We start from the raw sequence: 273,460 nt of genomic DNA, 5'->3' as shown, positions 1-273,460 counted from the left end.
CTCCTCCCCGAGTCCGGGGTCCCCCGGAGGCGCCGGGTGCTCCCCGGCCGCCCGCGGGGCTTCGGGAGCGAGATCGGCGAGCCGGGGACCCCGGATCCCGAGCTGGGGGGGGGCATCTCGGGGGGCCGCGGGGCTCCCCAGACCTCCAGGCCCTCCAGAAAGGGGAGAACCCCGCCACGGCCCCGTCCCCCTTCCCCGGGGTCTGCCCCGACGCCTTGGTGCTGCCCGATTCCCTTCTGTGTGGACTCGTGGGGCAGCCCCAAGATCCGCGTCGAGGGCTTGGAAGAGATGAGTCTGGACCAGCAGTCCTGGGCAGCTCACTTCCCTCTGGGCCTCATTATCCCCTTCTGTGAAATGGACTTTTAAAGCCTGTTTGACCACAGAATCCGGGGCTGAATCTGGAGTAAACAGTCCTGGGCAGCTCACCTCTCTCTCTGGGCCTCATTATCCCCTTCTGTAAAATGGACCCTTAACGCCCGTTTGACCACAGAATCCGGGGCTGAATCTGGAGTAAACAGTCCTGGGCAGGTCACCTCTCTCTGGGCCTCATTATCCCCTTCTGTAAAATGGACCCTTAACGCCCGTTTGACCACAGAATCCGGGGCTGAATCTGGAGTAAACAGTCCTGGGCAGCTCACTTCCCTCTGGGCCTCATTATCCCCTTCTGTAAAATGGACCCTTAACGCCCGTTTGACCACAGAATCCGGGGCTGAATCTGGAGTAAACAGTCCTGGGCAGCTCACTTCTCTCTGGGTCTCAATATCCCTTTCTGTAAAATGGACTACATAACCTCTAAGGTCTGTTTCAGCTCAAAATCTGGGGACTCCGGGGCTCCAAAGACCACTTCTCCCTTCTCCTTCCCTCCTATTAAGGTTAGCTGGGGCACAGCTGTGCCCTCAGTGACTTCTCCCCGTTGCAAATAGATCCTTAATAATAAATTAGAACATTCAAAAAAATGCCCCTTGTTCTCGACAAGTCTGGTTTCCTCTGCTTAAGATCCCTTTCTGTGACCGGAACCAGCGCGAGGGCTACTCCCTGTGCCCTCTCTCCACCCCCAAATAAAGTTTCTTCTTGCCTGGGGGAGGGCTCTAGTTAGTGTTTCCTTTAGGAGGAAATCTAGGGAGGTGACTCACTTCTAGACGGCCTTAGGAGAAGCTGCCAATGAGACTGCCTCAATGGGTTACACTTTGAAGGGTCTCCCATAAGCCACAAGGGTTGGAGTTAGGGAGAAAGGGGTGAGCTCAACCCCCCCATCTTTTAAATTGGGGTATTATAATAATATCGTTTTCATAGTGTGGTCTTTCCCTGAACTCTGGTGGAGAGGTGTATCAACTCATGGGGAGGCCCCAGTCTTTAGAAAAGTTAAATGACTTGCCTCTTGTCACACATCCCCAGAATTTAAATTAACATCTCGCGACTCAGCACCCCCTTTCATTCTCTGCAAAAAAAAAAAATCATAGGATTCTTTGAGAGGGTTTTTTTACACCTGAGGAGGTTCTCAACCTCTTTTTGTGTTGTGGATCCCTTCTCGTGACACGTTTTTAAAATGCAATAAGCAAAGCCCAAGCTTACAAAGGAAACCAATTGTGCTGAAATAATCACCCAAAATTCTTTTAAAAAATATTTAAGTTCAAAAACTTGTAGTTTTCAATCCAGGTTTTGAACCCCTGTCTTAGAGGCAGGGGACAGAAAGAACCCTGGACCTCACATCAGAGGATCCTAGGCTTAGGGCTAAAAAAAGGACTTTAGAAGTCATCTAGCTCATCCCATTTCCCCATTTTACAGATAAAGAATTCAAGGCCCATGGAGATTTGTTGGTAGGCCAACAAGTACTGCAAACAAGTAGCTACACTCTGGATTTAAATCTTGTGTTTCTAAATCCAGAACTGCCATTTAGCAGCCTGGGAAACCTTGGGCAAGTCATTTACCTGCTCTAAATTGCACATTCCTGGGTTGTAAAATGAGGAGGCTGGTTGGACTTGAGCTTTAGGGTAAAGGGGAAAAAAAAAAGGTCTAACAATGAAAGCTATCCCAAAGTGGCATGAGCTACTTCAAGAGGTAGTGGTGTCCTGGGTCCCCCCTCTCTCTCACTGATAAGTCTACAAGGTAGGTACATTGTACAGCCAATTCTAGGGCAGGTATGAAGTCTGAGATCTCCTCCAGGCCTGATTCTGAATGAAAGACTCCAAGGTCTCATCCAACTTTAAATCCCCATGGTTCTACTCCAAAAGGAAGATGGGAATTGGAAAGTTATCTCCCCTACTTTCCCAAGTCATTGGAGGTCAAGGGGAAAAAAGACAAGAGAGGGGAGGAAGACTGGGGTATAAGCTTTGGGGGGGGGGTGGTAGACTGCTGCTCAGTCCTAGGGGACTGACCCCTGGTCTAAAAGAAAGAACAGGATTTTCCTTGGTTATCAGCGAGGCTGCACCCCTGAGGAGCAGGGCCCTTTGCTCAGCTAACCTTCCAGAAGTTGTAGAGTGCTAGGATTCATGGCTGTGGTCACACCCACCCAACTAGGAGAGCCATTACAAAGGAAACGAGTCCTCGCTTGAAGGTATCCAGCCCTTCCCACCTAAGAACCCCTTGGGCTGATCACTTGAATAAGAAAACCAGAACCTTCTCCAGCTCTTATATTAGGAAGACGCCTAGTGGTTAGGATGAGAAACTGCTCTTTGGAAGCGCAACCTTCTCCTGCCCTCTCTGTTACCTTGTTTCAGACCCTTCTTGCTTAGCCTTCTCCAGGTTTATTTGTCATAACACCCTAGAATTTGGGTAATCCTTTGCCACCAAATAGTCTGATAAATGAGAGCAAGACCCAGAAGAGGAAGTGACTGGTCATGGTCTCACAGATAACAAGGAAGGGGCAGAAGCAGGATACCAAAGTCTAGGTCCTCTGACTCTGCTTTCCATCCCTAGGCTTAGGGATTTCCTACTTTCTTGCAGATATGATTCACTTAATTTTTTTTTTACAAGGCAGTGGGCTTAAGTGACTTGCCCAAGGTCACACAGCAAGGTAATTGTTAAGTATCTACACCAGGACTGGTGCTCTATCCACTGCACCACCTAGCAGCCCTGGTTCACTTATTAACATGATCACCCGGCTTGCTAATTGCCTTTTCCTTGTTCTCTCTACCGTCAATATTATTCTCAAACTCTGGCAAAACCTACGTGGAGGAACAGAGTACCATAAGGTTGCAGTTCCAAAGTCGAGTTTATAAGCATTTATTAAGCACCTGTGATCTGCCAAATCACTGTATTAAAAGCTGTGCAACACTACCACCACCAAAAGAAAAAAGTCCCTCCTCTCAAGAAGCTCCCAGTCTAATGGGAGAGATAACACAGAAATAGCTATGTACTAACTAGACCCTTCCTCCTCCATCATAACACTGTGAAATGATGCAGAGGAAAGAGCACTGATTAGAAGGAATCTCTCTGTTCAAAACCTGAGTCTGCCTATTATTACTTAACTTTGGTCAGTTCCTTATTTGGGCCGCATTTTTCTCATCTGTAAAATGAGAAGGTTGAAATAAATGGCTTCAGAGGTTCTGGACAGCTAAGATGGTATAGCAGATAGCATGTTAGACTTGGAATCAGCAAGATCTGAGTTCAAATCCTGCCTTAGATACTTAATATCTATATGACCCCGGGCAAGTCATTTCCCCTCTAGTCTTAATATCCTTATCTGTAAAATCAGAATAATAATAGCATCTAATACCTACCAGAGTTGTTGGGAAGATCAAATGAGGTAACTGTAAAACATCTATATACATACATACATGTATGTAAACATGTATATATATATATATATATATATATATATATATTATGTGCTATTTTTAATACTATAAACTCAAGCTTGAGTATAGAGAGCTTGAGGGGATCTCAGTCCCGGTATCTAGTTCAACTTTCTCATTTACACAGGGAAACTGAGGTCAGAAAGGATAATTAGACCTGGAGCTAGAAAGAACCTTAGGAGCCAAGTCCTTCCTTCTTTTGCCAGTTCAGGGAGTTAAATGACATGCTTAAGATTATAAAGGTAGTAAATGCTCACGATGAGAATTAGAACTCAGAACTTGTGATTTCAGTCAGTGCTCTGGACTGTAACACATGCTCATTCATATCTTATTTCATAGAAGTCAAAATTGTGGTTCAGAGAAACTAAGAAATTTACCCAAAGCTATATGGCATACCTTGGATAAAGCAAAGATCTTTAGGCAGAATTCCAAGGGCTGGAAAGGCCTCAGAGGTCATCCAGTTCATACCTGAACAGAAATTCCCACATCAATCCACTTCATCCTGTTTTTGTTTTCTTTCTTTGCTCCTCTTTATGTCTGAGACTGCCACAACATCCCTGGGAAAGGGAAGAAGTAACTTTTGGATCCCTTTGATGTAACTCATCTGGGATGGATGATTTGAACTCATGGAGAGGAACTTGTTCTCCTATTTCCTCACCTATCTTCAGTCACCCAAGGTCCCATGATCCCTGACTCCCCAGTTATACTTTCTACTCATGGTTCCACATGATTTCCTTTGCTACTGCAAGTCTTCCTCTCCACAGAGGGGGTGCCCATCAAGACAGATGAGCACTTGACTTTTGGGTTCCAGCAGACTCCCCCCCCCCCCCCCACAATGTAGAGAATGAGTTAATGTTAACTTAAGGATGAAGGCTGAAAGGTGTCAGTGCCTGTCTCACCTACAGGGGGATGACTGAAAGGTGTCAGTGCCTGTCTCACCTACAGGGGGATGACTGCTGACCCAAGTCTCTCCCATGAGATTGTGAGCTACTGGAGAAGAGTGACTTTTGTTGATGGTGATATTATTGCTTTTTTTCATATGTCCAACTCTTAATATAGTTCTTGGCCTATATCAGTCATGATCCCTTAATAAATGTTTATGACTTGACTTTGGAGCTTTTGTGGTACCTTTATGTCTCCTCCACATTGGCCACCCTCTATTTGCCTTTAGGTGCAAGGCTAAAAAATGAAAATTGAGGGTAGTTTCAGAATTGTACCTTTAAGATCAAGTCTAATTTCTAAAATGTACAGATTTTACAGAATATTAAGGCTCAGAGAAGCCATAGTGACTTGCCTCAAGTTGTACAGGTGGTAAAGCTTGAACAGGAAGCTAGGTTCTCTGACTCTAAATGAGTGTTACTGCAGCCCCCCTAAGCTACCACACCTGGAGGACTCTGCTCATTTCTGGCACAGTATTTTGGGAAGGTCCAACTGGAAGGTCAACCAGGATGGGAAGGGTCTTTGGGTCTTGAGTCTATGTTGTAAGGGAATCAATGAGAGAAACTAGAGAAGACATGGGACAGGGGGCTTACATGTAGAAAAGGAACCAGACATGTCCAGTAGCAATGGGAGGAATATGTCCAAGATAACTTTCATGAAAGAAATACTAGATTTGGAGGATAAAGGTGTAAGTAATGGTATTGCCATACACTAATTGGGCAAATCAGAAGCCCCATTCTGAGCCTCAATTTCCTTCTTTGTAAAATGAAGAGAATAATTTTTGGAATTCAAGAACCTAGTTTAAGCTCATTATAGTTTTTTCCTAGACTTAAATTCATGATCATTTCTCCTAAATAGAACTAAGCATGGATTTCAAATTAAAGATGGAGTCAAAACAAAACATTTTATCAATCACTTCATGTACATGGATAACATCAAACTATATAGAGCTCCAGTGAAAAACACATTTAACATCTTCATCTCACTGAATCTTTCTCTAATGATATAAACATTTCATTTGGTTCAATAAGGGCAAAATTATTAACATATACCCAGGAAAGAGAGAAACTAATGGCTTTGAACTTGAAACTGAACCAAAGGATTAAAGTGATACCTACAGATACCTTGGGCTTCTCCCACATATCTGCCCCAGCAAAACCTATAGTTCACAATAGATTGAATAATGGTCAAGAAATCCAATGAGGATCTTAAATTATTTCTTCCACCCCAGAACTGTACAATAACTCAGCCAGAAGCCCAAAGGCCATTGGTTTCCTAAAGCAATAGAGCAACCAGAGATGGGCTTACAAGCATCTTTGTGTAGAGGCAAGAAGTGTGAAGCCTCCCTTGATAAAGCCTCAGATTGGGGACCTTGGAATCCCCAGAGAGTGGCAACTGGCAGTGTATCAGTGTGATAGTATCACAGTACTCAGACTTGGATATCTTGGATTCTTCCCCAATGCTCTGAAATGAGACCCTAATAAAAAGTTCTGAAAATCCAGAACTCTGACCCAGGATGCCTAATCTTGGAGATAAAAATCAATAAAAACTCAGGAGAAGGGACTGAGGGAAAGAACTGGAATAGGTGGCTTAGAAGTATTAACTTTGCTCAAGAAGTGGACTCCCTAAAAACTAGAATATACCAAATAAAAGTCAATGCCTCCATGAAAAAATAGAAACTGAAATGTTTCATATATATATATATATATATATATATATATATATATAATTATACTTACACATATGAATATGTGTGTGAATGCATCTATCATTTATCTATTTATCTATCTAAAAACTGACCTGGAAAACCCATTAGGGAGAAACAATTTAAGAATTATTGACCTCCTTGAAAATCATGGTTTTAAAAAGTGTTTGAACACTTGTTTGCATAAATGAAAACTTATGCCATTTATCAGAACCAGAGAACAAAATGAATTAAAAATACATGGATCAACTTTTGAAACTGTAAGGTGAAAAGTCCTAGACATGACATAGCCAAGATTGAGAACTCCCAATATCAGAGAAGCATGACTTCAAGTATGCAGAAAGGTTCAGTTCAAGAACCAAGAAACTATAGTCACAATCATAAGGTATCTGGATGCTTCTCTATAATAAAGAGGTTAGTTTGGAAAACAGTATTTCAAAAGGCGGTAAAGGCTTACAACCAAAAACAATTTACCCAATAAAGCTGAATATAATACTTGAGAGGGTAAATGAGCTTTTGATGGAATGAAAGATTTTCAAGTATTTCTGATTTAAAAAAAGACCAAAACTGAATAGGAACTTTAAAATTAAAAAAAAATTAAGAGACTGGAGAATTCTAAAAAGGTAACTTTATTTGAACAACTAGAAAGTGCTACTATGATGTAGTGCTAACATTTTAAAAGGAGAAGAGGAAACAAATATCCTTTATGAAGCATATTCTCTTCAAAGGGTATTAAGGAAGTTAAATAAAGAAATAAAGGTTCTAGAAGGTGAAGGTTCTTTTCTGAAGATTTGAATAGTGGAAATAAAAGAGAGAGAAAAAGAATACTTTATTGTATAAAAAAGGAAGAGGGATAGAACTTGACTTTTCTTCTAATTGATCTTTACAAGAAAAGTATAAATACATGGAAGAAAGGGTGGGGAATGCCCATTGGATGTCATATAAACCACACTCTTCTCTGAAATATACAAAGCATGACTGAATATATACATCGGCAAACAGTTTGGTGTAGAAATACATTAAGCTCTTAAAAAAATAAGTGACAAAGGTTATGATAAAGAGGATAGTACTAGGAAAGGAACAGGCATAAACAAAAAAAACTTTCTAATTTTTAAGGGCAAGTTAAAGTGGAGAAAAAAATAAAGAAAAAGAACGAGAATCTAAAGGAGTGTCTTAAATGAACTCTTGGGCAATTAGGGAAGGGCTGACAAATTGTGGTTTACAAATGTAAGTGGAGTGTTATTATGTTGTAACAAATTTTAAAAGAGAGGACTGAAAAGAACCTAAGTAGTATGAATTGCTAGAGTGAAGTGAGCATAACCAGGAAAATAAGTTAGAGAACAGAAACATTGTAAAGAAAAGCAGCTTTGAAAGATTTAAGAATTCTGATCAAAGCAATGACCAACCATGTCTCCATTTTCGGTTTTTGCAAGGCAATGGGGTTGAGTGACTTGCTCAAGGCCACAGGGCTAGGTAATTATTAAATGTCTGAAGTCAAATTTGAACTCAGGTCCTCCTGACTCCAGGGCTGGTGCTCTGTTCACTGTGCCACCTAACTGCCCCATGTTACTCACTTCTTGATGAAGGTGATGGATAGACACAGTGTCTAAATTTTTTGCTATGGTCCCTATGTTTGACTAAACTTATTGCTGCTATTTTTTTTAAAAGTAAAAATTGGGACTGGATATGTTGAGACATACTGAAATTCTTAAACTAAGTTGAATGGGAAAAATATGTTTAAAACATTTAACAACTACATAATACTACTGCTAATGTATACCTTCAGGACCATAAAATGAACTCTATGGAAGCTGCTCTAACAAAAACCCATGTGATATTAATGAAATACAAGTTTCTTCACTGAAGACAATCATAGAAAGATGAACACTTTCCTCACCCAAAAGGAGAGAAAAGATTGATGGGCATTCTTAGAGAACATGATAAACAGGTATAAAATCTACAGAAACACTTTTGAAACAGGCAGAAATCACTTCACCAAGTATCAGCAAAGACTGATAAAATCCCCGAATCTGTCAAATGCAACTGAAAGTGGTTTTCCTCCAGATGGAGATTGTAAAATGGCTTTGATCCAAGACTGGAATCAAAAGACCCTCCATGGGTGACATCTGCATGAACTCAGCAACACTTTGACAAAGAAGCATGGAACAAATGACTGAGTCATATGGATTTGTTTGTGGAAATGGAGGGGATTATGATGGCAATTCAGGACCAGGTCATCACCAACATAAATAACAGAAGTCTTATCCTTATGGAGTCCAGATAGTAATCAATGTAGATTATGCATGGAAATGGTTTGAAATTGTGCAACACATCATTGCTGACTGTAAAAATTTAGCAACTACTGAATGTTTAGCATGACATGACCTGGTGGCTAGAATTGTACATCTGAGCCCCGTTATCTTTCATGTACTGTCTGATGACAAATCTCCATACTACAAAATACAGACTCCAAATAGCCAGGAGAACTCAATCATTAAACTATACTGAAGCTGCAGCATTATCACAGACCAAAATCATTGCCTACAATCATCTGGACTTAACATTGATTTGTAGAAATCTTAAGAGTAATTTTGTTGAATACTTTTCAGTTGTATCTGACTCTTCATGAACCCATGCAGAGTTTTCTTGGCAAAGATACTAGACAGTTTTGCCATTTCCTTCTCTAGCTCATTTTACAGATGAGGAAACTGAGGCAAATAGGGTTAAGTGACTTGCTCTAGATCACACAGCTAGTAAATGTCTGAAGAGCAATAGATGTGCCAGAATAAATACATCTCTAAGCTAAATGGAGCAAAACTTTGTATGTATAAAGACTGAATGAAAGAAATCAGGATCATGTGGGAACAGAAACTGCAAGGAACAGGAACTGTTGTCTCATCTACTCAATTACAAAGCAGTGATATTTTGTCTACCTGTGCTGTAGTCAATAGGACATAAATATAAGAATAATAGCAGGATAGCAACTTGTTCTAGGATCAATTCTATCTGAACCCCATTGAATAGGATGAAAATAATTAAAATCACACTTGGCAATGTGTCTGAGACATATCTGGCTCAGTATTATAAAGTTCTGAACTTGGCCAGAAAGCTTGAAGATGTTAGGTAATCTGGGATAACAAGAAGCAGCATCCCCTTCTCCACACCACCCCAATTCTTTTTTTCTTTTAGATTTTTTTGCAAGGCCATGGGGTTAAGTGTCTCATCCAAGGCCACACAGGTCATTATTAAATATCTGAAGCTGGATTTGAACTCAGGTATTCTGACATGGGGGGGGGCGGTGCTCTATCCACTTAGCCACCTAGCCGCCCCACCCTCCCCAATTCTTAATGCCAACACTGTTGGTAATGTCTTCTGGATGCTTGGATCATAAGCTTGAGAGTAGAGTATATTCAGAAGGTCTTCATCTCCTCTCCAGGATTAAATGATTTCCTTCACCCGAGATACCCTGAACTACTCTGAGCTAAAATACTCTCATGTCTGATACTCTACTACTCCCTCTGGACTGCATGAGCCCCCTACCTGCTTAGGAGATTCTGAGATTTGAATCAAGGTGCTTGGCTAGGAAACATTAACTTTGATTAATGGTCTTGTATCATCTCTGACCTCTTGAATTGGGTATTTCTAGTAATTATTATAGTGCCACCTTCCTGAAAGATACTGTATATAGCAGTAGTTCTTAAAGTGTGATAAAGGAATCCCTGGATGTGCCCAAAGGTCAAAACTAAATTCTTAGTAATACTAAGTTATTCTAATTTAATCTACTAAATATTGATAGATCTAAAGCCTCAAACAAAACCTCTTCGGGGAAGAGTCCTCAATAATTTTAAGAGTGTGAAGGTGTTGGGGCAGTTAGGTGCCACAGTGGATAGAACACCAGCCCTGAAGTCAAGAGAACCTGAGATTAAACCCAGCCTCAGACCCTAGCTGTGTGACCCTGGGAAAGGCACTTAATCCTAAATTGCCTTTAAAAAAACAAACCACAAAACAATATAAAGACATCCTGGGACCAAAAAAAAAAAACAAAACGTGAGTTCTACTGACAAAGAGGAGTACCCTTGGAGCTGGGCTCAAGACCTGCCTTGGGCACATGTTAGCTGGGGGCATAGGTCAGTTACTTAATTTCTTAGTGCCCTTAATAGCTTTCTAGGACTTTTAAATTACAGAAGAACCACAAATCTGAATATATGGAGGCAGTTTTCATATCAGGAATGTTCCCATTCAGATTAATTATCATAATTAATAATAATAAAACTCTAATAGATTTTAAAAAAACTTAAAAGGAAACCTATTTAATAGGAGTAGTCATAGTACTAATAGAATGGTTCCTCATCACTGAAGGTGATTTGCTTGAAGAAGCAAAGGCTGGATAACCACTTTTGGCCAATTTCTCTTCAGATTTGAGTTAAACGAGGTAACTTCTGAGATTCCTTTTAGTTCTAGAATCTGAAAGTTCATAACAACCCTGTCTTTTCTGAACACAGAAAGACAAGGCAGCATTTTTCCCTTCCCACCTCAGCCAAATTCTCTATCCTCTGCTCTCTTAGTAATTCCCTAAGGTCCCTCCCAGTTCCAAGTCTGTGATGTTATGATCCTTCCTTGGGGGGCGGCAATGTAACTCCAGGGCGAACACTAGAGGTTCACATTCCCAGCCTTGGCAGTGGGCCCCACAAGTCTATGTGTTTTTTCCCCTGGAAAAGTGAAAGGAGCCTTTGTGGGTTTGATGGAAGAGGTGAGCTGAAGCCTGGAGATCTTTTTCCATGACTAAATTTTTACCAGCAGGCTCCCAGTAACTTGGATTTAAAGGTGTGAGAGGACCTGGCAGCCATGAGACAGCCATCTGAGGAGGCTGGAGCCATGTTAAAAAAAAAAGCAACCAAAACCCCCCCAAAAAACTTAGAAACAGGCCTGGGGAAATGGAGACAGTCATAATAGTCCCAGCTTATCAAGAAAGTCTGAGAAGTCCTCTTTTCTAGTAGTCTTTGAAAATGGGGGAGGTTCTCATGATCAGTCTTTGGAAGTCTGGAGTTAGAAGTATGGATGGGATGACCTCTTCAGGTCCTTCTTTGTTCTTACAAATTTCTGGTCTATGGGTTGCCTAGGTCCAAGACACACAATGGACAGGGAGAGGAAGGTCAGTGCTTTTCATAGGTTACCTTTCTTCTCATAAGTTTGGAGGGAAGAAGTGACAATGAAGGGTTGGTTTGGTAGGGAAGGATTATAAGCCCCAAGTTTCTCAGGACTGAGCACTATAAATCAAAAAAATAAAAAACTGCTCAAAATTCTTTCCCAAGAGTGACTTTCCAGCCTTGCCACCTAACATCTTTGTAATAGTCCTTCCTAGACACAACTTAGCCTCCTTCAGATTTTAAAAGTGCTTAGAGATCCTCACAAGCAAGTCCTATAAAATGCAAAAATTTCATTAGAAGATTCTGAAAGGGGGGGCAGATATATGGGGGAATCATAATAACTCCATTTACCTCATTTTTTAAATGTTTACAAAGAACTTGACATATATAACCTCACCCAAAGAGGGTTGGGAAGGGGCAGGCCAGTGCATCATCCCACTTGAAGTCCATAACTTTTTGAGGTGGGTACTAAAGATGCCATCACCCCCATTTTATGGATAAATTGAGACTCAGTTTGAATACTTTTTTCCTCCATGGTCACATAGCAAGTACATGGCAGAGGTCAGATTCAAACTCCAGGTCCAGTATTTTAAGTAATACCTCTTAGGAAATAGAAACCACAAAATTGGGAGCAGGACAGGAGTTTGGGAAGATCCCTCTCTGGGTTCCTGTAATAAAAGACTCCTCAGTTAACAGATTATGAACTGGAAGGAAATATCTAGACAGCATATCATCAAGATAAGGGAGAAAGTTTGGTGGTATTGCCCCCCCCCCCATTTATCAACTTAACCTCCCTTTTTTATATATTGACAACCATAAGATTTATCATAGGATAATGGTTTTGAAGTTGAAAGGAACCTTAGGGGTCATTAAATCTCTCCCCCCCTCCCAATTCTTATTTTTATAGATAATGAAAAGAAGATTTTTCTGGATTTGGCAGAGATCAGAAGAGGGAAAAATATTAACTTGTCTTACTATACTCTTAAAGACAAGATTATTTTTTTTAGTTTTTTTTTTTTTGCAAGGCTTAAGCGGCTTGCCCAAGGCCACACAGCTAGGTAATTATTAGGTGTCTGAGGCTGGATTTGAACTCAGGTATTCCTGACTCCAAGGCTTTATCCACTGTGCCACCTAGCCACCCCTTAAAAGACAAGATTATTATAAGTTCTTAAAATCTTAAAACTAGAACTCCAAAGGTAACTGGGTCTTCTGCACTTTCCAACATTGATTTTACAAGCCCTTTAGAGAGGTAAAGATACTTGCCCAGAGTCACACAGCTCATACATGTCCAAGGCAGAATTTAAACCCAAGTCCTTTTGACTCAAGTCAAGTGCTCTATCCACTATACCCCAACTTCTCATAGGAAGCTCTTACAGAGCAGGGGAGGGGATAAAGAAGAGAGAAAGGCAAGGATGAAGAAAAGTAGAGAAGTTTAGAGCTGAGCATGAAAATCAGAGCAGTAGGAAAGGCTCACAGAGGCAGATCTCAGCTGCGTAGAAGGACTAAAAAATTAGGGAGATCCATTAATGATTTTAGCAGTCAATAATAGCTGACATTTATATAAAGTTAAATTTGCAAAGCACTTTTCATATATTATTTCGTTTCATCCTCACAACAGATTTGGAGAGGAAGGAACTTTTATTATGTCCATTTATAGATGGGGAAACTGAGACAGAGCTATAGGCCCAGGTCACATAGCTGATTTGAGACTGAGGCAAGATTTGAACCCAGGTCTTTCTCCCTTTAAGTCCATCCACTTCATCTTTTTCATCATCTAGCTGCCAATTAGAGGAACAAGCAATCACTTATTTTGAGCTAGAAGGGTCCTTCAAGGTCATCTAGTCAAATCTCATTTTGGAGGTGATGATCTGAGATTCAAGAAAGGTAGCTAGCTGATTTATCCAAGGTCACACAGGTAGTGAAAGGGAGAACCAGAGTTCCAGGCCTATGTATCATCAAGAATGACTGCTCTTTGGGGAAACTAAGGAGAGGATTCTCGTCCTCTGGCATAGATTGGACTGGATGGCTTTTTGGGTCACTTCCCTGAAAGACAGAATGATAATAACCAACATTTCTAAAGTGTTTGATGCTTTGCCAGGGGCTTTACTCCTGCCTTCTCATTTGATCCTTCCATGATACATAGGGGTTTTGAAAGTTGACCAAACACTGACTTTTTCTGAATCAATGAAGTGGGGCACCCAGGAGTCTTTTTCTTCTAGTTCGTGGCTTGAGGTTCTGATCCTAAAAAAAAAAAAAAAAGAAAAGAAAAAAACCAAACAAACCCACAAAAGATTGCATATATGACCAAAGAAGAAGCTCAAGATCTAGTTACTGGAAGTCCTTAGAGTCATTATGAAATTCCCTTTGAGATGGAACTCTTTCCTGGGCTCCAAGGGGCAGCATCAAGGATCATTACCACCAGTCTATGGTATGTCTAGGTTGTCACTGGCATGCTCTTCAGTTCCCTGTGGGGTAAACTGTCTCCTATTAGATGTGTAGAACACTGGGCTCAGTGTCCTCTCCTCCCTCCTACCCTCTACTACAGCCTCCTTGAGATGTTTCTGAAGCTTGAGGCTTCTCAACAGGACCTGTGGACCCAGAGGGTGGCCAATTCATTTAGCCAGCACCAAGATAATCCCTGAGTGGCACTATTTGACTTTAATCTAATAATCCAAGCACTTCTATCCTAAAGTGATGGATTTGTTTCCCCCAGTTTAACAGATTGATCAATTTAGTGGAGAAGTCTAGGGCTTCTAAAACATTAATCAGCATCCCTATTTAATCATTTCGCCTTATTGCTCTTGCTGACAAGAACCAGTGCCTTCCTGATTTTATTTCTCACAAGACGGTGGTTTGTACCTTGCAAATACCTACAGTGGATTTGGGGAAGATTGAATCCTCTCTCTATAACTTATTATCTCTGTAATTTATTATCTATTTAAACACTCTAGGTCTTAAGTTTCCCCATCCATAAAATGAAAGGATTGTACTGGATCATCTTTAATGTCCCTTCCTGACCTAAATCTATAATCCTATGATTTGCCCAAGGTCACACAACTATTGAGTGATGGAGTTGGGGCTAAAATCTATATTTTGTGACTCCAAATTTAGTTTTCTTGCCTTCCTGTCACACTAATTATTGGGTTCAGCACATACAACAGAGAGAGAGATTGGTTTTAAAAGCTTAGTCATCCTTGTAGTGAGCCCCATGGAGCCTGGAAGTTAAGTCTGAAAGAGGAAGAAGATTGTGTCCCCAAAGCAGAAGGAAAGAGAATATGTGTTTCATGTTAATAGGTCTAGGAATTTCCTTTTCTTCATGGATGCAACTTATTACCAATTTCCTTGCATGAATAAGAGGACATCAATGGGTTGAGGATGACATGCCTCATTGGAGAGCATGTCCACAATGATGAGAGATAGAGGAGCTCAAAAGAAGGCTCCCAGGTGTAGCCATTTCTCTTTGTTCTCCTTGAAGATAGTCACATTTTGTCTCTATGTTCCACAAGTTTTGTACGGTGTACATTTTTTGGTTGAACTGAATTGAATTGAATCCAGAAAGTCTGGTTTCCAGTATGTCATAAGTGGGACTAGAATAAAAAGTCAACTTCAGGATCTTGAAGCCTAATCCCTCCCCTCCCCTCCCCTCCCCTCCCCTCTCACCAACATTTTGGCATCTAGCAAGACTGAAAATCACCACTACCCACAAACACACATACGCTAAAGCTTTCTTTGACAACTGGCTACTTTTCTTCCCCAACAGAAACAGGCAAACAGTATTAGGAGGAGAAAGGAGGGTGCTTGAACTTGGGCAAAAAACCCTGAGTAAATGGAAAAAGAGACTCAAGAAAGTTGAGGACCAGACACTTCAGTGGGTCCATGTGGGGGCAGGTGCCCTGGAGAGTCAGAAATATATGAACTTGCAAGCATAACACCATGAACCCAGCCAAAGGCAACACAGTGAGGACTGGGGGTGGGAGCTAGTGGGGGTGGGGTGAATGTGTTCCTAATAGGATGGAAATTCTTTCAGCCAGAGGGGAACAAAATAGTAGCAGGGTGCCCCAGGACAGTCCATCTGTGAAGGCAGAGATGGAAGAACCACTCATAAAACATCATTTCTCCTTTCCAACATTGAATTCTTGACAAATGGTCTGTTTTTCTCTTAGGTAAATCAGACCTGTTAGGGTAAAATAAATAAAATCCACTGAAAGTGACTCTTGTTTCTTCCTCCCCCTCTATACTTCCTATTGAAATTCCTTTGCCTGCTCTGTTTCTCTATCCCTACCCCCAGTACCTTTATTTTAGCCCAGCCTTCCTATGGATTATAGGGATGAGATTCATTTGAGTGTTGGGTCATCTCAATCTCTCTCCTCCTTTCTCCTTCCCCTCTTGCTCTATGTCTTTGCCCCTCTCGTTTCTATCTTGGCCTCTGTCATGATCTGCCTGTCTTTTTCAGTCTGTCTTTCTTTTCCTTTCTCCCCCCCCCCCCCATTCTCTTTCAGTAAAAATGAGCCCAATGTTGAGACCTGAGAGAGAGGGGAGGTCATTTTGGTGTGAGTGGACACAGGTGTGGGTCATGTTTATTCTGGATATCCAGTGTCAGACAAACAAGCAGAGGAAGCCAAGACTGAGGAATGTGGTTAAAGACACTGGCAGAGGACTGGGGTGTTAGGAGTTAGGACACAGAAAGGAACCTTGGATTTTGAGTGGGGGTAGAAACTGGGGTGAGGGGACTAAATGGATTATTCACCCTTCTACCTTTGGACTGGACCACATTCAAATAATTCCAGATCAGTGTGTGCCCATCTTATCCAAATGAGCATAAGTCAACATGCCAGAGACATTTTAAAAAATAATAAACTAGATGAAATCCTGCAGGGGCTCTTAATTTGAGGCCTATGAATTAAAAAAATATTTTTTGATAATTGTATTTTGATATAGTTAATTTTCTTTGTAATCCTCTGTACTTTATTTTATGCATTTAAAAACATTCTACTGAGAAGGGAGGCTTAGGCTTCACCACCCACTGCCTGAGGTGTTCTGAATATACAAAAGGTTAAGACCCTAGGTCCGGAGGAAATAGAATTAACTTAACTTCTCCATTCTGTTATTTTTAAAGAAAACACTGCACAGCAGTAGCTTAATAAAAATAATAGTTGATTTTTATCTTGTTCTTTAAGGCTTGTAGAAGGCTATATAGACCTTATTTCATTCTATCTTTACAATAGCCCTGTAAGATAAATACTATAAATATACATATAAATTTACAGATAAATACAAAGACACATTGACGTATATAGAACGTCTTCCTATTCAGACTTTTGGAATATATTTTATATACACACATGTATATGAAATACACATGAATGTAAATAAATGTGTACCTATCCTAGATGTGTGATTTCCATGGAAAAGAGAACTTCCACTGAGTAACCAAAGAGATCAGGCTGCTATACAATTTTTTCATCTTAAAGATTTACCAGGAATAATGAAAATTCAAGTGATTTGTTCAGGGTTAATCAAACATTCAGTAAATATTTATTAAGCACCATCGGTATGCCAGTGTAATTAGACATTTGGACTTGCCCTTCCATTCAGTGAAAATGTCTGAAACCTAGGAATATAGGAAGTATGGTTCCAGATAGGGTTCTCTTCCTGCTCTGGGAGAGACAGTCTAGCATGCACTTGTGGAGGTTCTCTACCAGCTCCTTCCCCAGCCCCAGCTGCACTGGGTTTTTGAACTGGCTCTGTTTGTAGTGGGAGAAAAGACCAGACAGGGGCAAAAAAGAAAAAAAAAAAAAGCTTCCCTGGCTCTCAAACCTTTCCTCCTGAAAACGAGGGTGAGAGGAATTACAAAATATAAAGTTAGTAATGCTTTGGTAGTTGGGGAGTGAGTGAGGAGAGCACTAGAAGAGAGAGGATCAGGAATGTTCTCATGGAGAAGGTGGTATCCTGAAGGAAAGACTAGTTGGGAGAGTCTTGTAGGTGAGAGATGATGAGAGCCTGGACTAAGGTGAAACATGCTCCGTTCTTTCACCTGATCCTGATGAGACATGGACTCCAGGATCTTCATCCTGGCTACTCTTCTCTGGATATGCTCCAGCTTATCAATATCTCTCCTAAACTGTGGCACCCAGAGTTGAGCACAGTATTCTAAATGCATTCTGACAAGAACAAAGAACAGTAAAGACTTGTACCTCTGTATTCTTGGAAGATTTGTGTCTGTGCAATCTGAGATCAAATTAGTTTTTTGGCTGATGTATTGATATTCCTGACCTATTGAATTTTGAGGCTACTAAAATGCCAGTTTCTTTTTTTTTCTTTTTTAGATAAATTTCTTCCCAATCATGTTTGCCCCATCTGATAGTTTGAAACTAAGTGTAAGACTACATTTATTTCTATTAAATTTTATCTAAATAGATTTAGCCCAGTGTTCCAGTCTGTCAATATCTTTCTGAATCCTGACTCTGTCACCCAATATTAGCTATCCCTTGCAGCTTTTGGATTATCTGCAAATTTGATGGGCCTGCAATCTTTGCCTTTATCCATGTCTCTGATAAAAGGTCAATAGCCTGGGCCAATGTTAAATAAATGGGAGACATTTATTCCAACATGTTGAAAGATCATCTTGTGCAACTCTTGTCCTGGTGTTCCTCTGAACTGGTCACATGGAGTGGAGCCACTCAATAGTATGCTGGGTGTCTTCCTCAGTTTCTTCTGTCAAGGTGAAGATACCGGAGGAGCAAATGAGCTGAGCACATTATTCCTTCTTCATAGCACATAGACAGCCCTTTTTTGATTACTCATTTCCTTGCTATCTTTTTCTCCTATTCTTCTTCATCTTGCATCTTTCCATTGCTTTTTATATGAAGCTTATTTTTAATTTTTTGCAGATTATACTGCTCCATGAACACATCTGGTTGTTATCTGGGTCTATGTAAATGACCTTGGGAATTTCATTTTAGCAAGACTAACAGGACAGGGCAGAACTACTACTGACTTCCAACCAGTGACAAAATTGATGCACTTTCTTTCCTCTCCCCCAATTAAAAAAATTACAATCTCAATAAATTACATCTTGAACAAAACTATAGTTCACAAATTTATATGCTAACATCAACCAATTGGCATATAACATAGATACAAGTAATCATCCTGATATTCATGCTTTGCCATATAGAACACATTACATGCAGACCAGGTAGTGGACTAATGCCTTTGTGGCAAAAAATGCTAGGGAAATTTGAAAGCAATTAAGCAGATAGTAGGTATGATATACATCCCATGCCATATATAAAGGTAAACTTCAAAGGCAGTGACTTAAGACATAAAAGGTGACACTGTAAGTAAATAGAGGAGTAAGGAAGAAATTGCTTTCATGTATTTGATTAAAGGAAGAGTTTAGCATTGAATTAGTGATTGAAAGGACCATAGAAGATCAAATGGGACAGTTTTAATTTAAAAAAAATTGAAAAGATTTTGCCTCCCAACCATGAAGTTAAAAATAGAAGAGAAACAGGAAATGGGGAGGAGGGGAAATCTTTGCACAAGTTTCTCTGATAAAGTTCTTATAATTTAGATAGATGAGTAATGATTAAATTTATCAAACCAAGTCATTCCATAATAAAGGGTCAAAAGGTATGAAGTCACTTTTCAAAGGAAGAAATTCAAGTAATCAATAACCATGTGAAAAATGCTATACATCAAAAAAGAATTAGAAAAAAGGTAAGTTAAAGCAATTCTGAGCTTCTGCCTCATATTTATTGAGTTGGCAAAGATGACAAAAGAAGAAAATGACACCTGTTGGAGAGACTATGGGAAGATACAATAATGCACTGTTGGTGAAATTGTGAATTGTCCAGCCATTCTGGAACCAATTTGGAACTATGTCCTCCAAATGACTGAAGTGTACATACCCTTTCATCCAATTATATAGCTTCTCAACCTATGTCCTAAAGATATCAAGGAAAGAGAAAAAGATCCTTTAGAACAAAAATATTTTAGCACTTATTTGTGGGAACAAAGAACTGGAAACCAAGAGGGTACCCATCAATTGAGGAGGGCTGGACAAATTATGGTAGATGAATTTAATGGTTAAGATTTTACTGTAAGATATGATGAAGGGGATGATGTCAGAGAAACTTCAGAGAAGACATAAAAGAACTGATGCAGGACTGATGAAGCTTATCCTCACTTCAGACATGTCTGGAATATGGGTCTCTATCCCCCCCTTGGCTTTCCTCTAATCCTAGTTAATCCTGCCTTATATAGGGAACCTTTTCCAATCCCTTTTAATTCTGGTACTGTCTCTCAGTTGATTATTTCCTATTCATCCTGTCTATAACTTTGTACATGGATGTCCTCATGGTGTTATCCCATTAGATTGTAAGCTTTTTGAGGGCAGGGACTATTTTTGGCCTTTCTTTGTAGTAAGAGCTTAATAAATATTTAACTATCATCTGACTTACTGATATGAGTGAGAAGACAGTTTATACAGTGGCAACATTACAAAGAAAAGTTACCTTTAAAGACTTTAGAAACCTAAGCTAATCTACTCACTTCTGACTAGAGAGGTAATGAACTTTGGCGGTAGATTAAGATATAATTTTTCACATAATCAGAAGGTGGGAATTTGCTTTGTTGGACTTTGCATATTTGTTATGAGAGTTTTCTTTTTAAAAATTTTTCCAATCAGGGAATATAGGAGGGAGAAATGAGAAGTACTTGTAAAAATAAATAGAAATTTAAAAAATTTCATGTAAAGACCAGACACAGGTCACTTGCAGTTACTTAGTTCTTAGTCCATATAGTATGACACTTGATATAGAAAGTAAAAACACTGGTCCGAAGGACCCAGAACTGAAAATGTCCACCAGTGAATTAGCAAGCCAAAAAAATTTTTAAGCAAAACTGTTAAATTAGCAAAAAAGTTTTTTGAACTTAGTGAGGGAAAGGAGGGGCCAAATCTTGTGATTCTATAAGTGTATTTCATTTTATTTTTAAATAAATCATTATTTATTGATTTAAAACATTATTTTTAAATTTTGTGTTCCAAATTCTCTCCCTCCCTCTCTCTCACTCCTCCCATCTATTTGAGAAAGCAAGAAATATATTAATTACATATATGAAAGCATGCAAAATATATTTCCTATCAGCTATATTTTTTTTAAAAGCAAAAACAATTAAGAAGGTTATGCTTCAATTTACACTCCAAAGTTCATTAGTTTTTCATCATGACCCTTTGGATTTGCCTTGAATCATTGTATTGATCAGAGTAGCCAATTTTTTCACAGTTAATCATTATTCCAACATTGCTGTTTCTATGCACAATGATCTTCTAGTTCTGCTCACTTTACTTTGCCTCAGATCATGTAAGTCTTGCTATGTTTATCAGAACCCTTCCCCCACCCCAGTCATTTCTTAAAACACAATTGAATTCCATCTCAGTTATAATGCCATTTGTATAGTCATTCCCCAAGTGATGAGCTTCCCTCAGTTTCTGATTCTTTGCCCAATACAAAAGAGCTGATATATTTTTGGACATAGGTACTTTTCCTGTCTCTGGGATACAGGCCTAGCAGTGGTATTACTGTATCAAAGGGTAGGCACAATTTTATAGCACTTTGGGCATAATTTCAAATTATTCTCCAGAAAGGTTAGACTAGTTTTCTACTCCAGCAATAATTAGTATTACCTATATTCCCATATTGCCTTGTGCATTTTTCATTTCTAATAGGTATGAGATGGTACCAAAGAGTTGTTTTAATTTTTCTTTCTCTAATCAATAATGATTTACAGCATTTTTCATATATTATAGATAGCTTTGATTTCTTCTTCTGAAAACTATGCTCATATCCTTTGACCATTTATTAAATAAGGAATGTTTCATATTTTTTAAAATAAAATGATCTCAGATCTCTATATAATTGAGAAATAATCTTATCATATATTGTAAAATTTTTTATATTATTTCATTGTCTGCCTATATAGTTTTGCTTTTACTTTGTTTGAGAGCTCAGTTACTTTCTGATAATCCAATCTTTTTTTTTAATTTTCTTTCGGTTTTTGCAAGGCAAATGGGGTTAAGTGACTTGCCTAAGGCCACACAGCTAGGTGATTATTAAGTGTCTGAAGCTGGATTTGAACCCAGGTACTCCTGACTCCAGGGCCAGTGATCTATCCAGGGCACCACCTAGCCACCCCTCAATCATTCTTAATATCTATTCTAGTTCTATTTTCCAGGTCAGTTGTTTTTCATTTTTTTCTTTTTCAATTTAAATATTTTTTATTTATTTGTTTTCCCAACTACATGCAATGTAGTTTTCATCTATAATTTTTCTGCAAAGTTTTGAGTTTTACATTTTCTCCACCCCTCCTTTCCCTCCTCCCTCCCCTAACAGAAAGCAAATATTGACTCCACATTTGCAACTATGCTAAACATAGATCTATATTAATCACATTATGAAAGAAAAATCAGATCCGAACAGAAGAAAAAAGAGAGAAAAAAATAACATAATACTTAAGAGAGTTTTTAAAAATTGAAGGTAATAAGCTTTGGTCTGCATTTAAACACCACAGTTCCTTCTCTGGATATGGATGATATTTTCCATCATAAATCTTTTACAATTGTCTTTGTTTATTGTACCACTGAAATGAGCAAGTCCATCATGTTGATCATTACCAGTGTTGTTGTTAGTGAGTATAATGTTCTTCTGGTTCTGCTCATCTCACTTAATATCAATCCATATAATTTTTTCCAGGCTTTTCTGAAGTCCTGTTCCTTATGATTTCTTAGAGAAGGATAGTGAACAATAGTCTTCCATCACCTTCATATATCATAACTTGTTCAGCCATTTCCCAATTGATGGCATCCCTTCAATTTTTAATTCTTTGCCACTACAAAAAAGAGTTACTATGAATATTTTCATACATGTGGGTTTTTTGCCCATTTTTTTTTATCTTTTCAGGATACAGACAGACCCAGCAGTGGTGGTTTTGGATCAAAATTTTAATGCCCTTTGGGCATAGTTCCAAATTACTTTCAAGAAAGGTTGGATCAGCTCACAATTCCACCAGTTTTTCTAATGAAACATTTCACATTTTCTTCTATTTTTCATTCTTTTGATTTTTAGTTTTGATGTCTCATATTTAGCATCCATCTCCCAATTCTAATTTTTTAAGTAATTAGTTTCTTCAGTTAGTTTTTGAACCTCTTTTTCTACTTCAATAACTCCTTTTTTTAAAGGAGGTCTTTTCTTCAGTGAATTTTTATATCTCTTTTTTCATTAGAACAATTTTATTTTTTAAGGTGTTATTTTCTTCAGGTTTTTTTTTTTTTTGGTGTGTACGTGTGTGTATGTGTGTGCACTCAGCTGTTTGTGTGCTTCTTTTACTAAGTTGTTAATTATCTTTTTGTAATTTTTTGTATCACTTTCATTTCTTTTTCTAATTTTTCCTCTACCACCCATTAATTCTTTCAAGAATTTTTGTTGGGCTTGTGTTCAATTAGTAATTTTTAATTTGAGACTTATAGCTGTTTTTGCATTATTTTCTTTTAAATTTGTGTCTTGGCTTCCCTGCAATATTAGTATTTTTTTTATTATTTGATTTTATTTTACACCAGATGACATAAACAAAGCATTCAATTTTAATAAAGTAAATAGAGAATATACTTCTTTTAAGGACAAGATTTTAGTGTTTACAAACAAGTATTTTACAAGAGTAATATAGATGGTCAAAATCTCTTGCTTAATCCAGCAAGAAACCCCCTGTATCTATCTAGCAGTCAGACTAAGGAGAACTTTTTTTTGAAGACAGCTAAGTTACAGGGTGATGATTTGCTTTTTACCTTTTTTTTTTTTAACTTTAACTGAAGCACAGTATATTCTGCTCCAAACTTTTGCCTTTACTTTGTGTGTAACTCATTGCTTCAATGTGTCAGATCCATTTTTAATGCACATTAAAAAAAAAGGATTCATTCTGAAAATTGTTGGCAATACAATACAATAACTTGAAAAACAAATAATTTAGAAAACAAAAATTGTAAAAAGACTGATTAAAACAACTATAATACTGCAGGTTTCATATGGCTCTGATTTTATATTTTCTTACTGCATCATCAATATCAGAAATATATTCCTTTGTTGACTTCTTTGTTCTGAATTTAAAGAAATACCTTTTCTATCAGATTTTATTTCATCTTCCTCAGTCAACCAATATTCTCTAATATCAATTGGAACTTTTCCTTTAAAGTCCCAAACACTGACATATCATTTTCCCAATCTGGAACATATGATCATCTTGGCTGCTGTTTTGCTTAGATGAAGCTAGTGCTTTAGATTTTTCTCCCATCTTTGTTTATGACTTTTTCTGGAAAAGTTTATTTTTTTCTCTTTGCCATTTTGTCAATTTTCTCTGTCAGAATCACTCCAAGATGAGCTTGAAGAAATGGGCATTGCTCCATTTCTGTGTCTGGAATACTTTGTTATTAACTCTGGAGTGACTCACAGTAGTATAAATTTTTGTGGTTAAATTATTTTTTTGTTGTTTGCTCATTTTCCAGCCTATTTCTTGATTTCAAACTTTATGTTAATGTTGGACTCTGCACAATAGGGGTGAGGAGGCACTGTCCTAAGCATCAAGCTTTTTCATGCTGTTGTTTTCAGACCTGATTATCCAGGACTGCAAGTTTTGGGTGCTTCTAAGGTGGTGAGATATGGGGAGAGGTGTGGTCACTACTCTTTTGTTCTGTCTTCTAGTCTTTTTTTTTTTTTTTTGGCAAGGCAAATGGGGTTAAGTGGCTTGCCCAAGGCCACACAGCTAGGTAATTATTAAGTGTCTGAGACTGGATTTGAACCCAGGTACTCCTGACTCCAGGGCTGGTGCTTTATCCACTACACCACCTAGCCGTCCCCTGTCCTCTAGTCTTTACCCAGGAGCTGCAACTAGGGCCCCTGCTCCCTTGTGATATAACCAGAAGTGTTCCTCCCCACCCTGGAACTGTGACCCCAAACTATGTATGATCAATAGAGTTGCCAGACAGCACCAGTTGTACACAATGCCAGCAAAGGGTCCCTTGTCATCTCTTTCTGGTCAATTGTTTGACCTTATTACCATCTCTGGGCTGAGAGCTCCCAAAGCAGTTACTGCTGCATATGCTCCAGAGAGACCGTCTATCTAGGCATCACAGACCTCTCCTGTTTATCTCCTAAATTTTCTTAGGCTAGAAAAATGTTTCACCCTGACCTTTGGCTGGCTCTCCTGCTCCCAAATTTGATTTGAGGCATTACTTTAAAGTTGTTTGGAGGGGAATATTGAGAGAGTTTAGCTAGGTTGCTTCCTCTAGTCCATCTATTCTGTCTTGGTTAAATATTAGAGTATTTTGGATAAGAGGGACAAGATGAACCTATCACAGAAATCAAAGAATTTGAGAGTTTGGAAGGATCTTGGTGACACCAAGAGAATACAAGCTTTGATAGGAGAGGGATAATTTGATGTCTGCTCATGGAAGAGGAGAGTAGATCTAGATATGACTATGGGAAAGGGAGTGATTCTGAGTAGCCAGAGGGTATCCAGGGTTTCTCAAGGGATAAAGAAGAAAGAGGAAGATGCATCAGGGAGAGGGCAGTGGCAGAGAAGGAGGATGCCAAAGAGGAAGCAGTGTAGGAAAAGAGTGTTAGATCCGGAGTCAGGTGACTTGAATTTGAATTCTGCCTCAGTCACTTGCTACATGTTTATGAACAAATCATTTAATCTTCCTGAGCTTCTCTCAGTTTCTGCATCTACAAAATGGAAATGATGCACATACAACTTACCTCAATGGATTGTTATAAGACCAAATTAGAGAATGCCTGTAAAGTGCTGTGTAAACCTTTAAAAACCCCAACACTGTTCAAACATCAGTTATCATTATTATTGATCATTTTGTCCCTGTCTAGCACTAAATACTTTAAGGTTAATTGACTGATTATTTGGTGGGCTCTCAAAGAGGTGTGAAAATACTTTGCCTATAATATCATTGAATCACTGTCTTCTGTTTTCTTTATAAAGATCAACTAAACAAAGTGTCTTCTTCTTTGAATGTCTTCTATGACCTAGACAACGTAATCATCAGAGCCTTTCTTTTGGACAAGAAAATAGCTGAGAAATGGAGATAAGCAAAAAAGGACTTGCATTTTTACCCAATGCATTTCAAGATACCCTTTCCTGTCTGTGCATGTATGCTAATGGTGATGATGAAGATAATGCTTCATTCCATGACTTCTCCCCTTCGTAGAGTCACAGTTTACATGGAGAGAGTCCAATTCTGGAGGTCTTCTCTCTTTGACTCTCCTAAGCCCTAAAGAGAATCTCCAAAATCAAGTTTAGGGATCTGTTTGTCCTAATTTTTCCTGAATGGAAAGTGTTAATATCTTTTAGTTTTTTTTGCAAGGCAATGGGGTTAAGTGGCTTGCCCAAGGCCACACACCTGGGTAATTATTAAGTGTCTGAGGCTGGATTTGAACTCAGGTACTCCTGACTCCAAGGCCAGTGCTCTATCCACTGCACCACCTAGCTGCCCCCCATGATAACATCTTGAAATTCCGCTGAGGCAAATGAGTATGGGATCTCCTTTATTTAATTAAAAGGAACCCATTTACAGATAGAGGAACACATAATGCACTCAAATTTGAGTAACCTTGGAAGGGGTAATTATAATTTGAAGGATGAGGAGAACTGCCAGAAAAAGATCCCCCTCTCTATGGACCTGTAATGTCCCTAAATTCACTGAAATGGCAGGTCTGATAAGATACATGTTGTGCCATTCCCATCAATCAATGACAACATCATTCTCTCTTGGGGATGCTCTTCATCTACCTTCTATGGGAAGTCTTTCCTGATTCCCTTATAGTGTTAGCAACTTTCCTTTGTTGTTATCCCATGTAAATCTTGTTTATATAAATAAGGCATAAATGTGTGCACATATATATATACATATATATTAGATATAATATATATAGAGAGTGTATGGATATATATGTATAAACATATGCCATGTATGAATATACACATGTATATGTATGTATTGTATATGAATATATATATAGTGCATAGATATATCTATATATGGTGAATGAAAGTGTTTGTGCATATATAAATATATATAGTATATAAATATGTGTGTATATTGGGTATGAATATATATGCACATATGTATATGTATGGTATATCAATATGTGTGTGTGGGTATGAATATACACACACACATATATATACATATATACATATATATATATATATATATATATATATATATATATATATATCCATCTGCATGTTCTCTCTTTTATCAGAGAGACTTAGTGCAATGGATAAAGTCCTGGGTTCAGATAGAGGGTCAGACACTTATTAGTTGTGATTCTGGGCAAGTCAATTAACTTAAAGTCTATCTCATTTTCCTAAATTGTAAAATGGGGATGATATTGACAACTATTTTTTAGTTTTATCATAAAAATAAAAGAAGCTACATTTGTAAAGCATTTATCACAATGCCTGGCATATTGTAGGTCTTTAACAAATCCTTGTTTCCCACCTTCTTTCTCCCTTAGATAGTTTCTTCAAAGCAGGGATTATTTTTTTAAAAAATTCAATGTTTTTGCCTTTCTTGGTATCTCCAGTCTTTGGTACTGTGGTTGGCAGAGGCTTGACTGTCATTTAGCATAATGCCTGCCACATAGCAAGTGATTAGTACATGATCTATGTATCTATCTATAAATTCATCTATATAGGTATCTTTCTATGTAATTGTTATTTAGATATTTGTATATTTCTATGCATGCATGTGAGATCTACTTATGTATGTGCATGCATGTTCGTGTATCTGTGTGTGCACCTAGCATGTATGTACACAAATCTAGGTCTGCACACACACACACACACCTATTCATTCAAGCATGTTTGTGCATGCAAACTCATATATATGTGTATGTATCTGAACATGAAGTTGTTTGTATCTAGGTAGTATGTATCTGACAATGCACCAGGCATGTGTGCATGCATATGTATGCATGAATTGGTTATATATGAGCATTCTTGTGTTTGTATCTAGGTATGCCTGCCTGCCTTCTTATGCATTCAAGCATGTGAATACGTGTATGGGCATGTATCTGCATATATCTGTGCATGCATGTGTGTGTTATTCACATACACATGCATGTTTATGAAGGTACTTGTGCCATGCAGGTGCATCACGTGCACAACCATGCACACCTGTGCATATGCACACATGGATGCCCACAAATTCACATCTCTATGTGTCCATGCATGTATGTCCATGTATGTATACAGGACACACACACTGCATGTGTATACATGAGTAGATGTGTGCGTGCATGCATGTGTATCTGCATCTAGGTAGGTATTGTCTGGCTATGTATGAATGTGTTTGTGTGTCTACCTATATTCACAAGTATATAAGTTACACAGGCATCTATTTTTCTATCTCTCTGTAGCTCATTGTGCAAACCTGTTGGTCCTTTATCTGTTACTTTCAATTTAGATTTCATTTACCATAAAAACCCTGTTGACAAGGAGGATTTTCTAAGCTTCATATTATATTTTATTTAATGTTCATTTATTTTAATGAAGGGAAGAAAAAGAGAGGTGAGTAGGCAACTCTGCTTGGTGATGAAACCAATAAAACAAAATAGGGTGACAGGTGACTGTTGTAAACTTGGGAAAGACTTTTTTAAAAGCCTAGACTTCCCTAGAAAATAAAATGTTAAAAAAAAGGTGAACTGGTAATAATTTCAGGTTTCAAGTGATCAAAATCCTGGCATTTTCTTTCCTCCTTCCTTAGTCCTTTATCTGTTATTTTCAATTTGATTTTTATTTACTTATCACTTTATTTACTTATTTATTTACTTGTATTTACTTAACCAACCCTGTTGGTTAGGAGAAATTTCTAAGCTGCATGTCATATTTTATTTGATGTTCATGTATTTTAATGAATGGAAGAGAGAGACAACTGTTTTAGACAAATGATCTATCTGTTTCATATGAATAGGAGCCAATAGAGCAAAGTAGAGTGACTGGTACTGGACTATTATAAGTTTGGAAAAGAATTACGAAACAATCCAGCTACCTCTAGAATTTTAATATTAAAATGTTAAAAAATGTTTTTAAAAAGTGAGTTGGTAATCATTCCAGTCTTCAAGTAAATATAACCTAGGCATTTTCTTTTCCCCCCTGCCAGGGAGACATTTGGAATGTTGAGATTGAAAAGGAAGCCATAGCCCCAAGAAATGAAGGGGAGTGCCTTGTTTAGACAGAGGAAACATGGCACTGAAGGAGAAATGAGCAGCCAGGGAAGTGCTATTTATGCAGAGGGAGGGAGGGCCACCTGTTCCGGAGCTCTCCCTTTGATTTAGGGAATGACAGGCAACTCAATCTGCCATGTTCATCAGCACCACTTGGTGGTTTATGTGTACAAGGGAGATACATTTAAAATACAAATGATAATTTAGAGAGAAAAGAGCTCACATCCAGCTGGGGAGAGTGAGAAAGGCTTCATGGAGGAGGTTGAGTTTAATCTGGGCATTGAAGAAGTGGGTGGACTGGTGGAACAAGACATTCAAGGTGTAGAGAATGACAGGAGAAAAAGCCAAGAGACAGGAAACTAAGGGATATATTTGGAGAACTGTAGCCTAGTTTGGCTAAAGGGTGGGGAGTTTGTAGAAGATAAGGTAAAGAATAGGCAGGAACCTGATTTTGAAGGACCTTAATGGACAGGTTAAGGAGCTTGGAATTTATTCAATAGGCAATGGATAATCTATTAAAAGGCAAAATGAGATGATCAGACTGTGCAATAGGAAGGTTTATTTGCCAGTACTATCTAAAGAATGGAATGTAAAGGACTAGAGAATAAAGAGAGATGGGGAGACCAGTTAGAAGGCTATTTCAATAGGCCAGGTGAAAGTAATGAAAACTTGAACTGGAGAAATAATGATGGGAACAAAAACATTGAAATGGCACATAGATGACTGGGATCTTAGAGTCCTGAATTCTAGTCTCAGTTTTGCTACTAGATAGATGTTATCATTGGAAATAGATACAGAATTTCAGATTGTGAGATCATAGATTCAGGGAGAAATTTTGTGTGATGTTCTAGCTGTCATAAAAATCACAGATTCAAAACTAGAAGGGATCATTGAGTCCAACCTCCTCATTTTACAGATGATGAAACTGAGGTTCAGACAGATGAACATAGCTAACAAGTGATTTAGAATGAATTTGAATCCCTGTCTTTCTGACTATAGGTCCTATCCACTAAGTGATCATCCAGAGTCTCTTTCAAGACTTTTAAACCAAGGCAGTGAATTCCACCTGTAAAATGTAGTGAATGGATTAGAAGACCTCTGAGGCCCTCTCTAGCTCTAAATCTATGATCCTCTAATCTGACCTGGGATCTTTGGCATGGGCCACACCCATGTGGCCACTGGATGGAAATTATTTTGATGAAACTGTAAGAGAATGTTCTGATCACTACTTCCAGTCAAACTGACTACAGATGGTAGGATGTCACTATTTGAAGGAACCTTGAAGATCAACAACAACCTATTACCCACTCCCTCATTTTACACCTGAAGAAAATGAGCCTCATAGAGAAGTACTGTGAATAAAAACTCATACAGATAGTGGCAGGGTGAAGATTAGAACCCAAGTCTCCTAACTTTCAGTGTTCTTTCAAATTATACTCTGATACATAACATTATCTCTCTCAGAACTGTCTCTTTCTCTGTCTCTCTCTTTGTCTTTCTGTCTCTGTTTCTCTGACTCTCTCTCTCTCTCTCTCTCTCTCTCGCTGTATTTCTGTCTTTCTGCCTCTGTCTCTCTGTCTGTTTCTTTCCCATTTTAGTTTCCAAGTTTCTAAGTTTCCTTAAGGAAAGGAGATCATTTTCTTCTCTCCTCCCTCCTTCCTCACAGGGCCCTAAGGAACTTAGATAAAATAAATGGTTTATGGACAGGCTGAATAGTGACCTGGGGTGGTTTCCAGGCAGTGGGGTCACCCAAACAAATCCTGCCATGAACATATTTTCAAAAGTCAGGAAACCATCATGGTCCCTGAAATCAGGAAGCCCCTACTCTAGGTGGGAAGAAGATGTTCTATGTGGTATAGCTTACAAATACTTACCAAGCTGTGAGATGGAGGCAGACACTCTCACCAGCACAGCTCCTCTGGGGGCTTCAGTTTCCCTGCCAGTAGAGCCGACCTAGGCATTGTTTCTCTTGGAATGTTTATCGGGGCTTGGAATGCCAGTTCTGAATGTGCTACATCAGCACCAATATCAAATAACACTGTCTGTTTTCTTATGGGTTGGTCCCTAGGGACTGAAAAAGGCAAACCTCATCCCTGTTCTCCTTGGGTGGAATTCTTGGAATACCTGGTCTGAGAGAAAGACAGTAAGCAACACCATGGGGTGTGTCTTTTTCTTGGATCCTGGAGAAGGCCGTGATGAACTGATTTACAGGCTAGGGAGAGAGAGCTGTTGGGCCCTGCAGGAGAGGGGTGGAGGAATTACAGAAAAGCATTCGGCTCTTGCTGTGGGGGCAGAAGGAGCCAAAGGCTCAGGGGAGCTAGGCCAGCACACTGTTCCTCCCGCAGCCTTGACCTTCAAGAGACTAACTGGGGCCTGCTGGGTGGGTGGGGGGACACAAGAGGAGAACGTGACTCAAAATCCCTCTGAATGTACACCAAACCTTAGTCAATCATCTACTTCAGCACAAATAAATGCTTATTAAAGGAAATGAGTTGCTCATTCCTATCTTTGCTTCCCTTGGGTACCCACACTGAGGTCTTGGGGCGGGCAGGGCACAATGGTCATGATCATAGGGTCACAGAGCTGGAAGCTACCTAGCAGTCTCTTAGAGACCTAGGCACAAAGACAATACAGACAGATAGGCAAGGCAAGATAGACAAAGTATTTATCAAGTGCTTACCATTTGCTAGATACTGTACTAAGTTCTAGGGATGCAAAGCCAAGAAGACAAGGCTGCCTACTCTAAAGAGGCTTATATTCTGATAGAGGAAGACACAACCTAAAATGGGTCTGAAAAGCAGGGGCAGGGGGAGTAGCCAATACTCAGAGGGAAGAGACCTGGGAGTTTGCTGAAAGTGAAGAGGCATTTATAGGGAAGGAAATGGAGGTCTAGAAAGGTCAGCTGGCTTGCCCAATTAATCAAGTTAGCAAAAAGCCTTTACTAAAGCGTCTATTTTGTATTAGGCTTTGTAATGGGACTGGAGGAACAAAGGCAAGAAAAGTCCTTGACTGGAGGAGCTTACTTTTAACTGGAGGAAATCATGTGTCTATAGAGAAATAGAGAATATTTCTAAGTTGAGTTATGATTCTAGCTCAAACCTGTTGATTCCAAATTCAAGGTCTTTGATGATTTGGAGGAAGGTTCTTTAGCATTTAGGGGATAAGGGTATTTTATGTATAGAATATAATTGGTGGAAAGATGTCCAGAGATGTACAGGAAGGAATGAAGTGGGTAGAATTGTGGCTCATCTCCACCATCTACTTTTCCCATTGGAATCTAAGAAGTTTCTTCTTACAGGTGATGAAACTGAGGTCTAGAATTGTTAAATGAGATACTAAGGTTTATACTGGTAATAAATAGAACTGAGATTGAACTCAGGTCCCATGACTACAAATCACTGCACCCTCTCTTTCTGAAGGAAGGACAAGAAGTGATGGAATGTTTTATGTTTGTCCTTTATTTTTGAAGAAGACTATAATATCAGGGAGGTGTAGCCATGAGAAGCACATGAACTGGCTTTGAGGGAGGGACTGCTGGGCTAAGTCATCAACCACACTTGACTAGAAATGAACCTGGATGCGGGGCAATCAGAGTTAAGTGACTTGCCCAAGGTCAAACAGCTAGTAAATGGTAAGTGTCTGAGACCAGATTTGAACTCCTATCCTCCTGAATCCAAGGCTGATGCTCTATCCAATGCATATGAAGCCTAACTCAGATCCAAGGCCCATTGGTAGGGGTGGAGATAAAAGTCCAACCTTCTAAGAGGGGGTAGGGTAGAGTTACAAGAGGGGTGAGAGCTTCAGTTTTTCATCAGTTCCCCTTTGAGACCCCATCAAGCTTTGAATCTTCTTCAGGACTCTTTATCATTGGATGTCTTAGGATATTTCTGTCTTCCAGATTCAAGAGGAGATGGAGGAGGCCAACCTCACTTAAGGTTGAGGAAAGAAAAGACCCTCTTGTTCCCCCCTTCCCTCACACACCATAAGAGTGATGCTGGGGAGAAGGCATTAAGAGGTGGAAATCCTAGTGGAGATCAGGAATGTGATTGGAGGATCAGGAAAGTCTTCTGTACAAGCTGGCCATTGAGTTGAACGTGGAAGCAAACTATTTGGCCAGAAATACGATGGGAATATTGGAAGGGGATTGACGAAAAGTAGGGATGTGGGAAGACCTCTCCTGAGGTTAACATAGTGGAACACATGAGTGTTAATGAGGTTCTGTATTTGTTTAGTGGTAATGGGGAAAGAAAGAGGGAATAATCCCAGGAGATGTGTAGATGGATTAAAAAGATGTGGCAACCAAATAAGAACAGGAGGTGAGAATGTGATGGGAGCTAAAGATAATCCCAACAATGAATGCCACTTATACAGGCAGACATAGGAAAATAAGAAGGGGATTTAGGGGGAATGATAATGAACTTGACATGTTGAGATTGAGTTGCACCTGATACCTTAAAGGAAAATACACCATAGATAGTTGTTGTGGATACGGTTCTACTCCTCAAAAGAGAAGTTAGAACTAGGGATGCAGGAGGTCTGAAAGAGTGAGGTAGTTGAAGCCATAGGAAAATGAAAATGCCGAAGGAGAGAATGTAGTAAGTCTGGGGAAATAATTTTTAGGTTCAAGCTACTGTTCCTGATCACTATACTTTAATAGGGAAGGGGTACCTCAAGTAAATCCAAAGGCTTGATATCTTTCTTATCAAATGTTAGTTATCCAGTGACCTGTACAATAAGGAATCCTATTTATCCAAAAAAAAAAAAAAAAACCAAACCCAGAATTCAGAGAGGTTACCATAGATGCCAGAAAATATACAGAGTGAATGAGCTTTCCCCCAAAGACGACATTCTCTGTGTCTCTAGGGAAGCAAGTTGGAAAGATAAATGCTCAAGTCGACAGTTCCTTTACATGTCTGAGTTCCCAAAGTCTTTTTTCCTAATAGGGTCAGTTTTCTGAAGAGAATTCAGAATCACATGTGTACTCTAAAGAAACTGGAAAAACTAAAACTTTCCCCAAACTCTCACCAATCCTACCCCTCACAAAGGCACTGAATTGTCATTCTCTCCATCACAGAGGAAAGTTTAATGCAAATGTGCAGGCATGAGACCCAGATCACACAGAAATGATAATTAAAACCATGGAAACTGATAAGGTCACTAAGAGTTTTGAGAGAAGGGGAGCCCAGCCTTAGAATAAATGCAGAATTGTGGATGTGATTGAACTGATGCTGAATGAGGTGAGTGGAACCAGGAGAACATTGTATACCTTAACAGCAACATTTTATGATGATCAATTATGTTAGCTCTTCTCAGCAATACAGAAATCAAAGACAATTCTAAGATCCATGATGGAAAATGTCATTCACATCCAGAGAAAAAACTATGGGATCTGATTGCAGATCAAAGCAGATTATTTTCACCCTTTTGAATTTGCTTTTTCCTTCTTGTGGTCCTTCCCCCCCCCCCCCTTTTCTCTGATTCTTCTTTCAAAGCATGACAAATATGGAAATATGTGTAACATGATTGTACATGTATAAGCTATATTAGATTTCTTGCTATCCTAGGGTGGGGGGGGGAGAAAAGGTGGGAGGGAGAAAACTTTACTAAAAATGAATGTTGAAAATTATCTTTCCATATAAATAGAAAAATAAATAATTAAAAAAATTTTGAAAAATGATCTGTGGATATGATAAGGATAATGGGACAAACAAAGGAGACTAAAGAGGGGGCAGGCAGGTAGGAGACCTTGCAGAGAGTTGTGTCACAACCATGTCAAACAAATTAGAGAGTGTAAGAACAAGGAGTGAGAAAACATCATCAATTTTATTAGTTAAGAGGTCACTGGAAACTGGAGAAAGTAATTTCAATAAAATGAAGAAAAAAAAGCAGGATTCAGATGAAGTGAAGGTGACAAATTCTAGGAATTTAGTTGATATAGGGAGGAGTAAAGTAAGACTAACTTGAAAGGATAATTAGGTATAGTGAAGGGTTTTTTGGTTGTTTTTTCCAGGAAGGGGCAGATTTGAGCATGTCTAAAGGCAGGAAAATTGAAGATTAGAGACAGAAATTTTCTGGGGGGAAAAAATCGAATAGAATTGGATTATGGATAAATAAGAAGGGTTGGCTTGGGTAAAGACAGGGTTCACATCACCAGAAACTAGAGGAAGGAAGGACTGAATGGAAGATATTGCTATACATTATATGACCACAGGAAGTTACTTGACTGTAATTTAAATGTGAAAGGTTGTGACTGAGCCAGGAAATCTCTCAGAAGTAGGATGGGAGAAGAGTCATAAAATTTACATTTATGAGAAATATTTAATATTAACTGCTAGGCTAGAATTTTGAATTCAGAGAATTTTTCTTTCTTTTCCTGGTCATTGGAAGCACGGCAATTTGTTCAGATCTTGGCATGCCTACCTGAAAGGATCTTGACGTAGTTGCCTTGAGTTTAGCACCATCTGGTGGACAGTAGCCTCTCACTGTATAGAGAGACTTGTCTATGAGTGCATTGAAATGGGGGAAGTGGGCTCCATGGTATGATCTGGAAACTGAATGCTTCTTGAAGCCACCAGCAGAAGTAGAAAGCTAGGAGAGTCCTCAGACAAAAGAGGTGGAAAAACCTTTCACAACATGTGAGTCCTGTAGCTAGCTTTTCTATACTGGGTTCAAGTTGAAAAAAAGAAAAAAAAGTTTTCTAGGGGGCAATAGCATGAATTCATAGTTAGGCATTATGTACTTTGGAACATCAGATGATCGGTCAATTAATAAGCATCTATTAAAGGTCTTCTGTATCCCAGATAATCACTTGGGAAAGGCAAAACCAGTGACTATCCTCAGAAGGCTCATGTACTAATGGATGAGACAATATACAAAGAACTGGGTAAATACAAGGTATGTTCAGAGTAGATGGGGCAGGGGAGGTTGATCTTAAAGGGAAAGTTTGTGGTTGTTGTTGTGGTTCATCCTTCATTCTTGTTTTTTTGTTTTTTTTTTAGGTTTTTGCAAGGCAAATGGAGTTAAGTGGCTTGCCCAAGGCCACACAGCTAAGTAATTATTAAGTGTCTGAGACTGGATTTGAACCCAGGTACTCCTGACTCCAGGGCTGGTGCTTTATCCACTGGGCCACCTAGCTGCCCCCATCCTTCATTCTTGAAGAAGACCATGACATCAGGAAGGTGATTCCATGACATGGAAATGAATTGGATTTAAGTGATGGGCTGTGCACCATCCTAACTCTCCTGGGGGAGTGATCAGGGTCCAATGGTCAGATATGAATCAGGAGGACTGGAAATGACAGTGGAAGACCTTGACCTTTTTGAACCACTTTAACAGGTCTCAATTTGAGAAATGGAGCATTCTAGCAGGTACCAAGTCAAAGAGAGTCATTTCTGAGGAATGATGAGGAGGCCCATGCCACTGGTGTGGAAAACTCAAGGTGATGAGAAAAGTGTAAGACTGCACAAGAAAGAGCCAGTTTAGGAAGAGTTTAAATATCAGTAAGAGGATTTTATAGTCTGTCTTGAAAGTAATAGGGAACCGCTGTTATTTCTTCAGTAGGGGTTTGACATAGGTAGACCTGTGCTTTAGGAAAATCACATTGACAACTGAGTGGAAGGTGGTCTAGAATAGGGAGATACTTGAGGTGAGGGGACTTAGAGGTGGGGAAAGCCAGAATGAGGGTGGTGGTTTTAGAAGTGGAGTCACTGTGAAGGTAGAAATGATAGGGTCTACAACTGATTAGCTATATAAGATGAATGAGACTCAGGAGCTGAAGATGGCTCTGCTCTTGCAAGCCAGGGCAATTGGGAGCTGGGAGTCCTCTCAACAGCAGTAGGAAGTTGTGGAAGATGTGATTTGGGGGTGAGAGAATGAGTGCAGTTTTGTATACAATGAGTATATGACATTTAAGGGACATCTGGTTCAAGGGGCCCCAAAGTGTGGAAGTGGAGCTCAGGAGAGAGGCCAAGGCTAGATAGGCAGATCTTGGATTCACTGAATTCAAGGGAACTGATTTCAAACTAACAAAAACATCCTTGCTTTCTCTTTGTTCTTTTACTTTCCTTGGCCACACCTTGGCTTGTTGAAGAAAATGTCACTTGTTCCTTGGAGGGCTGAGTTCTCTTTTCTCACTCTCAAGCCTCACATTCCATTTGCTTGGACACAAAGCATAGTAAAAGATAATATAAAACACCACAAAGAGTTACATATTAAATGGAAGAGTTATTATTAAAAGAAATTGTGGTTGAATTAGTAAGTTTTAAGCACGCCCCCCCCCCCCCCAAAAAAAAGGAAAAAAAAAGAGAGATCAATCATTTCCAATTCCAAACTTCTAGCTGCAGGCTGTCAGAGGGAGATGGCACTTTGTGTCTTTACATTCTTCTTTTTCCTTCTGCTTCCTAACAAAGTGAGAAAGCTATGGTCTTAACAGCCACAGGGAATTGGGTGACAGTTTCCTGAGGCTAGCTCTTGGTAATAAATAGGGGTCTGATGGGTTCTGAATATTTGAATAGCCAACATGCCTGTTGCTTCCACCATTAGCTCCTTGCAGGATTGGTTTGCATCTGGTCAGTCCTTCTCCTTGGTTCCCATTCTCTGTGGATCTAATTTTGTTCTTGGCTCCAGGAATCCTTGAAGGTGTTCAGCCCTGGTCCTTCATCTGATTGCCAAACCTACTGCTTCTCTCCTGCAAGATGGGATCCTTCCTCTCATGGTCATACTGGCTTCTCTCTGGAAATTCATAACTCCCTCAAGCCACCCATAACTGGAAGCCTAAGTAGATGTTTCTTCATTGTAATTGAAGTCCAAGCAGCTGTCTTCTCTCCCTTTTTAGTCCTTTGACTCTTACTGGTCTATGGAGGAGTGTTCTTTATATATGACTCTGATTAAACACCCTGTCATTGGTGACCCTAACAAGACCCTTCATCTCCTGTCTCTGAGCATTTTCTCTGACTGTTCTTCTTATCTGGAATTCTCACCCTCCTCATCTTCACCTTTAAATCCTAGTTAAAAATCTCACCTTCTAGAGAAGGGGTGGGGAACCATTTTTCTGCCTATGCATATTTGGATAATTATAATATCATATGTAGGTCATACAAAATTATCAGTTTAAAAGTTAACCTGCTATATTTGGTCAAACATTTAATTAGTTCACCCCTAAAAAATTCCTCGATTTATTGAATTTCTAGTCCTGCCTGCTGATCCATGGCAGCGCCAGACCAGATGATTTTGCAGGTGTATACAGATGATTTTGCAGGCCTTATACAGTCCATGGACTGTCCTCAGGAAACTTTCCCCATTCTCTCTTCATTTCTTCTATAGATTCTTTTCTATTCATTCCATATCAAGCTTGTTTGAACACTGCTTTTTACACGTTTCTTCCTCTCGAGGGCAGAGGTCATTTTTTTCCTCTCTTTATACCCCAGAACTTAGAACAAAGTCTGCAACTGCAATAGTCAGTTCATAAATGCCTGTTGACTAACTGGTAGGAATATAGAAGGCAGCACATGGGTTCATATGGACTGCTAATGCTGTTAGAGTCCCCTTTCTTCTGGTTAAACCTACAAGAAAAAGTTCACAGTGACAGTGGAGCAAGGAAGGAAAAAACAAATCTCCAAAAATTACAATGCAGAAACAAAAGGCATCAATAAAGCTTTAAAAGGACTATGCAAATATGTTGTGAAATGAGTTATTTACTCTTTAATTAAATGAGCAGTTATTAAGAGATAGGGTGTGACTTCTGGAGCAAAGTCCTGGCAATGAGAAGGAATGGGATCAGGGATGAAGGTAGAGAGACTGAGATCTTAGGGAACAGGAGAGATATTTCTTCTCTGACTAGGGGAGAGGAGAGAATGGGTTAATGCTGCTGACATATGTTGAGGAGTAGATGAAGGGGGTATGCTGAGGAGTTTATGCTAGATTTGGGTTAGTGTGAAGGTGAAGTTTGAATTCCCAGTATATCAGTATCTGTATTCATTACCCCTGTCCCCACTCCTCATCCCCTCAACTTCCTACTTCTGGTTGTGTACAGGCCTGCCAGACTGTGGTACATCACTGGATGCTAGCCAGGATGTCATGAACATGACTGTACATGACCCCACCCCACCCTTATTCTCCCTCTCATCTTTGTGATATTTATAAAGATCTATGTAGGTACAACTCTTGGCTCTAGACATTTACTCTGACTTTCCCAGTGCCTGGAACTCCCTCTCTGCAGCATTGTCTCCTGGTTTTCTTGGCTTCCTTCAAGTTCCAATTAAAATTTCACTTCCTACAGGATCCCTTCCCCACCGCCTCTAGTGCCTTTCAATTTATCCTGGATGTATCTTGTTTCTTCATATTATTTGCTTGTTGTCTCTGTCATCAAACTGTAAGTTCCTTGGAGGCAGTGACTTGATTCTTTTGCCTTTCTTTTTGTTCCCATACTTTTGCACAGTTCTTAGGATATTGTAGGTACTTAATAAGTGCTTACTGACTGTCTGATGTCATATAAGTCAAGTGAGATCTGTTGCATGGACCAGTGACATAGGAAGCTGGGGAGGGCAGGTAGATTAGGAGGAAAAGAAGGTGAAGGAGAGAGAATCAAAGGAACACATTAAAGCAGACTGGGATAAGGGTGAAAGAGGGCAGGTGATACTAGAACAGAGTTCAGTATGGGCGTCTTGTAGGCATTGAGATAAGAATGACTGTGGATTGAATGACTGGGAATTTGTGGAGGTGGTAAGGAGGTGCAAATGTTAAGAGGAGGTTGTAAGAAACTACCTGAAGGGAAATGGAAAGGCCTAGTGATATAGATGTGGCAAGGGAAAAAGGTGTGGAAATAAGAGAAGACAAAGAGGAAAATATTTTTACTATGGCTGTGTAGTTGGTCATGTCATTTAACTCTGCATTGGTAGAGAAAATTTCTTTGTCTGGGAGTACCAATGGAATAATAGATTCAGTCCCTATGCCTACCTGGCCCTTATCCCTGTGTCTAGCAAAAAGAAGGGACTCAATATAACCTAGCTGAATTAATGAATGACTTCATTCTCTTCCATTCCTCATCTTCAACAAAGCATAGTCCTCTTTTCTAAAACCTCTTTCTCCTTAACCTATCAAAGGTAAATCCTGACTTTGGATTACTTTCACTGTCTTATGTCTGTTCCTACTCATATGCTGCTGAACAGTTAGAGAAAATTACCAAACTGCAATTTGGGGGCCATCTCTCTCATTAGGGGCAAGGAGTTCATTTATATCTCTCACTCTCCATAGCAGCTCTCCCAAACTTTTTCATCCTTCCTCAATTCTTCCCTGGTTCCCTTTCCTCCCAACCTCTTGGTTGAGAATTTTGCATCACTCTTTACTAAAAAAAAATAAAGGCCATCTGCTGAGGGCTCTCTCCCCCTCATCTTTCTTAACTCAGAGGCCTTCTCTTCCTTCACCTGGAATCATATAATGATTCTTCTTCTTATTGCCAAGGCCCTTTTTCTGTACAAGGGAACACATTGCAATTCTATCTTCTCCAGTAGATTGTCTGCTCTATAATCCCCAAATTAGCACAAGCAGCAGAGAATCGATCCCTACTTTGTTGCTTCTCAGCTTTGGAGGCTAGACTGAGTGCACAGTCATCTGCAAATAGAAGATCCTGCCCCAGCACTCCCTCTACTTTAGTCTTGGCTTGTAGCCTTTTCAAGTTGAAGAATTTGCTATCCATATGGTAGCTGACCTAGAGGCCACATTCATCCTCATGAAGGTGTTTGATAACATGGCTGCAAACATCATGCTAAAAAGCATGGGAGCAAAGACACATCTTTGTTTCACTCCATTCATGACTGGGGAAATCTCAAGAGCATACTCCACTATCCAGAACCATGTATGCTGTCATGAAGCTGACATTCAATACTGATGAACGTTTTTATAATTTTCCATAGACTCTTATGGCTGATGGTATCAAAGGCCTTGGTCAGATGTATGAATGTTTTATACAGACCTGTTCTGTTCCTGGAATTTTCCCTGGAGTTATCCTTACTGACTGTTCCTCAATCCTTTCTGAAGCCACATTGGTTTTCACGGAGGTGATCATCTTCCAGGTGAAGGATCAGCCTATTAAGGAGGACCTTGGCAAGAATCTTACCAGCAATGACTAAAAAAGAAACACTCCTGTGAGTGTCACAGGACAATCTTTCCCTTTACAGAGATGGATGATGGTGGCATTCTTGAATTCTTGGGAGATAACCTCTTCATGCCATAAAACGTGGAATATTTCAGTAAGTATTTGGATGAGCAATTGACTCCCACCTTATAGACCTTAGTTGGAATAGCTTCAGCACTAGGTGCTTTGCCACTTGAAAGGAGCCTAATGGCATTCCAAACTTCTTTTTCTGTTGGAACTTCAGTTAGGTACTGATTGACTTTGACTTGAGGAAAATGGCCAGTGGTTTTTGCATTGATTGATGATGGTCTGTGAAGAACACCGTGGAAGTGTTCAGCCCCTCTCTCTAGATCTTGTCCCTATTGTTGATCAATGCAGATCTACCAATACTGAGCAGTTGAGATGTACCAAAGGTCTTCGGTTCATATTTAGCCTGCAGGAGATCATAAAAGCATACTGTTTGCATACAATTTAATTTTATCTGCCTTCTTACTGAGCCAAGAGTCCTGCATCTCTCTAAGCTTTACTTGGACTTTACTTTTAATGAAATTAAATGCTGCCTTCTTAGAAATGGATGAATCAGGGGCGGCTAGGTGGCACAGTGGATAGAGCACTGGCCCTGGAGTCAGGAGTACCTGAGTTCAAATCTGGTCTCAGACACTTAATAATTGCCTAACTGGGTGGCCTTGGACAAGTCACTTAACCCCATTGCCTTGCCAAAAAAAAAAAGAAATGGATGAATGAACCTGCTAGTAAACCATGTGGAGTTCTTGTTTTTTCCATTTAGAGCTTCTGTATTTCCCCATCATTTTCATCAAACCAGTCTTATGTTTGTGAGTGTTCTGATCCAGATGAACAAATGCAGGGCTTTACACCAGATCTCTGCAAGCTGCCCACTCCTTTTCTGCTGCAATGTTGCCAACTATGTGATGGCTCAATTTCTCCTCCAAGTTAGCAATCTGTTTAGAGAGAAACTCTAATCTCTTGACAATTCTTCTGATAGTCATTTTGCCTTGGGATCACTGCTTTGTTCCCAATTCAACGTTGGTTGAATGTGAATATTTATGTTGGAAAGTATGAGTCTGTGACCAGTCTGGAGCTCTGTACTACATTTTGCCTTTGTCAATATTATATCCTGTCTGTCATAGTCTGTTAGTGCCAGTGTTTGCTACAAGGGTGCATCCAGAAAGGTTTATTGCATTTAGGTAAATGGAAGACAGTGCTTGTGATGAGAAGGTCATGAGATGCACAAGTCTTCAGTAGTAGATGACCATTGGTTTTGTTGTTTCTAATTCCATTTCTCCCAAAGGCTCCCTACCATGTCTGGTAATCTGAGCCTACTCTAGTAACAGTTACCCAGAATTATAAGTTTATCCTCTTTTGGTACATTGATGCTGTGTCTCCAGGTCTTCATAAATTTTTTTCTTCGACTTCATCAGAGTTTATCTAGGTGGGAAAACAGGAACTAATGATGATGGTATGGTGTTTTCCTGGAAGTGGTAATCTCATTGTCATGTACTTGTAGTTCACTCTTTTTGGTAGGCATTCAAGAATGTTGACTAGATCAGTTTTGATGGCAAAACCCACCCCAGCTTCACAGGGTTCCCCTTCACTGAAGAAGTCTTTGTAGATTTTTTTGTGTCTTGGTCACACTGGGGGCTCTCCAGTTGCCACAGTAATCAGACCAGGGTTAGGTAAGCAGACAATTTTAATGGCACCTTTTCTAGCCCCTTCCTCATATTAGGAGATGAGTAGTGTGATCCTTAAAAGGGTTGCCCAGTTACCCAGGGGGCTGCCAAATCTCACTGCTGCTTTCAGTGGGCAAATGATCCTATGACTCGGGCCACCTATGTGCAGGGTTGTGACTACGGCTGCCACTGTATCTGTGCCTGCTCCTTTGCCACTTGCCTGTCACCACAGGACTTTGAGGAATGGTAAAGTGGTATGAGTGATGTCTTTTGATGCCTGTGTAAGTTTGATTTAAGTAGTAGAATTGCATGAAGTCATCCACCTCACTCTTTCTTCCAAAGTCATTATGCTCCAATGTGGCAAAACAGTCAAGACAAATGGTGATGGCTCTAGATACAGTGGATGACCTTGGTATCTTTGATGTCTAACCAAGCTCTAGGCACTCCACAGCACCTGCTTCAGCTGTCTTCATGGCTTTGGAATGAAGTGTTCTCATCCATCCATTCTACCAGGAAGACTTTGCATGCTTGGGAGATGCCTCCTACAACTCACTGATGAACTTGGGACTCTCTTGCTTACCCTCAACCTGATTTAGTCCACCTACTGAAATGGTTTCCTGGGGCATGGCTGCTGTGCATGAGAGTTAGGTGGCTCAGGTGGACATCAAACATGGAAAACAGCCCTGAAAAGGGTCTAGCAGCTTGCACCCTATACCCCAAGGAGTATATTCTAGGTGCACTCTGACAACTGATAAAATTATATTTGCCTAAGAATTGGACATTAAGAGAATGCCCATCAATGGGGAAAGGCTGAACAAATTGTGGCATATAAATATGATGGAACACAATTATGCCATTAGAAATGAAGAACAGGTAGATTTCAGAGAAACCTGGAAAGACTTATTGGAGAACACTGTACACCTTAACAGCAACATTGCTTGATGATCAGCTATGGAAATATATGGGATAGAGTTTTGAGTAAAGATTAGTAGATGGCAAGAAAATGGATATTTTCATCATAACACATAATAGTTCATCTTGATTATATGATAGAGAAGAAAATCTTTTGGACAGTTTGACATACAACCTAGATTTGGACAGAAAATTGGGAAGTGTTTAAAGAAAGTATGCTTTCAAGACCTAAAATTCAATAAGGGAAGTCAGCAAAGAAGGAATGGGCACTCTCAGTAATGAGATTCTGAAGGCAAAAAGAAAGAGTTCCAGTGAGAAAACAAAGGGGAAGATTTTTAAAGAGGCCATTGTGGATAAACAGTGCAGTACAAATCAGCTTAGACTGAATAGAAAGAAGATGGAAATGAAGGCATATAACAGTGGATAAAAAAAGAAAAGTGTGCCATGGCACACCAAGAATGGTTTCAGATGTTATGGTGAGTCCAGAAAATCTAAGACTCATGCGAAATAACAACAACCACAAAAAAGTTTTAGTGTTCTGTTGCTGCTATTATTAAGATACGTTGGGAAAAAGAGAAATATCAAAACAGGCGCAAGTCTGCTATTTGAGATGGACGGGACAATAGAATCTAATGAAAGGAAGAAGGCAGAATTAGTCAGCCCTCTATATCCTCTTCCAGTGAGGGAGACAGATGGATACAATGGTGACAGAATTAGCCTCAAAGCCAGGAAGTTCTGGGTTCCAGTCTTACCTAAATGACATACTGGTCACTTAATGCCCTAAGTGTGTTACATCAGTGCAGATAAACTCCAATAGAAACAGAACTCTGTGGGTTGCATACTGATGCAGAAAACCAGAAATTAGCATTATTTATTTTGTATTATATTATTATTTAGATTGTTAAGTATTTCTACTTTACGTTTTAATCAGGTCTGACACTGTAGGATTTTGTTGCCTGCTTAGTTCTGTCTGATTCCAAGTCTGCATTGACCAATTCTCAAATGAGAGTTCCCAATGAAATCAGAGGTCTATTGTTTATCCCTATTTTGTTTTAACAAAGAGAGTTATCCTGAATTAGAAAGGGCAACACAAAAATGTCTCACAGTGGGTTGAAACCAAAGATAAATTGGCATATGATAAGATTACATCTATTTCCCTTGATGACTTCACATTACCAGGCTCACACAGACTACACGTCAGGTTAACGAAAGACATGGCACATATTTTGATCACTGAGAATGATCTATAAAAGATGCTAGGAGAGCAGCTACAAGATCAGAGAAGGTTAGATGCTGTCTCAATTTTCAAAAAGGAGACAACTATTCAATTTAATTTTAGCAAGTATTAGGAGCCTTTTCTGTGTTAGGCTGGTAATTAAAAAACAAAACAAAATAAAAATCAGAAAGTTCCTGAACTCAAGGAACTTATAGTCTACTTGAGAGAAATAACATATACAATAGTAAATAAATACAAAATATGTGGAAAAATGAAAGCCAAGTGAGGCGGAAAACACTAAGGAGAATGAGGTGGGACTCAAGAAAGGATTCATACAAAAGTTTCATGTGAACTGAGTCTTGAAGAAAGCTAACAATTTCCACAAGGCAGTAAGGAAGAAGAGCATTTCTGGCATTGACAACTCCCTGTCAAAAGGTCCAGAGGCAGGAAACAGAATCTTGTGTATAGGGAACAGTGGAGGCAAGTTTGGAAGAAATATAGCATGGGAGGGGAAGTAATGTGCAATTATTCTAATAAATAGTCATATAGATGAAACATGAAAGTTCTCATTCTGTTTACTATGCCAATCACAAAAAAGGTTTTACTTATTAGAGCAAAATGTAGACTGCCCGGATACCCCCTCCCCCACATATGTCTTATGTATAAATTTTTAAAAATAATATTTTATTTTTCCCAACTACGTGCAAATGCAATTTTTAATATATTTTCTAAATTCTGAGTTCTAAATTTTTCCCCTCCCTGAAATGGTAAGCAATTTGATATAGGTTATACATGTGCAATCATGCAAAATATTTTCATATTAATCATGTCAGTCAAGGAGTATGTTTTTCAAACTCTACATCCCCCAAAATAAAAGAAAAAAATACCCTCAATTTCCCACACAAACTGACAAGGGGATCTACTGCAAAAATGACAAATTATTTTCTGATTTAATGTTAATTATAGAAAATAAGTGATATAAGTATTATATATGTATATGTTTATTTGCATATAACAAAACTATTAGCCTGGACAAAGTTCTAGCCATTTTTTTCTGTTTTGTTTAGAAACTTATTTACCTAGTATAAAATAGAAGTATGGAAATCTCTGAGGAAACAAAGATTAGGTTGATCAAAAGGGCAATGGAGTGATAGATGGAAGGCACAAGCAGATTGTTGTTTAGTTAGTTCTAATAATGATACACTTAAGACTAATAAAGACAACTGGTGATGGTCTGGGATGCCCTGTCATCTTTGATAACTGCTCAAGATCTAAGAACCCATTGCCATCATCATGGCTATTGGAACAAATTGTTCTTATCCTTCCATTCCATGGAGTAAGTCTTCACATATTTGGAGTGGACATTTCCTTTTCCCACAACTCACTAATCTGGTTTAGCCAATCTATGGAGACAGTTTACCAGAAGGGGCCTGTTACCCATGTTACCTATGCTATAGCTTCTTGGAGCCACAGGTAAGAATTGGGTGTGGGTGGACACCAAAGGTGGATGAACTGTCCTGAAAAGGGCTTGGAAGAGTCTCACACCAAAGGTGTCAGTTCTTCCTGAACACTCAATATACCCTAACAGAGGAATAGTATTTACAGTGACTATAATAGAGTATATGAATATGATCTAATTATAATAATCAAGATTAGCCTTGGAAAAAAGTGGAGAAAATGTACCTTCTGTTCTTCATTTCAGTGGTGGGGATCTCTGAAAATGGAATGGCATGTGTACTGTTATCCAGTATTATGAGGGGATAGGGATATTTGTAAATGAATGCATTATAAAAACAGATACTATCAATAAAAGAAAAAAGATAGTATTTTTAAAAGAACATATAATACTAAGTTAACCTGACTTCCTTAATCGACATGATTATTAGATCAATAAATAAAGAAAATGCCATAGGAATAATTTATAAAGCTTTAAAAAATGCAGGTACTTGTCTAGCATGTTACTCGTATGGAAAAGATAGAAAGATATTGCCTAGATGAGGGGGAAAGGAAAAGGAAGAAGCATTTTTAAGTGCCTACAATGAGCCTGGAACTGTGATAAACCCTTTATAAATATTATTATAAATATTTATAAATATGTGATCCTCACCATAGCCCCTAGAAGTAAGTGTTGTTATTATCTCTCCTTTACAGTGGAGGTAACTGAGGCCCAAAGAGGTTGACTTGTCTGGTATTGCACAGGTAATAAATGTCTTATTCAGATTTGAATTCAGGTCTTACTGACTCCAGGTCCATTCCTCTTTGTACTGTGCTACCAGTAGACAGTTCAATCCAATGGATTTAGAACTCCTTGAATGGCTGGAACTGAAAAGGAAGCTGCTTTGAGTTTAATGATAGTTTGGAAGGTTTTCAGTAGAATGAGCCAGGGATCTGTCCTTGGCTCTGTGCTTTTTAGAAGTTTCATTAGTAGTTTGGATAAAGGCATAGAGGACAGCTTTATCAAATGATCACACAAGAATAAGGGACAATAAAACATACCACACAGTGGAGGCAGAATACTAAAAGGTTTCAATAGGTTGCAACATTTACCTGAAGCAAGAAGGGATTCCCATCAACTGGAGAATGGGTGAACAAATTAACTAATATGATAGAATGTTATTGTGCTGTAAGAAATAAAAAAAGGATGATTTCAGACAATCTTGGGAAGACTTATATGAATTGATTCTGAATGAGTGGAACAAAATCAGAAAAAAAACAATTTATAAAATAATGACATTATCATAAAGACAAAGATCTTTGAAAGATAGAAACTTTGATCAATACCATGCATGACCAAACATGATTCCAGAGGACCAATGATGAAACTTGCTACTTACCTCTTGATAGAAAGGTGAGTTTTAGAGTTCAGAGTTATATTCATATACACATATATAGCCCACATATAATATATGTATAGTACATAGTATGTACCCTATTTCCCCATGTATAAGCCTGACCTTTTTTTGAAAAAAATTGGGGTATAAAAAGTGGGAGCATCTTATACAATGATTGTAGATTTTTTATTTGCATTTCCCACTTTTTCATGCTTCTTGTCTTTGCATTCATTGTTTCGCATTTGTTACCAGTATATTAGTTAGTTTTCATCCAGTACCAAATTCAAGTTCAAAATGATCCAGTTTACAAAAGTGAATGGAAATCGTGCTGTTGAATGTCAGTCTCCTCCAACTGAGAAAACAATCTGAGACTGGCTGTGAGGAGAAGAAACCCTATTGAAAACACCCTGACAGAAGAAGACTATGAGAGGCAAGGCAGTCAAATGGCTGGAGTTAGGGAGGAAATTGAAGAGATGGGTTGCAGAACAAAGGGCCATTGGAATTCCTGTGTCCACAAAGATGGTTCAGCAGGAGGCCAGAAGAATTGCTGATGAAAAGAAGTGAATGATTTCAAAGGAGGACACAATTGTTGCTTCAGATTCATGAAACGGAATGGACTAAGCATGCATCTATGCATCAGACTTGCCCAAAAGATGCCTTGAAAACTAGGAGTAGGAGGGCCTTGAATTTCATGAATAAAACTCGAGTTCAATAACTTTATGGAATACAATTTGTTTTTCAAATTTCAGGCCCCCAAACTAAGGTGTGTCTTATACACAGGAGCATCTTATACGTGGAGGAAATATGGTAGATATCATGCATATGTATGTATATGTATATGTATTTTTTGATTTGGCTAATGGAGGGAAATTTGTTTTACTTGACTATGTATGCTTAATAAGACAGGGATTTTTCTCTTGTCTCTCTTGGGGGTGAGGGAGGAGAGAGAAGGGGGCAAGAGAGGGGTAGATTTTTGTTGATTGAAAAAATTCTAATTAAAAAAGAAATACTAATTTAGGAGCCAAGTGAAACTTAAAAAGATAAGTATGCTGGAAATAATATGTGATGAATTATTTACATTAATCACTATATGCCAACAAGAGAAAAGAAACATGTTTTTAGAATTATATAATCTGTATTTAAAGGTTATAGAAAGTTGTAATATAGGCAGAAGGTCTTGGAATGGTTTTTTTCTGTTTTGTTGGATGGTTTTAGGGGAAAAAAAGGAAATGATAGAGAAAGGGGCATGGCCTGAGGAGGTAAGGAAGAGTCAGTCTATCCATAAATATTTTAAAGTAGATACTATATATCAGGCACCAAGGTAAATAATGAAATACAAAAATCAGTGTCTGTCCTCAAGGAGGTCACATTTTAATGAGGGAGACAACATGAAAAGAGGTATATACATACAATCTATAACCCCTTATGAATGGGGAAGGCATTGGGAAGGCAATGGGTCCAAGAGGATATGCCCAGGGGAGAAGGAAAGTGGAGAGACTTCTTGGAAAATGTTGAAATTGATCTGAGTCTCAAAGGAAGCAGAAGGTGGAGGTAGGAAGGAGAACATTTCAGTTATGGGGAATGAATGACTCAGTGGCAAGGCAAAAAGTATGGAGAAGGAGGGTTATGTGTTGATGGATTATAGAGGGGAAAAAATTTAAGAAGACTAGAAATTTATTAAGTAGCAAGATTTTGAAGGGCTATAACTGCTCAACAGAGGATTTTATATTTGATTCTGGAGTGTATTGAGTAAGGAGGTGACAAAGTCAGACCTTCAGAAGGATATTGAAATGATCAAAGTACAAGGTGAGGAGGGCTGGCTCTAGAGTGTTGGCTGTGTCAGAGGAGAGAAGGGGATGGTAATGAGATGTTCTGAAGATAGGAAGGATAAACTGGGACAGGTAAATGAAAGTAAGGAGTTAGTTGATAATGACAGAGTTTGTGAGTTTGGGTTATCCTTCCCCAGAAAAGGGGAAAGCTTGGGGAAAAAAAGGAATAGGTTAATTTTTTTTTAATTTTTGTAAGACAATGGGGTTAAGTGACTTGCCCAAGGTCACACGGCTAAGAAAGTATTAAGTGTCTAAACTGGATTAGAATACTGGTCCTCCTGACTCCAGGGTTGGTGCTCTATCCACTAGCTGCCCCCTGTTAACTTTTTGATATGTTGAGTTTGAGATATACAGGGCAAATCCATTTTAAAATGCCCTAAAGGCATCAATTTGTGATATGAGACTGTAAGTCAGGAGAAAGGTTAGGTCTGGATATCTGAAAATCATCTTCATAAAAATACTTGAAGCCATGAGAATTGATGAAATCAATAAGTGTGACAGAACAGAGGGAGAAGAGAAGGTTCACAAATACCTAGAAGAGAAAGGATCCTGGAAGAGAGTAATCAACAGTTGTAAAGGCCACAGACATCAAGAAGAATGAGGATTGCAAAAAAAAAAAGTCATTAGATCTGATGATTAAGAGATCACTAACAACTTCAGTTGAAACTAGATAGCAGAGAGTTTAGAAGGTGAAGGAGAACCTAGTAAGCACTATAGAAATATGAACTATTATTATTATTACTGTGTCCATGGGAGCTACTAAGACTACCAAGTGAAATTGGGAAGGAGAGGAGAAGAGGGCCCAGCACAGATCTGGTGGTATCCATGGTTAGTAGCCATGATCTGGATAAAAACTCAGTAAAGGACACTAAGAAAGGGTGGTCATGTAGTTAGGAAGAAAATAATGAGAGAGCAACATCATGAAAACCTTGATAATAGAGAGGGTCAAAGAAAAGAGGAATGATTGATAGCGTCAAAGCCTCCAGAGAAGGCAAGAAGGATGAACATTGAGGAAAGATCATTAGTTTTGGCAAGGAGAAATTAATGAATGACAGTATTGTTTGTTCTTTCTTCTCAAAGAGGACCATGACATCTGGAAGTAACAAACTTTCCAACCCATCCAGGGAGTTGGGGGTTATGAGCAAAAGTATTAAAAGTACAAAGAGATGGAAAGGTTGGTGAGGGAAGTCAGGGGTTTGGGAAGGAAACTTCTCAGTGAATTTCCAAAGATGGAAGGAGTAAGAAGAAGATTTAAGATGAAAAGAAGTTTGTTAAATATGGTGCAGGTTTTTCAGAAAGTACTGGGGAAGGGGTGGAGTTTTAGGGTGGAATGGTGGAAGACTGATTTGAGGAGAATGGGGTTTGAACAATGACAACTGTGGGCCCAAAATCACTGGGATAAGGAGGATTTGGTGGTGTGGGTGTATGTTAATCATTGAGAAATGAGTTCTGGCAGGTTATCATCAATTTCAATTGTTTGGCCTTATGGAATCATTCCAGAATGTCAGACAGTGATGGGGGGGAGGGTAGGATAGAATAGCTACAATTATAGGAGGCAAGAATGGAAGGAGGAAGGGAAAAGGAATGTCTGGGCCAGGATAATCCTCAGTGTTAGGAAATTGTTTCTGGAATAATCCTGAATTTGTCTCTTCACCTTTTACCCACTGCTTTCAGATTGTCCCTCTGAGGATAAACAGAACAAATATTTTTAAAAAATTTAAATTTTTTTATTTATTTGTTTTTCCAACAGTATGCAATGGTAGTTTTCACCAATCATTTTTTTGGTAAGGTTTTGAGTTTACATTTTTCTCCCTCCTCCCCCCCCCACAGAAAGCATATGCATTATGCAAAAAATAGATCCCTATTAATCATGTTATGAAAGAAGAATCAAATCCACACGGAAGGAAAATACATTAGGGAGAAAAAAACTATAAGACAGCTTTTAAAAATTGAAGATAGAAAGCTTTGGTCTGCATTTAAACTCTGGTCTCTCTCTGCATATGGTTGATATTTTCTATTACAAGTCTTTTAGAATCATCCTTGATTATGTACTGCGGCATTGAACTAGTCTATCATAATTGATCATCACTCAATGTTGCTATTAGTGTATATAATATTCTTCTGGTTCTGCTCGTTTTGCTTAGATCAGTTCGTGTAAGTCTTCCAGGCTTTTCTGAAGTCTCATCCTTCACAATTTCTTATAGAACAATAGTGTTCCATCACATTCAAATACCACAATTTGTTCATTCTCCATTTTGAGGGGTATCCCCTCAATTTCCAATTCTTACCATCATGGAAAGAGCTAAACAGAATAATTCTAATCCTACTTCCAGATAACAGCCTTTGAAGGTAACTTCTGTGACCCTCCTACATGTTTTGGATGCTTTTGATCCTCATTCCATCACTAAACATTGTATTATCCAGGAAACTAATTTTTTTTGGCATAAATTCAAATCTGTGATGCCAGGTCATTTTGATGGGTCTATGAAAAATAAACTGATTTTTGCAAACCAATCAAAAATCCAGTCTTGTTTCCCTCCTAATTTACATATTTTCAGTAATGCTTTATTACTTTAAAAATGATTTTCCAATATCAGTGATTTCACCCCATAAACTATAGTTTAAGACAGGCTCTTAACTTTTTTGATTTTGAATCCCTCTGGCAGTGTCCAGTGAAACCTATGAACCCCTTCTCAGAATACTGTTTTCATCATAAGAAATGGGAAAAGTCTCACATGTTCCAAAATATTCATAATAGTTCTTTTTGTAGTGGGAAAGAATTGAATGAGAGGGTGCCCATCAATTAGGGAATGACTGAACAAATTATGGCATATTAATGTAATGGAATACTATTGTTCTGTAAGAAACCATAAATGGTGAGACTCTGGAGAAGCATGGAATGAATTACAGGATCTGATGCTGAGTGAAGGGAGCAGAACCAAGAGTTGGTGGCTATGAGCAAAAGTATTAAAAATACACAGAGATGGAAAGGTTGGTGAAGGAAGTCATGGCATCAGGAAGGAAACTTCTCAGTGTGTTCAAAGATGGAAGGAGTAAGAAAATTTAAGATGAAAGGAAGTTTGTTAAAAATGGTGCAGGTATTTCAGAAAGTACTGGGGAAGGGGTGGAGTTTAATGTACATGTTAACAACAACCTTGTGACTGATCAACCTTGATAGATTCAGCTCCTCTCAGTAGTTCAGAGGGATAACCCTATTAGCAATGCTATCCTTTTTCAGACAAAGAAAAACAAAACAAAAACCCTTTAGAATCTGATGAACACTATGTTTACTTTTTTAAAAAAAAATTCTCTTATGTATTTCTTTTCTATCCCATGGTTGTCTTTCTTTTCCCTTACTCATACTAAAAATGATTAATCTGTAAACATTTAATATAAATGTGTATGTGCAATATTTACCTGACTTTTCACCTCTTAGGTGAGGGTGGATGGAAATTATGTACCTTAAAGATATGCATATGCATATGGATGAATACTGAAAAACTTTCATAACATGTATCTGGAAAAATAATATATCAATTAAAAGAGAATACTGTTTTCAAATGCATGAAACAAATATAGAAGTTTACAAATGTAAGAGTCATTGGCTTAAAGTTTCTTTGGAGCCTCTATTAAACCTTTTGAGAACATGATGAAATCAATTATTTGGAATGAAGGAAACCCTTCAAGTCATGCAATGTAGAGATGTTATGCAACATAAAGTTCAGCACAATTGTTTCTTTGAATTATTTGCATTTGGGGAACCTTGTTGTAATAATGAGATCAATTTTAAGCCTAGGGCCATATAACGACTCTTAAGAACTAGGTGGTTTCTTTCTGTTGACTTTAGAAGCTTATTTTAGACAAAAAGCATGATTTCTCTAAGTTCCAACTTGAGTAAATTCCTAGCATTTAGGAAGAACTTTGACTCTCTCCCTTAATTTACTTTTATACCTATTTTTAATCAAACCAAAAAGAGGTTGAGACAAAATACAGGTTGCAGGAAATGACTTCCTACTGTTTGTGCACAGGTAGACAGATGGAAAGTTGGAGAAACAGCTGACCATTTTATTGGAACTTTCTTCATTATGTAGCTGGCTAAAACTCGTGGTGTTCATTTGAGTCTTATATTCTGAGATGTCTATAGGATTAACAGCCTACCTTGATATTTCCCTTCTCTTTTTCCTCTTTTTTGGTGGCTCTTGACCTCCCAATTCTTTCTGGTCCAGCTCTGTATGACCTTATTCTTTCCTTTCTGGCTCAGTCTTTCTGACTCTGAGATAGAGGGGAGGGGAGGGGAGGGGAGGGGAGGGAGGTTGGAAGTCTATTTTAAATCATTCTGAAAGAAATTCTTTTTCTTATACGCATTCCTCAAGGAAGTTCTCAAGTGCTGCATCCTGTGGTTTTGACAGATTCACAGGAAATATATATATATAAGCCTTGTTCATACTCAATTCTGATTGATTGATCAAATCAATAAGTATTCTTATCCAACAAACATTACTATTAAGTGGATTTGGATTATCAATAGAACCCCACACTTATACTATGACATAAATACTTTCATGCAGAATTTAGGGGGAAAGATTTAAAGAAGGATTATAGAGGGCTTCCAGTTAACAAATGAGGGAAGTCTCATTTGATAGATGAGGTAACTGAAGTTCAGGGTGGCTAATTGATTTGTTAAAATTTTGGATACAGATCTATGACTTTAAATCTAGAAGTTTTTCCATACCATACTGCCTCCCTCATGTCATCTTATTTGCAGTCAATTGAAGGGAATCAGGTCAGCTCTGGACAAAATATTCTCAGGTTATAGAATCTTAGAGTTGGCAGAAACCATGGAGGTGCAGAGTCTAATCATCTTGCTGCTATGGAAATCCTTAGATTAATCAATTGAGATGCTAATAACAGTAATGAGCAGAACATATATAAAAGAATAATTATCAGATAGCAACTTGTTCCAATACTATTTCTATCAAAACTCTATCAAAAATATGAACAGGATATAATAATAATAATGATTTTGGGGTAACTAGGTGGCATAAAGCACTAGATCTAGAGTCAGGAAGACTTGAGTTAAAACCGAGCTTTAGGCACTTACTGCTGTGTGACCCTGTGCAAGTCACTTAATCTTGTTTGCCCTAATTTCATTTGTAAAATAAGCTATTGAAGGAAATGACAAATCATTCCAGTATCTTTGCCAAGGAAATTCAAGTGGAGTTGCAAAGAGTCAGAAATGACTAAACAATAAAAAAAACTAATAATGTTATAATATTTAAACTATTTGTTAATATTTATATAATACATTAAGGTTTGCAAAGTATTTTACATATATTATACTATTTGATATTTATATTTTATTCCTCCCTTCCTCCCTCCCTCTCTTCTTCCTTCCTTCCTTCCTTCCTTCCTTCCTTCCTTCCTTCCTTCCTTCCTTCCTTCCTTCCTTCCTTCCTTCCTTCCTTCCTTCCTTCTTTCCCCTTCTCTTTCTTTTTCTTGCATTAGAGGACCAGATTAGTTTTAAACTAAATTCAGAAAAGTTCCATCACCTGGATGACTTCAGCATGATGAATTTTTCAGATACAATCATTCTCAAAGACTATCCACTAACCATATAGAGGAATTATAGTCTACACCTATATCCCAGCAATAACAAAACAAAATCAAAGATGTTTGAATTATCATAGGATTTCCATTCATTAACTTAGTTCACCACACTCTGATGCCAATTAAAATTCCCAAATATTTTTTACACAAAATGATAGTTCCCACATCTTTTGAAGAAAGCATATATATTCTCTTTTTAATAGGCAGGACATGTTCAGCTCCTTCAAGACATGCTTAATGGTCAGTTTCAGATCCATTCACTTCCTCTGGGGACCTCAAGATTGAAAAAAGCAATTTTTTCCATTGGGTCTTAGCTTCCTCATCTTTAAAATGTATGAGCCAGACTAAAATACTTTTTAAAGGGCCTTTGAGCTGACATTTCATGAAGTCTTTAACCAAAGAAATAATTCTTCACTAGTTAAGAATTCTATTTTTGTCCATAGTAAGGAAGGATGCTTTTGTGGTAGGATAAGGTACTTGTCCTTATAGAACAAGGAGATGGGGAGCTGAGAATTTCTTTCAGAATGATTTAAAATAGAAGCTTCCCACCTCCCTCCCCTCCCCTCTCTTCCCCCTCCCTATCTTGTAAGTCTCAGCATACTATGTTCACTCTTAAAAATTTTTATTATTTTTTCTTTCTTTCTTATGATTCCTCCCTTAGTTTTAATTCCTCTTTCACAACATGACCAATAAGTTAAACACAATTGTACACGCAGAATGGAGAATGGTAGAAAAATGTGGAACTCAAAAGCTTGCAAATGGATGGATTAAAAAAAACTATCTTTTCATGAAATTAGAAAAAAATAAATGAAATAAAAAAAAGAAATTGAGTCTCCCCATCTTTCCTAGGTTGAATGTGCGGTGGTCATTTATGGTCCTGATCTCCCTGGCGATCATATTAGTTTTAGACTTTGGACAGATTCAAACAATTTTAGCCCTATTGCAGCCCAGAATTCCCAACCTTGAGATTCATACATGTCAGCCTTTCTCAGTAGCAGAGATTACAGGTTGGTACCATAACACCTAGTTCCAAATTAGGTTATTACATGCATAAAATAAAATCTATAGGATTGCAAAGGAAAACAATTACATTAAAATAGTTATGAAATTATATAAAAAGTTAATGGAACTAAGAACACCTTATTTAGAAACTATTATATATATATATATATATATATATGTCAAGAGTGGAGAGAAGACAGAAAAATATCTGAAAACGGAAGTATTTGATTTGCCTTCAACAGATGATTAGAATAAATCTATTCATGCTATAGCTAGTCACAGTTATTCTGTTACTTTCTTTTTTTTTTTTTAGGTTTTTGCAAGGCAATGGGGTTAAGTGGCCTGCTCAAGGCCATACAGCTAGGTAATTATTAAATATCTGAGGCCAGATTTGAACTCAGGTACTCCTGACTCCAGGGCCAGTGCTCTATCCACTGCACCACCTAGCTACCCCCAGCTATTCTGTTTCAATAGCAAAAAATTGTAAATAAGCTATATGCCCAGCAATTGAAAAATGTTTAAATAACTGTAGTATATTTATGTAAAATAATATAAATCTGCTAAAAATATGAAACATGTAGAGAAACGCAGGAAGACCCATACATGTTATAGCTGAGGAATTAGGGTTCTAGAAAGTGTGAGTAGATGGTTCAGCCAAGATCCTTTAGCTACTGAGAAGCAATAACAGTCTTTAAACTGGACCCCAAAGTAGGTCACTTGGCAGCTTTCTTCACCTTGGGTTTTTTTTTTTGATAAACCATCATATGGGAAAAACTGGGCCTTGAGAACTTGGCAAAGTCACTGACTATGGAAAGGTGAAGTAAGAGGGAGGCAACCTATAAAGGAACTTGCTTTTCTGTCCAAAGGATTTCTGGGTGACAGCTCCCTCCAGTAGTATGATGACTTGGCTGATGTTGCTCGTGCTGACAGTGTGTCTTGTTAACCTGGGAATTGTGCTGAAGGTGATCTTTGTGCATTTCTTTAGAACAGAAGTCCCTGCTGCCATTGTCTACACAGGGAGGTTTCGTTTCCTACACTGCCTCTATCTATTTACGACTTTTTGGGTGAGTTTACCACTTTACTATCATGTCCTGCTAAAGGTTTGGAGAAAGTGGCTTGGATGGGAGGGAGTAATGGAGAAAGTTTGTGCCCCTTATTACTCTGGTGATCTTAGGATATATTAACAATATACAAACACACATTCATATGTATGCATTTATATTTGTGTACACACACACACACACACACACACACACACACACACACACACACACACACACTGCAAATCCGTGGAGAGGTTCTTCCTAGAGGAGACTGATTACTGTTCCTGTCCTCTCCATTGTCCTTGAGATAGATGTGTCTTCTATGCTCTCATGAACTGGGGCTTTAGACACACTGTTTTCACAGAGTAGATGCTTAGCCAGGGCCAGGAACAACCAAACACAATGACCCAAGTCTTGTCCTTGAGTTCAGGATCTAAATGAAGGTTCCTAGTCTTTTTTGAGTCTGAGTCATTGAGGATCATGGATCTGGACTTGGAAGGGAACTCTGAGGCATTTAGTCCATTTTGAGGAAATCTACCCCTTTTGTCTTACAGATGGCTAGAGAGGTGATAGGATTTGCCCAAGACCCTGGGTAGTGAGAGGTAGAATCATGATTCAAATTCAGGTCCCCTGTCTCCACTCAGTATGCTTCCCCCAGCTTCCTCCTTTTTAACATCAAAAATATTTGAGGATCTCCTAATGATAATATCAACTGATTTAAAAAATCCATGATGATAGAAAACTACTATAAATTGGATCCTGTTTTTAAGTGAACCTGTGTTTTAATAGCCATCACAGCATTTACAGAATTTACATGTTCTGCATTAGGTCTACAGTAGGGATGGTTGCTTATTATACTGACCTTTTGTTGAAATGAAATAAACATCAAGATGATAATGCTTGATGTGAATGTGTTTGATCAGAGATCATGCTTGCGAAACACTTTGCAGATTGAAGATTGCTGTGGACATGGCCAGATTTATTTTCTTGAGAGGCAATATGGTGATGTGGAAAGAGGGTCAGCTAGGCAGCACAGCAGATAACAGTGAGTTGGAGATAGCAAAACAGCTGCCCCAGATACTTGTGAGTTGTGTGACCTCAGGCAAATCACTTCAATTTTCTAGGTGTTAATTTTCTTATTTGTAAAATTAAAGGGGTTGGATTTGATCTCTCACCACTTAGGTGTTATCTATGACTCTGCTCACTTGGTCTCACTCATATCCAGGCTGTTGCCAAATCCTGTGGTAACATATAATCTGCCCTTTTTTCTCCTCTGAACATTACCACCACCCTGATGCTGGCTTTCTTCATCTCACACCTAGACTATTGCAGTAGCCTGTGGGTGGGCCTATCTGTCTCAAGTCTCTTATCACTACAATCGATCCTCTATTCTGCTGCCAAAGTGATTTTCCTAAAGTGTTGGTCTAATCATGTCTTTCCTAGTTAATAAACTCTAGTAGCTCCCTATCACCCCTAGTAAAAAAGTATAATATCCTGTTTGGCATTTAAAACCCTTCATAACTTGCCCTCCTCCTAATTTTCTAGTCCTCTTAAAGATCCCCTTCTCCCCTCAACCCAATGTATTATGTTATTTATCAGTTTTGGACTCCTTCATGTTCATTGCCCTAGACACCCCATCTCCAGACTCTGCCATTTTCAGTGGTGTCTTCCACGCTTCCAATGCTTTCCCTCCGCATCTGTAGGTCAGTCAATTATCATTTATTTCATTGTTTTTTTTTAAAAGTCCCATTGATGATTTTTTTTTGCATTACAAAAATGAACAGATTTACAATCCATGAAAAAGTAAAACAGGTAAATCAATTAGGAATTATTAAGCATTCCTTTCAAGCACTGGGCTACACTTCCTCCAAATTTTAGAGTTCACGTCAGCCTTTCCACAGCATAGTGGATGGAACACCAGCACTGGAGTCAGGGAGCCTCAAGTTCAAATCCTGTCTCAGATGCTTGGCATTCTGGAGTGAGGCTGGTGACTCAAATCCAATTCACTTACCTGTCATGGCATCACCTCCCTGATATTATGGTCCTCTTCAAGAACAAAGGACAAACATCATCACCTCAAGAGTTGTGGTGAGAGTTAAATGACATAATTTTGGAATTTTTAAAAGTGTTAAAATAGTATAGAAATAACAGCTGGATGCAGTGCAATAACTCTCTGACCTCCTTCCCCCTCCTGGACCGTTTTTGTCCCAGGTTAGGAACTACTGGTCTAAAAGATAAGGAAAGAAGAATAAAAGTCTATTCCCTCTTCTCTTTGCAAATCTGGCTAGAAATGAACCTCCTCTGGATGATTCTCTGCCTCTGACTTCATCTACTTCATTTTTTGGTAGCTCTCTTAGGACCAAAGCATACCAGTTAGTTGGGGAATCTTGGGCAGAGTTCATTGGGCTAATTTATGTTAAGTTCAGAACCATGGCTGGGACTCTGAGATCTCTTCCAACTCTAAGGGGTTATGGTTCATTTTTGTGTTTCTATCCATTCTGCCTGTCTACGAGACTTTAGACTTTTTCACTTAGCCAGGTAGTGACTAGAACCAAGGTCTCTGTTTCTTTTGAATCTCTACATTGGACCTAGACCAAAATGATAACACCTATGTCCTTCCCTTTGAAACATGCAGAGCATGCAACAGACTTGTTTATTTATTCTTGCTCAATATTTCCCAGAAAACTTCCCATACGCTGGTAGATTAGGTCTAAATCTGCCTTTGTGTAACATCTACCAGGCCACATTGGAGGCCAAGCAGGACAAGTTTAATCCTTTTGGCTTACTTCTTTTTGTGCATTTCAACCACGGAACCAGATGTCACAGTGGATAAAATGGTGGACCTGGACTCAAGAAGTCCTGAGACTGTGTGATCCTGGGCAAGTCACTTAACTTCTCTATGCCTCAGTTTCCTTATTTACAAAATGGGGATATTTTTGTAAATGGGGAAATTTTGTTAAAAAAAAAAGCACCTAACTCCCAAGGTTGTTGATAAGGACAAAAATGGAAAAAAATTTGAAAAATACTTTGTAAAACATAAATTGTTCTATAAATACTAGAGATGATGGTGATGAACATAGGCATCTCAAATTCAACATTTTCAAAGCAGAACTCATCTTTCTCAGCAAAACCACCCTTCCCTCATCTGAAATTGCCAATTTCAAGACCAGGACACTGCTATTGTCTTAGTTTCTCAGGCTCAGAACCTCAGTGTCCGTAAAATTCTCACTCTCACTCACCCCATGTATCCAATTGGTTGTTTCCATTTTTACAATATCTCTCATGTTTGTTTTTTCCCTTCCCTTACACAATCACCATCCTAGTTAAGGCCTTCGTTAACCTCTCCCCAATTTCCTTCATACTTCACTCAAATGCTAATGTAATCTTTCTAACATACAGGCTTGACCGTGGTCCTTTCCCCCTTCTCAAGAAACTCTGGTAGTTCCCTGTTACCTTTAGGATGAAATGTAAGTCCTTGGGCATTCAAAGATCTTCACAACCAGGCCCCATTTTGTCTCTCTCTCTCTCTCTCTCTCTCTCTCTCTCTCTCTCTCTCTCTCTCTCTGTATATATGTTACTTCCCTCAGTGTAGCTGCAGTTCTAGTACACTGGCCTATTCTGCACCCTGGAATACTTTCTCTTCTTTAGCTCTGGTTCTCAGTTTCCATAAAGACTTGGCTCAGATCCTTCCTTAGTATAGAGTTTGACACATAGTAGGCACTCTGTACATGCTTGGTGACCAACTAGCTTCTTCCAAATTAGCCTTTCAATAACTTGAAGATGGCAACGATATCATCCTCAAGTCTTTTCTTCAATAGGCTTTCCTATTGCACAGAACCCAGACCCTTCCTACCAGATTAGCTCCTCTGAATAATCTTTAACTTGTCAAGGTCTATACTAAAATGTAATAATGATAATGACACTTTTCATAATTGCAGTTGCCATCTAACACTTTAAGAATTGCTGTGAATATCACAAAGATCTGGGGAGGCAAGTGTTATTGTTAGCATTTCTATTTTTTCAGATGAGGAGGGAATAAGTAGTTAATAAACACCTACTGTGTATGCTAAGCTCTTTTAAATTTATTTTTATAATTCTATATAGGGCTAATTTTTAATATTCATTTTTGTAATGTTTTCTTCCTCCCCCCACCCTAGGATAATGAGTGATCTGATACAGTTTATACATGCTTAGTCATGTTAAACGTATTTCTGTATTAGTCATGCTGTGAAAGAAGAAGAATCAAAAAAAGGGAAAAAGACACAAGAAGGAAAAAGGAAAAAATAAATTTAAAAAGGTGAAAATTGTATGCTTTGGTCTGCATTCAAATTCCAAAGTTTTTTTCCTCTGGATGTTGATGCCAGTTCATCACAATGTTTTAGAATTATCTTTGATCATTGCATTGATGAGAAGAGCCAAGTCCACTGTAGTTAGCTGACTGTTGCATGATATTGTTGGGTTTTTTCCCTAGTTTTTGCAAGGCAGTGGAGTTAAGTGGCTTGCCCAAGGCCACACAGCTAGGTAATTATGAAGTGTCTGAGACTGGATTTGAACTCAGGTCCTCCTGACTCCAAGGCCAGTGTTCTATCCACTGCACCACCTAGCCGCCCCCTGTGATAGTGTTGTTAATGTGTACAATGTTCTCCTGGTTCTGCTCACTTCACTCAGCGTAAGTTCTTTGATTTGGGGTGAGGGCTTTGAAATGGATCACAAACAACATCCTAGGAGAAGCCCTTAGGCAAACGTGCAAGGCTGAATTACTCTCTGTTGGGTATGGATTAGAAAGGGTTCCAACTCAGGTATGATTGGATCTAGACACCACTCAGGTCCCTTCCTCATGGAGATTCTGTGAATGCAGTCATTCAATAAAAATTATTAAATTCCTGTCATGCACTCTTCTAAGTGCTGAGGATACAAATGTGAAAAACTCTCCTTGTCCTCAAGGATCTTACAATCCAAGGGGAAAAATTAGCACACAAATGGAAGTTAAAAAGGGTGGGGAGTGAGGTGGAAGATGCCTGGTCCACATGGGTGCAGTTGAATGAGAAATGAAGCCAGTCTGTGGGATCTCCAAGTTTTACATGCTCATGAGGTCTTTCTTAAACACCTGGGGGAAATTTTCATTGTCTTCAAGTTTTAGAGGACCGACATTTGGAAAAGGGATTAGGTATGAGGTAAGTGATTCCAGAGAGCAGAACAAGGAATGCTTGATGGAAGGTGCAGATATTTAAGTTTAATGTAAAGAAAAAATCATTTCAAAATTACTGTCTTGATTGGTCTCCCTTTTTGGAAGTCTTCAAGTGGAAATTGGGTGAGTCCTTGTCAGGAATGGGAAAATGGGATTTTTTTTGTCCAGGTAAAAGTTGGACTTAGTGGTTGAATTTCTACCGATTCTGAGAATCTCTAACAATCTATGAAAGATTGACCTCTCTTCTAAATCTAGAGGCAGTTACATGGTATAGTGGATGGTGAACTGAACCTGGAGTCTGGAAGACCTGAGTTCAATTCTTTCTTAGACGTGATATGACTTTTGGCCATATAAAATCTCTGCTTTAGTTTCCTTAACTGTAAAATAGGGATGATCATAGCACTTTTCCCCCCTAGGGTTATTGTCAGGATGAAATAAGATAATGCTTGTAAACTTTAAAACTCTAAATAAATGTTGGCTATTATTAAGCTTTGTGTTGATATGTAGGGTATGGAAGGGTCGTCAGGAAAGGGAGGAGAGTAGTGGTAGAATGAAAGTAATATTCAACATGGTTTTCAGGAGCATCTAATCTAGCTGGGGAATTTCCAGATAAGAACTATATAAAGATTCTGTATCCTATCCTGATCTCAGTGAATTGGTAAATTCTGAGAGGAAAAAGAAGTGTCTTTTTTTTCCCCTTCTCTTTTCACCGTCACTGCCCTTCCAATGAAAATAGGGGAATCTTGGAAATTCCTTTGGAAAGTCCCTGTGTGATCCTAACCACAATAAAATCAAAACCATCTCCAAATCTCCAGAAGCCCCTTGTGAGTAGAATTGTGAAATTCATGTCAGGCAGGGAAGAATTGGAGAAAGTGAGCTGAATGTGGAGTCAGAAGACCTAGACTTGAATCTCCTTGGGCAAGGTGACCTTGGACAAATCACTTAATCCCTGGACTTTGAATTTTCTCAATGTGTAAAATGAGGAGTTTAAATTGGATGAACTCCAAACTTCTTTCTAAATCCAGGTCTATATGCTTTGGAAATTGTGAGGCAGAAAGGGTATGAACAGATGAAGGAACAAGATATTTCTAGGTCTGCTAGGTTAGATAAAGATACCCCCCTCCTCAAATATGCCAAATTCATCTTTATCCAAGGGACTATTTTTGTTTTTATTTTTTTCTTTTTATACTGTGCTTAGCACAATGTTTAGTCTCATATTTGGTAAATTTTTCATATAGCTGCACTCTTCTGGACTTTGCCATCTTGTCCCAGGAATCTCTCCATCTTATGAGAACACTTCAACTCTGGAATGTCACTGACTCCTGCTCCTGTGACCCCTGCCTCTGGTTGGAGAGTGTGGCAATGGAGAGCTCCTCCTAGAACCTCCATTTAAGGATGTGCAGCCTAGCAAACTCCATTTCACACTTGGTTGCACCACTCTGGTATTTTCCAACATTATCTCTATATCAAGAACTTCCACCCACTACCACCCCTGTTTCATTTTGAATATTGTCTTTTCCCATCAGATTGTAAGGTTTTTTTGAGGGCATGGACTAACTTTCTAACTTTTAAAAACTTATTTTCAGTGCTTGGCACAGAGTAGGTGATTAATAAATATTTAGTGACTGTAATAATTTGTCAATATAGTATATTCCAATATTCCATTTTCTTTATTGTGTTCAAGATCATAAGAGTTAGTCAAAAGTTATGCATTATCTCAAGGGCAAAACATGGAACTAATGCAGCCAATGTGTTGCTGTACATAGAGAAAATCACAAAATCATTCTGACTGGGTCTATTGCAAATTTCTGTTACATATTTCAAATGAAGCCCCACTATGGCAGTGTGACCCTTTTACATCTTCCTTTCCTCTTTCCTAAATCTCTTAAACCTCTTCTAACCCACCCTTCATTCTCTCCATTGAAAATATTGCCCTATATTTCACAGAAAAAAATGAGACCATTCATTGAGTGTTCCTCTTCTTCTTTCCTTCTCATTTTGCATCATTACCATGTCTTTTTCCACTTTCTCCTTCACTCCAGAGCCATATAAAGAAGTGGTTCTTGTTGGCAAAAGAAACTCTTCTACATATATAAGTGACCCCATCTCATTTCCACACTCAAAAAAATTCTTCATTTGGTATATCCATTCTCCCAGTTAATCATTTTACACCTCACTTCTCTTTTGTTGCTAAACACTTAGAGAAAGTGCCCTATAATAATTGTCTCTATTGTTTTCCTCTCACTCTTTTTATTTTTATTTATTTCATTTTTATTTTATGGAATAAAATTTATCTCATTACACAGCATAATAAAAAAAGATTGCACACGAGAATGCAAATCTACTGTGTGTAAATTGCTATTCCTTTTAAATATAGAATAAACTTAACATGTAAATTTATTTTTTCTTTTCTTCTCTCCTCTGCCCTAGAGATGGCTACCATTAGACACAAATATATGTGTATGAATATCATTCTATTCCTACTTCTATTTATTAGTTCATCTTTCTTTATGTGTCCTTTGTAGTTAATTTGTGTACTTATAATAGTTAAAATGTCTTAACTGCTCCAAGTTGTTGTGAAAACAACATTACTATTGCTGTATGCAATATTCTGTATTGGTTCTGCTCATTTCCTTTTTCATTATTTTGTGCAAATTTATCCATGTTTTCCTAAGCTCACTGAGTTCATTATTTTTATAGCACAGTAATTTTCCATCACAATAATATACCATAATTTCTTTAGTCATTCTTCAAAAATCTATATGCAGAATAAAATAAGCAGAAAAAAGAAAACGATATACACAATAACTCCAACAATGTAAATGGAAAGAACAAAAACACAAAAGAGGGCTACCATAAATACTTTAGAACATATTGATCTTTTCCTTTTTCCCTAATTATATTTGGAAATAGGCTTATTAGTGATATTACTGGGTCAAATAATATAGGCAGTTGAATAATTCTTTGAGCATAATTCCATTACTCTCCAAAACAGTTGGACTGGTTCACAATTCCATCAACAATGAATTATTGTCCAAATTTTTCCACATTCCCTCCAACATTTGTTGATCTCCACATCAATCATTTTAGGCAATCTGACTAAAATGATGCCTCATTTCTGTAATCAATAATGATTTACAGCATTTTTTTCTGATTACTATAAATTGTTTTGATTTCCTCATTAAAAATTGCCTATTCCTATCCTCTGACCATTTGCCAACTGGAGAATGACTCATATTATTATAGATATTACAAAATTCTTTACATATTTGAAATATGAGACTTCTATATGAGAAATTGTCTATAAAACCTTCCCCCCCATTTTTCTGCTTTCCTCCTGATCTTGGCTATAATTTGTTTTAATCACACTCTCTTCTTAACTCTAAAATCTGTCTTCCAAATAGTATTAATCTGTCTTATCATTCAAGGGAAACTGCTCTTTCCAAAATTACCAACTATCTTTTTAAAAAATGAAATTTTAGGGGCGGCTAGGTGGCGTAGTGGATAAAGCACCAGCCCTGGAGTCAGGAGTACCTGGGTTCAAATCCTGTCTCAGACACTTAATTACCTAGCTGTGTGGCCTTGGGCAAGCCACTTAACCCTGTTTGCCTTGCAAAAAAACCTAAAAAAATGAAATTTTATTGATAATTTCTGTTTCTGACATCATAATGATATCCCATATAGCCCTCCTTTCTCCCTCCAATAGTCATCTCACATATTTTTTTTGAAAAGAAAAATAGTCAGTTTAACTGATGACACACTGAAAAAGTCCAAAAACATTTGCAATGTGTAACATTTGTGGTTTTTATCTCCACAAAGGGGTAAATTGGGAAATGTTATCTCTTATTTCTTCATTTGAATTTAATATGTTTAATATTTTTACAAATAGTTTCAGTTTTTTGTGTGGTTGTTCTTTTCATTTACATTGTTGGCATTATTGTGTATATTGTTTTCTTTTTTTCTGCTTACTTTATTCTGCATCACTTCATATAGATCTTTTGATGCATCTCTATGTTAATCACAGACATCATTTCTTACACCACAATAATATTCCATTATATTCATGTAGTATCATATTTCTAATTCTTAGCTATCACAAAAAATGCTGCTATAAATATTTTTGGAGTATGAGGGGATTTTTTTTTTCTAATTGATGATTGCCTCGGAGTGTAAGCCAGTAACTGAGTCTCTGGTTCAAAAGGTAATCTCTCTATTTTTAAAATTCTAAATTGCTTTCCAAAAATGGTCGTACCATTTCCCGCTCCACCAACAATGAATGAATCTGCCTATCTTTCAAAAACCCTACTAACATTAACATTAATGTTGCCATTTTTGTCAATTTACAGGATATGAAATGAATCCTCGGGGTAGTTTTGATTTATAAGTAACTTATAATTAGTGATTTGGAACATTGTTTTCATGTGATCAAATTTATAGTTTTTCCTTTGAGAAGTTGGTCTATGTTCTTTGAACATTTATCTATTGGAGAATGACATATATAAATATATATATATATATAAATGTATATATGTTTGTGTGGATATAAATACATGTAAAATATAATTTATGCAAGTTGCAAACTAAGCCCTTACCAGAGAAACTTGATATCAAGATTTTTTTATAGTTTAACCATTTCCTTTCTTATCCTAGATGCATTTATGTTGTCCATGCGGAAGTTTTTCAGTTTTAAGTAATCAAAGTTTTCTGTTTTATCTTTTTTCATTGGCTTTGTCTCTTACTTGGATACGAATTCATCTTCTGCACATAGTTACAAAAGATATATTATTTGCTTCTCTTTCTTAATTCTTAATTTCTTTTTTTTTTAAGTTTTTTTTAGTTTTTGAAAGGTAATGGGGTTAAGTGGCTTGCCCAAGGCCACACAGCTAGGTAATTATTAAGTGTCTGAGACCGGATTTGAATCCAGGTACTCCTGAGTCCAGGGCTGACACTTTATCCACTGTGCCACCTAGCTGCCCCTCCTTTCTTTTTTTAAAGAAAGATTTTATTTATTTTGAGTTTTATAATTTTCCCCCCATTCTTGCTTCCCTCCCCCTACCCCCCAGAGAAGGCATTCTGTTAGTGTTTACATTGGTTCCATGTTATACATTGATCTCAGATGAACGTGATGACAGAGAAATCATACCCTTAAGGAAGAAAAATTAAGTATGAGATAGTAAAATTATATAATAATATAATGCTTTTTTTCCCTAATTTGATGGTAATAGTCTTTGGTCTTTGTTCAAAGTCCATAATTCTTTCTCTGGAAATTCTTAATTTCTTAATTCTTCAAAATAATATGATATTTAATATTAAAGTCACATACTATTTAGAATATATTTGAGGGTGGTAGAAGATGCTGGTCTAAGCCTAATTTCTGTCAGACTAATTTCCAGTTTTCCTAGTTTTGATCAAATAGTGAATTTTTCCCTAGGTAATTTATGTTTCCAACTTTATTAACACTGGGTTATTGAGCTGTACTGTTTCTGCATCTCCTCTGTCCAGTCTGTTCCATTGATCTATTTTTCAATTCTTTAGTCAAAACCATATGGTTTTGATGACTGCTATTGTATAATAGTTTGAGTTATGGAAGTGTTATTTCCCCTTTATCCTTTGTTTTGTCATTTTACTTTGTTTTTAGACCTTTTGTTTTACCAAATAAATTTTGTCATTATTTTATTAAGTTCTGTAAAGTATTTCCTTCTAATTTGATTATTATAGCATTAAAATATAAATTAACTTTGGTAATTAGTCATTTTTATGTTGGCATGGCCTAGCTATGAGTATTGAACAATTCTCCAGCTATTAAAATTATTATTTATTTCATTAAGGAGTGCTTTGCAATTGAATCTATACATGTCTATTTTATGCTTTTGAAGGTTGATCCCTAGAAAGTTTATACATATTGTAGTTAATGAGAATGAAGTTTCTTCTGGTGTTTTGTTACTATTATTATATAGAAATGCTATTGGTTTTTGAGGATTTATTTTGCTTATTCTCCAGTGAATCCATCAGGCCCAGTATTTTTTTTTCTCTCTTTGGTAGTTTGTTTACAACTAGATTTGTTTTTTGTTTCTGATAATAGGTAATTTTTTTGGTCTTCTGATTATTTGAGTAGTTAATATTTTTGAAGACATTCCACTTTTTTATGTATTCTCAGTTTTATTATCACATAATTATGTATAATATGCTCTAATTTTTCTTTTTATTCTGGTTTGCTATGATTTCATCTTGCTCATTTGTTTTTTCATTTTGATTTTATGCATTCTTTTCAATCAGTTTAGCTAAGGATCTATCAATTTTGTAAATTTTTTCAAAAGAGTCAGTTTTTAGTTTTATAATGTCTATGTTTTATCTCTTTTACTTTTAATTTTTAATATCTCCTAGATTTGTTCATTTGATTTGTAAAATTTTTGAAATGCATATTCATGATTAATATTATTATATTATAATAATATTGCATTATAATTATGGAATTATTTAATACCAGAATTATAATTATTCTCCTTTATTTTATTATTATAATAATATGATTTCCTCCATAAGTGATCCCAGAAATTGTGATATGGCACTCAAACATTATAATTTTCTTCTAAATAGATACTGTTTCTATGACTTGTTCTTTGACATATTCATTATTTAAGATTTCATTGTTAAGTCTCCATTTGCATCTATATCTTTGGTTTGTGGTCCATGTATGAACAAATTATGACCATGACTTTCTGGTAGTCCAATAATTCTTAAATTATCTCTCTTTAATATATTTTCCAGGTCACTTGTTTTTCCTAGGAGATATTTCATGGTTTTCCTATTTTTAGCCTTTTGGCAATTTAATTTTATTTTTTTAATGTCTCATGTAGTCATTTACTTCCACTTGCCCAATTCTGGTTTTTAAGGAGTTATATTCTTTGGTGAGATTTTATACCTCTGGTTCTCAAAGAGATGCTTCTTCAGTATTTTTTTTTTTGCTTCTTTAGAAACTGCTAATTATCTTTTCATAAATTCCTTGAATTAATTTCATTCATTTCCCCAATTTTTCCTCTGCTGCTCTTATTTGATTTTTTTAAACTCTTAAAATCTTTCTTTAGTTTTTGTAGGAATTCATGCTGGGTTTGTGTTCAATTTGCATTTTTCATTGAGGTTTTGCTTTTAGATAATTTCAAATTATTGTCTTTTGAGCTTCTCTGTCATTGTAGTAGCATTGTATGGTTTTTGTTGTTGATGTTTGCTCATTTTCCAGTGTATTTCTTGACTTTGGACTTTATATTAGAATTGAGCTCTGCTCAATTCTGGAGTTTGGGCTAGGGTATGTATTGTCTGATTCACAAAAGTTACATTCACAACTAGTTGGATGTAAGGGTCAGTTTTGTTGTAAGACTATGACATAACTTCATGTTTGTCAGTGCAGGCTCACTGCTGAGAGCATGGAAGAAAAGGGAGAGGTGTGGCATGAGCTCAGGGTCAATATTTGTCAGTTTTATGTTGATGGTTTTTTTTAACCTTCTTTTGGATTCTGGGTGTCCTAGAGCATGGAGGCAGCTAAAGTGACTTTATCTTTGGCACATGACTTCTATTTCAGAGAGAAGTGAAAGGTCATGGAGATCAGAGAAAATGTCTAGTTCTCCTTGTTGCTTATGTGACCCAGAAGTTCTTGTTCAGGACTAATGATTTCTTAATTGTCAATTCAAATATATATTTATTTTTTCAATCATTAAAAATTTGCCTTCTTTTCCTATCATCACTCCTAAGAATGAAGTAAAAAACAGAGCCCTTCTTACAAAGATGTATACTTAAGTGAAATCAAGATTTTCATTGGTCATATCTAAAACACATATATGTCTCAAGCTCTGAGTCCTTCACCTCTCTGTTGAGATGTGGACAGCATAATAATAATAATAATAAACAATAATAATAGAATTATTGATAATAATAGCTAAAATTTATAGAGAGCTTACTGTATATAAGGCACTGTGGTTAGATGCTTTATAATTATCATCTTATTTGTTCCTCACAACAACCTAGGAAGATTGCAAAGAGGGGAAATTAGATTAGACAGAGCTGAAGTGACTTGTCCAGGGCTACATAGTAAGTAAGGGGCTGAATCAGAGCTCAGGTCATCATGATCCTTGAGGCTCTATGCCCTATTCATAGTCTTTTGGAACTGTAGATGTTCATTACACTGATCAGAATTCCTAATTATTTCAAAATTGTTTGTCTTTACCATATTATTATCTTTGCATAAAGTATTCTTCTAATTCAATTCATTTCACTCTATATCAGTTCATGAGTCTTCCCAGGTTTCTCTGAAACCATCTCCTTAATCTCTTATAGCACAACAGTATGCTATCACATTTATATACCATAATGTGCTTACCCATTTCCTATTTGATGGATAGCTCCTAAGATTCCCTAACTTTGCTACTTCAAAAAAAATCTACAAGTTTTTATGCACATTCTTTGAATTTATTTTGCCTAGGACTCATCACACACTTAATCTACTTTTCTTCAATTTTCCCCTTCTCCCCTCTTCTTCCTATTTCACTGTTGAATGTTTAGTTTTTATATTTCTCTTAACTTCTGTGTTTGAACCTCAAAGTTTCTAAACAGTTCTTTTTTTTTTTAAATCAGGATTGCTTGGAAGTTCTCTATTAAAAGTCTGTTCCCCCCCCCACTATAGTATTGTACTCCATTTCTCTGAGTAAGGAATTATTGGTTATAAGCCTGCAAACCTTGAATGTCATCTTCTAAGCAGACCACTCCTTTATAGTAGTGACTGCTAAATTATGTTGATCCTATCTGAGGCTCCTTTAATACTTGAATTATCATATTTTGGCTGTTTTCAATGTTTTTTTCTATGACCTGGAAGATAATTTTGGCTGTCATGTTCTTCAAAGTTTCAATTTAGTGTCTCTTTCAGGAGGTGACCAGTGAATTCTATTTCCACTTTGTCCTCTTGTTCTAAGAGATTCGGACTGTTACATTTTAAGATTTCTTTAAATATGATGTCAAAGTGTTGTTTTTGGTCATGGCATTCAAATAGTCCAGTCATCCTTAAATTTCTTCTCCTTTGTTTTCTAAGTCATTTTTTTTATTATAAGATACTTTACATTTTCTTCCATTTTTCAGTCTCTTGACCCTTTTCTATATCTTTTTTGGCACTCATGGAGTCATTGGCTTCTATTTGGTCCATTCTGATTTTCAAGGTTTTTGCTGCAGGGGCAAGATTTTGTACTGTGCCAAGTTGAACAACTCTCATTCCCCCCCCAACTTATTCTTTAGTACTCTTATTTCACTGACAAAAATATTTTTTTCATCTCTTAAAAAATTAACTCTTGCTTCATTCTTGGTATTGGGAATTCTGGTTGAGTTTGTGTCAAAGTTGTGCTTTTCTTCGAGGTTCAACTTGTGGGTGTTTTTAAGTCATTCTCTTCTGAGGTTCTTTTCCACATGTTTATTCTTATGGCTTAATTCATGACTTTGGATATGATGATAAGGCCTCAGCCCTTCTGCAGTCTAATTCTGTTAGTGCTTTCTTGATGATATTGAATATTATATTGTTTCCAGATCTCAGGGACATCTAAGGACTCCTAAAGCAGTCTGTTCTAGGGCATAGTCTATTCTAGGGCATAATCTGATTTGTGCCTTCCTTGTCTGAGCTCTGCAAGTTTTGGCCATAGCTTCATTTCTGAGATACTGTAGACTGGGAAGGTGGGAAGCTCTGTTGGCTGAGTTATAGGACTGAAGATTTCCCTTTGGTCTGGGATTTTTCCTTTGCAGATTTCAGACTGGGCAGGAGGCTGGACAGAACAATTCTTCTGGGGTCTGGGTCACATTGTTATTACTTGCTTCTGAGATTGACTCTCTCAATATACCACCCAGAGTTTTAGATCACTGGAGTCATGGTGGTGGTGGTGGGCTCAAGTCCCTTAGTCCTTCCTGGATTTATGATCCAGAACTAGGGAGAGGGAACATCCCTACCTTGGTGCTCTAGTATGGATTTGAGATCTTTTCTTGCCTCAGTTCACAGCCTTTCTCTGGGTGTTGGCATGCTCCATACTAGTCCTCATTCCTCATATCTCTTGATCTGTTTGTTTCCCCACGATGACTCTAAGTTAGAAAAATGAGTTACTGTGACTTTCCTGAATTTCTTCATATGTTCCGTTTGTTGCCTTTTTTAGATCTGTTTGGAAGAACTTTTCTCTTGGAGTGGGAGCTTCTCATTGTACTCTCTCTTGCTACTTTGCCATCTTGATTCCTGCTTTAATTGTTTTTTTCTTAATCCTCAACCTCTTAGCTTGACCTCTAAGGTGCCTTTGACAATAAAGAATCACTCTCTTCTCCCTAAGTTTTCAAAACACTGTTCACTCCTGGTTCTCTATCTTATTTTCCAGCCTGATCCTTCTTAGTCTCCTTTGCTGGATCTTTATCTAGGTTTTATCTGTCTCTTCTTCTTTGTTCACTTTTTTGTTTTGCTAGACAATTGGGTTAAATGACTTGCTCAAGGTCACACAACTAAGTAAATATTAAGTATCTGAGGCTGGATTTGAAGTCAAGTCCTCCTGACTCCAGGGCCCTTGCTCTATCCAGTGTGCCACCTAGCTGCCCCCTTCTTTACTCTTTTACTTGATCTCAGTATCTCCTATTGATTTAACTATAATCTCGATGCAGATGATTCCCAGATTTATTTGTTCTGTCTTAATCTGTCTACTGATCTCCAATTGTCTTGTATTTCCAATTGCCTGCTGAACACCTTGAACTTGATATCTGATATCTTGAACTTAATATGTCCCAAACTGAACTCATAATCTTTAACCTTAAACTCTATCCCCTCCATGAACAAATATAAAAATTTTAGTTTGATATTCAATGTTCTTCATAATCTAACCCTTCTATTTTTCCAGTCTTCTTATATCTTAACTCCCTTGCATGTACCCTTCAATCTCCTTGCTATTCCATTATCCATCTTTCAGCTGCCAACATTTTGTTTGAAATGTTTTCCCTCTTCAGCTCTTGGCTTTCCTTGCTGTTTTCAATCCCATTTAAAATTTTACCTTCTACAAGAATACTTTCTAAATTCCTCTTCCTTCTGTTGCTACACTTGAACTCAGAGCTTGGTAAGTTTTTCTTTCATGCCTCTTGGAAGCACAGTGACTTGTTTGGATTTTAAGCATGCATAATCCAAGAGATCATGAAATTGTTGACTTGAGTCTAGCACCACCTGGTGGACAATAGCCTCTCACACGGTAGGTGCCTATATTTGCATTGAATGGAGCAGGTAGGGCTATTTGGTGTGACCTGAGACCTGAGTGTTTTTTGAAAACTAACAGCAGCATTAGGCAAAAGCTTCCCCCATTTCTGTAGTTAGAAGTGTCCTCAGGCAAAAGTGGCATAAAGGTTTTCACCACATGTGAGTCCTTTACCTAGCTTTTCTCACACTGGTTCAGGTTAATGAAAGAAAATACTTTTTTTCCCCCTAGGTAGTAACAACATGAACTCATACTTAGATATAACAGTCATCCCTTCCACATTGTGACTTTTCCCATCGTGGTTTTGATATATCATGGGTTAGCAAGATAAATTTAATGGAAATTTGGGGTGAGTTTAGCAGGAGCCATAGACAACACACAAATGCCAGCAGATGAGAAAAAAAGTTTAGAAACTCAGAAATACATAAAATATATGAATAATACTGTAGAACATCAACATAGTTTATCTTTTACTATAATAATAATCACACTTCTTTTCTGGTAAGAAGGGCCAAAAAATTTTACACAAATTTTCCTCATTAGAGGGGTACCCCTAATCCTTTGGATGTAGAAAGAAAACTATATGCTTGGGAAAAAATCCATTGGTTAGTTAGTCAACAAGCATTTATTCAGTATTTACTATATGTAGATAATCAGTGGAAAAAAGCAAAATCAGTCCCTGCTGTCATGAAGCTCCTGGGCTAATGAGTGAGACAACATGCAAAGAGCTAGGTACATATAAGATATATTCAGAGTAGGGGCACCTAGGTGGCACAGTGTATAGAGCACTAACCCCTGGGGTCAGGAGTACCAGAGTTCAAATCTAGTCTCAGACACTTAATAATTACCTAGCTGTGTGACCCTGGGTAAGTCACTTAACCCCACTGCCTTGCAAAAACCAAAACAAACAAAGAAGCAAAATATATTTAGAATAGATGGAGAATTGAATTAGAAAGAGAGGCTAATCTTAAGGAGAGGGCACCAGCAATTTGGAGGACTAGGAAAAAGGTCTTGTCCAAAAAGTTGGATTTGATCAGAAAAATCAAGGTAAGAAAGGAAACCAAATGGTGGGGGGGGGGGGCAAGCAGCATTTGAGGACCAGAGTATTCAAATCAGCATAGAGGCAGGGAGTCAGATATGGAATGTCATTTTTGAGGAATGACAAGGAGGTCAATGCCACTGGATTGGAGAGCTCAAAGAGAGGAGAAATTTGACAAACTAGAAAAGGAGCAGTGTTAGAGTTCTAAATGCCAAGAAGAGGATTTTATATTTGATCTTGGGGCCATTGCTGTTTCTTGAATAGAAGACTGACATAGCCAAACCTGTGCTTAAAGAAAATCACTCTGTAGCTGAGTAGAACATGGACTAGAGGGGAGAAACTTAAAAAAAAACTCCAAATCTGTGGGGCTTACAATATGCCAGACAGTCTGATAAATGCTTTACAATTGGCTTCTCCCTGGAAGTTTGCCATTCCTTCAAGTCACCCAGAGCTGGAAGAACTTGAAGCCCAAGTGGTTGCTTTCTCTCACCTTTTAATCCCTTGACTCTTAGCAACTTGTGGAGGAGTCCAATAAGCCACCCTCAGCACCTTGTTATTGGTTACCCTCACAAGACCCTCCATCTCTACGTTTTGACTTCCCTGGCTTTCTTTAAGTCCTGGTTAAAATTCTGCCTTCTCCAGGAAGCCCTCCTTAATCCTTCTTTATTCTAGTATCTTTCCTCTATAGATTATTTTCTACTAATCCTGTATTAAGCTATGCATTTCTATTTATATGTAGTCTCCCCCACTTAGACTGTGAATTTCTCAAGGCAGGGCCTGGTTTTTGGCTTTCCTTGTACCTCCCAGAACTTTGTACTCCCCCTCCCCAAACTGGCACACAGTAGTTGCTTTAAAAATGCTTATTGACTTACTTGGCAAGCCCTTCCACCACAAGTGCTTATTCTCAATACCCCAAGAACCAGGACCACTCATCTACTTTGGGTGTTCACCTTTCATCCAACTCTCCCCTGTGGCTCCAAGAAGCTGTAGCATGCATAGTCAGTTCACTAGCAGACCAGAGGGGCTAAACCAGGTTGAAGGTAACAAAAAGGCCTCAAATCAGATGATAAATCAGGGGGGTTGTCTAATCCAAGCACAGAAAGACTTCCCCCCAGCAGAATGGAGAGAGGAGAACAATTTGAGCAGCTTAGAGCTTGGTCACATTGCATCCTGGGTCATCACACTTGTCTTGACTTTTGTCTTATCACTAGACTTGGATGACTCTGGAAGAGAGTGAGGCTGACAGCTTTGATCAGCTTTGTCTCACTTCAGTCCAATTCATGTGCAAGTCAAGATGCCAATCAATGAATGACTGATTAACTTTTCCCTTTTCTTGACCTATGTCATCTTTAATTATTTATTTTCTCTCCCCTTATCATTAATTTACAAATTCTGTCATTTCTTTCTTTCTCACATCTCTTGTATAAGCCTCCTTCTCTCTTTTGATACCTTTGAAACCTGTAGATTGTGGTCACTTCAAACCTGAACTATGGAAATAGTCTGTAACTGGTTGGTCTCTCTGCCTCAAGTCTTCCCACTCTCTACTCTGAAGTAATCTTCCACTTCCTTAAATTCAGGGTTGCTCATGTAACCCCTCTTCTCTTCCTCTCCATTAAGTCTAGTGACTCCCTATTATCTCCAGTATCAAATACAAACTCCTCCATTTGACTTACAAGCCCACTATAACCTGCCTCCTTTTTACCTTTTCCTTACACTGCTTTCTCTTCTCCCCCTCCTCCAAATATTTGCAATTCAGTGACACTGGCATCCTTGTTATGTGACCCTGGACAAGTCACTTAACCTCTATCTGCCTCAGAGCTCATAATAGCCTTACCTCCCTGGGATCTTGTGAGGATCAAATGAAATAATAATTGTCAAGTGCTTAGCATGTAGTATGTGCTATGGAGATATTTGCTACTTTTATTTCTCTTTTTCTCAGGGTGATATTTTAGAAAAACTGGGAATCTGCTCGATGCCAAAATTCATCCGTTTTCTGCATGATAGCTTCCCAAACAAGAAGGACCCTCGTCTTGTGGTGACCTGCCTGCGCTTTGGGACAATCCCCGTGAGAGTGTATCAGCCAAAGTCATCATCTGCAAAACCCCGGAGTGCGATCATCTTTTGCCATGGAGGTGGCGGCATATTTGGGAGCCTGAGTAAGGAAGGGTTTCCCTTTTGCCTAGTAAAGGAGCAGAACCATGGAAGGCCCATCCTTTTCCCAAAGCTTTTTTCTCTATGCACATGTCAAATAGTGAACATTAGATCTGAAATTGTTACTTTTCACAAGGACTGGGAATCCAATGGTTTTCAAAACCAAGAACCCCACTCCCCCACAAAACAAGATTTCAGATGATATATTGGGTGATCCAACTCAGTTTTAACCCTTGATAAAAAAAAGTCTGAGGATAGTGAGTGTGATCTCTGCTATTACTTCCTGATGTAGTATGTGTGGACAGTCATTATGATTTTGTTCGTTCATTCATTCCTCCTAAGCATTTCTTGCAAATGGGGAACATTCCCCCCAGAGCAAAAGGTGATTTACATGGTCTTAAAAACAAGTATTTATACACTTTACCTAATGGGATCATAGGATTTAGCTCTGGAAGGAAACTTGAAGATCCTATTATAGGAATTCTTAACTTGGGATACTTAAACTTTTTTTTAAAAAAAATCTTTTGATAACTATTTCAATATAATTGATTTCCCTTGTAATCCTATATATTTTATACATTAAAAATATGGTTCTGAAAAGGGGGTATATAGGTTTCCCAGACAGACAAAGGAGTCCAGCATCTCCAAATGGTTATGAACACTGGTTCTAGCGTAACTTCTCTCCCTCCTTTTATATAACAAGGTCCCTACTTAAGCCTCCTTTAATCAATTTATAACCATGAATTTGCTACATTTATGGGCCTATCTTTCTCCTGGTAGATTATTCTCTGCCTTAGAAGTCACTGGAGTATGATTGGGGAGCTTGAAATTGTTACCTCTCATGGGTGATTAGTTCAGAGGTTCTTATTTCCAAAGGGGGGGATTTCCAAGTCTTGACACTTCATCCAGTAACTCCCTAAGCAAATGTTAGTAGGACTAAAGAGTAATTTCTTTCATCTTCCCATCCTTACTTCATTGTAATACAGTCAATTATCCAGCCACTTTACCCACATGTTGGGCTGGGCTTTGCAACCAAGAAAAATGAACAAACCCTAACTCACTCCTCTGGGGCCTCCAATATGTGAGATTTTTCACTCATTAACTCCTTGAAAAGGGGAAGAATTCGATGAATACAGTTGGTTGGTGGATTTTCATTTCAAACAACTTGTTAGGTCTAAACCACAACAATAACCCAGTTGTCTGAAATGACCATGAGGTTTGAATGGATATTATGAAGAGCATCTCAGGGAATATCACTACAAAGAAACGTGAAACATTGATGAGGATCATGGAAAGCAAGAATGACCCATGGAGTTCATGGAAAGCAAGAATGACCCATGGAGTTCCCTGACAGGAAGAAATCAGATGGTGAAGTGATGAGCAGATTAGAACACACATGCTCTGCATAAGGGTTAAGGCTGGGGGATATAAGTAAGAAGAGAAGCCTTGGAGGTGGAGGGTTGCTGAGAGTGGTAAGTCAGCCCCCACTTCCTACTGAAAACCATTTCTTTTCCAGAACTCTACAACAGCTTATGCTGCCACTTGTCCAGGGAAAGTGACTCTGTGCTTTTGGCTATTGGGTGAGTAAGCGATGTTCCTATAGCTAGTAGAGGTTAGGGCATAATTTGGCCAGCAGGTGTTCTGGGAAGCAGAAAGGGGAGGAAGGAGGGCCTGTAACAAATCTGGGAGGGAGAATCCAGATATTACAGAATCACAGGTTTTTAAGAGGTGGAAAAAGATCTAAGTGGCAATAGAAACCAATCCTTACTCGAAAAGGAATCCTGACTACACAAGACTTCCAGAGGGGATATGTATCCACCAGTTCCTGAAACAATTCATGTTCCTTTTTTTTGATAACTCTGGTTGTTAGGAAGTTTTTCTTGATCTCAGTTCTAAACCCATACCTTTCCAACTTCCACCCATTGTATTACTACTGTCCTTTAGAATCAGATAGGAAAAATTGAATCTCTTTTCTATATGTCAGTCTTTCAGATGATTGAAGAGAGCAACTATATATTCCTAGAGTTAAACATCCCAAGTTTCTTCAGATAATCTGCATGAGACATAGACTCATGACCCATCACAATCCTGGTTGCTTTCTTTTGGACACTCTACAATTTACCAATTATCTCCCTAAATGGTGATTCCCAGAATTGAATGCAACACTTCAAATATCATATTAGTTGTTTTTTTTTGCTGCTATAGTACTCTGTCAACTCAAACTGAATTTACAACCCACTAAAACCTTCAGATCATTTTCAGACAAATGCTATCTACCATCTTGTACTTTTTCTTTAGTGTGAAATTATCTAAATAGTTATTTGCCTGTATTTTTTTTTATTTTTATTTTCAAAATTCTGAGCATAACAAACATCAGATAAAATAAGAACTTCCATAAACAAAATATAACAAGAAAGAAGATTATACATGACATTGTGAATCTCTTAGAACATAGCTTTTCTTCCTTGCAAGAATAAAATTTAAAAAAATTCTTTAATCATCATTCTGAATCTAAAAACTCTACCTGGAGGTGGATGAGTCATTTGGATATGTGTTTGGTCATTGTGTGATCAATCTTTAAAAGTTGTTTATTTTTAAAATAGAGTTGTTGGCAGCTAGGTGGCATAGTGGATAAAGCACTGGCCCTGGAGTCAGGAGTACCTGGGTTTAAATCTGGTCTCAGACGCTTAATAACTTACCTAGCTGTGTGGCCTTGGGCAAGCCACTTAACCCCATTTGCCTTGCAAAAACCTAAAAAAAAAATAAAATAGAGTTGCTATTAAAGAAATTATTCTCCTAGTTCTCTGCTCATTTCACTTTGGATCAGTTGATACAAATCTTTCAAGGTTTTTCTGAAAGTTTCTCTTTCATCATATGGCACAGTTGTATAACATACCATTCATGTATCATAACTTGTTCAGGTATTCCTCAAGTGATGGACTCCTCACTTTTCAGTTCTTTACTACCACAAAATGAACTGCTATAAACATTTTTGTTCATATGGGTCCTTTTCCTCTTTCTTTGATTTCTTTGATATTTGGACCTAGTAGTGGTATTGTTGGGTCAAAAAGGTATACATGGCTCTTTTTTTTTTTTAGGTTTTTGCAAGGCAATGGGGTTAAGTGGCTTGCCCAAGTCCACACAGCTAGGTAATTATTAAATGTCTGAGGCCAGATTTGAACTCAGGTACTCCTGACTCCAGGGCCGGTGCTCTATCCACTATGCCATCTAGCCATCCCAGGTATACATAGTTTTAAAGTCTTTTGAGTATAATTCTAAATTGTTCTTCAGAATTTTTAAACTAGTTCACAACTCCAAAGCACATTATTTTCTACATCTCCCTCTAGCATTTGTTATTCTCCTTTTCTGTCATCTTAGTTAATCTGATAGGTGTTAAGGCGTACCTCAGAATCATTTTAATTTACATTTCAAAAATTATTAGTGATTTAGAGGATGTTTTTGACTCTTGATAGATTTGATATCTTCTGAGAACCATTTGTTCATATCTTTTGATCATTTAATTGGAGAAGTTTCTTATTTTTACATATTTCATTTAATTTCCTATATACTTAAGAAATGAGAACTTTATCAGAAAAACTTGCTGTAAAAATTTTTTTCTTCCCAATTTCTTGCTTTCCTTCTAGGTTTGGCTACATTGGTTTTGCTTATGCAAAACCTTTTAAAATTTAATGGAATAAAAATTATTCATTTCATTTTCCATGAATCTCTAATATTTGCTTAGTCATGAATTGTCCTTTTAACCATAGATTTGACAGGTAATTTTTCCCATGCTCCACTAAAGTGCTTATACTATCACTCTAAATATGTAGGTATTCTAAGCTTATTTTGGTATAAGGTATGACATATTGATCTATGCCTACTTTTTGACATACTACTTTTCAGTTCTCTTGGCAATTTTTGTTAAATGGTTATTTTTAATTTATTATTTTATTTTATTTTTGCAAGGCAATGTGGTTAAGTGACTTGCCCAAGGTCACCCAGCTAGGTAATTATTAAGTGTCTGAGGCTGGATTTGAACTCAGGTCCTCCTGACTCCAGGGCCAGTACTCTATCCATTGTACTACTTAGCTGCCTCAAATGGTTAGTTTTTGCCCCAATAGCTGGCATCTTAAAGGTTATCCAACACTAGGTCAAAATGCTCATTTGCTTCTGTATATTTTATATCTAATCTATTCCATTAATTAACAATTCTATTTCTTATCCACTACCAAACTGTTGCACTTGTGTCCAATCTGTGTTTTTCTTTGAGGCTTGCTTTGTGATGTTTTCATGTTATCATTGTCTTCTGAGTTTGTGACTTGAGTTTCCCTGTCATCATAGTAGTGTTTAAGATCAGATTCCTTTTTGTTGTTGTCATTTTGGACTTTTTTGCTAACTTTCCTAGCTTTTTGGGCTTTGTTCACCTTTTCAGGAAGAATGACTTGTCTGAGATGATTTTTATGATCTTTTATGATCTTTCACAACTCAGGCCGGGGGGAGGGGCTAGTAATTTTTTTTTTGGTTATTTTCAAAGTGTGATCTGAAGAAATTTCCTGCCCTCCCAGTGTACTCTTCTCTGTCCTGTAACTGGTTAAAGACACTTTGGAGTTCACAAATGACACCTAATCCTACACTAAGTGCTACAATAGGGGATCCATAGGATCTCTTTCTGATCAGGTTTCAGTCCTCTTACTATCCCTGAGTTTTGCCATTGCCACAGTCTAGTACTACCTCCATCATAGGGGACACTTCTGCTGTGTCATGCATCTGACCAGTGCCTACCTGAACATCTGCAGACTTCACTTTTTTGCTTCCTAAGTAGTCCTGAGCTGGAAAATTGATGCGTTGTGACTAATGATTGACTTGTCCATTTAGAACTTGGATTGATATCTTTCTGGAGTGGTTTTTATAGAATAGGAAAGTTTCAAAGTTATGAATTTTCCCTCTGTCATCTTGAATCAGCTCCAACAGTTGAGTTCTTGCCTCAATAGTTGAGATCCTTGAGTTTCTCAAATACCAGCCTATTGTGCTGTTTTGTTTCTATATATCATGAAACTATTCGGTTCCACTTATTAGATTTCTCAGTCGGTACCAAATTGTTTGGATGTGTATGATTTAAAAGTATAATCTGAGATCTGGTACTTCTAGGTCTCTTTCTCACTTTTTTCCATTAATTCTCTTCATAGCTGAATCATGATTCTTTTCTAGCACTATCTTTTGATAATTTGATTGGTATGGCACTGAATAAGTAAAAAGGACCCAGTAATATTGTCATTTTTATTAGATTGCTTTGGCGTTCCCATAAGCAATGAATATTTCTCCAGTTATTTAGGCCCGTCTTTTTGTTTAAAGAATGTATTGTAGTTATAATCATTAGTTCCTCTGTGTGTGTCTTGAAAGCTAGGATCCCAAGTATTTTGTTCACTCCAGAGTTGTTTATAAACACCATAGGAATTTCTCTTTCTTCCTCTTCAATTTTGTGATCAATATACAGAAATGTGAATGGTTTGCGTGGATTTATTCTTCTGCAATTTTACTAAAGTTTACCTAAAAGATAGGTCCAATTCCTATCCCTACAGCTTAATATCACTTAATATCACTGAAGCTTCATAGGTTTCAGTTTCCTCATCTAGAAATGAAGGATTTGTGGGGCAGCTAGGTGGTACAATGAATAGAGCCCTAATCCTGGAGTCAGGAGGACCCGAGTTCAAATATGACACCAGACACTTGACAGTTTGTATTATTGTATTATTGCATGACCCTGGGCAAGTCTCTTAGTGCTGATTACATTCTTAAAAAAAAATAAGGAAATTGGTTTAAATGGCCTCTGAGGTTGCTTCTGGCTTTATATTTATGATCCTAACATCTTAAGCATGTTCTCTACCTTATTTCTCTAGATGTGGTTAGCAGATTTCCTCATGTGAACATATTTTCTTAAAATACACTGCTACCTATCTATCCTGTTTCTTTTGAAAAAAAAAAAAAGGCATACTTTTCTAGAATCATGTTTTAGCCAGGAATACCATCTTACAAGGTTATGGTTTCTAAGTCAATGCTACTTTGTTTTCATGTATCAAAAACAATTGGTTCTTGTTAATGGGATGGTGCACTGTGGAGTACTAGAAAGAACATTTGTATTTGAAGCTTTGTTATTTGGTTCTCATATTTCCTAACAGTGTGACCTTAATTTAGACATTTTTAAACAAGCTTTAAAAATTTTTTCCCCAATTACATGCAAAGATAGTTTTTTTTAGGGGGTGGCTAGGTGGCTCAGTGGATAAAGCACTGGCCCTGGAGTCAGGAGTACCTGGGTTCAAATTCAGTCTCAGACACTTAATAATTACCTAGCCATGTGGCCTTGGGAAAGCCACTTAACCCCACTGCCTTGCAAAAAAAAAAAAAACAAACCTAAAAAAAAGATAGTTTTTTTAACATTCATTCTTTTGCATGCTTTTGAGTTCCATATTTTTCTATCACCCTCTCTTCCTTTCCCTCCTCCCCTCCCCATGGTGGTGGACAATCTGATATAGGTTTATATATATGTTCAATCACGTATAACATATTTCTATATTAGTCATGTTGTGAAAGAAGAATTAGAACTAAGGGGGAAAATGCATTGACAAAGAAAGAGACAACATAAAAAGAGTTAAAAAAAAGTAGGCTTTGCTCTCCATTCAGAATTCAGAATTTTTCTTCTGGATATGGAAGGCGTTTTCCATAACAGGTCTCTTGGGATTGTCTTTGATCACTGAATGCTGAGATGAGCAATAAAGAGATTCTTAATATTTTCTGGGTCATGTACGCTTTGTTAATTTGGTGAATTTTATTGGCCCCTGTTCAGGCTAATGTTTTTAAATATATGAATAAAATCTATAAGATTACAAAGAAAACCAAATACATGAAAATATAGCTATCAAAATATTTTTTAAAAGGTTCATGAACCCAGATCAAAAACTCATGCTTTTAGAGGAAGCCACTGACTCTCTCTGGGCCTCTGTTTGCTCCTTTGTAAAATGAAGGAATTGGGGGCAGCTAGGTGGCACAGTGGATAGAGCACTGGCCCTGGAGTCAGGAGTACCTGGGTTCAAATCTGACCTCAGACACTTAATAATTACCTAGCTGTGTGGCCTTGGGCAAGTCACCTAACCCCATTGCCTTGTAAAAAAAACTTTAAAAAATGAAGGAATTGACAGTCTCTAGGCCCTTTCTATCTCTGATAATCTATGATTCTTACAAAGAATAAAACATTTTAAAACAGACATTTGAATATAAGTGAAATGATAAGACATAATCCCATTTATCTCTTATCTTCTTTAGTTATCGCATGGTTCCTGACCACAAGTACCCTGCTCCAATATTTGACTGCCTATCTGGTACAATCCACTTTCTGAGAAACCTGAACACCTATGGGGTGGATCCATCCCGGGTTGTCCTCTGTGGAGACAGTGCTGGAGGGTCAATCGTGGCTGCTCTTTGTCAAATGCTTCTGAACCAACCAGATCTTCCTAAGATACGAGCTCAGATTCTACTCTATCCCTTTCTTCAAGGACTTAATTTCCAGCTGCCTTCTCATCAACAGAACAAAAATGTTCCATTCCTTACCTGGAAATTGCTCTTTTATTGTGTGGCCAGTTATCTTGATATCCCCCTCTCTTGGGAAACTGCTATTAAGAATGGTGCTAATATGCCCCCTGAGATGTGGGAGAAGGTCGAGAAAAAGATAAATGTCCACTACATACCTAAGAGGTTCAAACAGAAAGGCTACCAACCCATGTCATTTGGTCCTTTTAATGAAACTGCTTACTTGGAAACCAAACAGATTTTATGGAAGTTTCATGCTCCCCTAATAGCTGACAATGATATCATTGCCCAACTCCCTGAAGCTCTGCTTGTGACCTGTGAGAATGATATTCTAAGGGATGATGGACTGTTATACAAGAAGAGGTTGGAGGACCAAGGGGTACCAGTGAGCTGGCACCACATTGAAGATGGTTTTCATGGAGTAATTCTCAGCTTTAACACAAAGCCCTTTTTTTTCCCTTGCTCCTTAAGAATTACTAATATTGTTATCAATTTTATGAAGAATCTGTGAATTTCACTCCCTGGACTTTGAGGAAAGAATAGCAAGAGTGGACTCTGTCCAAAGAGGAAAAGGAGCTTCATTTTACTGATTTATGGCATAGGAAAAGTTCTAGAGCTGATGAGATGAGATTGGGAGATCGTCTTATCTTAGAATGAAGAGTATTAAAATTGTTTCTGATGGATAAAGAGTAAAGAAAGATGGTTTGAAATCATGTTTGGTCAGGTGACAGGGAGACTAGGCTGAATAATCCTTGTTTTATCTTTTCTAAGTCTATACTTGTTGGTTATGTAGGCCATACATATTGGGGATGCCCTAAGATGAATTGTGAGAGACCAAATGATTACAGGATAAGGTGGAACACCTGCATTCGCTCTCTGAATCTCTAACAGTTGGATCTATGAGTGACAAACAGACCTGAAATTGAGACTGGACAATCTTGGAAAACAGAAAGATGGTCTTTTCCTTTGACTTAGAGATAGACTTCTATTGCTATAAAGCCAAAGAAATCAAAGAAAGAGGAAAGGAAGTCACAAGTACAAAAATATTTATAGCAGCTCATATTTGCAATTTTATATAAATTCTTTTCTTCTACTTTACCAATGTCTGTGGAAATGCTCACTTTGTTCTGTTTTTCAAGCTCAGATTTTTTTTAAATCCCCCAAATTAAAGATAACGTTTAAAGTTATCAAAGGTGAGAGGCAACATGTTAAGGGGTAATTAGTTCCATATTTTCTAGATTAAACTGAATACACTCTATATTGTTGATGGGTATGAAATTATGGGGAGTCACTCTAAATCGGGTGGGGGACATTTTTTTCTGTCAAGGGCCATTTGGATATTTTATAACATTATTCATGGGCCATACAGAATTATCGATTTAAAGAATAATCTGCTACATTTGCTTAAACATTTAATTCACTCCTAAAAAGCTCCTTGATTTTTTGAATTTTGAGTCCTACCTGTGGTTACCATGGCAGCACCAGACCAAATGATTTTGAGGGTCTTATTCACTCTGTCTCTAGATCAATGGTTCAGAGTTTTGCTTTGAATCAAGACATGTAGCTTTTCTAATTTAGGCACAAATCTTTCACAAAGGTCTAGACCAGAAAAAAAATCAGGTCTCACAACTTGGATAAATACTATTACACAAAGGAGTTTCATTGCCTGTCAACAGACTCAGGGTTTTTCCTAAGTGATGCTTCTAAACCATGTCTTATCTTGGATAATCTTTCTAAACTCAAGTTTTTCATTATCTTTAAGCTTTAACCCATAATCTATAGGAAGACTATGAGCTCTCTTTTCTTGTATTTTACCATCCTGCAATGTGGCTATTTGAAGTTTTCCTTTGGGAGGTATACGGGGGCCAACTAATGGGAAAAATGTCATGGTTTCAGGTATGTTCTTAGTGAAACAGAAGGGAAAAAATTTCTGTGAGGTGGTGGTGTTGGAGAATAGTTTATGGTAAGTATCATTTTCAATATGGAGTGAGGCTTGTTATTCAAATATTTTAACACATCTGTAATCTCATAGATGCAGGTTCTCCCTTCATTAGTGCAAATAGCATCCATATATACCTCCATAGAATTTTGTCCTAGAGGATTTTTGTGTGTATTATCCCATAGAGGATCACAGTGGCAGAATTACCTTTCATAGCCAGGTCTTATGATAAAGCCAGTGCTTTCCCCACTACCTAGGTTCCCAGGTGCTGTCATATTGTATGGTGCTGGATCTGGAGAGACAGGAAGACCTGAGTTCAAATTTGACCTCTTGACTGTGTGATTTTGGGCAAGTTACTTACTTCAGCTCTGTCTGTTTCCTCACTTGCAAAATAGAGATGATAATAATAGCATCAACCTCCTACGGTTGTCGTGAGGATGAAATGAAGTGATAATTATAAAACACTTAGCATAAATAAATACTATATAAATGTTACTTTTTATTGTTATCAATTTTTCAGACATGGATGCATTTGTGAATTTATCCTTGTGGACACTCTCACCAATAGTGTCAATTATAAGATGCATATGTGGTAGCCTCCTGTATGTTTCTTGTCTATGTTTCCATAAATAGTCCATAAACAGAAACTTTACCAACCATCCTAATTACACAAAAACTATCACAGTGAACATTCAGTAAACCATTCATTCAAGCAAATAGAATACAGAAATCAAAAAAGTTACATACATTAGAATATACTAGAAAATAAATGAGACCGATTGAGTTCTTTAGACTGAAATGAGATCAACCCAGTCAAGAGAAAAACCCCAATTTCAACCAATGAAATGCAAGCCAAGGAATATGGAATTTCATGAGACTTGTTGGAAAAAAAATTCTCTTTACCTCCAAACTCCAACTCTGCTCTTCACATAGGACTGTAACTTTGTGTCAACATCTTTCAACTGATTTGGAATGATATTTAAGCAGCAGTATGAAAGATACCCCGAGTCTGGGGTCCAGCCCATTTACAGAATCATATTGAGACTAGATTTGAACCCAGGTACTCCTGACTCCAGGGCTGGTGCTTTATCCACTGCGCCACCTAGCTGCCCAGAAACCTATATATTTTTAATAATTTTTTATTTCACTTCATGCTTCTTTATTGCACTAGTCATATGTTGCTGCCTATCACAAAAAGCTATGTTGCCAAAAGCTCTTGTCAAAGTCACTATCTTCTTTCCCCATGACTCATTTGCAGTTTTGAATCATTTAAGACTGATTTTCTTTTTTTACAAAAATTTTCTTTCTTTTTTTTTTTAACATGGCAATGGGGTTAAGTGACTTGCTCAAGGTCACACAGCTAGGCAATTATTAAGTATCTGAGATCAAATTTGAACTCAGGTCCTCCTTACCTGAGGGCCAGTGCTCTATCCACTGTACCACCCTGCTGCCCCCATGAGACTGTGGTTTTCTATGATGCACAGCTGTGAAGTATTTTTTTTTTAGGTTTCTGTAAGGCAATGGGGTTAAGTGACTTGCCTAAGGCCACATAGCTAGGTAATTATTAAGTGTCTGAGGCCGAATTTGAACTCAGGTACTCCTGACTCCAGGGCCGGTGCTCTATTCACTGTGCCACCTAGCTGCCCCAACTATTTTTTTTAAAGAAAGATTTTATTTATTTTGAGTTTTACAATTTCCCCCCATCCTTGCTTCCCTCACCCCACCCCCCACAGAAGGCATTCTATTAGTCTTTACATTATTTTCATGATCTCAGTTAAATGTGATGAGAGAGAAATCATATCCTTAAGGAAGTATGAGATAGCAAATAAAGTATGAGAAAGGAAAATTACATAATAAGATAATAGGTTTTTTTCCCCTAAATTGAAGGTAATCATTTTTGATCTTTGTTCAAAGTCCACCATTCTTTCTCTGGATACAGATGGTATTCTCCATTGCAGACAGCCCCAAATTGTCCCTGATTGTTGCACTGATGGAATAAACAAGTCAATCAAGGTTGATCATCACCCCCATGCTGCTGTTAGGGTGTACAGTGTTTTCTGGTTCTGCTCATCTCACTCAGCATCAGTTCATGCAAATCCTTCCAGGCTTCCCTGAATTCCCCTCCCTCCTGGTTTCTAATAGAACAATAGTGTACCATGACATACATATACCATAGTTTGTTAAGCCATTTTCCAATTGAAGGACATTCACTTAATTTTCAATTCTTTGCCAACAGCTGTGAAGTATTTACAGGGCAGGCTGCTGTCTCCAAATCAAATCCATCATTCCATTCAGTTTGGGGCTAACTGTTTACCAGTAGACTCTTCCATTATACCTTGCTGTCTTCTCAGGGTACCTTGTGGTAGTAGTTACACAGACCTTTGCTACTACCTACTCCTCATCCCAAGGAAAGTTTAAAAAAATGTAGAATGCTTCCAAGTCTCCCCCAGACTCATCTGATTTCCCTCTAAGGGCTCTAGTAATGTTTACAGATGAATATGCAAAGCTTGGGGGGTGGCAAACTCTTGTAGGAAGAAAGCAGGGATGTGAGGCTATAGTCTCATTGGCAATTACTAAACTTTTTTATAATTTAGATTGTATTTCCAGTAAATATGGCAGATTGAAATTTAGAGCTTCTTGTAAGAAACTCTACCAAATGTTGTAAAATATCCACAAATAAAAGCGAAGAAATTAAAGTATCTTCTGTGAGCATTATCCCCAGGAATGGTGGGATGGATCTACCTAGCTACATTCATACCATTTGGAATTGTATTGAAGAAAGTTTTTGAGACCATGACTGCCCTTTGGGAGTCTGCTCTCAAAATATGCTTAGGGAGAAAATTCAAAGCCATTGTTGTTTGGCTTTATTCTGTTAGGGACTGACTAAAAGAAAAGGGTGTGGAGGCTGCTATCACCTAGTTTGTCAGGCCAATGACAAGAAGAAAAGACATAGAAACTACCACTAATTGGACTTACTAGTAGAGCTTCATTCCCCTAAGAGATAGCTGGTAAGTGAAGGGGAAGTTTGGATCCAGGCTAGTTAAAGCAAGTTAAGCTGAAAAAAATTGCCAATTAGGGTACTGAGTCATTCCACAGACAGAATATAGGATTTTGGTGAGGAGAAAATAAATTCATGCCTTCAGTGGAAAAGACTTAGCCTGGAAACAGTCAGGAATATTATACACACATACAACAACAATATAGACACATGGAGATGGGAAGAAGGAGGAATGAGGATCTCATGAATCTCACAATTATCTGAGCCTTAGGAAGGCTAAAGAAAAAATATAAATATAAACAAGTTTATGTAAATATATTATGTATATTATATATTTTATATCTATGTAAATTTTATATATTGTATATATTATATAAATATAGCAATGGAAAATCTGGGTGCTACTCCCCCAATCCCAACTTCACTGGGAGGCCCAGTCTCCAGAGTGTGGCTGCTATATTTTTCATTGGAGATCCAAGGATCAGAGAAGGCAGAGCCAAGATGGAAGCCTGAAGGCAGGAATTCCCAGAAACTTGTCCCCCCAAAACTCCAAAAGTCATCAAATTATGATTCTAGCCAAAATTTGGAGGGACAGAATCCACAGAAAGTCTGAATTATACAATTACCCAGTCCAAGTCAATTGAAAAGATCTGTGAGAAAGGTCTGTTTCATGGAACCTGGGATCGGAAAGAGCTGCAGTCACACTGGGCTGGAGCAAACCAGCTCCAAGAACAGCCCCTGTGGTACCTGGCTCTATGGCAGGGGGAATGGTTTCCAAACTTCTTGGCCCAGGGACTGTGGGAGATGGCTTAAAGGGGCAATGAGAGAACTCTGCTGCACAATAGTGAGTGCCAAGTCCAAACCAGCCCTTCCACCCCAGAAGCAGAACTCAAATTTAAAATAAGGAAATAGCTCAGAAAAGATGAGCAAAAACAAACATAAAAAGAATCTGACCATATAAAGTTATTACAGTGACAGGAAAGATCAAGATACAAATTTAGAAGAGGGTAGCAATGTCAAAACATTTATGAATGAAGCCCCAAACAAAAATGGGTATTGATCTCAAGTCCAGAAGGAAAGAATTCAGGTAAGAACTCAAAAATCACATAAAAAAGTAGGAGAAAAATTGGGAAAATAAATGAGAGTGATACAAGAGAATCATGAAAAAGGGGTCAATAGCCTGGGAAAAGAAAACAACTACTTGAAAAGCAAAAATGGCCAAATGGAAAAGGAGATAGAACAACTGAGGAAAATAATTCCTTAAAAATTAGAATTGAGTGAGTTTAAGGTAATGACTCTGAGACATCAAGAATTAATCAAACTCAAAAGACTGAAAAAATAGAAGAAAATGTAAAATATTTCACTGAGATGTCAGAATCATTGGACTACTTGAAAAACCACAATTAAAAGGAGGACCTAGGCACCATCTTTCAAGAAATTATCTAGGAAGTGGAGCCAAGATGCTAGAGTAAAGGCAGGGACTTGCCTGAGCTTTCCCCCAAACCACTCCAAATACCTTGAAATAATGACTTTTAACAAATTCTAGAATGGCAGAACTCATAAAAAGACTGAGTGAAACAATCTTCCAACCCAAGATAAAGTGGAAGATCAGTGAGAAGGGTCTGCTGCACCAGGGTGAGAGAAGGGCGTAGAGAAGCTCATGTCTTGCCGGAGCTTCGCCAGCCAGGAACAGGAAGCAGAGAACTGGGTCAGTGGAAGCAAGGGTGGCTTCTCAGACCTCTCAGCCCAGGATGGCCAAGGACAACTTGGAAGGTCAGCAGGAAAATCCTGCTGCATCAGGCTAAGATTGGAGCAAAGTTCAGTGCAGACCTCAGCAGTACAGACCTGACCTCAGCAAATCAGGAGCAAGCCTTGGGAGTCACTGAATCCGAAATGACAGTTGCTTATGGAGCTCTCAGCTCATGGTTGATAAGCAGTTTGGTGAAGGAGATACAAAAAAACTACTGAAGAAAATAACATCTTAAAAACCAGACTGGGTCAAAAGTAAAAAGAGGTTCAAAATATCAATGAGGAGAAGAATGCCTTAAAAATTACAATTGGTCAAATGGAAAAGATACAAAATTTCACTGAACATATTATTCCTTAAAATATAGAATGGAGCAAAGGGAAGCTGATGATTTTGAGAAATCAAGAAACAATAAAACAAAACCAAAAGTATGAAAAACTAGAAGAAAATGTGAAATATCTCATTAGAAAAACAATTGACCTAGAAAATAGATTTAGGAGTGATAATTTTAAAATTATTGAACTACTTGGAAGCCATGACCAAAAAAGAGCCTCAATATACTTTTTCCAAGAAATCATCAAAGAAAACTACCCTGATATTCTAGAAGCAGAGAATAAAATAAAAATTGAAAGACTCCACTGATCACCTCCTGAAAGAGATTCATAGCTCTCAAGTCCAGGAGAAAATATTGCAAGCAACTAAAAAAGAAGCAATTCAATTGAATTTGTGCCACAGTCAAGATAACACAAGATTTAGCAGCTTCTACATTAAGGGATCATAGGATAGAATATGGCATCCTGGCAGGCAAAAGAGTTTGTATTATAACCAAGAATAAATTACTCAGCAAAACATGTTCAAATGTTCTTTCCGGGAAAAAATAGACATTCAGTGAAGTAGAGGACTTTTGAACTTTTCTGATGAAATGATCAGAGTCAAACAGAAAATTTGAAATTCAAGTACAAGACTCAAATGAAGCATAAAAAGGCATACAGGAAAGGCAAATCATAAGGGACTTAATGATGTTGAACTGCTTATATTCCTGCATGGGAAGATGATACTGATAACACAAATGAAAGTTGTCATTTATTAGGGCAGTTAGAAGGTGGGAGTCAAATTTCAAGTGATAATATATTAAAAACATGGAACTAATGAGTAAAAGAAGGATGTAGTAGGAGAAAGGGAAGGAGAGTAACATAAAAGAGGCAAGAAAAAGCTTTTGTAGTGGAATAAAATGGGGGAGTGAGGAAGAATGATCAAGCCTTACTCTCATTGGATTTGGCTCAGAGAAGTATAGCATACATACTCAGTTGGGCATAGAAATCTATCTTACTTACTTTAGAGGAAAGTAGGAGAAGAAAGGGATGGGAGAAAGAGGGGGAAGGAGTAGGTGTTAAAAGGGAGTGAAGATTATTGGAGGGGTAGTCAGAAGCAAAACATTTTTGAGGAGGGAATGGATGAAAAGAGTGAGAATAGAATAGGGGTGGATAGAGTGACATGGAGGGAAATAGCAATAGCAACTGTGGAAAAATATTGAAACAGGTTTTACTGATAAAGTCCTCATTTCTCAAACAGAGAATTTAGTCAAATTTATAAAAAATAAGAGCAATTTCCTAATTGATAAATGATCAAAAGATATGAACAGTTTTCAGATGAGGTTATCAATGCTATTTAGTTAAATCATTTAAAATTATCTTAACTCACTAATGACAGGAGAAAGTTGGGTTGAAACTATTCTGAGATACTACCTTATACCTATTGGATTGGCTAATAGGACAAAAACAAAAGGATAAATGTTGGAGGGGATGTAGGCAAATTCAGATGGTAATGTACTGTTGGAGAAACTATGAAAGGATTCAACAATTCTGTAGAGCAATTTGGAACTATGTCCAAAGGACTATAAAGTCATGCCTACCCTGATTTCTAGCAATGCCACTACCATGTCTATACTCCACAAGAGATGAAAAACAGGAAGGAAAAGGACCTGTATGTACAAGGATATTTATAGCAGCTCTTTTCTGGTGGCAAGGAACTACAAAATGAGGGAATGCCCATCAGTTGGAGAATGACTGAAAAAATTGTGACATGATTAAGATGAAATGCTATTCTGTTATAAGAAATAATGAACAGGATGCTCTCAGTAAAAAAATATGTCATGAATAGATGGAATGAGAAATGTACTATATACAAAATAACAGCAATGTTGTAGGATGATCAGCTATGAATCACTTACCTTTTCTCAACAATGCTGTAACCCAAGAGAATTTATGATAAAGAATATTATCCATCCCAAAGACAGAGCAGCTAGTGTCTGCCGATTGAGGTATACTATTTTACTTTATGTTTCTTGAGGTTTCTTTTTTTTTGGAGTGGGTTGTGTTTACTTTTACAACATCACTATGGAGATAATGCTTTTCATGACTACACATTTTTAATCTATACCAAATAATTTGCTTTTTCAATGAGGGGGATTGGGATGGGAGGAAGGGAAAGATTTTAGAACTCAAGGTTTTAAAAGTGAATGTTGAAACTTGTATTTACATGTAACCAGGGAAAAATAAAATAAAATACATTTTCAGTCCACTAGAAAAAATAATTGCAACAATATTGATTATAAGAATTATTTGATAATTAAAAAAGCAATGATCAAGGAAAACTCTTCTGATATCCTGAAACCAGAGAGCAGAAAATCCATGGAAAGAATACACTAGTCACCTTCAGAAAGATGTCCCCAGAAGAAAATTCTGAAGGAATGGAAGTCTTGGAACTTGATAATCCAAACGGCAAAGGAGTTAAGACAATAATCAAGAATCAGCTACCTAGGCTTGGAGTCAAGATGGTGGCAGGTGAAGAGCCTTTCCTAGGTGCTCTCTTCAAAATATTTCAAAAATCTTAAAATTATAACTCTAATAAATTTTCAAGAGAGAGAATCCACAGAAAGATCAAGTGAGGCAATTCTCCAGCTCAAGGTAACCTGGAAAATGGTGGAAAAACTTTGTTCCATGGGGTTAGAGGGGTGACCCTGCCTGAATGAAGAAACTTCAGCCTCCTGGGGAACAGCCCCGGGGCTCCTGGGAGCCAGTGGCTCCTGGCAGCAGAAGCAGTTTCCTAACTTGCAGTCCAGGGAGCACCAGGCACAACTTGGAAGATCAGCAGGCGTGAAACCCAGGCCCTCAGTGTGGCTGCAGCACTCAGTACAGCCACGGCAGCCCAGATTCAGGAAACAGAAGTGGGCCCCTGGAGTCGGCAAGCAGGAGCCTCTAGGCAGTTGAGCCCTGAGTGCTCAGCCCACCGAAGGTAAGGGATTGGAGGGAGACTTCTGAGGTCTGTCCTCTGTCCCTGGAACAGGACTCTGGGGCTCTGACCACATTCAGATCCTGATCACAGTCTAAGCTGCCCATAGAACAGGGACCTCCACCACCAGTCCTGTGGCAGAGGGGTATGTTTGTGGTCATTCACAGACCAGGAGAGTAGTCAGAACCTCACACACTGAGGTGCTTGTGGGAGTGTCCCAATAAAAATCAAAAGCTCAGGAAGCATCCCCAAACCAGGCACAGACTGGGGAAATGAATAAACAGAAAAAAAAGGGAACCTGATCATTGACAAATACTTTGTCTATGATCCCAAGGAGGACCAAAATACTCAATCTGAAGATGAGGAAGTACAAGCTCCTGCATCTAAAGACTCCAAGAAAAATGAAAGTTGGTCTCCCCCAAAAAAGAATCAGCTACCTGTCCGCTGTGCTACTCAGCTACCCTACAGCTCAAAAAAGATTTTGAAAATCAGCTATGGGAGATAGAAGAAAAATTGGGAAAAGAAATGAGAGGGATGCATGAAAAATATAAAAACAAAGTCAGCAACTTAGTCAAGAAGATCCCAAAAATGCTGAAGAAAATAACATGTTAAAAACCAGCTTGGGGGGGTCGGAGCCAAGATGACTGCATGAAGGAAGCATTTCCCAAGAACTCCAACCCTGAACCCCACCCCAATCAAACAAAGGATGGCTCTAGCCAAACTTTAGAGGGGCAGAACCCACAGAAAGACTGAGTGATACATTTTCCCAGTCCAAGATAACTTAGAACTTCCGTGAGAAAGGTGTGCTTTACCAGGACAGGGGGTTGGAAAAAGAAGCCATGGCTCCAGCATCGCCCAGCCCAGTCCAGCCCAGAAATCACCAGCAACAGCTTGAAGGGGTGGGGAGAGAATCCCGCTGCACCTGGGTGAGAGTGGAGTGAGGAGCATGCCTACACTCACATATTGCTTTTGGGCTTCCATACTAAAGAACCAAGCTGGATCCCTCCAGGGCAGAGCGAAGTCCTGGGGCCATCTACATACCAAAGCACAGACTAGAGAGCATAAGACCTTGGAAGAATAAAAGTCCCAGTGGGGTGTCCCCCCACAAAAAACCCAAACCCTTGGAAATGCTGTAAATTAGTCTTGGGCTGAGGAAATGAGTAAACAACAGAAAAAGAAGAATCTGAATCATAGAGAATTACTTTAGTCCCATGGAAGATCAAAACACAGACTCAGATGATGACAAAATTGAAGCTTCTGTATACCAAAACCTCCAAGAGAAATAGAAAATGGTCTCAGACTATGAATGAGCTCAAAAAAGACTTTGAAAAGCAATTAAGGTAGGTGGAGGAAAAATTGGGAGGAGAAATGAGAATGATGCAGAAAAATCATGAAAACCAAATCAAAAGCTTGGTGAAAAATATACAAAAAAATAATGAAGAAAACAATATGTTAAAAACCAGTTTAGACCTAATGGGAAAAAAAAAGCAAAACAAAAGGCAAATGAGGAGAAGAATGCCTTAAAAAGCAGAATTGACCAGCTGGAACAGTAGATAAAAAATCTCTCTGAAGAAAATAACTCCTTCAAATGCAAAATGAAACTAGAGGAAACTGATGATTTTGCAAGAAATCAGGAAGAAATAAAACTCTTCCAAAAAAGCCACAAATTAGAAGAAAATGTGAAATATCTCATTGGAAAAACAACTGACCTTGAAAACAGATCCAGAAGAAATAATTCAAAAATTATTGGGCTACCTGAAAGTCATGACCAGGAAAAGAGCCTAGACTTAATTTTTCAAGAAATAATACAGCAAAATTGCCCTGAGATCCTAGAAACTGAGGGTAAAATAGAAATCGAGAGAATTCACTGGTCACCCCCTGAAAAGGATCCCAAAAGAAAAATTTCCAGGGATATTATAGCCAAATTTCAAAACTTCCAAATCAAAGAGAAAATTCTAAAAGCTGCCAGAAGCAGACAATTCAACTACTGAGGCTCCATAGTCAGGATTACACAGGATCTAGCAGCATCTACATTAAGGGCTTGTAGGGATTGGAATATGATATTCTGGAAGGCAAAAGTGTTCAGGTTGCTGATTGGAATGCTTTATATTCTCTGATGAAGAGGGGTTTCAGGCAGTCAGTTATATATATATATATATACAGTTTATTTTTATGTATAGGGGGACTTTCTTCTAAACAATGACCTCCTTGGGGCATATGCCTTGAAGTTGAATTTGGAGGTCCAAGGATTTGGGGGTTCAATTTTTCTGAATGAAGTAGGAGCCCAATTAATGGTTGGGGTATTACCAAGAATAACCTATCCATACCCTTCCCTTCTGGAGAAGCAACATTGCACAGTATATAAAGCATTTGACTTGAAATCAGAGAAAAAGGGTTCAAATCATATTCCAGACGTTCTAGTGTTTTGTCTCTAGACAAGTACCTTAAACTCTCTAAACCTCAGCGTTTGTAAAATGGGAATAATGGTGGTGCCAATCTTATACAGTTGTGAGGATCAAATGAGATAATATTTGTCATTCAAATTGTTCTGTGATCTCAATGATATAACTATAAACATGATCAGGGGAAGGAATAAGTTATGGCTCTGGCTTTTCTGTGGACAAGGGTGAGGTTCATATCTGAGCACTTGTACTGTTTATCTCTTAATTCCTGGGTTTTTGGTTTGCCTATAGACCTAGGAGTTTTTTCTTTGTTTTTTTCGTTTTTTGACCACTTGGTCACAGGTATGGATTCTTGATTGATGTTTGATTTTATTCTATTATTATATTAAAGAATTATGTAGTTATGCCATTTTTTTATAAATAAACTGCTTCAAAAGGCAGTAGGTATGGAAAATGAGGTTGTTTTTTACTTTGAACCAACATGTAAAAAAAAATACTCACAGTAGCTCTTTTTGAGGTGACAAAGAATTGGAAACTGACATACCATCCACATCCAGAGAAAGAACTATGGAGTTTAAATGCAGATCAAAGTACATTGTTTTTACTTTTTAAAATTTGTTTTTTGTTTTTTTTTCTCATGGTTTTTCTGCTTTGTTTTGATTCTTCTTTCACAGCATGACTATTATAGAAATTTTTGTGACATGATTGGGCATGTATAAACTATATCAGATTACTTGCTATCTTAGGGAAGGGGGAGGGAAGGATGGGAGAAACAAATTTTTTCAAAAATATCTAACACAATTTATCATCACATAATGATTATTGTATACAATATTCTTTTCATCTGCTCACTTCACTTGGCATCAGTTCCAGGTTTTTCTGAAATCTGCTTGCTCATCATTTCTTATAGAACAATAGTACTCCATTACATTCACCTATTACAACTTGTTCAATCAATCCCCAATTGATGACATCCCCTCAATTTCCAATTCTTTGTCACCACAGAAAGAACTACTATAAATATTTTCATATATATGAGTCCTTTTCCCTTTCTTACGATCTCTGGGTTACAGACCTAGTAGTGGTAATGCTATATAAAAGGGTATGCACAGTTTTATAGGTAACCCCTTGGGAATAGTTTCAAATTGCTCTCCAGAATGATTGGATTATTTCATAACTTCACCTCCAATGTATTAGTGCCCAAATTTTCTTACATCCCTTCCAATATTTATCATTTTCCTTTTCTGTCATTTTAGCCAATCTAATAGATGGAAAGAAGTTGGTACCTCAGGGTAGTTTTCATTTGCATTTCTCTAATAAATAATGGTTTAGGGAATTTCTTCAAATGACTATGGATATCTTTAATTTCTTCATCTGATAACTACTTGTTCATATCCTTTGATCACTTATCAATATGAAAATTACTCAATTTTCTATACATTTTAGAAATGAGGCCTTTATCAGAAGCATTGGCTGTAATTTTTTTTTCAGTTTTCTGCGTTCCTTGTAATCTTTTTTTTTTTATTTCAGGCAATGGGGTTAAGTGACTTGCCCAAGGTCACACAGCTAGGTAATTGTCTGAGGTCACATTTGAACTCAGGTATTCCTGACTCCAGGGCTGGTGCACCACCTAGGTGTCCCTTTCCTTCTAATCTTGGTTGTATAAAATCTTTTTAATGTAATCAAAATTATCCATTTTTCATTTTATGTTCTTTATAATTTGTTTGATTATAAATTATTCCCCTCTCCATATCTGACATGAACTATTCCTTGCTCTCCTAATTGGCCTATAGTATCACCCTTCATGTATAAATCATGTATTCATTTCTACCTTATCTTAGTATAAATTGTGAGGTGTTGGTTTATGCTGAATTGCTGCCGTACTATTTTCTGGTTTTCCTAGCAGTTTTTGTCAAAAGGTGAGTTCTTATTCTAGAAGTTGGAATCTGGGTTTATCAAACTAGATTACCATATTCATTTACTACTCGTTTTTTTGTAATTAATTTGTTTCACTGATCCACCACTTTATTCCTTAGCCAGAATCAAACACTTTTGATGACTGCTGCTTTATAAATTCAAACTGGTATAACTTGACCACTCTTTTGCATTTTTTTATTAATGCCCTCGATATTTTCGACCTTTTGATCTCCCAGAAACAAAAATGGAAGCTATTTTTTCTAGTTCTATTATAGATTTTTTTTTTGGTAGTTTAATTGGTATGGAACTAAATAAGTAGATTTAGGCAGAATAGTCATTTTTATTATATTAACTTGATCTACCCATGATATTTTTCCAGTTGTTTAGATCTGACTTTATTTGTATAAAAAGTGTTTTGTAATTGTCTTCATATAATTTCTGGATTTCTCTTGGCAGGTAGATTCTCAAATACTTTATATTGTCTATAGTAATTTTATTTTATTTTATTTTTTTAATTTTATTTTAAGATTTTTCAAGGCAATGGGGTTAAGTAGCTTGCCCAAGGCCACACAGCTAGGTAATTATTAAGTATCTGAGGCCAGATTTGAATTCAGGTACTCCTGACTCCAAGGCCAGTGCTCTATCCACTGAGCAACCTAGCCACCCCATAGTCATTTTAAATAAAATTTCTCTTTCTGTCTCTTCCTTCTGGGTTTTATTGGCAATATATAGAAATACTGATGATTTATGTGTATTTATTTTATATCCTGAAAATTTGTTAAAGTTGTTAGTTTCAAGTACTTTTTCAGTTGATTTTTTAGGATTTTCTAAGTGTACCATCATATCATCCTGTGAAGAGTGAGTTTTGCTTCCCAACTACCTGTTCTAATTCCTTCAATTTTTTCTTCTCTTCTTGCTAAAGCTAACATTTCTAGTAAAATATTGAACAGTAGTAATCATAATAGGCATCCTTGTCATCCCTGATCTTATTAGGAATGCTTTTAGCTTATCTCCATTGCATATGATACTTGCTGATGGTTTTGGATAAATGCTGCTTATCATTTTAAGGGGAAAAAGCCCATTCATTCCTATGCTCAAGTATTTTTAATAGTAAAGGATGCCATATTTTGTCAAAGGATTTTTCAACATCTTTTGAGATAAACACATGATTTCTGTTAAGTTTTATTATTGATATGGTCAGTTATGCTGATAATTTTCCTAATATTGAAGCAGTCCTGACTTCCTGGTATAAATCCCCACCTGGTCATAGTGTATTATCCTGGTGACAAATACATAACATAATCCTCAAACAAGAAAACAAAGGAAATGAGAGTTTATTAAGAATCTGCCAAATGTGCCAATTATGTGCTAATCATTCAGTTTGATCTCAGGATCTCCTGACTCCAGACCCAGCATTGACCAGAGCCATGTAGCTGTCACCTAGTCCTGGGAGGGAATTAAGCATTTAGGCCTATTATTCATCAGGATTTCTAAGCCAGTAGTTCAACTTTGTCCTACAGACTGATAATCCTTAACTATCTCAGTCAGCATTCTCCTGGAAGGCCATGAAATCCTTGCTTTTTTGAAGATCCTGCCATATATTTTATTTTTATTTTTTAGGTTTTTGCAAGACAATGGGGTTAAGTGGCTTGCCCAAGGGCCACATAGCTAGGTAATTTTTAAGTGTCTGAGGCTGGATTTGAACTCATGTACTACTGACTCCAGGGCCAGTGCTTTATCCACTGTACCTTCTAGCCACCCAAGATCGTGCAATATAGCAATTATCAATACTTAAACATTAAAAAAATGCAAAAGTTACTTCAAAAGAAACTGTTCTGGTTTGCAAAAGAAATACACATCTACAAAAATTGAGATTGTACAATTAGAGGTTAAATCAAGAGAAAAAGACTTGGAGTTGGGGGGGTGGTGGTGGAAACAACAACCCAACTTACCAAGTTTCCTTTGGTGGCTCTCCAAAGCTGAGGTACCCAATGTTGTAAGTCTAAAATGGGACCCCTGCAAGGGGACCTATCCTAAAGGAGGTCCCACATGTAGACTGAATTAACTCAGGGTATCCTTAATCTGGTGGTCCTGGTTTAATGGGAGTTGGTGGAAGATGATTCTTTTGTTTGCTTTAATTGCACTCAGTGAAATTATTTTACTGCCAATCTATTTACCCTGTCTAATTCAATTGATAACCCCAGGTGGCTCAGGATAGTCTTAATAAAATGGTGACAATCACTTCTAATCAGACAAAAATGTTGTTCTTAAAGGGACAGGGATGGATTCCTCTTAACATAAATCATGATCAGATGGACCAACAATGTGGTTTTATATTACAGAAATTTGAAGAAATCTCATCAAAATAAGGAGGAGGGATAGAGTGGGATAAAGTCTGAGATTTCTTCAGAATATTATAGATTGGGGGCAGCTAGGTGGCGTAGTGGATAAAGCACCAGGCTTGGAGTCAGGAGTACCTGGGTTCAAATCCAGTCTCAGACACTTAATAATTACCTAGCTGTGTGGCCTTGGGCAAGCCACTTAACCCCATTTGCCTTGCAAAAACCTTAAAAAAAAAGAATATTATAGATTGAAGGTAGTTGAAGGTAGTTCTGCTGACAAATAAATTAATGTTACCTTGTACAAAATGTTAAGAGTAAACTGATCCTGTCTTATCTGGATTGAAGTCCAGATGTTTCTACATTCTTTGTCCTGGAGGGGGAAAACCTATTTCTGAATTATATGCTTTTCTTTAGATTAATTTACATGTCTAGATTGTGAAGACCACATTCCTCACTAATAAGGATGGGTCAGTGGGGTGGGGGTGAGGGGATCACATTAGTATAAATGGACTTTGGATTCTTTGTTTCATCTTTCCATACTTTTATATATACCCAATCTCCAGTTTGAAATTTGTGTACTGGGAAGCCTAAAGGAGGGATTTAAGCAATCAATCCTTTTTCTTGTAATTCCTTGTAAATGTGCTATCAAAGTCTTAAAGTATTATCTTAAAAACAAATCCTTAATACTGAATATAGGGTCCAAAGTTTGCTGGGAGGGGAGAGGGGAAGTGAGAAAGGGATGCCCATATAGTAATTCATATGGTGATAACCTAATGTCCCTTTGGGCTTTGGCTCTGATTCTTTTTTGTTTTTGACTTTTGTTTTTCTTCTTTTTTTTTAATTTATTTTTTTATTCTCATTTTGTACAAATTTTTTTTACATTAATAAAATATACTTGTTTACAAATAAACAAAATACCCCTCCCCCCATGAATATAGATAGACTTGCTTGGGTGAAAAAGTAAAGGGGAGAGAAAAAAATTAAAATTAAAAAAATAATAGTAATAATTGTAAGTATGGCCAGGTGGCACAATGGACGAAGCACCAGCCCTGGAGCCATGAGCACCCGAGTCCATATCCAGCCTCGTAAACCCAATAATCACCAAGCCATGTAACATGCAAGCCACCTGATCCCTACTGCCCTGCAAAAACCAAAAAGAAGAAGAAAAGAAAAAGACCCAAAATAAAATAAAATAGTAATAATAGTAGGGGTGGCTGGGTGGCAGACAGAGCATTGGCCCTTGAGCCAGGAGCACCTGGGTCCGAATCCGGCCCCAGACACCCAAAGATCACCCTGCCCCAGGCAGGCCACCCAGCCCCACTTGCTCTGCACCCTCCCCCAAATAATAATAACAAAAAATGTGCTTCAGTCTTTGTTCCAACACCATCAACTCTGTCATGGGTGGATCACATTCTTTATGATAAGTCCATCACTAAAGTTACTTCCATATTTTTCCAACGTTGCCATTGCTGATCGCAACTCCCTCCTTTCTTATTTCTCCACTACCATGTACTCTATTTTCTCTCTCCTTTTACTCTGACTCTGCTGTAGGGTCACTGAGTGGTGCAGCAGACAGATCCCTGGTCCTGGGGCCAAGAAGCCCTGAGCCCCCATACCACCCCTTAGGCCCAGAATCCACCTGGCCCCATGGTCCTGGGCAGGCCATCCAATCCCAGCCCCTTGCAAGAAGTAAAAAAGAAAATGTGTTATATCTGACCACTGTCCCCCCATGGTCCATCCTCTCCTCCTTTATTCACATCCCCACCCCTTCCCCTTGCTCCCCACTCCTTCTTACTCCAGTTGTCTATACCCCATTGAGTATATTTGCTGTTTCCTCTCCTAGCCATCTCTGATGAGAGCAAAGGTTCCCTCATTCCCCCTTGCCTCCCCCCTTCCATATCATTGCAATAGCTCATTGTAATAAAAAAAATCTTATTATATGAAATATCTTGGACAATTCCCCCTCTCCTTTTTCTTTCTCCCATTCCATTTCCCTTTTTTTCCTATTGACTCCATTTTTACACCATATTTTATCTTTGAATTCAGCTTTCTCCTGTGCTTCAACTATAAAAGCTCCCTCTACCTGCTCTATTAACTGAGATGGTTCATATGAATATTATCAGTATCATTTTTCTATACATGCAGTTCATCCTCATTAAGTCCCTCATATTTCCCCCCTCTCCTCCAATCTCCATGCTTCATCTGAGTCCTGTATCTGAAGATCAAACCTTCTGTTCAGCTCTGGCCATTCCAAAAAGAACCTTTGAAATTCCCCTGGTTCATTTGGCTCTGATTCTTATCAAAGCCAGAGACAAACATCTAGTACAAGGTAAATGGGTCTCAATTGCCAATTTAGTCAATTGTCTTTTTTTCTTTTTGCAAGGCAAGGGGGTTAAGTGGCTTGTCCAAGGCCACACTGCTAGGTAATTAAGTGTCTTGAGGGCAGATTTGAACTCAGGTACTCCTGAATCCAAGGCCAGTGCTTTATCCACCACACTATCTAGCTGCCCCCTAGTCAATTGTCTTTTAATCTCCTGATTCATCCTCTCAACTTTGCCAGAGGACTTGGGGTGGGGGGCAGGGTATGGAAATTCCAGGTGATTTCAAGAGCTCTGGCTAAGTCCTTTAGGATCTTAGCTGTAAAACGGGTTCCTTGGTTTGAGTCTAACCTCTCCACTAGTTCATAACTGGGGACAATTTACTCTAGTAAAATCTTAATTACCATTGGAACAGTTGTTCTGGCCAAAGGAAAACCCTCCATCCGTGAGGTCAGATCAGATGGTCCACTATAACCAGTAAGTATTTGAGATTCCCCACAGGAGGGAGTTCAGTAAAGTCCACCTGTATGCTCTGAAAGGACCTTATATCAGATGAAAGACCACCCTGAGGTGCACGGTGTTGAACAGTCTTATTTATCCTTTGACAAATTGGGCAGCTTTCCACCATTTGTCTAGCCAAAGTGTATAGCCCAGGAGTCACATACTTAGTTAAAACAGCATCATGGTGCAGCTAGGTGGCGCAATGGATAAAGCACCAGCCCTGGAGTCAGAAGTACCTGAGTTCAAATCCAGTCTCAGACACTTAATAATTACCTAGCTGTGTGGCCTTGGGCAAGCCACTTAACCCCATTTGCCTTGCAAAAACCTAAAAAAAAAAAAAACCCAGCATCACACAGATTTTGGACATCCCAATGACTCCCTTGGTGCAGGTGCTGGAGGACTTGTCTCATGCTTGCTCTGGTTAGTATCTCTCTGCCATCAAGTAGAAACCAATGTCCATTGGTTTAACAGCTCCAAGGGTTAGAGCTTTTTCTACTTCTTCTTTGGTAAAAGTGGAAGAGAGTAGGCTCGGAGGAATCATTGGAATTAAAGCGAACATGCCTGGAATTTCATTCCTCCCTGCTTCTCCTCCTGCCTCAACAGCTAGCTAGTTGCCTCGGGCTTCAAAGGAGTTGCCCTTTTGGTGTCCCCTAACATGTATCACAGCTACATTCTGGGGTTTTAATATACCTTCTAATACTTCCTGAATTAGCTGTGATATACTAATTCTTTCCCTTTGCTATTCACCAGTCCTCTTTCCTCCCATATTTTTCCATATATATGAACCATTCCCCAGGCATATTTGGAATCAGTATAAATGCTCCCATCCTTTCCCTCTAGTAATCTTAGGGCTTGATTAAATTCATGTAATTCACAGGCCTATGCTGACCAGGTGGCCGGCAATTTGCTGGACCTTACAGTAGAGGTCCTGTCTCCCTCAGTGATCACAAATCCATTTTCCCTCTTTCTGTTAATTACCCTAGATGACCTATCAGTAAGCCAATTTAGCCCTTCTGGCAATGGAGACTCTTATAAATCCATCCTGACCTTGGTTTGATATTCTACTAATTCCATGCAGCAACGTTCCCCTTCTCTTAGATTAGAGCTTGGGTTTGAGCTCAAAAAGAATGCTAGGTTTAAATTGTGATCTTGAGATATTATCAAATCATCCTTTTCTAATAATATAGCTTCACATTTCAAAATCCTAGAGGCCATTAGCCATCTGCCTGCCTTCTGATTTAGCATGGTCCTAACCTGGTGAGGGACACTAACAATGAGACTCCCTCCAAATGTAAGCTTCTTACTTTCTTTCACTAGGATTGCTGTGGCTGTGATCGCTTGTACATAGGTTGGCCATCCCCTACTGACAGGATCTAATATCTTGCATAGGAAGGAGATAGACCTCCTTTGGCCTCCCCTTATCTGAGCTAACCCCCCCAAAGCAACCCCACCATCAGCAACATTCACAAAGAGAGGAAAGAGTTTTTCTAATGTTGGGAGGGCTAAAACTGGAGGTGAAATAAGCCTTTGTTTTAGCATCTCAAAATGTTGTTTACTCTCAGAGCCCCAATCAATACCATCAGGGTTTTGTTCCAATAGGTGATGATATAGAGGCTTAGTTATAGAAGCACATGAGTCAATCCAAGTTCTACAATATCCAACTAAACCCCAAAATTTCCTCAGTACCTTTTTAGTTCTTGGTAGTGGGGTATGTATGATACCTTCAACCCTAGCTGAGTCCAGTTTCTTGCTTCCTTCACTAATTAGGTGCCCTAAATATTTAACTTCCTTTTCTACAAATTGAAGTTTTTCTTGAGACCCAAAACCCTCATTCCCCTAGGAAGTTCAATAATTCAATGGTGTTTTTACTTGTGTTGTCTCTCTTATCCTCAGCAACCAATAAATCATCCACATACTTAAGTAAGACTTTAGTCCTGGTTACTGGAACGAAATTTTCTAAAAATCTTTCCATGACCTGGCCAAACAAGTTAGGGGACTCCATGTAGCCCTGCAGGAACACACACCACTGGAGCTTCTGTTTTTTACCAGTGTCTGGATCTTCCCATTCAAAAGCAAAAATCCCCCTGCTGTTTTCCTCTAAGGGACAGCTCCAGAACACATCCTTTAAATCCAGTACACTAAACCATTTACTGTAGCTAGGGATCTTTCCCAAGATTATATATAGGTCTGGTAACACAGGATGGGAAGGTAAAACAATCTTATTAATTTCTCTCAAATCTTGGACTAATCTGTATTGTCCATCTTTCTTCCTGATCAATAAAATTGGGGTATTATTATAAGGCAAAATGCAGGGTTCAATAAATTTATTCTTCAGAAATCTTTGTATAACTGGTTTCAATCCCATCCTCCCTTCTGTAGAAATGGTATCTCTGGATCTCAGAGGATATTTTTTTTGGGGAAGGATATCAATTCTGCCTTGATTGTCCAGCCTTGCCCAAACCTCAGGAAGGATTTTTATCTGTTCCCCCTACTGGAGCTTTGCCATTTTTCTGACGGTACAAGAGCTATTTCCAATTTAGTGATCAAATCGTTCCCCAACAAATTTGTCCCAGCTTCAGGAACAAAAAATAATTAGCAAGAAGCTTCCTGAGCTCCCATCCTAACTTTGCATTCTTTGGTCATAGGGACCCAGAAGTTTGTCCCTTTTACCCTTGAAATAATCAATGTCTCTTTAGATAATTTTACTCCAGAAGGGAGCTGTATTATTGAAGTTCAGGCAGCTCCAGTATCTATAAGAAGGCATTGCTTTTCTCCTTTTGGCCCTACCCTCAGGTTTACCAAGGGTTCTGGGTGGGTGTTAAAAAACCTCAGATTTCCTAATCCTCATCTATCTCTACAAGGGAATATACTTGCTGTTCCTTTTTTCTTTTCAGACAGTCCCGTAAGATGTGTCCTTCTGCTTGATATTCCCAACACCTGATTGGGGTCCTGTTTCCTGAATTTCTGTTTGTATATGATTTCCTTCCCAGAGGGACCTTTGCCAGTGGAACCTTGGCTGCAGTTCACTAGTCAGCATCCCTTTAACTGCTCAGACTTCCCCTTTCCTTCTGCATTATTTACATCTTTCACAGTTTGTATAAGAATCTTAGCTTTATGCTTTTGTTTCTCCTCATCCTTCTGAGTATAAACCCTGGTGGCTTCTTCAAGGAGGGTGTCAAGAAACTTATTGTTCCAACCCTCCAATTTCTGTAGCTTCCTGCTAATATTTGGCCAAGCATTTGTGACAAGTCTCTGGGTCATCAGGGTCAAAACCAGAATACTTCAATCATGCTTTCCTTTAGTATTTTTAAGTATTCCACAAGAGACTCATCTTTTCCCTGTGCTACTGAAAAAGTCTTCTTGAGATTTTGTGCCTTGGGCACTGCATTCCTAATTCCTGTAACAATTACTTCCCTCAGATCTTGTAAATGTTCTCCATGAGTTGGGTTATGATGGTCCCAGCGGGGATCAATTAAAGGGAATTTTGGCTCGTGGGAAGTATTCCCACTGCTAGGGGATGTCTGTGATCCCATTCTTTTACAGCTGCCCCCCCCCTTATCATTCCCCTTTCCTCTTGTATAAACAAGGTATTCAAAATAGACATCACCAGGAATACAAACTTGGACCCAAGAACTCATCAAATTGCTCTGCTAGCCCTATAGGGTCTTCCATTAAAGGTTTCATTTCCCTTTTAAAACTTCTAACTTCAGTAGTGCTGAGTGGGGCATTTATATAGCCTATGATCCCTTGCCCTGTCAGGACCTCCCTAAGGGGGTACAGTTTGGCTTCTGGTATTTTGGGATCTGGTGAGCCTAGAGGAAGATTTTCAAGGTCTCCTTGTAATTGTCTGAGTTCCCTCTGAAGGAGGCTATGAGGACCCGTCACTCTAGGGGTCGATGGAGCAGAAGTAGAATTAGGTGAGGGGTGAGGATAAGGGGGAGGGAGTGAAAGAAGGGGATCCCACTCTTCTTTCTTTTCCTTCTCCCTTTCCTTAGCTTTGTTCTCCTGATTCAAAAACATCTTCTCCCCAGGAAGCCATAAACTGACATATACTACTTTCTCTGGGTTAACAGGTTCTTTTCCATTAACAAATAGGTTAAATTTTTGACACACCCAATCTTCAACAGTGCCATAAAGAGATCAAGGAGTTCCTACTCCTATATCCTTATTTCCCCATACAAGACAACAATACTTAATCATTTTCTTCTTACTTTTCCCTTTGTATTTTGATAACTTATCCCAATCACTTAATCTCCCCCCCCCAATAGACTATTCACAGGTACCTCAATCTCCTTATCCTTACTTCCCTTATTTTCCATGGGAGAAGGCCTGAACTGAGCTCTTCCCATTTTAAATATTGACAGAGACCTTTCAGGATCAAGTGTCTTTAGATCCAAGTCTCTTACACCTAATATGGCAGGGTCACCCGCAACCCTCAGTCACTCAAATAGTCCTGACCCTCCAGGAATCTAGCAGATTCCAAGGTCTTCTTTTTTTTTGAGGGGGGGATCCTGAACAAAGAAGTTACTGACTGCTGTCCCCACTGATCGATCAGGTTTTTGCTGTGGATTTTCTCTTTCTTTCCAATTCAGGTCATTTGCACAGAGGGGGAATCAAGAACCCCAGAAAATGGAAAACTGCCAAACTTGGGCTGGGGTGCCTTTTTGCCAAGTTCTGAGAGGACAATGACTCCCAATGGGCATGCAATCCCGTACGAGCCCCCAACAATGTGAAATGAATTTACCCACGTATATAAAATTTGGAGATTTCTCAAGGTATAAAGAGAAAAGTTTTATTCATTTCTCAAGAATCAGACCCCACTCTGCCTTAAAACAAGGAGAGAGGGTGAGGCCCTGAAACAAAGAATCTGAATTCCATTTATCCTAACGTGATCCCCCCCCCCAAGACCCATCCTTATTAGTGAGGAACTTGGTCTTCACAATCTAGACATGTAAATTAATCTAAAGAAAAAGCATATAATTCAAACAGAGACAAGTTCTCCCCCTCCAGGACAAGGAATGTAGAAACATCTGGACTTCAATCCAGAATAAGGCAGGGTCAGTTTACTTTTTACATTTTGGTCAAGGTAACATTAAGTTACTTGTCAGCAGAAGAAATACAATGCACAGTTCAACTACCTTCAATCTATAATATTCTGAAGAAATCTCAGACTTTATCCTACTCATTCAGGTGAGGCCATATAAAGAGTGGCTAAAAAGGGATAATTTTCAAGAGTTTCAAAATAGATTCTGATGGATGAAGAGTGAAGATAGTTTGAAGTATTATTTGTCCACAGATATGGTGGCAGGAAATCCTCATGTCATCTTTTCTAAATCTATGTTGGCATGTGTCCTAAGATAAAATGTTAAGTGTCCAGATAAAGACATGGATGGTCCCAGGGTGATAAAACCCTGGTCTGATCAGAGCACAAGCTTCTGTGTACTCTGATAGCTAGGTCTAAGAATGTGCTGCATGACCTCTAAGTGGCTTCTTTGTGTGCAAATTGGGAACTAACAAATGAGGCTCCTTCTTAGTAGAAATTGTTTTATTCTTTGTATTTGTTTCCTTGGAGCCTAGGGAAATGTTATGAGGCAGCATATAGGGAACTGACCAGGTGCCAGAGACCTGGGTTCAAGTTCTATCTTTGACACTTATGTCCTATAGAACCTTGTGCTAATTGCATTGCATTGATTCTCTCAATGTAGAAAAATTTTTTTTTTAAAGGCTAAATGACTCGCCCAGAATCACACAGTTGGTAAGTATCTTAAGTCATATTCGTACCCAAGTGCTGCAGATTCCAGGGTCAGTACTCTATCTACTGTGTCACCCAACTACCCCCCCCAGGAAATTTTTCTAAGTCTATAAATTGTAGAGAAGGTTAGGACTTAGATTGGTAGAGAAAGTCCACACAAAGCTCCTGACATCAGTAAAATTCTCACGGCAATCCTTACTCCTATATACACAATCATATATACTCAAATATACATAAACACATGTAGACACATTCACACAAATACACACACACAAATGTGTGGTTCTAGGCTAAGTTTATTTAGATATTTTAATGACTATCACAGCTAGAAAGGTACCACACAAAGATCTGTAGCCTCAAATGAAAGAAGTGCTTGATTGACAGCCATAACTCATAGTACCATGTTTCAATCCCTTATAAGAATTCTCAAAAGTTTTTGTTGAAATTCAGCAAGTGTGGTTTCAACTTCCCTGATGTTGATTGCTTATGCTTGCAAACTAACCAGATTATATTTTCAACATATGGGTTCTAAATACACTAAAAAATTTTTTATTTTGTGAACTCTAAAACTGTAAGAAACCTTAAAAACAGTGCTAAGATATGACAAAAAATATAGATTAGACATTTTAAAGTTTTACTCTTTAAGATTTTATCTCTTTTTTATTGATATTTTATTTTTCCAATTATATATTATGAAAGTTTTTCAACATTCATCCACATGCATTTGCATACTTTTAGGTTACATAATTTCCTTTCACCCTCTCTCCTCATCCCTCCCTCTTGGCAGCAGACTGGTGAATATTGTACATACATATTTGTGTTTTACATGTTTACACATTAGTCATTTTCAGTTTGAGGAATTAGGATTAAGGGAAAAGAAAGAAAACCATGAGGACAGGAAATATTCCATTACAATGATGTAAACAGAAAAGACAAAGCTGTGGTTCTAATGAACAAGCAGGGCTCAGAGCATGCATGTGCATGCCCTTTGTCTGCAGGAGTGGGTCATTACAGATGGAGAGCACTATATGGACTTTCAGTTTTGGGAGGAGGTGTTGAGAAGTGCTGCTGAATAGCTCCTCTGTCTTTTTTAATGATTATAAAGGGATGACTTTTGGGTGGGAGGATGTAAGGGATATATTGCAAAATTAAAGTTATATAAACACAGAAGGTTTCAGTAAAAAAATATTTGCCAGATAGCATACTAACTACCATCACTTGCAACACAGAAAAATAATTACAAATATATATTTTTTTGTGGAAGAAATATATATAAAACCTTTAGATTTTGTGAACTCCTTTAAGCAATTTTCCAGGAGATAATCAGCAAACTTCTGTGAGGAAAAATAAGTAGCAGATATGATCTTTGGGGGGGGGGTAAATATTTTTGAAATTTTTTTTTATTTCTTGTTTCAGAACTTACAAAAATAAATACTTTGTGATGAAATGAAATTGTGACTTTTCCAGTATATTCAAGTATTGAATTGAATATATTGACTCTCAACTACTCAAATGGATCTGTAACCTTGCAGATTTGCTAGTTCCCTCCAAGGATAAAGCAATTAACCAATGAGGATTTAGTAACTGTCCACAACGTGCCAAGTACCATGTGAAGTGCTGGGGATATAAAGAGAGAAATGAAAATCCTTGCTCACAAAAAGTTTATGTTCTGTCTAGGGAGACATCATGTAAAGAAATAAGTATATGAAGAATATACACAAAATAAATCATCAAATTCTTGGTGGAATGAGAATGGAGAACTTTACTTCACGTTTTGCAGAAAAGATTGAGGCCATTCACTGGGGGCTCTCTCTCCTCTCTTCTTCCTCACCTCATTTCACTCAGTTGTCTTCTGCCATGATCTTCTTCTTTGCCCCCTTTCTCTTATTCGTTATTGAGGCTAACTCTTTAACTTTGTTTAATTGATCCCATTCCATCTGGTTTCCTCCAACAAATTTTCCTCTCTTTCACTTATCTTCAGCCTTTCTCTGGTTCCTTACTTACTTGCAGATATACCCATGTCTCCTCCATCTTGAAAAAAAAAACCAACCCTTATTTGAGCCTTCCATGTTAATTTTCTTCCTGGATCTCTTCTGCTTTTTATATCTAAGCTCCTCAAAAAGGAATTTTTGTAATAGGTGCCTCCACTCCCATTCCTCCCACTCCCTTCTTAACCCCTTACAATTCAGCTTTTGACATTATCATTGCATTGAAACTGCTATAACCAAAGTTACTAATGATCTTTCAGTTGCCAAATTCAATGACTTTTTCTCAATCTTCATTTTCTTTGACCTCTACAGCCTTTGACACCATCCATCACTCTCTCGTTCTTGAAATTTTCTTCTCTCTAGATTTTCAGGTGAACACTCTGTGAGAAATTATGGGGTGTTTGATTTCCATAAGATGTAAGAGAGATTGTTAGTTAAAAAAATCTGATATCCACCAGAACAAAAGCTAATGTTCTGGATTATTGATTAGGCTGAAAAGACACCAGTTTATGTGCAGGAATGTGAAGATGAAACAAAGGGAAAGGTGACCAAAAAAATGATCCTGACCAATCACAAAGCTGGATGAGGTTCCCTCACTGGACATTCAATTACCTTACCCAGGGGAGGCTCAAACCCAGCTCCAGCTAGTCCTGGGTTGACCTAAGGTTTCTGACCTTTGCAAGTGTGCTTGCTTAATGAGGTCCATGCATATTGTAGCTGCTGGCTACTTGACTTAGGTTCTGCCTATGAGGAATCCTTATTCAGACTCAGGAAAGCAAGGGTGGAAAGAAAACAAAATTTATTTAAAAGGTTACAAGACATAGGAAGGGCTAGGGAGAGAGAAATAGAGATCTAAGTAGCATTGGCTGAGCCACAGGTCAGAGAAGACTGGGGTCCTGAACCTGGGTCCAACCCAGGTTTTTATGTCTTGCCTCTCATCCAGAGGGCAAAAGGTGAACTTCCTTCCCTTATACTGCCACATGGAATTAGGTGGAGGGTAAAACCTAAGGAAATTAGGACACAAATTTTACAGTAAACAATGAATCAATGGTACATCAAGAATGGAGATCTCCACCCAATTGGAGCAGCCTTTAAGATTACAATAACAATAATAATTCTCTTCTAGTCAATTTACATCTCAAGAGTAGGTGGGAATCAATTTACATCTCCACCCAATTTCTACATTCACAATTCTTTCCCCTGCATCAATATTATTGTACACTCCTCCTGTGACAGTTGAGGTTCATCAGTATCTTATGCATTTTATGACTAAGGCTGGGAAAAATACTTAAAAGGGGTATCATGAAATGAGTTTATTTTCTAGATTATACCTCCAATGTTAAGGATCTATAGGAACTCAGTGGGGAACAAAAGCCTTCCTATATAAAGTTGGACATTGTCACATTTCAGGAGCTTTTTCCCACTAGGGGAAATTGCCTGTTCCTTCAAGGATGTTAATTAATAAAAAGCCTTTCAATTGCTCCAGATTAAGTTTTATTATTATAGGCTATTTATGACAACTCTCTCCTGGTTTTCTTCCTATCTATTGACAGTCCATTCTCTGTCTCCTTTTGCTGGATCCTTTTCTAGATTATGCTCTCTAACTGTGAGTGGCCTTTGGATTTGATACTAGGCTCTCTTATTTCTTCCCCCTACATTCTTATCACTTGGTGACTCATTAGCTTCCATGAATTTAGCTATTTCTACTGATGATTTTCAAATCTGTCCCAAAGTCTCTACTGACTCTGAGGAAACTATTGCGTTTTGGTTTTAAGGAAGAGCAAAAACCAAATTTGGTTGAAAGCATATTTATTGATAATTTGTTAAGTCTTAGTTTTTGACTTTCAGCTAACTTGTATGGGGAAGCCCAGCTTAAGGGCTGAATCTCCTGCAGATAGGCATTTATGCTTAACTTAAATTTTTTTTTTTTATTTAAGGCAATGGGGTCAAGTGACTTGCCCAAAGGCCACACAGCTAGGTAATTATTAAGTGTCTGAGTCCGGATTTGAATCCAGGTACTCCTGACTCCAGGGCTGGTGCTTTATCCACTGTGCCACCTAGCCACCCCTATCCTTGACTTTTAATGCTATTATCCATTGGGAGGTTACATCCAAAAAAGTTACATCCAGCTAGTCCAATCAAAGAAGGGTATGGCTCTCAGAGTAAGGAGGGGGTGGTAAATGTGCAGAAGAATCTGAGGGAATGCAAGGAAGAGAAAGGCAAGAAGACAGGGAAGAAGTGGAGAGGAGGCATTCTAGGGGAATGTCTGAAAGACCTTTAAAGCAAAAGTATACCTAAATGGCATTAGAAGGCAAGGCTTTTGTTTTATGAGTAGTCCATAAGCACCCTTTTCAAATGGTAATTGGATTAATTACCAGGGTATTTGACTAGACCTGTTTCCACTTTTGTCAAAATGTTTTTATGAAATAGGTGAATTTCCAGTGATTTGTGTTAAATATATTACTATAAGTTTTTATACTTATTTTCCTTGTCAAAGGTGTTTTTCTTAAGCTATTGTGAAGACTAGAATGTGTCTTCTTTAGACTTTGAAAGCAAGACTTGCCCTGCCTTTTTATAATTTTTTATAATTTGGAAAGGGAAATTTTGTATGATTCTCCTTAAAACAAGAGAAGAATTTGGTCCACCTTTAGATTTCAAAAACAAGTATTTACCCTGCCCTCCTAGTACTTAAACTCCAAACTCAAAAGCAAGTTACCCCTCTCAAGGAAAATAGCATTGTAGAATAGTCCCCAAAGATCAAATAATAGAATGATCTCCAGGCAAGTTCAAGGTTTTGTCTATTCTTGTTATGTAAATTCTGTTCCCCTCCCCTTGTCACTATATAAATTTTGTGATCTCATTCAGCTCAGGAAAATCATTTCTAAAATGTTCTCCATTACCTAATGGAGGTGGGTAAAATCCAGGAGAAATAAACTTTGTGTCTACTCTATTTTTCTTTATTGTTGTTATTTTAACTTCTGTTTTAAGGTTCTAATTTTAGGTTAACACTTGTTACAGATATCTCAAACAATTCAATACATACAAAGCAGAATCCATTATTCCCCACCCAAACCTTGCTACATTTTCCTTTCCTTGTTATTGTAGAGGACAATACCTAGTTCCTAGTCTCCTTAGGCTTACTACCCATATCTCAGTTGTTGCCAAGGCCTTCTAATTTCAACTCTGCAATATTTCTTGAATATACTTCCTTATTTCTTCTGACACTGCCTCCACTCTAATGCAAGTCCTCATTGTTGGATCTAGGCCTGAATTTAATTCTTGCCTAGTACAGCCCTATTGATTATCCTTTCCTAAAGAAGGGAACCCTAATCTCCAGAGAAACTCAAAACAATTCACAATCTCACTTTGATGACCTCCCAAATAAAACATGTCCTCCATGAAGATCCCAGTCCCTAAAGAAACCATACCACCCTGCCTCTCAATACCAATGCCCTGTAAAAAGACTTGCTCTCCCCACTACCTATGGCTAGAATCTGCTTGGACCCAACCCACTGTACCTTCCTTCAATAAAGAGCTTTGAATTCACTTCCATTTATAGTGCTGTTTTCCTTTTAACTGAGGGCTTACCTTTTGACCTTTCATTTAAAGCCAAAACCCAGGAGAGGAGCGGCAGGAAATCCTAAAGGCTTGCTGTCAGGGACTCAGTGAGCTGCCATTCCATGCTCAGGCTAACTCCCTGATATTGCCAGAAGGAACCCTTATTACCCTCTCCTGGACTTGGCAAACCCCTGGCATTCAAGGATGACTACTACCAGTCCTCCCACTCACCCCAACCACTTCAGAAGATGAGGCTAATTTGAGAGGTAATACTCCTTCCCGGGCACTGCCCCTTCCTCCTTGTCAGGACACCCAGGGTGTTCCTTTCTAAAATCCTGGCTAGGTGGGGAACTGCCTCAAAACAGAGAAATAGAACTGGAGCATCACTTTCTTTCTCTGTTTAAACTGAAACTAAATGACCCAGCAGGGGACGCCTCCTGTGAGGGTCTTAATTATAGCCACTGAGCGACTCTGTGGATCTTCACCTCTCCTAGTACTTGTCTTCATGGGGACCTTACATACCCAAAACACCCCAGACACTCCATTGGGATGTGCCTGCAAAATATGAAACAAATAGATCCCCATCTCAAGTCTGAATAGCTTGTCTTTCTTTCCACCATACAGTGGCCTCAATATAAATTAGATAATGGGGAGGCATGGCCCCCTAAAGGGGACTTTTGATTATGCCATCCTCACTGACCTAAACAAAATGTGTCGAAAGTAAGGCAAATGGGGTGAGATTCCATATGTTCAGATGTTTTCTGAACTTAGGTGGTGCCCCATTAACCAAAACCTCCCAAAACAGGTACATCAGACCCCTCAGCCCCTTCCACCACTCCTTCAAGACAATCCTCTAGAAGATCAATCCTTCAGTCCTGCTCGCTTTCCCGTTCCTTATGCTCCTCCTCCTCTACCTGATTCCACCTTAGACCTTTCACTGAATGTGGCCACGATATCTATTCTTCCTTCTGTCTCAGATAATTTCCCTTCTTTAACCACTTCAACTTCTCCCCTTCTTTCACATCCTTTGCCTTGGTCCCAGTCCCTCTTTGTGAAGCGACAGTCCCAAGAGTGAACCTATCAGGGTCCATGTTCCTTTCTCTTTTTCAGATCTCAGTCAGATTGAAAAATGCCTTGGCTTCTGTTCTCAATTTTTTGAAGAATTTCATTATCTTACTGTATCCTATGACCTGATCTGGAGAGATCTTTGTTATTTTTTCTACTTATATGACTGCTGCTGAGAAGGAAAGGGCTGGAAAGCAGCACAGAATCATGCAGACATATCAAATAGAATCCCACAGGCAGTCCTGTAGGGACAACTGTCTGTTGTCCTATATAGAACTACCAACATTCCCAAGCTTTACGTGCTAGGGATCGCATGACTGCCTGCCTGATGACTGGCTTGCAAACTGTAACTTGGAAAGCTATTGACTTTGATAAAGTTAAGAGGGTTTTGCAGGACTCCAGTCCTGACAGCATTCCTTAACAGTCTTAAAAGAGGCAACTACCAAACATACTAATGTTAATCCTGAATCTCCTGAAGGGTCAGCCCCTGATATTTGAAGAAAACTGAGGAAGATGGAGGCTGGCCACCAGACACCTAATCGATGTGACCTTCTCAATCTTTAACAATTGGGATGAAGACAAAGCTACACCCCAGACCAAATCTTTCCACACCTTAGCCTCTGCCATTTAATGGCTCCGACCCCCCCAAAAGGCACCTAATAATGGCAATGATCCCAGAGGTAACTGTTTCAAATGTGGCAGGTTGGGATATTGGGCAGCTTAATGCCCAAATCCCAGACCCCCCCTCCAAGCCTTGTCTAAGGTGTGACAAAAAAAGAACACGAAAAGTCAGATTGCACCTCTTGTCCGTTCTGATCTCCTGAATTTGGGCAGGGATGATTGATGATTGATAGTGCCCAGGATCTACCTCAGCCCTCGAACCATCACATTAGCAGAACCTTGGGTAACTTGGTAGATAAGGCAACATCTTTTCTCCTAGATAGGGGGCCACCTTCTCTGTCCTCCCAGAATATAAAGGACCTACAAAGAACACATTTATTTCAATTATGGGGATTCAATTATGGGCACTCACTTCTAATCCTCTAATTACTCCTCTTTTACCCTGATCTGTTGGGGCTTCCACTTTTACTCATCCCTTTCGGGTAGTTCCCAGCTATCCTATACCTATATTGGGCTGGGATATTCTCTCCTTTTCAAGGGCTCAGATCTTAATTCCTTTCCTTCAGCCACTATATGAGGATCCTATGAATATTTTTCTTCTCTCACTTTCTGATTCTCCACTCAGGATACTTCCACTCTCCCCCATCTCCCCATAAATCCTGTCATTTGGGACATCTCTGTCCCTAATAGCTTCCCATCCTGAACCAATTCACATTAAGCTGAAGGACCTCACCTCCTTCCCTAGTAGACCTTAATATCCTGTCCCTCTTGTGGGTCTTAGGTGACTCAAGCCCAGGATTATTAGACTTAAGGTGGGTCTCCACATCCTCCCATTATAATAGCCTGAAACTTCTGGTAAGAAAGCCTAACTGCTCTTTTTGTTTGTACATGAACTACAGGTTAATCAGGTTGTTATCCCTCTACATTCCTAGTACCCAACCCCAAAACATTCCTTTCCCTCATTCCTTCTTTTTTTTAAATAAAATTATATATTTTATTTGTTTTCCAATTATATGCAATAGTAGTTGCTACCAATCATTTTTTTTGCAAGGTTTTGAATTTTACAATTTTTCTTCTTCCTTCCCTCCCCTCCCCCTCCCCCAACAGAAGGCAATCTGATAAAGTCTTTACATTTCTTTCTTTTTTTTCTTTTTTCTTTTTTTAGGTTTTTTCAAGGCAAATGGGGTTAAGTGGCTTGCCCAAGGCCACACAGCTAGGTAATTATTAAGTGTCTGAGACTGGATTTGAACCCAGGTACTCCTGACTCCAGGGCTGGTGCTTTATCCACTATGCCACCTAGCCACCCCACTACATTTATTTCTATGATATGCAAAGATCAAAACTGAATGTATTGAGAGAAAGAAATATCCATAAGGAAAAAATATTACATAGTGAAATTATGTAATACATGAAATGACTTTTTAAAAACTGAAGTTAATAATCTTTGTTCTTCCTTTAAACTCATAGTTCCTTCTCTGGATTCAGATGGTATTCTCTATCACAGATCCCCTAAAATTGTCCCTGATGATTGCACTGATGGATTAAGCAAGTCCATCAAGGTTGATCATCATCCCATGTTGTTGTTAAGGTATATAATGTTCTGCTTCTGCTCATCTCACTCAGGATCTTTCCTGCAAGTCTTTCCAGGCTTCTCTGAAATTCTACCCTCCTGATTTCTTATAGAACAATAGAGTTGTCACATACATATATATATATATATATATATATATATATATATATATATATATATACCACAATCTGTTCAGCATTCCCCAATCAACAGATATACATATAATTGGAAATTCTTTGCCACTACAGAGTTGCTATGAATATTTTTGTTTATGTGGAGTTTTTACCCTTTTTCATGATTGCTTCAGGATATAGACCCAGTAGTGGTATTGCTCGATTAAAGGGTATACACATTTTTATTGTTCTTTGGGCATAATTCCAAATTGCTCTCCAGAATGGTCCTTATTCTCTCTTCCACCATAGTATACTCAGTCTTAGATCTTAAAGGTGCCTTCTTTACTGTGCCACTCCATACAGATTCCCAAGATCTTTATGTCTTTACTTGGACTGACCCTGACACCCAAAGGTCTCAACAACTAATTTGGACAGTCCTTCCCCAAGGTTTTAGAGACAGCCCCCATTTTTTTGACCAAATATTGGCTAGAGACCTTATGGGCTCTACTCTTCTCCCATATATGGATGAGTTACTCTTATATAGTCTAGATTTTGAATCCTCCCAAAAAGAATACTGCTGATTTCCTTAATTTTCTTGGCTGATAAGGTATCTCAGGATAAAAGTCCCACTCTCCCTTCCATTTGTGACCTATCTAGTTTTAAGCTCTAAGAAATCCATGACTCAGGAAAGATGAGAGCTTCTCTCTTCTGTGCTCATTCCCCTGACCAAACAAGAACTCTTGTCCTTCCTTGACTGGGCTGGATACTTCTGGAACTGGATCCCCAACTTTAGGGTCCTTGCCAAACCCTTCTATGAGGCATCTAAGGAACTTCTCTGGAATTCCCATCTCTGCCCCTTTTTATAAGCTCAGGCAGGCTCTCATTACAGCCTCAACCCTTTCCCTTCCTGGCCTTAATAAGCCCTTCCTGCTTTATACTAATGAGAGACAAGGTATAAAAGTGGGTCTTCTTGGTCAAAAGTCTGGACCAGACTTGAAAGTAGTCATACTTTATAAGTAACTTGACCCAGCAGCCTGGGGCTGGTCAAACTTTGTGTACCCGGGCAGCCACTGTCCTTTTGATCAAAGAAGGACAGTAGTTAACATACTCTCAGCCCATGACTGTATTCCTTCCACTCCATAGCAAATCTTATTAATAACCAAGCTGAGGGTTTTCTTCACCCCTCCTGTCTGTGCCACTTGGTCCTCCTAAACAGCCCTCATGTCTGACAAGAGCTACAGCTCTTAACCCTGCCACCCTTCTACTGCCCTCTGATTCCTCTCCCTCACACTCTTGTCTTGAAGTTCTCTCTGATCTTCTCATACCCTTTTCTCATATTTCTGACATCCTCTTCCCAGACCCTGATAATGACTGGTTCATTGAAGGGAGTTCCTCAGTGGTAAATGGGAAGCAGATAGTGGGGTATGCCATTGCATCCTCCATCTCTCTCATTGAGTCAGGCTCTCTTCCTCCATAGACTTGCTCAGAGAGCAGAACTCTTCCTTAATTTGAGCCCTCACTCTAGCAAAAGGGAAGCATTTCAACATCCATGCAGACTCTTGATATGCTTTTCATATTTTACATTCTCATGTCTTTATTTGGGCAGAAAGAGGTTTTCTTACTTTGAAAGGTTCTCCTATAACTAAAACTGATCTAATCCTTAAACTCCTCTCCACTGTGTCCTCCTCCTCACCTTTGGCAGTGATGCACTGTAAGAGACAAAAGGGCATGTTTACCTCCATGGCAATTAGGAATGAGAAGGCCAACCAGGCAGTCAAACAGGTTGCACACCAGCCCCATACACACCTTCAATTCCTTATCTTGATTTCCTTGAAGCCAGAATATATATTGGATGAAAAAGAAGCCCATCTTGGGCCATATGGCTAACTCAGAATGGCTACCTTCTCCTTTCCCAAAAGCAAGCAGGCACATTTCTTTCTCACTTTCATGGTTCCCTCCATGTAGAATACAAACCCCTCCTACAGTTCCTATCCCCACTGCTTAGTTACTCCTGATTTATCTGACACCCTCCTGAGACTGTTGTATCTGTAACTATACCTTACCTCAAGGGTATCTTTGTACCCCTCCCCGCTTCTTTCCCAACCTGTCAAGATCATGGGCATATCCCCAGTCAAGACCCATGACAGGCCTAAGCCTCATGGGTTTTCTCTCATTTTGGTACAGGCTGAGGAATAAGTTTGCTCACTTCTTCTTTCCCCACCTTGGTGTATGTTTGAGAGGAAATAGGATCTTCTTCCTCTGTGGGAACACTGCATACCTATATCTTCCCACCAACTGGTCAGGTATTTGTACCCTAATTTACCCCTTACCCCACATTGAGGTGGTAGCCCCTGTCACCCTCAAGATACATACAACGTATCAAGGGGCCTCCACTTTCATTTCTTTCTTAGTGGCTATAGGCATCCTTTCTGGAGGCATCACAACTTCTCTGTATTACTTTCAGCAGCTATCACAAGACCTTAAGGAAAGTATTGATGATATAAGCAAACTCAAGATTCAAGATCAACTGGATTTCCTAGCCTTTGTAATCTTACAAAAATAGATGGGGCCTGGACTCACTGAGTGCCAAGAAGGGAGGTCTCTGTTTGACCCTGGATGAAGAATGCTATTTCTATGTTAATCAATCTGGATTGGTTCAGGTTGCTGCTAAAAAAAATTTACTTATTAGGGAAAAATCAGCTTACACCTTATCCAGTTGGTTTCAGTCTTCCTACATATTTCCTTGTCTCCTTCCCATATTAACCCCATTAATCATGGTCTTTTTGGCACTTTTCTTTGTCCTCCTTTGCTTTAGAAATTTACATCCTTCATCTACAAAACAGTAAAAGCTGAAACATCTCAGATGGCCAAATCCATGATGCTACTTCAGGCTCAAGGATACCAACAGTTCCATCCTTTACCTTTTGTTGTACCTGATGACATCATTGCCCCCACTTAGCTAGAAGTAGCTCCAGAAGAACTGACCTCTGATCCCAATCTTCCTTAGTAAATTAAAACAAAAAGGCTGGAATGTTGGATCCAGGCCTTAGTTAAATTCTTGCTCAGTAGGGCTCCATTGATTATCCTTTCCTAAGGACATGAACCCTAACCTCCAAAGAACTCCAAACAATGCACAATTTCACTTTGGTGACCTTCCAAACAAAACATCCTCCATGAAGATCACCCTGCCTCCTATATCCAAAACCTTATAAAAAAGACTTGCTCCCCCTACCACCCATGACTGGAGTCTGCTTGGACTCAACTTTTACTTTCATTCAATAAACAGCTTTATATTCACTTCCATTTATAGTGACATCCTCATTTTAATCAAGGGTTCATCTTTTAACTTTTCACTCATCACCTCACACCTTAATTAATGAAATAGTTGGGGTTGGGGCGGGGATCTGCCTGCCTCAAGGTTCTTCCCACTCCAAAACCATTTTATATTCAGTCACTAAAAGTGATTTTCCTAAAGTAAAGGTTCAATTATCACACACAAGAACACAAACATACACCGCCCCCACCTCCCACCCCGCCAATACACACAGTATTTTTATATTGCCTCTAGGAGCAAATAAAAAATGTTTGATTTGATATTCAAAATCCTTCATAACCTCATAGCCTTCTACCTTTCCAGTCTTATACATTATTTCCTGATGTGTACTCTTCAATTTAGTGACATGTCTAAAGTATGTACCCAAACAAGACACTCATTTCTTGGCTCTGGGCATTCTCTCTGGCTGTCCTTATGCTTAGAATGCTCTCTGTCCTTTGCTTTGACTGCTGACCTTCCTGGCTAGGAAGTTCCAGCCCAAATTCTACCATCTATAGGAATCCTTTCCCACTTGTTCTTCACTTCCTTCCCTCTGTTAATTATCTCCTATTTATCCTAAATATAATTTACTTTGTATATATTTTCAGAGTATAATTTTGTCAAAACTATATTCCTAGTCAAGGGTTAATTTTCTTAGTTTCTGTGAAGAATGGAATGAATCCTTTAGAGTTAGATAGGAAAACTTGTCCTGCCCTCCCTGAACTTTAATCCAGGAAAGAATGTATAAGGATGATACTCTTTGATGAGATTTTGTGCAAACTAATAGAATGACTTCCAAGGTAGTTTAATGTTTTATCTATTCTTGGTTTCCCTCCCCTCTCCTTTGCTCCTGTATAAATATCCTGGTCTCTCTCTCTCTCTCTGCTCCAGGTGATCATCTTGGAAAGATGATTTCCATTATAGGTTTACAGTAAATCCTAGAGAAGAAAATTTCATGTTTAACTTTCATTTTCTGTCATTTTATTTTAACCCTCCCTTTTTTTTCACATTTAATGTTTTGGTGCTGTGCTTTGGATAAAATGATTTTAACTACAAAAGGAGGATGACTCCCTTTGAACATCTGCAAGAGGAATCCCGCCCCCCCCCCAAATGGAGGACAGATTTTGAGCCTAGCTAAAGCTAACCTTGCAATGAGATGAGACTACCATTTTTTCAATTCAATTGCTCTATTTTCAAACCTCTGTTTTGGTTGAAGTTGAAATATTCTTTGGAATTTACATTTGAATTTAATGGAAATTTTTGCCTCTTTTTGGAGTGGTAATTTTCTCTGTTTAGCCTCTGTGTACTGTTACCTCTGGTACTCCTTTGATATTTTCAGGTATGCTCTGTGTATATTTGGTTGTTTTGAGAGTGGTGCATTTTGGAACCCTGACGTGAGACTTTGTTCAGGTAATCCCCCTTTTATTTATGTGAATGCTTATACCTGTAGTTTTTTTTTATTGCTCTTTTAAATACTGGAATTTCTGTTAGTAGCTAGTATAAGAGTTTAGAATGAACTTGGAGATGAATTTCTTAACATGGACTCCAGTCACTTGCCTCTTCTCCCACTTCCCATAAGGCAAACGATGTTTCTAACTCACACCAACCAAAGGGGCAGGGAGCCCTTAGGAAGGATCGAAGGAATCCTGTCTTTTTTCCTTTAGAGATATTGGTGGCTGGTGACTGGTGATTTTAAAAACAAAGTTCTCTTTGCTCTCTTAAATCTTTTTCTAGGGGCAGTTAGGTGTGGGAGTGGCCAGAGCACCAGCCTGGAGTCAGGAGGAATTGAGTTCAAATCTAGCCTCAGACACTTAATAATTACCTAGCTGTGTGATCTTGGGCAAATCACTTAACCCCATTGCCTTAAAACAAACAAAAATAAAAAAAAATCTTTTTCTACTTTGTTTTTTCTGTGACATGATTGGTTGGTTTTGTTAGTTGTCTATTGTATTTTTCCATCTTGATTTGGCCAAATCTGTTCTGCTTTTATTTTTCCTCTCCTGCCAGGGAAATGTTTCTAGACACCCATCATTTAACTGGGAAAGATTAGAATTTCTTTTTAAAATCTGCAATTCAGATCTGCCATGGATTATATTAATCTAGAAATTGTGGTTTTGAAGAGAGATCTCTGTTTTTCTTATTCATGCCTTGGGTAAAAATGACCATTCATTTTAAAATTTTGCTTCTGGTAGTCATGCAGCACAATTTCTCTTATGTTATTCATTTAGAGGCTGCCCTCTTTCTCCTCTATAGCATAAGTTTCTATAAAGCAAAGTTTATTATTTTTATTAAGAAAATGGGACTAAATATGTACATATATGTGTATGTATTTAAACTTTTTTACAGTTTTAGGTTTAGCAATTTATATTTACCTTTCTGTATATTATTTTCCCCTTTGGTGAAAACTCTGATACTTCTCAGTAATTGTTTGACCTTTTGCTTTTGTATCCTCAGTGCCCAGCACAGTGCCAGAGACACAAAGGAGGCTCAATATAGGTCATATATATTGATCAATATTATAAGATTTGCTAATAGATTTCTTCATGACAACCTTCATGACAACTCATACAACAAGAGTATTCAGAAGAGCATTCATTCAAAGATAATTGCTAACAAAATTTATTGCCACTCATAAGGGGCAGTTAATGAGAACAGTTCTTAGTAGGTCTAGTCTCCATGAGTGACCTCCAGGTCACTTGCAGGGGCTAGCACACAGTGGAGGAGGGGAGAGATCTATGTTTTAGCCAAAGTTCCAGGGTTCTTCAGGGGAGTTTTATACAAAGAGCTGGAATGATGCCAATGGGAGATAGCCCTGTTATCTTTAGGACCAGTAAAAGGAAACTATTTTCCAAATTGCTTAATAAGGAAAAATTTGGGGTAAAGAATTAGGGATCATTAGGGATGTCTCTAGATTTATTAGTCTTGTCATACTTGCCTTCTGGAGAATTGGGTCCATATGTGAGTCAAGCAATACCATTTCACCTTTCAATAACAACTATGGACCAGGGAATACCAAAAAGGGGTATTATTAAAACTTTGAACTAAGAATGTGAATTGTACAAACATACATTTTAAGAAGGGAGATTTTTACTTTTTTGAGAAGTACAATATAGAAATCAGGCCTCTTGAAGCTTGTTTTCTGGAGGGAGATTGAAAAGGTTATCTTTTGCTACAGTGGAGTCAGCAGTTTTCTAAGGTATATTCAGTCTATCACCAGAAGCAATAAACAATGGAGAATTCAACACTACTTTTGATTCTCCTTATAAAGGGGAAAGTGGTATCACAGAGAATATTTAATCCATGGTCCTTTCTTTGTAAAGAAAATGGAAAAAATGAAAACCATAGCAAATCACTTAGATAACAAAACAGAAACCAAAGGAAAATGATACAGTTTAATGCTGTTGCCAATTTTAGTCCCAGATCTCAGAGACTGGGAAACTGCAAATTGTTAACTATGCTTCCAGTATCCCTACAGTCATGTTCTACTCCCAGTTGGCAAATTGAGTCAAAATTTTCACCTAGAGTTCTCACTGGAAACTGGGTAGAAGAGGTAAGGTAAGGAATTGAGTGCAGGAAGAGAGAAAGGATAAACAGGATGGGCTTAAGGTGGAGAAAAGAACAATGAAGTAGAAAGGGCAATGTATGTAGTCTGTGAAAGATTTATACATATTTTGTGTGTGTGTGTGTTTAAACCTTTCCAGGACCAAAAGATTCAGGGCATGCTGTCTGTGTTTCTAAAGTTCAAAAAATGAAATTAGAAAATTCATGCTATTCTTGGTATAATTAGGAATGCTGTACATGGTGTAGTTTCCACTGAATTGAGTGGAAAACCCAAGGGCAGGAGGGTCTAAATTAGGCTAAGGACAAGTTACTGAAGTTGAAAAGATGAAGATGTTAGTGCTCAGAGATGGTGATGGGAATGGGGAGAAGGCTCAACCAGGTATCATCTTTTAAGTGTTTAAGTGTTTGAGGAAGCATGATATGGAGGATGGAGAGTCAGCCTCCAAAGCAGGAAGACTTGGCCTCAGGTCCTTCCAATATTGATTGTGTGACCCTAGACTGGTCACTCTCTGGGCTAAGACTCAAAACTACTCAGAAAGTGCTAATGTGCCTTATAGAAGGATCTTCTTCTCTAAGCAGTTTTCTAAACAGGAAATTCATAGGGCCAGTCAGGCACTTAATGCCAGGAAGAAAGTTTTTGATTTACTTGATAATGAATGGAAAGCCACAAAATGTTCTGGAGACAACATGTTCATAGAACTCTAGATCAGGAAAGGCTCTCAGAGATCACCTAGTCCAACCAACGTATTCTACAGATGAAGAAACTGAGGTCAGAGAGTTTGATGAATTTTCCCAAGACCACAAAAATAATAAGTATCAGATTCATGTCCTCTGTTTCTAAAGCCAGTGAACTTTCTACTTTACTACTCATTGCAATGTCTAAGAAATATTATACAAACAATGGTGTGAAGGATATATGGGAGAAGAGATAGAATGGAAGGAAGACTGACTCCAAGGTTATAAAAGTTTGCTATGTAGCAAAAAGAAGTTAAAGAAGAATATTTGTAATAGAGGTTGAAAGAAAAGGACAAATGTGAGAGATATGGAGGGCAAAAATGACAAGACCTGTCAACTAATGAGTGGAGTGAGGGAAGAGAAGGGAGTCAAAAAGACTTCAATGCCATGAGATTTACTTCCTGAATGACTGAGGAGGTGGTATTGCTTTCAGCAGTTAAATTATGGGGAGGCAAATATTTTGAATGACCATAAAATTAATGAGAAATAAAAATATGAAAGGGAAAAGAGTTAGTCTGAGATCATGCCAAGGTTCTGATAATCTAAGTTACCTTTTGCCACAGAAACATCTGGAGATTATGTTAGAGAAGCTGAGTGTGCATGGGTTCACAAGAACAAGGAACAAAAGGAAACATTTGATTGGAAAATGAATATGATCCTTTAGTGTAATCCAAACAATGACCAAGGATGCCCTGGGAGGTCTAAGATTTGTATAGAAGAGTATACAGGATAAAAAGAAAAATTTTTTTTTTTAAGGAAGGGGAGAGAGAGTAGAAAAAAGTAAAAAATGGTGAACCCTGGTCAAAACATCTGCTTTGTGTTATGTATCCTTGAACCCTCTGATTTATACCAATTTATAACACTAATAGAGGAGCAGGATGAAACCTGGATTCTGGACATATTACAGAATATCTCTAATCATGGCAGCTTTTGGTGTTGTTAGAACAAAGTTTCAGAGGAAGAAGATCTGATTCTGAACAAATGTTCTGATCTCTTTCAGTTCATCAAAACTTAAACCCAGAGCATCTTCCAAAGGACTTTGTACGGTTCCCATATCACAAAGCAGATCATATAACAAAATGGTATTATAAGAGCTGAGGTGAGAGGAATAGTAATTTAAACATTTCCCGAGTTCAGGGCAGGTAAGCACATAAGATCCAGGCCAAGATCTTTAATAAGGACAAGTAAAACAAGTCTATTCTTGCATCCATGCCATAATTCTTTAAATAACTGAAGACAAGTTATTTTCTCTTCTTTCTAGTCTTCTTTGATCTAAATATTATCTAGTTTCCTCAAGAAAACCTCATAGAGCATGAGTTAAAGGTTGCCTTGGCTGCCCTCCTGTATGCTCTAGTTTATTAATGAACCTCCTTTTAGGTATATTTCATATGAAAGAATAAACTATAAATTATGCATACAATATGACACATGAAAAGCTCTTTATAAACCTTCAAGGGTTATATAAGCTTATTTTTGTTGTAATTTAGTTATGATGTGACACTGAGACAATTTGGGATTTCTTGGCAGAGATTGCCTTTTCCTATTCCAGCCCATTATACAGATAATGAAATTGAGGCAGTGTTAAGTGATTTACCCAGGATAATACTGCTAGTAAGTGTCATAGGCTGGCTTTGAACTCAGAAAGGTAAGTCTTCCTGACTGGAGGTCTTTATTTGCTGAATTAGTTTTTCATTCTTTTGGTGTTGAATTATTGTGTCTTGATTTCTTGCAAAGTCATCAGTTTCCTTTAGCTGCATTCTATATCTGAAGGATTTGTTTTCCGCAGAGAGCTTTTTTATCTCCTTTTCCATCTGTCCAATTCTGCTTTTTAAAGCATTCTTCTCCTCAATAACTTTTTGGACTGCTTTATCCATTTGACCTAAACTGGTTTTTAATGTTATTTTCTTCAGCATTTTTTTGGATCTCCTTGACTAAGCTGCTGATTTCATTTTCATGTTTTTCCTGCATCTCTCTCTTTTCTCAATTTTTCTTCAACCTCCCTTACTTGATTTTCAAAATCTTTTTTTTTTAGTTTTTGCAAGGCAATGGGGTTAAGTGGCTTGCCCAAGGCCACACAGCTAGGTAATTATTAAGTGTCTGAGGCCAGATTTGAACTCAGGTACTCCTCACTTCAGAGCCGGTGCTCTATCCACTGTGCCACCTAGTTTCCCCTCAAAATCTATTTTTAGCCTGAGCCCAACTTGGTGTCTTTAGATGCAGAAGTTTGGATTTTTTCATCTTCAGATTGTGTATTTTCATCCTCCATGGGATGAAAGTAATTGGCTATGATCAGGTTCCTTTTTTTCTGTTTACTCATTTCCCTAGCCTGTGGTGCTTCCTGAGCTTTTGAGTATTATTAGGACACCCCCCCCCCCCCAAGAACCTCAGTATATGAGGCACCCCCAGGGATCTAGGTACTCAGCTGGGCTGGTTACATGGCAGCTGCACTCACTTTGGCTTTTTCCAACCCCTGGTCATGGTAAAACAGACCTTTCCCATGGAACTTCTAAGTTGTCTTGTACTGTGACATTGTGTCATTCAGTCTTTCTGTGGGTTCTGCCCCTCCAAATTTTGGCTAGAGTTGTAATTTGACAGCTTTTGGAGTTTTTGGGGAATGAGTTTCTGGGAATTCCTGCCTTGGCTCTGCTCCCTGTTAATCATTCTCTACTCATTTTGTATGTGGCTTATTTAGACCTTATTTGTTTGCTTGTTGTCTCATTGAATTTTGAGTTCTTTGAGAGCAGTGGTTATCTTTTGCCTCTTTTTTATATTAATCATGTTGTAAAAGAAGAATCAAATCCAAATGTAAGGAAAAAATTAGAGAGAAAAAACTACATAATACATAAGACAATTTTAAAAATTGAAGATAAGGTTGGGCAAGGTTAGGTCTACATTTAAACTCCACAGTTCAGGGTAGCTAGGTGCCATGGTGGATAGAGTACTGGCCCCAGAGTCAGGAAGACCTGAGTTGAAATCTGGTCTCAGACACTTAATACTTAGTTGTGTGACCTTAGGCAAATCACTTAACCCCCACTGCCTTGCAAAAATCAAAAAGAAAAAAGAAAAAGAAAAAGAAAAACTGCACAATTCCCTCTCTGGATATGGATGGTATTTTCCATCATAAATCTTTTAGGATTATCTCTGATTATTGTACTACAGAAAGTCCATAATAGTTGATCATCACTCATTGTTGCTGTTCGTGTGTATTGTTATTGTGTATGATGTTCTTCTGGTTCTGCTCATTTCACTCAGCATCAGTTCATGTAAGTCTTTTCAATTTTGCCTTTTTTTTATATCCCCCTATTCTATAGTAGCTATTTCATAAATGCTTATTGACTGACTCACTCTGTGCTGGGCATTGGATTAAAATAAGAGGGAAGACTGCTATAAGAAATGAATGAGGTGAAGTTGCCCAATAGTCCTTTTGCTTCTATTTTCATCCAATATTTTCATCCTGACTTTTGAATCAGGAAGAACAGAACAGAGGACTGATGTTCAATCTAGATGAGGTACTGGTGGAGAACACTGCACTTGATGAATTCAAGTCATCTGACCCAGACAATTCTTGCTCAGTATCTGAACACATTATTGGATGTGCCTCTGAGTCACTAGAAATATTGTGGAGAGCAAATGAAAGAGATAAGATTAGAACAGAACAAATGTTCTGATCTTAAAGGAGTTCTTTGGCCTGTGGGACAGGTAGTGTGACTGAGATTCCTGAAAAATTCTAGCTTGTATTATTAAAAAGATGTTTATTGATCATTTATGGAAAGGAGCAATGAATAACAAAGATTTTACCTGGTTCCATCAAGAACAAATCATAAAGCAAAGGACCTCATTTTTCTCCCCTATAAAGATCAGTCCATGGAAATGTTGGAGAAGAGAAGACCTTTGAGCATTTGTCATGAATATTGTTTGATCATTGCTGCCTATTGTCTTCATTTGGGCCTGACACTGGAAGGCTGTTTTCAGTGGGTTTGAGTGGCTTCTTCCTCTTTCATCCCCATTTGCTACTTGATCCTGCCAACAGCATATGCTTGTCTAAGATTAAGTCATACACGATATGGTCTTCTTTGATTACAAAAGACAAGAATACAGTTAGCACACTAATGTTCTGACTAGCATTATGGTAATGCCATGGTACTTCAGTAACATGGGCCCATCCAAAAGACCAAGGCCTCCCACTATATTCAGACCTTCACCAGAAGTTCTGTTTGGACTAGATCAAGCCATGTGGTGAAGATGGTTCTGGAAGAAGCAGAGAGAAGAATGTCTTTGCATAGTATTCTCCCTTATTTTATAAAGACAGCCTCCAAGGGCTCTACCTTGCTTATTTATACCAAATATTACCCTGTGACCCTACTTAAACACTACTGATAGAAAAGAACACAATCATTTAATAGAAATGTTTCTTCCCTCTTTCTTGGCAGAACAGTGCTATTACCCCACCCCCTCCAACCAAGATGAGGAAGAGAATCTTTTTTAGACCAATGAGGAGCCTTTTGTTGGTCATATTTCTTTCCCTTTCTAAAGGCTTTCTTAGCCTAGTCCTAAAATATACCATTGTACCTAATCAGCATGTGTCTTCTAATAAAGGGGAAACCCAATAGCACATTTTCCCTGGTCTTAAAAATGAAGAGCCAGGGGACACCCAGTGATGTAGAACTTGTAAATTCCTGTCTATCACCCTCTTCTCTCTTTAGCATTGTAGTGTGACTTATTTATAGAGCCACTATTTGAAATACTGGGCTTAGCTGGCATTTCCAGACCATAGCAAACATAAACCTTAGTGTCTTCTCCAGGCATCAGAGTGGGCATGAAAATTAAGATTATCCCCCTGATAAATCAGTCCATTTTCTCTGTGACATTTTCCTGGAGCCAAGAAGGATTTCTTAGGAAATTTATCAGCTTATGCAAATATTTCTCTTTAGGGGAGGAGGAGAATTTCTTTTCCCAGGAAATAACTTCTACCAAAGTAAACAAAATTCCAGCTTCCAGCTGAGGAAACCTGTAAAACCTTTGTGGCAGAAGGCAATTTATAGAGATTGCTCTGCCTCCTCATAGTAACAAATTGAAAATCTTGGTATAAATGTCAGATTTGGAATTCACTTCTATGATTAGTCTTTTTTTTGGTAGGTTTTTTTTTTTTTGGAAGGCAATGGGGTTAAGTGGCTTGCCTAAGGCCACACAGCTAGGTGATTATTAAGTGTCTGAGGTCGGATTTGAACTCAGGTACTCCTGATTCCAGGACCAGTGCTCTATCCACTGAGCCACCTAGCTGCCCCTATTTCACCCTTCTGAAGGAAGACTGAATTTGTGATGGACTTGTAAAAATCATCATATAGCAAAAAGGATGCAATTTCAGCTTATAAGGACATGAATTAAGTTTAATGCTTTATCCATTTATCCTGGCAGTACTGATTGTTATTTTAATCATGCATAAATTCCATCCAAATTTGGAATAAACTTGGCATTCATTAGATGGGTGTCAATTTACATGAAAAACATGTGGGTGAGTGTTAGAGAAGAGACATATCTTTTTAACAGTTTCACAGACTCTTGGAGTTCAAAGGGACCTTTGAGGTGTTCCAGCATAGTCTATAAGGTTAAGTCTTAACTGGTCTTGGTTTCATACTACCCATTTTTCTCCTCTTTGTTGAAATTATTTTCAAATTATTAATAAATTATATATATATGTATATATATATATACATACAGACATATGGCCAAGTGGATATACATATGCATGGACATATATATATATATATATATATATGTATGTATCCATATTTACTAGTGACTCAACCCCCCAAAATGCTACTAATTTTTGGATTTTAAAAATTGGGAAACACTTGTAACACTAGGTAAAGTTTTATAACTCTATCTAGGAAAAGATTTATTTTTAAAATCAGAGTAACTTTTAAAGTATGTATATTAATGACAAAGTATATTTATGCTACTAAATAAGCAAAATAATGAAATCTGATCCTTTTAAGTGCCAGATAAGAAAAATGACTGCCTTCTTCCCCTACTGGTACATTTGAATAGCTATGACATAGCAGGAGGGCAGACTACAGAAAGATCTATGGATTATCTTCCACATTTGGTCTTTTCTTTAGAAGACAGAAGCACCCTTTTCCTTCCAGTTGCAGGCTGCTCTTCCTGTTTTCCACAATTAAATATGTGCAGAGCTATTAGAGTTGATGGTGTCTTCTCATTGACCTTTTTAGTATAATCAGAGCAATTAGTCAAGCACAGTTGATAGATAAATGTAGAAGAAATCCTCTTTAAACTCCCTAGAATGGCCAAATTGTTAAAAAAAATCTCATTCTGAAGCAGAAAGAGCACTAATTCTGTGGTTGGAGCACTGGGTTCAAACCTCATGTCCAAAGTTACTGCTTATGTGACCTTGGCTTAACAAATTGAGGTATATGTACATGATGGAACACTGTTCTATTAGAAACCAGGAGGGATGAGAATTCAGGGAAGCCTGGACGGATTTGCATGAAACTGATGCTAAGCCAGATGAACAGAACCAGAAGAACATTATACACCCTAACAGCAACATGGGAGTGATGCTCAACTTTAATGGACTTGCTCATACCAACAGGGCAGCAAGCAGGCACAATTTTGGGGTGTCTGTGATGGAGAATGCCATCTATATCCTGAGAAAGAATTATAGAGTTTGAACAAAGACCAAGGACTATTACTTTTAATTTAAAAAAATATGTTGTCTTATTATGTAATTCTGCTATATCTCATACTATATGTTTCTTCCTTAAGGATATGATTTCTTTCTCATTACATTTAACTTAGATCAATCCATACATACTATGGGAATGATGTAAAGACTAGCAAACTGACTTCTGTGGGGGGTTTGGGGGGAGGGAAGCGAGATTGGGGGAAAAATTGTAAAACTTAAAATAAATAAAACCTTTCTAAAATTAAAAAAAGAAAAATGAGATGTTATTATGATCCAAATTGTGGAACAGGAAAATAACTATCTTACACAGAGAAAAATTTTTGTAATGAGATTTCACCTAATTGAGTACAAATAGCCAATTTCATATACAGAAATCCCTCGGGACATCCAGAATGCAAACACATGTCAATAATAATCCAAGCCCAATTCTCAAGGTGAATCTGTTGCTACAACAAATGAATGATACATGAAAGAAGTTTTGATTTCATAGATTGGAAATAATGGAGTCCACAACACATTCATGCCTGTTCATCCAAGGAAATTTTTTCTATGACCTCCCATAAATTCACTCCAGTGGTCAACCCAAGTGTGCTGAAGCTATCCTCTGCATAGCATTTCAAAGATGTGTGTGTGTGTGTATACACACACACACACACACACACACACACACACACACACACACATGTATCATCTCTTCTGTTCCTTTTACAAATATGAATAAATTAGAATATTAGAATATATACAGTCACTCAAATTAGAATATATACAGCTATTCAAATTAATATTTGCAGGTAATTAGAAGAAAAAGAAGATAAATTGGAACTCCTTAGGTAGGGACACCCATGAGAACACACTGACAATTCTGAAAACTTACCTTCCTTCCTCTCCTTTCCCTTTTGTCTGGGCTCCCACATCACCAAAAAAAAAAGTCCTCCAGATGAAAATTCTTTACTTCTGTGCCTTTGGGAATGTGAATGAAGCAACCTGGTGTTACATTTGCTCAGTCCTGTAGATGTGCAAGTTTGTTTAAATGTAATGGGAAGTTTTTCCTTTTCACACAAAAAGGAGAATAATTGACATAGTAGTTATGATCTGTAGTTATGATTCATGGAAGGGGGGAAAGTTCACCGATTCAACCTGAGTGTTCCAGAATTAGTCTAAGTGACAAGATTTGCCAGAGGCTCTTAATGACATTGTTGCCCAAGAGCATAATTGAACGTGTTTGGGAAGGTTCTGGGGAAATAACAAGAACTAACAGTCTTGCATCCTCCTCATTGACATCCAACTTAATGAAACAAGGAGCAGTGTGAACTAGTTGCTGATTTCGTAACTTTGTCCTTTGGTTCCAGGTACAATAAGGTCCTCAGGAATAGAATCTCATAGTTGAACTAACCTGGTTAGGTTTTCATTGTGCCATCCTGAAAGATAAATTCAGGAAGCATGAAGTGGGGCAGAGAGCATAGAGAATCTGAATTCTAAACCTGCCTCCAACACGCATTGAGTGATCCTGAGAAGACTGCTGAACTGATAGGTTATATCACTTCCTCTTTAAAAGGGGAATGAGTATGAGTGAGAATCAAAGGAAATACTGTCAGTCACTATTCTTTTGACTGGGTCTGATATTTTCCTTAAGTACTCCAGTAAAAAACTTAACTCCTGATTTTTTTTCTCCTCTGCTTCCCAGACCTGGAGTGCAAAGCAGGACTTAGACAAGACTGCTGTTTTACATCTTCTGCTCCTCATGTACTGACTGTGTGACCCCAGGAAATCACTGAATCTCTCAGTGAAACAACTCTAAGACTACAAGTGGTAGAGAAGGCACCAACTTGCACTGATAGAGGAAGTTTCTTTATATATTATACTAATGAAATCAGTCCAGTTAGTATTCCTTCTTCCAAACTTTTCAGTGCAAGAGTTGTCCTAAACAAAGTGACAAAGGACATAAAGGCTGTTTTTAAGTACTTGACAGGTTGTCCCAGCCCCATCGTGCTTGGCCTTCTAAAGGGCAGAATGAAAAGTAATAGGTAGAAGATGAAAAGAGGTAACTTTTAGGGCTCAAAGCTTCTAAAATCCCTTCCAGAAAAATAGTCCTTCGGGTCTTCAAGGGAAGGCTGCAAGACTGACTGAACGCATCCTCCCGGGCGGTCTGCTAAGGGAAGGCCATGGGACTGGGGGGGAGGCAGAGTCCTCTTCTGGGGTGACTGCCCCGGGGCGCCTGCAGAGCTCCTGGGAGCCTCGCGGCTGTTCCCCCGCCCGGAGCAGCCTCTTGGGGTCTCAGCCCTTCGGCGTGGAGCCCTTGCCCAGGGCCGAGGCGGGGGAGCTCCCGAGTGCCGTGGCTTCCTTTCCTCAAGCCCGCTGTGGCGAGGGAGGTGAAGCACGAGGCACCACGTTGCCATCTTCTGCCAGGGACCGTTGCCTGGCGCCTGCGCACTTTCCCGCCGGGCAGCTGTGTTTCCAATCCTGGGTCTCCCGCCTCCTCCAGGGGGTTTCTTAGTGCCAGTCTAATCTTGGACTTGGGTGAAGGGCGTCTGGATCAATCTAACTCCATCTGGACCTGAGAGCAGGGGGAAGCTGGCATCACCGCCTTCCTCTGCCACTCAATCAGTAAGAGTCCAGGGTCTGAATCTAGACACTTAAAGCCTGGGTGGCCCTAGGTAAGTCCCTTACCCTCTGCTGCCAGTAAAATGGAGATAATATCAGCTCCTATCTCACAGGCTTACTGAGGATCTAGTGAGATAGGAATTATAAAGTGACTTGTCCTAAGTCTGAAGGTAGTAAATGGCAGAGGCAGGATGTGAACTCTCTGACTATGGAGTGAACACTCATTCCTCTGTGTCTCAGACTGAGGTTGTTTCCAGTACCTAAGTGACCATCCTTCTTCAGGGCCAACTCTATGGTTGACCTCCACTGCTCTGGCAGTCACTGCTATCATTTCCAGTGGACCTAACTACCCACTCTGATAAGGAACTTCTGATAGGACTTCTTGGTTTCTGAAGCTCACACCATTTCCTGGGTACTCCTATCTAGAAATACTCAGTCACCTAAGCCCAGAAAAGAATAAACACAAAAGAAATTCATACATATGGCTGGTTGCCTTTTTTGCATTCTGCAACTCAATCCAATTTTTCTCAATACAAGTCACAGAGTAAAGAGACAAAGAGTAAGTGAAATCTTTTGTATGTACCCTCAGTTTTTGAGGGTACAACTTCTTATTAGTTTGTTTTCTCCCTAAAGCAATTTGAATGGCCTTGATCCTCAATGCTGTACTAGCCTCTTGGTGAATACAGCCTCCAAAGTTCCACAGCTTGGATTAGAAATTCATGGAATATGGGCATACTATACATAACCCATTCTTTTTAAAATATATTTATTTCAATTTTACTTTTTTCTTTTTGTTTAGATTTTTTTCTCAAGGCAAATGGGGTTAAGTGGCTTGCCCAAGGACATACAGCTAGGTAATTATTAAGTATCCGAGGCCAGATTTGAACTCAGGTACTCCTGACTCCAGGGCTGGTGCTCTATCCACTGCACCATCTAGCTGCCCCATACATAACCCATTCTTTTGTTGCTGTTTAGCTATTTCAATCATGTCTGACTCTTCATGTTCCCATTCTTTTTCTCTATTTTATTTAAGCAAGTATTCAGAGATATAAAATTTCTCCTAAGAATTGCTTTGGGCTTTATCTCATATAAGTTTTGGTACATTATCTCATTGTCATTCTCTTTGATGACATTATTGATTGTCACTATAATTTGTTGTTTGACCAAGTCATTCTTTAAAATTAGATGATCTATTTTCTAATTCACTTTAGTCTATCTTTCCATGGGTCTTTATTACCTGTAATTTTTGCTGCATCATGATTTGAAAAATGACACATTTAATATTTCTGTCTTCCTTATTTTAATGCCTTAACACAAAATCGATTTTTGTGTAGGTGCCAAATAAGAAAAAGGTATTTTCTTTGCATTCTTACTTAATTTTCTCCAGAAGTCTATCATCTCTATTTTTTTTGAAATTCCATTCACCTCCTTTTGTTTTCTTCTTTATTTTGTGGTTAGGTTTATTTAGTTCTGAGAGAGGGAGATTAAGGTCCCCTAATTTTATAGCTTTGCTATCTATTTTTTCCTGGAATCCACTTAAGTTCTCCAAGAATCTGGAAGCTATGCCATGTGCTACATATATGTTTAGTAGTGATACTATTTCATTGTCTATGGTAGCCATGAAGAGGTACAAAGGACCTATTATAGTAGAGGGAAAGAGGGGAGTAGGGGAGAAATGCTTGAATCTTGCTTTCATTAAATTTGCTCAAAGAAAGAATAAGCAATACACTCGTTTGAGTTTAGAAATATATCTTACCCTGTAGGGAATTAGGAAGAGAAGAGGGGAAGGAAAGAAGGATTAATAGAAGGAAGGACAGAAGGAAAGGTCAAAGTAGGCTGGAAAAGGGGAAAGAAAAGGCATGAGGGATGATTGAAGGGTGGACAGATTGAGACAGGCAGCAATCAGAAGTAAAAGACTGAAGAGGAAGTTTTGGATGAATGAAGAGAGAAAAGTACAAATGTACAAAAGTACAAAAGTACAAGATAGGATGGAGCATATACAGAGATAGTAATCAGAGAGTTAGTGATTGTGAATGTGATGAACTCATCCAAAAAATGGGAGTGGATAGCAGAGTGGATTAGAGGCTAGAATCCTACATTATGCTATTCGAAAGAAACAGATTCGAAGCAGAGAATTTCATCCAAAGTAAAGATAAAATAATGGAGCAGAATACATTATGCTTCAGCTAAAATGAAAAAAAGCAGGGATAGCAATCTTTATCTTAGAAAAAGCAAAAGTAAACATCGACTTCATTAAAAGGAAAAAGGAAGGAAACTACCTCTTGCTAAAAACTATCACAGACAACGAACTAATATCAATATTGAATATATGCATACCAAGTGGTATAAAACTATAATATTAGGGGATCCCAAACTCCCTCTCTCAGAATTAGATAAATCTAACCAAAAAAATAAGAAGGAAGTTAGGAGGTAAATAGAATTTTAGGAAAGTTAGATATTAGAAAGATTTTAGAAAAGTTAGACTTCTAGAGAAAATTGAATGGGGATAGAAAGGAATATACATTTTTCTCTATGGTACATAATACCTTCACAAAAATTGACCATGTACTAGAGCATAAAAGCTCATAATCAAAAGTTAGAAAGGCAGGAATATTAAATGCCAATAAATCCAACAATTTAACTGAAATGAATATTTACAAAAAATATAAATTTCCCAGATTAACAGAAGAGAGAGTAAAATACCTAAATAATCCCATTTCAGAAAAAGAATTGAACTCCCTAAGAAAAAAATCTCCAAGGCCGGATGGATTTGCAAGTGAGTTCTACTAAACATTTAAAGAACAATTAATTCTGATTCTATAAAGATGAAAAAGGAATTCTGCTAAATTCCTTTTATGAGACTAATATGGTGCTGATACCCAAACTAGAAACAATCAACATAGAGAAAGAAAATTACAGACAATTTTCCTAATGATTATTGATGCAATAAATTTAAATAAAATATTAGCAAAGTGATTATTCTAAATTATAACTAGGATAATATAATCAGGTAGAATTTATACAGGAATGCAGATTGGTTCAGTATTTGGAAAACTATCAAGATAATTGATCATATCAATAACAAAACTAATAGAAATCAAACACATATCTTAATAGATACCTGTGAAAGCTTTTTACAAAATATAGCACTCATTGCTATTAAGAACATTAGGGAGCATAGGAATAAATGGAGTTTTCATTAAAATGGCAAGCCATTCGCAATGTAATGGGGATAAACTAGAATCCTTTCCAATAAGATCAGGGATGAAAGAAAGATGCCCATTATCAACACTAGTATTTAATATTGTATTAGAAATATTAGCTTTAGCAATGGGAGAAGAAAAAGAAATTGAAGAATATAGGCAATGAGGAAACAAAACTCATTTTTTCCAGATTTGATGGTATAATTAGAGAATCCTAGGAAATCAACTAAAAACTAGTTAAAACAATTAAATTTAGCAAAGTTACAGGATATGAAACAAATCCTCATAAATCATTAGTATTTCTATATATTACCAACAAAGTCAAGCAGTAAGAGATAGAAAGAGAAATTCCATTTAAAGTAACTGTAGACAACAAAAAGTACTTGTCAAGATAAACCAAGACAAACTGAGAAACTATATAAACAAAATTACACAATTTTCACATAAATAAAATCAGATTTAAATAATTGGAAAAAATGTCAATTTCTAATGGATAGGCCAAGCTAATACTATAAAAATGATAATTCTACCTAAATTAAATTACTTGTTCATTGCCATATGATTTAAAGTATGAAAAAATTATTTTATAAGGCAAGAAAAATGTTAACAAAATTCATCAGGAGAAAAGGTCAAGAATATCAAGGAAATTAATTTTAAAAATGTACCAGATCTAAAATGATAAAGCAGCAGTGTTCAAACTGTTTGGTACTGGCTAAGAAATAAGAGTGATGAATCACTGGAATAGATTCGACACAAGAGTAATAGTGGTAAATAACTTTAGTAATCTACTGTTTGATAAATCCAAAGACTACAAATCTGCTGAAAAATCTTGAAAACAGAATGGTAAAAACTAGGCATAGATCAACATATCAAATCTCAAAATGGGTACAGGGTTTAGACAAAAAGGATCATATCATAAGCCAGTAAGTAGAACAATGAATAGTTTAATCTGTCTGATCTATGGAAAGGGAAGGAGTTTGTGAGCAAATAAGAGAAAGACATGATAAAATTCAAAGTGGATAATTTTGGTTAGATTAAATTAAAAACTTTGTGTACAAATAAAACCAATGCAGCAAGATTAGAAGAAACACAGAAAGTTTGGAAACAGTTTTCACAACTTGCTTTTCTGCTAACAGACTCATTTCTAAAATATATAGAGAACTGAGTCAAATTTATAAGAATAGAAGTTGTTCCCCAGCTGATAAATGGTCAAAGGTATAGGCACTTTTCACATGAAGAAATTAAAACACTCATCATATGAAAAAATGTTCTAAATCATTACTGATTAGAGAATTGTACATTAATACAACTGAGGTACTACCTCACACCCATCAGACTGATCAATATAACAAAAAATAAATCAATTAATGTTGGAGGGAATATGAGCTGTGACACTAACGCATAATTGATGGAATTGTGAACAGATCCAACTATATTGGAGAGCAATTTGGAAATAAACCCCAAAAGTCAATAAAACTATGCATACTCTTTGATCCAGCAATAACACTATTAGGTCTGTATCCCAAAGAGATAATACATACATAAAATGTTTATAGCAGCTTTTTGTAATGGCAAAGACGTTGGAAATTAAAGGGAACAAATTGTGGTATATGATTGTGATGGAATACTATTGTTCTGTAAGAAATCACAAGCACCCAAACTTCAGACAATGCCTTATATTCTTTTCCTTTACATGGTGTTCTAATTCTTCTTTCACAATATTACTAATATTGAAATATATTTAACATAGCTATTCATGAATAACCTCTATCAGAATATTTGACATTAAGGCAAGGAAGGGAGAGAATGGAGAGAGGGAGAAAAATGTAGAACTCAAAATTCAACAAAAAAATGAAAATTGAAAACTATCTTTGCATATACTTGGAAAAAATAAATTAATTAAATAAAAATATATGTAAAACCATGCTATGGACTTCTATATAACAGTTTTTCCCCCTGGAACATCTTTCTTCATAAGTCCTTTAGAGTTGGTTTGAGTATTTATAGTACTCAGAATAATTTATTACTCTTCAAAATTATTCTTTGAGCAGTATTGGTGTAACTGTATACAATGTTTTCTTGGTTCTGCTCTCTTCACTTTTCATTATTTCATGCAAGGAAATATAAAGATTAAAAAATAAAAGGAATTTGAGTCAACTAATGGGACACAATATGTATACATGTAAGCAAATTAAATAATATGCCATCTCATCAAAAAGCATTTTCATACAAAATAATAAAAAGTTATTTTAATAAGAAGATAAAAATAACTTTGATGAGCAAGGCAGGGTTGTTGTCAGAAATAGTCTCTGGGTTGGGATTAAAGGTTATAATGAAATGAATAGAACTTTTCAAGGGCAGAAATGAAGAGAGAGGATGGTAGTCTAACAGCATGGTACAATGGAAAGAAATTTTGATTTGGAGTTAGAAAAACTGGGTTCAAATTTCAGTTCTGACTACACATGGGTTTTGGAAAAATCACTTGGCTTTCCCTCCCAGTCATCCTAAATAACATTTTTAAAGAAAAGGAAAAGGGAAAAATCTGAAAATATGTGCAATGTGCAAGTTGATATCATTTGTTTTTACATAACACAAATTTCTTCTTATTCTCTACTTCCATCTTCTTGAAAGACAGTCATCACTAGAGTCTAGAACAACAACAACAAAAAAAAATTATTGACATTTTTTTTATATTTCCCAAATTTCTGTTTTTATCTCTCCCCTGATCCCGTCTATGGGATTCCATTCCACAGAATAGCATTTTTTTTTTGCAAGACAATGACCTTAAATGGCTTGCCCAAGGTCACACAGCTAGGTAATTATTTTCTGAGAGGCTGTTATATGTCAGAAATTGTGAGTTCTACAAAGAAATGCAAAAGAGAGTCCCTGTGCAAGGAGTTTGCAGTTGCTAGGATTTCAAATTAGAAAGGATTTTAGCCCCTATTTATCTCATAAGTCTATAGAATTAGAACTGGAAATAATCTTTGATGTCATTCATTTATTTCAGCCCTCTCATATTTACCAGTGAGGAAATTAAAGCCTAGAAAGACTGCCCAAGTGATAGAACTGGGATTAAAACCAGGTTCTCTGGCCAAATCAAGCATATTGTCTATTGTGAACCCTAAAATTGTAAAACAAATCCTTAAAATAGTGTTAAAAACAAAATTGACAGAAAATATTGATTAGACATGAAGTTTTATTCTCTGGAGTTTACCATCTAAAACCTTTTGATGGAGGCCATTAAGGAAATGACCACATTTTGGATGGGAAATTAGTTGATTTTTATACAAAAACAGAGAATAGGGGAAAATTAATCTTCTTTGTGATCTAACCATGAAAGTTACACAATATCTCTGCCCAAAACTGTACATCAAAGGCTATCATCCTCATACAACACTATTTCATCTATTGTTGTATCTTCCTAGCAGGACAGTCTCCCAGCATCCTGAACATTGTCCTCCTAAGTTTGTAATTAACAATAGGTTAAGATACCAGGAATCTTAATTTCTTATTAGTTTGGCAAGTTGATCAAAATGAAGGCTGAGTATTCTCCTAAAGAAATCAATCTTCAATCAAGATATATAGTTTTGAGAAATTATTATGCTTTTATACTACAGTATGATGGTGCCTGAGTAGTTCCCACTCTGGTCTCCTGACCTCAGATCCAGGGTTCTTTTTGTACCATTGTCTTTCTAAGCCTCAGTCTACTGTAAAACTGGAATAATACTATCTTTTAAGTACCTACAGAGTTGTTTGGTGACATCTTCAAAGTATTATAGGGATGTGAACTCATAATTGCAAACTGGATCCTGAAGAGGAAAATTAAATTGTTAGGTGTGTTTCAGATCTGTGCTTAGGTCCTACCGAAATATAGTAGCAATAGATCAGTGCCTTGTAAATATGTGGGAGTCATTCTGAATAGCTATAGAGTAGGTAAAAGGTGAAAGGGTTGATGCAATCCCTCATATGAAAGAGACTGGGGAGCCTGCTTCTAGAAAGATGTTTTGACATGTAATAGAAATAATTTGTTCCTAGTGCTATGCTGGTAAATGTTTAACAATCAACTCTTTGTATGTGGGTTGTGAGGTAGGATGGGAGATGATGTATGCACAAGACACTTTAAGGTTAACTTGTATTATTAATCCCTTTCCATTATTAAATTTAGGAAATCAACAAAATAGTAAATCAAACTGATTTGTAGCTAACTTTTTACAGAGGAAAAAATGCTCTCATTGAAAACTTAGTATTTGGCTTATTCTTAAGTAGGTTTGAACTGACTCTAGGTTACATAATTTGGGAGCATACAAAGACATTGTATAACTGTTTCTAGCCTGCTACACATAGATTGAGGAGTGGGACAATTGATTGATTTTGTGGCTAGAATTTGAGTACATTCAAAAGGTACTACTAGATAGCAACAACTTGACCCTTACTTGCATTAGTTCACTCTCAAGTTAGAAAGACCAAGATATAAAGGGAAAACCTTGTAGTTCTTTCCTCCCTGAGATCAGCATGTGGTCTCCTTTGCCTCATGCATTTGTTCTTTCCTGTTTTAGATGAAGAAAATTGGAAATGGCCAAATGAGCTATAAAGGGTCATGAGAATACCCTATTCCTCCTGGGATTTCCCAGAAATAAAATGATAAGGAACAAAGACCTGACTGACTTGCTGGACCTACTTAACCAGTAGCAAGCATGCAGACTTATCTAACCCTTGATTATGTCATTTTCTGGAGTGAACTTGGTGGAGCTAATGCTAAGAAGAAACCACATTAAGTTGAGCCCATTCTCTTTAGGGAGAATAAGCCTAGAACCCAGGTATTAGGGAATATTTACTATTTTTTTTCTTGACATATCTTTGAAGTAAACAACCCTTTATAAAAATTAGGTGATTGTTAATTGGCTAAATGGAATTGGCATGCTAATCACTGGCAGTTAAGGGGTGTGGGGAGGACACTAGAATGGGAACTTGAGGTGAAATGATTAGAAGACTTCAGGCCTCTCAGAGAGGCCATGAATCAGAACATAAAGGGGAATTGTTGCCATATATGCTCACAAAAAATAAGTCCTGAGCATTATTACACTAGATTAGAGTTTAAGGATCATAAGAACAAAGTTTTGAAGCTAGAAGGAAGCTTAGAGGACATTTTGCTTCATAATCTAAAATTTCAGATGAGAATAAGCCAGAGAATCTTGAATTTCATTCAAAATCCAACCGCTTTTTTCATTAATCAGTTAAATTTATTGCTTTGCATTTAAGATAATTTTCATCATTCATTTTTGTAAGATTTTGAATTCCAAATTTTTTCCCTCTTTCCTCCTTCTCCAAGACTGAAAGCAATTGGATATAGGATATACTTGTACAAATATGTTAAACACATATCCTCATGAATCATGAAGCTGGGAAAGAAGAATCAGCAAAAAGGGAGTAACCATGAGAAAGAAAAAATAAAAAAACACAAAAAATAGTGAAAATACTATGCCTTGAATTGCATTCAGGGTCTATAAGTTCTTTCTCTGCATGTGGATAGCATTTTCTCTCATGAGTCTTTTGTAATCCTCTTGGATCTTTTATTTATGACAAGAGCTAAGTCATTCATACTTGATCATTCTGCAATGTTGTAGTTACTGTGTACAATGCTCTCCTGGTTCTGCTTACTTCATTCAGCATGAGCTTATGTAAATCCAGGTTTTTTGAAATCTTCCTGCTCATCATTTCTTATAAAACAAAAATATTTCTTTACATTCACATACCATAACTTGTTTATCCATTTCCCAACTAATGGGTATCCCCTCAATTTCAAATTCTTTGCCACCAAGAAAGTGCTGTTATCAATATTTTGATATATATGGGTCCTTTGCCTTTTTTTATGATCTCTTTGGAATTCAGATCCAGTGGTGCGATTGTAAGATCAAAGGGTATGCACACTTTTATAGTCCCATGGGTATAGTTAAAAATTGTTGTCCAGAATGGTTGAATCAGTTCACAATTCCACCATTAAAGCATCAGTCTTCTAATATTCCCAGATCTCTAGCATTTATCGTTCTCTTTTTCTGTCACATTAACCAGTCTGATAAAAATGAGGTGGTACATCAGAGTTCTTTTAATTTGCATTTCTCTTACCCTTAGTGATTTAAAGCTGTTTTTTTTTAAAAAATATGATTATAGGGAACTCAAAGCCCACTGCTATGCCACTTTCTTTAGAAAGACTTTTCCTGGTAGCCTAAGTCCTCAAATATCATATACAGGTTAACCCCAATATCTTAGTGCAGTTTTAAGTTTTTTTTGGTTTTTTTTTTAGATTTTTCAAGGCAATGTGGTAAAGTGGGTTGCCCAAGGCCACACGGTTAGGTAATTATTAAGTGTCTGAGGTCGGATTTGTACCCAGGTACTCCTGACACCAAGACCGGTGCTCTATCCACTGCGCCACCTAGCCGCCCCCCAGTTTTAAGTTTTAATAGCTTATATAACTATGAAATAAATTTTCGTAGCTTAAAACTGCACTAATAATTTTGGGACAAATATATGTCTATCATCTATCTATTCATATGTTGCACTCCCATATCTGTAAATCCATTCAATCCCATCACCACCAAACCTGGTACTCCCCTCCCCCCAGGAGAATATAAATATCAGAAGAAAATGAACTACTTAATTTTTATCTTTTATCTCCATTTCCCAGCATATGATAATTACAAATGTTTGTTGGATTTGACTAGATTGGATTTCAAGGTCATAAAAGATAGTAAATTGCAGAATTGAGATTCAGTTCTCTGAAATCCGAGCTCCTAGTCTCTTTTCACTTTTTCTAGAAAAACAAGGAAGTTGAATACTCTTGGCTAGGGACAGGGATTTTTTGTAAAGGGTTGATATCAGTCTAGCAGAGATTTGAAAGTAGTTTAGAATTAAACAGAAATCAGGAGATGAATGAATTTATAGAACTGTATCTCAATAATTATTCCCAAAAGGCATACCCTTTTGATCCAGCAATATTACTATTAGGTCTGTATCACAAAGAGATCATAAGAAAGAATAAAAAACACATGTACAAAAATATTTATATCATATCTTTTTGTAGTGGCAACGAATTGGAAATTGAGGGAATGCCCATCAATTGGGGAATGGCTAAACAATTTGTGGTATATGAATGTGATGGAGTAGTACTGTTTTGTAAGAAATTATCATTATAGAGAAGCATGGAAAGAATTATATAAACTCATGCTGAGTGAAGGGAACAGTCAAGAGAACATTGTGCAAATTAACAACATTGTGAGTTGATCAACTATGATGGATGCAGCTCCTCTCAGCAGTTCAAAGATCCAGGATAACCCTGAGAGACCTATTATAGACAATGCTATCCACATCCAGAGGGGAAAAAAACAATACCACCAAATCTAAATGATACTATATTTGCTTTAAAAAGACTCCTCTTATATTTTTCCTTTCTATTCCATGGTTTTCTTTTTATTCCCTTAGTCCTAATTCCTTATACACAAAATGACTAACATGTAAATATGTTAAAACAAATGTACATGTACAACTGTTCTTCACTGAAGGGAGGATAGTAGAAAAATGTGTAACATAAATATGCAAATGGATGAATATTGAAAAACTTCCATAAGGTATAATTGGAAAAATAGAAAAAAGAAAATCATGAATACTTAGACTTCAGAAAAGCCTAGAAAGACTTTCATGAACTGATGCTGAGTGAAGTGAGCAGAACCAGAACAATGTACACATTAACAACAACATAGTATGATGATCAGTTTTGAAGGACTTGCTCTTCTCACCACTAAAATGCTTAAAGACAATTCTGTGAGGGGCAAAAGTGCTGATTTTTCAGAAACATAGTGCTAAATTAGTCTAAGTCATAGGCCTCAGTTTCTATTTCTCAAGAATCAGGTGAGCTTGAGAACCTGGATCTCCGGCTAGAAAAATTATGTCACCCATACCTTATTAGATGTAAACAAAGACAGACCCTCCTGGGAAAGCTTAGGTACACTTTCCTTCACTTTGGACCATCAAGTTTGACCAATTGTTGGCAGAAAAGAGGAGGGGGAATGGGTTGTGGTTTTTGTGGTTTTTTAACCCTGCTTCAGCTTCTGTAATTCAGCTTTTCCTGCTCTCTCTCTCTCTCTCTCTCTCTCTCTCTCTCTCTCTCTCTCTCTCTCTCTCTCATAGAGAGTTAGGAACTGTCCTGCTTCTTGCAAGAACCAAATTAAATTTTAACTCTTTGCTGTCACTTTGAGAGGATTCTGAGTAGTCATTTTGGGTTAGGGTTTAAATTCCCCACACAATTCTAAAAGGACTTTTGTTGGAAAATATCCACAATCAGAGAATGCAGAGCAAAGCATACTATTTTCAATTTTTAAAATCTGTTCGTTTTTTATGCTTTTTTTCTCTCTTTTGTTTTTTCCTTTTTGTTCTGATTCTTCTTTCACAATACAACTAATATGGAAAGTCACACAGTTACACAGTGTTGCCTGATGCCCTCAGAGGATTCTTCCCTAAAACCAAACCCTTAGGGTTGATGATAAACTTCAACTCATTATAAGATTCATTTACTCCCACCTTATCAAATGCTGGACACCCCAGGGATTGAGCCCCATTCTTTACTATCCCATTCCCTTATTTCTATCCCCTCAAATGAACTTCTCTCTAGTATCCCACTCTAAATCTTTCAACATGTCTTTTTTCTTTTTTCATTCTTATTATATTATATTGCTCATAAAAGAAACACTTTTCTTGTATACTCTTTCTAGCACTAATTACATTTTGATTCATACTTCTCAACCCACTTATTAGTCTTAGTGGAGGAATTGCAATACTTCTTACTCCTCATCATCATGTCTAGGCTCTTTTTCTATCATCTTTATTCCCCAACATCTCTCTTCAAATTTATTCAATCTAAATTTATCACTCAATTAAGTTTCTGGTGGTTTCTGTCATCTAGACCTTCAGTATATACTTCTTCTTCCTTCCTCAATGACTGGTTCACAGTCCTTCTCTGCTCCCTATCTCCTTCCCTCATACTAGGGGAATTCAAAATACGTAGTGATACTCCCTTAAATATCCAGACCTCATAATTTCTCAACTTATACGGTTTCCATAACTTACTCCTCCCTCTGGTCAGTTACACACAAAGATGGTTATAATCTTGATCTTGCCATCAGCCACAAGTGTTCCATATCCATGTTAATGGATATCAATATACCTTTATTTAATCATAATCTTTTATCATTCCATATTTCCCTCTGCCTAAAGGGTTTAGGGTACATTCAGGGAATACTAGTGCCTCTGATATGAGGGCTACTGAGTCCTTTTTGGGGATGCTTTCTAATTGAGTTATACACCTGATCACTTAAATGCTCCTGTGGTTCCCAGAAGCTTTGTCATGCACAGCAGTCACACCATGCTAAATCATTTTGGTAAATGGGCCTAACCAGGTTAAAAGGAACTGAGAGGTCTCAAAACTATCAGTGAGTCAGCATGTGAAGTCTTTCCTTGGTAGAAAGGTCAAATGAGAACAATTTGTCCCAAGGGCCAATGGCGAAGCTGAACTAGGGACCGTGGAGTGCTTAGAGGTTGGTTAAACAACCACTGCATCTCTTGCTATTACCAGATATCACTTGACTCAGTCTTTCCACTTGATTGAGAAGACTTAGAGAGAATGAGGCAGATGACTTCCTGCAACTCTCTCTCACTTAAATCCAATTTACACATAATTTTACCTATCTCAAAGATCTGTGGTTATAGACAAGTGACGAAACTGCAGGTGTAGATAAACTGGGAAATGTATTCATAACCCTACACTCAGGCAGTCCAGGACAAAGGATCATCTCACTGAATTTGGCAGCCTTTCAGTGTCTGAGCAACCTTTTAAACATTGCATTGCTCATGCGTTAGAAAAGAAACTGAAAATTGTCTGCTTACTCAACCGTGGTTTGATTACCAAGGCAGTCAAGGATCCCACCTTGTGATTGAAAATGGAAAAATGTTCAAAAACTTCTGCAAGATGATTCCACTAATCATTGGTACATGGAATGGGTGCACTCATAAACAACACAAAATCTGGTAGACCTGAAAAACAAAGAGTGAGAGAACTCAGCAAGTATAACATCAAAATAGCAGACTGGTAAATGAAGGCCAGCTTCATGAAGTTGGAGTTGGATCCAAATATTTCTGGAGTGGCCACAGGGATAGAGAATGCTATGAAGCTAGTATAAGTTTTGAAATAAAAAAATAATGTTGCAGCAAACATATATGCCAATCAAAATGAATGAACAATAGATTCTTGACAATGAAACTACCACTTGTGGAAAAATGCCATGCCACTATCATCAGTATCTATATTCCCATCAGGAAGAACACTGATGAGGTCAAAGAAAAATTTAATGAAAATTTGGAGATCTATATCATCGATGTGCCAAAAGAGAATGAGCTGGGGTGGAGCCAAGATGGCAGAGTGAAAGCAGGAAATTCCATCAGCTTTCCCCCAGACCACTCCAAATGCCTTTAAACAATTACTCTAACTAAACTCTAGAGTGGTGGAATCCACAGAAAGAATGAGTGAGGGGCAGCTAGGTGGCACAGTGGATATAGTACTGGCCCTGGAGTCAGGTGGACCTGAGTTCAAATTTGACCATAGATACTTCATAATTACCTAGCTGTGTGACCTTGGGAAAGTCACTTAACACCATTGCCTTGCAAAAAACACCCCAAAACAAAACAAAAGGAAAGACTGAATGAAACTTAACCACATTGCCTTGCAAAAACAAAAACAACCCCCCCCCCAAAAGACTGAGTGAAACAATTTCCCAGCCCAAGACAACTTGAAAAATCTGCAGCAAAGGTCTATTACACCAGAATTAGAAGGGCTGAATCCCTGGTCTTGTGGGAGTGAACTGGCTCAAATCATCTGGGAACAGCCTGTTGGACACTTCAGTCCCTGGGGGACCTGGGTCCTAGATAGCAAGGATGTTATCCAGACCCCTCAATCCAGGAATTGTCAAGAACAACTTGGAAGGCCAGTGGGAAAACTGCTACACTAGAGTGAGTATAGAGTCCAGTTCAGCACAGCTCCGACTCAGGAACCAGAAGCAAGCCTGGGGAGTCACCCTTCAGAAAACCACCAAGCAGCTACTTCCAGAGAATTCAACTCATGGAAGGTAAGCGGGTTGGAGGAGATTCAGAGATCCCAATGCTATCTCTGAGGTAGGACTCTGTTACTTTGCCCATACTCAGATTCCAGCCTCATAAAGGGAAACTTACACTAACAGAGAAGAGCAGGGACTCCCCTCACAGTTCCAGAGTAGAGAAGTAGAGGAAAAATTGGAAAGAGAAATGAGGTTGATGTGAGAATATCATGAAAACTAAGTCAGCAACTTGGTGAAGGAGATACCAAAAAATACTGAAGAAAATAACATCTTAAAAACCAGTTTAGGTCAAATGGAAAAAGCAGTCCAAAAAGGTCAATGAGGAGAAGAAAGCCTTAAAAAAGCAGAATTAATCAGATGGAAAAGGAGATACAAAAGCTCAAAATAATTACTTTAAGTATAGAATGGAGCTAAGGGAAGTTGATAACTTTGTAAGAAATGGAGAAACAAAAAAACAAAAGCAAAAGAATGCAAAATTAGAAGACAATGTGAAATATCTCACTGGAAAAACAACTGACCTGGAAAACAGATCCAGAAGAGACAATTTAAAAATTATTGGGCTACCTGAAATTCAGAACCAGGTAAAGAGCCTAGACTTCATTTTTCAAGAAATTCTCCAGAAAAATTGCCCTGATATCCTAAAAGCAAAGGGTAAGTAGAAATTTAGGGAATCTACCAATCATCTCCTGAAAAAGATCCCCAAATAAAAACTACCAGGATCATCATAGCTAAATTCCAGAATTCCCAAATCAAGGAGAAAATATTACAAGCAGCCAGAAAGAAACAACCAGATAATGTGAATCTAGAGTCAGGATTACACAGGATTTAGCAGCATCTACAGTAAGGGCTCATAGGGCTTGGAATATGTTATTTCAGAAGGCAAATAAGCTTGGATTACAACTAGGTATCAACTATCCAGTTAAAAAAAAGAGCATTATCTTTTAGGGGGAAAAATAGATATTCAATGAAATTAGGTACTTTCAAACTTTCCTGTTGAAATAACCAGAGCTGAACAGAAAGTATGATCTACAAGTACAATACTCAGGTGAAGTATAGAAAAGGTAGATGGGAAGGGCAAATTTGAGTGATTTAATGATGTCGGAACTTCATGGGAAGATGATACTGATAACTCATATGAAGCTTCTCATGTTTGGGCAGTTAGAAAGAACATATATAGACATGCCACAGGAGGGAGCTGAATATGAAGGTATAATATAAAGATGGAGTTAATGGGTGAGAAAGGGATGAATTGGGAGAACGGGAAAGGCGATGTAAGAAAATACTTTTGCAATGTAGTAGAAGAGGGGAAGGTGGGGGTAATGGGATGAGGGAGCCTTCACTTTCTTTTTTTTAAGCAATAGAATGTTTATTAAAGATATTATTTGAGTTTTACAGTTTTCCCTCAATCTTGCTTCCCTCCCCCCACCCCCACCCCACAGATAGCACTCCTTCAATCTTTACTTTGTTTCCATGTTGTATCTCGATCCAAATTGGGTGTGATGAGAGAGAAATCATATCCTTAAAGAGAACAGAATTCTCAGAGGTAACCAGATCAAACCATAAGACATCTGGGTTTTTTTTCCAAATTAAAGGGAATAGTCCTTGTACTTTGTTCAAACTCCACAGCTCCTTATCTGGATACAGATGGTACTCTCCTTTGCAGACAGCCAAAAATTGTTCCCAATTGTTGCACTGATGGAATGAGCAAGTCCTTCAAGGTTGAACATCACTCCCATGTTGCTGTTAGGGTGTACAATGTTTTTCTGGTTCTGCTCATCTCATTCAGCATCAGTTCATGCAAATCCCTCCAGGTTTCCCTGAAATCCTGTCCCTCCTGATTTCTAATAGAACAATAGTATTCCATGACATACATATACCACAGTTTGCTAAACAATTCCCCAATTGAAGGACATTTACTTGATTTCCAATTCTTTGCCACCACAAACAGGGCTGCTATAAATATTTTTGTACAAGTAATGTTTTTACCCTTTTTCCTCATCTCTTCAGGGTATAGACCCAGTAGTGGTATTGCTGGATCAAAGGAGCCTTCACTTTCATTGAAACTGGCTCAGAAAGGAGATAGTAAACATATTCAACAGGGTATAGAATTCTATATTACCCTGGAGGAAAATAAGAGAGGAAAGGGGAGAAAGGGAACAGTGGAGGGGAGGGGGGTGTATAGGTGATAGAAGAGAGGGAAGATCATAGGAGAGGGTAGTCAGAAACAACACACTTTAGAGGAAGGAGAGAGGTTAGATAATTAATGTTTTTGTTTTTGTTTTTGTTTTTTGTCAGGCAATGGTGTTAAGTGACCTGCCTAAGGTCATATAATTTGGTAATTATTTTCTGTGACCAGAGCTGAACTCATGTCCTCCTGTCTCCAGGGTCAGCACTTTATCCACTGTGCCACCTAGCTGCCCCAATTTAAAATTCTTCTAATTTTCTGGTGATAGCTCCCATTATATCTAGGTCATATATTCATTTTGATCTTATCTTGGTATGTGGTATAAGATTCTGTTCTATGCTTAATTTCTGCCAGAATATTTTTCAGCTTTCCCAACTATTTTTACCAAAGAATGAATTCTTAACCCCAAACTTATGTCTTTACATTTGTCAAATACAAGGTTACCATAATTATTTCCTACTGTGTTTAGTGTATGCCTACTCTTCCACTGATCTCTCTTTTAATTTCTTAATATCAGATTGTTTTGATAATTGTTGCCTCATAATATAGTTTAAAATCTGGTCCTGCTAAACTCTTTCCTTTATATATTTCCTTTTTCATTACTTACTTTGATATTCTTGACCTTTTGTTCTTCCAAATATATTGTTATTATTTTTTTCTAACCCAATAAAATAATTTTTTGGTAATTTAATGTAGATGGTATTGCATAAGTAAGTTAAGAGAAAATTGTCATTTTTATTATATTGCACTGCCTAGCCATTAACTATTACTATTTCTCCAGTTATTTAAATTTATTTTATTAGTATGAAAATTTTCTCATAATTTTGATCATATAATTCTTGGACTTGTTTTGGCAGTATTCTCTCAGGCAATTTATTGTCTATAGTCATTCTACATGGGGTATCTCTTACTAATCTATTCTTGTAGGGGTTTTGTGTATATATATATATATATATATATATATGTATATATGTTGATTTATGTGCATTTATATCCAGTTGCTTAAATCTTATTGTATTTGTATAAGAAGTGCTTTTAATTGTGTTCAAATAGTTCCTAAGTTTGCCTTGGGAGGTAGATTCTCAAGCATTTAATGTTGTCTACGATTACTTTAAATGTAACTTCTCTTTATGTATCTTGTTTTAGGGCTTTGTTGTTCACATATAGAAATGTTGATGATTTATGTGGGTTTATTTTATATCCTGCTACTTTGCTGAATGTATTGTTTCAAGTAGTTTTTTAGATGATTTTCTTGGGTTCTCCAAGTATACCATCATACTATATACAAAGAGTCAAAGCTTTGTTTCCTCATTGCCAATTCTGATTCCTTCAATTTCTTTTTCTTATTGCTGAAGGTAACATTTCTAACACTATATAGAATAGTAAAGGTAATAATGGGCATCCTTGTTTCACCCCTGATCTTATTGGAAATACTTCTGGTTTATTCCTATAACATATAATATTTGTTGATGGTTTTAGATAGATATCACTTATTATTTTAAGGAAGCCTCCATTTATTCCTATACTTTCTAGTGTTTTTTAATAGGAATATATGTTATATTTTATCAAAGACTGATATCATATGATTTCTATTGGTTTTGTTATTGATATATTCAAATATGTGGAGTGTTTTCTTAAAACTGAACCATCCTTGCCTACCTAATTAATATAAATCCTGTCTAATCCTGGTATATTATCCTAGTAATAACTTGCTGAAATCTCTTAGCTAAAATTTAATTTAAGATTTTTGCATCAATGTTCATTAGGGAGATTGGTCTATAATTTTCTTTGTTTTGGTTCTTCCTGGTTCAGGTCTCTGCACCACATTAGTATCATAAAAGTAATTTAGCAGAATTCCTATTTTCAAAAATAGTTTATGTAGAATAGGAATTAATTGTTTCTTAAATGTTTGGTAGAATTCCCTTGTAAATCCATCTGAACCCAAGACATTTGTCTTAGGGAGTTTATTGATATTTTCTTCAATTTCTTTTTTTCAGAAATGGGGTAATTTAAGTATTTTATTTCTCTTCACTTCAGGGCAGTTTGTACTTTTGTAAATATTATCCATTTCACTCAGGTTAAGCATACAGTTTTGCAAAATATCTGAATTATCTTTTTAATATTCTCCTCATTGGTGGTTAGTTCACCCTTTTCATTTTTGATGTAGAATAACTTGGTTATCCTCTTTCTTTTTTTAATCAGATTTACCAAAGGCTTATCTATTTTATTTTTTCATAAAGTAACTCTTAATTCTATTTATTTATTTATTCAACCATTTATTTATTTATTCATTCATTCACTCACTCATTTATTTATTCATTCATTCATTTATTTATTTATTTTTAGGGTTGTTGGTTTTTTTTTGGCAAGGCAAATGGGGTTAAGTGGCTTGCCCAAGGCCACACAGCTAGGTAATTATTAAGTGTCTGAGGCCGGATTTGAACTCAGGTACTCCTGACTCCAGGGTTGTGCTCTATCCACTGTGCCACCTAGCTGCCCCCTCTAAATTTTATTTATTAGGTCAATGGTTTCTCTCCTTTGAGTTTTAGAATATCTAATTTGGTATTCAATTTGGGATATTTAATTTGTTCTTTTTCCTAGCTTTTTTAGGTGCATACCCAATTCACAGATCTCCTCTTTCTCTATTTTTTATATAAGTATTTAGAGACATATAATTTCCCCTAAAAACTATTTTGGCTGCATCTCATAAATTTTATGATGTCTCATTGTTATCATTTTCTTGGATATAGTTATTGATTACTTCTTTGATATGTTGTTTGATCCACTCATTCCTTAAAATGAAGTTATTTAGTTTCCAATCAATTTTTGGTTTATCTTCTCATGACCCTTTATTACATGTAATTTTTATTGCATCTTAATCTTAGAAGTATGCATTTATTATTTCTGCTTTTCTATATTTGAGTGATCTTTTATCTTTCTTTTTTTTGGAAAATTATGTCAAAATTTGTTTGCCTGGAAATGTTCATCAGTATTATACTTCAATTTCATGGTGGCATGCATGCCTGATTTTTGGATAGTGGACAATGCTCTCAAGATTTCCCAGTCACCAATGGAGAAAAACAAGAATGTGTCCTTGCTCCCATATTTTTTAGAATGATGTTTTCAGTCATGTTATCAAATGCCTTCAACCAGGATGAACATAGCCTCAAGGTCAGTTACTGCACTGATGGCAATTCTTTAACTTGAAAAGGTACAAGCCAAGACCAAAGTGGAAAGAGTATTGGTGCATGATCTTCTGTTGCAGATGATTGTGTCCTCAATACAGCCTCTGAAGCTGAGATGCAATAAAGTATGGATCTGTTCTCTGCTGTTTGTGCTAATTTTGGTCTAACAACACCAAGAAAACAAAGGTGCTCCATCAGCCAGCATCACACCATCTATATGTGGAACCATCAATTACACAAATGAAGAAGTTTCAAATATTGAGATCAAGTTCACTTAGCTTGGCAGTGTCCTTTTCAAGGAAGTACAAAATGGCAATGAGGTTGACTCTCACATTGCTAGAGTTAGCTCAGTATTTAGGAGGTTCCAAAAGAAAGTATGGGAGAGAAGAGGTATTAAACTGACTAACAAACTGAAGTTCTACAGAGCTGTTGTGTTGACCTCATTGCTATATGCCTGTGAAACCTGGACAGTTTTTAAATTGTTTTGGGAAGATTCTGAAGATCATTTGGCAGGAGAAGATAGCAGACACTGAAGTCCTTTCTCAAGTTAGATTGCCTAGCATTCCAACATTACTACAGAGAACACAACTATGAAGTAGACACGTTGTTAGAATGCCAGACATACACTTGCCAAAAAAACTATTTTATGGAGAACTCAGACAGGGCAAGCACTCACAAGGGGGTCAGAAGAAGTGATACTGAGATACCCTGGAGGTCTCATTGAAGAACTTTAGAACTGACTGTATAGTATGGAAGACACTGGCACAGGACTGTCCAGCATCATGTGTCCTTATCAGTGAGGAGCTGTGCTTTATGAGGGAGGCAGAATTGAAGCAGATCAAAGTTTAGAGTACCTACCCCAGGTGTTCACATGGACTATTTGTGCCCAACATGTGGTAGAGCATTCCAAGCTTGTATTGTTTTGATCAGCCACAATCAGACACATTTGTCTCCAATGTAGTGTTGTCATTTTGATCTTCTTTGATAATGGCGGACAAGAACCAAACAACTTTTATGCCCTAGTACATGGTCAATTTTTGGTATGGCTGCCATGTACTGCACAGAAAAAGGTATATTATTTTCTATCCCCATTAAGTTTTCTCCAGAGGTGTATCATATCGAAGTTTTCTAAGATTTTATTCATCTTCTTAACTTCTTTCTTATTAATTTTGTGGTGAGATTTATCTAGTTCTGAAGAGAGAGGTTGAGGTCTCTCATTATTAAAGTTTTTCTGACTATGTATTCTTGTAATTCATTCAACTTTTCCTCTAGGAATTTGGATATTATACCACTAGATGCATATATGTTTAATAATGATACAGCTTTATTACCTATGGTGCATTTTAAGAAGATGTCACTTCCTTATCCCTTTTAATGAGATTGGTTTCTTCTTTTTCTTTATCTGAGAGCAGGATTGCTAACTTTGATTTTTTTATTTTTGCTCTAGCCTTTTACCTTTACCAGATGTATCTCACTGCTTCAAATTTGTTTCTTGTAAACAGTATAACAGGATAAATAGATTTTGAATTCCTTGCTTGGGTGCCTCACTCTTTCTCTTTGTTTTAAGGCAGAGTGGGGTCTGATTCTCGGGAATTGAATAAAACTTTTCTCTTCATACCTTGAGAAATCTCTGAATTTTATTTAAGTGAGTAAATCATCTCACACAGAGGCATGGTCACCTGAGGGAACTTTTGATTATGCCATCCTCACTGACCTAAACAAGCTATGTCAGAGGCAAGGCAAATGGAGTGATATTACAAATATTCAGCTACTTTTTGAATTAAGGCAGCACCCCTCCCTATGGAAATCCATTTCTATTATCCAAATTATTCTCCATCAACCAGAACCTCCCCAAACTGGTTCATCAGACCCCTCAGCCCCTTCCACTGCTCCTCTACACAATCCTCTGGAAGATGGATTTTTCAGTCCTTCTTGTTTTCCTGTTCCTTAAACTCCTCCTCCTCTACCTGATTCTACCTTAGATCTTTCACTGAATGTGGCCACAATATCTATTCTTTCTTCTGTCTCAGATAATTTCCCTTCTGCAACCACTACAACTTTTCCCCTTCTCTCATTTCCTCTTCAGGCTTGCCTTTGTCCCATTCCCTCTTTGTGAAGTGGCAGGTCCCAGTCAGATTGAAAACTTTCTTGGTTCCTATGCTACTGATCCCTCTCAGTTTTTTAAAGAATTTCATTATCTGAAGGGCAGCTAGGTGGCACAGTGGATAGAATACTGGCCCTGGAGTCAGGAGGACCTGAGTTCAAATCTGATCTCAGACACTTAATAATAACCTAGCTGTGTGACCTTGGGCAAGTCACTTAAGCCCATTCCTTGGCAAAATGCCCCCCAAAAAGAATTTCATTATTTTACTACATCCTATGACCTGACTTGGAGAGATATTTATGTTATTTTTTTCCACTTGTATGACTGCTGCTGAGAAGGAAAGGGTTAGAAAGCAGCACAAGATCATGCAGACATGTCAAATAGTATCCCACAGACAGTCCTGTGGGGACAATTGCCATCCCTCAGGAAGATTCTAAATGGAACTACTGATGTTCCCAAGATTTACATGCTAGAGATTGCATGATTGCTTGCTTGATTACTGACTTGCAAATTGCAGTTCAGAGAGCTGTCAACTTTGATAAAGTTAAGGAGGTTTCACAGGGTTCCAATGAAAACCTGACAGCATTCCTTAAAAGAGGCAACTACCAAATATACTAATGTTAATCCTGAATTTCCTGAAGGGATTATTTTTCTTAAATGTCTATTTCATTTCTCAGTTAGCCCCTGATATCTGAAGAAAACTGAAGAAGATGGAGGCTGGCCCCCAGAACTTCTCAGTCTTTAATGATTGGGATGAAGAGAAAGTTATATACCAGACTAAATCTCTCCAGATTAGCCTCTGCCATTATTGGATCCTGAAACCCCCAAAGGGCACTTAACGGCATTGATCCCAGAGGTGACTGTTTTAAATGTGGCATTGAGCAGCTCAATGCCCAAATTCCAGATTCCCCTCTAAGTCTTAGCCAAGGTGTGGCAAAAAGGTTGGACCCCACTTCTCTTCCTAGAAAGGGAAGACCTTGGTCAACTCCTAATGATTTCCTGCTCTCTTGGGTTTGGCCCTGGATAAATGATGCTGCCCAGGATCTGCTTCAGCCCTTGAATCCATCATGCAAGCAGAACCTGAAGTAGCAGGTAAGACAATATCTTTTATCCTAGGCATGGGGGCCACCTTCTCTGCCCTGCCAGAATATAAAGGATCCACAAAGAACTCATTTATTTCATTTATGGTGACTGAAGGATTCATCTCTAATCCTCTAATTACTCCTTCTCTATCCTGTTCTGTTGGGGCTTCCACTTTTGCATATCCCTTTCCCATAGTTCCCAGCTGTCCTACACCTATATTAGGCAAAGATATCCTCTCTCATTTAAAGATTCAGATCTTAATTCCTTCCCTTCAGCAACATATGAAGATCCTACCGGTATTTTCTTTCTCTCATTTTCTGACTCTCTCACTATCCTCTGATTCTTTCCTCTCACACTCTTGCCCTGAAGTTCTCTTTGATCTTATGTCCTCCCCTCATATTTCTGACATCCTGATGATAACTGGTTCATTGATGGGCATTCCTCAATGGTAAATGGGAAGTGGACAGTGGGGTATGCCATTGTATCCTCCATCTCTCTCATTGAGTCATGCTCTCTTCCTCCACAGACTTCCTCCCTTAGAGAAGAACTTGTTGACTTAATTCAAGTTCTCCTCTAGCAAAAGGGAAATTATTAACATCTACACAGATTCCTGATATGCTTTCCATATTTTCATTCTCATGCCTCTATCCGTGCAGAAAGGGGTTTCCTTACTTCTAAAGTCTCTCCTATAACTAGCTTCCTATAACTAATGCTGACCTAATTCTTAAACTCCTCTCCAGTGCATCCTCTTCCTCTCCTTTGGTGATCCACTGTAAGAGCCAACAGGACATATCTACCTCAGTGGCAACTGGGAATGAGAGGGCCAACCAGGCAGCCAAACAGGCTGCATGCCAGCCCTATACACACTTTCAATTAATTCCCTTACCTTCCCTGAATCCAGGATATACACTGGAATAAAAACAAGCCCACTTCTCTAAAGACACCATGTGGCTAACTCATAATGGCTACTTTTTCCTTCCCCAAAAGCAAGCAGGCATCTTTCTTTCTCACTTTCATGATTCCCTCCATGTAGGACACAAACCCTTCCTACAAATTCCTATCCCCACTGCTTAGTAATCCTGCTCTCTCTGACACCCTCCTGAGGCTTACCAAAGACTATCATACTTGTAAGTGTACCTTACCTCAAACAGGCCTTCATATCCCCCTTCTTTCCAATCCCCAAAGTCCCTGGCCAAGATGTATGACAGACTTAGCCCTCGCAGATTCCCTCTCACTTTTTGGCACAGGGAGAGGAATGAGTTTACTCACCTCTTCTCTTTCCATCTTAGTATATGCTTGAGAAGAGATGGGATCTTCTTCCTCTGTGGGAATGCTGCATACCTATGTCTAACCACCAACTGAACAGGTATTTGTTCCTAGTCTACCTCTTGCCCTACTCTGAGACAGCCCCTAACAACCAGTTCCTTTCAGTCACCCTCAAGATACATGCAAGGTATTGAAGAGTTCCTGCTCTCATTCCTATCTTAGTGGCTATAGGCATCCTTTCTGGCATGGTCATGGGGGTAGGAGGCATCACAACTTCTCTGTATTACTTTCAGCAGTTATCACAAGACCTTCAGGAAAGAATTGATGTTATAGACAAAAGTCTCCTACAAAGTCAAGATCTGCTGGATTCCCTAGTCACTGTAACCTTACAAAATAGAGAACCTGAACCTACTGAGAGTCAAGAAGGGAAACCTCTGTATGTTCCTGGATGAAGAATACTGTTTCTGTATTAATCAATCAGGACTGATTCAGGATGCTGCTTAAAAAACTAATAGAAGCTTATGTATTAGGAAAAATCAGTTTTTTGACACCTGGTCTGGTTGGTTTCAGTCTTCCTACAGACTCTCTTAGCACCTTCCAATATTAACCTCATCAATCATGGTCTCATTGGCACTCTTCACAAAACAATGAAGATTATAACATCTCAGATGATCAAACCCATGATGCTTCTTCAGGCTCAAGGATACCAACAATTCTATCCTTTACTCTTAGCTGTACCTGATGATATCATCATCCCCACTCAGAAGAAGCTCCAGAAGAACTGACCTCCAACCCCAATCCCCCTTAATAAAGTTAAAACAGAAAGACTGGAATGTTGGATTCAGTTCCATGGATGCCCAGTAGAGCCCCAGTGGAACCATCTTTTCCTAAGGACATTAACTCTAATGTCCATAGAAATAAAAAAATACACAATCTCACCTTGTGTGCTTGTCAGCTAACTTATCTGTTACTCATAACTAATACTTGTCTCAGATGAACTGTGAAGAGGTGGGAGACAAAAATGACAAATTCTCCATTTATTTTACAGCATGCAAGAGCTTAAATATCCTCTTAGTCCCTGGCTTACTCCCAATTCACATGACATTCTCTAATTAACAGTCAAACAATGCTCCTGTGCTAGTGGACAGAAAGTAATGTTTACTTCCTCAGGTTAGTATGTCTCATGCAACAGAGGCTTAGCATGAGACTTTGCTATCACTTGGCTTAGTGTTTACACACAATGCTCCAGGAACTGCCAAAACATAAGGAACAGATGAGAAGATCCAGAGAGCTGAACCAGGTGAGCAGGCCATTGATGCACTTTGGGCAAGAGGACCTTTAAGTCATTCCCAGTCATGCAATGACCTTCCTGTGACCCTCAACAGTTTCTTACAGGTGACTGCCCAAAGAAAACACATTCTCCATGGAGATCCCAATGACTCCCAGTCCCTATAGAAACCATACCACCTTGCCTCCTATATCCTGTTCCATATAAAAGATTTGTTCTCCCCACTACCTACTGCTGGAGTCTGCTTGGATTTAACCCACTATACCTTCCTTCAATAAATAGCTTTGCATTCACTGCCATTTATGGCACAATCTTCCTTTTTACCCAGGGTTCACCTTTTGACTTTTCAGGACCATAAGATGATAGGAGGTGTGCTCCATCAGGCAGCAGCGGGGCTGAGTTCTGCTGCAAGATTTAGAGGTGAGCTGGAAAAACTGACCCTAGCTACTGGACAAGTAGGTCTGCAGAAACCAGGGCTAAGACCAGCAACTTCTGGGACCCTGGGGGTATGGATCCCTCCCCACCATACCCGGACAGGACAACACATAGGAGGAGGAGGAGGAAAGAACAAACTTCATTTCTCCACTTTTGGACAGAGAGAAAGAGACAGAAAGAGAGACAGGAGACACTAATAGCTTTTTCTGATTGTGGTTAAAGCTTAGCAGTGGTGGAGGTAAAACAAGACTCTCTCTTCAAAGCCACAATCACTGGACTGATATAAACCAAGGGCCTAGATTGCAGATTCTAAGAGAGAGAGATTCCATTTCCCCCCCTGTTTTACAGCTGAAAAAACAATCATAGAAGCCACTTCTCTGTCAGAAGAGGGAAAATGAAGCAGGGAATAGGATAAAAGGACAAACCAACTTGGTAAAAAACCCAGATTATTTTTTTTTGCAAGGCAGTGGGGCTAAGTGGCTTGCCCAAGGCCACAAAGCTAGGTAATTATTAAGTATCTGAGGCTGGATTTAAACTCAGACACTCCTGATTCCAGGACCAGTGCTCTATCCACTGCACCATCTAGCTGCCCCCCAAAACCCCAAATTTTAAGGTAAAGAAAGAGAGCCTTTTTGTGTTACTATTCACTAGCCATAGAGGAAAAAAAAGGAGGGGAGAAATCCTGCTAACTTCCCAAGGGAGTGTTCCACCCCCTAGGTTGTATTTGGAAGGAGTGGTTGGAGTTCATGTAGACAAAGAATGATCTCTAAATTCTGATCTCTACTAAACTTGTCCACATAGTGCCAATTCTAACAATGTCCCTATTTTTACCAAAGTCTTCCCAAAGAACTAAGCACTCATACAACAAATAAGGCATAGCACCATGGAGGAAATCTAACTCTATTGCAGAATGAGATCCTGCAAAAACTGCTTGCCTGCCAGAGCATCCTCCTGGGGGAGGGAAACTGGAGTGATTTGCTAGGAGAATCCCCCTTGTTTTGGTAGATCACCCCCCACAAACTTCACACTGTGCACCTCTTTTCCTATAAATCTGAGGGGGGGATCAAAAAAGATAAATAGGGTTTTGAGTCAGTGGAAGGGGTAAACAGAGAAAAAAGAGGGCATTTCACACCTTCAGAGTCCCTTACTGGTTGCCAAAATGACTAGAAAATGCCCCCAGGGAAAAGGAGGCTGAGAAACTCACTAATCTCTCAGACTCAGGAAGCTTAAATTTTAATTCACAGATTGCAGTGTTCCCAGGTTACTATAAGTTTACAAAGGCTAATAGCAAAGACATTTAAGAAAGGAAAAAGAGGAAAAGAAAAGAAGTCAGTGCTCAAGGATAGGGCCTCTCAACTTCTGTCCAAGATGACAGCGAGATAGGCAGAGTTCTAAAGTCTCCTGAACTTTCCCCATCTATGATATGAAACAAACCTCTTAACAGAAATCCAATCCACAAAACCTAGAAGGAAAATCCAGGAGAAAGAACATCTAAATCTCTATTGAAAGTCAATTTACATCTCAAGAGTAGGTGGTAGTCAACCCACCATTTTCTACATTCACAATTCTCTTCATCTTTCCCCTGCATCATTCCTCACGCAAAATTATTCAGGACCAGAATTTGGTCATTTTAGAGGCCATTTGGAGATGAATGCATTACAGCAAGGACTTCATTGAGGCAGGTCCAGAGAGTAATTGGCTGGCAAAGCTGACTGGCATCCTGGTCTTGGAGCAATGCATTCAAAAGAAACAAAACTCAAGGGAAAAAATTGAGCAAACAAAAACCAGAGATATTGTAACAGAGAAGCCTATTTAATAGACGTCCAATAATTAGGAAAAATCTACAAGTTCTATAAGGGGCAAGAATTATACTTTATGATTCTAAGCCAGTATAACACAGATTTGTTGATGAATGCCATATAAATTGTAAACAAAAACTCAAAAATAGTATAAACAAATGTACTGAAAAAGCATTTTAAAACTGCATGTGTCCAAAAAGTAATTTTCACCAAAATTTTCTATTTTATCTTTGGCCATGTTTAGAATGAACAAAGATTACAGTTGAAGAATGGATCTCTTTAAAGTAGTTAAAAATATACCAATAGGCATTATCCTGATCCACTGACTCACTCTCATAATTAATTATGACCTGGAATGATTATGGCAATCTATTACAGAGCAGAGAGGGACATGAGGACACATTTCCTTCTAAAGTCATACAGACAATATTTTTCAATGTGCCAGGTGAGGGAACTTTTAAAAGAATCCTACCCAGTTGAGGCTAGGGTTGTTCTTTCAAAGGTCACTTACTCCATCTGCAGCATGTAACATCAAACCCCATAGGGCTAAAGGCTTCACTGGCATATTGTCTTTCTATTTTATCATATCTGATGTCAGGCAGATCAATTAAAATACGTTACAATATAGCAATTACCAATAACCAGAGCTTCAGTTGGCTTGAGCACTAAGGAGAACCAAGAGTGTGCCAGGCTATAATTTGGTATAAGAGATCCAAGGGGAAAAAAAATCAAAATTTAATTGTTGCTCATGTACCTAAGGACAGTGCTGTAAATGAAATGCAATAAAACGGATTGAGATATAAAATACAATAATTCTAATTCATTTTTTAAATAAAATCAACCTTTTGCAATGAACCCATTCAGTTATTAACTATGTTTAAAATAACTAAACATCTCCTTCTGGCTAGGAGGTTGCCCATACTTCTCACATAACAATTAGCTAGAGATCGCCACAGAGAAATCTCAAGTCATTATCATTATTTTATCTTCCTCCTGTTACTCAGATGCTTTTCCCCTCAAAACAAATAACCAGTTTAGTCCTAGTTTACATATATATATACACACATACATATTTATAGCTAGAAATTTTTATACTTAAACTTTTAACTACTAGCCATCTTCAAAAATACAAATTATGACTTTCAGAATTCTTTAAAACCATTAGAACATCTTAGATAACTTTAAATTTCTAATATGTGTTATTGATTCTAAAGCAATGAAACAATAATAAAAATAACTAAGCATTCAAGTCAATTAACAACATGAGTTATTGAATTTTACAAAATAATATTTCCATTATATTATGCATGAATCCACAGAATCCCAGAAGGGTGTATAGATAATACATAGGATATAAGATTTTCTATGGTAAGGCCTTATAGTTTAGCTACAGAGAATTACTGACCTTCAGTTTGCTTCTGGCAAACAGAGAATCACTGACCCCCAATTCACCCCTGATGTACAGGGAGGGGAGATGAGCAGGATTGATCTCATGCACATATTTAAAACAACACGAGTAATTAAAAGAACCACTGAACGTCACTGACTGGTCCTGGTCAGACTGTCAAGGCCATACTTGATTAACATTGCCTACTTCTTCAGGAACTAGCCATTTCTGAATGTAAACACCATAATTCTTGGGATTTGGGGAGGGATGGCTCCTTCCTCAGACAACCTGGTTTTATTCTACAAAAAACTGGCAAGAAGCCTTCTTTGTTTTCACCCATGGAGAGGACCTTCTGCCTGGGGCTTTCCCAACTGGGACTCTCCAGCTGCTGTTGATTCAGAGGTTGAAGCTCCTCCGATTGGTGATATTTTCTCTTAATATCTATATTTATGTAGACTTTGCTCTTCTTTTTATTATATTGGGAGTATTGGTTACTTTTGCTGTAAAACTGATTTATTTCTACCTGTTTTATAGTCTATTAAATATACTCTTTTTAGTTTTGTTGGTATAAACGTGTGTCATTTTGTACGAGCGAATCGAAACTAAAACTCCTTAATCAAACAAAGGGTGCCATAATTTGTGATATTTCCCTTACCACCCCTTCAAAGGAAGCACATGTTAATTCCAGGCTTTAGCATTACAGTATTCAAATAGCTTACATGTTCCCAAGAGAACCAAACACTGTTAGTATTTCTTTGAAATTACAAGAGAATATCACATAACTGATAAATACATATACATATATATTCCCTTCTTTAAACATGTGATGATAGATGATGAGACAAAGATTACAAACTTTCTTCCTTTACCGACAAAAGACTTTGTGAGATTGTTGACAATTATCAAAATTGATTTAACATCAAAACAAATCAGATTATAAAATTTAGTACAATATTTATCTTTCCCAAAAGAAATCAATAAATTATATGATTCAATATTCCCAAATTCCTTGACATAAAATTTATCCCAATTATATTTTCCTTCTTAATAACATATAAATTCTCAAGACTTGATACAAAACTCTCATTTAACTCCTAAGTAGTTTCTTTTTTAAACACAAGGTGGTGACCTTTTCCTTTCAAGGGTCTTCCTGCCCTCTTTTCAAAACCTCTTGAGGGCTGGGAGTCTACATTTACTAAACCTTAAACTCTCAATTAACCTAAATTGAATACAGCCTTTAATCAATATTAGTTTAACAAAAATTTAGCTCATAGCTGAAATCATTTCAAACTTTTCCACTTAAACTTTCAAATAATATAAGTGAATAGGCTCAGATCCCAATTTCATTAATTCCTTAAAATAAAACCCTTTCAAGCAACCAAATTCAAAACCCAAACTAAAAGGAGCAACATTTAACTCAGGTAACTATAACTATTTCAGACTTGAATTACACATACACACACACACACATACACGCACAAACAGAAACAACCTGTTTCTATAAAGATTTCAAATGTACCAGGGTGAGATTGGATACCCTGGCTCGTACCAAAAGTCAGAATATAGAAACGTTTTCCCACCTCTCCAGGACAGTAGAGAGATGTGAAAATGTCCCATTGATATTTAAATATACATGTACACACATTTACATGCATATATTTATATTATATATTTTTTGAATGTACCAATTAAGACCAGTCAAAAAAAATAACTTTTAATCAGAATTTCTTGAGGAACCTCTTATATATTCATTAAAATTTTGAAATAGCCAACCAATAGTTAAAATTGAATGTATTAAGTAACTTTATGAAGTTCAACTCCAGTTACTCTATTATAGAAATATTAGTTATTAGCACAGGTTTAATTTAAAGATGAAATCTGAATTATCTAGTCCCAGAAAAAGTTATCTTCCCCTTTTCTTTAACTAATTGACCATGAAGCTTCCCAATCAATCTGCCCATTTCCTCTTCCCCCTCCCAATGATAGGACTTTCTCAGCCCAGCTAAATGGGGCTTGGAATTGATAAACACACATAGCCTAAGGAAAAAATATGGTCATTTCCTCCTCTCCTCCCCAAACAAGGAAGAAAGCATGGGCATCCCCTATTTTAAACAAGTGCACAGCTGGGGGGGGGGGCTTTTTTGGCACCAATTTTTCGCCCCCTTATTTTAATTCTCCATCAATTTATAGGTAGGTAAACATGTCAGTTGGACATACACCAACTGTCCTTCCTTAACAACCCTCACTCCACAGTGGGGTATAAACCAAACACATCTCAGAATTGCCTTTTGTCTCGTCATTGTCTCATCAATGTAGGCCCACACCAGGGCTACTGGGAAATACCACATGGGATCAGTTTAGCTGACTCCCCACAAAACTCAACCTTTTTCCATTTTCTGGAAAAAGGGAAACACAAAAGGAGGGCTAGAGATTCAATAATTTTCCCTACTTTTCTAAAAATCTTTGATCTAAAAAAAAAAAGGGGAGTTGCTTCTCATTCTCACCTCTGGAGCTCTATCCCTTTCCAGGTCTAGGCAGAGTCTCTGAGCTGTCTTGCCATTTATGTAGCCACTGGCTACTTGAGTTCAGTTCTGCCTATGAAGGATCATTATTCAGACTTGGGAAAGCAAGGGTGGAAATAAAAAAAAATATTTAAAAAGTTACAAGACATAGGAAGAGTGAGAGTGAGAGCGAGAGCGAGAGCGAGAGAGAGAGAGAGAGAGAGAGAGAGAGAGAGAGAAACAGCCACGAGCAGATTTGACTGGGCCACAGTTTGGTAGAGAAGACTGACTGCGTGCTTAATTTCCATGGATTTTTGTGCCTATTTTCCTATTTGGTGCATTCTGTTTTTTAAGATGTTGTTTTCTTCAGTATTTTTGTATCTCCTTTACAAAGTTGTTGACTTGTTTTTCATGATTTTCTTGCATCACTCTGATTTCTCTTCCCAATTTTTCTCTTTTACTTTTTTTAATCCTTTTGAGTTCTTACATGACCTGTAGTTAATTTATGCTAATCTTTGAGGCTTTTGATATAGGATTTTTGATTTTGTTGTCTTCTTTGTTTTTGTTTCTATCTTCCCTGTCACCATAGTAACTTTCTAAAAGTCAGGAACTTTTCCTACTGTTTTCCCATTTTCTACCCTATTTCTTGATTTTTAATTCTATGGTAAATGAATTTTTGCTTCCATGGTGGAAGGGGGACTGTCCCAACTTTCAAGTTTTTTTTGTGCAGCTATTTTCAAAGGTAATTCTGGAGAATTGAAGAGTTTATTTCAAGGTGGTATGATTTAAGATGATGTGGTTCACTACTCTTTGATACTGTGCACTTGTCTGTAGGTAACCACAAGAACTCTTTTTCACCTAGTCACCATGACCAGGGTTCCTGTTCCTCTGTGACTTCAAGCTCTAGTGTACAAGGCTTCTCCTGCCCTGGGAATGAGACCCAGGACCATGACTCAGATCAATCAAACAGAATTAAAGAATGAAAAATTAGAAGACAGCATAAAATACCTCACCGGAAAAACAACTGACCTGGAAGATAGATCTAAGAGAGATAAAGTCAGAATCATTGAACTACCTAAAAGATTTTGTAGTCTTTATTCTTGTGTGCAAAGGGTGACCTGATGGATTCTTTTGGAGGTTAGTTTCCTGACAAACTGATCCAAGAGAGGCTGACCTTCACTTAGGATTCTGATTTCACTTGCCTGCCCCTCATTTCCGGAATTCTCTCCCTCAACTCTGCTTCGTGGCTTCCTTCAAATCCCAATTAAAATTTCAGCTTCTTCAAGATGACTTTTCTTTTCTTTTTTTGAAATTTTATTTATTTATTTTGAATTTTACAATCCCCCCCCCCCCCCAAGAAGGCAGTCTGTTAGTCTTTACATTGTTTCCATGGTATACATTGCTATAAGTTGAAAGTGATGAGAGAGATCATATCCTTAAGGAAAAATAATAAAGTACAAGAGGAGCAAATTTACATGATAAGATAATGGATTTTTTTTGTTTTTTTTTTTGTTTAGGTTTTTTGTAAGGCAAATGGGGTTAAGTGGCTTGCCCAAGGCCACACAGCTAGGTAATTAGTAAGTGTTTGAGACTGGATTTGAACCCAGGTACTCCTGACTCCAAGGGCTGTTGCTTTATCCACTGCGTCACCTAGCTGCCCTAATGGATTTTTTAAAAAAAATTAATGGTATCAGTCTTTACTCTTTGTTCAAACTCCACACTTCTTTCTCTGGATACAGTTGGTAGTCTCCATCACAAATATCCCAAAATTGTACCTGATTGTTGCACTAATGGAATGAGCAAGTCCATCAAGGTTGATCATAAGCCTCATGTTGCTGTTAGGGTGTACAGTGTTCTTCTGGTTCTGCTCATCTTGCTCAGCATCAGTTCATACAAATCCTTCCAGGTGTCCCTGAATTCCCATCCTTCCTGATACCTAATAGAACAATAGTGTCCCATCACACACACACACACACACACACACACACACACACACACACACACATATATATGATATATGTATATACCACAGTTTAATAAGCCATTCCCCAATTGATGGAAATTCACTGAATTTCCAATTTTTTGCCACCACAAACAGGGCTGCAACGAATATTTTTGTACAAGTGATATTTTTACCCTTTTTTCATAATCTCTTCAGGGTATAGCCCCAGTAGTGGTATGCACATTTTTGTTGCCCTTTGGGTGTAATTCCAAATTGCTCCCCAGAATTCATAGCTCCACCAACAATGTATTAGTGTCCCAGATTTCCCACAACTCTTCCAACATTAATCATTGTCCTTTCTGTCATATTGGCCAGTCTGAGAGGTGTGAAGTGGCACCGCTGTAATGCTTTAATTTGCTTTCCCCTAATAAGTAATGATTTAGAGCAATTATTCATATGACTATGGATTGCTTTGATTTCCTCATCTGTTAATTGCCTTTGCATATCCTTTGACCAAAAGAAGCCTTTTTTAATCACCCTTAATTCTGGTGCCTTCCCCTCTATTGATATCTCCAATTTATCCTTTGTCTATGTTGTTTGTACTTGTTTGCATGTTGCCCCATCAGTGATTAATGGTTCTTATCCATCATCAAAGAAGAACAAAATGACATTTCTATGTTAAAGACAAATTATAGTGTGTCCATCTGTGACTGATCAGACCAATATGAACTTAGAATGCACAGATCGGGCACAAATAGTCCATGTAAATACCTGGGGTGTTTACTTCAAATTTATATATGTCACAAATGTTCCCTTTGAGTTACTTCCATTCTGCCTTCCTCATAGAGTGCAGCACTCTTACTGATGAGGACATGCCATGCTAGGCTGTCCTCTGCCAGTGACTTCCATGCCACATAATCAATTCTAAAGTTCTTAAGAGAGACCTTCAGGGTGTCCCAGTATCAATTCTTCTGATCCTCTTGTAAGCACTTGCCCTGTGTTAGTTCTCCATAAAATAGTCTTTTTGGCAAGAATATGTTTGTCATTCTTTTTTCCCCAATTGATATAGTATTTTACTTTTCCAATGCCATATTATGGAAGTTTTTCAACATTCATTCACATGTATATGAAGTTCCTTCCACTACCACCCCTTCCCACACCCCTTCCCTTAGCAGTGAACAGTCTGGTAAATGTTATATGCACATATCTGTATTTACTGTTAGTTTTGTGTTTACACATTAGATTTGTGTTTACAGATTAGTCATTTTCTATATGAGGAATTAGGATTAAGGGGAAAAGAAAGAAAACCATGAGATAGGAAAGAAAAACTTAAGAGAAATTTTAAAAAAGTGAATGTAGGGGACATCTAGGTGGTACAGTACATATAGTACTGGCCCTGACCTGGTTCAAATTTCAAATTTCAGAAACTTAATGACTACCTAGCTGTGTGACCTTGAGCTAGTCACTTAACCCCATTACCTTGAAAAAAACAAACAAAAAACCCCCTCAAAAAGTGAATGTAGTGTTTGTTCAGATTCTACAGGGTTTTTATTTGGTTTTTTATTGTTTTCCTTTTTTTGGGTATGGATAACATTTTCCATAGCAGTTGTCTTAAGGTTTGTCTTTGCTCTTTGAATTCTGAGAGGAGCTGCATCCATCAGGATTGATCAATTCATAAAGTTATTGTTAATGTGTACAAAAAAGGATGTGTAGCAATAATGTTTGTGCTACACATTTAGTATTGTGTAGAGAAAAGCTTTGGGAGTATGCCACCATGCCACCATCTTGGTTCCACCTCAGAAAACCTGTTTGTTATTCTAATAACATGGCCACTCTCTGTGGTAATGTTTGAATGCTTAGCAGTTTAGCTTGAGACAGGACCTTGGTCTTCTCCTGCCAGGTGATCTTCAGAATTTTCCCAAGACAGTTTAAATGAAAGCAATTCGGTTTCCTGGCATGGTGCCCTTAGACTGTCCAGGTTTCACAAGTAGGCTTCTTTCATGTGGTTGATATTTAGATATTTTTAGATCTGTTATCTTCAATCATGAGGATTTCTGGAAAATTATGCCAAAATTTGGTCTTCTGAAGAAGTTCATCAGTATTGTATGTCAGTTCCATGACGGCATGTCAAATTCTACTGCTGATTTCAGTGGGGAAATGACCCTATGGCCTGGCTCTCCTGTGTGCAGGGTTGTAACTAAAGCTCCTAGTGTATCTGCACCTGCTGCTTTATCTTGCCATGTTGCTGCAAGACTTTGAGATAGGAATGGTAAAGCGGTATGGGTGATGTCATTTGCTTGGCATGTAAATTTGATTTAAGTGAGGCAGAATTGCATAAAGTCATCAGCCTCCCTCTTTCAAAGTTATCATTGTCCAGTGGCAAGGCAGTCAATACTACTGGTGATGGCTCTTTAAGAAGTGGATGACCTTGGCATCTTTGATGTGTAACCAAGCTCTAACCTCTCTACAACACCTGCTTTAGCTGCATTCATGACCATTGGAATGAAGTGTTCTTATCTGCCTATTCCATCAATGGAAAACTTCACATGCTTGGAGTAGACTACTCCCCCCACCAAAATCATTGATGAATTTGAGACTCTTTCCAACACCCTCAACCTGGTTTAGCCCATCTGTTGAAATGGTTTGATGGGGTGTGCTTAGTGTGCAATGCTACAGCTTCTTGGAACCATAGATGAGAATTTAGTGGCTTGTGTGGACATCAAAGGTAGAAAGTAGCCCTGAAAAGGACTCAGTAGCCCTCACCCTAGAGGTACTAGTCTTTCTTGAGCACACCCTACACTCCTCTTTCTTATTAGACAGGGGCTCTTTTAATCTCTTTCTTTGTATCCTCAGGGTTTGCCACAGTGCCTAACATTGAGTAATAAATAATGAATAAATATTTCCTTAATGACTCATTCAATCTGATTATTTTGGTCTGATTAATCTCAAGATAACAAATCTTGAGGACTTGGCAAAGCTATTGCCTTTAGGGAAACTGGACAAAGGTAGAGAGCAAAGGGGAAGGAACTTATTAGAGACCAGGTATACTATCTAAGAATTTCCACAGAGAAGTTCCCTTTCAGTTTCACTCTTAGACAGAGCAGTATGCTGATCTTGCTGTTCTTCCTCCTCCTGGCAGGGTGCATTTTTATCCTGGGAAATGGACTCTGGGTGATCTATGAACACTTCTTTATTACAGATGTTCCTGCTGCCATTGGCTCCACAATAAAGTTCCACATCCTACACTGTTTCTTTCTCCTGGTGTTAAATTCTGTGAGTGTTACTTTTTTGCTTCTCTGGACCTGCTATGGAGTTGGGTGAATGTAGATTGAATGGAAGAGGGGTAGAAAGAGCAAAAGCAGGGCGGCTAGGTGGTGTAGTAGATAAAGCACTGGCCCTGGAGTCAGGAGTACCTGGGCTTAAATCCGGTCTCAGACACTTAATAATTGCCTAGCTGTGTGGCCTTGGGCAAGCCACTTAACCCCATTTGCCTTGCAAAAACCTAAAAAAAAAGAGCAAAAGCAAAGTGACATAGACTCTAAGTAAATAAAGAGCCTTCCTGGAGGTTTGGGACCTTGGGTAACACAGTGTTCCAGCAGTTGTATTTGGGATACTTTGCTTTTGTTTAACACAGTAAGTTATTTTTGTTCTAATCAGGTGGACCTCACATATGGAAGGTTTCAACTGCAGATCATATGGAAAGATCCCACAATCCTCAGGGAACAGTGGTTAAGCAGCATACATAAGTCCACATAAGAGAAAGACATAGACCTTTGACTAGACTCAAAAAGAGTACCATCCATTTTTCAAAAATAAACATGTTGAAAAAATGCAAATGACCACAAATGATATATAATTGCATGAAAAAAAAAAACTGGGGGCAGAAACAGGTAGAAATAATCAAATGGAAATTCCTAATATAGGCCTTTTTAAAAAAAAGGGCATTTTATTTTGTTTTTTCCAATTACATGCAAAGACCGTTTTCAAAATTTATTTTTTGTAAGCTTTTGAACTCCACATTACCTGCTTAAGTCATATCAGCATCTGATGCTGAACCATCTGACAGGACAAAGGACTTTGGTGGAGGAACTTTCTTTTTCTGAATCTTCAGTAGCTGCTGCTGCAGCACCTGTAGACATTAGTTACCAGGTCATTTCCTTAGGGGCTTCTTTCCAGGATGATGACTTTGAGGAATAGGCTAAAAGAGGTATCTGTGGTCTAGGAGGTAAAGCCACTCTCCCAGAGGTCCTAGGTAAGGTCTGTAGCTACTGCCATTTCCAGGACAACTTGGCAGTTGTTTAGCAGGTGGCATTGGTAATTGTGAGGAAAGGATGCTCCATTTGTACAGTGATTCTCTTCCCAGTGCTGGTTGCACAGGCTGGAAGCATCAGAAGTAGTCTGAGAAGCATTGGAAAAGCTCCCAGGTTCAGGGTCTTAGGCTATCTCCTTCAGGGTCTGAAGGGAGGTGCTGGACTGCTGTCACACAAGTTTGATTTTCTGCTTCATAGGTGGTAGTTGTTGGGGACAGCTAGCCCCCTCTAGACAGGAATTACCTTCCCAGATAATGATTGTGAAGTGTCCTAGAAGCTGGCATGATGGTGGTCTGCAGCACTGCTATTCTCCATTCTCTTTGGTTTTGAATCTTTGGCTATTTTCTGCAGTGATATGAAGAGAGATGGTGGTGGTAGTTTGCCTTGCCCAGCACATGCTGCCTCCTTTTTCTCTCTTGTTGAAAGGTCTATATAAGTTAGTGGTTATAAGTCTGGGCTATAGTTAGTGGTTAAAAGTCTGCTTCAGGTGAACAGGGTTCCTCTCAACAGTTCAGTGATCAAGGACAATTCTAAAAGACTTGTGATAGAGGAAACCATCCATATATAGAAGAAAAATTGTGGAGTCTGAATGCAAACCAAAGCATACTATTTTCAGTTTTTTTAATTCTTTCTCATGTTTTTTTCCCCTTTAGTTTTGATTCTTCTTTCACAACATGACTAAAATGGAAATATGTCAAATATAATTTTTACATGTACAAACCTATATTAGATTACTAACTTTTCATGTGGAATTCAAAAGTTTACAAATGATAAATTTTCAAAATGGTCTTTGCATGTAATTGGAAAAAAACAAAATAAAATAGCATTTTTTTAAAAAAAGGTCTTATCTCACTTGATTCTTTCTACCTGTTTCTGCCCCCAGTTTTTTCCCATGCCATTTGTGGTAGAGTAGTTTGTATTTTTTCAATATGTTTATTTCTAAAAAATGAATGAAGGAGCAGCTAGGTGGTGCAGTGGATAGAGCACTGGCCTTGGAGTCAGGACTACCTGGGTCTAAATCTGGTCTAAGACACTTAATAATTACCTAGCCATGTGGCCTCGGGCAAGTCACTGAACTCCATTGCCTTGAAAAAATCTAAAAAAAAAAATGGATGGGATGTCTAACATTCTTTTTGAGTCTAGTCAAAGGTCTATGTCTTTCTCTTATGTGGACCAACTGACCATTTCTAGGAAAAAAATGTTATCTTCACTTTGAAAACCAGCTTCTTGTAGGGCCATCTTCCTCACACCCATGGGAAAGCCTCTCTGTGGTTTCAAGTCTAGTGAAGTCAAAATTATTTCTAAATGCCCCTTGTGAAGTCATAGTGAAAATGATTATGAAGTCCTATTTACTTTGGAGACAGTGAAACAGAATGGGTAGCATAAGAGAAAGAAATAAGACTTCACACTGATTTTCCAGATTAGTCATATTTCCAATATCTAGGACAATGCTAACTCCCTAATAGGTATTTAAAAGGGTTTTAGAGCTCCCACAAGTAAGTGTTTGATTCCTCATATGGAGAGGAGAGAAAGGAGACAACAAGGGAGGGTGGGAGATGGGAGGGAGGCAAGGAGGGAAGGAAGGAAAGAAGGAAGGAAGGAAGGAAGGAAGGAAGGAAGGAAGGAAGGAAGGAAGGAAGGAAAGAAGGAAGGAAGGAAGGAAAGAAGAAGCTGGGCTGCTCAACTGGAACTAGCTACTTGAGTGAGGCAGCTGCTCACAGGTTGTTGTTTGTCCTTCCTTCTGGAAGAGGACTGTGACATCAGGAAGGAGATGTCATGACTTATAAAGGAATAGGTGAGGAAGAGTTGCGCAAAGCCATCAGTCTCACTCTCCCTTCTAAAGCTGGGTCCATCTCTGTCCAAATATAAATTTTGATCACTGAATTGAGGAGGATATCTTGGGGTTTACAGGCTTGATTTCTTTGTTATGATCCATACCTTAAACCCATATCACTCTGACTCTCTGAGTGGGTTAAGTCCAAATCCAAGTTCAAGCCTCACTTGGTCCTTTTGTAGATTCTGATGTCTGAAAGTGAGTATAAATAGCAGTTGTTTCTGTTTTGGCCAGAAACTCTGAGGGTCTTCCCCTCCCAGATTGATTTTCTTTTTTCTGTCTAGGTAAAAGAGGACATTATTTGCCTCTTCTCTTTCTTATATACCCTTAATCATTGAATGGGCATTGCCTCAGTCAAACTGAGATCTGGAACAGACCTTTGCTCAAAAAGGCCAAGCTCTCCCACTGCATCTGGGTCATCTCCAGTTGTCCTGATTTATGCCTTGGCCCTGAACCCAGATGAAAATATGCTAACTGTATAAGGGGAAAGGTTATGAAGTGGGAAGAGTTCTAGATTCAGAGCCTCAGAAAAGAAGTCAGAATTATGCTCTGTGACTACATGCATGCCTAGACAAATCAGTTCACCCACTCAGTCTCAGTTCCCTCACCTTGAAAAATATGGCGTATCATATTGGATGGTCTTTATGAAGTTTTTCCTTTCTAGCTCTACATAAGCTTATGATATAAGATATATGGCAATATTTTACTATCAGTCTATAGCATTAAATAAGTGCTAGTTATAGAATTAGTTCATGTACAGGTGAAAATCACAAACATTCCCACATATAGTTATACTGATTCAACAAATAACTTTTTTTGTTTTATTCAAACTTTATATAATATTCAGGATGAAAATAAGTCACAAACACTTCCTTAACCTCCATGGACCTGTTAATTTGTGGTTCCCTTTGACTTTCAGCAGCCCCTGTTTTTTGAGGCCACTGATTTTCTCCTCTCCAGTTCTCCTCCTAAATTTTTATTTTTTTAAAAGATTTTATTTGAGTTTTGAGTTTTATAATTTTTCTCCCAATCTTACTCCCCCGCCACAGAAAGCAATCCGTCAGTCTTTATTTTGTTTCCATGTTGTACATTGATCCAAATTGAGTGTGATGAGAGAGAAATCATATCCTTAAAGGAAGAAACAAAAAGTCTAAGAGATAGCAAGATCAGATAATAAGTATCTGTTTTTTTTTCCTAAATTAAAAGGAATAGTCCTTGGTCTTTGTTCAAACTCCACTGCTCTTTCTCTGGATACAGATGGTATTCTCCATTGCAGACAGCCCAAAATTGTCCCTTGTTGTTGTGCTGATGGTTTTACAAAGTTCATCAAAAACAATTACTTGTTTACTATTTCAGAATACCTGTTAGGGGAAATGACCTTGCCCAATGCAAACAATAAAGAAAAGGAAAAGAGAAAATCAGCTTCCTATCTCAAATAAATCTAGTCCATCCCCTCCCCTGTGTAACTCTCCCTATTAATAATTAAGACCTGGTATCAATTGGAAGTTACCCATCCATCCTTAGGCAAGAAGTCAGACAGACTGCAATCTGTTGTGCATAAAATTAAGTTCTGGGTCCCTAGTGAGCTAGAGCACTTCAACCTCTCCCTCTTGTTCTAAGGCTCCACCACATCCTTCACCTCTGGACCCATAGTCACAAAGTGGGTTTAGTTCCTGATTAATTCGAAGAAAATAAATTTAGACTTTTCATCTCAGAAGGAAAGTTTCATCTGTACAGTGATCCACGAACAACTCTACTCCAGGGAATAGGCACCTAAGTTTTCCTAAACTAAACTATTTGGAGAAAACTCTTTCCATGATTCCTTTAATACATAAATCATTCTAACTGAAATCTGCACAAAATTTCTAGATATACTTTTCTACTCAGAGCACACCAAAATGTCCCCAGGATTGTTTGTACCCTGTACCCCCAAATCCAGATCGATTTCCTCTGGGTCCCTATATAAAAGGATACCAGAAGTTTTCCCCAAAAGATTCCTGACACTTTAAGGGCAAACCTATTAGAATTCCAAAATTCAATACCACAAGTAGTAGCAGTTAGTATCTAAAGAAAGTAATATAACATAACTCCCAAACAAGGCTGTCAAGAAAAGGAAAGAAATGAGAATTTATTAAGAGCTGGACCTGACATTAAGCCTCCCATTCAAATTAGACCTCAGGATCTCCCATCTCCAGGCCCAGCTCTGTCCAGAGACAACTAGCTGTCACCTAGACTTGGAAAAGCAATTAAACATTTAGGTCTGATTATTCAGGATTCCTAGGCCAGCAGTCCAACCTTATCTTATAGATTAACAATCCTTACAGAGTTTACAATACAATAAATATTCTAGGTCTTTTTAAAAACAGAGGTAATACAGAAACATTTTTCAGCTGGAATTAGCTGAAAACCTAGTTTTAAAAGATTCTGTAATATAGCCACTGCCATCAATTTACTTTGATAGAAACTACTCTGCAATGGAAACATACACATAAAAATACAGAAAGAGAAGCAGAGAGGAGACAGAGAGAGTGAGTGAGAGAGATCATACAATTATACAAAAACAAAGAGAGAAAGAACCAAAAAACCCACAAACTTGTCAAGTTTTCTTTAGTGGATCTCCCAAAGATAAGGTGCTCAGTAATGAAAGTTTAAGATGAAGGATTTCACCAGGGAGTCCACTCAAAGGTGAAGGGATTAATTTTATCCTAAAGGAGGCCTCCACATGTAGCCTGGTATCCTTATTCCAACTCTTGCTCACATGAATGAATCTGGTCCTTAAATCTGGTTCTTAAACCTAACTCTTTTAATTGATTTCTTTTTTCTTCTCACAGGGGAAAATTTTTGAGAAACTGAGAATCTGTTCGATGCCAAAATTTGTCCGCTTTGTAATGAAACAAATCCCAGTCAAGAAGGACCCAAAGATCATGGTTAAGAATCTATACTTTGGAATAGTACCAGTGACGTTGTATAAACCAAAGGCAATGTCTGCAAGCCTTCGGAAAGGAATTATCTTCTTCCATGGAGGTGGCATGATATTTGGAAGTCCGGGTAAGATCAAATTTCCCTTGACTTTTTTTTTTGTTTTGCTTTTTGAAAGGCAATGGAGTTAAGTGACTTGCCCAAAGTCACATAGGTAGGTAATTTTTTTTAAATGTCTGAATTTGAACCTGGATCCTCCCGATTCTAGTGTACCATCTGGCTGCCCCTTCCTTGACTTTTTAAAGGATCAGATGCAAATAGACATTACTCCCTTATCCTGGTCACATTAGGAGTATTCTGATATTATGGGAAGTGTTAAATTGGAACTTTCTTCGATGATCACATAAAGAAAGGGGGACTAGAAAAAGGCTAATGCTTTTTAAAGTCAAAAATAATCCCCAAAACATTAGACTTGACTGTTAATTGATCTAATCCAACCTTTATGTCTGTCTCCTCATTCTTGGAATGCTCTCACTGCTAACCTGCACTTTTTAGCTGCTCTGGCTTCCTTCAAGACTCGGTCAAAATCCTACCATCTGCAGGGTTCTTTCCTTGATTGTCTCCTCTAGCCCCACATCCCCAGAAGGATTTGAGATTTGTTGTTGTTGTGCAGTCATTCAGTAATGTCTGTTTCATCTCCTTTTCCTTTTGCCTTCAATTATTCCCAAGCAAGTTCTTTTCTAATGAGTCCTATCTTCTCCTTATTTGACCAGAGTAGTTAAGTTTCTTCAATATTCGACCATCCAGGGAATAGCCTGAGTTTATTTCTTTAAATATTGACTTATTTGATCTCCTTTTTAATCCAACAGGTTCTCAAAATTCTTCTCTAGCACCAGATAATCTTTTCTTATAGACCAGGTCATACAGTCCTACATCTCTAATGAAAAAATCCAGAATGTTCACTGTATGAACCTTTGTCCACAAGGTGATATCTCTACTTTTTAGTTTGCTTTCCAGATTTGCCACAGCTCTCCATTAAAGGAGCAGATGTCTTCTAATTTCATAGATGCAGTTGCCATCTGAAATGAAGTTTGAGCTCAAGAATATAAAATCTGATACTGATTCCTTTTCTTTTCTCTCTGTTTGCCAGAAAGTTATGGGACCACTGGTCAATATCTTAGTTGTTTTTTTTATCTTAAACTCAAAGTCAGTTTTTATATTCTCTTTTTTCACTTTCTTCAATAAGCTTCTTAATTCTTCTTTACTTTCTTCCATCAGAATGGTATCTTCTTCATAACTGAGATTGTTGATATTTCTCCTGACATCCTTAAGTCTGGCTTTTTATTCATCCAACTTGGCATTTCAAATTAAGTACCCTGGATAGAATTTAAATAAGTTAACAATATATAGCTTTGTCATACTCCTTTATAAATCATAAACTTATCAGTCATTCCATGCTCAATTATTGGCCCATGTAGAATTGCCCAGGAGATAAGGAAGATGGTCTGGTACTCCTATCTCTTTGAGGACTTGTCACATTTTTCTGTGATCAACACAATGGCTTTAAGGTAGTAAGTGGAGAAGTAGACATTTTTCTGCAACACCCTTGAAGTCTCCATAATCCATTGAATATTGGAAATTTAGTGTCTTGTTCTCTGCCTCTTTGAAAACCATCCTGATCTTCTGGTAATTCTGGATTCACATATTGCTGAAATCTCAAATCAGCAACACTCTCCTGATACCCATCCCCTGCCCCCATTGAGAAAGCAATCAATTTGATATACATTATAAATGTGCAGTCATACAAAATATTTTCACAATAGTTATATGATGATGAGAGAGAACATAGAACACCCTGCCTTCCCCCCAAAAAAGATATGTCAAGAAAAATGGAGTAAAAAGAAAAGTTTGCTTCAGTATATATTCAGACACCATCAGCTCTTTCTCTGGGGATGGATACCGTTGTTCATCATACAGCTTTCAGAGTTGTCTTGGGTCACAGTATTGCTGAGAAAAGCTAAATTTTTCACAGTTGATCATCCTAAAATATCATTGTTACTTTGTATATAGCACATTTCACTTTGCACCAACTCATATAAGTCTTTGTAGGTTTTTCTGTGAGAATCCTGTTCATCATTTCTCATAGCAGAATGACATTCCATTATAATAACATACCATAATTTGTTCAGCCAGTTCTCAACTAATGTGCATTCCCTTAATTTCCAATTTCTTACCATCAGAATATATATCCTTATATAAATATCCTCAACCATTTAACTTCTCTTTTTATTTTTCATCTCTTTGAAATACAGATCTAGTAGTAGAATTGTTAGGTCAAAGAGTAATCAAGGTTTTATGACCTTAGAGTATTGTTCCTAATAGTTCTAAAGATTGGTTGAATCATTTCACAAATCTACATACAATGCATTAATGTCTCATTTTCCCAACATCCTCTCCAACATTTGTCACTTTCCTTTTCTATCCTATTAACTAATTTCATTTGCATTTCTCCAATCCTGAATGAATTAGAACTTTATTTAATATGATCATAGAGAGCATTGATAATCTCATCTGAAAACTCTTCATATCTTTTGATCATTTATCAATTGGGGAATGTCTCTGATTTTTATAACTTTGACTTAGTTTTATATGTTGGAGAAATGAGACCTTTATCAGAGAAATTTGCTTCAAATCTTTTTCATAATTGCAATTCTTAATTGTATTTTCTTATATCCTATCCCTCATTTATTCTATTCTCTTTCTCCTTTCACCTTTCCCTTCTCAAAAGTGTCTTGCTTTGACTAGCTCCTCACCCAATCTGTCCTCCCTTCTATTACTCCATCCCTTTCTCATATGCTCTTCCCCTCCTACTTTTCTGAAGGGTAAGATAGGTTTCTATACTCAATGGAGGGTGTATGTTATTACCTCTAGGAACCAATTCTGAGAATAAGGTTCACTCACCCTTTGTCACTTCTATCTTCTTCCACATGACTATAAAACCTTTTTCTTATCTCTTTAATGTGAAATAATTTACCCTATTCTACTTTGCCCTTTCTCTTTCACCCAGTACATTCCTCTCTCACCTCTTAATTTTATTTTTTTAGATATCATTTCTTCATATTTAAAACTCACACCTGTGTCCTCTGTGTATATATATACATATATGTATACATACATATATGTATATATATATAAAATACTCCTAACTGCCTTGATAATGAGAAAGTTTGAAGTATCATCTATCACATGTAGAAATATAAACATTTCAACATCATTGGATGGTTTTTGTCCTTCATTAATGAAGAAGAACAAAATGACATCACTATGTTTGAGACAAAATACAGTGTGTTCAATTATTAACTGATCAGACGAATACGATCTTGGAATGTTCTACCACAGGTCGGGCACAAATAGTCCATGTGAACTCCTGGGATGAATTCTCTAAATCTGTGCATGTCACATTTCCTTTGAGCTGCTTCAATTCTGCCTTCCTCATAGTGTGTAGCACTCTCACTGATGAGGAAATGCCATTCTGGGCAGTCTTGTGCCTATGTCTCCCATGCTGTACAATCAATTCTAAAGTTTTTAAGAGAAATCTTCAGGGTGTCCTGGTATCACTTCTTTTGACAACCTCCCCCTCCCCACCCAAAAGACTTGCCTTGTATGATTTCTCCATAAAGTAGTCTTTTTGGAAAGTGTACTTCTGGCACTCTCTGTAGTAATGTTTGAATGCTTGGCAATTTAGCTCAAGAAAGGACCTCAGTGTTTGGTATCCCCTCCTTCCAGATGATCTTTGGAAGTTTCCTAAGACAATTTAAATAGAAGCAATTCAATTTCCTGTCATGGCTCTGACATGGTTTCCATAGGCTACAGCAATGAGGTCAGCACAACCGTTCTGTAGATCTGTTTTCTATAGAGTCTAATGACATCATTTTTTAAGAAATTATCAAGGAAAACTGCTGTAATATTCAAATACCTCTTCTCTCCCATACTTTCTTTCGGAGCTTCTCAAATACTGAGCTAACTCTGGCAATATGTATGTCAATCTCATTGTCAATGGGTACCTCCCTGGAAAGGACATTGCCAAGGTAAATAAATTTGTCCACAATACTAAAAACTTTACCATTTGCTGTAATCGATGGTTCCACATATGGATGGTGTGATGCTGGCTGGTGGAGCATATGTGTTTTCTTGGTGTCAATTGTTAGGCTAAAATTAGCAGAAAAACCAATCCATACTTTGTTGCATCTCAGCTTCAGAGGCTTCACTAAGTGCACAATCATCTGCAAACAGAAGATCCTGCATCAACATACCCTTCACTTTGGTCTTGGCTTGTAGTCTTTTCAAGTTGAAGAATTTACCATCAGTACAGTAGACCCTTGATGCTATGTTCATCCTCAGTGAAGACATTTGATAATATGATTGAGAACTTCATGTTAAAAAGCATGGGAGCCAAGGACACATCTTTGTTTCACTTCAGGAAATTTTAACAGATAGTCCATTATCCTGAACCTGGGAATGAATGCTGTAATGAAGTTGATACACAATACCAATGAACTTCTCCAGGCAAACAAATTTTGATATAATTCTCCATAAACCCTCATGACTGACAGTATCAAATGCCTTGGTCAGATCTACAGATGTTGTATACAGACCCCTTTTAGTTCCTGACATTTTTCCTGAAGTTGATGGGAAACAAACACCACATCAACTGTTCTTCAACCTTTTCTGAAGTCACACTGACTCTCAAGGTATGTTTGTATGCGTGCGTGCGTGCGTGCGTGCGTGTGTGTGTGTGTGTGTGTGTGTGTGTGATCATTTTGTGGGTAAAGGATCAGCTTATTGAGGTAATCTTACCATTAATGACTAAAAGAAAAACAACCCTGTGAAGGACAATCTATTCCCTTTACTTTTATAGAGATGGACAATGAGGCATCCTTGAATTCTTGGGGATAATCTCTTCAGGATCCTGACACTCTACTCCTCCAGGCTCTCAAGCTTTGGTGGTGAGACCTACTCTTTGGGGAAGCCAGGCAATGGCATTTGTAGCCCTATCTAAGAGAGAGTGTGTGAGAGCCTGAAGAGGTACTGGCAAGGTCCCAGTGGCAGTTGGGGGAAGAACTACACCAGAAGGCAGTTTTCAATAGGCTACATGTGACTTCTTCTTCTTCCTTATTAGTCCCTGTTTGCTTCCTTAAGATCATCTTTCCAATATCATTAAGTCCTTTATGATTTTTCTTTCCTGTTTACCCTTTTATGCTTCATTTGAGTCTCGCATTTGAAGATCAAGTTTTCTATTCAGCTTTGGAGTTTTTATCAGGAAAGAAAAGATGTATATTTGATAAAATAGGGAACTTTCAATATTTTCTACTGAAATTTTGCTGGGTAGCTGATTTTGGTTGTAATCCAAGGTCTTTTGCCTTGAGGAGTATTATATTCCAAGTCCTACAATCCTTTAAGGTGAAAGATGCTAAATCTCGGGTTATCCAGACTATAACTCCATGAAATTTGAATTGTTTCTTTTTGACTACTTGTAATACTTTTTGACCTGGGAATTCCATTATCTGGGATGTCTGGCTTCACTGTGATTATCAATGCTGTGAAGATATTTCTTGTATAATCTTTCTGTAATTTCCTGCCGCCTCTTCTTAACTTCTTCTGCTTCTAAGTCCTTACCACTTTTGTCTTTTATCATGCCTATTTCTACATGAAATCTTTCCTTGATATTCTTAATTTTCTTGAAGACATCTCTTTTGTCTTTCCCATTCTTCTGTTTTACTCTGTTTCTTTGCACTGGTCATTTAAGAAAACTTTCTTATCTCTTCTTGCTATTCTCTGGAATTCTTTCTCTGTTGCATTCTTTCCTCAGCTATTTGTAAAGCATCATCAGACAGTTGTTTGCTTTCTTTCTCTTATTACTTCTTCTTCTTCTTCTTCTTCTTCTTTGTGGTTTTTGCAAGGCAATGGGGTGTTTGATTAATGAGTTTTGGTTTCGATTCGCTCCTACAAAATTACACATTCACATCAACAAAACTGAAAAGTATATTTAATAATTAAAGTGATTATGAAATAGACAAAAATAAATCAGTTTTACAGCAAAAGTAACCACTAATTCCTAATATAATAAAAAGAAGAGCAAAGCAAGAGAAAACATCACTGATTTGGGAAAGCACCAACACCTGTATCAGCAGTGGCTGGAGAGTCCTGGGGTACAGCCTCCAGAGTCCTGATAGGGAAGGGCCCAGGCAGATCATCCTCTCCATGGGTGAGACTCCAATTAGGCTAAGGTCTTATTAGATCTTATATAGCTTGAAAACAAAGAACGTTTTTTGTCAATTTTTTGTGGAATAAAACCAAATTTTCCAGGTTATCCAAGGAGGGAGCCACCCCTCCCCAAACCCCAAGAATTATGGTGTTTACATTCAGGAATGACTAGTTCCTGAAAAGATAGGCAGTATTCATCAAGTATGGCCTTGAGAGTCTGGCCAGGACTCATCAAGGATGTTCCATGGTTCTTTTAAATGCTCAAGCTGTTTTAAATATATACATAAGATCAATCCTGCTCATCTCCCCTTCCTATACATCAGCGGTGAATTGGAGGTCACTAATTCTCTACACTAAAGGTAAATTGGGGGTCAGTAATTCTTTGTAGCTAAACTGTAAGGCCTTACCATGGAAAATCTTATATCTTATGTATTAACCATACGTGGAGTTAAGTGACTTGCCTAAGGTTACACAGCTAGGTAATTATTTAGTGTCTGAGCCTAGATTTGAACTCAGGTACTCCTGACTCCAGGGCTGGTTCTCTATCCACTGTGCCACCTAATTGTCCTCTCTTCTTTCTTCTTTGGGGTTTTTATTATTCTTATTGTTGCTTCCTACACAATATTGTGAACCTCTGTCCATAATTCTTCAGGCATTTGATCTACCATATATAATCTCTTGAATCTATTCCTTATTTCCATTTCAAATTCATAAAGGGTGTTATTTAGGTCCCAAGTATATGGTTTGATGTTTTTCTCTACTTTTTTCAATTTAGCTCTGAATTTTTCTTTCTTTTTTGTTTTTCTGCAAGGCAATAAGTATTAAGTGATTGAGACTACATTTGAACTCGAGTCCTTCTGACTCCAGGGCTGGTGCTCTATCCACTACCATTGCCTAACCACTTTTCAATGGAAATCTCATGATCTGAGACAGTCAACTCCAGGTCTTGTTTTAATTGACTATACACAGCTTCTCCATCTTTGATTGCAATGTGTATAATGAATCTGATTTTAATATTGACCATCAGGTGATGTCCTTGTGTAGAATTTCCTTTTTGATTGTTGAAAAAGAATATTTGTTAAGATCAGTGAGTTGTGAGAAAATTTAGTCTGTGTTCTGTTTTTTTTTTAACAATCCAAGGCCAAACTTGCCTATTATTCCAATTATCTTTTGATTTCTTACTTTAGCATTTCAAGTCCCTTTAATGAATGTAATTTTGCTGTTCTGTCTAGATATTGTAGGTCTTATAGAAGTGATTCATTTTGGCTTAAGCATCAGTGGGTAGATTACAGATTGTATTACTGTAATATTGAATTTTCTGCCTTGTATTTGAACAGATATCAATATATCATTTTTTGGATGAGTTATGAGAACTACATAATTTATTCTAAGGGATTCTTGTCCCTTAGTTGTCCCTTGTTGGGGATAATTTATGTTAGGATAACCTGAATTAAATTAACCAATTCCCATTCATTTAATTTTACTGACACCTAAGATGTCAGTGTTTAATCTTTCCATCTCTTGGTTTGACCACATCCAGCTTACCTTGGTTCATAGATCTTACAGTACAGGTTCCTATGCGACTTGCCTTTTTTTTTTGACTTTGGTCCTGCCCCTTCATTGGTACTGGAGATATTTGTAGTTGTCCTCCCAGTAGAATATTGAAAACCTTCTGAACTGTGGGGTTCAACTTCCATTGTCATGTCTTTTATCATTTAAATACTATCCACTGGATTTTCTTAGTAAAGATATTAGAGTGCTTTGTCTTTTCCTTGTCACTTTTTATGAGATCTTTCTGCTATGATCTATCCAGCTTGGATACTCCTGCATGGTAGGGCTCATAAGAGGGGCCCTCCATAGCTTAGGGTCATTCATAAGACACCATTTTATCCATCCAATCAAAAGGAACATTTTCCAATAATTGGAGGACACTCTTACATCGTAGTAGAAACTGATTTAGTCCCAAAGTCTGTAATATTCTATACACTATTCCATAGTGGAAGCCAATATTCATATTTTATTTCCTATGGTTCTGTTTCCTGACATCAAGAAATATGTGATTAACCAGTCATAGGGTTTGAAGAGAGGTGGCATCTCATTCGTATTCAATCATTTTGTTAGACAAATGTTCTTGGCTCCAATACAAGCAAACTTATCCTTATACTCCAATATTATGCCTGCTTCCTTTCCTTTGTTTTAATGTTCTTTTTTAAAAATTACAGGTAAATAAAAATGTTTAAATTTTTTTAAATTTTTAAAGAAATATAAAATATGAAGTGAATTATATAAAGGATTAGAACTATCAAAAAATAGAAAACAAGATGAACCAAACTCATAAGGCTGAGTTAAATATGTATATTACAAATGCTCTATTCATCACTTAGTACCTATTCTATACCAGGGGCTTCAAGATGAGAAGTGAGGGAGAAACAGCAGTGGGTAGAAGAGATAAATTAGCTTCAGACTACTAATGATAATTTTTCATCTTCCAGATGACTACAATAATTTTTGCTGCTACTTGTCCAAGGAAACTGATTTGGTAGTGCTGTCAGTTGGGTAAGTTGGGCAAAAATGCATATAAAGGGAAGAAATGTTTGGGCAGTGAGGTTCTTTAGAAAAATGGAAGGAGAAGGGTGGAGAGCTCTGTCAGAGGAGAGAGAACACTATTTTTTTTTGAGATGGAGTTCCATGAACTTTTTTTAATTCTGAAAACTATATTTTAGAATAGTTTCCTTTGTATTTCAAAGTATTTTAATTCATGAATTTAAAATATTCTAAGAAGAGGTTCATAGGCTTCATCAGACTGTTAAAATGATTTAAAAAAAGGTTAATACCCCTTCATAATGAGTAAATACGTTTGATAAGGAGAGACCTAAGAGAATACAGAGATATTTTATAGGTGCCCCATATAATACCTAAACGGCAACCTTCTCTAAAACTGGAAAACTGGGGATATTTTTAGCTGGGACAATTTATTATACTTTTCAGGCCGTGCACTTTTTTTTGACACATTTCATCTTGACATATCAGTCGCTACTTAATAAACACTCCTCTTCATTTTCCCTTCATATTTAAAAACAAGGAAAGTGGTCTAATATAACAATTATATAATACATACTTTCATTCAGTATTCTTTTGGTCCTGATTTCATTGTACTACATTAGTTCATAGATATCTTCCCCATGTCTTTAACTTCATAGCTATCATTCTGATAATATTGTAATCCATTCACAGACCTTATTTTATTTTCTGTAATCCTATTCAGATTGGTGGCACTGGGCTATGTCTAGAACACAGTTGCTACATACTTGCTTCCCCAATTCTTGTGCTAGCTGTGCATGGCCTTTGGAATACAAATCACAACTTTGATGCAACCTTGATTCATTGTCAATGAACAATCCCACCCACCAAACTGACAACACAATGGGAAGAGATGGGCAAAATAAAGGGCATCTTATGGGTTTCTCATGAGCTAATCCTACTTCCTCAGATTTCCAGCCTTACTCTCCTCAAAGCTAAAAATGAGCACTAGAATGGCACTTAGCCTTCAAAACTGTCATAAGGAGGTAACATATGTAAACCTTTGTGAACCTTAAAATGGACTAAAAAGGAAAGCTCTTTGTAAGAACAGCAGCCCTAGGCAAACAGAAGATAAAAACTCAGCAATCATAAAGCCTTCATACTTGCTTTAAATTCATTTATTATGTGATTTGGAGGAACTAAGGGAATAAGAGCTGAGGAAGATGCTATAAAAGGAATAATTGACATGTATTTAGCACAAAAGGATCTAAGTTCATATCTCTTCTGATGCTCACAAGCAATCTTATGAAGTGGTCACTCAAAAGGCAAGTTCAACTTGCTCACCTAATAATTCTGCCTAATGCTGTACCTGCTCCTACTGGATTGTTATTGATGAGCCCAATCTACCTCCAAGAATGGGTATGTGGCAAGACAAATAGTGTAAAGGTGCTGCTGGTGGGCTCAGAAGGAGGCAAGGTAGATATTTCTAGTCTCTTCTGCCCCCACCCTTCTCCAGGGAAGCAGGAGGTTGGAGACAGAAGCTTGGTCACTCTGCTCTTGGTTTAAATGACAAATGAGATTGTACAGAAGAATAAGTTTTGAATTATCTGTATAATATGAGCCATATGAAGGCAAGAGTGGAAAAGGTAGAGTTGTAGTAATTAGCCTCCTTTCTTCAGGTTCAAAATAGCTGTTGTTAGTCTGGGATGAAGAGGAGACTGGCCCTGAAAAGAGAGACATGATAATTACCAAACATTTTTAACATTAGGTTTGAAAATTCAAAGTTAAATTATTTTTTTCAAATTTAAGCTACCAATTAGGTTGTATTATTACCAGCTATGGGACAAAATATTTGAATGTGGCCCTGTTTCAAAGGAGTTAATTCAGTCAATCAATCAATAATCATTATGTGCCTATACTACGTGCCAGATGAAGTATGATAATTTATCATCCTTGCCCTCCTAACTTCTCTTCCTTTCTCAGAAGGGAAAAAACCCCAAAGAAAACAGTGGTATAGTGATTCTTATGATAATGAAATTCTCCCTAGTCATGAGATAGATATTTTCTAGGGAAGAGGAGGTTATTTTTCATTTTGTTCTTTTTAATTTCCCCATTTCACATATTATTGAATTTCTTTTGTCAAGGACATATACCTTATTTCTTAATGATCTCTTGTCTTGTGTTAAAGGTTCTAATCTAATTAAAGAGATTGGGCAGTGTGGAAAGAGCATGAACTCCTCAGAAGAACTAGCAAAGAACTTCCAGGAGTCAAGATGGCAGAATAGGCAGTAAATGTTCTTAACTTTCCCATATTCACCTCCAAACAACTGCAAAATAGAGCCAAAAAACAAATTATAAAGTAACAGAACCAGCAAAAAGATAGAGTGAAACAATCTTTGAACCCTAGACTATTAGAAGGTTGGTAGGAAAGATCTGACTCACTCAGGTAAAAGGGGAGTGCAGTCAAGACAGAAAAATGCTTCAGCAAACCAACTACAAGTTCCACTTCAGCAAACTAACAGTAGATCCTGAGCCCCAGTATGGTGGAACAGGTAAACATCAACACCAAGGCAGTCCACATGCCTCAGTGTAGTCAAGGAAGGAGGTAGTCTCCAGCTTTAAGCAGTAGTGAATGCTTCAGAGTATCCCCTGACAAACAGGCATCCTCCCACAGCCAGACTTCCACATATAATCAGTATAACTCTCAGGAATCAATGAAACACCACATCAGCCTCAGCAGCAGACACCAGCACTAAGCACTGAGGGAAATAACTCCTTAAAATTTAGAATTGGTCAAGTAGAAGTTAATGAGACATCAAGAATCAATCAAACAGATTTAAAAGAATGAAAGAAATGAAAGAAAAGGCTAAAAACCTCATGGGAAAAACAATTGAATTGGGAAAAAAGAACCAGAAGGATAAAATCAGAATCACTGGAAAGGCATAATCAAAAGGAGAAGTTGTATAGCATCTTTCAGGAAATTTTTTCTGAAAAAAATTTTCAGAAAACTGTCCTGATATCCTGGAACAGGCAAAGAAATAATACACTAATCACCTCAGGAAAGAGATTCCAGATTTCAGAACTATCAAGTCATGTAAAAAATATTACAAGTAGTCAATCAGAATTACATAGGCTTAGCAGTTGCAATATGAAAATACCAGAAGTCAGGGAGCATGATATTGTGAAAGGCAAAGGAGCTAGAACTATAACCAAGAATCACTTATCCAGTGATATTAAGCATAATATCAAGGGGGAAAATGATCATTCAAGAAAAAAAAAGGATTTCAAGTTTTGATAAGCAGATCAGAATTAAATAAAAAAATTTATATTCAATATCAAGACCCAAGAGAAATATAAAAAGGGAAAAGAAAACATAAGAGATTCATTCAATAGAAATAAAATGTTTATATCCCTACATGGGATGATGATACTTGTAATTCTTAAAAATTATATCACTAATAGTACAATTAGACAGAATATGCATAGACAGAGAATACAGATATATTGTGAATTTGAGAGAATGATAAAAATAATTAAGAGAAGGGAAAGAGGAGTTCACTGGGTGCAAAAGGAAAAGAGAGGTAAATTCGAATAAATTATTTCAGTGAAGAAATACAAAAGACCACATAATTAAGTGGAGGGGGAAAATGTGAGGGTGGATGACGGGCATCATTTGAACCTTACTCTAATCAATATTGGCTCAAAGAGGGAATAATATATACAATCAATTGAATATATAAATCTATCTTACCCATAGGGAAGTAGGATTGGAGGAGATTAAGTAAAGGGGAGCATAAATTAGGAGCAAGACTATTGAAGAGGGAAAGGGTGAAAAAAGAGGGCGAAAAATAGGAAGAAAAATTGGATGTCAAGGAAATACATGGATAGTGATCACAATTGTGAATGTGAATGAGATGAACTCTTCCATAAAAATGGAAGTGGATAGCAGAGTGGATAACTAGATTCCTACAATATGTTATTTATGAGAAACACACTTGAAGCAGAGAGACACACACACAGAGTAATGGTGACAGACTGGAGCAAAATCTATTATGCTTCAACTGAAGTAAAATGAAAAAAAAGCAAGGGTAACAATCCTGATTTCGGCAAAAATAGATATAAATAAAAGAGATAAGGAAACTACATCTTGCTAAAATGAACCTTAGATAATGAAGCTATAAAACTATTAAATATCTATATATTAAGTGGTATAGTACTCAAATTCTTAAAGAAGAAGCTAGGGCAGCTAGGTAGTGCAGTGAATAAAACACTCGCCCTGGAGTCAGGAGGATCTGAGTTCAATGTAGTCTCAGACACTTGATTCTCACTAGCTTGGGCAAGTCATTTAACCCTGATTACCTCATATCCAGGGACATCTCCAGTTGTTCCGATTCATATTTGGCCACTGAATCCAGATGGCTCTGGAGGAGAAAGAGCGATTGGTGACTTAGCACTGCACCCCCTCACTCAAATCCAATTAATGTGCTCATCATGGAATCTCCCCTGATGTTGTGGTTTTCTTTGAAAATGTAGTACAAGGGGCAGCTGGGTGGTACAGTGGATAGAGCACTGGTTCTGGATTCAGGAGGAGCTGAGTTCAAATCCAGCCTCAGACACTTAATAATTACCTAGCTGTGTGACCTTGGGAAAGTCACTTAACCCCCTTGCCTTGTAAAAAAAAACTGAGTTATATGCATTATGAAATTTAAAATAGTTACTTTTGATTATATTAAAATAAAAAACCTTTTATACAAAATAAAACCAATGTAATTAAGAATAGAAGAAAGGCAAAAGCTAGGAAACAATTTTTTTATATCAAGTGTTTCTTGTTAAATTCTCATTGCTCAAACATATAGAGAAATTAGATGACTTTATAAGAACTCAAGCCATTCCCAACTTAATATATGGTCAAAGATATGAACAGAAAAGTTTCAAATGAAAAAAAAAAGTTGAAGCAATCTATGAAGAAGTACTCTACATCCCTTTTGATTAGAGAAATGCAAATTAAAACAACTCTGGGGTACTACCTTACACCTATCAGATTGGCTAACATGACAGAAAAAGAAAATGATAAATGTCAGAGGGGATGTGGGAAAATTGGGCTACTAATGTACTATTAGTGGAGTTGTAAACTGAGAAATTTGGAATTATGCTCAAAGGACAACCAAACTGTGCATACCCTTTGCACAATCTGCATCCCAAAGAGATCATAAAAAAGGGGAAAGGACATGTTCAAAATATTTATAGCAGCCCTTTTTGAGGTAGCAAAATATTGGAAATTGAGGGCATGTCCATCAATTGGGGAATGGATGAATAAGCTATTATATAAGAATGTAATAGTATAGTATTGTACAATAAGAAATGATGAACAGTCAGGCTTCAGAAAAACCTAGCAAGATTTGTACAAACTAATAAAAAGTGAAATTAGTAGAACCAGAAAAATATTGTATATAGTATCAGCAACTTTGTATGATGACCCACTATAAATGATTTAGCTCTTCTCAGCAACACAATGATCCAAAACAGGTAATAATAAACTTTGTCCTTCATTTTTGAAGAAGACCATGACATCAGGGAGGTGATGCCATGACAAACATGTGAATTAAATTTGAGTGAAGGGGTGCTGTGCTAAGTCATCAGCCTCATTTTCTCCTTCAGAGTCATCTGGGTCCAATGCCAGATATAAATCAGGATGAGTGGAGATGACCTGGTTGCAAGGCACTCAGGGTTAAGTGACTTGCCCAATGTCACACAGCTAATAAGTATCAAATGTCTGAGACTGGATCTGAACTCCATCCTCCTGAATCCAAGGCCAGTTCTCTATCCATTGTGCCACCTAAATGCCTCTTTCCAAGATAAGTATTTATGAAGAAAAATCCTATCCATGACAGGGAACTGATGGATTCTGAATATAGATAGAAGCATGTTTTCACTTGTTATTTTTTCTGATTTTTTTATCTATTTCTTCTTTCAAAACTGACTACTACAGAAATATGTTTTACATGATAGCACATGTATAATATATCAAATTACCTGCCATTTTCAGAAGAGGGGAGTGGGAAAAGGGAGGGGGAAAATTTGCAACTTAAAAATCTTTTAAAATGAATGATAAAAATTATCTTGATTTGTAATTTGCCAAAAAAATAGTATTTAAAAAAAGAACTTGCTCAATTTGAACTTTTTTGTCTCTTGATCTTTTGTCCTTAGACAAGTCACATCTCTTTCTGAGTCCCAGCTTACTCTTCCACACACAAACACCTTGTGATGTTCACAAGGTCAAGAACTGTTTGATTTTATCTTTGTATGGCTACTAATTAATACAGTGCCTAGAATATATTAATTCAAAAATATATCATATATTTTCTTTTTTAATTTGCATTTTTATTTATTTGCATATTACTAAAATATTCTTGTTGTAAGAGAAAACATAATCCCCCTCCCCCCACAAAAATAAAAAACCTCACAAGAAACAAAGTGAAAGAAAGAGGGGAAAAAATGTGCTTCAGTCTGTGTTCTGATACCATCAGCTCTGTCTCTGTGGTGGATTGCTTTCTTTATCATAAATCCAACTGAGAAGTTACTTCCATTATTTTTCCACAGTTGCTGTTGCTGATTGTAATTCCCTCTATTCATTCTTCCTCTCTACCATTTATTACATTTCTCTTTCCTTTTACTCTGTCCTTCTTCAAAAGTGTTCTGTGGAGCAGCTGAGTGGTGCTGCAGACAGAGCACCAGCCCTGGGGACAAGAGATCCCAAGCCTAAATTCTATCCCAGAGACCCAGTGACCACCCAGTCCCTTGGTCCCATTCAGGCCCACCCAATGCCACCACCATGCAAAAAGTAAAAAAGAAAATGTGTTATAACTGACTATCCTCTTCCATGATCTACCCTTTCCTCTATCACCTGCATCCACCCTCCCCTCCCCCTGTCCCCTTTCTCCCATCTCCTTTTCTCCTTTTTCTTCTAGATTTCTAAACCCTATTAAATATGTAAATTGTTTCCTCTCTGAGTCATTTCAGATGAGAATGAAGGCTCCCTCATTCCCATTACTTCTCCCCCTTTCCATACTATTACAAAAGCTTTCTTGACTCTTTTACATGAAATATCTTAGTCTATTCTATCTCTCCTTTCCCTTTCTCCCAGTATATTTCCTTTTCACCCACTGACTCCATTTTTACAATCTATTATACTTTCAAACTCAGCTCCCTCCTGTGCCTTGTCTATATATGCTTCTTCTAACTGCTCTAATAAATGAGAAGGCTAATATGAGTATTATCAGTATCATCTTTCCATGCAGGAATATATGCAGTTCATCATCATTAAGTCCCTCATAATTTATCCTTGTCCAGCCTCTCTATGATTTACCTGAGTCCTGTACTTAAAGATAAAACTTTCTGTTCAACTCTGGTCATTTCAACAGGAACATTTGAAATCCCCCTGTTTCACAGTCCATCTTTTCCCCTGGAAGAAGGTGTTGTTGGGTAGTTGCTGGGTAGTTCATTATTGGTTGCATTCCAAGCTCTTTTGTCTTCCAGAATATTATATTCCATGCCCTATGAGCCCTTAATGTGGATGCTGCTAAATCCTGTGTAATCCTGACTGAAGCTCCATGATATTTGGATTATTTCCTTCTAGATACTTGTAATATTTTCTATTTGACTTGGGAATTCTGGAACTTGGCTATAATATTCCTGTGGTTAATTTTTGTGATCTCTTTCAGGAGGAGATGGGTAGATTCTCTCAATTTCTATTTTGCCCTCTGCTTCTAGAATATCAGGGAAATTTTCCTATGGAAATTCTTTTAAAAAGAAATCAAGGCTCTTTTCCTAATCATGACTTTCATGTAGCCCAATAATTTTTAAATTGCCTCTTCTGATCTGTTTTCCAGATCAGTTGTTTTTTCAATGAGATATTTCACATTTTCTTCTAAGTTTTCATTCTTTTGATATTGTTTTATTGTTTCTTGATTCCTCACAATGTCATCAGCTTCCTTTAGTTCCATTCTACATTTTAAGGAGTTGTTTTCTTCAGAGAGCTTTCTTATTTCCTTTTCCATCTGGTCAATTCTGCTTTTTAAGGTATTCTTCTTCTCATTAACTTTTTGGACTGCTTTTTCCATTTGACCTAAACTAATTTTTAAACATGTTATTTTCTTCAGCATTTTTGGGGGGGATCTCCTTCACCAAACTGCTGACTTGGTTTTAATGGTTTTCTTGCATCTCTTTCATTTCTCTTCCCATTTTTTTCTCTACCTCCCTTAACTGATTTTCAAAATCTTTTTTGAGCTCTGTCATAGCCTGAGCCCAACTTCTATATTTCTTGGAAGCTTTGGATAAAGACAATTGGACTTTGTCATCTTCTGTATTTTGATCCTCCATGGGACCAAAGTAATTGCCTATGGTCAGGTTCCTTTTTTGTTTGCTCATTTCCCCAACCTTTGCCCTGGTTTTGGGGTGCTTCTCAAGCTTTTGAGTATTATTGGGACACCCCTGCAAGTACCTCAGTTCCTTCAGGGTCTTATGAGAGGCTCTAGCCTGTCTTTTGGTCTGTGGATGACCTCATAAGCACACCCCTCTGCTCTGGAACTGTGAGGAGGGTCCCTGCTCTATGGCAATGGGGGGCCCCAGACCATGACCAAGGTCTGAATATGAACAAATCACCAGAGTCCTGTCCCAGAAACAGAGGAGAGATCTTGACAGTCTCCACCCACCCCTTACCTTCTGTGGGATGAGCACTCTGGAATTAGCTGCCATGCAGTTCCCTACTGGGCAGCTCTCGATATCATAGATTTTCAGAATGGAAGGGGCCTTATGGTCATTAAATTCAGTCCTTTACATTTTACAGGTATAATAATATGCTTGCCCCTCATTATCAAAGAAGACCATGACATCAGGGAGGTGATACCATATTGTAGAGAAATTAAGTGACTTGCTAATGGTGCCATAAGGTAGTAAGTAGCAGAAATAAGACTCAAAAACAACCTCTAATACCACCTCTACTGTGTTCATTCAAATGAGGTGGTTGAACTAGATAAGGAATTCTTAACCTTTTGTGTATCACGAACATGTAGGTAGCCTTTTGAAATCTATGGTTCCTTTCTCTAAACAATATTTTAAAAACAATTCTAAAAAATGCCAAATTTCAGTTAAAGTTTAGTAAAAATAATTTTCCCCATTCAAATTCAGAGACCCCCTGAAATCTATCCTTGTAGCTCCAGGGAACCAAAGAGCACCTCTGAGGTACAATTAGCTCTCACATCTTATAATTCTAATGCAGACAAGAACATTTAAGGGTGGTATCAGAACATTAATTAGACTGATTTCTTCCCCCCTCCTCTCCTAATCCTTTGTCCCAGTCATAAGGAATGTTTTCTTTTCTTAACTCTCCTTTAGTTACCGACTGGCTCCTGAGCATAACGCCATTGTTGGGGTAAATGACTGCACAGCTGCTTCCATCCACTTTCTGAAAATCCTGGAAACCTATGGTGTAGATCCTTTTCATGTCATTCTCTGTGGAGACAGTGTTGGCGGGACAATTGTGGCTTCTGTTTGCCAAAAATTCATTACTCAACCAGATCTCCCAAAGATACGAGCTCATGTTATGATCTATCCTTATCTCCAAGGACTTAATTTCCAGCTGCCTTCCTATCAACAGCACAAAAATGTCCCATTCCTTTCCCGGGACTTTAGCATTTCCTGTATATTTTATAGTCTTGATATTCATCCGTCTTGGAAAACTGCTATCCTGAATGGTGCCCATCTGCCCCCTGCATTGCGGGAGAAATATGAGAAATGGATGAGTGTCCACAACATACCTAAGAGTTTCAAAGACAGAGGCTACCAGTATAGGTCACCTGACCCTTTTAATGAGGATGCCTACCAGCAAAATCAACACATATTATGGCCAGTAAATTCACCCCTAATTGCTGACAATGACATCATTGCCCAGTTCCCTGAGACTCTGCTTGTGAGCTGTGAGTTTGATGTCCTCAGAGATGATGTACTCTTGTACAAGAAGAGGTTGGAGGACCAGGGGGTGCCAGTGAGCTGGCATCACATTGAAGATGCTTTTCATGGAGTGCTCCTTACTTTTGGCGGAAAGTACTTTTCTTTCCCTTCCTCCTTAAAAATTGTCAATGTTGTTGTTCATTTTATAAAGAACCTATGAAATTTATTTTCAGAAAAGAATGACAAAGAATGGCTCTATCCAAAAGTAAATTCTCTGTTAAGTTTCAATTTACCAATTTAACTCTTAAATCTAAGACAGGGCAAATTCTGGAGCTAAAGAGATTGGGAGTTTTGTCCTGTCTTAGATTTAAGAGTTCCAAAGTAGTTTCTGATGGAGTGAAGAAAGATAGTTTGAGTATTGCTTGTCCACAGACATGATGGTAGAAAAGTTAGGCTGGCAATCCTCATATCATCTTTCCTAAGTCTATATTGGCATGTATCCTAAGATAAATTGTAAGTGCCCAGATAAAGGCATGGATGGTTCCAGGGTGACAAAACCTTGGTCTGATTAGAACACAAGCTTCTGTGTACTCTGATAACTGGGCCTATGAATGTACTGCAGGATATCTGGCATGAACTCTAGTGATTTCTTTGTGCTCAAATTGGGAACTAGAAAAATGAAGCTCCTTGTCAGTAGGGATTGTTTTATTCTTTGTATATTTGTATCCTTGGAGATTAGAGAAATGCTATGGGGCAGTGGATAGAGAGCTGACCCAGGTGCCAGAACCTGGGTTCAAGTCCTATCTTTGACACTTATTCACTATATAAACTTGTGGAAATCATTGAACTTCTCAATGCTTCAGGCAAATTTCTTTCTTTATTCTTTAGAGATAAGTACAATTAAGTGATTTGCCTAGGGTCACAGGGCTAGTAAGTATCGAAGCCAGATTCATACCCAAGTGCTCCAGACTCCAGGTTTACTACTCTATCCATTATACCACCTGACTGTCCCTCCTCTAGGCAACTATTCTAAGACTATAACTTGTAGAGAATGTTAGGACTTAGTCTGATAGAGAAATTCCTCACAGGGAGCTCTTGGCACCAGGAAAATTCTCAATCCAATTCTTACCCCTATTCATAAACATTATATAACCAACAGTGAATTTTGCTACATATATGGATGTGTGTAAATTTATATAAATGTATATACATAACCATATATAATATTACATATATATTTATATAATTATTTTTCTGAGTCTTTAAAGTCACCTTTAATCAGATCAAGTTAGCAATTGAAAAGAGTGCTTAGAGAAAATGCCTGCAATTGTAAAGAGAACAAAAGCTTGCCTTTTTAATCCTATCGGGATTTCTTTGAAGATCCTAAGGATAGCTGTTAAAGAACTCCTTTTACTGGGATGTCTGATGTCAATTCTCCAGCCCTACCCTACATTAGCAGGTATATAATTCTTTGACTGGACAAGCCAGAGTTGACATTTCAGTTCCCATCTTTTGATGGTCAAAGCTATAAAAAAAGTCAACAGTAGAATAGAGTCTGGCTTTCTAGCTAGGAATGGCACTCTCTTCATCCCCCACCTCCCAGATAGGCTTGTGTTATCTTAGACTTAGAAAAATATCAATAGATGCACTTGTTAACCTAATTCTATTCTGCTCTTTCTTAAGGCCAAAACTCTGATAACATCTGTCTCTGATTAGGAAAAGCTTTGGGAAGATCAACACATATTTATTTGCAACAGACCAGAACTCAATGAAGACCTCTCCTCATTTTGGGGGACACTTTAACAATATGTATATATATACACATATACATACACACACACACAAATATATATGAACGTTCATAAACATGCATACATATATGCACACACATTCACACTCATATAAGTGCATGGTTCTAGGTTGTTTATTTAGATATTTTAGTAGCTATCCCAGGTAGAAAAGGTACTATACAAAGATATGTAGTTTACATGAAGGAAGTGCTTGATTGGTTACCATAATTCATCATACTCTTGTTTTAATCCCACATACCAAATATGCAAAAGTGTTTTTTTTTTTGTTGAAATCCAGCAAGTAAGTTTTCATCTTCCCTGCAATTGATTGCTTATACTTGCAAACTAACCATAAGATTGGATGGTCAACAATGGGTTCAAAATCCACTAAAAATCTTTTTTTTGGAAGATTTTTTTAATGGTTAGAAAAAATATTCTCCAGTTTTTACAAGCGTGCACATTTTTTTAAAGTGACATAATTTTCAACAAAGAAATCATATAATGATCAACCATTTGCAAATAACCATGTTCTGACTAATATGGAAATGTGTTGCTTACTGTCTCAGGGAAGGAGAAGGGGAGAAAGGGAGGAAAAGAATTTGAAACTCAAAATTAAAAAAAATGTCAAAAATTGTTTCTTTAACTCCAAAATTAGTAATTTTCTCATTAATTGGTGTTAATTGACCTCATGTTGAAAACAATTGGGAAATATGTGGAAAATAGCTAAAATGTCTATAATCTCTGATTCAGAGATTCTGTTGTCAATCACTCAAGATACAATTATTAGGATCTCATTTATAATGTGCCAGGCACTTTGATGATTAAAAAAAGGGTAATTCTGGGTAATTTAATCATTTTATTAATAATACCAGTATTTTAATAAAAAGATGGTCATTTGAGCAGTAAGAAATTATTTCTCACTTTAATTCAATAACTAATCATTGCATTGGGACCAAGTTTTTCCCCTTTTCTAAGTCTTCATCTAGAAACCAACAAGAATCTCTCTTAAAAGATTTACCCAGGTTAATATCTAATCAGATAAGAAAAGAAATTCTAAGCTTTGGCCACTGATTGTATTTGCTTAGACAGGTCTGGGGGAAAAGGTTGATTTCCCCTATTATTAAGACAGGTGATAGGGAAATTAATGTCTCTTTGACCAAACTGGAGTGACCTAAGTCTTGTATTCCAAGATCTTTATTTTAATATAGTCCACACCTTCCATTGTGTTACCAATCCAAGATAATTGCTACTTTTGAGGAACACCTACTCTTTGAAGGATATATAAACTGTAACCCCACCATTATTTGGTCTATGAGAGAAGGCCAACTTTTATTAATAACCTGCTAGCCTTAATATAAATGGCTAGAAATGATATTTCTTGAACATTTCTTGAACATAGATATAGCAACCACAAAGAGGCACATTTGAGAAAAAGACAGATCTGACTTAGGGTCTCTTAGGAGATTATAGATATCTGAATTTGTACTCTCAACAGTATGGGGGAGGGAGTGTACCCTTGACACTGGTTACAAAGACATACTGTTGTAACTCTTCTCAATAGAAGAAATTTTGTCACCTTAAAAAGAGGATGTTCTGTACTGTATGCAAAGTAACAACAATATTGTAGGATGATCAACTGTGAATAACTTAGCCTTTCTCAGCAATACATTAACCCCGGCAACTCTGAAGGACTTATGATGAAGAAACTTATCCATCTCCAGAGAAAAAGATAATGGTATCTGACTGCAGCATACTTTTTACCTTATTTTTCTTGAGGTTTCTTTTTTTTGGGGGGGGGGGTCTATGCTTTCTTACACAATACTACTATTATGACAATATTTTATATGACTATACATTTATACATTAAATTGCTTCCTTTCTCATTGGGGGGGTTGGGTGGGAGAAATGTAGAGAAATTGAAACTCAAAGTTTTAAAATTGAATTTTAAAAATCATTTTTACATGTAACTGGGGAAAAATAAAACAGTAAATTAAAAAAAGATGACTTTTCCTGAGAAACTGTGAGTTGAGATTTTGACTTTTTCCTCAGCCTGAAATCAGGTTTTTGATCCTCTCTGATAAGCATATAAATGTGTCTATATGTCTATTTTAAGTGTTTGAACTATAGATATCTGAAATTTTACTTTCAACAGTATGGGGGAGGAAGTATATCCTAGACACTTGTTACAGAGACATACTATACACAGAGATTCTTAAAGGCTTCATGGGGACTTGGATTCACTTTGGAATAGGGGCCTGAACCATTTCAGTCTTTTTATAATCAAGCGAATATTGTCTGAAGTTTCTTGCAGGAGAGTTCCACTGAAGACCCTCTAGACTTCTGGTAGTAGGTATATATTGCTCTGTCAAAGAGCTATTGAGAGTTCTGTTTAAGAGAATTTAATATACAAACTAAGCCAATTGGGTTGAATACTCCATTTTTGTCTGAGTTTTGTTTATGTCTTTAGGATATAACCTGTATTTGCAAGGTGAAAAAGAAGAGTGAGACTTACTAGAATATCTGTTTACAAAGGGTGACTTTGAGTTTTGGAGGGGGAATTAGGGAAAGAATTTTCTCTTTGAGCATTTCCTTGAAGTTGAAGGCCCAGTTTTTATCTAGAGAGGCCCACAACTGTAGCCTTCAGGGGCTGATGAGAAAAATCTAAATTTTTTTTTAATAGCCAAGTAAAGTAAAATTCACATTCAACATGCCACAGAAGGGTTTTTTTTTCCTGTGCACAAAGAAAGAAAGGCAAGTGAAAAAAATTAAGAATGATGATCTTAAATGTATTTCAGTGGGAATAATTACTAGGAGACTGGTAAAAATATATACTAGGTAAAAATATTTACTAGGTAGAGACTGGAAAAATCATAGAAAAAAGCATACAACAAAACCTTTTTTTATAAAATCAGATGAACATTTTAAACTTCATTTGCAGATTTAAAGCCTGTGCTGGAGGGATGGCTTCCAAATATATATTGCCTTCATTGTTTTAAGGGAAGGGAGATTTAGAAAAAAGTGAAGGTGAGGGGAAAATAATGAGCTTCATCCCTAGTCATGTGGGTTTTGACTCCTCTGTAAGTAAAACTTAAAATGTTTTTAAATTGAAAGGAGAGTCACTCTCCTGTCACTTTTGGACTGAGGCCAAAGTTCAAGAAGCAGATAAGAGGAAGATAGGTTAATAGGAATCAATGGAATATGGTATAGTTGTGGGAAGAAGACTATTTTTTTATTTTTATTTTTATTTTAAATTGCTTTTTTATTAAAGATATTATTTGAGTTTTACAATTCCCCCCCCCCAATCTTACTTCCCTCCCCCCGCACAGGAAGCAATCTGTCAGTCTTTACTTTGTTTCCATGTTGAACATTGATCCAAATTGAGTGTGATAAGAGACAAATCATATATTTAAGGAAGAGACAAGAAGTCTAAGAGGTAACAAGATCAGATAATAAGATATCTGTTTCTTTTTTTCTAAATTAAAGGGAATAGTCCTTGAATTCTGTTCAAACTTCATGGCTCTCTATCTGGATACAGATGGCACTCTCCCCTGCAGACAGCCCAAAATTGTTCCCTATTGTTGCACTGATGGAATGAGCAAGCCCTTCAAGGTTGAATTTCACCCTGTTGTTGTTAGGATACATAGCGTTTCTCTGGCTCTGCCCATCTCACTCAGCATCAGTCCATGCAAATCCCTCCAGGCCTCCCTGAAATCCTGTCCCTCCTGGTTTCCAATAGAACATCAGTGTTCCACGACACACATACACCACAGTTTTGCTAAGCCATTCCCCAACTGAAGGACATCTACCTGACTTCCAATTCTTTGCCACCACAAACAGGGCTGCTATAAATATTTTTGTACACGTGATGTTTTTACCCCCTTTCATCAACTCTTCAGGGTATAGACCCATCAGTGGTATTGTTGGGTCAAAGGGATGTACATTTCCATTGCCCCTTGGGCGTAATTCCAAATAGCTCTCCAGAAAGGTTGGATGAGTTCACAGCTCCACCAACAGTGTAACAGTGTCCCCAGATTTCCCACAACCCCTCCAACAATGATCATTATCCTTTCTGGTCACACTGGCCAATCTGAGAGGTGTGAGGTGGCACCTCAGAGAAGCTTTAATTTTCATTTCTCTAATTAATGATTTAGAGCAATTTTTCATATGGCCATGGATTGCCTTGATCTCCCCATCTGTAAATTGCCCTTGCATATCCCCCAACCATTTGTCAATTGGGGAATGGATTTTTGTTTTAAAAATATGACTCAGTTCTCTGTATATTTTAGAAATTAGTCCTTTGTCAGAATCACTAGTTGCAAAGATTGTTTCCCAACTCACCACACTTCCCCTGATCTTGGTTACACTGGTTTTATCTGTGCAAAGGCCTTTTAATTCAGTGCAATCGAAATCATCTAATTGGTTTTTGGTGATGTTCTCCAACTCTTCCTTAGTCACAAAACTGCTCCCCTTTCCATAGATCCGGCAGGCAAACTAGTCCTTGATCTTCTAATTTGCTTATAGTATTGTTTTTTATGTCTAAGTCCTGTACCCATTTGGATCCTATCCTGGTAAAGGGTGTAGGTCTAATCTAAGTTTCTTCCACACCAACTTTCAATTATCCCAGCCGTTTTCATCAAAGAGGGAGTTTTTATCCCAATAGCTGGACTCTTTGGGTTTATCAAACAGCAGATTACTATAATCATCTCCTGCTTTTGTACCTAGTCTATTCCACTGGTCCACCACTCTATTTCTTAGCCAATACCAAACAGTCTTGATGACTGATGCTTTATAATTTTAGGTCAGGTAGGGCTAAGCCACCTTCTTTTGCACTTTTTTTCATTAAGCTCCTGGAAATACTTCACGTTTTATTTCTCCATATGAATTTACTAACAATTTTTTCTAGCTCATTAAAGTAATTTTTTTGGAATTTTGATTGGTAAGGCACTAAACAGGTAGTTTAGTTTTGGTAGAATTGTCATTTTTATTATATTAGCTCTACCTATCCATGAGCAGTTGATAATTGCCCAATTATTTAAATCTGATTTAATTTGTGTGAGAAGTGTTTTATAATTGCTTTCAAAAAGTTTCTGAGTCTGCCTTGGCAAATAGACTCCCAAGTATTTTATATTGTCTGAAGTTACTTTGAATGGGATTTCTCTTTCTAGCTCTTCCTGTTGTATCTTACTAGACATACATAGAAAAGTTGAGGATTTATGAGGGTTTATTTTATAACCTGCAACTTTGCTAAAATTGCTAATTGTTTCCAGTAGTTTTTTGGATGATTTCTTGGGATTCTCTAGGTAGACCATCATGCCATCTGCAAAGAGTGAGAATTTTGTCTATTCCTTCCCAATTCTAATTCCTTCAATTTCTTTTTCTTCTTTAATTGTTGAAGCTAACATTTCTAATATAATATTGAATAGTAGTGGTGATAATGGGCACCCTTGTTTCATCCCTGATCTTATTGGGAATGCCTCCAGCCTCTCCCCATTGCATATGATGCTTCCTGATGGTTTCAGATAGATACTGGTAATTATTCTAAGGAACAGTCCATTTATTCCTACACTCTCTAATGTTTTTAGTAGGAAATGGATGCTGTATTTTGTCAAAAGCTTTTTCAGCATCTATTGATATGATCATATAATTTCTGATAGGTTTGTTATTGATATAATTGAGTGTACTAACAGTTTTCCTAATATTGAACCAGCCCTGCATTCCTAGTTGATCATAATGTATTAGCCTAGTGATAACTTGTTGTAATCATTTTGCTAAGATTTTATTTAAGATTTTTTGCATCTATATTCATCAGGGAGATAGGTCTATAATTTTCTTTCTCTGTTTTAACTCTTCCTGGTTTAGGTAACAGCACCATATTGGTTTCATAGAAAGAGTTAGGCAGAGTTCCATCTTCCCCTATTTTCCCAAAGAGTTTATATAGAATTGGAACCAATTGTTCCTTAAATGTTCAGTAGAATTCGCTTGTGAATCCATCAGGCCGTGGAGATTTTTTTCTTAGGGAGTTCAATGATGGCTTGTTGATTTTCTTTGTCTGAGTAAGGATTGTTTAGGTATTTAATATCTTCTTCATTTAACCTGGGCAACTTATATTTTGGTAAATATTCATCCATTTCACTTAGATTATCAAAATTATTTGCATAGAGTTGGTCAAAATAATTTCAAATTATTACTTTAATTTCCTCCTCATTGGTGGTGAGTTCACCTTTTTCATTTATGATACTAGCAATTTGGTTTTCTTCTTTCTTTTTTTTAATCAAATTGACCAGAGGTTTATCAATTTATTGGGTTTTTTCATAATACCAACTTTTGGTTTTATTTATTAATTCAGTAGTTTTTAACTTTCAATTTTATTAATTTCTCCTTTAATTTTTAGAATTTCTAATTTGATATTTAATTGGGGATTTTTGATTTGTTCTTTCTTTAATTTTTTAGTTGCATGTTTAGTTCATTGGTTTCCTTTCTCCAATTTATTCATGTAAGCATTTAAAGCTACAATATATCCCCTGAGAGACACTTTGAATAAATCCCATAGGTTTTGGTATGTTGTTTCATTATTATCATTATCTAGAATAAAATGGTTAATTATTTCTATAATTTGTTTTTTGGTCCACTCATTTTTTAAAATGAGGTTATTCAGTTTCCAATTTGTTCTGGGTCTATATCTCCTTGGCCCAATATTGCATATGACTTTTATTGCATTGTGATATGTGAGAGATGTATTCGCCATTTCTGCCTTTCTGCAGTTGATCATTAGGTTTTTATGTCCTAGTACATGGTCAATTTTTGTGTAAATTCCATGTACTGCAGAGAAAAAGGTATATTCCTTTCTATCCCCATTCAATTTCCTCCATAAGTCTACCATATCTAATTTTTCTAACATTCTGGTTACCTCCTTAACTTCTTCCTTGTTTATTTTATTATTCGATCTATCTAGATCTGAGAGCAGGAGGTTGAGGTCTCCCACTAGTAGGGTTTTGCTGTCTCTGTCTTCCTGTAGTTCTTTCAGCTTCTCCTCTAAGAATTTGGATGCTATCCCATTGGGTGCATATCTATTCAGTATTGAAATAACTTTATAGTCTATGGTACCTTTTAGGACGATAAAGTTTCCTTCCTTATCTCTTTTAACACTATCTATTTTTGCTGCTGCTTTATCTGAGATAAGGATTGCTATCCTTGCTTTTTTTTTTTACTTCAGCTGAAGCAAAATATATTTTGCTCCAACCTTTTACCTTTACTCTATATGTATCTCACTGCTTCAAATGAGTTTCTTGTAAGCATTATATTGCACGATTCTGGTTTTTAATCCACTCTGCTATTCACTTACATTTTAAGGGAGAGTTCATCCCATTTACATTCAAAGTTATGATTACTAATTCTTTATTGCCCTCCATGCTATCTTTCCTCTGTTTGTATTTCCCCCCTTTATCCATATTCCCTAGTATTTTGTTTCTTAATACCACCCCCATCAGTGTGTTTGCCCACCTATATCACCTCTCCCCTTTCTTTCTCCTTTCCCTTTCCCCCTTTCCCCCTTTTCCCTTCCCTTCCTTTTGTTAGTTCCCCTTTTTCCCCCACTCCTCTTCACTTTCTCTGTCTCCCCTCCCCTTTTCCCCTTTTAATACTTGAAAGGTTAGATGTTTTATAAGTAAACTGAGCATGTGTAAGTTGACTTTAAGCCAAGTCTGATGAGAAGAAGATTCAGGTGTTTCTCATCTCCTCCCTTCTTCCCCTCTATTACCATAAGTATTTTGTACCTTTTAGTGTAATGAGATTTACCCCATTCAATACCCTCCCTCCTCCCATCTCTTTCCTGTCCCCCTTTTTAAGGAGGTAGTGTTTTTTAGATCATTCTATCTGAGTCATAGAAAATTTGGAGTATCTGTCACTTCTAGCTAAGTACATTCTGTCTAATAGAGTTAAAATTTTTGAGAGTTATTAGTCTTTCTCCCAAGTGGGGTTAAAGTCAGTTACATCCCATTGGATAGCAGTCTCATGGCTAGGTCATGAATATCCATCACTTCTGGCTAGGTATATTTTCTCTGTTAGAATTGCAATTCTCAAGATATATGAGAATCTTTTCCCCCATGCTGGAATACAGCTAGTTTCGACTTATTGGATGGCAATTTTTTTTACCCCCCCCCCTTTTTGTTACCTTTTCATGTGTCTCTTGAACCTACTGTTTGATGTCCAAATTTTCTATCTTTTCATCAGGAATTTTTGGAATTCTTCCATTTCGTTAAATGTCCATCTTTTTCTCTGGAAGAGAAGGCTCAGCTTTGCAGGATAGTGTATTCTTGACTGCATTCCAAGTTCCCTTGCTCTTTGAAATATCTTGTTCTAGTCCCTTTGATCTCTTAATGTTGATGCAGCCATGTCCTGTGTAACCCTTACTGTGGCTCCTTGGTATTTAAATTGTTTCTTTCTGACTGCTTGCAGGATTTTCTCTTTTATCTGATAGTTCTGGAATTTGGCCACAACATTCCTTGGTGGTTTTCATTTTAGGATCTTTTTCTGGAGGGGATCGATGTATCCTTTCAATAACTACTTTGCCCTCTAGTTCCATCAGGGCAGTTTTCCATCACTAGATCCTTTATTATTAAGTCCAGATTTTTTTTCTCTTCAGTGTTTTCAGGAAGTCCTATAATTTTTAGGTTGCCCCTCCTTGATCTATTCTCAAGGTCAGTGGTTTTGCTGATGAGGTATTTTACATTTTCTTCTATTTTTTTTCTATTTTTTGGTTTTGTTTAACTGATTCTTGCCATCTCATAGAGTCAGTTTCTGAAGACTCCATTCTTTTTTTTATAGAGGAGTTTTCTTCATTAACCTTTTGCAACTCCCTTTCCAATTGGTCCATTCTACTTTTGAAAGAGCTTTCCATTTGACCAATTGAAGTTTTGAGAGAATTATTTTCTTTTTTGCATTTGCCCAATTGAGGATCTGAGAGAGTTATTCTCATTTTGCATTTGTCCAATTGATGATCTGAGAGATTTATTCTCTTTTTGTATTTGTCCAATTGTATTTTTTAAGGATGTTTTCTTGTTGCAAGGTATTAATTGTCTCTCCCAAATTTTCCAATTGATTTTTCAACTCCTTCCTTATTTCTTCAAGGAAATCTTTCTGTGTTGAAGACTAGGTTATATTCTCCTCAGAGGTTCTAGGTCTCTCTGAGTTAGGGTCTTTCCCTTCCAAGAATTTTTCTATGGATCCACCTTTCTGCTGACCTTTCTCCATTTTGCTAAGACCTTGAGTTAGGGAGGGGGCTGGTTCACAGGGGCTTGGGAGCAATAGAGGCTTTACTCACTGAGTGCAATTTCTTTGGCTGGCCAGTAGGAGGTGCTTGTTGCTTTCTCTGGAGAGTCTGTGACCTTGATTGAGGCCTTCTCCCTTAGCTTGAAGGAAGGAGTTAGAGCTAATGAGTCTTTTTGCCTTCAATCCATGGTGGGTTTTGCCCTGGCCAGAGGTCATCCTTCTCCCTATTGTCAACTGGGCTGGTTCTTCTGCTCACACACCTGTGCATGAAGCAGAAGTAGTCTGCAATTGTTTGTTCTGAGAAGAGGCCTCAGTAGCAATGGAGTGTGGACTCAGAATTCCTCAAACTAGAGGAGCCTAGGGATGGTGTGTCCGTAGCTACCCTGCACTGGAGCTCTCCCCCCAGCCCTGTTGGCAAGCTCCAGAGTGTCAGCACGCTCCTGCTCCCTATTTGACTCAAGCCCCTACCATCTAACCCCACCGCTGATCCAGCAGGTCCAGCTCTTGGGCCCTCAGACTCCCGGGCTCCAATTCAGCTGCTAATCTGGCTGATCCAGGGCTGATCTGCCCCCTGTGCCCAGACTCACCTGCCCAAATTTGTCCAGTGCTGCTGAGGGAGACAAATCCTGAGGTAGATATTCTTTCTCCTGGTTTTTCTTTCTGGGTTTTGTGGGTTGGATTTCTTTTAAGAGGGTTTTTTCATATGATAGAAGGGGAAATATCAGGAGACTTTAGAACTGTGCCTGTCTTCTCTCCATCATCTTGGCTGGAAGTCGGGGAAGAAGACTAATCAAGGAAAAATTCTGTAACGTGATTTGAAAACCAATATAGGCAATTTTATAAAATTAGGAGAAATTTGATCAGCAAGATGCTGCCAAGTGATAACTAAAATCTGTTATATACTATCACTTTTAAACTCCTTTGCTAGATTTCCAGATTAGCTGGAAAATAGTGAATCCCATAACATGAAATGTTTGGAGTAAATAAGCCTTCTGTAAATTATAATACTAAATAACTGAAATTACAAATAAATTGAATTTCTATTTGTAACATTTGAAAAATAGATCCAGGTTCAACAGAATTTATTTTGGTTTCATTTAAATAAAATTTATTATTTATTATTTTATATAATGCCAGGAAACTTATTAGCAGTGTGATTGTTGTCATGGGAGAGACTGATTTTGAAATGGTCATTGAGTTTTTTTAGATAAACTTTTTTAGCTAAACAAGTGTTTTTTTAGTCTAAAAAGCCAAGGACCAAGCAACTGGTCAAGCTGTTTGACCCTGAGAGGAAAGTTGAGAAAATTTATATAGGGGATAAAGGAGACCTTAGCTGGATACTGACATTTCCTTTTGTTTAGTTCCCAGGAGGGGAATTAGGGTTGGAAACAAGGATGTGTAACCTCTCCAATGTGCTGTGTAATTACAGATATGAAACCAGACTGTGTTCTGTCTAAAAAACAGCTTTCTTATGCTGAATGATTTAGATAAAGAGCAAGGTTAAGTTCTGTCTGACAAGACAGAATTTTTTTGTGCTGGGCCAAATTTATAAAACATGATTATTTGACTAATTTTCCATCAGGGGCCCCTCTCTTTGCAAAGCCTAAGATATGCCCTATAATTTCACAGTTAATCCTATCATTTTACCACATCTTTTCATTTGGAAGTCAATCACAAGGGGTGTATCTTCTGGAGCTGCTTCAAGCTGAAAATGAACATAGAATTGTTGGGAAATAGATGACTAAGGCAGCTTCTGGAGGTTTTTGATGACTAGATTATATAGAGGATGGTGTCTGGCTCCAGTCACTAGTTAAAGACATGTGGTCTATAGCCAGGAAGAGATAGCCTCTCAAGGAAATTAAACAGAGAGGGGAAAAAAGCAAAACAAATGCAAAAGACTAAGAAAATAAGAAAGATCAAGAGTGGGGTGAAGATCAGGGTCAGCCAGAAGAAAGGTTAGGAGACCCAATTAGGAGACAAGATTTTCAAGGATATTTTCCATCCATGCAGTCTTTTCCATGATACATTCAGTTCAGAGTTCAATCTGTTGTTAATGTGCATAGAGCAATATGAAAAAGGAAGAACAATACAGAGAAGTGTAGATATCAAAACAGTACTCTATGACTTTAGTAGTCAATGGTTGAATCAGTGTATCCAGAATATACCATGTGGCAGTTTTCCAATCCAAGTAGCCTTGTTCTTTTTAATATGTAGCAGAATACCACTTGGTACCAGGTCACATTGTGAAAGCACTCATGTCTTTCATAGACTACTTGCTCTAAATGTGGAAATTTGCTAGAGAGAAAAAGACTGGGACATGATTGTAACAATATCAAACTAATCCTTGATAAATTAACATATTTACAGCAGGATCAAATATCCTTAGCTCTTTTTGACTTCAGCTAAGTGTCACAATTGACAACCATCCATGAGTAATAATTCCATTTAATAGCCAGGCTCAAGAATTACCCGGAGGGAAACATTTATTTTCAATGGATTGCAATGGAGAAACTGAAGAAGGAACTTAGGACCTTAGATCATCCTTTTGACCTTTCCTAGATTTGGATGGTATTCTAAAATTCTAGTAAATTTCAAGGGGATTTCTCTCATATTTTCCTTTGTCTACTCTTGCAAACAGGCCTCTTGAGCCAGGTGGAATCCAGGACTGAATCCAAGCAGTTTAGCTTACCTCCTTTTCAACTCTTCTCAGGGCAAGAGAAAAAGAGAACCTGGCCTCAAGCCAAAAGGACTGACAAGAAGGAAAAATTCTCGACCAGGGAACCAAGAAAAGAGAGAAGAGAACATCTTTCTTAGAAATTTCTCAGCCAAAAATAATTATATCCCTTTCTCTCTTATTGAGGACCTATGATTGGCAGTCTCTTAAATGAATGAGTCCATGAAAGAAAGGGCCCAAGGATGGGGGAGGGAGGTGGGAGTTTGTGGACTGGCTGCTCTACCAGTCTCAGGAATAACCAGATGGGAAACATTCTTTTTTAAAATAGAACATTAGCGTGCATACCCTTTGATCCAGCAATACCACTACTGGGTCTATACCCTGCAGAGATGATAAAAAGGGTAAAAGCATCACTTATATGAAAGTACTCATAGCAGCCCTGTTTGTAGTGGCAAAGAATTGGAAATTGAGTGAATGTCCTTCAATTGGGGAATGGCTTAACAAACTGTGGTATATCTATGTCATGGAACATGATTGTTCTATTAGAAACCAGGAGGGATGGGAATTCAGGGAAGCCTGGAAGGATTTGCATGAACTGATGCTGAACAAGATGAGCAGAACCAGAAAAACATTGTATACCCTAACAGCAACATGTGGGTGATGATCAACCTTAATGGACTTGCTTATTCCATTAGTGCAATGATCAGTGACAATTTGGGGCTCTCTGCAATGGAGAATACTATCTGTATCCAGAGAAAAAATTATGGAGTTTGAACAAAGACCAAGGAATTTTACCTTTAATTTATAAAAAAAACCTGATACTTTATTGTCTGATCTTGCTATCTCTTGTTGTTATCTTGTTTATGTTTCTTCTTTAAGGATATTATTTATCTCTCATCACATTCAATTTGGATCAGTGTATACCATGGAAACAATGTAAAGACTGGCAATTGCCTTCTGTGGGGGGTGGGAGGAGGGAAGTGAGATTAGGGGGAAAATTGTAAAACTCAAAATAAATAAAATCTTTAAAAAGGAAGAAAGATAGCACATTAGGTAACCTGAACAAAAGAAAATTTTCTTTCTTTCCCAGATTCAGACCTCCATCTGTCACAGTTCAGGATCATATTCCCTCTGAGTAACTTGTGGCAGTTTTGTTGAATGGTAGATTACAAACTTCATGATCTATCAGGCAAAGATAGCTAAAGTCAAATCTTAAAACAAAAATCAATCTTAGGCCCATAGACTTTTACCCCAAATAATAAATTTCACCTATCCTAACTTAGGGCAAGAAATATTTTTTTCTCTCTCTCATGGAGTTGCAATAAAAGTTTACCATTTCAAACTTACATAAGAGATTTCTCTTAGAATTCATTACTTTTTTTTTCTTTTCCAGTCTGAATTTGTCCAAATGTAAATTCCAAATCATTAGAATTAATTCCATGATTTCTAGACAGAATTTTGTTGATCTACAGCCAGCCAAGTTCAGATTACAAATTCCATGACCTAAATTTGTTTCATTTGCCAGGTCAATGACTTTGCACACTTAGATGCTTTTCAGAATCATGACAAATTTGCAAAAGAAGGAGTTGACAGGGACCCTAGAGAAGGAAACTGGGTCTGTTGTCTTTCCCATCCATCTACCTTGTGGTGGATTATATTCTATGACACTTTAGGTTTCAACATTATAACAGTAACTTCAAATAATTTAAGCTTTCATAAGTAATAACCAAATAGTTGCAGATATAACTTCCTCATAACTTCAGGCAAAGATGGAAATATTAGTTCCCTAAATGACAGTTACAAAATACTTATAAAATATCTTAAGTGGGTCTAAAAAAATGACTTAGATAATTTCAAAATAATTTTTCCACTGTTTTAAAATTTCTTTCAGCCCTTATTCTAATAACATACAAGTTATAAATATATATAACTTGTACAAAAGTTTACTAATTTGCATATTATAACCAAACAAAAGCTGATATTACTTGAAAGTTGATACAAACTTATAAAGTGATTCCAATACAGTTAAATGCATGTAAAATTAGGCTTTTTGTCACCATTAGCATCATAATATATCACTCACATTTTAAAAATCTCATAAAATTATCAGCTGATTAATGAAACTTTATTGTTTGAGGGGAAAGCTTTTTGGGACCCTGAACATTCTTTCTGAATTTCATTCTTTTATTTCTTTCATATTTTTTCTTTTTTAAAAAAATATTTTATTCATTAATTTTTTCCAATTACATGCAATGGTGATTTTCAACAATATTTTTTTGCAAGATTTTGAATCTTACATTGTTTCTCTCTCCCTCCCTCCCCCCTCTCCTCCCCATTAAAACAAGGCAACCTTATGGGGTTTTACATCTATAAACTTGGGGAAATGTCTTTTGGTATGGACTGAGGTAGGATTCTCCTGATTCTTATTTCTTTATGTGACCTTTCCACTTGAAATGGAAAATATCCCACCTTATTGATTTTAAGCCTGATTCGATACCATTACCTATCAATATAATTTTTGCCTGGAACTGTTATCAAGATAAGAAAACATGTCCCATTATTTAACTATTCTATTTCTATGCCAAATTTCTATATTATGTCAGATGATCAGTATGAACAAAATATTAAAATCTTTATTTTATAGGCTAATAGTGGAACACAGAGATCTGAGTTAGTATAGTAAGATGCAGATATAAGACATGAACTATTTATTCTAGAATTTTACTACTTTCTATATTCCTTACAAACAGTTAATTATTTTGCTTTGGGCATCTGTTACTAGTTATAAATTTGTGTATAAAATAAGATTCTTTAATTTCTAATAATGGAATGGGGATAAGTAGACAAATGATGCGAAGATTTATAAAACCAGGATATAATTTTGTAATTTGTTGAATTTGATATCATAATTGTCTCAGTTCTGTGTTAATGATCATGCTTTTGTTAATAACCTGCTGGTTTTAATAATAAAATGATTAAATTACTCAGAAACTATGTCTCTCAACCATTTTGCAATAGACTGATATTTTATATCACTTTCAAAAAGTAGGTGTTCCTCTTATGACCAAAGGACAACAAAACTGTACATACCCTTTGATCCAGAAAAACCAAATCCCAAAGAGATCATTAAAATAAGGGGGAAAGATCCACATGTACAAAAATATTTATAGCAGATCTTTTTGTAGTGGAAAAAATTCCAAACTGAGGGCATGCCTCTCAATTGGGAATGACTGAACAAGTTGTGTTTTATGAATATTTATTGAGTACTATTGTTCAGTAAGAAAACATAAGTAGGCAGACTTCAGGAAAATCCAGAAAGTTTTGTATTAATTGATGCTGAGTGAAGTGAGCAGAATCAGAAGAGTATTGTACACATGAACAATGGCATTGTGGATGAAAAACTGTGATGGACTTAGCTCCTCTCAACATTTCAGGGACCAAGGACTTGTGATAGAAAATGCTATTCACATCTAGAGGGGGAAAAAACTAATGTAGAGCCTAAATGCAGACCAAAACATGCTATTTTCACATTTAAAAGCTTATTTTATTATTTTCCTTTTCTTGTATTTTTCCCCTTTAGTTATGCATCTTCTTTCACAACATGATTATTATTTTGTGTTAAACATGATTATATATGTATAATATATATCACATTGCTTGCTGTCATGAGGCTTAGGGAGAGAAGGAAGGGAGGCAAAAAGTGTAGAATTTAAAAGCTAATGATGAATGCTGAAAACTATCTTTGCTTGTAATTGAAAAAAATCAAATCAAATTATATCTATCTATCTATATCTATATCTATATCTATCTATCTATATCTATATCTATCTATCTATCTATCTATCTATCTATCTATCTATCTATCTGTCTGTCTATATTTGCAAGGCAATGGGGTTAAGTGGCTTGCCCAAGGCCACATGGCTAGGTAATTATTAAGTGTCTGAGGCTGGATTTGAACTCATGTACTCCTGACTCCAGGGCTGGTGCTCTATCCATTGCACCACCTAGTCACCCCAAAGTAATATTTTAAAAGGTATTTCCTTTGATTGGCACTCAATTCTGATTGCTTAACAATTAAAGAGAGAATAAATATTATGATGAGGGGCTGTACCTGAACTTTGATTATGCCATTTAATTAGTCTACCCCAGCCTTGGATAATCTATTCAAAGAATTTATCCCCACCCAAACCTGAGTGGAACACAATTACTGCCCCTTTTTGTGGGGTCTAAATGGAGGAAAAAGTTAGCTCAGTCTTCAGTCTGAAGTGTTAAAAAAAGAGGATAAAAGAAAAAAGTGAGATTATGAATCTCCTCAAATCATTGCTTATTAATAATAATTTATCACAGCAGGATACTAAATACCACTGCTAATCACATACCCCAGGGAGATCAAAGACAGAAAGAAAGGAGGCCTTCTATATAAGAAAATATTTGTAGCAGTATTTTTGGTGGCAGCCAAGACCCGGAAACAAAGTAGAAACCCATCAATTGCTAAACACTCTGTCATACATGACTTACTGCACTTTAAGAAACCAATATGAAACACACAGGCATCCATGAGAAGACTCACATGAATCACTATAAAGTGAAAAAAAAACAGAATCAAGAAAACAGTACATACCATTATAATGATGTAAACAGAAAGGGCAAAAGTATGTGGTTCTAATAAACATTCAGGGCTTAGAGGAGGCACATGCAAGTCCATCTTTGCTGAGGTGGACCATTACAGTTGGAGGGTACCATATACATTTTCAATCTTTAGAGATGTCCTGAGAAGTGCTTTTGCATGACTCTTCTGTCTGTTTTTATTCTTTATTATAAAAAGATGACTTTGGGGTGGGGGAATATAAGGGATATATTGTAAAATGAAAGTTATATAAACACAGAAGGTTTCAGTAAAAAACAAATGTCACTAGTATCTTGAAAGGACAGATTAAGTATATTTGTTATTTCAAAACATCTGCCAGGTAGCATACTAATGACCACCACTTGTCATCACAGAAAAAATCAGAAAATGTGAGAGCCATTTCTTTGTGTAGAAGAAATAGACATAAAACCTTTAGATTTGCTATCTCTTTTAAACATTATTTTCCTGGAGATAAGCAGCAAATCTCTGTATGGAGGAAATGGTGGCAGATGTGATCTTTTGGGGTTAAGGATTTTGAAGAATTTTTTTTTGTTTCTTGCTTTAGAACTTCCAAAAATAAATGCTTTGTGGTGAAATATTTTGATTTTTTCCAATACTTGAGTGCAGAATTAGGTTTTTTTTCAAAGTGTTTTGTCTATCTCTTCTCATATTATTTGAAATTCAGAAATTTCTGTGTTAAATGAATTGGGAGACTTAATTAAACTTGCTTATGTTGCAACCAAACTTGTGCTTCTCAAATACTTGAATGGATGTGAAACCTTATAGATTTGTTAATTATCTCCAATGATCAAGCAATCAATCAATACGTATTTAGTAAGTGCCTATAATGTGCCAAGTACCTTGTGAAATGCTGGGGATACAAAGAGAGAAATATCAAGTGATCTTACTCTTTACCAAGGCTAACTCTTCTGCCTGTTCAATTGATCCCATTCCATCTGATTTCCTCCCTCTGTCATACCTCCTCTTTTACTTATCTTCTTTCTTTTTCTGGCTTCTTTCCTGTCTCCACTATCCTGGAAAAACCTCTCACTAGATCCTTCCATGCTAATTTTTTATCCTGGATCTTTTCTGCTTTTTGTAGCTAAACTCCTTAAAAGGTAATTTGCAATAGATATCTCCTCTTTTATTCTTCCCACTCCCTTCTTAACCCCTTACAATTCAGCTTCAGACCTTATTATTACACTGTAACTGCTCTCTCCAAAGTTAAGGATTTATAAATTGCCAAATCCAATGATCTTTTCTTAATCCTTATTTTCTGAAGCCTCTGACACCATCCATCACTTTTTTCACCTTGACATTCTCTCCTATCTAGGTTTTTAGGACTCCACTCTCTTCTTCCTTATCTATCTGACAGTCTCTTCTCTGCCTCCTTTACTGAAAATTTTTCTAGATCATGTCCTCTTACTGTAGGTGACCCTCAGGTCTTCGTACTAAACTCTCTTATTTTCTTCTACATTACTTCCTTGGTGATCTCATCAGTTTCCATGGATTTAATTACCTTCTCTATGCCAATAATTTTCAAATCTAACTTTTCTGCCTCAGCTATGGACCTCCCAACTGCCAGGCACAACTCCAACTGACTACAACCATAAAAGAGGATATAATAGCACCTACTTTGCAGGATTGTGGTGAGCCTCAAATGAGAAAATATGTATAAAGCTCTTAGCACACCACCTGTCATATATAAAAAGCATTTAATAAATATTTATTTCTTTACTCTTTCTTTTGCTTTCCTTCTTATGTCTTTTTTTCCCTCTTCCAGGTTTTTGACCAACTTTGGTCTTTTTTTTTTTATCAATAATGCTTGAAAGATTTCTGTCCCAATCAACATCCATTTTTGACTTTTAGGATTATACTCAGTCTTGTGCAGTTAAGTTGTTTTGTCATTATTTATTTTTGAAAAACTTTTATTTTTTGACTTTTAGAATTAAAGCAGGGCTTTTCTTCCAGGGTGGAGGGTACATTGTTCCAACCTTCTGGGGTTTTGTGCAGCTGTTTTCAGAGTTTCATCTAGCTACCTTTGATGAAGTGCAGAGTTAAAAAAGAGAATGAGGGGAAAGGAAGAGAAATCATTGATTGTAGATGGCCTCATTAAGGAGTTTAGAAATGAAAGGTGGTAGAGATAGAGGACAATAGCTAGAGGGGATGAAGCAACTAAGTGACATTTTTTTTTTTTGCAGATAGAGGAGACTTGGGAATGTTTGTTGGCAGAAGAATAGTAGCCAGCAAATAAGGAGAGAATGAAGATTAGTGAGAGATTAGAGATTTTTAGAGGGGACAGTCTGTCAGAGAACATGGAATGGAATGGGATCACTTGTGTATATGGAGGACTTTGCCTTAGCAGGCAGAAGGGGCATTTCTTCTTCTGAACCAGGAGTGAAGGAAGAGATAGATGGTCTTATCAATATTTCCTTGTTTCCTGAATTTGTTTTTTTCTTCTGAATATATATTTTTAAAGCCCAAGTTTCCAGGTGGTTCCCTATACATTCATATCAGTTTCTTCAAATAAATCACAATGCTCCTCTTTATTGAAATCATTTCACAACAATTGACCATTGTACCTTCAGAATTTCATTCTTGACCATATCCCACTCATCTATAATTCAGATCTTAGAAATTCCTTTATCTGAACATAACTTCCCATTCATCCATTTTTTCCCCTGGGCTTTATTCCTCCTAAACCTGTTTATTATCTGTCCTCACCACAATTCTTCAAGTTCATCACCCCTATTTCTATTTGGAATATATAATCACATTAATGGTTAGAAAGACTTTTCAGTTGAATAAGTGTCCAGGATATTCATGCAATGGTAAGTACTATGGAATAGTCATAAGTTAATGTGAGGGCCAGTGAAGTAGGCTGAAGTAGTTCTCAAGGTGGTCTGACCTCTCTGTGCCCCTCTAGCACCTTCCTGACCCTTAACCTTAGAAGAATCACTAGGGAATCAGAGTGATTTTAGAATCATCATCAGAAAGTCACAGAACTTCTGAATATGCTCCCCACCAATGGACTAAGCAAAGATTGCAGGTCATAATGGAAGAGAAAACAACAAAAACCCAGGGAACAGAACCAGCTTTTTTGGGGGGTGCTGAATGGGGAGTCATTAAGTCAGTCAACCAAATATTCAGAATTTACTATAGAGCAAGGGCTGCACTAAAATACTGAGGATACAATTAAAGGTAAAAATATAGTCCCTGACCTCTAGATGCTTATTTTAACTAAATATTCTTGTTTACTCGTTATACTTAACTTGTAATTTAGATATTTCTATTTTGGGGAAAATTTGATGGTATTGTGAGTCCTTGAGTGTTTACCCAATTTGCTCCCTCTGACTATTACCACCCATCTGTTCCTTGCCAGTCTTAAAAGGTTTTATCAAACTCTTAATGAGATGAGCAGAGACAAAGCTGCTTTCACTGGTCTAGGATTATTTCAAAGCTTAATTTAGCTCCTGCTTTTGTAATTATACTTTTGCTAATATAGAAACCTTGAGCTTAAAGCCAGAAAGGGGGAGAAATTATGGGGAAACTGTATGGCATTGTTTGAACCTAACCCTGCTTGACTGAGAAACTAGAAATGTTGCTTAGAGACCAGCTTTGTTAATAGTTAAAGATTATGGACCTGTCCTATGATCAGGTTATGTCAAAGGATCAGGGAGAGGAGACTGGCAAGTTTGAAAGAAGTACTCAAAGAACTCATGGACTGAAAGAAATATAAGATTAAAGAAAAAGGAGTGACTGAAGGGACAATCTGCTGAAAAGATAAGACTTCATGTGATCATTTATCTTCAGTCTCTTTGTGTCTACTAGCTACTTCAATACTGCTTACAAAGACTCTCATCTTCCTCATCAAAAAACCAAAAAAAGAGCAGCAAACCCTCACTTAATCCATTCATCCATACCTACTTTGTGCCTCCACTTCCTTCTCCACTCATTTCTTGACTCTCTGCATTTTGTTTTCCAACCTCATCATTCAATGACAATTGCTTTCTTCAGTTAATAATGACCTCTTAATTACCAAAATAACATTTTTTTCTTAATCCTCATCCTTCTTGACTTCCATAAAGCTTTTGAAATTGTTTTGAAACCACTCTCTTTGGTTCAATATTTTAACTTCACTCCAGTCCATCCCTAGACTCAGTTATGATCTTCCTACAAGGAAAATCTGACCATGCCTTGCCCTCCTACCCCTCCCTTCCTCCCTGACCCTGGTCACCTCCCAATATGAAAAACTCCAGTGGCTCCCTAAAACCTCCAGAATCAAATATAAAATCCTCAGTATGCAGCCCCTTCCTACCTTTTCAGTGTTCTTATACCTTTTGTTTTCCCCCCATATACCCTTGAATCCAATGACCACTGTTTCCTTGAACTATTTCTTACAAAAGACAATACATTTCCCAACACTGGGAATTTTCACTGATTGTCCCTCATACCTGGAATTCTCTCTCTCTCTCTCTCTCTCTCTCTCTCTCTCTCTCTCTCTCTCTCTCTCTCTCCATCTCCACTTACTAGCTACCTTATCTTTCTTTAAGTTCCAAATAAAATTGCACCTTCTAGAGGAAGGGTTTTTTTTTCATATCTACCTTAATTCCAGTACATTCCCTCTGTCAACTATTTCTAGAATATCCAGTTATGTTGCTTATTTGTACATAATTATATGCATGCTATCTTCATCACAAAATGGTAAGTTCCTTGAGAAATGAAACTGTCGTGTTATAGATGGTAGGTGCTAAATAAATATTAGTTGACTACCTAGTCAAGGGCATGTGAAGAGTGCTTAGCCTTGGCAAGGGGAAGAATTGCCCTAATTACCAGAAAACAAGAGGAAAAGAGGAGTGTTTGGAATAATTTAAGGGTGTTGAAATAAAAATAAAGTAAGAAAAATGGATTTAGTTTTCTTGGTAAGTTAAAAGGTGAAGTCTTTGGTTGTGAGGATAAAGGATAAAGGGTAAAGTCATGGGATCCTTGAAGATGGAAAAAATGTCTGGGATTGGCTTTGGTGGTAATCAATCCAGGAGGAATAAAAAATTACACTACTGCAATGAGAGCATGGTTGAATTAGGAGATAAATGTAAAGTGTAGCAGGTGACTTTCTCCATACCCATTGGGGAGCACAAGAGAAGTTGAAGAGGCTGATGGAAAAAGATGAGAAAAGATGGCAAAGATGTGGCAAAGGAGGAATGATTCCAGTGTAGGAAACTGGTTAACTAGGGGGTTGGGGCTGGAGAGGATAAAAGTGAAGTTAGAGCTAGTATAATGGCCTGACAGTGCTGAGGGATAAAGGGGTTGGGGGTCATGATGCAGGAAAAGACTATAAGAGTTGCAAATATAGGAAGGAGTGGAATGAGTTAGTAGCTTATGATCAAGTTAAGAAATATCAAAAATTTTTTTCTTATTCATTTATTTATTTCTTTTCTAATTACTTGTAAATAAAGTTTTCAACACTTATTCTCTTATAAGTTTTTGAGTTCCAAATTTTTTTTACCACCCTCTCTTCCCTCTCCCCCTTCCCATAGCAGCAAACAATCTTATATAGGTTATATATGTAAAATTACATTTAACATTTTTATATCAGTCAAGTTGTGAAAGAGAAATTAGACCTAATGGGGAAAAATGAGAAAAAAAAAACCATGAAAAAAAGTTTTAAAAAGTGAACATAGTATATATTTTTATCTGCATTCATAATCCATAGCTTTTTCTCTGGAGGTGGATGGCATTTTCCATAACAGGATTGCCACTGATCACTGAACTGTTGAGAGTTGATCAACTTACAGTGTTACAGTTAGTGTGTATAATGTTTTACTGGTTCTGCACACTTCACTCTGCATCAATTTGTGCAAATCTTTCCATGCTTTTCCGAAGTCTGCCCTCTCTTGATTTCTTTTTTTAGAAAGATTTTATTTATTTTGAGTTTTACAATTTTCCCCCCATTCTTGCTTCCCTCCCCCCACCTCCACAGAAAGCATTCTCTTAGTCTTTACATTGTTCCCATGGTATACACTGATCTCAGTTGAATGTGATGAGAGAGAAATTATATCCTTAAGGAGGAAAAATAAAGTATAAGAGATAGCAAAATTACATAATAAGATAATTTTTTTTCTAAATTGGAGATAATAGTTTTTAGTCTTTGTTCAAATTCCACAATTATGGGGTGGCTAGGTGGTGACTGGATAAAGCACCGGCCCTGGAGTCAGGAGTACCTGGGTTCAAACCCCGTCCTCAGACAATAATTACCTAGCTGTGTGGCCTTGGGCAAGCCCACTTAACCCCATTTGCCTTGCAAAAACCTAAAAATACAATAAAAAATAACAAATTCCACAATTCTTTCTCTAGATACAGATGGTATTTTCCACTGCAGATAGCCCAAAATTGTCCCTGATTGTTGCACTGATGGAATGAGCAAGTCCATCAAGGTTGATCATCACCCCCATGTTGCTGTTAGGGTGCACAATGTTTTTCTGATTCTGCTCATCTTGCTCAGCATCAATTCAGGCAATCTTTCCAGGCTTCCCTGAATTCCCATCACTCCTGGTTTCTAATAGAACAATACCATGACATACATATACCACAGTTTGTTAAGCCATTCCCCAACTGAAGGATGTTCACTTGATTTCCAATTCTTTGCCACCACAAACAGGGCTGCTACCCCCTCATGATTTCTTACAGAACAATAGTACTCTCCACATTCATATACCACAATTTGTACAGACATCTCCCCAGTTGAATTGCAATCCTCTCATTTTCTAATTCTTTGCCACTACAACAAGATCTGCTCTAAATATATTTATATATTTAGGTCCTTTCCCCCTTTTTATGACTTTTTTAAAAACACAGACTTAGTAGTGATATTGCTGGATCAAAGGGCATACATAGTTTCTGGCATTGTTCAAAATTTTTGTCCAGAATGGTTGAATCAGTTCATAACTCTACCAACAGTGCATTAAGTGTTCCAGTTTCCCAAAATCCTGTCTGTGGTATGGGAAAGAATCAAGTGTTTTCTTCCACAAGGATGAGAGAAGGTATTGCTAGAATCTCACAGATGTCTGTGAGAGTAATATATTACAAAAGTCAGGATGTCTGGTCTTTGTAGAAACCAAAAAGATGCCAGCCTGTTTACAAGAAGGAGAGAGTTAGACAAATGGAAAAGTGATTAAAGGAATCATTTTGCAACTAGACAGGGGTTGAATGAGGGTCTGTATAATTTGTCCTTTGTGCCTGCTCAAGAAGGTTACTATTAGCTTCCTGTGCTCAATAATACAATGAACAGGGTGGGGGAAAATGTATGGAGGTGATTGTATCAATTAGATTGTGACTCTGGTCAATGATTGACATGAAAGCAGAGGAACAAGACTTTCAAAGTGCATATAAGACCCAGCCTTTCCATGATTTTGGGCCCCTCTTTCCTTGAAAGAGGAGGTCCTTTTGTTAAGATATTTTTTTTTCAAGGCAATGGGGTTAAGTGGCTTTCCCAAGGCCACCCAGCTAGGTAATTATTAAGTGTCTGAGACCAGATTTGAACCCAGGTACTCCTGACTCCAAGGCCAGCGCTCTAACCAGTGAGCCACCTAGCCACCCCAAGATTTCTTAATAAAAGCCAATTTAACACTCTGGACTAAGTATTTATGAATCATTGATAATAATTTGGGGACCCTCCCAGGATTTTATAATGTAAATTGTTTTGATATTCTCATGGAAGAATACAAGAAAATAGCCCACACAAACAGCTTGACTTCAAGCATATTTCTTGGCATTCTTTGTGGACAAATATCTCAGAGACTTCTGGGAAGACTAGCCCAGACTCAGAGCTGAGTGATGAAAATGTCTGGGGATAAAAGCCCCGGTAAAGGGGCCAATGCTTAAGGTGGTAATGGGGTGTCTGGAAGTAATTTAAAGAACCTGGCTAAGAAGTCCTCCTACTTGGCTTGTACCCAGATGAGGGGCCAGAGGATCAAAGAAATAGGGTACCTGAAGTGGGGAAGGGGAGTTGGGGTTCCCTCCCCAGGAATTTCCCCAACACTTAAAGCCCACAATGGGGAAAAGCACCTGCAGACTTGGGAGGCCAGGGAGTCTTGTGACTGGAAGCCAGAAGGAGGGAAGCTGATTGGATCAAGTATAGTGTATGAGTGCATTCCTGGAGGAGTGTCTTTGAATATAGATTCTGTCTTATCTAAGTGGTCGGTATTAGTCCCAGCCTTGGGGTTTTTCTGGGTCAGGGGACTCGGTTTAAGTGTCAAACTGCAGTGGGCTAGAAGATACCGAGCAGTTTTGGAAGATGGGAGAAGGAGAAAGTAGATTTGCACCATCCTGCACCTCCCTCAGGTTGCTTAGCTCCTCCCTGATTGAGCCTGCAGTAGCTGAACTGGTATGTGGAGCTAGAGATGGAGGGGGGGCACTTAAAGAGAAAAAGGTGTGGTTCTGGGAGAGTTGAGAAGTTTGAGAAATTATAGGAGGGAAGATTTCTTATTCTTATGGCTGTCAGGAAATGCCCCATGCCTTTTCCCTAGATTGGGGGAGGGGGGTTGCACAAGTGGTAGTTTGATTTTACTCTCCATCTCATTAAGACCTTAACTCTAAAACTAAATTCAGCTGGAGGGGTGTTGGTCTGTGGAGGGGGGTGGGAAGAGACTTTAAATGCTTAGCCTTCAGGGGAAAAGCAACCACAGGTAGGATATGTGATCTGGAAAGGAAGAAACTATAAAAACCTGGGATTGGGAGACACGTATTTCGAAAAGAAATCATGTTTAATGAATACTACTCCTCTTACCACATATTTGCTGATTTATTTATAGTAATCCACTTTGAGCAAAACAGATAAAGAAGTTTAGGTCAATTGGATTTAATAGTCAGGCTAAGTGTGTGGCTCCAACACCTGCTATCACTTATATGTTTAGAAAAGGATTAAAATTCCTTAACTTTTATGTGAAAGGGACTAGTTTAAGGAAAGGAATGTGAGTCAGCTAAGTACTTCAGGAAAAAGAAAGCCTGTGGTTTATTTGGGAATAATATGGGGAAAAACATTCATTTTAGTTAAGGATGTTTGAGTCATTATTGTACTGACAGCAAAAGGTTAAGACTTTTTATTTGCAAGTCATTTCCTGGATACTGTGTACTAAGGTGATTGTCAAATGTGTATGTTACTACCTCTAGTTAATTTGGCAATTTTCAGTGAATTCACTCATGTAGTGAAACAATTATGGATATTTATTGTGTTAAAAGAAAGTATATATGTCAACATGACACTAAAGCAAAGTATAAATTGTAATGATCTCATGTTAAGAAGTTCCTTTACTAGAAGAGAAGGTCTCAACAAGTCACTTGAGCTGGAGAGGACCTTTTGGAACAGATTCAGAAGATGTAAAAGGACACTGGATGTCTCCAGGGAAGAAGAGGAGAGAGAGGGAGAAAGACTGGACCAACTCATCTCCCACCATCTCTCATCTATTGTGTATGGGTTGTTTAGTCAGGAGATATGCCCCTTTTGATACTTGTAACTTCCCCCTGACTCTATAGGTTTGTCATCCCTACTTATGCCCCTCTCCTTCTAGATAATGTACCAACCAAGAGATGAAGGTTTTGATGGAAAGGAGGAGGAGGAGGAGAGGAAGGGTGAAGATGTACTCCTTTGAGAGAAAAGGTTGGGGTTATTGAGTGGCATGGTTATATCCTATATAAATCTGTGTTTCCTATCAAGGGAGATTCTAATCTCTGATTTAGAGAACAGGGTCTTAGAAGTAGTGGGAGGATTTGCTGAAGGACATCACTATAATTTTTATACTAGTTCTTACTGGCTTAGTTGCTATTGCATATACAGCCCCAATTTCTGCTCCCCTTTGTGTGTGTGTGTGTGTGTGTGAGAATTCAGCTGACAGAAGTCATTGCCCAGTCTTTTGGTGTGGCTAACTGTTGGACTTGTGGTGGTCCACAACAGTTGGAGAACTGACCTTGGGTGCCAACCCCCCTAAGTCTAACCTAGATTCTCAGTTCCTGGTCAGAGATGCATAATGGCACAGGATTCTGGTCCAGAGGAGAGAAACACCAATGGCATTTGACTGAGTCAGTTCATGGTGACTATTGTTTATGCCAGTCTGGACAGGATATTTTCTTGGAGAGTAGCAAATGTCTGTGGACCTTTATGTGGAAGAAGGATACGTATACCCAGGACTGTACAATTTACAGAGACAGATAAACTGCAATTCTTGTGGGATGTGATGATGGTACTTGGATCCGTCAGGATGCATTATGGTAAAGAAAATTGTGATTACCACTGCATATGACCATCTATCAAAGGTTAGTCAGGGAGATGTTATCCAGATTTATGGGCCTGCTACCTGGGCATCAGATAGGAATTAAGGCTATGGAACCCCAATTTATATCCTGATTAGATTCTAAGCTTAGTGGAAACAATTACAAATTAAATAACTAGGGCCCTGGACTTGCTGGTGACTAAGCCATGCAAACAAGAGACACAAGATTCATATTATGTTATCTGTTGATTGGAGAGGGAGGAATTTGTGGTAAATTGAATCTATCAAATTGCTGCCTAAAGATAGATGGCAATAAACAAGTAGCAAAGGAAATAATCAGGGATATCATAAAGTTGATATGTGCTCTCACTCAAATCTGGAAAATAGAATGGGTTCATGTCTCTGATAATTAGAAAGTAAAAATCTTGATGGAAAAAGGTAGTAGTCATATCAGTAACAAGGATTATGTTTTGAAGAAGGAATTACTGGGAAGGTATGGAAAACAAAATTAATTTAAAAAAAGAGGGGGCAATTGTGGGAAAGAATCAAATATTTTGTTTCCACAAGAATGAGACAGGGTATTTCCAGAATCTCACAGATGTCTGTGAGGGTAATACATTATAAGAGCCAGGATGTCTGGTCTTTGAAGAAACCAAAAAGATGCCAGTCTGTTTACAGGAAGGAGAGAGTTAGACAAAAGAAAAGGTGATTAAAGGAATCACTTCACAACTAGTCAGGGATTGAATGAGTCTGTGTTATTGTCTTTTATACTGCTCAAGAAGGTTACTGTTAGCTCCCTGCAGGGTGGGGGAAAATGTATGGAGGTGAATGTATCAATTAGATTGTGACCTTTGTTGATAGGTGACATTTAAGACTGCATCCATAGCCCATGACTCTGGGCCCCTCTTTCCCTGACAGAGGTGGTCCTTTTGTAAAGATATCTTAATAAAAAACAATTTAATCACTCTGGACTATTTATGAACTGTTGATAACACTCTCCAACAATAGTGATTTCCCTTTTTTTTCATTTTTGCCAATCTGATAGGTGTGAAGTGGTAACTCATAATTGTCTTAATTTGCATTTCTCTAAACAATATTGATTTGGAGCATTTTTTCATCTGACTACAGATAATTTTAATTTCTTCATTTGAAAACAGACTGGTCCTATTCATAACCATTTATCAATGGGAGAATGACTTGTATTCTTATAAATTTGATTCCTCTATATAGTTATATTTTAGAAATGAATCTTTTATCTGAAACTCTAGCTTGAAAATTGTTTCCCCATCTTTCTGCATTCCCTCTAAATCTTGGTTGTTTTATTTGTGCAAACCCTTTTTAATTTATTGTAAACAAAATTATCCATTTTGCAATTTGTTATGTTCTCTATCTCTCCTTTATTCATAAACTTCTCTTCATTCCATAGAGCAGACAAAGTATTCCTTTTTTGCCTAATTGACTTACAGTGTTACCCTTTATTTCTAAATATTCTATCCATTTCCATATTATCTTGCTTGGTATAGGATATGAGATGTTGTTCCATACCTAGCTTTTGCTATACTATTTTCCAGTTTTCCCAGAAATTTTTGTCAAATAGTGAGTTCTTATCTCAGAAGTAGAGTCTTTGGGTTTATCAAAGAGCATATGACCATAATCATTCATTACTGTGTCTTTTGTATCTAATCAATTCTACCAATTGACTTCTTTATTTCTTAGCCAGTACCAGAAATTATGATTACTGTTCTTCAATAATACAATTTTAGATCTAGTTCAGCTAGACCATTTTTCCTTTGCATTTTTTTCATTAATTCCCTTGATATTCTTGAATTTTGCTACTATTTTTTGAACTCTTTAAAATAATTTTTGGTAGTCTGGTAAGGCATTAAATAAGTAATTTAATTTAGGTTGAATTGTCATTTTTATGATATTTGCTCAGTTAAAACACGAGCAACTGACATTTTTCCAATATTTTAGGTCTGACTTTATTTGCATGAAAAGTGTTTTTTACTTTTGTTCATATAATTCCTGGGTTTTGTCTTGGCAGATAAGATTCCCAAGTATTTTATATTGCCTACAGTTACTTTGGATGGAATTTCTCTTTATATCACTAGCTTTGTTAGTAATATATAGAAATGCTGAATATTTATGTGGGTTTATTTTATATCCTGTTTCTTTGCTAAAGTTGCTAATTATTCAAGTAGTTTTTAGTTGATTTTCTAGGGCTCTAAGTATACCATATTATCCATGAAGAATGAGAATCTTTTTTTCCCTCATTGTTTATTCTAATTTCTTCCATTTCTTTTTCTTTTTTTTTAATTGCTAAGGCTAACATTTCTAATATGATATTGAATAATAGAAGTGAAAATAGTGGTGATTTTTTCTCCTCTGATCTTATTAGGAATGTCTTTAGTTCATTCTCATAATGCTTGTTGATGTTTTTGGATAGATATTGTTTATTATTTTAAGGAACTCTCTAAGGAACTCTATTCCTATATGATCTAGTGTTGTTATTTTTTTGCAAGGCAATGGGGTTAAGTGACTTGCTCAAGGTCACACAGCTAAGTTAGTTTTAAGTGTCTGAGGCTGGATTTGGACTCAGGTCCTTCTCACTGATAGGGCCAGTGCTCTATCAACTGTGCCACTAGCTGCCAACCTCTCTAGTGGTTTTTTAAATAGGAATGTGTGCTGTACTTTGTCAAAGACTTTTTTTTAGCATCTATTGAAAAAATCAAAAGATTTCTGCTAATTTTCTTATTAATATGGTCAATTTTTCAGATTGTTTTCCTGTATCAACCCTGTATATCTGGTAGATATTTTACCTGCTAGTATATTATCCTAGTGATAACTTGATATATTATTTTTGCTAAAATTTTAATTAAATTTTTTGCATAAATATCAATTGGGGAGATTGCTCTATAATTTTCTTTACTTTGACTCTTTCTGGTTTAGGTATCAGCATTATGTTGGTGTCATAAAAGGGCTATGGCAGGACTCCTTTTTTCATCTATTTTTTCAAATAGTTTATATAAATTTGGAGTTACCCGTCCTTTAAATATTTCATAGAATTTACTTATAAATTCATCTGGCCCTGAAGATTTTTTCTTAGGGAGTTCATTGATGGCTTGTTCAATTTCATTTTCTGAAATGGGGTTATTTAATTGTTTTATTTCCTCTTCTGTTAATCTGGGCAATTTATATTTTGTAAATATTCATCTATTTGAATTAGATTGTCAAGTTTATTGGCATACAGTTGGACAAAATAGTTCCAAATTAATATTTTAATCTCTTCTTCATTAGTGGTGATTCTACCCTTTTCATTTTTTGATACTGGCAATTTGGTTTTTTTTCTTTCTTTTAAACCAGATTAACCATAGAAATATCTATTTTATTATTTCATTCATAAAATCAACAGTTAAAAGTTTTCTTAACTTTCAATTTTATTTGATTTTCAGAATTTCAAATTTGGCATTTAATTAAGGATTTTTAATTTGCCCTCTTGCTAGCTTTTTTAGTTCTACGTTCAATTCATTAATCTCCTCTTTCTCTAATTTATTCATGTAAGCATTTAGAGATATAAAATTTCTACTAATAACTGCTTTGACTGTGTCCCACAAATTTTGGTATGTCTTATCATTGTCATTATCTTAGTTGAAATTGTTGATTATTTCTGTGATATGCTGTTTGATTCACTCATACTTTAATAATAGTTTGTTTAGTTTCCAATAATTTTTTAGCTTATCTTTCCATGCCTCTTTATTATCAGTAATTTTTATTGCATCATGATTTGAAAAGGATGCATTTAATAATTTTGCCTTTCTGTATTTGATTGTGAGATTTTTTTTGCCCCTAATACATGATCAATTTTTGTATAAGTGCCATGTATCACAGAGAAGAAGGTATATTCCTTTTTATCCCATTTAGAGATCTATCATATATAACTTTTAAAAAAAATCTATTTCCTTAATTTCCTTCTTGATTATTTTATGGTTAGATTCATCCAATTCCAAGAGAGAGAGGTTGAGATCTACTAACTAGTTTTGCTGTCTACATCTTTCTCTAACATCTTTAGCTTCTCCTCTAAGAATTTGGATGCTAGACCATTTGGTGCATAAGTATTTATTTTGATATTATTTCATTACCTGTGGTACCTTTTAGGATGATGTAGTTTCTTTCCTTAACCCTTTTAATTTGATCTGTTTTTGCTTTTGCTTTTGCTTTGCTGGGATAAGGATTTCTATCCCTGCTTTTTTTTACTTTTATCATGTAATTTTCTGTTTCAAATACATTTCTTATAAACAGCATACTGTAGGGGAGGGGGTTGGATACAAGAGGGCAAACACATTGCTTCTGTTTTATGAGAGTTCATCCCAATCACTTTCACAGTTGTAATTACTAACTCTGTACTTCCCTCCATCTACCCTTCATATTTGCATTTTTCACTCTTTTCCCCTTATTCCTCCTCATTGGTGTTTTTCTGACTGCTGCTTCCCTCAATCTGTGCTTCCCTTTTCCCTTGTGTTCCTTTTTTTGCTTCTGTTTTTACTTTTCCTCTTCTTTTTATCACTTTCTTCTTTCCTTTTCTTTCCCCTTTCCACATTACTTGCTTCCTTGAAGTTTAGAATAAATTTATAAACCCACTTTGGAATATATTATTCTCCCTTTGAACCAAATCTGTTTATTACTCAGTGCTCATACTTTTCATTCTTTCCTTCTACTATACTAGGCCTTTTGTGCCTCTTTATGGGTTATATTTGTCCTCTTAAGTCTTATCTTCTTCTCCTAATATAATGGGTGGCACAATGGAGAGAGCACTGGCCTGGGAGTCAAGAGGATCAGCTTTAGAATCTGATCTCAGACAACTGACACTAATTACCTCTGTGACTCTGATTGCCTCACACCCAGAGCCATCTCCAGTCATCCTGATTCAAATTTGGCCACTGAATCACATTGACTCTGAAGAAGAAAATGAGACTGGTAACTAGCACAGCACACCTTCACTCAAATCCAATTCATGTGCTTGTCATAGCATCATCTCCATGATGTCATGATCTTCTTTTAGAATGAAGGACAGGTAGTTCTGGCCAAGATGGCAGAGAGAAGCCAGGAACTGTACTAAAGTCTCCTAACTTTCCCTCAGAAATAATATGAAAGAAACGTCTTAACAGAAATTCGATTAACAAAACCCAGAAAAAGAAGCTAGAAGAACATCTACCAATAAGGTTTATCTCAGGGGAGCATAAGTGAGCCAGGGGCAGAGAGCAGAGAGCCAGTCTAGGAGTGGTGGGGTAAAGCCAGAGGATTAACCTAAGCCATGGAGGCTTTGGCTGTGGGAGTGGCAGTCTGGGGACCCCCAGCAGGGCTGGAGGGCTAGTTCCAGCACAGAGAGTTGAAGAGTGAGGCTGTACATAGATCTGCTTGGCTTGGGGCCATGAGCTCTGTACTTTCAGTGGAGCCTTCTTCTCAGAACAAACACAGTAACAGCCCTCCCATCCCCCCAGGCTCAGGTGTGGGCAGCCAAGTTCTCTCAGCTGAATAGGGAGATTAACTACCTCACCCCAGGGCCCAGCCCACATTGTTCAAGATAACAGTGTACAGCTGTACCCCCCCCCCACCTCCTCCAGGCCTAGGGAGAGGACTTCAAATCAAGGTCACTGACACTTAAGAACAAACAACCAGTACCCCCCACTGGCTGGCTGACCTGAAGTTACTAAACCCAGTGAACAAAGCCTCTAGGATTTTCAACAGCAAAGATTTGTGAACCAGACCCCTACCCCCCAACACAAGATCATAGAAAACTGAAGAAAGACCAGTGAAAAGGGAGGCCCATTGAAAACTACTTTGGAGACAAAGATCCTAACCCAAAGAGATCTAGAACTTATGAGGAGAATATGAATTGGGCTCCAGTCCAGAAAGATTTCCTAGAAGAAATCAGGAAAGAGTTTAAAAATCAATTGGAAAAATAGAAATGAGTCCTTTGTCAGAAACATTAGTTGTAAAGATTTACAATATATATATCTAAAATATCTATATATGTATATATCTAAAATATAGAGAGAGCTGAGTCAAATTTATTAAAAAACAAGCTATTCCCCAATTGACAAATGGTCAAAGACTATGCAGAGACAATTTATCAAAGGATATTTCGAGACAACTTACAGACGAGGAAATCAAAGCAATCCATAGTCATATGAAAAATTGCTCTAAATTATTACTGATTAGAGAAATGCAAGTTAAAGTATCTCTAAGGTACCACCTCACACCTCTCAGACTGCCCAATATGAACAGAAAAGACAGGGATCAATGTTGGAAGGGTTGTGAGAAATCTGGGTCTGCTGCTAAGGAATGCCAGGCCCAGGTCAAGAAGGAACCAGCGCATATCCAATGAGTGCAGAGGCAGTGGCATGGGGATACTGCTGGCTGTAGACATTTACAGGAGAATGAGTTCTTGAGCTAGGTTTCAGGTTACGGGGGAGAACTGAATGTTGTAGCCACTGGAGGATTCTTAGGAAGTAAGATCATTTCCAACAGTGTGTACTGAGGGAACTCAGTTATGGCTTGGAGGGGGAAAGGAGTCCATGGTTGGGTCCAGGACAAAGCTCATGAGACCAGAGGTACCATTCCCCACTCTGCAGGACTAAAGGTGACTAAAACAACAAACTGCTTTAAAAAATTAATGAGTTGGCTAAGAAGAAATAAAGCAATGATAGACAGATACTTTGGGGATAAAGAAGATCAGGATGATTCATCTTCAGAGAAAGATGCTGAAATTTAAAAAAAAGCCTCTCCTACCCAAACAGTAATGCCAGATGGATACTCAAAAAAGATTTTGAATATCAAATAAAATAGATTGAGGAAAAATTAAAAATGAAAATAAGCACAATCCAAGAGAAATAAGAAAATTATGAAAAGAAAGAAAACCAATTGGTAAAGGAGATTCAGAATCTTAAAAAAAGGACTCTGAAATGAGGAGGGCCCAAGGTGAAGTCAGTGAGTTACAAAAATGAAGAAATATTAAAATAAAATATAAAGAATGAAAAAATAAAGAGAAGGTAAAACACTTCACAAGAAAAAAAAGATTGGAAGGATAGATCAAGAAAAGAAAACCTAAGAATAATCAGACTACCCAAAAGTTATGATCAAAAAAAAGAATCTTGAAAAAATAATACAAGAAATAATTAAAGAAAATTACTCTGAAGTGTTAGAACAAAAGGGGAATGTAGAAATTTTAAAAATTCACTGATTCTCAATTGAAAGGGATCCCAGGAAGAAAACTGACAGTAGTATCAGCTAAATTCCCCAAACACCCAGGTTAATGAATATTAAAAGCAACAAGAAAAAAAGCAATTCAAATATGGTGGAACCATATTTAGAATTCAGCTGACCTAGGAGCAGGTCTTGGAACACAACTTAAAAAAATTCAGATCATGGAAATCAACATTTTGAAGATCAAAGAAACTGGGTAGTGGCTAAAAATATCATACCTAGCAAAGTTAAGCATAATCCTGAATGAAAAAAAAATGGACATGCAACAAAAAGCATGACTTTCATGAATTTGTTGTAAAAAGACTTGAACTTACTAGAAAATTTGACCTATGAGAATTAAAATATATATATATATGGTAAACATGAAATACTAATTATAGGTGGCTCAATAAAGACAATTTGTTTACTATCTATCCTGACATAAACCTTGTGTCTAGATCGTTATTAGTAATTGAATAGTTAGAAAGAAAGATGGGAGGAAAGTTAGTAGGATAGGATTCTTATAAGTAATATAGTTTAGGAAAAGATTTTTTAAAAAAGAGTTACCATCTTATACAAATGAGGTGTGAGAAGAATTGATACAGGAATTAGATGGGGAAGGAGAGCTGGTAGTTATGGAAAAGAAGATATATATATATATATATATATGTATATATATATATATGTAGAGAGAGAGAGAGAGAGAGAGAGAGAGAGAGAGCTATAAAATCCTTCTCAATTCAGAAAGAAATGGGTGGAATAGGGAAAATAATGAGTCAGAGGGTGAGGGAATAGGATAAGAGCATATAAAGAGGGTTTAATGTGTGTATTAATGGAGAGGTATGGAAAGGTCTGTAGATGAAGGGGGAGGGGGATGCTTTGAAGGTTAATTGATTACATAGGAGGGCAAGGTAGCAAGTAAAGCTTTCAGGAAAATGTTATAAAAATAAGAGATAGATACAAACCAAATATATATCTATATATATATAACTTATATGTATATATAAAAATATTTCTCTCTATATAGGTATATATGTATATGTGAGTATGTTTATAATTGCCTCTGTGTGTGTGTGTGTGTGTGTGTGTGTGTGTGTGTAAGCTTAGTTATAGCTGTTCTGAGGGAAAGTAGGAGAAAAAGTAATTAAACAATGTACAGCAGAGAACAGAAGAAAACCCACAAGGAAGCAAAGAAAAGAAGGATAATTTTGAACACAGTGTGTAATATTTATTATATAGGCTTCCTTGAAAACAAAATTTATCGTTTGATATGATGAATCTTCTGATGTTTTGATGCACATACATGACAGTGTTTTTTATTTTGTGAAATAAAAATATAGGTTTGAAAAAATAAGAAGTATGAAAGGTGAAAGAGCTGATTTGAGGTGATGTAATGCCAAGAATCTGGTAACCTAGATTACATTTTTTGGGGGGGAGGGAGATGAGGCAGTTGGGGGTAAGTGACTTGCCCAAGGTCACACAGCTAATCAGTGTTGTGTGACTGAGACCAGGTTTGAACTCAGACTCTCTTGACTTGGGAGCCAAAGCTTTATCACTGCACCTGCTAGATTATCTTTTACCACAGAGGCACCTGCAGATTATTCTGTGGGTGCTGAGTACACCTGGTTCTCTAGAACCAGGAACAAAGGGAAATATTTGACTAGAAAATGAATGTGATCCTTCCAGAGACATCTTTGGATGACCAGCAAACTTACCAACAGCCAAGGCTGCCCCTAGGAGGTCTACACATATACAGAATAGGAGTAAACAGGGTAAAAAGAAAGGAATTTATTTTTTTAGGTAAGAGGAGAAAGGAGAAAAAAGAAAAAAAAACAGATGGGGAACCCTGATCAAATGTTACCAACATCTGTTTTCTGTTATTTATCCTTGGGCCTCTTAATTACACCAATTTATAATAGAAGAGCGGGAGGAAACTTGAATGCAGGACATGCCATAGAATACCTCCTAACACAACTGCTTTTGGTGTTGTTTATTAGAAGGTACTGTCAGAGGAAGGAGATTACAGATTCTGAACAAAGGTTCTGGTCTTTTTCAGTTCATAGAAACTTCAAAACCAAATTTCCAGAGCACCTTCCAAGAGGACTTTGTCCAGTTCTAAGATCACAAAGCAGATCAGAAAACAGAATTATATAATATGAGAAGTGGGGAAAAAGGAGTAGCAATCTAAATACTTCCCAGGATTCTGAGTAGGCAAGGGACATAAGATCCAGGCCAAGATGACCAAAATAGACCAGCAAAATAAGTTTATTCTCAAGAAATAATGATAATAACAAATCAATTAACTAAAACAAGTCTATTCTATTTTCTACATCATAACCCTTCTTAAAATTTTATTTATTTAATGCAATGTGGTTAAGTGATTTACCCAAGGTCAAAAAGCTAGGCAATTATTAAGTGTCTGAGGTCACATTTGAACTCAGGTCCTCCTGACTCCAGGGTCAGTGCTTTACCCATTGTGCCACCTTGCTGCCCCTTGTCCTACATTTTCCTGCTCTTGGGAGCAAAGGTTCTGGTCTCTTTCAGTTCATCAAAACTTCAAAACCAAGTTTCCACAGCACTTGCCAAGAGGATTTTGTTCAGTTCCAAGATCACAAAGCAGATCAGAAAAGAAAATGGTATAATATGAGAAGTGAGGTAAAAGGAATAGTAATTTAAATATTTCCCAGGGTTCTAAGTAAGCAAAGGACATAAGATTCAAGTCGAGATTCCCAATATAAACAAACTAAACAAATTTATCCTCAAAAAATGATAATAATAAATCAATTAATTAAAAATGTCTATTTTCGCTTCTACACTATAACTCTTTAAATATCTGAAGACAAGTTATCATGTTCCCCTAAATCTAGTCTTCTCTGGTCTAAATATTATTCAATTCCTTCAAGCAAATCTGATAGAGTATAAATTAAAAGCTGTCTTGGCTTCCCTTGTCTGGAAGCTTTATAGTTTATTAATATACTTCCTTTTAGGAATATTTCATGTAAAGGAATAAAATATAACTTATAGACATACTGTGACACAGGAAAATTCTTCATAAACCTTCAGGAGTTATATGTTTATTTTTGCTGTCAGTCATATGTGACTCTTTGTGACTCCATTTAGGGTATTTTTGGTGTACTTAAATGCTTTGTAATTTTCTTCTCCAGCTTATTTTACAGATGAGAAGACTGACACAAACAGGGTAAAATGACCTGCCCAGTGTCACACACCTAGTTTAATGTGTCTAAGACTGGATTTGAACTCCGGAAGATGAGTCTTCTTGACTTCAGGTTTGGCACTCAATTTACCGTACCATTTGCTGTCCTAGTATTATTTCAAAAGGGACATTGACAAGTTAATATTAAGTTTCATAATTTACATCAGCAGAAAAAAATTCAAATGTTAATACTATACTACGGACAGGTAATAGAAGCTATTTATTAGAATCAAAGTATTTCAGATCTGAAAAATATACTAGGTCATAAAATAATGTAACAACATAATTTAGAGTTGGATAGAATTCATATGTTTATCTAGTCTATCTATGGCACAGAAGTTCCCCATTGACAGGTATTATCAGGAATTTTTAGTACTGAATTTTAAGTCAGTAAATTTGAGTTTGAATCCTGGCTCGGTCACTTATGGTACGATCACCTAAGAGCCTGTTTTTTTGAGAGTAAAATGGGGAATGAATGGATACAATTCAACATTGGTTGTATAGTTGAATGAATTACTCAAGTCACTTTTTCAACTTTATCTTCTTTCTTCCTTTAAATCTATCAAAACAATCTATAAAGAACCTCATATGCATGTATCAAGAAACACAAACCCAAGTCACCATTTTTTACTTACTCTACTCCTTTGGAAACATTCATCATTTCTTACTCAATATTTTAAAAGGGAAAAGAGTGCCAAAATTAAAAAGTTTTCAAACAACACAACACAGCATCCATGTTCAATGAACTGTGGTTTGAGAAACACTGTAACAGACAGGTCAAAAGGAATTGAGTTAACTATGGTTTCAATCACATATTCAAATTAAGTTGAAGGAAACCAAATCTTATTATTTTAAAACAGCAAAGCAACTATTCTCTTGAAACTCATTTGAATATAATTACATTCAAAATATTCTCTTGCAATTAATTCCTATATTCCTTCTTTGATAAGTGTCTCCTGAGTGCTTTAACCTGTGCTGTTTGAAGAAAGATATAAAATTTGAGATAAGTCACAGTCCTTGGCATCAAGAGTTACTTTGGTTTCTCTCTCTCTCTCTCTCTCTCTCTCTCTCTCTCTGTATATATATATATATATATGTATATATATATATATGTATGTATGTAAATCTCATTTACATATTTCCCCCAATCTTTCCCAACCCCACTTTTCAGATCCCTTTGTTAATCATTCTCTACTCATCCTATATATAGCTTATTTGGACCTATTTGTTTGCTTGTTGTCTCTTTGGTTTGTGAACTACTTGAGGTAGGGTTTGTCTTTCACCTTTTTTTTTAGATCAATATTAATCATTTGAAAGAAGAATCAAATCAAAATGTAAGACAAAACCATTAAGAGAAAAAAAACTTCATTATACATAAGACAACTTTTGAAAATTGAAGGTAATAAGCTTTGATCTGCATTTAAACTCCACAGTTCCCTCTCTGGAGAAAGATGATATTTTTCTATCAATAAATCTTTTAGAATTGTCTTTGATTATTGTACTGCTGAAATGAACAAGTCCATAATAGTTGATCATCACCAATGTTATTGTTAGTGTGTATAATATTCTTCTGGTTCTGCTCATTTCACTCAGCATCAGTTCATGTAAATCTTTTCATTTTGCCTTTTTTATATCTCCAGTTCTATAATAGCCATTTCATAGATGCTTATTGACTGATTCATTCTATGCTGGGCATTAGTAAAATAAGAGGAAAGACTGCTATAAGAAATGAATGAGAAGGTGAAGCTGCCCAATAGTCATTTTACTTCTTTTTTGATCCAGTAGGAATGACTTTTGAATCAGGAAGAATAAAACAGAAAGTTGATGTTCAATCTAGATAAGGTACTAGTGGAGAACACTGAAGGGTCCTCGATGAATTCAAGTCATCTGGCCCAGATAATTCTTGCTCAGGTACTGAACACATCATTGGATGTGGGAAACACATAGGAAAGAAATATTGTGGAGAACAAATGAAAGAGGTAAGATTAGAAAAGGACAAATGTTCTGATCTTCAAGAAAGAAAGTTCTTCAATCTTCTCTCCTGGGAGAAGAGACAATGTGAAAGTGACTCATGAAAAATTCTAGATTGTTATTACAGAGATACTTAGTGAACATTTAGGGAAAGAAGCAGTGATGACAAAGAGTCCACCTGGTTCCATCCAGAACCAATCATGTTTTCTAACCCAAAAAGAATGGATCTCACTTTCTTCCCATATAAAGATCAGTCCAGGGAAATGTTGGAGGAAAAAGAAAAAAACTCAAAGAAGGCCTCTGAGCATTTGCCATGAATGTTTAGTCAATGTTTGACCACTGGGGCCAACACCGGAAGACTGTTTTCAGTGGGCCTGTGTGATTTCTTCTCCCTCTCTTGTTCCTGCTTGCTGTTTCTGTTTTCTTATGATTATCTCCTGGTTTCGACTTGGTTGATCCTACCAGTAGCATATGCTCAAAGATTAAGCCTCTTCAATTACAAAGAATTGTTTATCCCCATTCAGTTACAATACTAATGCTCTAACATTATGGTAATGCCGTGGTCCCTCAGGAACATGGACCCATACAAAAGACCAAAGTCTTCCACTGTATCCAGACCATTACCAGAAGTCCTGTTCATACCAGATCAGGCCATGGGGTGACCTCCAAGGTCTCTACCTTGCTTATTTATCCCAAATATTGTCCTGAGATCCACCTTAAAAACTAGTGATAGAAAAGGACACAAAATCATTTGATAGGAATGTCTCTCCCTTCTTTCTTGGCAGAACACCAACCTCCACCCCACCAAGGGGAGGATGAGAATCTTTTTTAGACCAGTGAGGAGAGCTTTCATTGCCTATATTTCTTTCCCTTCCCATGGGATTTCTCAGCCTAGTCCTAAAATATACCACTGTCATAATCAGCATTTGTCCTCTAATAAATGGAAACATAATAGTTCATTTTTCCTGGCCTTAAAAGCAAAGTGCTGGGGAAACCCAGTGATGTAGACCCTGTCTAATTATTCATCTCCATCTCTTTAGCATTGTAGTGTGACTTATTTATAGAATCACCATTTGAAATATTGGGTTTAGCTGGCATTTCTAGACCATAATATACATAATAAACCTCAGTGTTTTCTCCATGAGTGGGCATTAATGAGTGGGCATGAAAATGAAGATTATCCTTCTGATAAATCAGTCCATTTTTCTGTGACACTTTTCTGGAGACAAGAAAAATTTCTTAGAAAACTCATTAATTTAAGCAAATTTTCCTCTCTAAGGAAGGAGAATTTCTTTTCCCAGTAAATAGCTTCTACCAAAGAAGAAAATATCCCAGTTTCCAGCTGAGAAAACCTATAAAACCTTTGTGTTAGAAGATAATTAATGATGATTTCTCTTGCCTCCTTTCATAGTAACAAGCTGAAAATCAGAGTATAAATATCTGACATGGCATTCACTATTTCACCCTTCTGAAGGAAGTTTGAATTTCTGTTGGATGTGTATAAATCATCATATCACAAAAGAGATGCGATTTCAGTTTACAAGAAATGAATTGTTAACCTTCCATCCATGTAACCTGGTAGTCCTCATTGTTATTTTAATCATATATAAATTCTATCCAAACTAAGAATTAACTTGTATTCATTAGATGGCTGTCCATTCACATGAAAAACAAATTCTGGAGAGCATATATTTGAAGGTGAATCCAGAGATATATCTTTTTTTTGTTTGTTTTTTGTATGCAATGGGATTAAGTGACTTGCAATTATGAAGTGCCTGAGGCCCGATTTCAACTCAGGTCTTCCTGATTCCAGGGCCAGTGCTCTATCCACTGTGCCAACTAGCTGCCCCAAGATGTATCTTTTTATATTTTTTTATTTTTTTGCAAGGCAATGGGATTAAGTGGCTTGCCCAAGGCCACACAGCTAGGCAATCATTAAGTGTCTGAGGCTGGATTTGAATTCGGGTACTCCTAACTCCAGGGCTGGTGCTCTATCCACTGCAAGACCTAGCCGCCCCCAAGGTATATCTTTTTAACAAACTCATAGACTCTTAGAGCTGAAAGGGATCCAAAAGGTGTTCATAGTCCATAAGGCTAGGCATTAACTGCTCTTGGCTTCATATTGTCCATTTCCTTCCTTGTTGAAACTATTTACAAATTATTAATAAATAATATACATAATATGTGTGTGTGTGTGTGTGTGTGTGTGTGTGTGTGTGTGTGTGTGTGTGTACATTTAAAAGTGACAACTCCCCAAAATTCTTCTAATCCTTGGATTTTAAAAGTTGGGAAATACTTGTAATACTAAGCTTCATAAACATTTCTAGGATCAAATTTAATTTTTAAATCAAAGTAACTTTTGTATTTTAGGATTTTTTGCAAGGCAATGGGGTTAAGTGACTTTCTCAAGGCCACACAGCTAAGTAATTATTAAGTGTCTGAGGCTGTATTTGAACTCAGGTACTCCTGACTCCAGGGCCGGTGCTCTATCCACTATGCCACCTAGCTGCCCCCTCAGAGTAACTTTTAAATATACATATTAATGACAAAGTATATTTATGATACTAAATAAACAAAATAATGAAATTTGATCCTTTAAAGTGCCAGTAATGTTAGAAGTATACTATCTACTCTACAGATAAGAAGAAAATCTAAATTTCCACCGAAGAACAAAATGCTTATTTCATGGGATTAGCAAGTGTCTAGGCCAATAATGATAATAATAATAATAATAATCTCTGTAGGCTCCAAAATATCCTAAACCTTGCTATAAAGCCCCTGACCATGACCTCACCTTCTCACTCCTTTTCTTCTAATAATCCAAGACATAATTCCTTTCTTTTAAATATTGTGAATGATAATGATAAAGAAATTAGCCAATTAGGTTAATGTGTAGTTTTCCTTACTTGGGGGGGTCTAATTAGCTCCAGAAGTCATATTAATTGTTTGATCCTTAAAGACCACACCTCTATATTTTGTTGCTAACTCCACATCCCTTTCCCCCTTGCCTTTCTGTATCACTTATTTTCTGGAATTCCCTAGTTAGGTTCTCTCCACCCCCACCACATCCCACCCTACTCCTGGCCAAATACCTGGATATGTCTCTTGTTCCAAGGCCCGCCATATAAAGAACCTGATGACCCACCATGAAGAACCAAAACATCAGAATCTGATCACCACATATGATGACCATTTCAACTAGCTTGGCTACAACCCTTTCTTACCACCAATCCATACTTGGAATGGGAAGAAACTAATGTGGCTGCCAGAGAAGTCAGACTTTCCCCTTCTTGGTGCTTTCTCAATCTATTCTGGGCCCCTATACAGATCACCACATGCTTCAAAATACCCCCAAAAGCCTTGCAATAAGGCCCCTGACCATGACATGCCATTTTGGTGTAGATAAATTAACCTCAGACTCTAGGGGAATTACAAGCAAATTCATACTATAGTTTCACTTATAATAACATTCAAAGATTCTGGGGCAGTATTATAAGGCACTGTTACATTGTGCCCCATTGCCCCATTTCACCACATTCTCCTGGCTCCCTTGAAACATTGCTGAGTAGCTGTCTCTAGTTGACACAGGTCCATCCCTGTTCCTACACCAACCCCAGGTTCTATTTCCACACTGCACCCACCTCCACTCACACTCCACCTCCCTCACACAGTGTCTTCTAGATGTGTGCCTGACCCTAGGGGAAGTGACTTAACTTCTATATGAAGGTGTAGACCAAGGGCAGTTTTCTCTAGCTTCATCACAGGGAAAATCAGTTCAGTGAACAAAGTGACTATCACTTCTCATTCAGATAATGTAAACAATAATTTACACAGAAAAGTAGGGGCCTTTTCTTATATAAGTTCCTTCTCCCTGACAGGGTACTAGCAACTTAGCCAAGAACAGAATGGATGCATCTCTGGCAAGTATGGAGTACACATTGCCCTGCTCCTAGTAAGTACCTTCAATGTTTATTGAATTGAATTCTAGAGATAAGGTTAGTAATGTTTCCTCCCCACCAGGAAAGCAGAGGTCCTTGGGCACATTTGCTCTGGACTCTTATAAGGGAGGTCTAGTCTGATCCTCTCTTTCACTTCTTTTCTTCTAATACCCCCCCCTCGACATCATTCCTTTCTTTTAAATATTGTGAAACACTTGTCCCCAATTTGTCTCAATTCAACCTGAGAAAACTACAAGGAAGCATTCCCCCCTATCCCTTCCCTCCTTCCTATAGTTGACCCAATTCTCCATTCATGACCTCATATCCTGACCCTGATTTCTGTTGCAGCTCCCCCCCACCAACTGCAGACTCTTTAATCTCAAGAAGAAATGGCAAGATCCTACCAAGACTGATACCATAGGAACAATGCTTACACCATATCCAATGTCTGTTCTGTTCTGGCAGGAACACGAAATCCCAGTTCCTGCTCCTCATCACTTCTTATAGATGGGCCATCTTGCCCATCCTTTTAATAGCTGCTGTCTTCCCTGTACAAGATGAAACCAGACCAAGGAATCCTAACATCTTTGATTACTTAGGACAACAAAAAAGGGAAGCAAAAATTGGCTTCCTCCTCTCACTAGTGGCACACTTGAATAGCTACAACATATCAGGAGGACATACCACAGAAAGATCTATGGAATATCACATTTGGCCCATTTCTTTGGAAGACAGAAACATCTTTCTCCTAATTGCAAGTTGCTCTTCCCAATTCTGACTAAAGATAGCATTTGTTCTCATTGACCTTTTTAGTATAATCAGAGCAATTAGTCAAGCACATTAGAGAGATAAAGGCAGAACAAATTCTCTTTTTTAAAGTCCCTAGAATGGCCAAATTGTTAAAAATCTCATTCTTGAAGCAGAAAGAGCACTAGTTCTGCAGTTGAAGGACTGTGTTCAAATCTCATGACCATAGTTACTGCCAATGTGACCTTGGACAAATCTCTTCACCTCCCTCAGTCTCAGTTTCCTCATCTGAAAAAATGAGGGAGTTGGACTAAGACTCAGATTCTCTCCAGATCTAAATCTCTAAACCATATAGTGGTACATAGGAAGTAACACACACACACACACACATACACACACACACACACACACACACACACACACACACACACGGAACATACCTTTTTTGTCCTTTTGTTCTACTTTGCTGTGTGTCGGAGCTCTGTTTAGAAAGGCGATAGTCTGGAAATTTAGTGGGTCTTTTGGTCCTTAGCAGAAGAGCCTGATCTAAAAAGCCAACAATAAGCAAGGTCTGAGATTTGCTGAGGAAGATTCCTATATGGGTCATCTGACTCAGGACTGGATGTTCTGAATATATGCATGTCTTTATGTGTTAGGAGTATGGGTATTTGTGTGGTACAAACTGATCTATTCCTCCCTCGATTTGATAATAAGAACAACATCCTGCTTCCCTAGCACTCTCTCCTATGTGTAACTTATACCTGCATTCAGCCTCACCTATACCCTAATATCTACTATTCTCATTATTCACCATCTAGCACCTAAGCACAAGCCTATTCTCATCTTCACCCCTCTCTGTATTCCACCTTTTCTCTTTAAAACCACTTTACACAGTCCTTTCTGTATAATTAGAAAACATCATTTATTCTAAACTTCTGTCTTCTTCCTTTCACTGTCACCAAAATGAAATTTATTTTTCTTCTGAATGATAACATAATCAGATGCCTTGTTTAGTGGAGACCTCAATTTCTCCCATTTGATCATTAAGAGGGGGAGGGGGAGTTGCCCCCCCATTAAAGCTCAGTTCAGCTTTCCTCTTCTATCACCCAAAATACACACAAATATATATTTAAACACATATAAAGTTATAAGGACAGAAGGTTTCATGAAAGGTATCATGAAAACATTTTGGTGTATTGAATTATTAACTGAAAAATCATTGCAACTAGATTAGATTGAAAAATGAGATGTTGCTACAACCCAAATTGTAGGACAGTTAAATAACTGTGTTACACAGAACAGTGTTTTTTTAAATGAGTTTTCACCTATCTGGGCATAAATAGTCAACTTTCATTTATCTCTGTGTCCATTTTGTTAATTCTCAATAGCAATACAGTAATCCCTGTGGACATCCAGAATGCAAACACATATCAATAATAATCTAAACCTAATTCTGAAGGTGAATCTGCTACTGTAACAAATGAATATCACATAAAAGAATTTTTGATATCATGGATTCAGAAATAATACAATTCACAACACATGCATGCTTATCTATCTGGGGCAGTTTTTTCTATGACCTCCCATAAATTCTCCCCAGTAGTCCCATGCAAGTGTGCTGAGGCTATTCTCTGAATAACAACCCATGAAACAATATATATGCATTCCAAACTTATAAAACATATTTACACACACATACACACACATATGGATTATCTCCTGTTTTGAAATATCCAAACCCCTGTTCCTTTCTAGAAACATGAATAATCAAAACTTGATTTTATAAGTGTGTGTGTGTATTAGAATACATACATTCACATTAATTTTTGCAGGTTATTAGGAGAAAAAGTAGGCATACTCCATAGTTAGAGTATATCCATAGCTAGGGATTCCCATGAGAATGCATTCTGAACACATAACCTCCACTCGTCTTCTTTTCCTTTTGTTTGGGCTTCCACAATACAAACTGATAGTGAATGCTACCACTAAAAAAATGTCCTCCAGATTGAGAATTTTTTTCTTCTGTGCCTTTGGAAATGTACAATAAAGGAAGCTGGTGTTACTTTTGCTCCATCCTGTAGGTGTGCAAGCTTTTTTAAATGTAGTTAGCTTAAAGGAAATTCACTCAGTTCAAATTGCACATAAAGTTCTTTATTCCATATCCTAAGGAAATGTCCAATTTCACAAAATCTAAATATAAACAAGTTATTCTTTTTTCACACAAAAGGGAGAACAATTGACAGAGGTGAATCTGTAGTTATGATTACTAGAAAAAGAGAAGACTCATTGATTCCTAAGTGTTCCAGAATTAGTCTAAGTGACAAGATTTGCCAGAGACCCTTAATGGCATTGTTGCCCAAGAGCATGATTGATCATCTTGTATAGGTCCTGACAAAGAACCAGAACTAATACTCTTGTATCCTTCCCATTGACATCCAACTTGATGAAACAACTTGGTTCCCAAGGTTTAGTGTGGGTTGGGGGTTGATTTTATAACCTTTTCCTTAGTTCCCAGGTACAATAAGGTTATCAGAGATAATCTCATAGTTGAACTAATCTATTTAAGTTTTCAGTGTGTCAGCCTAAAAGATAAATTGAGGTCATCCTAAGACATAAGAGGCTTATTATCCTGGGAGAAACTATGAAGGAGGGCAGAGTATAGATCTGAGTTCAAAACCTTTCTCCATCATTACTTTATTGAGTGATCCTAAGAAGGTCACTGAACTTATGGGTTATATCACTTCCACTATAAAAGGGGAATAAGTAGGTATCTTGGTGAATTATGAGAATTAAATAAAATGTCAGTTACTATTCTTTTGACTGATATCAGGATCTGATGTTTTCCTCAAGTCCTCCAGTGAAAAACCTAACTACTGAATCTTTCCTTCTCTGCTTCCCAGATCTATAGTGCAAAGCAGGACTTAAGAAATAACAATGATCAATGTTGGAAGGGATGTGGGAAATCTGGGACATTAATCCATTGTTGGTGGAGCAGTGAACTCATCCAACCTTTCTGGAGAGCAATTTGGGATTATGCCCAAAGGGCAACAAAAATGTGCATACCCTTTGACCCAGCAATACCACTACTGGGTCTGTCCCCTGAAGAGATTATGAAAAAGGGTAAAAATATCATTTGTACAAAAATATTTATAGCAGCCTTGTTTGTGGTTGCAAAAAATTGGAAATAAAGCGAATGTCCTTCAATTGGGGAATGGCTTAACAAACTGTGGTATGTGTATGTCATAGAACACTATTGTTCTATTAGAAACCAGGAGGGATGGGAATTCAGGGAAGCCTGGAAAGATCTGCAGGAACTGATGCTGAATGAGATGAGCAGAACCAGAAAAACATTGTACACCCTAACAGCAACATGGGGGTGATGATCAACTTTGATGGACTTGCTCATCCCTTCAGTGCAACAACCAGGGACAATATTGGGCTATCTGAAATGGAGAATGCCATCTGTATCCAGAGAAAGAATTATGAACTTTGAACAAAGACCAAAGATTATTACTGTCAAATTAGAAAAAAAAATCATATTATTATGTAATTTTACTACCTCATACTTTATTTTTCTTCCTTAAGAATATGATTTCTCTGTCATCACATTCAACTGAGAACAATGTATAACATGGAACCAATGTAAAGACTAACAGAATGCCTTCTGTGGGGAGAAGGGGGAGGGAAGCAAGAAGGGGAGAAAAATTGTAAAGCTCAAAATAAAATATTTAAAAAAGAGAGATAATAAGACTGTTGTTTTGCATCTTCTGCTCCTTTTATACTGATTGTGCAACCCTAGAGAAATCAACCTCTCAGTGAGACAACTCTAAGGCTACAGGTGGTAGAGAAGGTGCCAATTTTATATATTATACCAATGATATCAATCCAGTTAGTATTCCTTCTTCTAAACTTTTCAGTGCAAGAGTTTTCCTAAACAAAGCGATAAAGAACATAAGGCTGTTTTTAAGTAGTGGCTAGCCTCAACCCACTTGACCTTCTAAAGGGCAGAATCAAAGCAATGGGTAAAAGTTGAAAAGAGATAACTTTAGACTTAAAAAATACATATGTGTAGATAGGACATCAGATTAGGACTTGAAATATTGGGAAAGCTCACTTAAAATCTCTATGCTCCCTTTCTTATGTTTAAAAACAAGGAACAGGGGAGTCAAAGTCTTCAAGGGAAGACTGGATAGCTGACTATGAGCATTTTATTCCTAGAGGTCTTCAAGGGAAGGCTGTGGGACATGGGTGAAAGCAGAATCCTCTTCTGAGGTGACTTGCCCCTGGGCCCCTCTAGCACTAGGAGCTGAGCTCCTGGGAGCCTCTCGACTTCTCCCCTCCCCCATGCCCACACCTCATGAACGCCCAGGCTCTGGTGCCCAGGGCTCCTCGCCTCCCCAGTGCCTCTTGAGGATCAACTTCTTTGGTTCTCAGCCCTTCATCTCTCCAGTTTCCATGTCCTTTCCTCAGACCCGCTGTGGTGAGGGAGGTGAGGAATGAGATGCCTTGTTGTCATCTTCTGCCAGGGACCATCCCCGCACAGCGCCCCCTTTCCAATCCTTAGTCTCCCATCTCCTCTAGGGGGTAGTGTGCACTGGAGTTTCCTAGTGTGAATCTAATCCCAGAATTGGAGGTGAAGGGCATTTTAGGAGATCAATCTAACTCCATCTGGATCTGGCATCATCTCCTTCCTCTGACACTCAACAAAAGTGACATATTAGTAAGAGTGCAGGGTCTGAATCTAGCCTTAGACACTTAAAGGCTGGGTGACCCTAGGCAAGTCCCTTACCCTCTTCTGCCTGTAAAATGGAGATAATATCAGCTCCTATCTCACAGGCTTACTGTAAGGATCTAGTGAGATAATAATTATAAAATGGTTTAGCACAGTGCTAGATATAGTGGACTTATAAATGTTTATTTCCCTTTCCCTTCCCCATAGTGATCTACCATAAAATGGGGACAATGATGGGGATGCCTACCTCCCAAGGGTCCTTGTGAGTAGGCTATGACTCCCACAGAGGAGGCATTTGTTTCCTTCTTCATATATAGAGTTGGAAGGGATCTGTATTCTGACTTTTCTCATTTGACAGATGAAGAAAGTGAGGCTGAGGCACTTGTCCAAGCTCATAAGGACAGTGAGAGACAGATTAGCAGGTGCTTCCTATGGCCCTGGGTTCCTCTACTCTTTGGCCAGCTTAAAGTCATGCTATCTGGCTGCAGCCTTCCCCCACCTCCACCCCTTCATTTGACCTCTAGCTCTGGATATAGTAACCAAGTGAACATTTCCATTCCTGAAGAGGATATGCCAGCCAATTGTCCTATGTCTCCAGTCATTATCTCTATGACTTTCTACCCTACTAACACAGCATTTCCTCCCCTATAGATTTTATCTTCTTTATTAGAGTAACAGATAGCTTTATATCCCACAAAGTGTTTTACATGTATGTGAATTCTTTGAGGGAAGGGGGTCATCTTGCTTTTGTTTTTGTGATTCTGGCACTTAGCACAGTATCTGAAATGTGATGTTTTTTCATTCATTCATCATAGGGTTAGAGCTGGTATCCATTGATCAATAAGCAAATACTAAATGTCTACTATGTACCAAACACTGTTGGGCTTTGGGATTACAAAGAATCAAACAATTACTATTCATAGTGCTTTTACATTCTGATGGAAAGAGAAAATGAGAGGAATAGAGAATATAATCCAGCTCACTCATTTAACCTGTAAGAACATTGAGGTCTAGAGAGGTAAAGACTTGTCTAAAATCACCCAGCTAGTAAATGGCAGAGCCAGGATGTGAACTTTATGACTATAGAATGAACGCTCATTCCTCTGTGCCTCATACTGAGGTTGGCTTGGGTACCTAATTGACTATCCTACATCCTTCTTCAGGAAACAACTTTATTGTTGACCTCCACTTCTCTGACAGCCACTGTTATTTCCAGTGAACTTTGCTACTCTTATCAAGAATGGAACTTCTTGGGGCAGCTAGGTGGTACAGAGGATAGAGCACTGGCCCTGAAGTAGGAAGACCTGAGTTCAAATGTGACCTTAGACACTTAACAATAACTTAGTTGTCTGACCTTGGGTAAGTCACTTGACCCCATTGTCTTGCAAAAACCAAAAAAAAATTTATAAAAGAATGGAACTTCTTATAGGACCTCTTGGTTTCTGAAACTCACACCATTGCCTGGGTACTCCCATCTATAAATATATAGTCACCCACCAAAGCCCAGTAAAGAATAGACACAAAAGAAATTCACACATATGGCTTGTTGCTTTTTCTGCATTTAACAGTTTGATCTAATTTTGCTCAATAGAAGCCAAAAGAATAAAGAGACAAAGAGTAAGTTATACATTTTGTATGTACACTCAAATTTAGATCAACTTATTAGTTTGTCTTCTCCCCAAAGCAATTAAAGGGCCTTGATCATCAATACAGTACTAACCTCTCGGTGAATACAAACAGCTTCAAAAGTTCCACAATTTTGAGTAGAATATTGCCTCTTAAGAGTGAAGTCCTCTCAGGGTTAAAAATCATTAAAACAAAGACAGACTATTACTCTATTACTCTTAGACTATCTTAGAAGAAAGAGGGAGAGAGACATTCATTCCAAGCCAGACATCCTCCCAATTCTATTGGGGGGAAACAGTGGACTATTTCCAGAGAGACTTTGCATTTTTAGTTAGTCACCTATTTGATGTTAAAACTATCTTAAACAGGAGAACAGTAGACTGCATGCCAACGAAGCTCATAAGACTCCTCTTGTTTGATGATAAGTAGACTGTTCCTAGGCAAGTTACATTACTTCAGTAAAATAGTTATAATCTTGAAGGTTATTCTCACCATCTGAATGGTGAGGCAATATTTTATGAAAATATTTCATTTTTTTCTTTGTTTCTGGGATAGATTTTCACAAGTAGAATGTAACTGTGAAGACTAACCAATGAGTTGACAGAAAGGGACAATAGGAAGGAGGAGGGGATTGTGTTAGGCCTTATAATCTTGCTTGACTTTCAATTTGGGACAGCTCCTTGATCTTCACTACCTTTGTGAGACTTGGAGTGTGTTCCTTTCTCGAGAAAAGGCAAAATAAACTTTTTTTTTTCCTCAGAGGAATCTCTATATTTTTAAGTGGATTTTTATCCCATACAATTTGGATTGGAATCTGATGGAATATCTGTATTATGTAATATGCTGTATATAACACATTTTTCCTTGTTGTTCAGCTATTTCAGTCATGTCTGACTCTTCATGTCCCCATTTGGAGGTTTCTTGACAAAGATACTAGAGTGATTGTTATTTCCTTCTCTGGCTCATATTACAAATGAGTAATCTGAGGCAAACACAGATAGGGAATTTACCCAGGGATACACAACTGATAAGTATGTGAAACTACATTTGAATTCATTAAGATAAGTTTGCCTGACTCATGGAGTTGGTGTTCTATTTATTGTGCCACCCAGCTGCCCATGTAACCCATTAGGAAGAACAAATCTGCATGTTCCCTTTTTGCATACAGATGAAGAAAGCTAAGGTCCTGAAAGTACAAGGAAATTTTCAGAGGTCATTAACTGGGAATAGGAGGAAGGGCATAAGTATTTATTATGTGCCAGATAATGTGTTATATGTGTCACAAATATGATCTCATTTGATCACTAATAAATATCAGAACTTAGGGTGCTTCTTTTCACTAAATGCAATAAATTTTTGCTACAAAAGGACTCATCACTTGGATACTTTCATTATATAATAACCTTCATAGGTGTCTTTTACATGAGCTTTGATTCACTAGAGTGTAATTTATAAAATATTTTTTCTTTTTCATTAATGCATCTATTACCTCAGATAATATAGGTCTTTCTCCATTTGGGCAAATTTGATTGACTGTGGAACAAGCTATGCTTGCTTATAGCTGAGGTTGACAGGCTAGTTCCAAAAGATTATTTTGGCTTCTTCATTAATTAATATCTTACTCCTCAATTAATTTATCTTCCTTAGGGAATACAGGTTAGCAAACAGTTTACAAACTATACTGCAATTAGAGCTTAGAGAGACATTATCTGTCTATCTGTCTGTCTGTCTGTCTGTCTATCTATCTATCTTAGAGGTTATCCAGTCCAATTTTCAAGATTAGGAAACTGAAGCCTAGAAGAACTAAGTCACTTGCCCAAAGTCATCATAGTATTATACATGCAGTTCAAACTCTAGTCCTCTTTTTTAAAAAAATATTTTTATTGCTTTCCCTTGGTTTCTTTTTTCCAAAACTTTCCGTAAAGGAATTTCAGTAAGAGAATAAAGAAATTTTCCATCCTTTGATGGAACCCTTTGAAGAGGGTTAATGGATTCTCTTTCTTTTTTAATGATATTTTACTATATTCAATTATATATATATATTATATATATAATATCTTTCAACATTCAATTTTGTAAAATTTTGAGTACCAAATTTTTCTCCCTCTTTGCCTTCTTTTCCATCTCCCCAAGAATGCCATCAGTTTTATGTAGGCTATATAGGTATAATCATGTTAAACAAATTTCAATAGCAGACATGTTGTGAAAGAAGAATCAGATCAAAAGAAAAATACCATGAGAAAAAAACCCAAAATACAAATTTTAACAAGTGAAAATAATATGCTTTAATCTGCCTTTAGATTCCATAGTTTGTTCTTAATAAGTGATTAGCATTTTCCATCATAAGTCTTTTGGAATTGTCTTATCATTGAGCTGCTAAGGAAAACTAAGTCTTTCATAATTGATCATGATACAATGTTGCTATTATTGTGTACAATATTCTCCTGTTTCTACTCATGTAAATTCATGTAAATCCAAGTTTTCTGGAACCTTTCTGCTCATCATTTCTTAGAATATAATAGTATTCCTTTACATTTATATATCATAATTTGTTCAGTCATTCTTCAGTTGATGGGCATCCCCTCAATTTCTAATTCTTTACCACCATAAAAAGAACTGCTATAAATATTTTTGTACCTATGAGTCCCTTTTCCTATTTTCATGATTTATTTGGAATACAATACTGGTCGTGGTATTGCTGCATCTAAGAGTATACACAGTTTTATAGTTCTTTGGTCATAGTTACAAATTGCTCTCCTGAATGGTTGAATCAGTTCATAGCTCTATCAATAGTGAATTACTGCCCAAGGGTTCCCACATCTTCTCCAATATTTATCATTTATCTTTTCTGTTATATTAGTCAAGTTGTTTTAATTTGAAATGAAAGGATTAGTTTGGGCAAGAGGAAAGTGGAGGCAAACTGGCATAATTTACATTACATGAAGAGGTCCAAAGGACCAATTATAGTAGAGGAAAAGAGTGGAGGGGTTGAGAATTGCTTGAATCTTGTTTTCTTTAGATTTGACTCAAAGAGAGAATAACATATAAACTCAGTTGAATCTAGAAATTTATCTTACCCACCACGGAATTAGGAAAAGGGGAAGGAAGGGTTAATAAAAGAGAAGGCAAAAGAAAAGGTCAAAGTAGGAGGGGAAGGGAGAAAGAAAAGTGATGGGGCTGATCAAAGGGAGGGCAGATTGAGGGAGGCAGTGGTCAGAAACAAAACCCTGGTAAGGAGGAATGGAGAGAGAAAAGTACAACTGGAGGGAAGATAAGATGGAGGATAATGTAGAGTTAGTAATTATAGTGGAATATGAATAGGATGAATTATCCTATAAAATAGAAGTGGATAACACAGTGGATTAAAAACCAGAATCCTATATTGTTTATAAGAAACAGTTTTGAAGCAGAAAGATTCACATAGAGTAAAGGTAAAAGGCTGGAGTAGAATATATTATGGTTCAACTGAAGTGAGAAAAGCAGAGATAGCAATTCTTATCTTAGACAAAGAAAAAAAGGAATGAAGCTACTATTGCTAAAAGCTAACACCCACAATGAAGTAATATCAGTATTAAACATATAAGCACCAAGTTGTATAGTATTCAAATTATCAGAGGAAAAGCTAAATGAGTTACAGGAAGATAGACAGAAAGGTTATAGTATTAGGGGACTTCATTCTTATTTTCTTATAATTAAATAAATCTAACCAAAAATAAACAAGAAGGAAGTCAAGAGGTAAATAGAATTTTGGAAAATTTAGATATGATAGACCTCTGGAGAAAATTGAATGAGAATATAAAGGAATATAACTTCTTCTCCATGGTATATGACAACCACACAAATATATTATGATCAGGTAGGATTTATCCCAGGAATTCAGGGTTGGTTCAATATTAGGAATACTGTTAATATAATTAATTTTATCAACAACAAAGCTATCAGAAATCATATGATTATATCAATAGATGCTGAAAAAGCTTTTGACAAAAATACAGCACCCATTCCTACTAAAAGCACTAGAGAATACCAAAAAAAAATCATCTAAAAACTACTAGAAATAATTAGCAACTTCAGCAAGGTTCACAGGATATGAAATAAACCCTCATAAATCCTCAAGATTTCTATATATGACCAGCAAGATACAGCAGAAAGGACTAGAAAGAGAAATCCCATTCAGAGTTAACTCAGACAATATACCTACCAAGGCAGACTCAAAAACTTTTTGAAAACAATTACAAAACACTTCTCACACAAATAAAACCAGATTTAAATAATTGAACAAACATCAACTGCTTATGGATAAGTCAAGCTAATATAATAAAAATTACTTTTCAATCAAACCTAAACTACTTGTTTAGTGCCCTACCAATCAAAATTCCAAAAAATTACTTTAATGAGTTAGAAAAAAATTGTAAGTTAATTCATGTGGAGAAATAAAAAGTCAAGCATTTACAGGAATTCAATGAAAAAAAGTGCAGAAGAAGGTGGCTTAGCCTTACCAGATCTAAAATTATATTATAAAGCATCAGTCATCAAAACTGTTCAGTATTGGCTAAGAAATAGAGTGGTGGATCAGTGGAATAGACTAGGTGCGATAGCAGGAAATGATTACCATAATCTGCTGTTTGATAAACCCAAAGAGTCCAGCTATTGGGATAAAAACTCTATCTTTGATGAAAACTGTTGAAGAAATTGAAAGTTAGCAAGGAAGAAACTTGGATTAGACCAACACCTCACACCCTATACCAAGATAATATCAAAATGGATACAGGATTTAGACGTAAAAACCAATATCATAAGCAAACTAGGAGATCAAGGAAAAGTTTATTTCTCAGATCTATGGAAAGGGAAGCAGTTTATGACCAAGGAAGAGATGGAGAATATCATTAAAAATGAACTATATAATTTTAATTACATTAAATTAAAAACCTTTTGCACAGACAAAACCACCATAACCAAGATTAAAAAAATGTAGTAAATTGGGGAACATTTTTATGACTAGTATTTCTAACAATGGACTCATTTCTAAAATATACAAAGAATTGAATCAAATTTAAAAAAAGCCAAGCCATTCCCCAATTGAAAAATGGTCAAAGGATATGCAAAGGCAATTTACAGATAAGGAAATTAAAGTGATCCATAGTCATATGAAAAATTGTTCTAAATCATTGCTTACTAGAGAAATGCAAATTAAGGCATCTCTGAGGTACCACCTCACACCTCTCAGACTGACCAATATGACCAGAAAGGACAATGATTAATTTTGGAAGGGATGTGGGAAATCTGGGACACTAATACATTGTTGGTGGAGCTGTGAACTCATCCAATCTTTCTGGAGAGTAATTTGGAACTATGCCCAAAAGGCAACAAAAATGTGCATACCCTTTGATCCAGCAATACCTCTACTGGGTCTATATATACTCTGAAGAGATGATAAAAAGGGGTAAAAACATTACTTGTACAAAAATATTTATAGCAGCCCTGTTTGTGGTGGCAAAGAATTGGAAATCAAGTAAATGTCCTTCAGTTGGGGAATGGCTTAATAAACTGTTGTATATGTATGTGATGGAACACTATTGTTCTATTAGAAACCAGTAGAGTTGGGAATTCAGGGAAGCCTGGAAGGATTTGCATGATTTTATGCTGAGTGAGATGATTAGATTCAGAAGAACATTGTACACTCTAATAGCAACATGGGAGTGATGATCAATCTTAATGGACTTGCTTATTCCAACAGGGCAACAATCAGGCACAATTTTGGGGGTATCTGTGATGGAGAATGCCATTGGCATCCTGAGAAAGAATTGTGGAGTTTTAAAAAAAGACCAAAGAATAACATTTAATTTTTTTTTAAAAATGTTAGCTTTTTATATAATTTTGCTATATCTCTTACTTTATGTTTCTTCCTTAAGTATATGATTTCTCACTCATCACATTCTACTTAGATCAATGCATACCATGGAAACAATGTAAAGACTAACATACTGCCTTCTGTGGGGGTGGGGGGTGGGGGAAGGGAAGCAAGATTAGGAGAACAATTGCAAAATTCAAAATAAAATCTTTTTTAAAAAATAAAAAATAGAAATAAACTAATTGGAAAAATTGGGGAAAGAAATGGAAGAGAAAATTAACACTTTGCAAGAGAAAATTATCATCTTGCAACAAGAAAATGAAAATACCATTGGACAAGTGCAAAAACATAATAAATTTCTCAAAACTTAAATTGGGCACATGGAAAATTCTTCAAAAATAGAAGTGACCAATTGGAAAAGGAGATGCAAAAGATAATTGAAGAAAATTCTTCTCTAAAAAATGATTGAAATTTGTGCAAATTAATGATTTCATGAAATAATAAGAATCTGTTAAAGAAAACTAAAAAACAGAAGAAAATGTAAACTACCTCATCAGCAAAACAACTGACCTGGAGAATAGATTCAGAAGAGACAATTTAAGAATCAGTGGGCTTCTTGAAAACATTGAGGAGAAAAAAATACCTGGATTTTATTCATCAGAATAAGAATTGCCCTGATATCATGAAACCAGAGGGCAAAATAGTTATTGAAAGAATATATATATATATATATCCCTTCCCAAGCCCCAATGAAAACACCATGGAATATTGTGGCCAAACTCCAGAACTATCAGAAAAAAAAGAAAATCCTGCAAATAGCCAAAAAGAAACTTTAAATATCAAGGAGCCACAGTAAGCATTTACACAGGACACAGCTGCATCAACATTAAGGGATTGAAGAGCCTGGAAAATGATATTCCAAAGAGTAGGGGAGTTTGGAATACAGTCAAGGATTCACTATCTAGGGGCAGCTAGATGTCACAGTAGATTGAACACTGACCCTGAATTCAGGAGGACTTTAGTTCAAATCCAGCCTCAGACACTTAATAATTACCTAGCTCTGTGACCTTGTGTAAGTCACTTAACCCAATTTGCCTTGAAAAAAAAAACCCAATTCACTGTCTGGCAAATTTGAGGCTTCTCTTCCAGGGGAAAAATAGGAGACTTCCAACTTTTCCTAATGAAAAGACTAGAGCTAAATAGAAAATTTGGACTTTAAACAGGAGACTCAAGAGATACATCAAAAGGTAAAAAAGGGAAAAGAAAAAATTGGTTATCCAATAAGATGAAACTGGCTATATCCCCACCTGGATGAAAGATTTTCATAATTCTTGAGAATTGTAACTCTATTAGAGAGAATATACTTATCCAGAAGTAATGGACACTCCTGACTTGTCTGTGACTGACAGAATGATTTTAAAATAATATCACCTTAAAAGGGGGGGGGGCAGTAAAGAGATAGAGGCTGGAGCTTGAATGGGGTAAATTACATCATATGTAGAGGTGCAAAGGACCTATTACAATAGAAGGAGGAGGGGAGAACCACTTTAATCTCTCATCAGATTTGGCTTAAAGAAGGATTAATACAGAAAAACTCAGTTAAGTTTAGAAACTTGTCTTACCTTTCAAGTATTAAGAGGGAAAGGGGGAAGGGGGAGTCGGGAGGAAAAGAGTAACTGACAGAAGGAAAAGAAGGAAGAAGGGTGAGGGAGGGGAAAGGAGAAATTCTGAAAGGGGAGGGGTTGGATAAAGGGGGCACATTGAAGGAGTTGGAATTCAGAAGCAAGATACTGGGAAGCAGGGACAGAGTGACAAAAAAGGGGAAAATACAGAGGGAAGATAGCATGGAGGTCAATAAAGAATAATTATAACATTGAATGTGAATGGGCTCAATTCTCCCATAAAATGTAAGGAGATAGCAGAGCGGATTAAAAACCAGAATCCTATAATATGCTGCTTGCAAGAAACTCATTTGAAGCAAAGAGATACATACAGAGTAAAGGAAAAAGGTTAGAATATATTATGCTTCAGCTGAAGTGAAAAAGGCAGGAGTAGCAATCCTTATCTCAGACAAAGCAACTGCAAAAATAGAATAGTGTTAGAAGAGATAAGGAAGGAAACTATATCCTCCTAAAAGGTACCATAGACAATTGAAGCAATTTCAATACTAAAAATGTATGCACCAAGTGGAATAGCATACAGATCCTTAGAGGAGAAACTGAATAAGTTACAGGAAGACATAGACAGCAAAACTCTACTGGTGGGAGAACTCAACCTCCCTCTCTCAGAATTAGATAAGTCTAACCATAAAATAAACAAGAAGGAAGTTAAGGAGGTAAATAGAATGTTAGAAAACTTAGACATGATAGACCTCTGGAGAAAACTGAACTGGGATAGAAAGAATATATCTTTTTTTTCTACAGTACATGGCACCTACAAAAAAATTGTCCATGTACTAGGGCATAAAAACCTCAAAATCAAATGCAGAAAGGTAAAAATAGTGAATACTTCCATTTCAGATCATAATACAATAAAAGTCATATGCAATAATGGGCCAGGGAGAGATAGATCTAAAACTAATTGGAAACTAAATAACTTCATTTTAAAAAATGAGTGGAGCAAGCAAAAAATTATAGATAGAATTAATGATTTCATCCTAGACAATGACAATAGCTAGACAACATGCCAAAACTTATGGTATACAGCCAAAAGCAGTTATTTAGGGATATATTATATCTCTAAATGCTTACTTGAACAAAAATAGAGAAAGAGGAAATCAATGAACTGAGCATGCAACTAAAAAAAATAGAGAAAGAACAAATTAAAAACCACCAATTAAATACCAAATTAGAAATTCTAAAACTTAAAGGAGAAATTAATAAAATAAAGTCAAGAAAACTATTGAACTAATAAATAAAACCAAAAGTTGGTTTTATGAAAAAAACAATAAAATTGATAAACCTCTGATCAATTTGATTAAAAAAAGAAAGAAGAAAACCAAATTACTAGTATCAAAAATGAAAAAGATGAACTCAGCATCAGTGAGAAAGAAATTTAAAGTAATATTTTGGAACTATTTTGCTCAACTGAATACCAATAAATTTGACAATCTAAATGAAATGGATGAATATTTACAAAAATGTAAGTTGCCCTGGTTAAATGAAGAGGAAGTTAAATATCTAAATAACCCTATCTCAGAAAAAGAATTAATGACCACCCTAAGAAAACATTTTCAAGGCCAGATGGATTCACAAATGAATTCTATCAAACACTTAAGGAATAATTGGTTCTAATTCTATACAAATTATTTGGAAAAAATTGGTGAAGATGGAATTCTGCCTAATTCCTTCTATGACACCAATATGATGCTGATACCTAAACCAGAAAGAGAAAGAAAATTATAGACTAATTTCCCTAATGAATATGGATGCAAAAAAATCTTAAATAAAATTTTAGCAAAGTGATTACAGCAAGTTATCACTAGGAAAATACACTGTGACCAAGCAGGATTTATTCCAGGAATGTAGGGTTTGTTTGATGCTAGGAAAACTGTCAGTGTAATTGACTGTATCAATAACAAACCAAACAGAAATCATATTATTATCTCAATAGATACTGAAAAAGCCTTTGATAAAATACAGCACCCAATCATACTTAAAACACTAGAGAGTGTAAGAATAAATGGATTGTTCCTTAGAATGATAAGCAGTATCTATCTGAAACTGTCAACAAACATCATATGCAATGGAGATAGGCTAGAGGCATTCCCAGTAAGATCAGGGGTGAAACAAGGATGCCTGTTATCACCACTACTGTTTAATATTGTATTAGAAATGTTAGCTTCAGCAATAAGAGAAGAAAAGGAAATTGAAGGAATTACAATTGAGAAGAAAGAAACAAAACTCTCACTCTTTGTAGATGATATGATAGTATACCTAGAGAACCCTAAAAACTCATCTAAAAAACTACTGGAAACAATTAGCAACTTTAGTAAAGTCACAGGATATAAAATAAACTCACATAAATTTTCAGCATTTCCATATATTACTAGCAAGATACATCAATAAGAGCTAGAAAGAGAAATCTCATTTAAAGTAACTTCAGACAACATAAAACACTTGAGGAGTCTACTTGCCAAGACAGACTCAAAAAACTACAAAACAACTATGAAACACTTTTCACAAAATCAGATTTAAATAACTGGGCAAATATAAACTGCTCATGGGTAGACCAAGCTAATATAATAAAAAGACAATTATACCTAAATTAAACTACTTATTTAGTGTTATGCCAATCAAGCTTCCAAAAATTACTTTAATGAGCCAGAAGAAATTGGAACTAAATTCATATGGAGAAATAAAAAGTCAAGAATATCAAGGGATTTAATAAAATAAAGTGCAAGAGAAGGTGGCTTGGCCTTACCAGATCTAAAATTATATTATAAAGTATCAGTCATCAAAACTGTCTGGTACTGCTAAGAAATGGAGTGGTAGGTCAGTGGAATAGGCTAGGTGCAAAAGAGATAGCAGGAAATGATTATAGTAATCTACTGTTTTATAAACCCAAAGAGTCCAACTATTGGGATAAAAGCTCTCTTTTCAATAAAAACTGTTGGGAAAAATTGGAAGATAGTATGGCAGAAACCTGGATTAGACCAACACTCTATACCAAGATAAGATCAAAATGGATGAAGTATTTAGACATAAAAGACAATATTATTTAGCAAACCAGGCAAACAAGGTTTAGTTTACTTGTCAGAGATAAGAAAAGGGGAGCAGTTTATGACCAAGAAAGGGAACATCATAAAAACAAACTGGGAAATTTTGATTGGATTAAATTAAAACATTTTTGCATAAACAAAACCACTGTAAACAAGATCATAAGAGATGTAGTAAATTGGGAAACAATTTTTACAACTAAAGTTTCTGACAAAGGACTCATTTCTAAAATATATGGAAAACTGAGGCAAATTTATTAAAAAAAAACACAAGCCATTCCCCAATTGAAATTGTCAAAGGATATGCAAAAGAAATTTGCAAATGAGGAAATCAAAACTATCTATAATCATATGAAAAATTGCTCTAAATCATTACTGATTAGATAAATGCAAATTAAAGCATCACTGAGGTAACACTTCACACCTCTCACATTGACCAATACGATCAGAAAGGACAATGATCAATGTTGGAAGGGATGTGGAAAATCTGGGACACTAATCGATTGTTGGTGGAGCTGTGACTCATCCAACCTTTCTGGAGAGCAATTTGGAATTTTGCCCAAAGGGCAACAAAAATGTGCATAAACCTTTATTCTAGCAATACCACTACTGGGTCCATACCTTGAAGAGATCATGAGAAAGGATAAAAACATCCCTTGGACAAAAATATTCATAGTAGCTCTGTTTGTGGTGGCAGAGAATTAGAAATTGAATCAAAGTCCATCAGTTGGGGAATGGCTAAACAAATGTGGTATATGTATGTTATGGGGCCTTATCTACATATGCTCCTTCTAACTGTTCTATTAATTGAGATGATTCATATGAATTATCAGTATCATCTTCCCATGCAGGAATATAAGAAGTTCAACATCATTAAATCCTTCATAATTTGCCATTCCCATCCACCCTTTCTATGCCTTGCCTGAGTCCTGTATTTGGACATCAAATTTTCTGTTTAATTCTGATCATTTCAACAAGAAAATATGAAATTCTTCTATTTTACTGAATGTCCATCTTTTCCCCCAGAAGAAGATATTCAGTTTTGCTGGGTAGTTGATTCTCGGTATTCCAAGCTCTTTCACTTTCTGGAATATAATATTCCAAGACCAAGCTCTTAATGTAGATACTGCTAAATCCTGTGTAATCCTGACTGTAATTCCACATTATTTGAATTGTTTCTTTGTGTCTCCTTGTAATATTTTCTCTGACTTAGGAGTTCTGTAATTTGACTATAATATTCCTAGGAGTTATGTTTTGGGGATCTCTTTCAGGAGGTGATCAATGGATTCCCTCAATTTCTATTTTAAGCTCTGTTTCTAGTTATCTGTAGGATTAAGAATAGTTCAGTATTTTGCACCCACAAAACAAAATGCCTAACACTTGCTTAGAGAGATGTTTAATAACAAAAATCATATACAAAAACAAGTAATACTTTATCAAATGCACAACAGAAACAGAAGAACAACACTAATATAATAAGTAAAATGATTAATATAATTATCAATATACTAGAAAAAGATAAAGAAAACATCACCAATTCAGGGGAAGCACCAACTCGATAATCAGTGGCCAGGGAATCCCGAGTGTCAGTGCTTGAGTCCCTAATGGGAAAGCCCCAGGCAAAGTGTCCTTTCCATGGGTGAGATTCCAAAGAGGGGAGCTTAGCTGGGGGGGTTTTGTAGGGTCTTAGGCAAAGAAGGCATTCTGCCAGGGAACCGGGATACGGTTCAATTAATTGGCAAGAATTATTAAGGGATGTGTTCTCAGGAATTTGGTATGAACATCACTATCTGGAGCAAAACATCTTTGTTTTGAAATAGGATCTGAGCAGATAGCCAGTCCCTCACAGTCCAACATGGTCCAAGAATGGCTAGTTCCTGGAGTTTGAGAGCTAATACAGATGGTGAGGTTCATGTAAAGGACAAATCAATTCATACAGCTCCTAGGCCTTCATGATATCATCCCTTAGAATAATATTAATTTATCCTTCATTTGGTCTTGATATCATGTAAAGCATAGGTAGTGCCAACTAAAGGGGTAACTTTATAATAAAATTGCCTTATTTGCACAAACGTAACAATTACAAAAACATAGCAAAAGAAGAAATACCATTAATAATACTACAGGTAATGCTAATGCAAAGAAATATCTTTTAGCAGTTGCAGATCGAAATAAGAAATCATACCAATGATGATTAGTATCAGAAACAACTAAATGGGAGGCCTCAAGTAATTTCCCTGCCACAATATGAGTTTGTATTTGATGTTTATTTAACTCATGTTCATTTTTGGCAAGGAGTTCTTTTAGGGTATTAGATTCATTCAAAATAGCAATTAAAGGTTTCAGTGATAGATAAGCAGATAGAACAGGTAAAGGTTTGGGTACCCAGGAAATACCAACATCATCCACTGTATCAGGAGAAAAGTAAAAATCATCATCCTGCCAGTGGAGAAAAGAAATGTCTTTCAAACATCCAGAAAAAGGAGCAGTTTGTCCTATAGAACTTAAATCAGTTTGATTATTAGTAGTCAGATATATATATATATATATATATATATATATATATATATATATATATAGTATCTACTTCATATAACATAGGAAAAATTATTCAATGAATGTGCAAGTAGACAGGGCTCCATCTGCCTAGTTGCCATTCCACAAATCATACCCTTATCAGTCAATGAACAATTGTGAAGTTGATGAGTAACATTCTATGCATCTATATAATTACCAATAATATGTGATAAAGTAAAATAACCATGGAGTATTATAGGAATAACATGAAAATTACACATAATAGTCCAAGTTTTAATCTTATAGTGTACTATTGTCCCAATGCAAGCTTCATTAGTACATATCACAGATCCTTCTGATGTCATCCAATGGTCTACGGGTGGATACCATGAAAGTAATGATATCCACATTTGTTGATTCCCCAGAGGACAGCAATCATTGGGCATTTTCCTTTTGTATTATAAGCATATACATATTTTCTAAAGAACATTTAGTCCAATTAAACAACATGCTTACATTGGTGCCATAAACTAAATTAGCTAAATCAGAATCACTGAACACTTGCAGGAATTTTCCTTGATATTGTAAAGTTTGTTCGTGAGGCAGGATTGTTGTCAGCAACCATTGTGCATTTAAGGTCAAGGCTTGAGAAACATCTTGGCTTGCTCTGCGCAGTCTGACAGCCAAGGTCTCAAGATCTATAGAATTTACTATACCCAAACCAGTTCCTGCTCCACCAAGTAAAGTATCATACCAGGCTCTTTTGACTCTAGTTACACAATTTTTTAAAGGTGGAAAGGATACATTATAATGAATAACATCCTTATGAAAATTTAAAGATACATTCTTACATGTTTTTGGTACACGAATTACAGATGGGGGATGATGTGAGGATACTCTTTTCCATAGTAGCTTATTATACCATAGAAAGGTAGTTCTGTTTTCAATAAAAGTATCATTAGAACACATAAGATAACATTCTTGAGTAGACATGTTTACAGATATGGTAGTTGTAGTATTAACAGTAACTAGTACAGTTCTGCTGCATTTGCTGTAATATCTGTCTATAAGTCTTAGGAGTAGTGTCGGGAATTCTAGTTACACAACATCTTAAAGTCATATTAGATGCAGGGTCAGTTGTCACATTATACTGTGGCTGGGGGCTAACAGATAGTCAAAATATGGGTCAGGAGGCATCTCATACAATTATGTCCTCAGAATATGTCCAATTCATGATGTTGCATGCTTGTGAAGCCAGACCTGAAAAATTTCCTTGCCACCTAAATTCTGTTGAGTTTTTCCAATGTATTATTAGAATAGTTGTGTCATCCCCAGGATTAGGTAGTCCTGGGATCCATGGAATTAGTTTTACTCCAGGGGTCCATGAGGAACATCCAATAAGATACCACCACAGCTATACTCCTGCAATACACTTATTCATGGGAAAAGATTTGAGTTAGTGGAACATTATACCATTTATCGTCTCCTGAATAACAAATTACTACTCTGTTGTCTATTCCTCCTGCAATAATTTCTGCAGCTTTAGGCTTATCAGTAGGGTATCTTTTTACCCATACTTTAGAGCCAGGCTCCAAGTTGGATTTCTGCTATTGAGCAGGTATTTGTTTTCCAGAATCATTTTTGTTTGTACTTCTGAAGCCTTGTACTCCCCCTTTGAGTTACAGAAGGGGCCTTTTCAATTTGTTCCCAATTTTTATTCAAACAAGGTATGATAATCAATTGACAAATTCAGGAACCAGAAAATGCAACGAACACATTATCTTTACTCAAATTATGTAAACATATTTTGATTTTCCCCCCATAGTCACTGTCAATTACACCCACCACAACTTGAACTTGCTTAACAGCTAGGCCAGATCTTTTCAATAATTGGCCATAATATCCTTTTGGAATTTCAATTCCTAATCTAGTAGAGAATACCCTAGTTTGGCCTGAACCTAATTCTATATCTTGGGTGGTACTTATATCATATCTACCTGCAGTGGGAGATCCATGATGTGGAACTTTAACTAATACTTTATCAAGAGCCCTCCATTTTAGAGTTTTATCATGAGTTTGAGAGGCTCTTATTTGCAAATTGGCTGTCATCATTATACATAAGGGTGTACCTTCTCCATTAGCAAGAGGCCTATTATTCAGCTGTTGTAATGCCTCAAAAAGATTTTCTTTCCACTTTTTCAAGTTATTGTTACCCAGTTTCTTTAGTCTTTCTTTCAATAATACATTCATTCTTTCTATTAGTCCTGCTGCTTGTGGATAGTAAGGGATATGATAGATCCATTCTATGTTATGGTATTTACAATAAGCATCAATCTCAGCCCCCTTAAAATGGGTTCCATTGTCACTTTGAATTTGCATTGGCACCCCATAATATAATGAAATTATATTCAATGTTTTACAAGTATTTTTTCTGTGTTGCTCTATTGTAAGGGCAAGCTATTAATACACCAGAATATATGTCCACAAAAGTGCAAGCATATTGGCATCCTTGGCTCATTGGCATCGGTCCAATATAATCAATTTGCCAAATTTGAGCAGGCAACACTCCTCAAGCTATTTCTCCTTGAATTGTTCAAGGAACTGGTCTTTCTTTGTATTGATGACAAATAATACAGGCATCATTAATGTCTCTGAACATAGATATTGGTAAATTGATTCCTCATGATAATGCCCACCTGTGTGTAGCAGAAGGTCCCAAGTGACCTCCAGTTGTATGGACCCATCTTCCTAAGGCATACTCATTGTCTACATCCTCTTGTATTTTACTGGTGTTAATCTTGGTTAACTCATACACATAAGAATTGTACTCACATTCTGTAGAATCATTCTTCATATGAGCATTTACATGAAAAACTGAAACATTAGCATGTTGGCACCATTCCCAAATGTTCTGCCATAATTCCTTTCCCTAAACTTCCTTTTGTCCAATTTTCCAATGGTTTTCCTTCCGTATTGGCACCCACACAGTTAAACCATTAGCAACAGCTCAAGAATCAGTAAATATATGGCACTGTTCTCCTTGTTCTTATTTTAATACCTGATATACACCTACTAATTCAGTCCACTGGCTGCTTTTACCCTTACCTGTAGCTTCTAGTACCATTTTTGTTATAGGATTGTATGAAACAGCTTTCCAATATCTTTCCTGGCCAAGATATTTAGCAGAACCATCAGTAAACCATGTATGTTGTTTTTGAATTTCAGTTAATGAAAAAAAGTATATTGTCTTCCCTTCCATGGGAAAGCAAATTGATCCCAGAACTCAGGTTTTAAACATGTTGTGAAAAATGCATTAGCCAAATCTATTACTGCATACCAGTCTCCTTTATTGATTTTAATGTTTTCTATCTATGTAATAGTCAGGTACAGCTGTGTAGAGCACAGGAGTTACTTTATTCAATTGCCTATAGTCCACTGTCATTCTCCAAGACCCATCTGACTTTCTTACTGGTCAAATAGGATTATTCCATTGACTAGTCGTGGGTATCAATACACCAGCTTATGCATATTCTTCAATGGTTTTAGATATCTCCTCTTGCCCCCCTGGTATCCTATATTGTTTCATAGTTACTACCTGAGATGGTGTTGGAACTGATATTGACTCCTTTTGTAACTTTCCCACCAATACTGTCCTAATAGTAATTTTCCAAATGGCAAACTGATACTGTCCTTCTGGTGGTTGAATAGTCATTCCTCTTAGGATATCAATTCCAATTATATATTCTGGAATAGGGACTATAATTACTGAGTAAATTTTTCTGGAAAATTGTCCAATTTTTATATCTAAGTCTATCTGTACTGCTTTTACCCCATTCCCTCCTAGCCCTGAAATAGTAATTGGTGTCCTTTTCGTAAATGTAGTAGGATTTCCATAGATTAAGGTGGCCTCCACCCCAGTATCAATTAATGCATTAGCAGTAGTCATGGACCCATTTTTCCAATATATAACAATTTTAATGTGGGTTCTAAAATCCTTATGTATTGCTCAGATACTAGAGGCTTGGCCACTCCCCTAGTCTCCTTTTAAATGAACCAGGGATGTATATAGCATATTTTGGTCAGCAGGTGGTGCAGTAGGGATGGGAGTAGTGGTGGTTAGGTTCTGATTTTGCATTCCCTGTCCTAACTTTTTCTTGTATATTCCATACATTTAAGAGGTAGGTATCCCATCTATTTCATCCCCAGACTTCAAGAGAGTGGTAAACAGTTCTTTTCTAGACATCCAATTAGAGGAGTTAGTTCTTTGTTCTCCTCCCCCAAATCTGTTCCCTCTTCCCTCTGAAGTTGGGAACTCTGCAAAGTCACTCACTTGTGAAAGTCTGTCCATAATAGTACTCAAATGTTCATTAGTGGCTCCTAACAATACAGTAATAACAACATTCTTATATGCAGGAGGAGCAGTTTTAATAAGAGCAGACCTATGCATTGCAGTATCAGTTATATTTGTTTGCTTCTCCCAACATTATGGCAGTTTTCATTACTTCCTCTTTTAATCTCTGAATCACATCTTTCAAGGTATACCAAGGTCTATGACTACTGGGCCACATAGCCTAATCAAGATATTGTCTACTTAAACCTTTTGCCACCAGCTCCAATAAAGAGGAGTTGACTGGCTTTCCATTGGTTTGAGAAGTATGGGAATGATCCCGTATTTGTTGTTGAACAAAAGGATTAGCTGTAACAGTTATAAATCTCATACAGTCTCTGGAGTCAAGCCACACTTCTCTGGCACTCCCATCACTGAGTCATACTATCCAAGTTATAAATGGCTGTCCAGGTCTCTGTGAAAATCTTTCAAGCAAATCTGTAATTTCTTGTTGGGAAAAGTCTTCTGTTACATCCCTAATCTTGGTCCTTCCATTTCTATCATCTTCCTCCCTTCTCCTATAAATTGGTCTGACTTCTTCCCTTACATCTGGAATATCCATTTTAATAATTTCTTCCCATATCTCATCATCAGTTTCATCCCAGACATCTCCATCCCACACATCTGGATCCCAATCTGCAGTAGCAGAAGCTATCACTGCATGAGCCTTCTTCCTATTCACTTTCCCTTTTCTCTTTATATATTTATACTGAGCTACTCGTACCACTGTTTTTGCAGCAACATTCTGATAGTTATGAGCTTGATCCCCTAGTATGAAATTCTGACATTGCAACACAGACGTTTTACCCTGAAGTTCAAACAACTCTTTCTCCATTTGCACTTTTTCTTCTATTAAATTTTCATTGTGTTTACACATTGTACAATAGGCAGTTAAAAGTGCCCACCCCCTTCTGCAAATTCCACTTAATTCTTTCCCCTTTTCAATGGAAATATTCTGCAAACACTCAGTTACTTGTGGGGGAGTTCCCTTCCAGATTCTGCTTCCCCAATCCTCACAAGATCCTGTTCCTTTAGCCCATACCTACGCTAGGGAGGAAAAAGGCAAATCCTCCCACCCTGGTATCAAGAAATTCCCAGATCCTGTCTCAGTTTTCTTAAAGAATGGCATTATTTTGTGCAGCAAAATCCTGTTCATGATGCCAATTTATGTAGGATTAAGAATAGTTTGCTTAGAGAGATGTTTAATAACAAAAATCATATACAAAAACAAGGAATAGATAGATACTTTCTTAAATGCACAACAGAAATAGAACAATACTAATATAAGTAAAATGATTAATATAATTATCAATATACTATAAAGAGATAAAGAAAACATAACCAATTCAGGGGAAGCACCAACTAAATAATCAGTGGCTGGGGAATCCCGAGTGTTGGTTGAGTCCCGAATGGGAAAGCCCCAGGCAAAGCGTCCTTTCCAAGGGTGAGATTCCAAAGAGGGGAGATTAGTTGAGGATTTTTGTAGGGTCTTAGACAAAGAAGGCATTCCATCAGGGAACTGGGATATGGTTCAATTAATTGACATGAATTATTAAGGATGTGTTCTCAGGAATTTGGTATGAATATCACTATCTGGAGCAAAACATCCTTGTTTTGAAATAGGCTCTGAGCAGATAGCCAGTCCCTCAAAGTCCAACATGGTCCAAGAATGGCTAGTTTCTGAAGTTTGAGAGCTAACACTGATGGTGAGGTTCATGTAAAGGACAAATGAATTCATACAGCTCCTATGCCTTCATGATATCATCCCTTAGAAGGATATTAATTTATACTTCAATATCAGAGTAATTTTCCTGTAGAAAGTCTTTTAAAATGAAGTCAAGGTTCTTTTCCTAGTCATGACTTTCAGGTAGCCCAATAATTTTTAATTATCTCTTCTGGATCTATTTTCTGGGTCAGTTGTTTTTCCAATGAGATATTTCACAATTTCTTCTAGTTTTTTCATTTGCTGTTTTGTTTTATTTTTTTATTTCTTGCAAGGTCATCAGCTTACTTTAGCCCCATTCTACATTTGAAGGAGTTATTTTCTTCAGGGAGCTTTCTCATCTTCTATTTTCCATCCAGTCAATTCTGCTTTTTAAGGTATTCTTTGCCTCATTAACCTTTTGGACTGCTTTTTTCCATTTGACCTAAACTAGTTTTAAACTTGTTATTTTCTTTGGTATTTTTTGGTATCTCCTTGACTGACTTGGATTTTATGATTTTACTACATTGCTCTCATTTCTTTTTCCAATGTTTCCTCTACCTCCTTTACTTGATTTTCAAAATCTTTTTTGAGTTCATCTATAGGCTGAGACCAATTCCTATTTTTTTGGAGGCTTTGGATACCAAAGTTTGGACTTTGTCATCTTCTGAGTGGGTGTTTTTGTTTACTCAATTCCCCAGTCTATACCCTGGTTCAGAGATGTTCCCCAAGCTTCTGAGTGTTATTGGGATAGTCCCAAGGACCTCATGGGGTTGGGGAGACTAACAAGGTCTTTCCATTATCCCTAGGTCAGGACTCTGGTACTCTGCCAGACCCTGATTGAAGTCTGGGGCCCCCTATTGCCACAGCAGAACAGGGGCTCTCCTCACAGTTGCAGGGCAGAAGGATCAGAGTATGAGAGCAGTCAGAACCTCTCATAAGACCTTGAAAGGACTGAGGTCCTTTGTGGGAATATCCCAATAACACTCAGAAGCTTGGGGAGCACCTCTAAACCAGCATATAGACTGGGAAAGTGAGTAAACAAAATAAAAAGAACCCAATCCATAGGCAATTACTTTAGTCCCATGGAGGATCAAAACACACATTCCATGATACTCATGGCAACCTCTCTGGCCTCTCCCCTAGCACTCCAACAACATCCTCACAGACACTCTCAATTAAGCACTGTTGCCTGAAGCACTCAAAAGACTCCACCCTGAAACCAAACCCTTAGGAACAATGACAAACTTCAACTTATTATTCAGTGGTTCACTTACTGGTCAAATCCAGGACATCCTATTCTTCACCATCCCATTGCCAGCCCCACTCTAAACCTTTCAACTTAAATCTTTTCTTTCTTTTTCATTATTATTATTATTTTGCACACACTAAGAACTGATTACCTAGTAAAGAAGCAGTTTTCTTGGCTACTCATTCTAGAACTAATTACAATTTCATTCGTATTCCTCAACACACTTACTGGTCTTAGTGGGAGAGTTACAATATTCCTTACTCCCCACTGGCATGCCTAGGTTCTCTGTCTACCATATTTATTCCCCAGCATCTCCTTTGATGTTTCTTTAATCTATGTTTATCACTCAGTTAAGTTTCTGGTGGCTGCTGTCTCTTAGACCTCCAGGACACAGTTCTTCCTTCTTCAGGGCCTGATTCACAGCCTTTCTCTGCTCCCCATCTCTTTCCTTAATACTAGGCAAATTCATCTTACATATTGATACTCCCTTAAATACCCAAATCTCATAGTTTATCAACTTAAACAGTTTCCATAACTTCTCCATCCCATGTCAGTTATACCCAGAAATGGTTATAATTTTGATCTTGCCATCACCCACAAATGTTCCATATCCATATCCATATTCATGGATATCAATATACCCTCATTTGATCACAATCTTTTATCCTTCCATATTTCCCTCTGCCTTATAACCCTTAAGGTCTGAAGGGTTTAGGGTGCATTCAGGGACAACCAGTATTTCAGATATGAGGGTCCTTTTCAGGGATGCTTTCCAACTCTGGTATATACCTGATCTACCTAATCCCACCAGTGGCTCCAAGAAGTTTTGGCATGCACAGTAGCCACAGCCCAGTAAACCATTTTGACAGATGGACTTAACCAGGTTGAGAGAAACTGAGAAGTTTCAAAACCATCAGTGAGTTAGCATGTGAAATCTTCCCCTGGTGGAACAGGCAGATGAGAACAATTTGTTTCAAGGGCCATGAAGCCAACTGAAGTAGGGATGGCAGAGTATTTAGAGCTTGGTTAGCTATCCACTGCATTTCTGGCCATCACCAGTTGTCTTGACTTGGTCTTCCCACTGGATTGTGAAGACTTAGGAAGAGAGAGTGAAGCAAATGACTTCCTGCAACTCTGCCTCACTTAACTATAATTTACGAATGAATCAAAAGACATCACCCATAACATTTTATCATTTTTACCTATTTCAAAGATCTGTGGTGACAAGCAAGTAATAAAGCATCAGAAACACTGGGAACTATATTCAGGTCATTCACTTCCTCTGCTTAGACATCAGTTTTCTCCTTCCTAAAACGAGTCAAGATGACCTCTGAAGTCTGGCATTTAATAAGAAAGCATAGTAGGGTTAAGATAAATGAATTTGGAGTTAAAAGGGTTATCTTTTACAGATTTTCATATTAGGTATGTTGTGAAAGATGACTTAGAAGTAAGGGGAAAAACCATGAGAAAGAAAGAAAAAATAAAAAAAGTCTTTAAAAGTAAACATGACATACCTAGCTCTGCATTCAGAATTCATAATTTCTCTCTCTCTCTCTCTCTCTCTCTCTCTCTCTCTCTCTCTCTCTCTCTCTCTCTCCATATATATAGCATTTTCCAAAGCAAAGCAGTTCTTTCAGGATTCTCCTTGATCATTAAACTGCTGAGAGGAACTGCACCCATCATAATAGATCATTTCACAGTGTTACTGTTAATGTATACAATATTCTGTTGGTTCTTCTCCCTTCACTCAGCAACAATTCATGCAAGTCTTTCTATGTTTTTCTAAAGTCCATACATGGACTTCTAAAGTACAGAACATGAGTTCTTATAAAACAATAGTACTCCAAAATATTTATAGACCATAACTTGTTCAGTCATTCCCCAATTGATGAGCATCTCCTCAATTTCCAATTCTTTGCCACAACACAAAAAGCTACTATAAATATTTTTGTATATGTGGGACTTTTCCCATTTTTTATGATTTCTTTGAGATATAGACTGAGTAATATATATTTATAGTTTTATTATCCTTTGGGCATATTTAGACACTATGTCCAAATTCTTCTCCAAAATAGTTGAGTTCATTCACAACTCCACTTAAAATGAATTAGTTTTCCAATTTTTCTACATCCTCTCCAATATTAATAAATTTCCTTTTTTATCATATTAGCAAATATTATAGGTGGTAACTCAGAGAGGTTTTAATTTACATTTCTCTATTCAATAATGATTTGGAGGCCTTTTGCATATGACTATAAATACCTTTAATTTTTTCATCTGAAAACTACTGTTCTTATCCTTTGAACATTTATCAACTGGAAAATGATTTGTAATTTTATGTTTGTTTCTTAAGTTTGATTCAGTTCTCTATATATTTTAGAAATGAGTTCTTTATCAAAAACACTAGCTGTGAAAATTGCTTCCTATTTTTCTGTATGCCTTCTAATCTTGGCTACATTGATTTTTTGTGCAAACACTTTTAAAATTTAATATAGTCAAAAGTATCCATTTTGCAATTTATAATGTTCTCTATCTCTTCTTTGGTCATGAACTTCTCCTTTTTTCATAAATCCAATAGATAAGAGTGAAATGAGGTCTTTATATTTTTTTCAAAGTTAATATTGCTAACTGTATTTCCTTCTATCCTATAGTGCTCCTCTTTAACTTTTTTTATGTCTGGCTTCTGGCTTTTACCTCCCCAAATCTGTCCTACCTTCTCTCTGCCACCCCATCTCATATCCCCTTCTCCTCCTATAGGATAAGATAGATTTCTAAAACCAATTGATTTTATTTTGTTATTATCTATTTAAGCCAGTTCTTACGAGAGTAAGGTTCATTCACTCGTCATCACCTCCCCCTCCCCCTTTTCACTATTCTTAAAGCATTTTCTTGCCCATTTAATGTGAAATAATTTATCCCATACTACTGCTCCCTTTCCCTTTCTCCCAATATAGTCCCCTCTAACCCTTTAAATTTTATTATTTTGGATATCATTCTATTGTATGTAAACCTCACATGTATATTATGTCTATACAGTGCCCTAATAATGAAAAAATTCTTTAGTTACCAGTATCTTCTTCCCATGTAGGAAGTAAACAGTTTAACTTTATTAAGTTCCTTAGGATTTTCCCTTTCCTGCTTACCTTTTTTTTGCTTCTCTGGAGTCTTGTATTTGAAAATCAAATTTTCTACTCAACTCTGTTTTCTTTATCAAGAATACTTGAGGAGGTGGGGAGGGGACAGCTGGGTAGTACAGTGGATAGAGCACTGGCTCTGGATTCAGGAGAGCTTGAGTTCAAATTGAGGCTCAGACATTTGATATCTGTGTGAGTTTGGGAAAGTCACTTAACTCCATTGCCTTGCAAAACAAAAAAACAAACAAAAAATGAATTCTTGAAAGTATTCTTTATTTTAAATTCTTTTTTTTTACTGTCTTTTCCCCTGAAGGATTATGTTCAGTTTTGCTGGGTAAGTGATTTTTGATTGTAATCCTAGCTCCTTTACCCTCAAGAATATCATATTCCAAGCCTTGTTTTGACTCCACAATACTAGAATTGTTTCTTTCTTGCTGCTTGCAAAAGTTTTTCCTTGATTGAGGAACTCTGGAATTTGGTTTTTATAATCCCAGGAGTTTTCATTTTGGGATCTTTTTCAGGAGATAACTGGTCAATTCTTTCAATTTCTATTTTACCCTCTGGTCCAAAAATATTAGGGCAGTTTTCCTTAATATTTCTTGAAAGCTGATGTCTAGGCTATTTTGTAGATCATGGTTTTCAAGAAATTCAATAATTTTTAAATTATCTATCCTGGAACAATTTTCTAGGTAAGTTATTTTTGCAATGAAAGATTTCACATTGTATTCTATTTTTTTCATTCCGTTGCTTTTGTTTTATTGTTTCTTAGTTTCTCATAAAGGCATTAACCTCTATTTGCTCAATTTGATTTTTTTAAAGTTTATTTATTTATTCTCATTTTGTACAAATAATGGTTTTTTATACATTAATATTCTTGTTTAAGAGAAAGCAAAATACCCCCTCCCTCCCAAAAATATAGACTCGCTTGAGCAATAAAGTAAAGGGGAGAGAAAAAAATTAAAATTAAAATAAAAAAAGATAGTAATAATTGTAGGTATAGCCAGGTGGCACAGTGGACGGAACACTAGCCCCAGAGCCAGGAGCACCCAAGCCCAAATCCAGCCCCATACACCCAACAATCACTCAGCTGTGTGACTCCATGCA

At 37.3% G+C, this 273,460-nt stretch overlaps 2 protein-coding genes and 2 pseudogenes across 3 annotated transcripts; 3 read left to right on the top strand and 1 right to left on the bottom strand.

Annotated features, from left to right (window-relative positions):
- Positions 1-23,663: 23,663 nt before the first annotated feature.
- On the bottom strand, positions 23,664-24,037 carry LOC141510252 (activated RNA polymerase II transcriptional coactivator p15 pseudogene; annotated as a pseudogene).
- Positions 24,038-34,607: 10,570 nt separating this feature from the next.
- Positions 34,608-88,618, top strand: LOC141509127 (arylacetamide deacetylase-like 4). Of its 2 annotated transcripts, XM_074218406.1 has the most exons (5): positions 34,608-41,124; positions 57,080-57,158; positions 76,547-76,763; positions 78,275-78,338; positions 84,076-88,618. In XM_074218406.1, the coding sequence occupies exons 3-5, from the start codon at positions 76,580-76,582 to the stop codon at positions 84,848-84,850; spliced, it is 1,023 nt and encodes a 340-aa protein (XP_074074507.1). In that variant the 5' UTR covers positions 34,608-41,124; positions 57,080-57,158; positions 76,547-76,579; the 3' UTR covers positions 84,851-88,618. The 2 variants fall into 2 exon arrangements, with proteins under 2 accessions (XP_074074507.1, XP_074074506.1); XM_074218405.1 differs by lacking the exon at positions 34,608-41,124 and having other exon boundaries at positions 56,962-57,158.
- A 36,610-nt stretch (positions 88,619-125,228) lies between these two features.
- LOC141509126 (cilia- and flagella-associated protein 107-like) lies at positions 125,229-242,399 on the top strand (annotated as a pseudogene).
- Positions 135,073-199,781, top strand: LOC141509125 (arylacetamide deacetylase-like 4). Its single transcript, XM_074218402.1, has 5 exons — positions 135,073-135,427; positions 172,108-172,181; positions 177,884-178,100; positions 186,728-186,791; positions 196,149-199,781. Exons 3-5 carry the CDS (start codon positions 177,917-177,919, stop codon positions 196,921-196,923), a joined length of 1,023 nt encoding a protein of 340 aa, XP_074074503.1. The 5' UTR covers positions 135,073-135,427; positions 172,108-172,181; positions 177,884-177,916; the 3' UTR covers positions 196,924-199,781.
- Positions 242,400-273,460: the final 31,061 nt, after the last annotated feature.

This window comes from Macrotis lagotis, chromosome 1 (genome assembly GCF_037893015.1).
Source record: "Macrotis lagotis isolate mMagLag1 chromosome 1, bilby.v1.9.chrom.fasta, whole genome shotgun sequence".
Classification (NCBI taxonomy): Eukaryota; Metazoa; Chordata; class Mammalia; order Peramelemorphia; family Peramelidae; genus Macrotis; species Macrotis lagotis.
This window is presented reverse-complemented; position numbering and strand designations above follow the sequence as displayed.

Coding starts and splice junctions, on each gene's coding strand:
- LOC141509127 (XM_074218405.1), top strand. CDS start 56,991: ATGATGACTTGGCTGATGTTGCTCGTGCTGACAGTGTGTCTTGTTAAC. Junction 57,159..76,546: donor ATCTATTTACGACTTTTTGG/GTGAGTTTACCA, acceptor TCTTTTTCTCAG/GGTGATATTTTAGAAAAACT. Junction 76,764..78,274: donor CGGCATATTTGGGAGCCTGA/GTAAGGAAGGGT, acceptor TTTCTTTTCCAG/AACTCTACAACAGCTTATGC.
- LOC141509125 (XM_074218402.1), top strand. CDS start 177,917: ATGCCAAAATTTGTCCGCTTTGTAATGAAACAAATCCCAGTCAAGAAG. Junction 178,101..186,727: donor CATGATATTTGGAAGTCCGG/GTAAGATCAAAT, acceptor TTCATCTTCCAG/ATGACTACAATAATTTTTGC. Junction 186,792..196,148: donor TTGGTAGTGCTGTCAGTTGG/GTAAGTTGGGCA, acceptor ACTCTCCTTTAG/TTACCGACTGGCTCCTGAGC.